Source organism: Mus caroli, unplaced genomic scaffold, assembly GCF_978045245.1.
Source record: "Mus caroli unplaced genomic scaffold, Mus_caroli_1 scaffold_10, whole genome shotgun sequence".
Lineage (NCBI taxonomy): Eukaryota > Metazoa > Chordata > Mammalia > Rodentia > Muridae > Mus > Mus caroli.
Window position 1 is genome coordinate 46,207,693 of NW_028227265.1, and position 285,617 is coordinate 46,493,309.

General features: G+C 43.8%; 4 protein-coding genes and 1 pseudogene across 10 annotated transcripts; 1 reads left to right on the plus strand and 4 right to left on the minus strand.

Annotated features, from left to right (window-relative positions):
* Positions 1–5: 5 nt before the first annotated feature.
* On the minus strand, positions 6–33,388 carry Mgat4d (MGAT4 family member D). Of its 7 annotated transcripts, none has more exons than XM_021170095.1 (11): positions 33,247–33,388; positions 27,019–27,177; positions 26,098–26,235; positions 23,746–23,879; positions 22,082–22,128; positions 19,605–19,709; positions 16,466–16,541; positions 14,684–14,798; positions 13,782–13,912; positions 11,125–11,232; positions 1,004–1,064 (listed from the first exon to the last, which is right to left on the minus strand). In XM_021170095.1, the coding sequence occupies exons 1-11, from the start codon at positions 33,338–33,340 to the stop codon at positions 1,056–1,058; spliced, it is 1,116 nt and encodes a 371-aa protein (XP_021025754.1). In that variant the 5' UTR covers positions 33,341–33,388; the 3' UTR covers positions 1,004–1,055. The 7 variants fall into 7 exon arrangements, with proteins under 7 accessions (XP_021025756.1, XP_021025754.1, XP_021025755.1 ...); XM_021170096.2 differs by lacking the exon at positions 13,782–13,912 and adding an exon at positions 3,291–3,394 and having other exon boundaries at positions 1,010–1,064; XM_021170093.1 differs by lacking the exon at positions 1,004–1,064 and adding an exon at positions 3,296–3,394.
* Positions 28,815–29,261, minus strand: LOC110300043 (cofilin-1 pseudogene; annotated as a pseudogene).
* Positions 33,389–48,698: 15,310 nt separating the features above from the next.
* Elmod2 (ELMO domain containing 2) lies at positions 48,699–68,408 on the plus strand. The gene is made up of 9 exons (XM_021170414.3): positions 48,699–48,819; positions 49,959–50,106; positions 52,104–52,132; positions 58,628–58,725; positions 59,831–59,960; positions 61,901–62,034; positions 63,655–63,723; positions 64,549–64,682; positions 65,025–68,408. Exons 2-9 carry the CDS (start codon positions 49,965–49,967, stop codon positions 65,168–65,170), a joined length of 882 nt encoding a protein of 293 aa, XP_021026073.1. The 5' UTR covers positions 48,699–48,819; positions 49,959–49,964; the 3' UTR covers positions 65,171–68,408.
* A 30,191-nt stretch (positions 68,409–98,599) lies between these two features.
* Positions 98,600–106,513, minus strand: Ucp1 (uncoupling protein 1). The gene is made up of 6 exons (XM_021170845.2): positions 106,171–106,513; positions 105,323–105,521; positions 102,850–103,050; positions 102,654–102,755; positions 101,630–101,810; positions 98,600–99,183 (listed from the first exon to the last, which is right to left on the minus strand). The coding sequence occupies exons 1-6, from the start codon at positions 106,294–106,296 to the stop codon at positions 99,069–99,071; spliced, it is 924 nt and encodes a 307-aa protein (XP_021026504.1). The 5' UTR covers positions 106,297–106,513; the 3' UTR covers positions 98,600–99,068.
* A 19,297-nt stretch (positions 106,514–125,810) lies between these two features.
* On the minus strand, positions 125,811–229,290 carry Tbc1d9 (TBC1 domain family member 9). Its single transcript, XM_021169602.3, has 21 exons — positions 228,406–229,290; positions 184,659–184,769; positions 173,816–173,934; positions 164,629–164,857; positions 163,951–164,212; positions 161,593–161,800; positions 158,426–158,632; positions 156,773–156,943; positions 155,828–155,978; positions 149,154–149,368; positions 145,169–145,286; positions 143,810–144,095; positions 142,807–142,936; positions 139,623–139,721; positions 139,336–139,404; positions 137,539–137,779; positions 133,986–134,051; positions 132,759–132,845; positions 129,697–129,771; positions 129,507–129,610; positions 125,811–127,907 (listed from the first exon to the last, which is right to left on the minus strand). Exons 1-21 carry the CDS (start codon positions 228,533–228,535, stop codon positions 127,191–127,193), a joined length of 3,795 nt encoding a protein of 1,264 aa, XP_021025261.1. The 5' UTR covers positions 228,536–229,290; the 3' UTR covers positions 125,811–127,190.
* Between the last annotated feature and the right edge of the window lie 56,327 nt (positions 229,291–285,617).

The window sequence follows — 285,617 nt, forward strand, 5'->3', positions numbered from 1 at the left end:
GCCTGTAAGAAACTGATGGCTTAGTCACTGAGAACTAAAAAGACTTCAACACAGAGCACTTTGCAGCAAACAAGTACAAACACTTTAAAAGGCATTTAAAACTCATGTGCTTATTGGTGTTCTGCTTGCATGTACGTCTGTGTGAGGGTGTCGATCCCCTGGGACTCGAGTTACCATTATGAGCTGCCAAATAGGTGTTAGGAATTGAACCCTGGCCATCCTCTGGAAGAACACCAATGCTCCTAACTGATGAGCCATCTCTCCAGCCCTTTTAAAGAGGCGTTTTTAATTTACAAAGACAACATCCATAAAAACAAGCAAATTCAACCATTGAAAAAGTGTGCCCAGGGTTCATGCATTCCACATGAATTTACAGGCATCCCCTGATACTATTACATAGGTAACTCATCTCAACAGCAATGCAGTCGGAAATCAGTCAGAAGAACACAGAAAGACAATGTGTTCCCAAAATAAACACTGCAAAACAATCCATAGGTCCATCTGTGATGTGTTTAAAAATGAATGACTATCAAAAATATGTCCCTCACCACAGTGTCTGATGATGGATTCACATAGAGCTCAGTGGTGGCTTTAGAGCTGAAACGTGTTCGTTAAAAGACAAAAAGATGGGCGATACAACCAGCCCTGGGCTGAATAGAGTCTCTGCTTCCTATTTCTTTGGATGTCTTTTCAAAAGGAATTATAACACACAGACCAGTTACCATACAGCCCGCTCAGGATACTAGAATGCTTCTGAGCTTTAGTGCTTTCTGTGGGATGGCCTTGCTAAGTCGATAAGATATGGTTCTTAAATGTTAGAACTTCTCTAATTTTGCTGTTTTAAACTTTAACACTTTAATCTAAAAATATCACTGACAAAAATCTCTACTTTTGCCTTGCCATGAGAAGTTATTTGATGTATTCAAATGTTCATTGCTTTTTTTTTTTCTCTAGTTAATCTATTTCCACTCTTCCAATTTCTGAAAGATACCATTAGAAACTGACATATCAGAAGATCAGGCATGACAAAGTTTCTTCTTGTATGTTTCTTATCTTCAGTATTCCTGAAATAAAATAAGAAGTCTGTAACATGTAGAAAGAACTTTTTAATTATTAAGGATGTAATCATTTCTGCAGTGATTTCTTGACATCACTCAATAGTTGTATTCTTAACATGATCACACCACCCCCTCACAATAGAAAAGGGATCTGGGTACTGACAGAACCCGTAACTCACCACAGGTGAGTAATCAATGTGATTGTAGCTAGCACTAGGTTTCCAGTGAAGACTTCATCTGTAGGGCTCCTGGGAAACCATATATGTAAATGATCATTGCAGCCGGGGGGGGGGGGGGGGGGAGGGGGGGGGAGGGGAAGGCTGTGGGCTGCCTGAGAGCAACTTGCATGTGTGTCACTAAACTAGAAGAGAGACCATGAGGAGGGCAGGGGCCATTCTGAGCAGAGAGCAGGTGACAACAAGAGCTGGGACAGGGGAAAAAGGGGAGGGAAGAACAGCCGGGTTAGGGCAGGGGCTGGGAGAAGGTGTGGAGGGGAGGGAAGGACAGCAGGGTCAGGGCAGGGGCTGGGGGGGGGGTGTGGAGGGGAGGGAGGGACAGCAGGGTCAGGGCAGGGGCTGGGAGGAAGTGTGGAGGGGAGGGAGGCCAAGAAAATCTGCATAAAATGTCCTAATAAAGCCATCACTTAGTATGCTGCTAACTAAAGCCCCTCAAAAGAAAAGGAAGATAGGAAAACCACATTTTATTTTATTTTTAAAAAGTAAACAATCTATAAAAGTGTCAGAGTAACAAAGAGTGAAAACATGCATGGATAATTCTTTTTAAATAAATTATGAAAGTCAGAGGTTAGATATAAAATTTAATGAAGCACAAAATTTTAGCTATCAGTATAAAATAATTTAGTTATTTCATTTCACATGAAAATAATTTTGAATTTTGTGTAATTGCAGGAAAAATAGGCCACAGTGGGAAAAGAATTTTGACCACTTGGGGGGGGGAGTTTTTTCCACCCCTACATTCTAAGGGAAAGTTACATGTCATTTTCCTTTGGAGATATATATATTTACATATAAAAGAAAAGAGAAAGATTAACTGGTAGTTTTGATGAAAAGACAAAAAAAAATGTACACAGTTCTTTAATAAAGGCCAAGGACAGAAACTTAAGTAACTGTTCAGCTCAAGCCTTCCATGGGAGATCCTTCCCTTCCTTCACATGCTGCTGGTCAGACGCCACAGCAGCCACTATAAGGCACACAGCACATATATTCAGAAGTTATGTTGGGCTGCAGACATGACTCAGCAGTTAAGAGTGAAGTGTGCTGTTCCAGGGAACCTGAGTGTAAGTCCCAGCACTCACATCTGACGACTGGACTTGAAGCTACAGCTATGGGTGTGTCCAGCTCTGGAGGGTCCTCAGGCTTCTGTACTTGTGTATGTACCCACGCCCACCCCCACCCGTTCACAGAGGAAAAATAACAAAAGTTAATAAAAAGCAAAATCATCCTGATTGTCAGCAGCGTGAGATGATACCCACCCGCAATCCCAGCCCTCTGGACAATGAGACAGAGGGATTGGAGTTTGAAGCCTGCCTGTACTCTATGGTGAGTCCTTGTCTCAAACAACAATAAAATCATAGCTTCGCTGAAATTCAAAGTAAATGAAACAGTCTGGCCGCATGCATGTGCAGCACACTGCATAAGAACGAGAACAACTTTCACACAAACACAACATTAGCAAATTATACAAAAGCACTCTGCTTGCCCACCAACTGAAAGGCAGTTACCTTTGGAGTATTTTGTAGCAATTCTAAAAAATTACCATTCTATCAATACAAAAAGGTTTTGTTATAAATATACTATAAAGCATTTATTAAATTTGAAGGTCTAGTCAAATTTCAAACAATTTAAAAACTAAGGTTCATCATTAAAAGGACGTGTGTGTGTGTGTGTGTGTGGTGTGTGTGTGTGTGTGGTGTGTGTGTGTGTGTGTGTGTGTGTGTGTGTGTGCGCTATGAGCTAGGTAACCAGAGATGAAATTATTTTCTTAATAAAACTGTAGTGTAGCTCTGTTGTAAATTTAAAAGTCTTATGCTAAGCATCACACTCAGTGAGATTTGGGAGCTTACTTCATATAAAAGTTTTGGAACACTTAAGTAATAAGCATTCAGGGAACTCTAATAACAAATTTAAGCCCAAATAAGACACAAGATCTTTCTACAATGTGAGAGAAACACCCTCTGATAATAGTACAGACAGATCAAATTTGTATACTCACTTTATTATTGAAGGCTTAAATTTAAAAAATAAATAATGTAGTCTCTTCTTTAGTATTATTCAAGAAAATTTGATATTTGCTGTGCCTTTTTCCCAAAAATGAGTCTGGTAATTTTAAAAGAAGTTATAAAATTTAAGAAATCCTAGTAATAATTATCCTGTTAGAAATGTAAAATAAAAAATTAATATAACCACATTTAGTAGAGGGTTAAACGTTTACTTATGTCTATTTTATGTTCTTTGAAACATAAGATAAAAATACCAAAATTATGATACCTAATTATGAGATATTATATATCCATTCATTTTAATCAGTCATGAACTAACCAAGATTTGATTAAATATCTAACCATGTCTTAGTTAGGGTTTCATTGCTGTGAAGGGACATCATAACCAAGGCAGCTCTTACAAAGGACAACATCTAATTGTGGCTGGCTTATAGGTTCAGAAGTTTAGTCCATTATCATCATGGCAGGAAGCATGGCAGCATCCAGGCAGGCGTGATGCTGGAGGAGCCAAGAGTTCTACATATTGATACAAAGGCAGCCAGGAGAAGACTGTCCAGGCAGTTAGGAAGAGGGTCTCAAAAACCACTTTCATAGTGACAAGCTTCCTCCAACAAGGCCACACCTCCTAACAGTGCCACTCCTTGGATCAAACATATTCACAACACATATTCCACTCCCTGGCCTCCATAGGCTTATTCAAACACATGAGTCTATGGGAGACATACCTAAATATAGCATAATGAAAAATACATTTAGTACATATTTAAAGGTCCCCACAGTCTATAACAGTCTCAACAATGTTAGCAGTCTCTTCTGAGATTCACCCAATCACTTAATCATCCCCTATAAAATCAAAATCAAAAAGCACATCACATACTTCCAACATCACAGGATATACATTATCATTGAAAAATGTCATGGTGAGGAACTACTGGACCAAAGCAAGACCAAAACCACCTGAGCAAACTCCAAAACTCTGCGTCTTCATGTCTGATGTCAAAGCTCCCTCCAGATCTCCAACTCTTTCATCTTTGTTGACTGCAGCAAACTTCTTTCTCTTTGGCTGATTCCACTCCCTGTTAGTGCTTTCCTTGGTAGGTATCCCACTCCTATGGCATCTCTAACATCTTGGGGTCTCCAAGGCAACTTCAATGTTCCAGCTTCTTGTTTCAATGTCTAGGATCCACACATGATCTTATGGCCTATAAAGGACTTGGGTCACTTCTACAGCTCTGCCCTCTGTAGCACACTAAGCTCAGGTTGACTCCACTCTACTGTTGAGCTGTTCTTAGTGGTCATCCCATGGTATACTGGCATCTCCAATGTGCTGGGGGTTTTCTGCTTCAACTAGGCTTTACCAACAGCCTCTTACAGGCTGACTGTCTTCATGGTGCCAAGCCTCAACTTCTTTTCATGACCCCTTCAGTCTTGGATGTCAACTGCAACTGAGGCTGTACCTTCACCAATGGCCTTCCATGGCCTCTCACAATGCCAAGGCTCAGGTGCTCTCCCTGACCCCTTCAAATCTAGTACCAGCTGGGTAATTTTTACACATAATCAACCCAGCTGCAGCACAAAGTACAACCTTGGATATCTCTGGAACACAGAGGCTGAAATATGGCCCTCTTGTTCAATTACATCTTCATCAACTTTTTGTTTTCGACGATTTCATTCACTGCCTAAACTTGGCTTGTCCTGGAACTTGCTCTGTCGACTGACTTTGAACTCAGAGATCTGCTTGCCACTGTCCCCTGGAATTAAAGACATATGCAACTTTTCCTGGGCCTAACCTTTTCATGGCCACTATTTCTCAAGATCCAGATTAAAAGCCTGTATCTTTCAGCCTCAAGATCTGCATCACAAATGTGCCCCAGATTCCTGGATTGTAGTTCATTTAAGACCAGGTAATAATAATGCCTCATACAATTGCAAATGCACAAGTTATCTGGAAGGGATCTTTCCCCAAGGTCACCACTTTCTTACCTTCATTTACTATCTTTGAACACAGTGGAGGGGCCAGCCCCAGCTGCTCTTTCTTGCTCTTGGTTCTTCCTGAGGCATCAGAGGGGGAAGAGTGTAGGTGGGGGTAAGACTTGGTCTTACAAGATATCTAGGGTTGCTGTATAATAATAAAATGTTTGCCTATTGTCTTAGTCAGGGTTTCTATTCCTGGACAAATGGTTTATTCAGCTTACACTTCCACATTGCTGTTCATCACCAAGGAAGTCAGGACTGGAACTCAAGAAGGACAGGAAGCAGGAGCTGATGCAAAAGCCATGGAGGGATGTTCCTTACTGGCTTGCATCCCCTGGCTTGTTCAGCCTGCTCTCTTATAGAACCAAGACTACCAGCCCAGGGATGGCACCACCCACAAGGGGACCTCCCCACTTGATCACTAATTGAGAAAATGCCTTGTAGCTGGATCTCATGGAGGCATTTCCTCAATTGAAGCTCCTTTCTCTGTGATAACTCCAGCTGTGTCAAGTTGACACAAAACTAGCCAGTACAATTGACCCCTTGTCAACTTGACACACAAACACATCACTAGTAAGCCTCAACCCTTAGTTCTTATTCATCCCCAAGATCTAAATAACTTTAAAAGTCCCACAGTCTTTACATATTAAAAGTTCAATCCCTTTAAAATATCCAGTATCTTTTAAAATACAAAGTACTTTAAAATTCAAAGTCTCTTAACTATGGGCTTCACTAAAAAACTTCCTTCAAGAGGGAAAAATATCAGCCGGACGTGGTGGCGCACGCCTTTAGTCCCAGCACTTGGGAGGCAGAGGCAGGTGGATTTCTGAGTTCAAGGCCAGCCTGGTCTACAGAGTGAGTTCCAGGACAGCCAGGGCTACACAGAGAAACCCTGTCTCAAAAAACAAAAAAAAAACAACAACAACAACAACAACAACAAAAAAGAGGGAAAAATATCAGGGCACAGTCACAATCAAAAGCAAAATTTAATCTCCAACTATCCAATGTCTGGGATCCAACTCACGATCTTCTGGGCTCCAGCCATGCCCTTTGTAGCACACATGTTGTCTTCTAGGCTCCAGCCGCCTGTACTCCACTGCTGCTGCTGTTCTTGGTAGTCATCTCATAGTACTGGCATCTCCAAAATGCTGCTGTCTTCCACTATAACTTGGCTTTAACAATAGCCTCTCATAGGCTCTCTTCATGGTGCTAAGCCTCAAATCCTTTGCATGACCCCTTCAGTCCTGAGCCCTCAATTGCAACTGAGGCTGCACCTTCACCAATGGCCTTCCATGGCCCCTCACAGTGCTGAGCCTCAGCTGCTCTGCGACCCCTTCATGCCTTCAAAACCAGTACCACCTGGGTGACTCTTACACATTACCAAGTCCCACTGTATCACGAGGTACAACCTTGGTTATCTCTGGAACACAGCCTCTGTGCTCTCAAAAAACTCTTCCCAGAAGATGTCACCTCAATGATGCTAGTCTCTTCTTAATCACCTCTAATTTCTTAGCTCCAGCTAACCAGCATCAATAGTCCCAGTAATGCAAAGGTTTTGCTGTAGTAGTTCTGGTATCTTGTTAATCACAGCTGATTCTTCAGCCCCAGCTAACCAGAACCACAGGATCTTCACAATCAAAACTTAATTTTTCCCTCTGAAATTTCACAAGCCAGCCCTCCATTTTCTGCATTGTTCTCAACATTATCTTCCAAGCTCCTACACAACACTTCACAGAGCTCAACACCAAATGGATCTTCTGGCCCAAAGTTCCAAAGTCCTTCCACAGTCCTCCCCAAAACATGATCAGGCTGTCACAGGAATACCCCACTATGCTGGTATCAATTTGTCTTAGTTCCGGTTTCTATTCCTACACAAACATCATGACCAAGAAGCAAGTTGGGGAGGAAAAGGTTTATTCAGCTTACACTTCCACACTGCTGTTCATCACCAAGGAAGTCAGGACTGGAACTCAAGCAGGTCAGGAAGCAGGAACTGATGCAGAAGCCATGGAGGGATGTTCCTTACCGGTTTGCTTCCCCTGGTTTGCTCAGCTTGCTCTCTTATAGAACCAAGACTACCAGCCCAGAGATGGCACCACCCACAAGGGGCCTTCCCCCTTGATCACTAATTGAGAAAACTAGTCAGTACACCTATCTAAGTCCAAGCCACTTTGCTACTGTAGCTGACCTGCCTGAGTCCCTTTGAGGCCAGAAACTCCAGTCTCTGTTATCTAGAACCTCATCTTAAAAACATCAGGGGATTAAGTAAAGGATTAATTGCTAGAGTCCCCTCTCTCTTGTCCAGATGCCGCTCTCTTGTCAGGCTAGGGGTAAGTTTGAACCAGGAGAAGAGAATTACAACCACAGAAGGAAGAACTTTTACACAAGCAAACATGGATTAAACTCACATAAATTCATATACAGATTCATGCTTATACATTCACAAATCTCCATTTGATCCAATTGGGCCCAACTTTCATGCAATCTCATAATTATATACTACACATACAACCATACTTACATATGTATATGGAACAAAAGACCAAGTGCCAGTGCAGAAAGAACTCACTCATTCTGGGTGAAAAATGAGCTCCAATCACTATTGCATAGAGAAAGAAAAGGCTTCTATCCTTTTATTGCTAAATGAATTAAATCCAAGAATGTAAAAAGCTTTGTTCTCTTTAGTAAGACTAAGTCTACCTTGCTATTAAAAGACCTGTTCTGTCCCATGGTAAGGAGAAGCCTGCCTGCTCCTTCTGCTCTCTGCAGCTTCTTCCTTTTCCCCTTTCCCTCTGCATTCTGCAGATTACTCTTTTTAAGTTGCCTTATAGTTTCTAAGTTATTCCACTCTACGTTCTCCTTCTAATCTTGCTCTCGCCTCCTGCTCTGATGTAACAATGCTCTTGCTCCCAATGCTTTTACTTCTAAGTTGTGTTCAGTGAAAAGCTCTCCTTAGTTCTGTCTCCTTTCTTTGTCCTCAGCACTTACATATCTTTCAGAATATGTGATCACTTGGTAAAAAGTTCACCACAAGTTTACACATAAATTCAAATCATAAATTGAAGAAGTTTACAACAGAGAATGTTTACATGCATATCCATTAGGAGTAATTATTGGGTTAAGCATTCATCACCTGTCACCAGCTCTGCAGGTTCATGGAGAGTTAAAAACCATACCTAACTTATTAGTGAAGTTTTGTTTAGATAAACTCAGTCAATATTTTATCTTCTGTTCTAGCACCTTTTGTTAGTTCCCTTTTATGACCTTTTTGGTTAATGGTTTTACAACCTCTTGGGGTGTGCTCTGAGTGGTAGGTGCCTGCTTGCTATCTCAGAAGCAATCAACTCATGACACTAAAGACTGGCAGAGTTCTCATTGCAGTTTGACATCAGAAAGGATTTAATAACAATGTCATAAAAGAGCTTAATAATTACTATAATTTTATGAATTCTTATAGGATCATCATTAAGGATTAAGCAATCATCTATTTCTCTATACAGCATTACTACAGGACAGCACATCTTCATTGTTCTAGAGAGATCTGCTCAAAAGGGTGGCTAACACCTAGTGGTTGTTATATATAATAAAAGAAAAAGCATATAAATAGCAGGAATCTTTCCCAAAATGGATTTCTCCTGGGCCTTGCCTATTAGAGCAAATTGGTCATAGCTTTTAATCCAAGGTGGACCCATCTCAGGAAGATCACCTGCTAGTTTTTAGCATCTAGTCTTTGGCTCACGACAATACAGGATTTAGCTCCATTCCTCTTCCTGGTGCCTCTTCACTCTTTGAACCAAATATTTTGTATTTTTCCTTTCTAAGCTTGCTATGCTTGATTAAAATGCTCTTCATGAGAGCAAACCAGAGGACAAAGTCTATGCTGGGCTTTTTTGAGACCTCCTTTGTCAATTCAATTAATATAAATCTCTTTATCTTAGCCTCAGTCAGACTCTCAAGACAAGGCCAGAAAGCAGGAACATTCTTCACCAAAACATCATAAGAACAATCTCCAGAGTTCAAATCACTCTCATCACCAATGTCATCCATATTCCTACTAGAATGGCCCATTCAGTCCCACTTAAAGCATTTTATGGCTTTCCAAATCCTAAGTCCCAAAAATTCCACAAAAATATGGTCAAGCCTATTATGGCAATTCTCTAGTCCCTGGTACCTACTTTTTTCTTATTTAGGGTTTTACTGCTGTGAACAGATACCTTGACCAAGATAACTCTTATAAAGGACAATATTTAATTGGGGCTGGCTTACATGTTCAGAGGTTCAGTCCATTATCATCAAGGTAGGAACATGACAGCATCCAGGCAGACATGGTGCTGGAGGAGCCAAGAGTTCTTCTTGACCCAAAGAAATACAGGAGAAGACTGGCTTCCATGCAGTTAGGAAGACTATCTTAAAGCCACCCCCACAGAGGTAAACTTCCTCCATCAAGGCCACACCTACTCCAACAAGGCCACACCTCCAAATGCTGCCACTCTCTGGACCAAACACATTCAAACCAACATCCCAGGCAAAATATGTAACGTAGGGTGTGTGTGTGTGTGTGTGTGGTGGGGGGGGGATGCCATTACCCAAGCGATGAGATCGCAGAGACAGATTGTTTTCTGTGCAGCTGCTGCATTGGTTTATATACATGATGGTGTCGTTACAGTATGCACACAGATTCCCAGCAGATAACTTTGGTTGTTTCAGGATATTCTTTGTCTGATCTTTTTCTTAGATTGTACCTTCCCTGACAGCTGGCACCCAACATTTACAGAGCCTACCACATCATCCCTGCCGTGGGGAAGCACAGTTAAATGGGACACAGTGCAAGAGGGGGAGAAGGGAAGGTTTGAAAAATGGCCAGATAGATGTGTGCACTTCCATTTCAGTTGACCAAAAAAAAAAAAAAAATCCATGTAATCATTTTATTTTGTTTTTGTGTGATGATGACAATGGTATTTCAGTGGTAGAAACAGCCTTCTGGATGTTTAAATTCCTGATTTTATAGAAGTAAGCTAAGCTAAGAGGAGTGTGGGACTTCCCAGGGTCATATAACCACCCTGCAGTCACTGGGACAAAACCTGAACTGTTTCTTCTTCACCATGTCACTGTGGTTTGGGTAAGCATCCCCTATAGGCATGTGTATGAAGCTTTTCTGACATTGCTAGAGTGGTAAAGCATTTAAAAAATGGAACCCAAGAGGAGGAATTTGGGTTGGGGGGGGTTGCCCTTGTGACTCCACCCCTTTGTATGCTCAGATTCTCTGCCCTGTGTTTACATCATGATGCATTGCACTACCACAAACCCAAAGCAAGAGGGGTGAGCAAGGCCAGGCTGAGCCTTCTGGAACTGGGACCTGAAACACATCTTTCCTGCATGTTAAGTTGACTGTCTCAGGCATTCTGTCACAGAGACACTAACACTGTTTCCATAGTTGATGTAAAATTTAAGAATGACTAAACACTAAATGATTCTGATTATTTTTTTTTTACCTAACCAATAGTGACTTAAATAAAAATTCCAATTACATTTACAAGGACTTTCCAGTTCTGAAATGGTCTTCCAATAGTTTTGATTTTTAGACTAAAATAGTGACAGCTGCTGTATTTTCCTCCAAACACTTTCTAAGTCTGTTTGGACCTCACAGCTAAAAAGAATAAATTTATCTACACCAAATTATTTTTACTGCGGTAGATGACAGGTTCTTAGACGGTGGTTGGTACATCTATAAACTCCCTAGCAGAGAAGGTCACTGATAACAGGGTCATAGTGTGCCTCATGTTTCCTCCTCTTTTCTAAAGATTTCTAAGTTCACTGAGGGTATGTCACCCAAGTTCCATTTCAGAATCTTACCTTGAGGTGCTGTTCTCGTCCTGGAAATGATGACTGAGTGCCCACATGTTGGAACAGAGATGGTCTGTACTGAATTCGAAATCCCTTCTTTCGCTGCAAACATCTCCTCTGAGGAAAGGAAAGGAAAGTGGGCATCTTCACAGGGCCCCAGTACCACTTTCCACCACACTTACTGTTCCTAGGATCCTTTTAGATTCACCATTTTGTTTTTGCCATTTCGTTGGAGACTTTTGTATCTATGTTCATGAGGGATTTACCATTTTTATCTTGGTTCTCTACCATCACTGTGTGTGTGTGTGTGTCTGCGTGTGTCTGTGTGTGTGTGTCTCTGTGTGTGTGTGTCTTTGACTGTGTAGCTCAGATTGATCTCATCCTCATTCTGTAGCCCAGATTGGCTCCAAGTCGTGATCTTCCTGCCTTGACCCTCCAAGCGCTGGTATGCTCTGTTTCTTTCTGTATGTTCTTTGGGTTTCATGCCCAGTTCATGCTGGATGCAACTCCTCTTATCCAGTTCTCTAAAACTCTGGGGCTGATGTATCATGTCCCTGAGTCAAAGTCTTGCTGGGTACAGGTGAGACCTTGGTCTAGTACTCAACACATCACTCAAAAAATCCCAGGTGCTTTGGGAGCCATGAGTTAACTGTACAGACATGGCCAAGTCCAAGAACCACACCACATACAACCAATCTCAAAAATGGCTCAGAAATAGTACCCCGGGTCACAAAGATAGCAATCTCTTAAGGGGTCGATGCTATGTTCCTGAGGAACATGAGGTTGGCAGACAATGCAAAGGCAGTGAGCCCATGCACAGATCCTTTCATTAAGGCCCTGGTGAAACCTAAGGCAACTGGTTAAGCCTGAAATGCTAGAGGGCCCCAAGGCGAACTCCACCATCTGGCTTTTACCACTCATCACCAGCTTTGGAAGTAGATTTCAGGGTGCACGGCCAAGGGTTTCAGTCTCTGTCACCCAATGCCCAACGTTCAAACCAAGGCTGATAGTACAGCTCTGACTCAGGCTCCCAGAGGTGCCCAGGTCCCTGGGAAGGTCTCATAGTCCAGGTTTCTATCTGCCACTATGAAGACAGACAGACCAGAGTAGGATACCTACACGCTATTTGCAGGTGGTCGGTGCCCTATGCAGCTTTTACAAATAAACCCGAGGCAAGATCTGTTTTAAAAAAGTGGAAGAATGTAAAACTCATCGTATTGGTATTATTTATTCCTAAATGTCTAGATAGAACTCACTTATGAAAACACCTGGACTTGCACATTTCTTTCTCAGAGGGCTTTTAGCTATTCTCTGAATTTCTGTCATACATGTCAGCTTATTTGGGTTGTCCGCTGCATCATGGATGAGGTTTGGCGTTGCGTGAGGCTTGATGGGAGGCCATTTCCTTTCTAGTTGATGAGATTACATGCATGCGATTGTAGAATCCATTGTCCTGTAAGGTCTGAGACCCCATATTTTCTCATTCTAAGGCTGGGACCTTTGATCTTCCTTTTCAATTTATCAGATTTGTAACTTATCAAGATATGTCTCTCTTGAAACTGAAGTCTGGTAGACCCTGTGGAACCATCCAGGACACCTGACTATCTGGAGCAGTATTCCCAAACTGTTTTCTGCTGCTCTGGGATCTGCTAAAGAAACTGTGGGGGCGCTACCAACTATGCCTGGTATGCCTGGTTCCCATCTATGACTTTTAATCTGCACCCTACATTTTAGACAGAAAAAATGTAACATTTATTTTTTTAAAAAATCTATTCTGATAATCTGTTTCAGTGCATTTTGACAATTTCTGCTTAATGGAAACATTGAAATGTTTAGATTTATGTCTTATTATTTTTCTGTTTATTTACCTCTATTCTTTTTGCTGTTGTTTTAGGGGCTGAGTTTTTCTTTTGTTTCATCTCTGTGTCCTGACTTTTCCCAGCATTATTTTGGATCCTCATTTCATTGAATATTATGAAATGTCAGCAAAATTTAGGACACAGAAGTTTAATATTCTTCTGTGTTCACCAGATCATTGATTTTTGGTAACATATTGCAGTGATCGTGTGACAGGATGTTTTCTCAGCCTGTCTGGTGTTTCTGTACAGGTACTGTGGCGGTTTGTGTAAACTTGGCCCAGGGAGTGACACTATTAGGAGGTGTAGCTTTGTTGGAGTGGGCGTGTCACTATGGGTGTAGTCTTTAATACCCATATCCTAGCTGCCAAGACAGTCTTCTCCTGTTTGCCTTTGGTACAAAATGTAGAACTCTCAGCTCCTCCTATACCATGCCTACCTGGATGCTGCCATGCTCCTGCCTTGATGATAATGGACTGAACCTCTGAACCTGTAAGCCAGTCCCAATTAAATGTCCTTATAAGAGTTGCCTTGGTGGGAGGTAGTGGTGCATACCTTTAATCCCAGCACTTGGGAGGCAGAGGCAGGTGGATTTCTGAGTTCGAGGACAGCCTGGTCTACAAAGTGAGTTCAAGGACAGCCAAGGCTATATAGAGAAACCCTGTCTTGAAAAACCAAAAAAAAAAAAAAAAAAAAAAAAAAAAAGAGTTACTTTGGTCATGGTGTCTGTTCCCAGCAGTAAAACCCTAACTAAGTAAAGCATCCACAACAGGCTCTCCCCATCTGCGCACCCCCACCAGGGACACTCACAACAGGCTCCCCCGAGGTGCACACCCGAATCAGGAAAATGTCATCTAAAAGTATATCTATGGGCTTTGTTTCATAGAACATCAGGAAAAAATGCACAAAGTCAGTGAGGTCCTTCGATCGAAAAAGTTTTCCTGTGGAGGAAAGCAGACTCATGAGTGGGCATACCGCGTAAGTGTTGTCTGTCACATTCAGAGGAGCAGGCATTCTGAGAGCAGGGCTGTCCTCTCATTTAGCAGTGAAGTGTAACACCGTGAGAACTCAAATGTTACAGGAAATTAAGAGTAGCAGCTTGGACATACTGGAGATCAGATACTCAAGTACCCTAGTCCTGAAATACTTTCCTTGAAACTCTAGTTCCCTGAGAGTCAGCTGGCTTTTTTAATTGGCCAGTTTGTTGGTTGAGGTATTGAGATTGGACTTGCAGTCTAGCGTGTGCTGAGCACACACTGTCCAACTCGGGCTGGAGCCTGTTGCATCAGCATTCCTGTCCATGAAAGGGATGCTACATCCTCGTCACTGAACAGGTGCATACTCATAGCGCCCAATTTTATGTTTGTATAATATGTGTTAATTTGCTCATTTATGGTGTCTACTAGAAAAAAGTGATCAAAATATTTTAACACAGACAGACAGACAGACAGACAGACAGACAGACAGGAAAGCAAACCTTTGCTCTAAGCGGAGGATGGTGGCATGCACCTTTAATCCTAGTGTCTGGGAATGAGGCAGAAGGATTAATGTTTTGAGGTCCAGTCTGGACAAGAGTTTGTGGCCAACCTGAGCTACATAAAAAGAGCCTGTCTTAGTAAGAAAATAAATAAATACATGAATACATAAGTAAATAATGAAAGGAGAAAGGAGAGCTTGAGCCAGTGTGATCTCCATGATAGACTATGGCTTACCTATAAATCCAAGGACTGAAAACTCAATAAAAAACCAATTTTTTGAAGTGAGACTATTTACAAAATCTTTCATTTTTGTAAAATACATCTTTTTTGCTACGATATCATCTTCTAGCTAGAGAAAAAAAAAGCCAAATTAAAAAAAGCATTAATACCTCCAAATGATACCATTACATTTTATATCAATTCTATCCCTTTGGCTAGAATCCACTGAAAAGTCTTGGATGCGATAGTAATCTTTAGTTTAATTCACTAAGGCTATTTACAGTTAGTCAAATTTCATTCTCTAGTTATGAGATTAATGAAACCCTCTCTTCTTTTTCTTCTAAGGGCTGACCTTCTACTCAAGTCTCTTTGAGACCCTTGTGAATCCATTTTAATTTTCATCAACATTTCAGCATCTAATTTAAGATTATCATAGTCCATTCTGGTTTTATAACAAGATTCCCAGACTGGCTTACACACAACAGTAAAACTGATTGCTTCTAGTGGTTCTGGACTCTGGGGAGTTCCGGATGCATGTGTTAGTGGACTTGGGGTCTGATGATGCCCAGTCTTCATGGAGGTGTTTACTGTGTTCTCTGACAGAGTGAAGAAGCCTTCTGTATGAAACCATTCATCTCAGTCCCCAGGACTCTGTCTTCAGGACTAAGACACACTCCAAAGTTCTTGATACCACACATCTAAGGACTAGGACATGGTAACTTAGAGCAGAAGCCCAAACATCAAGAGGTTGACAAATAAACTTGCTTTGTGCCCAAGATAATGCTGCAGTATTTCTGTCTGTAGCTACCATGAGATAATGCTGCAGTATTTCTGTTTGTAGCTACCATGAGATAATGCTGCAGTATTTCTGTCTGTAGCTACCATGAGATAATGCTGCAGTATTTCTGTCTGTAGCCACCATGGTCCTTGGCTGAGAGTGAAGGAAGGAGCTTCATTCCCACTCACACTTCAGTGTTGAGGAGGATGATGCTGGGATCCTTAAACGGAGGCTTCCCTAGGAAAGCGGGGAGCATGAGAGCTCTTTCTTGAATTTACACACACGACATGAGATCCTTAAACTTAGCAGTGTCCTGCATCAGGAGGGCACAAAACAGACCTGTTGTTCCAGAACGGAAGGAACTCGGGCTGCACCTGGTGTTCCTTTACTGCACCACTGACTATGGAGGAAAAGGATTTGTTTTTCTTGCAGTCTTAGGGAAGAGCTGGCTTTTGGCCTTTCTCTAGCTTTTCCTGGCCCTGCACTGGTAATTCTGAAAGCATCACACGTGCAAACATTTCTTTGTAGTGAGGCACATGCTTATTATGGGACCCGAGTCACTCTTGTTTGGCCATTGGAAGTGACGGGAAGGAGATGCATACCCAGGACGGACTCATTTCTGCACTGTACAAAGGCAGCATGGAACTGTGCCACTCACAAAGGGAGAGGAAGGGTGTGGTCGACATCTGGGTAGCTCCACAGCAAGACCCATAATAAGGGCTTCTGTTTGTGAGCCTGTGGGTTCAGGCATGAACACAGGGGGATTTCTAATTCCTCTCAGTAGCTTTAATTTTCTTTACAGCTTGTGCCCGTTAATTTTAATTTCCTCTGTTACAGTAAACACAGCAAGAAGACAAATATATACTTCATCTTAAGCTTCCTTTGGGCATATTGATTTTATAAATATGTTCTATTTGCTTGGCTACAGACTAAGGCAGAGCAACTCAGGATGAAAGCAAACAAAGAAAGGACAGAAAGAGGGATACTTCTGTTTAAAGCACAGTACATCAAGTTTTCACCTGTAAATAATACGTGGCCTTGGGCTGGGCATACAGCATCAGAATACAGAAGTCCAATACTTGTTTTATTTGCCAACTAAAAGTAAACAAGACAATCGGTTAATGTTCATTATAGCAGATTAACTTACAGGCATATTCCAGTAATTAAATAGCTTACATTTTCTGATAGAACAATACAAAAAGTAAATAAAAGTAAATATATCTATATTAAAATTATACTAAAGAGCGTCTCATCTTCATTGAGTGGGCAGTACCTGCCTCTGCTACACTAGAACAAGCACAGACTATGTATTTTGCATTTTAGCTAAATTTTTACTTAGGTAATAAGGTTACTATCTTCCAGGGGCCAGCCCCTGGCAGTTCACAGGGTCCCCATAGAGGAGATAAGTAGATAAGCTCTGACCAACTAGCAATCTGGTTGCTTCTTTCTTTATACAGGATTCACAGAACAAAGACACACTAGTGATTATCCAAGAAGTACAGATTACATCATTGTGTGTCCGGACACGTGTTTGATTTTTCATTACATGTCCAGGCTTATAAGTTTTGTACCAATTAGAAAGTACAAATAGAACAGATTTCATTTTTATTATCAGCCCTAGAACTCCAGTTTAGAGAACCTAAAGAATGTCTCTGCCAATGCAAATATGACAGCCTACTTTTAAGCTGGCAGTGTTTGCAGTTTTAAAGTGCTCCAGACAAATAGAAAATATCTGAACCAGACTTTCTATGAATAGCAAATATCTAACTCCTTTTATTTGTATCCTTTTATCATCTATGCTATTCAGTAGGAAAGGTTATTTTATTCAATCTATTTTATGAACTGAGTCCCATGTCTCCAGGGCTGCACCCTTTGAGATACTCTATCTTTAAACTACATTTTAAGAGAGTTCTGGGCATATTGTGAAAAGAGGCCTTGAATCTGTTAACAATTCTCCTGGCCAGTTGGAGCTTGTCAACTATCTCCAAGTTTACCCTGTTTTAGTTATACTGTCTAAGTTTGCTTAGGGCTGGAGGATACCCCAGGAAGATTCCTGGAGTCATGACCTCAGTTAGAAGTTCCTAGCTTTGCACCTATCTGTGCTTATCACTATCTCCAGGGTGTAAATAAGGCTTCCAAATCTGGCCTGATAAAGAAGGGACAGTAAATTTTGGACATTCCTAAAAAGATTCAGGCATAATTTTCTTAGGAAAGACAAAATGAATCATGATACAGAAACTTCCCAAGAATGTGACACACAGAGACAAAAACCTAAAAGTGAGAGACAGAAAGACAGTGAATACAGCACTCAGCTCAGCTGTGCGGAAGCTGTGTCAAGCAGCTGTGCTGGCTTCATGACTTTCTGCCATTTCTAGTGGATATAAGCTGTACCAACTATTTATGCTGGTCTGTTCATTGTCAACTTGACAAAAACTGAACTTGCTTAGAAAGAGAGACTCTCAGCTGAGATTGTCTCCATCAGATTGGCCGATAGGCAATGGTAGGTGCATTTTCTTGATTAATGATTGGTGTTGGAGAGCCCAGTCCACTGTGCCCAGTCACAGTCCCAGTGCCATCCCCGGGCCAGTGGTTCTAGGCTGTATAAGGAAAGTAGCTGAGCACGACTTGGAGATGAAGCCATTGGTTACTGCTTCAAACTCCTGCTTTGAGTTCCTGCTTTGAGTTCCTTCAGTGATGGTCTGTGGTGTGGAACTTTATGCTAAATAATCCTTTCCTCCCCTAAGCTGCTTTTGGTCAATGTTTTACCACAACAACAAACAGCAAATTAAATATCCTTTCTTGATCACATGAAAGTATACAGAAATCTTATTGTGATTTATCAGCAAACAGGACACTAGGCTATGTCCTGGAGAACAGAATAGGACACAAGCCAGTTATTGCCCTGGGGGGTCTCACAGACTATTAAGAAAATACAAACAGAATTGGGAAAGTTAGAGCAGTTAGATCAAGTGTTGGGTAAAGATGTTGACAATGAAGATCATTGTACAACAAGATGGAAAGAGCAGAGCAGAAAGTACCACTTGTAGCTGAAAGACAGTGTCCAGACCTGCAGTGTGGGGGAGCTTGCCACCTCAGCTACAGAGCAGGGAGGGCTGGGCCAGGGGTCAGGGGCCAGGGGTGCTGGAGACCAACTACAGTAGGAAGCTTTGGCCTTGGTCTCATGTGAAGTACAGAATCTTCTGAGCATGGAGTATGGGTCTAAGAGAAGACAGACTGAGCAGAAATCCGAGCCAGAGCAGGCCTGGGCCAACCATGACCATGGGAAGGGCCTGGGAATAATGCTGTAGAATTTCAAGGCAGAGGACTGAGAAAGAAAAGCTGCAGAAAAGCAAAGGTCTCGGAAACTTACAGAGCACAGAGTGAGACACTTGCTTAGGGACAAACAAAACCCTGATGTAGCTTGAGATTTAAACACACTGCACACGATATGAGTGTATAAAAGGTTCTCAGGGGAGAAATTTCTGGCAAGCCTTATTCTGTATTATTATTTATTTTTGAGAAATCAACTGAATACATTCCCAAAATATCACACTTATTACCAGAAATATATAAACATTTGCCTGCATATAAAGGTTTCAACTTTTTAACGGTCTTCCATAAATACTGTCAGGTTTTATTCTCGCAGCTTCCAAATGACCTGGTTTGTCTACTAAGCATATGCATTTACAACATTTCACTGACTGTATTGGCAAAGTTGAGGAAATTAAGGGGAAAAGGCCAATTTACTTGTCTAAAATGACTAATATGAAGAAAAGCTGGGAGTAACTTCTAGGAGCAATGAATTCAAATCCCACACTTCCCTACCACCTCAACTGTGTTTCTGCTCATTGTTGTCAATGATCAAGAACAAAACACCGGTAGCAGAGTGCTGGCAGGTGTTTACTCGATAATTCAGAATGGGGAGGGAGGATGGGGATCTATCTTGTGCTTATTTTCATGGGATGATACCATGACTAATTTCATGCTACCAACTAAATGTCATTGAACTGGGCTCAGATCGGGATGCACAGACAACCCTTGCAGGCCACCACAACCTGGCTCCCCGTGTCCCCATGCTGAAGTTCGATCATCTCTCAGATGACTGTTCCAGGACATCCTTGGGATATTCTCTTTTTCAAATCCCGTTCTTTGACTTACCTTTCTGAGTCTGTCTTCATTTTCTTGTCCAGTAATGTTTGAGGATAAAAAAGGGTGGGTATTGAAATGACCTCCAAGACGCCAGACTGCACTTGCTTTCTGAATCTAAAGATACAAGTAAAGGAAGGTTGAATACCAATAGAGTTGAATTCCTTAATTTACCAAACTAATGCCAATATTTAAAATATCTTCTTTATGCTTGTCATATAACATATTGATTTGGGCTACCTCACAGGTTGTGATCATATAAGATTTAATGCGACCAATAACATTTAAGTACTGTTTGCTAACCCAAGTATTTATAAACTAATGAAAGACATATTTAAAAACTAAAATATCGCCGGGGGGTGGTGGTGCATGCCTTTAATCCCAGCACTTGGGAGGCAGAGGCAGGTGGATTTCTGAGTTCAAGGCCAGCCTGGTCTACAAAGTGAGTTCTAGGATAGCCAGGGCTACACAGAGAAACCCTGTCTCGAAAAACAAAACAAAAGAAACAAAAAACTAAAATATATGGGCCAGCAAGATGGCTCAGCGGGTAAAGACCCTTGTCCCCAAAGCCCAGTGACCCAAGTTCCATCTCTGGAAGCCACATTGATGTGGAAGAGAGAACCAGTTACCACAGAGCTCTTCACTGACCTGCATACACAAACTGTGGCATGCATGAACACAGGAAAATAAATAATAAAAATTGAAAATATCAGGATACAAAATATCAAGCAAATTTCCCACAGGGTTCTAGATACTGTGAGTTTTCTTAAGGTCACATCCTTTGACAGCCAGGAGAAGAGAAGGAACAGTTACAGTAAGAACTTAGCTACAGGAAAACTGCTGCATTAGATCACTTTCTTAGTGGATATTTACAAAGAGCCCCACACAACAACAGCACAGTTTCTGAAAGCAACTAAATGGCTAGCTAGATGTGGCCTGACTTGCCTCTACAGCCCCCTGGACTATGGCTGGTACTCCTGCCTCTGTCTCCAAGTACTAGGATTATATAGTCTGCTGCTACACCCATCTTCTGGTATAAAACTTAAAAGAAATAAATCTAATATTTCCTCAGAAAGTAAAACTACTTGTACAAGAGAAAAGAATAGGGGGGGTTAAGCTTAACAAGGACTAAAAATAAGTAACAGAGTATCTAATTTTAAAATGAAATTATATAACTTAAAGACATATATAGGAACTAAGTAGAGGCAAATAAAAGTCACATGGAATTTCAGTACCCACTCTCATAGACAAGCTTGGGCTGCAGAGGGTACTATGAAGTTTAAACTGCAGACCACATCTCCCCAATCCAAAGGTACAAAAGGCCAAAAAATTCCCTCTTACTGATGGAGAGAGATTCAGTCTATTGCAATCCCGCGTGGTAACATTTTTCTACGATCTTTTCTTACAGTTTTGGTTGTGAGTCTTGCCTTAACAGCTGAGCCGTCTCTCCAGCCCTCGAATACTTTCCTTCGTCTTCATTTTCAGCCACAAAATATAGCAATTTCTGAAGCCACTGATTTTTATATGTGTGTATATATGTATCTATTCATGTTCCTATGTTGTGTGTAGAGGTCAGGGATTGAGTTTAGGTGTCATCCTTGGTCTCTCTCTACCTTATTATTGAGGTGGGATCTCCCACGTAATCTTAGAGAGCTCACCAACTCAGCTAGTCTGGCCAGTCAGCTTGCTCAGGGATTCCATCTCTGCCTTCCATACACTGGATTACAGATGGGCTCCCAGGCCAATGGCTTTGTTTTTTTTTTTTTTATTGTGGGATTTGAACTCTGGTCATCAGGCTTACAAGACACTTAAGTGTTTTGTTTTGCTTTCACCAGCCGAACCATCTTTGTAGCTCCCAGTTATTTTATCTCTACAACTATATAGCAAATCCCAAGTGTTCTTATACATCAGAAACTTTCTTTTTTTCTAACTTGTGAAATCTTTTTGTCCTTATCCACTTCAACTACTAAATAGGGTAAACCAAAACACAATACATAGTTGCTGGATACACTCCTGTTAGCTAGACTCAGCTCAGGGCTGAAGCTTCTGGCCCTGGTCAAAAGGAAACTGCAAATTTTACCTCCCTACTTAACCTCAGTTGTCTATGCTCCAAATATACTTAAAGTTCCAAAGGTCTTGCATGCTGCCCTTTGGACCTCTGTGCCTTCCCAGTGGATTCTATGGCAGGCATGAGCTTTCTGATCTCGTGCCCCAGCACGTCTACTTTTACCTTTAGATCAGCTCATCTCTGCCTTCTCCCTATCTGCAGATGGAGTCAGATACAGCAAGAAAATATAAATTCTAATAAGCAGCCTGCAAACTTTCAGTGCTCTACTTTATCAGAGATTAGAAAAGGTCACAGGCTCATCTCCATGCCTCAGATTCACTAAAGAGAATATGATAAGTAGATAATAACACATTTGGACGGGAAAAAGCAGAACGTAAGACTCAAGAGTGGCTGCTGTTGGAATTTAGCAGAAAGTACTTACTTGGTTTTAACCATGCGAACAACAGATTTTAAGTAACTTTCATCAGTCTAAAAAGAAGAAGAGAAATTGCTGAAACTCAGGGTGCCTCATGGCTTTATTAGTGTAACACTTTTGCTCCAGGGAATTTATGTGTGAAATGCCACCATGGCTTAATACACATTTATTTTAAAAACTTATTTGTGTACAGAAAATATGACATAGTTTCCATATGTCCAAGTATGAATGTTACTATATCAACCACACTTAAATTATATCCCCAATATACACATATAAATGAAACCCCTCAGAGTGATTATGTGCCCGGCACTTGTTCTGAGCCAAGCATCACTCTGAGCACGGCCATGGGAAGCACATTACTGTCTATCGGCCTCAAATGTCCTGCGCTGTACAGAACAGGATCACCCCGATCTTATAGACGGAGTGGGGCCCAGCCAAGCTCCTGGGCAGGTTATTTGGAGGATAACCACACGGGTATGGTCTGTGCTCTTGACTAACTCATGTGGTCCCACATTGCCACTGTGTTCAGACTTAAGAGACACTAAGGACAAGTTCCCAGAAATCGAATTTTGAAATGTGATACATGTTGTCCACTCCCCTGCCTCCAAGCCTATGGCACTAAGGCACAATTCTTTATCGCTTTACTCACATTTTCAAAAGGGGACAGTGGTTACCATTTTGGGTTGGGGATAGGGCTGGCCCTGGTCTATACCAGGTCCTCTGTGTATATATGTAATGTTTCTAGGCGGTCCTGAGTGTGTGATCACGTGGGCCTATGACTCTTGAGCCTTCTTTGGAGCTTTTTTCCTTCTCTTGGTTTGTCTTGTCCAAATTTGATGTGATACGCTTTGTTCTATCTTATCTATCTATCTATCTATCTATCTATCTATCTATCTATCTATCTATCTATGGATGGATGTAAACCTAGCCACTACGGTAAAGGTCAACAAGTGAACTGTCACTTATACCTGCTGGCAGAGGGAAAATCAATTTTCTCCAATTGAGTGACACTAGGTACATCAACCACTCCAGGACAGTCCACATATTCACAAGGAGTAGTTGACCAATGTATAATAGACTACACAGGTTTTGTGTGTGTGTGTGTGTGTGTGTGTATGTGTGTGGGGGGAGGGATGGTGGTGGTGGTGGAGGCAGGCACTTTAAAAATACATAAAATCAGGATAGTGAGACATGCTTCGCAGAGATATTGTGCAGATTACACATACTGTCTGGAGGAATTCTCTGTATCCCCGCAGGACTAGGAGCCTTCAGTTCGTGGTATTTACTGGTTCTTAATGATTCATAGAGCAACCTTTCGTTGAGCTTGGCAGATTTTATCAGTAATGGTTTTAATAGTCTATTTAAAATGTATTGTTACAATTAAGTTAATTGGTTTTATAATTTAATTTTATAATTTTTATCTTACCAAATGCAAGCATTGTATGCTAAATACAGTTTAGTTTTAACAATCTGATGGCTCTCCCGTAAGATTCATGTTTATATAGTTCTTGGAACAGCAAGTACTAAATATTTTAACCTAGACTCCTTTAAAGGTATATGTGGGTTGTTTCCTTTAAGTGAAGAAATATTCCTAACGGAATAGTTGCTGCTGCTGAGGGGGTTTAGGAGGTTAGAGAAGGATGAGGAAGCATTCTTTCCATACATACATCAGCGACAGAGACGATCACCACAGAGTCCTCCTCTTCTTCGGGAGTCATTCTGGAGAGAACAGAGGTCAGCGTTTGCTTCAGGTAGGTGTGGTTCCCTCTGTTAATGGTGGAGATTCCCAGTGCAAAGGAAACTGCAGACAGGGGCACAGATGTGGAACAAGCCATCGGTAAACAAGTGTTTACCATGGGCTCACACTTAACCCTGTGAGTGAGTTGGTCTCTTCCCTGTCAAGAAGAGCACTCTGAGCCATACTACAGACGATACTGCACAGGGTTATTGCTGTCTGGTTTCCGTTTCCTGTCATTTTCAGTGGGTCGTGAATAAGTGCACTAACTCCAAAGAGTTCTTATGTTTTGTCGTAGAGAAAATAAAATGAAACATTTTCCATGTGTTAATACAGCTTCTACCTATCTAACTCAGTACACATTGCCCCACAAGGGCTGGCTCTCCTGTCAATTTTTTCTGAAGAGGTACTGGAGCCCAAGCAGAAAAGATATCTTGAAATATTGTCTTTGTGGAAAACATGAATGAAGTCACTTCAAGGCTCCAAGTGATCTAGAGAGGAACTGGGCAGTCTTGGTTGCTCCGGTGTCTGAGTGCCACACCAGCTTTCTAAGCTCTGGTTTCTCTACTGTTGATATCTGTTTATACTTAGTTTAGGCTATCTCTATCCTGTAGCCTAGTATCATAGTTTCTATGTATTTTTTCCTGTGGTCTTTCAACTTCTCCTGTAAACTATAGTTTTCATACACACACACACACACACACACACACACACACGCACACACGCACACACACACGCACACACACGCACGCACGCATGCACGCGCGAATACACCGCATTCAGAATGTTCTGAAGGGGATACTGATAGAGATATTTACAATGTGAGCTCTAAAGATCCCTTTGTTCTCTCTCAGACTCAGTTTCATGTGTGGGATAAGTCAGGGTAGATAGTAATTACCTCGCTGCCCTGGGTTCTGGGGACTAAGCAGAACAATGAAAACAAGAGTTTAGGTTGGGGAACACAGTAGGAATTTAGTAGATGTCAAATGGAGTCCCATGGCCCCACCATCTCACACTGTGGGCCTGGGCTATGTGTCAGAGGCATGTGATCCATGCTTATTCCCAAGGAGCTGTCTCATCCAGGGACTGGCAAACCTCTTCTGTCAGACAGTACAGACTTTTAGCTGTTGTGCTGTGCTGTTTCTGTCACAGCTAAACCCCTCTCTGCCACTGTAGTGCAAGGACAGGTACACATGAACATGGACCTGTTCCAGCAAAGCCCTATGTAGGATCAGGCAGCCCAGGAGTCTGACCATGGGCTGCCCACTCACTGGACAAACAAGCTTTGGGGAAAGTCATTCATTCTGAGGACTGGCTCAGTGCCTCTGCTTCTAACTGCAGTGCCCTGACTTGGGCTATTATGAGAAGCCTAAACTCACACTTCAAGGCTTAGCTCAAAAACCCGCTCTTCTACATGGAGTAGTGATACATGGCTATAACCCCAGCGCTCAGGGGAAGAAGCAAAAACATTATGAGTTCAAGGTCAGCCTGGGTTACATAGTGAGACCCTGTCTAAAAAAGGAGAAGACCAAAATTATCAATAATTCAATAAATCAATAAATAACCCTAGCCCTCCTCTCTACCAAAAAATTGCTGATATTGGTCATGAGAATGTGGGAAAACCAGAAAGATTACCAGGTAGCATCAGGTTTATCCAAGCAACAGAAAACGATTTTCCACACACTTAGCAGATGCTCCGTGTGTACTGGACATATGCCAACTAATTTTCCAAGCATCTGTAATGAAATTGAACTTGAATTCGAGTCACTAAATGGATTATTTTCTCCAAAATTTACACCTGATGCCTGGAAGTCTGCATAGCAGCACCTTACAACTTCAAACTTAAAAACTAGACCATGAAATCTTTCTTGGAGGAAGTGAAAGGTAGGAGCCAGTGAGAAGTGGGGTGGATGGGGTGGGTAGTGAGAGGACATATGACCAGAGAGAGATGATAAACACATGCATGCACACACAATGACACACACGTTGACACACATACATACACATGCACACACACACGGGCATGCACAATGACACACATATATGATGACACATATACATACACACACACTCACAACAATGCACACAAGATGACATGCATACAATGACATATACACAATGACATAAACAATGACACACATACATGATAACACACACAATGACACAGACACATACATCTTACAGTGAAACCCATCATTATGTATGCTAACTGAAGATTTAAGCCATAGATTCCCCTGAAGGTCAAAACACTTGAAGTCAGTTTTGCAGTTCTGACTGTGCTTACCGCCTGCTCTCCCTTTGCTGGTGGCTATGTCTGGGTAAAGTTTCCCTGCTGTCCTTAGATGAGGAAGGAAGTACTTTAAGACTTCAAATTGGTTAGGAAGTGTTTCATGCTGACTCAATATGCTCCCCTTCTTCTCAACTGGAAAAGACAAAAGGAGGACCCAAGGGTTCACAGCAATGCTTTTTCTCTGGCAGAGATGCAATCTTTGATTTAAAACAATGTCATTTGTAAGCTGACAGAGGACCCTGTGGTAGAGGTGCTCGCCCTAGCATGCACATGTGTGCAAGGAGCTGCAAGGGCCTCAAGAGGGCACAAGGTCCCCTGCCAAAGTCACAGCTCCTGAGGTGGATGTTGGAAACAGAACTCTGGCTCTCTGGGAGGATAAGAGGCTCTCTGAACTACTGAGCCATCTCTCCAGGCCCTAATACAACTTTTTTTTTAAAGTATGGGATAGTAAATCTATCAAGGAAATGTATGCAAATTATTGTCAGAATTCTTTGTGGTATAGCTCAACAGTTTTGCAAAATGTAAACAAAGTGGGGACCCATACTAAAGGTGCCAGTGCCGAGGGGACAGTGATGGAGAAGACGGATGGCCCTCAGATGCATGGAACATGATTGACAGGAGGTCTGCAAGGGTAAGGGTGTGAGATGATGCCAGGGCTTCTGGCTGCTTCTGTTGAATTGATCATGCGTGGGGGTAGAATTGGAGAAAGGATGGGAAAATTAGTATCATGATAAAGATGGGGAAAGCATATCTTCCGTGTGGCTTGCCTGAGTTCTACATGTCTCAAAATGAATTAGTCAGTGTTAGTTGGGTTGTTTACTGGGGGAAAGTGACCTAGAGTCAGATGCACTAAGTCTAACCCTCCAAGCTTATGTAACATGGGTGAGCATTCACAGAGACAAGTGCAGCACGCACGGAAGTTTCCTGATGATCTTGTTGTGTGGGCAGCTTTACGCTTCATTTGATACAAGACTTGCATTAGATCTTGGTGATGATTTTCACTTTTGTTTTTTAAACGGAGCATAATTTCCTTAAACTCCAAAACGTGGTTTCTGCAGTTAATTAGTTGATTATCTGCAAAGGAAACAGAAATATATAGTTTATGCATGTAGCAGGTAAAATGAAGGTTTTGGACAGCAAACATGCTGTATATAGCACTACATGTGGGGTTTACGTATATGACACTGTGTATGATGTTGTATATATTCACCATTATATACGGGGTTGTACTCATATGGCACTTTTTTCAATAATAGACTATAACCCAAAACTGAAGTAGAGCCTGTCCTCCTCTAAGTTGCTTTTGCCTGGAGTGCTTTATCACAGCAACAGCAATCAAACTAGGTCAGAACCTGGAAGCTCAAGTATCCGTATAATGGTTTCTTTCCTCTGATCATTCTATCATCAGGTACAGATTCGTGTCATCAGGGTGGAGATTCAACATGAGCAGGCATGAGCTTTTTCTAGACCCTGCACTTAAAGACATGGGTCAGACCAAGAATCTCCTCTTTGTACCTGTCCCTCTAGGGCATTGTAAATGTGGGTGACACACTCTGGATCATCAGCTGAAGGCATTCAGAGTCACCAGTAAAGCTAGAGAAGAGGGTCTCATGGAAATCCATTATCTTTTTTTTAACACTGTTTATTAGCCTTTTTATTGTTTTTTGTTTTTTTTTTTTTAAATTGAAGGTCCTGCTTCCATGAGTGGCCAAGATCAAGGGAAAGGGGAGATCTGCCAGCCGGTGCAGGGACGGTCATTTCCACATTTCATTTACACACAAAACTAAACAGACAAGCACAGAGTCACTACTGTGGTTAGAAGTTGGTAGCATGGGATGAGGAGGAGTGAGGAGTAGAGGTGGAGTTAACAAAACACCCATGGAAGGAGTTACAGAGACAAAGTTTGGAGCTGAGACGAAAGGATGAACCATCTAGAGACTGCCACACCCACTGGGGGATCCATCCCATAATCAGCCTCCAAACGCTGACACCATTGCATACACTAGCAAGAGTTTGCTGATATAGCTGTCTCTTGTGAGGCTATGCCGGGGCCTAGCAAACACAGAGGTGGACGCTCACAGTCAGATATTGGATGGATCACAGGGTCCCCAATGGAGGAGCTAGAGAAAGTACCCAAGGAACTAAAGGGGTCTCGAACCCTATAGGTGGAACAACAATATGAACTAACCAGTACCCCCCAGAGCTCATGTCTCTAGCTGCATATGTAGCAGAAGATGGCCTAGTAGACCATCATTGGAAAGAGAGGCCCATTGGTCTTGCAAACTTTATATGCCTCAGTACAGAGGAACACCAGGGCCAAGAAGTGGGAGTGGGTGGGTAGGGGAGTGGGGGGGGTATGGGGGACTTTTGGGATAGCATTGGAAATGTAAATGAAGAAAATACCTAATTAAAAAAAAAAAAGAATACAGGCTCCCTCCAGACTGGGTGCCTGGAACCGGACTTGGTCTGCTTCAACTCAAGAGGAATCAGAAGATCAAAAGCAGTTTGGGAAGGCCAGGACTGTCGGGGATGGAGTGAGAAGGCCTGTCCAGGGGTCCAGAGGGATGTTTGACAACTGGGGTGAAAGGATTGCCCTCCCCCTGCTGGGATCCCCCCCAACCCCTCCAGTCTGACTGGAAAGGGGCAGCCTTCACTACCCAAGAGCAGGTCTGGAGCTGCTAGATGCTTCAAGCAGGGGGGCTGAAGGTGGCTCACACAGGCTTGCCCTTCAGGGAAATGACTGTGCTGCCACCAACTTCTCTGCCAGGGTGCAGGGGTTCTTGAACTCCTAGGAGCAGTTAGCTTGTAATTCATGCTTGATTCCTGTCAGCTTCTTCTTGATGGCATCCTTGGAGCTGGCATAGATCATTTTGCTCTCAGGGGCCCAGAAGATGAACAGCAGGTCCTCCTTCTTGCTTCCTTGGTCTCATAGGTTGCATCATAGAGCACATAGCGGTAGTCTTTGTCTGGTAACATCTAGACAAAAGTGGTGCTGGGATCATCCACAGTCTGTCCCACATTTCCTTCCAGAATCTCCCTCCCCTCCTCCAGGAAGATGTTCTCATCTTCACCCAGGCAAAGGAGCAGTGTGTCTTCTTGTGTTTCTTCACTTCTTCTGGTGTTGAAGACTTTTGAACTTTCATGTCATTGAACACTTTGATGACACCATCAGAGACAGCCATGTTTCCAGAGGCGAACGAGAAACAGAGAGCTGCAGAAGAACTGAGCGGCCAGGATCCAACTTGGGAACTCGGTATCACATGTAAGCCTCCATTCTATACAGTTCTCAACACTAACACATCAGTATTTGACTTCTAAGTAGTTAAAGGACCCAGGATATGTCCGGGGTGAATGAGGGACCAGCCATCTTCTAACTGTAGCCTCCTTTCAAAATCTCTAGGTGACCTACTAGGGAACGATACACAGATGAAAATTTCTTACAGGCACACAAAAGGGCAAATATTAACTGTAATTCTACTTATAAAAACTATTCATCTTCACCGGGCAAGGCATGGTGTGCACCCCTTTGAACTAGCACTCTGGAGGTAGAGGCAGGGGGATCTTTGTGAGGTGAGTCCAAGTCAGCCTGGCCTTCACGACGAGGTCTGGGTCAGTCAGGGCTACTTGCTGAGGCCCTGTCTTCAACAACCATCACTGAGTGCTTAATCCTTCCAGTAGATGATCTAGTTGTGTGATTACAGTGAGTGATTGCCTACTTCTGTTTCCTCATCTTAGCACTAAGTACCAGGGAGATAATCCAGTGAGTGGCTTGTTCTGTGGATTTCAGTGATAAAGAAAACAATCCCTCCTTTTCTATGGCTCAGCAAGCAGGTAGAGTCCTTTAGACTGTAAGAACAAGACATCTGGGGTTCGAGTTTACTGAATTCCTTATGTCTGAAACAGTGACTTCCCTTATACAGATGGATGAACGAGTCAAATGGATTAATTAGTGTTAAAAACTGATCTTAGCACTTCTCGGGGGGGGGGGGATTTGACAGAATTTTTTTCATTTATTTATTTACTTATTTATTCATTCATCCATTAATTCATTCATTTTACATCCTGATCACAGAGTCCCTCCTCCTTCCATGAGGGTCAGTTGTGATTTATTAAAAAGAACTAGACTACCCAGATAAATCACCAGTGTTTGTTTCATGGCTGTAGTCTGAAGTGTGGCCACTGTGTACACCATATGTGACTAGGGTTTCCTGGGTAACTGTCCGTGCAAGAATGAATCTTGTGTTGGAGTTGCTACATCTCAGGTGATGCAACCCACCCAGTCGAGTCCCCGATGGGCCAACCTGGCACACATGAAGGAGAGTTTTCTCATGAGAGAGCTCTATTTACAGAGACATAACTGAGACACAGCCCTTCGTGCATGGCCTCCGTGAAGGGTCATGGTATCCCTACTATGTTTAAAGTGCTCCTGTTGCCATGCATTTACTCAGGCAGTGATGGACAATGTGAGGGTAGAAGCTTTCATCTCCTGAGCATCACTGCGCCTCTGAGAAAACAAAACCCAGCCTACACATAGAATGGACCAAACTGCCTTTTACTTTTCTTGTTTTTGGTTTTGGGTTTTTTTTTGGGGGGGGGGATGGGGCAGGATTGACATAGGCCCTGTCTATGTAGCCCTGGTTGTCCCAGAACTCTGTAGACCAGGCTAGCCTTGAGAACCTCTGACTAACAGAAGTCTGCTGCCTTTTCCTTCTGAGTACCCCAGGCATCCAGCACTATGCCTGGCTAGTGACGGCTATTACAAACAAACAAACAAACAAACAAACAAACAAACAAACCATTACAAGGTCCAATACAATGAAGCCATAGCCTGATGCTACGTGATGCCATTCATCTATGGAATGATGAATGGGACTGGATAAACCATCGGTACCGATGCAATGGCACAGCATGCCCGGTGGCCCTGGGGGAACCAGAGTGGCACTGCTAAGATGAGCAAGATGCTTGTGCTTCAGAACTGAAGAGACCGAAGAGTTCTCCAAGAGAAGCTTGTGTAAATTAAAAAATTCCAAGTCCTCATTAAATGTCCAATTTCCTAAGTAAAAATCAACGTGGCGGGGATGGAGAGAGGACGCACTGTAGAAGAGCCTTTGCTGCTCTTCCAGAGACTAGATTTTGATTCTCAGCACCCACGTCAAACAGCTTATGAGCGCCTGTAACTCCAGCTCCATGGATCTGACATCTTTTCCTGGCCTTCCTGGAAACCTGTGCATGTGACCCACCTGTACTCAGACCCTGGAATAAATAATAAATCCTCAAGAAGTCAAAGGCTGTGCAATGGAAGCAGTTGCTTGGTCTCCGGAGTGGTCACGTTTGTTAAACATTTCTGTTAGGGTTTCCTGTGCTAATGTTAACACAGCTTCCCCGGGTTTCCCTTGCCTTGGCTTTGCGGGTGTGTATTCTACAGTTCTAGCATTTTTTGCCCTCTAAAGGTGCTTCTTGTGAACATCATAAAAATGTTTTGCACCCAATCAAAACGTACGTCAGCATTCAGAGCATTTACTATATAATTGCTGATCCAGTTTCATGTGTCTGCCATACTCCCAAGAGCCCAGACCTTGCTGGGATTTAATATACTCCTGCATTTGTATAGGTGTGTAGGGGATTTCCCTCCTCCAAAGAGAGTGCAGAGAAGATAAAAATATGATACTTTTCTCCCCCAGTTCAGGCTGAGGTGTGTTTCTCTGAAAATTGAAAACCACTGAGCCTAAAAGTCATCCTGTTGCCAGTTGAAGAGGATCAGGGATGCAAAGAACCAGCTAAATCAAGATGGGATATCTGTGACACTGCTTGCCAGGCAGGCAGCTTGAAGTGGTATAGAGCTTCAGGTCGCTGTGGCCCAAATCAGTATTGCAGGGTCACAGAAAGTGTCTACCTCCTTGATGAAGCAGCCCTAGTCACAAGGGCTGTGACAGAGCAGCTCTAATGGGAGACTAATAGGCCACATCAAGGAAAGAATGGCCAGCTGGGGGATCCCAGCAAGACCCCTAAGTAGCCACAAACACCCCCACCTGCTGCAGAAGTATCACCCAGAGAAATCCAAACCACCAGGAGACCCCCACCCCACGATTATCCGTCGGAAAGTACCCCAAAGGTGCAGAAAGTATTTGCCAAAGGCGGCACAGTGGTGCCTCTCCATCGGAGGTATTCTGTCATGTGATCTCCATCTCCAAGCACCAAGTGGCTTCAGCTTCTCCTCTTCTTGGACTATGGGCTACCCTGTGTCACCTCCACAAGTTCCCAGCGGTACTGTCCTTTTCTGTCGCCACCAATATTGGAGTTCATGCTGCGGTCCTAAGCCTTATCTATATTTGGTTCCCCCCCACACACACACACACAAGCATTGTGGAAACTCCATGGAAAGGCAGATTTTCTGTCGCTGTCCTCGTTGATCAGTTACTTACAGCAGGACAGCTTTTGATTCATTCACTCCTTTACCTGATCGGTTTTTATTAATTGGCATGTTTTTTTCTATGCCAAACAATGTTGTTGTTGTTTTTTTCCTTCCTGGACACTAGGTTCATAGCAGGGAACAAAACAGACAAGAGCAGAGATGCCTCCTCCTCCTCCGAGTTTAAATATTCTTATATAACTCAATTATTAATCCCACAAACTTACAGAAAAACAAAAAGGCTATCTGCCCATAAAATTAGTCGTTCCTTTTTTTTTTTTGGACAGGATCTTACTATGTAGCTCTCTGGCTGGCCTGGAACTCGTAAAGACCTGCCTGCTTTTGCCTCCTGAGTGCCGAAATCAAACATCAGCTAATTTGTAAAGAGAGGAAAGACAATCTGGCTGTCTCTCTGTAAGTGCTCCTAAATTCTCTGAAAAATTTTAAAGTCATTGATAAAGGAGGAAGAAAGTCCTGGATATTGAAGAGATCTGGAGGAAGGATGAGCAGGAGAGGCGAGGGGCAGTTTGGGAGGGACCTGCTAGCGCGAGGCCAGCAGGCCGATCCATCAGCACGTGTCCCGTGTCCCACGGTGTCTGCGAGGGCTGATAACAGCCCAACCGCCCCTGGTGATGGGGCTTCCGGAGAGGCAGGATGAAGAGCGCCCCCCATCTCCCTCATATCCTACTATCAACCCCCCCAACCCAACCCCCCCCCCCCCCCCCCCCGCTTACTGGTTTGGTTCATCCTGGAGATGCAGAAACACGAGAAACCAAAGAGCAGGACGGCAACGAAGGCGAAGAGCAAGTTAACGTTCTTGGCCTTCATCGTGGTGGCGTCACTGCCAACACCAGGCTGCACAGGCACCGCGCCTGCGTCCTTGACCCCGCGTGCTTGCTCCCCCTCCCACAGGGCCGCGCCTGCGTCCTTGACCCCGCGTGCTTGCTCCCCCTCCCACAGGGCCGTTGCTAAGGTCCCCAGGTCCCCAACACTTTCTCCCAGTCACATCCTAGTCCCCTCTTGACCACACTTACAATCCTTTGGCAAGGCTGTGAAAAACTGGGTCGGCCCTGCGCTGCCTGGCCCTGACCAGACATTATCATCTTAGGGTAATTTCCTGCGAGAATTCATCAGATTTTGATTCAAAGGTGTGAAACACATGACACAGCCTTTCATTCATGTTTCCCATTTGGTCTTTACACTCTGATCTCTCTTGGAGACTTGCAGGCAGTGTTTGGGTGATGCACAATCTCTTTTCTGCAAGAGCACCCAGTTTCTGGCCCCTTTGAAAGCTTTAAAAGATTTGGACACCCACCTGCTTGAGAATGTTGCACTGAATAGTAATGGCCTGGAGTTGTGAGAGCCTAGAAGAGGGTGGCAAAGACAGCTGATAGCTACTTCACTTTTCTGCTCCTCCAACCCCTCCCCCACCCCATTTCCCAGGCGTTTGCTGAGCTCTCTTGGAGGCCACAAGGCAAGCAAACCCTGCTAGGACAGACACATAAACCCACTTGCTAGGCTCTGAAGCGATGGAGAAAGTCCTTACTATAGAGAAGGAAGGTATCAAGGAAAATATCGTCAGAAGGACATCAGCTTCTCTGTGTTGATTTGAGCACCAACTAATTGGTTTTCAGCGTTTCTCTTGCATGTCTCACCTCAGTAAGTCTAAGCCTCTCCTTCAAGCTCTTTATTGCCAAAGCCCCTCAGTTTTATTAAGGGCATCAGGTCCTTCTGACTGCTATTACATCATCTATAAAATGTTTACAGTCCTTCTTAGGGACATGTTTCTAGATCCCCACTTCTGCCCTGACACCCACGTTGTTATGGTGACATTCAAACTGCCGCCACCCTAGGCTGTCCAAAATTCATCTAATAAGATGGTTTTCCTAGTACACTACCATCTGCCTGTCACTACGGCTTAGCAGTTCCTGTCTTCCTGGTGATAAAGTCCCAGGAAGGGTCTTCACTTAGAAAACGAGCATTGTTGTAAATTACAACACAGAGCAATACCAAACTGCTAGTGTCTGACATGAACTCAAGCCTCCGAGTCATGGCTTACTGCAGGTTACTCAACATTCAGGAGAAAGTGTTGCAGGAGCTAAGGTCAAGTGGAGTACAGCTATGTTCCAACCACACACACGGAGTCCAGGAAGGAGTAGGTTACAGTCAATCTCATGATAGGAAGTCATGTGTGTTACCGGTTCCCTAACACACACACACACACACACACACACACACACACACACACACACAGAATTTTCAATGGTCTGGTGGCTTGGTCAGCAATTTGCTGGGTCCCCCAATGAATTATCAATTTGAAAAAGTTTGTAGGGTGGGAAAGAGAGGATTTGGTCAGAACACCATTGCCTGCTTTACCCTGACCCCTAGCATCCCCAAATACTTGGGAAAATGTTTTCCACTTACCAGCCCTAAAGTGTGGGCAAAGCATGCATTCACATAACCAAACCAGCATCTCCCTCAATATGATACTCTGTTTTCAGTGTCGTGTTCTGTCATCAGTTTGACAGCTCATCTCCTGGGTACACATCTTGCTGGGATTCTCTTGTTTTGGGAGAAGGTAAATAAATGGCTTTGCACAGGCCCTGAGAATACACCGCAGTGAGGTATATAATAGAGAACCAGGCTGTTACACAAAACATTATTCAAAGATCTCCACGGTGCTCTAAGCTCTGGCTTTATTTAGCCCAAGATAAACTAAGGGTCAAACTCCCTAGAGTCCTCTGGGGACTACATAGTAATTCTATACGTTCATGGAAACTTAGGTTTAAACCTGTGTGCACAGGAGATCTTCACAGGAGTCGAATTCAGCTGGCTCTTACTATACTAATCTAGCAGCTTGGGTAAGGGTCAAATATATCTACTAAAAGTAGCTACCTGGGCAGCTGCGTTAAGAGGTTGCCAGGTAATCCATTTGGAATGTTGTTTACCTTTCAAAAGAATCTTGTTTTCACCGTGGTCATCTGTGTGAGCTCCCTCTGTATCCCCGTCCCTCGGGAACCCCACCTGGTCTCCCATGAGCACACCCCTAGCATTGTGATACTCAGAACACTCGTTCATCAAGACTTACATTTTCTTGCCCACACGGAATATTCGTTACTGCCCATGACTCTGTAAATGTTTAAATGTTGCCCAGGACAAAGAAGTAAGAAGTCCTTCCACTCTCGATGGGTTCAGCCCATTATATGCTACTGGATCTCTAATTGCCCACCAGGCAAGAGTGGCGGGTTTTTTAATGCTTGGATTACTATGACACAGGGACTCTTATGGATGAACCAAGAGGCTTGTTCTGTCTTGGTGGAAAATGCGTTGTTTAGGTCCAGGTTTCATGACCACTGAGCAGCAGAAGCCGGCTGGGAATTCATCGTCAAAAAGAGATGGTTTACCTGTTCAGGTTATCTGTCACAGTTCTGCAGAGGTACCTCTCATGAAATGAATTATGGAGATTTTGTGGTACATCTTTCTATTTATAGCATCTTTTTGATGTTTCTAATGACATAACAGGCTATTCCTATCTTAATAACATTTTCTACTCTTAAGATAGAGGGGCATGCTCTCCTGAGAGCTCAGTAGCACTAGCACGCAAGCTAATGTTTTCTGTCAGGAACTTTCAAAGCACACACTCACTAGTGACTGCCACAAGGGGGCAGTATTATGTTTCAACCAAAACATTTGAATGAGCCCAGAAAAAATTCTAAAATCTTTTGAATGTGCTGGAATCCTAGGGTCCTATAGCACATTTGACTCACTGACCATACACATTGGCATAGCTTGTCAAACAGACTCTTTAAAAAATTTTTTTAATTGATTGTGAGTTTCACATCATATACCCAGTCCCACTCATTTCCTGGTCCCCTTATATCTACCCTCCATCTGCACAATCTCCCCTCAAAATAAAAAAGAAACTAAACAGAGCATAGGGAACATCTCATCATGGAAGCTGTAGTGTGTCACAGTGTGTCCTTCTGTCCACACATCTTCACTCGCAAATGTTCCTCCAATGAGTCTGGCTTGAGACCTCTGGCTTCTGTGACACCATCAATACTGGATCCTCATCAGGACTCCTCCCAGTCATCCTGTCGTTGCCCTGTGTCATGGAGATCCTGCCCCTTTGGATCAGTGGGACTGGCCCTTTCACAAGCTCCAAGAGTTCAAAGATGATGTGCATCGAGGGATGGGCCAACTTAAAGCCATGGGCCTGGGTAGTGGCTGAGCTAGTCAGCACACTGGCTCTCCCTCATCTGCACCACCAAGGTGAACTCTCCATTACTGTTCAGCTAGGCCACCCAATATGGCAGGAATGGGGTCAGCTCTCCTCTCCTGCTCTTGGGCCTGCTCACCTGTACCCATGCCACTAAATTCAGCTCCACTGTGGTGCCCAGTTGAGGCACAGGGCCCACTCTCCCAAGTGTTGCAACCTGTGAGGGGCTGAGCCAGCTCTCCCACCCCCAGGGCTGGCTCATCCATGCCTTTTCCATCAGGGCCAGCTCCACTGTGTTGCCCAGGACAAATGCAGGGCCCACTATCCAACCAGCTCTCACAACAACCACAGGTGGTGAATGGGGATGTGGGGGAGGGGCTCCCCCACACCTACTCCCCCTCATGGCAGATGAGTGGTGGGGCCAGCTCTCTGCATTCACACCCTCAGCCAGATTTACTGTGCTGCCTAAGTGTGAAGAGACACCATGACCAAGGCAACTCTTATAAAGGAAAGCATTTAATTGAGGTTGGCCTACAGTTTCAGAGGTTCAGTTCCTTATCCTCATGGAGGGAAGCATGGCAGCCTGCAGGCAGACATGGTGCTGGAGGAGCCCAGAGTTCTACATCTTGATCTGCAGGCAGCTGATTCTTCAGTAGGTGGAGCTTGAGCACCAGGAGGCCCGCCCCACAGTGACACACTTCCTACAACAAGGCCACACCTCCCAACAGTGCCACTCTCTATGGGCTAAGCATTCAAACACAGGAGTCTAAGGGGACCAGACCTATTCAAACTATCACACCAGGTGAGGTACAGGGCCCTTCACAACCCGTGACCACAGGCAGCTGGCAAGGGGTTGGAGGGAGAGCACCACCTACCAGACCACACCACCTCATGGATCCAGCACTTGTGCTGCCTTGGCAAGGCACAGGGTCTGCTCTCCAGAGCTCTACCACTGGTGAGAGGTAGGGCCAGCTCTCCAAAGCATAGCAGCCCATGAGGGGCAAAGTCAGTTCTACACAGCCCCTGGATATCCACATGGTCCCAGGTAGCTGCCCAAATCAAGGATGTCCCCCTGGTCTCTATGGTAGTATGCCACAGACATAGACATTGACCCCTGCAGCTGTATGGGGTTAACAGAGAATACAAGTGTAGATAAGGATTTCTGCTTTCACTGATTTACAAGGTAACATGAGATTTCCTGTGTTCTTCAGGAAGTCAGCACAACCTGGCATTCATTAGAAAGGAGCGCTGGAGCAAGTCTTGGGTTTTCATTCTTCCTGTCTTGTTGAAACTACATGAAGTTTCATAAATCTCAGAGACATTTGACTTGAGTATGGCAATGACCGTGTCCATTCTAGTTTTGTAAAATCAAGAGCTACATTTTTTTCTTATTTCTTCTTCTGCATTGTCACAGTGATTTGGCACTATGTAGTGTACCTTTTTCATATCCTAAGCTTCCATCTCTATGCCTTGATGTTGCCTTGTCTGTCCTGCTGGGCTTTGAGTACACTTCCTACCATCGTTATGGTCCATACAATAATTGAAAAATGCTTCCTCCCATCCTCTCTGGCTCAGTGTTGCCTAGTCCCACACATGACATTTTCTTCTGTCTTAATTATTTTACAGTACACATTGCAGTACCAGAACACTTGACCAGATGAAAATTAAGGGAGAAAGTCTTGTTCTGGCTTACAGTTCCAAGGGGAGACAGACCATCTTAGTGGAGAAGGCATGCATGGTTTGCAGTATAGTGGTTTAGCCATAGAGAGTGGCACTATTAGGAGGTGTGGCTTTATTGGAGGATGTGTGGCCTTGTTGGAGGAAGTGTGTCACCATGTAGGTGGGTTTTGAGACCTCCTATGCTTAGGCTAACCCACCCCAAGTGGAAGAGAGCCTTCCCCTGGTTGCCTGTGAAAAAGTCTTCTCCTGGCTATCTTTGGATCAAGATGTAGAACTCTGGGCTCCTCTAGCACCATGTCTGCCTGCATGCTGCCATGCTTCCTGCCATGATGATAATGGACTGAACCTCTGAAATTGTAAGCCAGTTTAAAATATTTAAATGTCCTTTATAAGAGTTGCTTTGGTCATGGTGTCTCTTCACAAAAGAAACCCTATCTAAGACAAGGAGCCTGGTTGATTACATTACATGGGCAGTCAGGAAGCAAGAGCAGGAGGTAGGGTTGTGATAAAACCCCAAGGCCTGCCCGGGGGTCATACTTTCTCCAGCCAGGCTCCAACCCCACCAATGGTTAAACAACCTGCCCAAGTATGGCCATCAGCAGGAGACCAAATATGCAAATCCCTGAGCCTGTGGAGGACGTTTCACATTCATACCACAACATTCCTCCAAGTGCATTTACCTGTAAGAGATGAATTAAAATTACTGGAGCTGAAGAAATGGCTTGTAAGTTAAGAACAACGACTGCTTTTGCAGGAGACCTGGGTTTGAGTCCCTGCAACCACATATTGCCTCACAACTGTAACTCCAGGTCCAGGGGATCTGATGCTTTCTTCTGACTTCTGTGGGTACCAGGCATGCTTTTGGTTCACAGACAGAAATGCAGACAGAGTACCAATACACATAAAATGAATAATTTAAAGTAAGTTTTAAAATCCTCACCTGTGCTAAATAGCAGGCCCTTTCTGCTCTGAATTTGGCATGTGCAGCTTCAGACAAGTGTGGATAGAAAACATTTGGGAAGATGACTTTTGTTGTATGGCTAAAACAACAAGGTATAAAAATGTACATAGTGTTTGCATTCATCTAAGAATGATGAGATCTGTAGGTCACTTACAGTACAGTATTAAGCTGCAGGTGGCAGATGTATGTACATCACACTATTTTACATCAAAGACTTGAGTGTCTGTGGACTTTGGTTCTAGGGCTAATGCCTGATAAATACCCAGAGGTGATATTTTGGTCTCGGGACCATCCTGAGTTTATGCTCAAGGGCATAGTGCTGTTTATTTGGGTCTCCTGAGGATCAACTGCTTGAGCCACCACAGGTAGATGGTAAGTGTCCAGGTCAAGCAGTTCTCACCTTTCAGCAGTCTCTCCAATCCAGTCTTACGGGTTTTTTTAGTCTTAAGAAATAGAGATACAGCAGAGTGACTAAAAATTATAATCAAAGGCTGGGAAGGTGGCTCACCATGTCAGCAGGGCTACCTGAGGCCAGACCCCCAGCAACTGTGTAAAAATACCAGTGCATCAGCAAGTACTTTACAGCCCCACAGCTTGGGTGGGGGCGAAGACGTGAAGATCCCTACAGCATGCTGGCTCGCCAGCCTATCTATAAATCAGGAGCCCCACGTTTGGTTAGAGACCTCATCTCAAGAAATAAGATGAAAGAGCAACTGAAGAAGATACACACACACACAGAGAGAGAGAGAGAGAGAGAGAGAGAGAGAGAGAGAGAGAGAGAGAGAGAGAGAGAGAGAGCACTTTAACCAGACTTATATGCAGCCTTTGGTTTGCTTTTGCATAACTGATAAGGTCTGAAAGGGCACACGGTTTAATGGAGAGCCCTAGAGAGCAGATAATGAAGGCCCATTTTCTCCTGGGAGGCAGAATCTCACTCATCTTAGTACTTCACTACTTCTTAGGTGGCTCCATAGAAGAAGAAAGCCAAAGGGCATGTGATGAGCATCTTCTCCTAGGAATAGGGAAGATTTAATAAATATATATTAATATATTAATATATTCTACTGATTTTATATATTACTATACTGATTTTACATATATATATATACACATATTATATATAGCTGCAAAAGGAAACAAAAATCCATCTGAGCAAAATTCCTTAGTAGAAGGAGCTGGCAGCCATTGCCTCTTCAAGGAAGCAGCTGGCCTGCAAAGATCCAGGGAGCAACCAGAACCAGAAAGAGATTTGTTTTTATTTAAAGAATTTTTTATTAGATATTTTCTTCATTTACAATTCAAATGCTATCCTGAAAGTCCCTTATACCCTCCCCCAGCCCTGATCCCCAACCCACCCACTCCCACTTCCTGACCCTGTCATTTCCCCCATATTGGGACATATAATCTTTGCAAGACCAAGGGCCTCTCCTTCCAATGATGGCCAACTAGGCCATCTTCTGCTACATACGCAGCTAAAGACATGAGTTAGGGGGTACCGGTTAATTTATATTGTTGCTCCTCCTATAGGGTTACAGACCCCTTCAGTTCTTTGGGTACTTTCTCTAGCTCCTTCATTGGAGCCCCTGTGTTGCATCCAATAGAAGACTGTGAGAATCCACTTCTGTGTTTGCAAGGCACTGGCATAGCCTCACAAGAGACAGCTCTATCAGAGTCCTGTCAGCAAAATCTTGCTGGCATATGCCATAGTGTCGGCGTTTGATGGTTGATTATGGTATGGATCCCCAGATGGGGCAGTATCGGCATGGTCCTTCCTTCTGTCTCAGCTCCAAACGTTGTCTCTGTATTTCCTTTTTTTTCTTTTTGTTGTTCGAGGCAGGGTTTCTCTGTGTAGCCCTGGCTGTCCTGGAACTCACTCTGTAGACCAGGCTGGACTCAAACTCAGAAATTCACCTGCCTCTGCCTCCCAAATGTGGGATTAAAGGAGTGCACTACCACACCAGCCTGTAACTCCTTACATGGGTATTTTGTTCCCCATTCTAAGGAGGTACAAAGTATCCACACTTTGGTCTTCCTTCTTGAGTTTCATGTGTTTTGCAAATTGTATCTTCAGTATTCTAAGTTTCTAGGCTAATATCCACTTATCAGTGAGTGCATATCATGTAAGTTCTTTTGTGATTGGGTTACCTCACTCAGGATGATACCCTCCAGATCCATCCATTTGCCTAAGAATTTCATAAATTCATTGTTTTTAATAGCTGAGTAGTACTCCATTGTGTAAACGTACCACATTTTCTGTATCCATTCCTCTGTTGAGGGGCATCTGGGTTCTTTCCAGCTTCTGGCTATTATAAATAAGACTGCTATGAACATAGTGGAGCATATGTTCTTATTACCAGTTGGAACATCTTCTGGATATATGCCCAGGAGAGGTATTGCTGAATCCTCCAGTAGTACTATGTCCAGTTTTCTGAGGATCCAGCAGACTGACTTCCAGAGTGGTTGTACCAGCTTGCAGTCCCACCAGCAATGGAGGAGTGTTCTTCTTTCTCCGCATCTGCTGTCACCTGAATTTTTGATCTTAGCCATTCTGACTGGTGTGAGGTAGAATATCAGGGTTGTTTTATTTGCATTTCCCTGATGATTAAGGATGTTGGACATTTTTGCAGGTGCTTCACGGCCATTTGGTATTCCTCAATTGAGAATTCTTTGTTTAGCTCTGTGCCCCATTTTTTAAATGGGGTTATTTGATTTTCTGGAGTCCAGCTTCTTGAGTTCTTTGTATATACTGGATATTAGTACCCTATCAGATTTAGGATTGGTAAAATCCTTTCCCAATCTGTTGGTGGCCGTTTTGTCTTATTGACAGTGTCTTTTGCCTTACAGAAGCTTTGCAATTTTATGAGGTCCCATTTGTCAATTCTTGATCTTACAGCATAAGCCATTGCTGTTCTGTTCAGGAATTTTTGCCCTGTGCCCATCTTTTTCAGGCTTTTCCCCACTTTCTCCTCTATAAGTTTCAGGGTCTCTGGTTTTATGTGGAGTTCCTTGATCCACTTTAGACTTGAGCTTTGTACAAGGGGATAAGAATGGATCAATTCACATTCTTCTACATAACCGCCAGTTGTGCCAGCACCATTTGTTGAAAATGCTGTCTTTTTTCTACTGGATGGTTTTAGCTCCCTTGTCAAAGATCAAGTGACCATAGGTGTGTGGGTTCATTTCTGGGTCTTCAATTCTATTCCATTGATCTACCTGTCTGTCACTGTACCAGTACCATGCAGTTTTTATCACAATTGCTCTGTAGTACAGCTTTGAGGTCAGGCATGGTGATTCCACCAGAGGTTCTTTTATTCTTGAGAATAGTTTTTGCTATCCTAGGTTTTTTTTGTTATTCCAAATGAATTTGCAAATTGCCCTTTCTAACTCTGTGAAGAACTGAGTTGAAATTTTGATGGGGATTGCATTGAATCTGTAGATTGCTTTTGGCAGGATAGCCATTTTGACTATGTTGATCCTGCCAATCCATGAGCATGGGAGCTCTTTCCATCTTCTGAGATCTTCTTCAATTTCTTTCTTCAGAGACTTGAAGTTCTTATCATACAGATCTTTCACTTCCTTAGTTAGAGTCACACCAAGGTATTTTATACTATTTGTGACTATTGTGAAGGTGTTGTTTCCCTAATTTCTTTCTCAGCCTGTTTTACCTTTGTGTAGAGAAAGGCCACTGATTTAATTTTATATCCAGCTACTGCACTGAAGATGTTTATCAGGTTTAGGAGTTCTCTGGTGGAATTTTTATGGACACTTATATATACTATCATATCATCTGCAAATAGTGATATTTTGACTTCTTCCTTTCCAATTTGTATCCCTTTGATCTCCTTTTGTTGTCTAGTTGCTCTGGCTAGGACTTCAAGTACTATATTGAATAGGTAGGGAAAAGTTGGTAGCCTTGTATAGTCCCTGATTTTAGTGGGATTGCTTCAAGTTTCTCTCCATTTTGTTTGATGTTGGCTACTGGTTTCCTGTATATTGCTTTTATTATGTTTGGGTATGGGCCTGAATCCCTAAACTTTCCAAGACTTTTATCATGAAGAGGGGTTGGATTTTGTCAAAGGCTTTCTCAGCCTCTAAGGAGATGATCATGTGGTTTTTGTCTTTGAGTTTGTTTAGTGGGCTATGTTGATGGATTTCTGTATATTAAACCATCCCTGCATCCCTGGGATGAAGCCTACTTGATCATGATGGATGATCATTTTGATGTGTTCTTGGATTTGGTTTTTGAGGATTTTATTGAGTATTTTTGCATCTATGTTCATAAGGGAAATTGGTCTGAAGTTCTCTTTCTTCGTTGGGTCTTTATGTGACTTAGTTATCACAGTGATTGTGGCTTCATAGAATGAATTGGGTAGAGTACCTTCTATTTTGTGGAATAGTTTGAGAAGAATTGGAATTAGGTCTTCTTTGAAGGTCTGATAAAACTCTGTACTAAATCCATCTGGTCCTGGGCTTTTTTTGGTTGTGTGAGTATTAATGACTGCTTCTATTTCTTTAGGGGATATGGGACTCTTTAGATCATTAATCTGATCCTGATTTAACTTTGGTACCTGGTATCAGTCTAGAAAATTGTCCATTTCATCCAGGTTTTCCAGTTTTGCTGAGTATAATCTTTTGTAGTAGGATCTGATAATATTTTGGATTTCCTCAGGTTCTGTTATGTCTCCCTTTTTATTTCTGATTTTGTTAATTAGGATACTGTCCCTATGCCCTCTAGTCTGGCTAAAGGTTTATCTATCTTGTTGATTTTCTCAAAGAACAAGCTCCTGGTTTGGCTGATCCTTTGAATAGTTCTTTTTGTTTCCACTTGGTTGATTTCAGCCCTAATTTTCATTATTTCCTGCCGTCTACTCCTCTTAGGTGAATTTGCTTGCTTGTGTTCTAGAGCTTTTAGGTGTGCTGTCAAGCTGCTAGTGTATGCTCTGTCTAGTTTCTTTTTGGCAGCATTCAGAGCTATGAGTTTTCCTCTTAGGACTACTTTCATTGTGTCCCATAAGTTTGGGTATGTTGTGGCTTCATTTTCATTAAACTCTAAAAGTCTAATTTCTATATTTCTTCCTTGACCAAGGTATCGAGTAGCGTGTTGTTCAGCTTCCACATGAATGTTGGCTTTCTATTATTTATGCTGTTACTGAAGATCAACCTTAGTCCGTGATCTGATAGGATGAATGGGATAATTTCAATATTTTTGTATCTGTTGAGGCCTGTTTTGTGACCAATTATATGGTCAGTTTTGGAGAAGGTACCATGAGGTGCTGAGATAAGGTATATCCTTTTGTTTTAGCATAAAATGTTCTGTAGATACTTGTTAAATCCATTTGTTTAATAACTTCTGTTAGTTTCAATGTGTCTCTGTTTAGTTTCTGTGTCCAGGATCTGCCCAATGATGAGAGTGGGGTTTTGAAGTCTCCCAGTATTATTGTGTGAGGTACAATGTGTGCTTTGATCTTTACTAAAGTTTCCTTAATGAATGTGAATGCCCTTGCATTTGGAGCATAGATATTCAGATCTGAGAGTTCCTCTTGGAAGATTTTACCTTTGATGAGTATGAAGTGCCCCTCCTTGTCTTTTTTGATAACTTTGGGTTGTAAGTCGATTTTATTCGATATTAGAATGGCTACTCCAGCTGTTTCTTCAGACCATTTGCTTGGAAAATTGTTTTCCAGCCTTTTACTCTGAGGTAGTGTCTGTCTTTGTCCCTGAGGTGGGTTTCCTGTATGCAGAAAATGTTGGGTCCTGTTTATGTAGCCAGTCTGTTAGTCTATGTCCTTTTATTGAGGAATTGAGTCTATTGATATTAAGAGATATTAAAGAAAAGTAATTGTTGCCTCCTGTTATTTTTGTTGTTAGAGTTGGGGTTCTGTTCTTGTGGCTGTCTTCTTCTAGGTTTGTTGAAGGATTACTTTCTTGCTTTTTCTAGGGTGTAGTTTCTGTCCTGTGTTGGTGTTTTCCCTTTATTATCCTTTGAAGTGCTGGATTTGTGGAAAGATATTGTGTGCATTTGATTTTGTCATGGAATACTTTGGTTTTTCCATCTATGGTAATTGAGAATTTTGCTGGGTATAGTAGCCTGGACTGGCATTTGTGTTCTCTTAGGGTCTGTATAACATCTGTCCAGAATCTTCTGGCTTTTATAGTCTCTGGTGAGAAGTCTGATGTAATTCTAATAGGCCTTCCTTTATATGTTACTTGACCTTTTTCCCTTACTACTTTTAATATTCTGTCTTTATTTAGTGCATTTGTTGTTCTGATTATTATGTGTCGGGAGGAATTTCTTTTCTGGTCCTGTCTGTTTGGAGTCTTGTAGGCTTCTTGTATGTTCATGGGCATCTCTTTCTTTAGGTTAGGGAAGTTTTCTTCTATAATTTTGTTGAATATATTTACTGGACTTTTAAGTTGAAAATTTTCATTCTCATCTACTCCTATTATCTGTAGGTTTGGTCTTCTCATTGTTTCCTGGATTTCCTGGATGTTTTGAGTTAGGATCTTTTTGGATTTTGCGTTTTCTTTGATTGTTGTGTCCATGTTTTCTATGGAATCTTCTGCACCTGAGATTCTCTCTTCCATCTCTTGTATTCTGTTACTGATGCTTGCATCTATGTTTCTTGATTTCTTTCCTTGGATTTCTATCTCCGGAGTTGTTTCCCTTTGGGTTTTCTTTATTGTTTCTACTTCCATTTTTAGATCTTGGATGGTTTTGTTCAATTCCATTACCTGTTTGGTTGTGTTTTCCTGTAATTCTTTAAGGAATTTTTGTGTTTCTTCTTTAAGGACTTCTACCTATTTAGCAGTGTTTTCTCCTATAATTTTTTACAGACTTCTACCTGTTTAGTAGTGTTCTCCTGTATTTATTTAAGTGAGATTTTAATGCTTTTCTTAAAATCCTCTACCAGCATCATGAGGTATGATTTTAAATCCGAGTCTTGCTTTTCGGGTGTGTTGGGGTATCCAGGACTCGCTGTGGTGGGTGTACTGGGTTCTGATGAAACCCAGTGTTCTTGGTTTCTGTTAGTAAGATTCTTACACGTGCCTTTTGTCATCTGGTAATCTCTGGTGTTAATGATCAAGCTGTCTCTGGCTGGAGCTTGTTCCTCCTGTGATTCTGCTAGCCTCTGTCAGCACTCCTGGGAGCCCAACTCTCACCTGAATCCCAGTGGTCAGAGCACTCTCTGCAGTCAAGCTCTCCTCTTGCAGGGAAGGTGTTCAGAAGTCTGGAGCTCTGATCCACCTCCTGTGTCCTGGGTTAGAGCCCTCCCTGAAGGCGGACTCTCCTCTGGCAAGGAAGGTGCCCAGGGGTATGGGTCTCAACTCTGCCTCCAGTGATCCCAAAGTCCCAGGTGTAGAGTCCTCTGGAGACCTTGGCACCCTCCACTGGGTTCACGATGAAGATGGTGCGCAGCTGGCTCTGACAGGAAAGAATTCTATCCTCTGGTTGGGTGGGGTTCCTTTGTCGCTGTTCCTGCTGGCACAAGACCCTCCAGGATTCTTTGGAATTGATGTTGCATTCTACTCACTAATGATCCCGAGGCCCTGGGTGTGCTAGGGGGCCTGCAGCGTGGAGAGTCCTCTAGGGACCTTGGGACCCTCTGCTGGGTTTGCACCGAAGATGGCGTGTGGCTGGCTGAGAGATTTCTTTTACATTTCCCTACTCTAACAGAGAGCTGTGTACTTGACCGTGAACTTTTGCTGGTCTCTGGGTTTACCCCTACCCCATTAGATTTGATAACTCTTCCTTGATTGATCCTAAGTTCTAATTCTTCCATTTTCAGGACATACCCATTTTCAAGATTTGCCAATCAGGGCCTGCTTGGTAACCTATACATTTGGATACTCAAAGCTATAGAAACAGAACAGCTTACTGCAGGAAATATTTCACTCCCATGGGGCAAAGGTGGTGGTTTTTCTGCCCTTCATAGGTTTATGCTCTACAAGAAGAATCTACCTTTAAAATGGAAAGGCACACCAGGCGTGGTGGTGCACAGCTTTAATCCCAGCACTCAGGAGGCAGAGTCAGGTGGATTTCTGAGTTCGAGGCCAGCCTGGTTTATAAAGTGAGTTTCAGGACAGCCAGGGCTACACAGAGAAACCCTGTCTCGAGAAAAAAAAAAAAAAAGGAAAGGCATGTACTGCGCACTTAATCAGACCTAACAAGGAGATGGATGGGGCATAGACAAGACACTGGCTTGAATATTTTTGGAAGTATAAGGAACTAATAGTGGTTGGTCCTGACAAGGGGACCAAGGAGCCAGGAATCTTGTTTGGGTAGGAGGCTAAACTATCTGTCTGTCTGTCTGTCTATCTATCTATCTATCTATCTATCTATCTATCTACTTTTTTAGGCAGAACCTTAAGTAGCCTTGAACTCCAGATCTCCCTGCCCACATCACCCTCCAGCTGGCATGTAATTACAGGCACGCATGAGCGTGTCCAATTCAGGAATTTCTTTTGTTTCATTTTTAACGTCTTTTATATTTAGCCTTCTCTTCACTTGGCTCTTTCTTATCCAACCCACCAACCCCATTGTTGTGCCATCAGCCTTTTGTAATACATTCCTAACCCAGGACTTCTACATTTACTGTCCTGTGGACCAGTCTTCCTCCTGAAGCTGGCCCAGCATACTCCCTCACCTCCTCTAGTAACGCTTACCCTTACTTTGCTGATTCCGCTGTATGTAATGATCCCTTCCCCTACTCCCTAATCCCCTTAATAACTTTGTTACGCAGCTTAACCTGATACTATGCTTTTGCTGGTTGGTTTGGCATGTGAGTCCCTTGTAGAAGACCACCTAGCACATAAAAACCATACTTTTGAGGTTTAAAAAAAAAAAGGCACAAATTATTCCTCCAGTAGAAACGATGTTAAGAAATGAACGTTTGATAAATTAACTGTTCCATGTTTGTTTTCAGAGGAAAAACTCTCATTGAACACACTTAGTCAACGCAAGTTCTTTTGCGTCATCCATAAAGTGCCTTCGAGCCAAGTTTCCTTTGTGCCTCATAAAGATGGGAAATAATCACTTCGCAGATTAGGAAATGTAAGTGAAAGTGCTGTGGTCACGCTCGCGGTGGAAGAGTCTCCGAAAGCCCTGAGCAAAGTTCCCAGGCCAAGTCCACAGGGAACTCCTTGGCACTGGGCTGGGCGTGGCAGCAGGCCGCCGTTGCCATGAAAACCGTACAGCGTCTGGCGCGCCTGCCCTCGGGCCCCTCCTTCCGCGCCGGCGATAGGCTGAGAGCGAGCCAATCGGAAGAAGACGAAGAGGCGGGGCGCGGAGCCAAAAGATACCCCGCCCCTGCAGCCTCCGTGCGGACTTCCGGGTCGCGGTGTTCGCAGGGAGCGCTCCGCGTAGAGCGTCGTTTCCGTTGCCGGTGTTTGCAGCTGGGGAAACCGAGGCAGTGCCAGCTTTCCCCCTAGTTCTTCCGCTCCTGTGAGGTGGCTGCTGTTTTATTTTTCTCTCACTCTGAGTTGCTGGCGTGCGGCTGCGCAAGCCTCGCTGGCGTCCCGCGGATAATCCGCAGGGTGCGGGGGCCGTCGGGGCTTTGTGCATCGTTCCCGCGCGCGCGAGGGGCGGGACGGTGTGGTGCCCACGGGGCTCGCACTCGGTTTCCCGAGGCCCTGGGGCTCGGCGGGACGGCCTGCCTGCGCCTGGCACTTCTGCCCTCTTCGTCCCGACAAGCGCCGACGGGATGACTCATTTTAAAGATCCTGATCCGCGTGTCTGGCACCGACACCTGGTGCCCTGCCTTGAGGGGATTTCGAATTTGACAGCTCCTCGGGCCCGGGCGCAGAGAGGGTGTGTCTGCGAATCCCAGGGCTGGAGTTCCCGGTATCCCTCCTCCCCTTCGTTTAGCACCCGAAAAGAGTTTTCTTTCAAGATCAGTTATATCAAGTGTATAGATTTTGTGGGGTTTTTTGTTTTTGTTTTTTAACCTCTTGGTGTCTCTGCCCTTCACCTACTGACTAGAAAAATGATGAATTCGTCAGGATGCCATCTGCTCGTTTCCCAACCTGTATGCTTCAGTTGTAAGCCACTTGTAGTGTTTTCATTTGTCGGAGTCAGCTGACAGAGACAGCTGGGCGCGCTCTCAACCAAGGCTGAAAAGAGCTCATTCTTTGGGAAGCCACATCTGATGTGTGGTAGATTTGAAATTGTTGCTCGGTTGGTCCTTTTATTCTTGAACTTCTTTGTTCCAAGTTTCAAGGGATGAAAAACGGAAGTATGAATCCAAAATATTAAATATAATATTTGGCAAAAATGAAATGTGGTTATTCTTTTTAGCGATTAAATAATTTGGCCAGGTTTTTTTTTTTTTTTTTTTTTTTGGCTACTTTTTACATTTTTTTTAAAAGTGACCATTTGGCAAAGAGATAAATTGACCATTTGGCAAATCATTATTTAAGCTGTTGTATGTTATTTCTTTGCCTGATGAATTAAACACTGTCACAAAATAGACACAGTGGAATAATAGACTTCATTATCATTTGAGGAGTTGGATCAACTTAATTTATTTTTCAGTTTTATAATTCCAGTTTGAGACCGTTAAGCTTGTGTGTTTATATCCTCTTTCCAGGAAAACATGTTCGTGTCTCTGTGGGAGTTTTTCTATGGACACTTTTTCCGATTTTGGATGAAATGGGTCTTACGGCAGATGACTGGGAAATGTGAATTGCAACGAATTTTTGACACCTATGGAGGGGCACAGAGGACCTACAGAATAGGTAATACCTTCAAAATAAAGGAAATTCAACATTAATTATAACCTAACTGAATTATTTCTGCTCACCCCATGGGAGTTTGATTTGAGCGAATCACTGCAGCTGAGTTTCTTAAGCTTTGTGGTCTTTAAGTTCTTTTCATTCTACTACTGACTACTGAATTGAGCACTGAATATATAAAAAAAAACTTCCTGAAACATCCCATATGTATCCAAAGAATGAGCCTTTTGGATTTCTTAAAAATGTATCCATTATTATTCAGATTATATTTGCAGTTGTTTACTAGAAAATTATTCTCTCTTCCATTTGAAATTTCTACACAAATGTATGAGGTAAAGATTGAAGAGTACCCCGCGGAGCGCGTGTCTCTAGCTGCATATGTATCAGAAGATGGCCTAGTCGGCCATCAGTGGAAAGAGAGGCCCATTGGTCGTGCAAACTTTATATGCCCCAGTACAGGGGAACGCCAGGGCCAAGAAGTGGGAGGGGGGGAGTGAAGTGGGGGAGAGAGGGTATGGGGGACTTTTGGGATAGCACTGGAAATGTAAATGAAGAAAATACCTAATTAAAAAAAAAGATTGGAGTCAGTTATCTGTTTTCCTCCTTTGAGGCCTCATTAATGAGTCTTCTCACTTTTTACTCTTATTTCTGAATGGACAGATTACTCATTGGTCCTAGGAAAGACTTTTAGAACCTACTTGGTCCAGTCTCACAGTGATGGCCACATGGTTCTGAGCACTTGAAGTCTGCATGATGTTAATTGAGTTGTGCTTTACCTGTAAGATACCCATTGGATTTCAAAGACTCATATGAAAAAATGTGTAAAGATGTATGATAATTGTATTTGTAATACATTCAAGTGATAGTATAAGTTGTTATAGCAATAAAAATTGCATGTATTTTGTTTAAATATAGCTGTGGAAATGTTTATGGTGTACAGGGGGCTCAGTTTGGCTTGTGTTATATTTCTGTCAAATGACAGTTTTTCAGTGTTTAATTGAAAGTGTTGTTCTGACTTCAAACTCAGATGGCTGAGAAACGGGGTTTGAAGTTACTGTAGAAATGGTAAGAGAGACCTAGGCGGAGCCCCAGCTCATGATGCTGTGTTAAGTAGAAAGACCTGGGCGGAGCCCCAGCTCATGATGCTGTGTTAAGTAGAAAGTCAAGAATTAACCAGCTCCTATTTTGTGTTGATCAAAAAATGCCCTGAATGAGGAATTGATGCTTTTTAGGTCCGAGTGAGTGAGGTGTGGACAGCAGACCCTGTACCCAGCATGACATGGAAGAATGGCAGAGTGTCTTGTGGCTGGATGAAGCATAATGCACAGTTCTACACACACACACACACACACACACTTGCTCAGAAGAACCAAGTGCCTCTTAACACAGACCTCTGCAGACTGTGCTGGTTGGCACTTTACAGTATGGGGAAAGAGCATATTCAAAGCTTTACTTTGAGGCAAAAAGCATCTTTCTTACAATTCTCAAAAGGAGAGTGTTCTTAATATATTCTTAAACATTTTTTTAACAGACCAATACAAATGTTGTCATTCTTAGAAGAGAAACCAGGAATGCAGAGGCTATTTGCTCTTTGCCTAGTGAGAGGAGAGCTGGCAGACAGTCTGCTCCTTTGTTCTTGTACTGCTGAGTTGCGGGCCGCTTGCTCAGACTGACAGAGAAGAGGGTGTAGTGGGGGATATAGTCTTCAGATGAATTTCTGAGATCTTAGCAGTGGGCGAACACCCCCACTCTGGCGGTCTGCACAGAAACACAAAGTTCTGGGAAAATTAGATTGTCACCAGCTTGGTACTGCATTTGGGGGAAGATGGTTCCACCTTTTTCTCTATCCTGTAAGATTTTGAGATGATTGTTGTGTTGTTCATGTGGGAATTGTGCCTTAAACTGCAGAAGTGATTTATCGTTGCTGTTATAGTTTTACTATTTGATTTTAGGTAATTGAGAAAATGTGTTCAAGTGGTAACTTTTTTTTTTAATTTCAGAAAATTCCTTGACATATTCCAAGAATAAGGTAAGAGCACATTAAAATGCTAATTCTAGAAAACTTAACCTAAGTGTATTTTTTTTTCTTTGAAAAGAACGCTTTGATTTCAGGATTATGGTTACCACCTTTGCTATGAGAAACTGTGAGTTAAGTGTTCTCATTTTAGAAATTGTAATTCTGTTTACAAAATACTTTCTCCATGTGTTTTGATGGACAGAAAAGGAGTTCAACTCTGCGTCCTGTTCTGAGGTCCTACCTGTTGATTTTGCAGCAGCTTTGGTAGCTTTGGGGACCAGCATGTTAGGAAAGCCTTTCCCAAGACTGTGTCCTCAGGGTAGGTTGTGTGAGAGAAGAGCCAGGCAAATTTTGATCCAAAGTGAGTCCCAGCATACCATCCCTAGCAGTCAGCTTTTGCTGTATAAGAAACAAGCACAAGGCTGAGGAGCCTAAAGCAGTGTCATTGAGTGCTCATGCCCATGTGGCTCAGCTGCAAAGCCCTTTATCTAGTCGGTCTCATGTTCCCATGTCTGTTTCACTTGTCTTACTGTAGGTCACAGGTGCAGGTTCAGTGGGCAGTGAGGGAATGGTCTCACAGTAAGTCACTGGCGGCCGGCAGACTGTGTCATCTCCATTTGCATCTGTGGGTTTAAATGAGTGGTTAAGTGCAAGACAAAAGATGTATTCTGAACAGCCCAAAGCTGTGGCAGGCGAGTGGTTGCATGGGAACTGACTTGCATGGGAAGGAAAGCCTGTCTGCCACATGTCAGCTGCAGCTCTTGATGTGTTACGTGGGAAACCAAGAATTAACCAGCTAGAATTAACTGTAAGATCACAGTGTTGTCTGTATAAGAATTACTGGTATATATTCTTTTGTGACATTTTTAGTTTAGTTATCTGTGTGCACATCTCTATTATAGATATCCATATACATGTTTGCACTGGTCATAATGTCAAATATGAGTCATAATAAAAAGCGTGGACATGATTCGGTCTGCTGGTGTTGGTAAGAGTCGCTGCCTCACACTGGAATCGGCAGAGCTGGGTTCCACAAGCTGACACGCTTCGTTCTGGAGAGTAACTTCTAACGTGGGTGCTTGTTATCTTAGGTACAGTCTCAGTTCTGAGTTATCTGTGTGAGAGTAACTCACATCTGCATCAGTGGACCCTGGGCAGGGTATAGAGCTGCCTTTGTTCAGAATCCTAAACTGTGGTTTGTTTTTTTTTTTTTTCAAGAGAATATGGCATCTGAAACTTTGAAAGTTTCTGCCCTAATTCTTGTTTAATTGCACACACACATGTGGTACCTGTTTCTGTAATATAGCAGGCAGATCCCCACAGCAGCCTTTGATTGTAGGTACCTGCTTGGACACATTTTATTTCAGAGCTGTTACGGCAGGTCTCAAACTCAGTAGCCCCAGCATCCTCTGGAAGCCTATTGGGAGTGAAGACACTGGGTTCCACCCCAGAGGTCCTGATTCTGTTTCTGACATGTTGGTTCCCCAGTGATGCTTGTTTCCTGCAGGTCAGGGCCCTGCTTGGAGGGATAGCCCTGTGTTCTGACTGTTCCTGCTCGCTCTGTAAAAAGCCATGTTTTCTCCACATAGACTGACTGATGAAGATCAAGTTGTGTTTCTTTGTGTCATAAATCTTGGAATATTTGAGAATGAATTGACCTCTGACAGGTGCTTTCCAGTGCCCTGAAAACTGCTGTAAAAGTGTTACAGTTCCTTGTGCCGCACCCACACACCCACCACTTATATATCCTCTTTAATGCTTTGAGACCTTCCTGCACACCATCAGTGCTGCCCCAGTGCACCCCACTCACTTCCCCTAGCGCATCCCCCTAGTTTCCCTTGTTGCTCACTGTTGCATCTAGCACTGCTCTTGTCCTGTGCTTCTGCTCCAAACCAGCATACCACCTGCCATCAGCCTGTGTAGGCCTTGTGCCACTAGGGCCAAAGTGTTGGTTCTTCCTGTTAAAAGTTTACCTCACATCAGCTCCAGTTTCATTCAGTTCTGACCTCATGAGCACACTGAGCCTTCTCTACTTGGAATCGTAAGCCCCACCCCCTGTCCTTTTTCCTTCTTCTTCTTCTTCTTCTTCTTCTTCTTCTTCTTCTTCTTCTTCTTCTTCTTCTTCTTCTTTTTTTTCCTTTTCAGTATCTTACTTCTTTATTTCTTTATTCTCTCCTGCTGCAAAGAAACAGCACGAAGCATAGTGTCTGTTGCTTACGGCCGTATCCCCAGCGCCAGCACCGACTCCCGGCAAGCAGCAGTGCTTTGAGGGTTAAGAAAACATAGAGTGGGCAGCGCTGGCCCCTTTTCCACATGAGCGTGTGGTTCTTGCTTCCTTTGCTTGTTCTGGTGGAGAAGGATCAGAAACTGAACTCAGCACCCACATATCAGCAGCCTGAGGATAGGCTGGAGCAGCGTCTGGGCTCTCAGAGTTTATCAGTGGGATTTTATATATATATATGTGGTAAATTAAGCTAAATGTAAGTAGGACAGGGGATCAGATATTGGTAAAATTTCAGCAAGGATTGGGTGACTCCCATATGTTCATATTCTGCCAGGGTGTCAGTATTTGTAGGAGTAGTAAAATTGATGATGGACAATTATCAGTAGACAACAAAGAGCAATACAGAGCAGGAAGGACTGAGCATGGCTTAGAGCCGTGGCTGCAACCTTCCCAAGTCTGCGTACAGCTCCTCATGTGGTGACTCCAACCATAAAATTATTTCATTGTTACTTCACAACTGTAATTTCACTACTATTATGAATTTTAATGTAAATATCTGATATGCAGGATATCTGATAATGCCACCCCTGTAAAAAGGTCATTTGACTTCTTTTTTTTTTAAGATTTATTTATTTATTATATGTAAGTACACTGTAGCTGTCCTCAGATACTCTAGAAGAAGGCATTAGATTTCGTTACAGATGGTTGTGAGCCACCATGTGGTTGCTGGGATTTGAACTCGGGACCTTCGGAAGAGCAGTTGGTGCTCTTAACCACTGAGCCATCTCGCCAGCCCCTGGTCATTTGACTTCTAATGAGTCATGATTCACAAGTGAATTCACTGGCTTAGAGTATTTTGGGACTCAACAAGAGTGGATTAAATTAACAGGAAATAATATGCTAATTTTTCAATTATTTAGTAGCTATTTAAAAATCTCACTTGAAATGTAAATGTTAAAGTTGTATTCTTATGATGTCACCATCAAAAATAGAATATTACTGTGTTTTTATTCTGTAATGAGAATAACTAGCAATGCCTAAGATTAACTCAAATCATAGCTGCTTTCTCTTGAAGCCTCGAACTGAAGTTGTTTTGTCAATACATAGAAATGGGCTTGTCAGTTTAAACATGCAATTTGTATATTTCTTCAAGAGAATAATATTATTCTGATGTTGTGGATTTCCATTGACTATCTCAGTATTTTACTACATGAATAGAAGTCTGGAAATTGTTTTGATTTTATTACTTCCTATTTTATTTATTGCTTGTCCCCTCATCAATACCTGTGTCACCATTTTAGAAAGGCAACATAAGAGAGTGCATGTTGATAATATTGATGATAATGTAATTAAACCAGTGAACACTATAAGAATTTGAGAGAAAGCATCCGTGAAACCCTTGTACATATTTAAATACTTTGCATTTTTAATGGTGAGTATGCATGCTTATCTCTGACAGCAATCTCAATATATGGTTCTGTTGGGTTGTAGACTGTTGGACAGTTGAAACGCCTTCTTTGTTGGTTAAAAAAATTACATCTCACTTCCTCACTTACAGACTTGGAACTATTTATAACTATGTCCAATGGCTGCTAAACTGTGAAAATCTGTGGTACCTGGACTATAAATACTGTAGTAGTCCCATGGGTCAAAGAAAAAATTGGTGGGAAATAGACAAAATTGAACTGGAAAAACAACATATCTACATTTGCTTAGCTCACCAAAGCAAACTTTAAAAACCTAAACCAGTACAATCTGTCTGTACCTTTAGAAACCTGAAAAGTAAGCTGAAGAAGTTACGAGGCAGAAAAATCAATGAATTAGTAAAATAGACAACTGTGGGCATTGCCAACAAGCTCAGAAGCCAGTACGTTAAAAAGATTAGTAGCGTCAGTCACCTCTAGCCACTGATGAATTCTGAGAGAAAGCCAAGATTCCCAGTCTTAGGAAAGGTAGAACATAAGGCCCCATAGCCTGGGTCACAGGTTCCGTGAGCAGCTTCATCCTGGTAAACCCTGTAGTTTCTATGAAGTGGGAAAAATTTGTGGAAAGCAGTTTGTCAACTAATATGAAAATAAAAGAATCTAGGTTGCCATATATTCAAGAAAAGAAATAAAATCTCCAATTTAAAATTGCAAAACTCTGTAGCATTGGCCTATTTAGTTCTCTTTTAATAGATGTTTGGGCCCTTGTGCTCTTGAGTGTTTGCCTGTATGCACTGTGTCTGTGCACTGTGTACATATCTGCTGCCCACAGAGGTAAGAAGAGGGCATCAGATTCTCTGGAGCTGGATTGCCAGGTGGTTGTGAGCCATCAGGTAGGTCCTGGAAACCAAACCCAGTCCTCTGCAGAAGTAGTGTTCTTTGCCATTGAGCCTCTCTCTAGCCTTGCTTAATTCTTACCAAACATTTATGGAAGAAGAAACAGTGCCACTGTTAACAGAAAGTCCTGGGAAATGGAGGGAAGACCCCCCCACCTCCCTTTCGAGTGCACACTAAAACCAAAGACCTATAAATAAAAAGTACAACTCGGTGTCCTTTATGAACATGATGCAAGAGTTCTTACAGAACATGAGCAGAGTGATCATAGTAACACATAAAAAGGACACTGTTAGGATTAAAGTTTAAGTTCAGGGACTATCATCTATTACCACAGTAACAGAGTCGACAGATACTGAAAAATCGGCTCATGACTGAAATCTATCCCACAATCCATTAAAGGTCGCCCGCGGACCATCTAGCTGACATCACAGAAGACATTCGGCTTTGAAGGGTTAGTCACCTGTAGTTGGGGCATGACAGATCTGATTAGTTTCTCTGCTTCTACTCAGCATTTTACTGAAATCTTGGGGACCACAGTCAGCAAGGAAAAACAAAACAAAAATAAAACCTGAGACATAGTTGGCCAGAAAGAGCTATATGTATTAACAGAGATGTAGTCTGAGAATGTAGACAGTGCTGGATCCCTGGAGGTCACTGCTATGTATTAATAAGTGGACTGAAATATTTGGCAGCAGGTTGCTCACTTCTGTCTGTATTAGCAGTGCACTTTTGGATCATCAAAGAGCAGTGCTGCCGCAGCAGACAAATGCAAACCATCCAGGGAGCTCTAGTGAGACAGTTTTCAGTCCTAACCCTGGGGAGGAAGTTTTGGGGAAAAAAAAAGCCTGATATTTATCAATTAAAAGACTCAGTGTTTCTAAATATGAATTCGAAAATTGACCTGTGAAGTTTTAATGAAAATCTCATTGAATATGTTGGAAAGCTGTACTGGCGAGTTTTGTGTCAACTTGACACAGCTGGAGTTATCACAGAAAAAGGAGCTTCAGTTGAGGAAATACCTCCATGTGATCCAACTATAAGGCATTTTCTCAATTAGTGATCAAGGGGGAAAGGCCCCCTGTGGGTGGGACCATCTCTGGGCTGGTAGTCTTGGTTCTATAAAAGAGTAGGCTGAGCAAGCCAGGGAAAGCAAGCCAGTAAAGAACATCCCTCCATGGCCTCTGCATCAGCTCCTGCTTTCTGACCTGCTTGAGTTCCAGTCCTGACTTCCTTGGTGATGAACAGCAGTGTGGAAGTGTAAGCTGAATAAACCCTTTCCTCCCCAACTTGCTTCTTGGTCATGATGTTTGTGCAGGAATAGAAACCCTGACTAAGACAAAGGCATTGACAAGCTCAGTCTGCAAACTTATACAGAAATAGAAAGAGTGGCCTGAGATAGCTCAAAATGATCGTCTAAGACGGGTGTACTCAACAAGGGTTCCTACAGATAGAGGGGGTTATCAGACAGACCAGAGCAGACCTCAAAAAAAGAGCACCTTAATGTGCTGGCAGCAGTGGGTGCTAGGGAGCTGGAAGTGGCAGGGGTAGAAGGATGGGCTTGGGGGGTGAGCAGGTGGTACACAGAGAGACAGCTCCTAGAGACTGTTGCTACTCCTCTTTTTAAAATTTTAAGATTGTAACATCTTATTTTTGACAATTTGATAGATCTGTAGTGTTTCCCAGAATACTCTCCCTCTTACCCACTCTACCTCCTGGGTATGTGGGCCTCCTTGCCACCCCTCCCCCTCTTTTCTGACATCATCTGTTGTTTAATTATGATCACTTTTACGAGTGTGGGTAGGAGGCTTTTAGAAATTCACAAAGACTTAGATGACTCCAGCTTTGGGGAGGTCTGAAGTCAGTGGAATTTCTTTTTGCATTTAAATATCTTCTTTGTAAAGTTGCAAATACAGACTTCTCTATCAGCTCTTGGAGACTTCTCTCATGTATCTCTGTCACTAGGTCCTACAGAATGCAACACGAGTTTCCGAGAGTGAACTGGACAGGTGTATAGCGAACATCATGAAGGAAAAGAACATCTGCCCCGAGAAGGACACAAGGTGTGCTGACTCCCTCTGTGACTGATGGCGCCTGCTGTGCAGAGCCCTGCACAGTTGGACTGTGGTGGGGAAGGCTAGTGGGTGAGACAACCCAGCTCTGTCATCCCCTGAGCATTGAGGCCCAGAATGCTGATATCTGCACAGGCTGCAGCCGCAAGCTGGGCCCTCCCACTCCATCCCTGAGGTCAAATAAATAGCTGGCAGCTGTCCTTCCTGCCCTTCAGGTTTTGGTGTCTCTGTGCTGTTCAGGTCAGGCCCTCCCATAACCCTCTTGTGTGTGTCACATGTTCTGCTGAGTCCTTACACTGTTCTCTGTCCTTCATGCACAGGCTGCACTGCCCATCTGTAGGCTGGGGACTCTTGTACTATAAGAGTCACCAAGTAGCTGGCCAAACAGATGATAGGCACCCTGATGAGCAACAGTACACTGAAGACTAGCCGTCTTCTGTGTTATAATAAATGACATTAGTTGATACATAAGTAAGGGAGGTGAAGGGTGGCTTTGGGGATGTGACAGCAGTTAGGAAATGAACCCTTGGGGTAAGAGGCCACAACCCCAGCAGGGACTTGGTGCTGTGCAGACTGGTCTGAAGGTCATTTCATAAACAGGGTGAGGCTTAAAGTTCTTCCAAACTGTTGATGGCTTGGAATTTGAAGTGCTCTAGCTGAGAACTAAAGGTTAGTGTGCTGTTACTATAGTGCAGTCACTGTAAAAAGCATGGAGCTCCAGGGAAAGCAAGCTACTGTACTTGGGGAAACTGAGAGAACTTGTCATGGGTTGTTTTGTATATACTTTAAATTATTAGAGATGTTGCAAAGTGACAGTAAAGATTTGGGGCTGTGTGGACATTTCAGAGAAAATATGTTGAGTGATGTCTTGTGATGGAGTCAGTCACATGGTGCATGCTGTCTAGGCCTTGTTTTATCAGAGCTCCGAGTGATGCTCTGCACAGCCTTGGGTGCTTAAAGAGGCTCTTCGGTGCATCTTGAGTTAAGTCAGAAGCAGAAACTCACTTCCTAAATAGATGTGTGACTGCCCCCCCCCCAAGCTTTGCTTTATTGTGATAGAGAGGTCTGATTTAAACTAATAATTTTATCCTCTCAGTTTTCAGATCTGCATGCGGACATGCTTACTGCAGATAACTGGCTATAAACAGCTCTACCACGATGTAGAAAATGTGAGGAAAAAGCCCTATGACTCTGCCAATGCACAGCACGAGAAGATGCTCCTCAAGGTGAGCCTGGCGCAGGGTGCAGGGCGCAGGGCGGGCGTGTCTGCTCCGAGAGCTGGGTGCACTCTCCAGCCTCACTTGCCCTCCTGCTTGTTTGCCTATTGAAGCATTTGTTAGATTTCATAAATAGGGAAAGATTGTTGGTCACCAGCTTAGTTGATAAGCATCTTTAAAAACATATTCATGTTTTTAATTCTGAGATAATTATAAATACTGACACAGGAAGAAAAGGAGAGAGCACCTTCCTGTCTCCTGCTTCTGCTGTGCAAGTGTGTGAGGCTGGAGTCGCACCCATATCTAATGTAGCAAACTGGCCTGTGGCTTATATGAACCGGGGTTCTCCTGGGAGGCAGGCTGGGGCTGAAAAGAGAGAAACTAGACGGTCGAGAGAAATAATGGAGCCAAAACAAAGGTTCTGATCAAGGCCTGAGAGTTTATTAAGAGACCTTGCTTATAAGGGGGAAGGCCCATCCCCCACCCCCCAATGCCAGGCTTCTTGACTAACCAGGCTGGCCGCTTATTCAGGAAAACAGGTTCAGCCTCTCAGCAGGTGGCAGAAGAGCAGGGAAGTTGTCACTTCAAAAAGGAGCCAGCCAAGTCAGAAAGCTGCACCACAGGTGACCCCACCTCAGTGGTGGCATGGTCTATACCAGCCCACTTCAGGCTGGGGGAGCTTACAATTTAAAGGCTGAGGCCTAGAGAAAGAGCTGTCCAGTGTGACCCTTCACTGGAGGAAAAGACTCCAAAGCCTGGGGACTGGGTTGACTTGCTATGGGTGCTGACTGCCTCCTGCCTGCCTGTTTCCACTACAGTGCACACTGTGTAGGAGGATTAAAGCTGTGGTTTTAATTGCTTTCTTTCATTCTTTCACACTTTTACTCTCTCTTTCCATCCTGTCCCTCTCTCCCTCCTGCCTCAGTCCTCTCCAGGCTCCTCCCTCCTCACCATTTTCATGAAGCAGGGGTTTCCTGATGACATTTCATGCAGCCTTAACCTAGACTCCCTATGTGTCCCTCTGTGCTGGCTGGTTTTGTGTGTCAACTTGACACAGGCTGGGGTTATCACAGAGAAAGGAGCTTCAGTTGGGGAAATGCCTCCATGAGATCCAGCTGTGGGGCATTTTCTCAATTAGTGATCAAGGGGGGAGTCCCCTTGTGGGTGGTGCCATCTCTGGGCTGGTAGTCTTGGTTCTATAAGAGAGCAGGCTGAGCAAGCCAGGGGAAGGAAGCAAGCCAGGAAAGAACATTCCTCCATGGCCTCTGCATCAGCTCCTGCTTCCTGACCTGCTTGAGTTCCAGTGCTGACTTCCTTGGTGATGAACAGCAGTATGGAAGTGTAAGCCGAGTAAACCCTTTCCTCCCCAACTGATTCTTGGTCATGATGTTTGTGCAGGAATAGAAACACTGACTAAGACAAGTGGTAAAGATTTTATTTATTTAAAACTAAATTATTTTTTCTTTCAAAAATTAAAATTTTATGAAGTAGTTACACCTATCTCTTGAGTTATATTAATATTATTCCACGATCCCTTCTCTCAGAATTAATTTTCCTTTATTCCTTTCCCTTCCTCCCTCCCCCCCTCTCTTTTTATTAAAAAGTAACCACCCAGCATTACAGCATAGCCTATTCAAGCCTAATATGGGTCTGTTTATTCAAGACTGCTCTTCCCAAACAATTTAATGTTAGTACACATTTATTGGTTATTAGACACAGGTCATTGCTCTAGATTTCTGTGGTATTTGCTTTTAAAAAATGATTCTTCACAACAGTCATTCTAGATACACTATGTTTTAAATACAGTCCTTGTTGGTCTTAGAATCTGCATATAAAGGTTGTTGAACTTCAGGTATTCAATTATGAATTAGATAAACTAATAAAAGGAAAATGTCCCAGTAAACCAAGAACATTACTATTATTTGTAACAAAAAAGCATGTTTGTGCAGCTTTGGAGTCTTCTGATGCCAACGAAAAAGTTGACGGCCCGGATCTCTAAGCAGTGGGCAGACATTGGTTTCCAAGGTGATGATCCCAAAACAGACTTCAGAGGCATGGGCATACTCGGACTGATCAATCTCGTGTAAGTCAAAATAAAGTTTCTTATTCCTTGGCTGAACAAAATTCTGCAGTTGCTTCATATTAACTCTAAGTTTTCATAGGTATAATGCGCATGTTTGCTAGTGTGTTGGCAACATTCAAAGACATTGTGTGTGTTTGTGTGTATGTGTGTGTGTGTGTGTGTGTGTGTGCATATGCATGTTACGAGTGCCGAGTTTGTCTCTTGTGTGCACGTCTGTGTGTATGTGTGCACATCTCTGTGTGTGTGCACGTCTGTGTGTGTATGTGTGCACGTTTGTGTATGTATATGTACTTCCAGTGCCTTCCCCTTCCTGTGTCTTTCTGCCTCACTTTTGACATGTGCTTAAGAGTCATGAACACCCCTTTCTGGTTTTGTCATCTTGTTTCCACTGTGTGGGCTCTGACTCCATTTGGGGAAACACCCAGGTTAGGTGACATGCTCCTCACTACCTCTGGCCACTGACCTGAAGCCTGAGTACCATGCTATAACAACCTGCCTTTTCCTCAGCATTTAGGCTACAATGCAATCCCAAATATGCAATATAAATCACGACTGATAGTCAGCACTCTTCCAGTAAGCAAGAGGAAGATCAAGTTCTTACACCAGTGGTTCTCTACTTGTGGACCGTGACCCCTTTGGGGGCAGCACATCAGACATTTACATTATGATTATAACAATAGCAAAATTACAGTCTTGAAGTAGCAGTGGAACACTTTGATGGTTGGAGCCACTCTGCTAGATAGATATACAGGTGCATACGCTATCGTGTTTGAGTTTATCTGTAATTGTGACTTACAAATTGTAACTGATGTTGAGAATGGGAAGCCAGTAGGTTTGGTTTTTTTTTTTTTTGGATAATTCTTAATGTGAAAAAAATCTGAATTGAACTAAACTAATGCTGAGAAAATTGTTTAGGTCAATGTGGGTAAAGCTGTTGGGGGAAGGATATGCCATAATGAGATTTCAAGATCTATGCTATTTTAAATTATAAAAGCATGCATGTTTTGGCAATGCCTAAAGCTTAATAGTTCTATGTAGTTCTGCTTCCTAAAGATAAATCAGACAGTAAGTGACTTCGCTGCCTCCACTGGAAGAGACTCCTACTGAGCCTGGAGTATCGTGACAGAGTCTGACGCTAGACTGTGCGGAGGGGTCTTGGTGTGCCTCTGATGACCTATAGTTTCTTCACTGTGTTTAGAGCATAGGCTGATGTGAAGATGGCCAGAATCCACGTCCATTAGTAATGATCTGCTTGTCAGCAGTGTGTTACAAGCGCGCACTCTAGCGTGGCAGAGAGGACAGACAGTGAGGAGAGTGGCCCGCCCGGCAGCTGCACTTTCATATTGGACAGGATGAGAGTCTGCAGATTTCAGAACTCTTTTTTTTTTTTTTGTAAGCAAATAGGACATCCCTTTGTAGGTGATTTCTCGGCTGAAATGGTCTTGCCAAGAGCCAGTCTGTCTGTGGTCCTTATTTAATAGGCCATCAGGTGCCTTGAGGTGGAGATGGTGTAGCTGTGGCAGTGAGGGCACTGGTCTGACAGTGCACGTGCCTGCTCTGAAGTGTTTACCCTGCTTTTGGTAGGACATCTCACTTCATCATTTCCCTTGACTTGTTTAGGTATTTCAGTGAAAACTACACCAGCGAAGCGCATCAGATTCTCTCCCGCTCAAATCACCCCAAATTAGGGTAAGCTGGGCAAACATAAAAAACTAGACTCTTGAAGTGAAAATGACTGTATATTTCAAAATGTATTGTAAAATGATGTTATTTTAATCACTGAAACTGCAGAAAGGATAATATAAACTATTTTAAAGAAAAATGATCATAAGTATTCTGTGTATTCCAAAATAAATTTTATCACATGATGTAATTTATAAAACAAAGATAAGGGCTCATATTTTTTTTTCAAGGACTATTTCAAAGTAGAAGGAGAAACTTAGGAAAATCTGAGTTAGCTTTGAAAATAGTAAAGAAAATGCAAATTGAGCCCTTGTTATTAGCTTTATATTGCTTTGTATATAATAACTAGAACAATAAAGCATGATGTATATGGGTGTCCCTCATTGTATTTAAATGTTGCAGTCAGAACTTTTATTTTTACTTCTTGGCTTCTATTCAGAAAACAACAGTCTTCAAAAAAACAAGCACTTTGCAGGGCAGTGGTGGCGTACGCCTTTAATCCCAGCACTTGGGAGGCAGAGACAGGCAGATTTGTGAGTTCAAGGCCAGCCTGGTCTACAGAGTGAGTTCCAGGACAGCCTGAGCTACACAGAGAAACCCTGTTTTGAAAACAAACAAACAAATAAACAAACAAACAAAACAAAACAAAACAAAAAAACAAGCACTTTGATCTTTCTCCCTATCTGAATTCAGAGAGGTTACTGTAAAGTAGGCCCTGTGTCAGGAGTGCAGTAGAGACAGTTTGGGGTGGACTAAGGAGCTCTTTACATGCTGTAAGCTTCTGTTACAAGCCGTCAGCTAGCTGTGTAACTGGCCATGTTTCTGACGTAGGTATTCTTATGCAATAGTTGGAATCAACCTTACAGAGATGGCTTATAGTTTACTGAAGAGCGAGGCCCTGAAGCTTCACCTCTACAACTTTGTCCCTGGGGTACCGACGATGGAGCACTTCCACCAGTTTTACTGTGAGTATTGGGGTCAGAACCAGACCTGACCAAGAGCAAGTCTAACTCTCAGCGAGGCAGAATATAGAGCTTTTAACCTAATGCCTCTGAATACAGAGTTTATGCTTATCATTTTATTGTTTAAGATCTTTGCTATCCAAGAGAATAATGGAAGATGATCTCTAAGTGCACTTTAAACGTTACTTTCTATATTTGAACTCAGATTGTCTGGCTGGTGTGACAAGTAGCCTTATTCACCAAGCTGTCTCCCTGACCCAAGATGTGTATATATACTTTCTGAACATGGTCTAAATAGGTGATTTTACTCCTGTGGACATGTATTTGTGTGTTTTTTACTTGCAGGTTACCTTGTCTATGAATTTGACAAGTTTTGGCTTGAGGAAGAGCCAGAAAGCATTATGTACTTCAACTTGTACAGAGAGAAGTTTCACGAGAGGATCAAAGGACTCTTGATGGATTGCAATGCTGTGCTCACTTTGAAAACATGAACCATCCATGTATCTTCACTTTCTACCACATTTTGCACACACAACAGAATTTATATGTTATTATAGAAATTATCTGATTAACTACACTCATATAATTTCCTACAAAAAATACTTCAGAAACTCTATTTAAGAAAGCTAGCGGACAATCAGTGTATGTTTACAGTTGTTTATACACTGTTCTCCAAAGGTCCCTTACCCTTCCAAAGAGCCCTTCCGGAGTCACATGAACTACAGTTTGGAACTTGGGTCTTAGCTTGTTCGTTTAAAAGTATAAATCAGGTATATTTATAGTTAGCCAATTGATCAAAATGTGCACGAGTCTGTTGTCATTTTATGTGTGGTGCTCCCAAGCTGGTGTCTTTTTGAAAATTCTGCAGGGTCATTGTTCGCTCTGGAAGTGGCTTTTGAATGCCCTTTGTCTTTTTCTTTCTAGGAAAATCAACACAGGATGCCCTCTGAGGCTTTCTTTGTGTCTCTAGCTCTTGTCAAGATGTCCTGTCCTTGGAGCAGAGGACGCATGACTCTGTCAGGGAGGGTGGACAATCATGGCTTCCTTTGATTTTTCTGGTCACTGACTAAAGAACCAAGACGTGGCAGTACTGATGATAGCTTCTTATTTATAAGTAGCCCGTGTGGGCGGTCTTATTGTAAGGAGTCTAGGCATGTACTAGCCAGGTCAGTATTTGTTTTTATCAGCTGTAGAAGGAACCTTCCTCAGAGCCCCCTGGGAGAACCCTGCCTGTGTGTTTAGAAAGGAGGTGCCTCTGCTGAGAAAATCTGGACTGCATTTGAAACATAGTTTCTTTTTCAATAGAACTGTCTTTGAAAATTACACAAGAAGAAAACCGAGAGCCTTTTAGACATCTGTTCCCTATCATTGGTGTGTTTGTTCTGGGTAATGTTGTAGGGACCTGGGTTAGCGGGCTGGGAGGTGCTAGCTACCATAGCCTGGATCATGACTGTGCATTTTTGTATAGCTTTATTCTCCAAAGTCTCAGGAGGGCAGCAGGTACTGTCGAGGATTCTGTGAGGGGATTCTAATGGGGTGGTTTCCTCTTTGCACGCTTTAGAGATTTGTTCTCAGAGCAAAACGAAAAGAGCCTAAAGATAAGAAAGATGATTGGACTTGGAAGCACTGCATACGTCCTGTGTAAACCAGTCTACAACATGATTGGTTAACCTAAAACATGGTGATGTTTTGCACATCTTTTAATATCAGGTATTTAAAGACTAGCTTATGTGATAGAGGAAAGTTTGCTGTTTTCTCACAATTTGTTCATGTCTTCTGACAAGCCTGTCTTCCCACTTGTGGGGGTTGGGAGGAGAGAGCAAGCATGAGAGAGCGCAGTACGGATGTCCCATAGGAGAACGACAGCTGGAGTGTTGTATAGCACTGTGTTGCAGAGCATGGGTTCAAATTGCTTTTCCTTAAGGAAGATAAAACTTTTTTTAAAAGTAGGTTTGTTTTATAATGCTAGAAAGGATTTAGCTTTTCAGTATTATAGGAATTTAATAATTGATTTCTTATAGGGGACTTGTTGACCCTGGTAATACAGTAATTTCATTTTTGAGAAATCTTTTGTCACCCAGGTTTTATGATGTATTGTGTAGCAAAACCCTAACAAGGAGCCCATGGTTACCATTATTGTTCACTGTATTATAGTGTGAAGTCTTCCATGGAAAGCAGCTGTAGTAGTCTTTAACTTTTGTGCTAAAAGTACTGATGCATGTATTTTAATCTTTGAGCAGCCTAGATCTTGAACTGATTTAACTCTTTATCAGCATATGTAACAAAAGCATACTTGAAGTATGAAAGAGGAAGTAATAATAATAATAAGTAATTATTTCTTGGCAGAAAAAAATCTCTAATGATGTTAAGAACATATTGTCATGGTTTGGTTAATGTCACAGTCCTTAAAACCTCCTTTGTTTGTACATTACAGATATTGTTTGGGTTTTTTTTTGTTTGTTAAAATTATCATTAGCCATTTCAGATAATTATATAGTGAACTGATCTGTTAGCCAATTCCAGCTTCAAAGTTCTGATCTTCTGGGAGCTTGACTGTCACTAGTTGTGCACTAGAATGTTTCCCTTACTTGCAGCAGACATCAGAACTTCATGCAGTTTTAAAACGCATGTTTAGATGCTCACCTGTGTCTAGGACTTGTAAAATTACAATGTAGCAATTGGTAGTAATGTCATTGAAGTACAAGAAAGTTACGTTATTTTATATTAAATCGAGTAGAATCGATGTGGAGATGGATTCTTGTACATGTGACGATGAAAATATTTCACCAGTGACAAGAGCAGCATAAGAATAGAACCACAACATTTAACAGTTGAGATGCTCTGAAAGACAATCTTTTAAACATGGGAGACACTTGGGGATCATGGATCCTAGACCAGGCTCTTTGTAAATAAATGTTACAGTACAGGTAGGTATAAAAATGAACTGGCACCATTTATAGTTCAAAACTCAGACTGTTTTTCTTAAAAATTTCTACCCTGTTTATTCTTCCTTTCTATTTTATAGCTACTTAGATTTGTGTTACTTTTTACGAAAAATGTATGCAGCATTTATTCTTCCCTCAGTGTTAGCCATCATTCATATCATTCTGTCCCTTGAGAATATTCAGCAAAAGGGATTTTGATTACAAGTTTTGCTCAAAGAAAAACAATTTCTTGGGTGTGAAAAGCAGCTCTTCATTTCTGCAGCAGAGGGGAACAACAGCATAGAAGATGGAGCTTTGCCTAGGAAGGTGATGGTTTATTATTGTGCTCATAACTGGGGACCAGCAGCTGCATCCCCAGCACAGGTGCTCTACTCTAATCCACAAAGGATGGTGCGTCTGGGGAGGCTTTGTCGTCATGTTCATGTGTACTGGCCTCTCCACACAAATGGCTTTTAAATGAAGATGGCTCTTTCACACTCTGAGAAAGATCATGATGTGTATTTTTGTTTTCTGTCTCCAATTTTTGATGAGATAAAAGTTTAAATGTAGTGAAGGTAGGACCCAACAACCACATTGACGTTGGTAGGGTAGTTCTATGTTTTGTTAAAGTACTGACAAATATTTAAGCTGTAGTGTTCCCTGGAGGGAAAGCACCAGTTGGTAACTTAAATTTTTGTCTATTTTGCATCAAGCATTTGAATTTCATGTAAAAGCAATAGTGTGAGATGTGACGTCCTTTCGTTTGTGATGTTAAGTGAGAGAATAAAATCACAGCTGAAACTGTTGTAAGCCTTTCTGTGGATGCTTGAGCTGCCCCTCACCCCTATTTAAGTCGTTTGAGTTCAGGAAACAATGCTTGCGTAAGTTACAGGTAAGTTGTAACACATAGACTTGTGACTCTTTTTTTTTTTTTAAGATTTATTTATTTATTATATGTAAGTACACTGTAGCTGTCTTCAGACACACCAGAAGAGGGAGTCAGATCTCATTACGGATGGTTGTGAGCCACCATGTGGTTTCTGGGATTTGAACTCAGGACCTTTGGAAGAGCAGTCGGGTGCTCTTACCTGCTGAGCCATCTCACCAGCCCAGACTTGTGACTCTTAAATCACCTTGTAATTATATAAGATGATATTGGCTCAGAATAAGTGGCTCTGAGACTCAAAGTATATTTTACAAGAAGCCACCATTTCACCCAAACTCATCCCATTCCACCCCGTTTTCACCAAAGGTAGAAGTGATTCATGCTGCACATTTTTCTTTACAATGTTTCCTAGTTCTATTTATATACTAATACTCAATTTTTACAGTTGCATGGCATTCTAGTATGTGCTTTTTTTTTTTTTTTTTTTTTTATTACATATTTTCCTCAATTACATTTCAAATACTATCCCAAAAGTCCCCCATAGCGCCCCCCACTTCCCTACCCACCGATTCCCATTCTTTTGGCCCTGGCATTCCCCTATATTGGGGCATATAAAGTTTGCAAGTCCAATGGGCCTCTCTTTCCATTGATGGCCAACTAGGCCATCTTTCGATACATATGCAGCTAGAGACAAGAGCTCCAGGGTTCTGGTTAGTACATCATGTTGTTCCAACAATAGGGTTGCAGATCCCTTTAGCTCCTTGGGTACTTTCTCTAGCTTCTCCATTGGGAGCCCTGTGATACATCCAATAGCTGACTGTGAACATCCACTCCTGTGTTTGCTAGGCCCCGGCATCGTCTCACAAGAGACAGCTATATTTGGGTCCTTTCAGCAAAATCTTGCTAGTGTATGCAATGGTGTCAGCGTTTAGAAGCTGATTATGGGACGTATCCCTGGATACAGCAGTCTCTAAATGGTCCATCCTTTCATCCCAGCTACGAACTTTGTCTCTGTAACTCCTTCTCTGGGTGTTTTGTTCCCAATTCTAAGAAGGGGCACAGTGTCCACACTTTGGTCTTCATTCTTCTTGAGTTTCATGCGTTTATCAAATTGTATCTTATATCTTGGGTATCCTAAGTTTTGGGCTAATATCCACTTATCAATGAATACATATTGTGTGAGTTCTTTTGTGGTTGTGTTACTTCACTCAAGATGATGCCCTCCAGGTCCATCCATTTGGCTAGGAATTTCATAAATTCATTCTTTTTAATAGCTGAGTAGTACTCCATTGTGTAAATGTACCATAATTTCTGTATCCATTCCTCTGTTGAGGGACATCTGGGTTCTTTCCAGCTTCTGGCTATTATAAATAGGGCTGCTATGAACAGAGTGGAGCATGTGTCCTTTTTACCGGTTGGGGCATCTTCTGGATATATGCCCAGGAGAGGTATTGCTGGATCCTCCGGTAGTACTATGTCCAATTTTCTGAGGAACCGCCAAACTGATTTCCAGAGTGGTTGTACAAGCTTGCAATCCCACCAACAATGGAGGAGTGTTCCTCTTTCTCCACATCCTCGCCAGCATCTGCTGTCACCTGAATTTTTGATCTTAGCCATTCTGACTGGTGTGAGGTGGAATCTCAGGGTTGTTTTGATTTGCATTTCCCTGATGATTAAGGATGTTGAACATTTTTTCAGGTGCTTCTCTGCCATTCGGTATTCCTCAGGTGAGAATTCTTTGTTCAGTTCTGAGCCCCATTTTTTAATGGGGTTATTTGACTTTCTGGAGTCCACCTTCTTGAGTTCTTTATATATATTGGATATTAGTCCCTTATCTGATTTAGGATAGGTGAAGATCCTTTCCCAATCTGTAGGTGGTTTTTTTGTCTTATTGATGGTGTCTTTAGCCTTGCAGAAGCTTTGTAGTTTCATGAGGTCCCACTTGTCAATTCTCGATCTTACAGCACAAGCCATTACTGTTCCATTCAGGAATTTTTCCCCTGTGCCCATATCTTCAAGGCTTTTCCCCACTTTCTCCTCTATAAGTTTCAGTGTCTCTGGTTTTATGTGAAGTTCCTTGATCCACTTAGACTTGACCTTAGTACAAGGAGATAGGAATGGATCGATTCGCATTCTTCTACATGTTAACAACCAGTTGTGCCAGCACCATTTGTTGAAAATGCTGTCTTTCTTCCACTGGATGTTTTTAGCTCCCTTGTCGAAGATCAAGTGACCATAGGTGTGTGGGTTCATTTCTGGGTCTTCAATTCTATTCCATTGGTCTATTTGTCTGTCACTATACCAGTACCATGCAGTTTTTATCACAATTGCTCTGTAGTAGAGCTTTAGGTCCGGCATGGTGATTCCACCAGAGGTTCTTTTATCCTTGAGAAGAGTTTTCGCTATCCTAGGTTTTTTGTTATTCCAGATGAATTTGCAGATTGCACTTTCTAATTCGTTGAAGAATTGAGTTGGAATTTTGATGGGGATTGCATTGAATCTGTAGATTGCTTTTGGCAAGATAGCCATTTTTACAATGTTGATCCTGCCAATCCATGAGCATGGGAGATCTTTCCATCTTCTGAGATCTTCTATAATTTCTTTCTTCAGAGACTTGAAATTTTTATTATACAGATCTTTCACTTCCTTAGTTAGAGTCACGCCAAGATATTTTATATTATTTGTGACTATTGAGAAGGGTGTTGTTTCCCTAATTTCTTTCTCAGCCTGTTTATTCTTTGTGTAGAGAAAGGCCATTGATTTGTTTGAGTTAATTTTATATCCAGCTACTTCACCGAAGCTGTTTATCAGGCTTAGGAGTTCTCTGGTGGAATTTTTAGGGTCACTTATATATACTATCATATCATCTGCAAAAAGTGATATTTTGACTTCATCTTTTCCAATTTGTATCCCTTTGATCTCCTTTTGTTGTCGAATTGCTCTGGCTAGGACTTCAAGTACAATGTTGAATAGGTATGGAGAAAGTGGACAGCCTTGTCTAGTCCCTGATTTTAGAGGGATTGCTTCAAGCTTCTCACCATTTACTTTGATGTTGGCTACTGGTTTGCTGTAGATTGCTTTTATCATGTTTAGGTGTGGGCCTTGAATTCCTGATCTTTCCAAGACTTTTATCATGAATGGGTGTTGGATCTTGTCAAATGCTTTTTCCGCATCTAAGGAGATGACCATGTGGTTTTTGTCTTTGAGTTTGTTTATATACTGGATTACGTTGATGGATTTCCGTATATTGAACCATCCCTGCATCCCTGGGATGAAACCTACTTGGTCAGGATGGATGATTGTTTTGATGTGTTCTTGGATTCGGTTAGCAAGAACTTTATTGAGGATTTTTGCATCAATATTCATAAGGGATATTGGTCTGAAGTTTTCTATCTTTGTTGGGTCTTTTTGTGGTTTAGGTATCAGAGTAATTGTGGCTTCATAGAATGAGTTGGGTAGAGTACCTTCTGTTTCTATTTTGTGGAATAGTTTGTGAAGAACTGGGATTAGATCTTCTTTGAAGGTCTGATAGAACTCTGCACTAAACCCATCTGGTCCTGGGCTTTTTTTAGTTGGGAGACTATTAATGACTGCTTCTATTTCTTTGGGGGATATAGGGCTGTTTAGATCATTAACCTGATCTTGATTCAACTTTGGTACCTGGTATCTGTCTAGGAACTTTTCCATTTCATCCAGGTTCTCCAGTTTTGTTGAGTATAGCCTTTGGTAGAAGGATCTGATGGTGTTTTGGATGTCTTCAGGATCTGTTGTTATGTCTCCTTTTTCATTTCTGATTTTGTTAATTAGGATGCTTTCCCTGTGCCCTCTAGTGAGTCTGGCTAAGGGTTTATCTATCTTGTTGATTTTCTCAAAGAACCAGCTTCTTGATTGGTTGATTCTTTGAATAGTTTTTCTTGTTTCCACTTGGTTGATTTCACCCCTGAGTTTGATTATTTCCTGCCGTCTACTCCTCTTGGGTGAATTTGCTTCCTTTTGTTCTAGTGCTTTTAGGTGTGTTGTCAAGCTGCTAATGTGTGCTCTCTCTAGTTTCCTTTTGGAGGCACTCAGAGCTATGAGTTTTCCTCTTAAAAATGCTTTCATTGCGTCCCATAAGTTTGGGTATGTTGTGGCTTCATTTTCATTGAACTCTAAAAAGTCCTTAATTTCTTTCTTTATTCCTTCCTTGACCAAGGTATCATTGAGAAGAGTGTTGTTCAGTTTCCACGTGAAGGTTGGCTTTCTATTATTTATTTTGTTATTGAAGATCAGCCTTAGTCCATGGTGATCTGATAGGATGCATGGGACAATTTCAATATTTTTATATCTGTTGAGGCCTGTTTTGTGACCAATTATGTGGTCAATTTTGGAGAAGGTACCATGAGGTGCTGAGAAGAAGGTATATCCTTTTGTTTTAGGATAGAATGTTCTGTAGATATCTGCCAGATCCATTTGATTCATAATTTCTCTTAGTTTCACTGTGTCCCTGTTTAGTTTCTGTTTCCATGATCTGTCCATTGGTGAAAGTGGTGTGTTGAAGTCTCCCACTATTATTGTATGAGGTGCAATGTGTGCTTTGAGCTTTACTAAAGTTTCTTTAATGAATGTGGCTGCCTTTGTATTTGGAGCATAGATATTCAGGATTGATAGTTCCTCTTGGAGGATTTTACCTTTGATGAGTATGAAGTGTCCCTCCCTGTCTTTTTTAATGACTTTGGGTTGGAAGTCAATCTTATCAGATATTAGAATGGCTACTCCAGCTTGTTTCTTCATGCCATTTGCTTGGAAAATTGTTTTCCAGCCTTTCATTCTGAGGTAGTGTCTATCCTTTTCTCTGAGATGAGTTTCCTGTAAGCAGCAAAATGTTGGGTCTTGTTTGTGTAGCCAGTTTGTTAGTCTATGTCTTTTTATCGGGGAGTTGAGTCCATTGATATTAAGAGATATTAAGGAAAAGTAATTGTTGTTTCCTGTTATTTTTGTTGTTAAAGTTGGCATTTTGTTCTTGTGGCTGTCTTCTTTTAGGTTTGTTGAGGGATTACCTTCTTGTTGTTTCTAGGGCGTGGTTCCTGTCCTTGTATTGGTTTTTTTCTGTTATTATCCTTTGAAGGGCTGGATTCATGGAGAGATAATGTGTGAATTTGGTTTTGTCGTGGAATACTTTGGTTTCTCCATCTATGTTAATTGAGAGTTTGGCTGGGTATAGTAGCCTGGGCTGGAATTTGTGTTCTTTTAGTGTCTGTATAACATCCGTCCAGGATCTTCTGGCTTTCATAGTCTCTGGTGAAAAATCTGGTGTAATTCTGATAGGCTTGCCTTTATATGTTACTTGGCCTTTTTCTCTTACTGCTTTTAGTATTCTATCTTTATTTAGAGCATTTGTTGCTCTGATTATTATGTGTCGGGAGGTATTTCTTTTCTGGTCCAGTCTATTTGGAGTTCTGTAGGCTTCTTGTATGTTCATGGGCATCTCTTTCTTTAGATTTGGGAAGTTTTCTTCTATAATTTTGTTGAAGATGTTTGCTGGTCCTTTGAGTTGAAAATCTTCATTCTCATCCACTCCTATTATCCGTAGGTTTGGTCTTCTCATTGCGTCCTGTATTTCTTGGATGTTTTGAGTTAGGATCTTTTTGCATTTTACATTTTCCTTGATTGTTGTGCCGATGTTCTCTATGGAATCTTCTGCACCTGAGATTCTCTCTTCCATCTCTTGTATTCTGTTGCTGATGCTCGTATCTATGGTTCCAGATTTCTTTCCTAGGGTTTCTATCTCCAGTGTTGCCTCATTTTGGGTTTTCTTTATTGTGTCTACTTCCCTTTTTAGGTCTAGTATGGTTTTGTTCATTTCCATCATCTGTTTGGATGTGTTTTCCTGTTTTTCTGTAAGGACTTCTACCTGTTTGATTATGTTATCGTGTTTTTCTTTAAGGATTTGTAACTCTTTAGCAGTGTTCTCCTGCAATTCTTTAAGGGATTTTTGTGCTTTCTCTTTATTGTCTTCTGCCTGTTTAGCAGTGTTCTCCTGCATTTCTTTAAGTGTGTTATTAAAGTCCTTCTTGAAGTTCTCTATCATCATCAGGAGATATGCTTTTAAATCCGTGTCTAGCTTTTCCGGTGTGTTGGGGTGCCCTGGACTGGGCGAAGTGGGGGTGCTGGGTTCTGATGATGGTGAGTGGTCTTGGTTTCTGTTAGTAAGATTATTACGTTTACCTTTCGCCATCTGGTAATCTCTGGGGTTAGTTGTTATCGTTGTCACTGTTTAAAGATTGGAGCAGAAGCTGTGTTCCACTCACCAGCAGTCTCTAAATCCTGCGGCGGGGCTCGTGGGTAGCTCACGGTACCCCGGTGCTGGTCCAGCCGGAAGAGGCCTGTGGTCCTACACAGGCCGTTTTTCTGCTTCCCTAACTAATGCAGTCTCTGGTCCCGCGTGCAATTGGATTGGAGCAGAAGCTGTGTTCCACTCTCCAGAAGTCTTAAGATCCTGTGGTGGGTGTTGTGGGTAGCTGGTGAGTGTCAGCCGACCCTGCGCCCCAGCTGCCCTGGTGCTTTTCTGACCGGAAGAGGGTTGTGGCCCTATGTAGGCTGGATTTCTCTCTCCCCAACCAGAGCAGATTCAGGTCCCGCGTGATTGGACTGGAACAGAAGCTGTGTTCCATTCACCAGCAGTCCCAAAATCCTGCGGCGGGGGTCGTGGGTAGCTGGCGGGTGTCAGGCAACCCTGCGCTCCCGCTACCCCGGTGCTGATCCGGCCGGATGAGGCCTGTGGCCCTACTCAGGCCGGTTTCTGCTTCCCTAACTAATGCAGTCTCAGGTCCCGCGCAATTGGATTGGAGCAGAAGCTGTGTTCCACTCACCAGCAGTCCCAAAATCCTGCGGCGGGGGTCGTGGGTAGCTGGCGGGTGTCAGGCAACCCTGCGCTCCCGCTACCCCGGCGCTGATCCAGCCAGATGAGGCCTGTGGTCCTACTCAGGCCGGTTTCTGCTTCCCTAACTAATGCAGTCTCAGGTCCTGCGCAATTGGATTGGAGCAGAAGCTGTGCTCCACTCACCAGAAGTCTTAAGATCCTGTGGCGGGTGTTGTGGGTAGCTGGCGAGTGTCAGCCGACCCTGCGCCCCAGCTGCCCCGGTGCTTTTCTGACCGGAAGACGGTTGTGGCCCTATGTAGGCCGGATTTCTCTCTCCCCAACCAGAGCAGTCTCAGGTCCCGCGTGATTGGACTGGAGCAGAAGCTGTGTTCCACTCACCAGCAGTCCCAAAATCCTGCTGCGGGGGTCGTGGGTAGCTGGCGGGTGTCAGGCAACCCTGCGCTCCTGCTACCCCGCGCTGATCCGGCCGGATGAGGCCTGTGGCCCTACTCAGGCCGGTTTCTGCTTCCCTAACTAATGCAGTCTCAGGTCCCGCGCAATTGGATTGGAGCAGAAGCTGTGTTCCACTCACCAGCAGTCCCAAAATCCTGCAGCGGGGGTCGTGGGTAGCTGGCGGGTGTCAGGCAACCCTGCGCTCCCGCTACCCCGGCGCTGATCTGGCCGGATGAGGCCTGTGGCCCTACTCAGGCCGGTTTCTGCTTCCCTAACTAATGCAGTCTCAGGTCCCGCGCAATTGGATTGGAGCAGAAGCTGTGTTCCACTCACCAGCAGTCCCAAAATCCTGCGGCGGGGGTCGTGGGTAGCTGGCGGGTGTCAGGCAACCCTGCGCTCCCGCTACCCCGGCGCTGATCTGGCCGGATGAGGCCTGTGGCCCTACTCAGGCCGGTTTCTGCTTCCCTAACTTAGTATGTGCTTTTGTAGATGTATTTTATTTTGAAATAATAAACTCTTCATAGAGCAGTCTAGATAAAGCTATTGCAGCATTCATTAACGTTACTGTAACTATAAATGCTTCTAGCAGAAAATAGGATGAAGACTGAAGACAGTGCAGCCCCCTCACATGTTTTTATAGAGAAGAGCAGAATAAGTGAAAACAGAAAGACAGTTAAAGATGAGGATGCAGAGAGCAGGTGGATTATAGATATACTGCAGGATGACATAGACACACTGTAGGATTGAGATCAGTAGTTGGGGGTCTGGTCCAAGTGTTTCCAGGTTCTTGGCATCTTAACAGTGAGGTAAAGGTGCACAGAGATTTTAAAAATTGCAAGATAACTTTCTTCAGAGCAATCCTGGGGCCTCCAGGTTTTTGTCCAGGACTGCTTTATTATAGGCTTTAAGATTTAAAAAGGACAGGTTTCCAGGTGGCATAGTTTGGGTGCTTCTCTTAGATTACAGAAGACTTTGTTCAGTGTGCATACTCCTTCCTTAATGCATCTAATGCTAAGCGTATTTTATTAGTTACTGTTCAATTGCTGTGAAGAGACACCCTGACCAAGGCAACTTATAAAAGAAGGCATTTGATTGGGGGCTTGTTTACATTTTCAGAGAGTTAGTCCATCATCATGGCAGAGCATGTGGCAGCAAACTTGCAGGCCTAGCAGTAGAGTAGTAGCTGAGAGCTTATATCTGACACAAGCACAAGGCAAAGAGAGCTAACTGGAAATGTTGAGGACTTTGAAACCTCAAAATCCTTTGTGACACACCCCCTCCAACAAAACCACACCTCTACCAAGGACACTTCTAACCCCAATCCCCAAAACAGTTCCGAACTGCAAATTCTCCCTCAAACAACCACACAAACACGTGTCCAATTGTGCATAGGTGCAATGGCAGTAGGAGGTGGGGCTCCCTAAAAGCTGATTTAGAGGGCACCGTTTGCCCTATTGCATATGCACACACAACCAGTTTAAGCCAGGGCCTGCCCCCTGGCCTCCAATGCCTGTATATAACTGTAGTGCAATTGACAAGAATCTAAGTGGTGGTTAAGAGAAGGGGGAACTTACTGCACTGTTTGGAATGGAGTGTGCACAGCTTGATGCAGGTGAGGATCATAAAGGATTGCCTGGTGTGTGTGTGTCCCATACCAAGTAGAGTCCTAGGCTGCTAGCTATTGTTTGTGCTTGGGCTTCAAGACCAACAGATGTTTAAAAGTTTGCTTTTTAAGCCCAAATGCTAATAAACTGGTGAGACTAATCAAGAATAAAAGGGAAGAAAATAATGTCAAGGATGAAATATGGGGCATTGCTACAGATTCTACAAATAGTGAAGTGAAAATATATGAAGAATAATTCTGTCAAAACTTGAAACTTAGATGAACTACAAAATTTTCTTTAAAACTGACTTATCAAATATACAAAAAGGGAAAATGATAGTCCTAGAACCATTAAGCTTAGCTACCGAGGAAATAAACTTTCTATTGAAAACTCTACTTGGTGGAGAGTTAAATAATACTTTGAAATGGTATTAAACAACAGCAGTGCTACACGTAAGGTAGAATCTGCAATCTGTGAGGCTGCTTTAATTTTGTTGCCTCAAAGAACAGTATGAAAAGAATACATTTTATGAAAATGTGTTAGATACAATAATCCTAAATTAAATGCTAGCAAACCAAATTTGAAAACATAGTAAATATTTCAAGTATAATGGCACACATACAGGTGATTTTTAATATGTGGTAATGGCTCAGTTTAGTTTATGCCCAGAATAAAAACCAACGTAATTTTCCTTATTAGAATTTGAAAATTTGTATGATGGTCTTAAATGCAGCAAAAGTATTTGTAAAGAGCTCAACATGCTTTTGTGTTACAAAACCAAAAACAACATTAAGGAGTGCTGGAGCAATGGCTCAGTGATTGAGAGCAATGACTGTTCTTTCAGAGGACCCAGGTTGGTTCCCAGCACAGCAATTCCGGTTCCACAGAACTCAATACCCCCTGTGGCCTCTAGTGGCACTATACCCACATGATGCACAGGCAAGCATGCAGAAAGACACACATACACACCTAAATATCTTCTAAAAATTAAGGGCCAGTTAGATGGATTAGAGGGTAAAGGTGATTATCACTAAGCCTGAGGATTATGCTTGATCCGCAGACCCACATGATGGGAGAAACCTGATTCTTGACAAGTTGTCCTTCAATGTCCACATGCAAGCTGTGGTGTTATTGTGCTCACATGCACACAGGGCACAAAATATGTTTTTTTTAACCATTAAAGCAAATATGCAAATAATGATTATCTTCATTTTATAAAACACATGAGTATGATTAACAGGGACCAAGTTAAGAAAATTGCCTTTATCACAAACCGTGTAGGTCAGCTAATGTCCGATAGTGTTGTCTAGCACTCAACCTCAAAACATAGCTATGTAATGTCAGCGAAAGCATTTCCTCATCCCCGTAGGCTGCCCAGTCAGCTAGAATGTTGTCAGGATTCCTCTTGCCTTATGCCAGTGCCACCAGTGTTTGAACAGTTTTGGTTTCAACTCTTTTGGAACTAACTTGAGGCATATTCTTATAATGACTCAGAAGCACAATAACAAGCCAGATTGCTCAAACGTATTCCAGCCTCTCACAATGTGTGCCACTGGGTACCGCAAATTACGAGGCCAAACCTTCTGTGACTAAAGCAAGAAAGTGGGCTCTGTTGTCAATGGGAGACCCATGGAGATTTGTTGAACACACCAGAGATAGCTACCACATAAAAACAAATGATAGAAAGCAACAAACTACTGTTCAGAAGAAATAGAAATGTGCAAAGAATAAAATTTCAAAAGATTTTCTATATAAACCATAATGGGTTGGCAAAGTTGCTAATAAAATCAATATGAAACCTAGGCATGGTGGCTCACCTGTGTAATCCAGAGAGCTCAGAAGGTGAAGACAGTAGAGCCTCTGAGAGTTTGAGGCCTACTGGGGCTGCAGACTAAGACTGTCTCAAAGTAAGAGCAAGCAAAGAACAGCAAAGAAACAGCAAAACAACAGCAAAGAAAGCCATCAAAGTTAGAACATGAAACCAGCAGCTCAAGCCTACAGATGTAGAGAGCAAAGCACTGTATGTATGTTCCAGAGAAGATGCAAGAAAAATTTGAATATTCTCACCACAAAGAATAAATATTTAAGGAGCTATAGGTGTTTATACACACTCTGGTGTGAACATTATATGGTGAAATGTGTATTAAAAATTACAAGGCACCCCATATGTCTACATAATTTATGTGCCAAGTTAAAAAAACGTTTAGCAGTATATCCAACAAAATTAGATGTGTTGAGCATACAAATAGAACAAGAGGAAAATAAAATGCAGAAATAAATCTTAAATAGATGGAGTGAAGGTTTCAAAAATTATATTTTAATATCACCCCAAAACAGCTAGAAAATCTGCACAAATGCCTAATAGTATTTAACACTGCCTCACCCCTCCCCACCTTCCCCCCCCCATACTTTGCTGACTAGATTTATGTCAACTGGGCACAGGTAGGAAGTAGGACTTTTATTTGAAAACATTCTGCCATAGGATTGACCTGTAGATAAATCTATAAGGTCATTTTCTTGATTGCTGATTGATGAGGAAGAACCCAGGTAACTGTGAGTGGTTCTACCCCTGGGTAGGTGTCCTGAGGGTATAAGAAACCAGAATGAGCCAGCCAGGATGATGGGGTCTGTAAGCAGCACTCCCTAATGGCCCTTTCTGTGCCCTCCCCCAGCCTTGAGTGGGCTGCGACAGACCATGTTAGCCACAGTCAGCCAACCTAAGGTGGACTCTTCCAAACTAGGTGAAGTCTATTGTCCTGCCACATCTGCAGCTTCCTGCAAGAAGCCACTACCTGCTGAGCAGCTGAGCTTGCCTTCCTGATGAGATCCTGACAAAGGGATGAGATCCTGGAAAAATGGGAGATGGGTCTTGATCAGAGAACTTTGTCTTGGCTTGTTATTTCCCTTGTCATCCTCCCCATCTATCCCCAACTTTCCTTTCAGGAACCCAGTAACCTGTGGCCACTGGCAGCTACAGGGGGCACACGAATGAGGGACCTGAATACAGAAAGACCAACTGAGGGACACTGTCTTGGTGGAGCTCCACAGAAAACGGAAGAAGATGGTATCCCGCATGGTGGTAATCAATATACAGCATTACTGTTAACGCTATAAATTTCATCTTTTGAAGGCTGTTGGTTGCAAGAGTGCAAAAAGGATACAGGCTAGACTGAGTCACTGTTGGCCCAATGCTGATATCAGCTAGGGGTTGACAGTGGAAAATGGGACAGGAAAATTCTCAACAGGCATTTTCCGCAGTCAAGAACTGCATCAGGTGAGAGAAGTAGGGCTTAAAATAAAATAAATTAAAAAGAGTAAACAAACAGCAACAACAAAAAAAGATATGCTAGATATAAAAATGATATGTGTGTGTGTGTGTGTCTGAGAGAGAGAGAGAGGGAGAGGGGGAGGGGGAGGGGGAGGGGGAGGGGGAGAGGGGGAGGGGGAGGGGGAGAGGGGGAGGGGGAGAGGGGGAGGGGGAGGGGGCAAGGGGGAAAGGGAGAGGGAGAGGGAGAGGGAGAGGGAGAGGGAGAGGGAGAGGGAGAGAGAGAAGGAAATTGGATTTCAGAGCTCTCCTAAGGCATGTGTGGCATTTCTTTTGTTTTGCAAACCCTGATTTAGGAAGTTTTGGGGGCCTCTCCTCCGGGAGATTATTTTCTAAGCCAAAACAGCATTATTGCAGATCTGTCAGGTGTTGTTTAAAATAAAGTTTAAAGTTCAGGTTTATGAAAGGTCAGTGAGGCTGTGGAACTTGCAGAGGCGTTACAATCTGGCCTGCCTACTCCATGTAGAATTATTGTGGATTTGGAAGGTTGTTTTTTCCTTTGCATCCTGATAATTGTAAAGGGTTTGCTTCCAGTGAGTTTGTAATCATTGGAAAGTTTTGCCTCTAGGAATGGCCAGTAGCCTTACATTATGAAAAAAAGTCTCTGCTTCGATACAAGAAGCTAGGACTTTGGATCTTTCAGTGTATATTGTTTATTATATGTAGATTATTTTATTAGCAAATCCTTCTGGAGGGGAATTTTACTACCTTTGCTCTTATACAACAAGCTTTAAATGTAAATGAAGAAAATACCTAATTAAAAACAAACAAAAACAAGCAAATAAACAAAAAAAGAACTCATCCTGGACTGCCTGGACAAGACCCCTTAAGGCAATGCCACAGCAGATTTGTACCCCAGGCAGATTATAGGCCTTACACAAGAACAATTGGCCATATAATCTCATTCTTTACATCATCAAAATAGTAATGGCTTGAGATAATAATTTGGTATTTTTAGAGAACATGCATGTCAAATTGTAAAGACTTGTTCTCAGTAGCCTCAATCTTGTGCGCAGCCGACTCGCCAGCAAGAACGAAGCAGCAACAGGATCCTTCTGCACACGTTTGTTGGGAGAGCTTGATTGCAGAGGTGAAGAGACCCCGAGCCCAGAACTGGTGCTGCTTATATAGGCCTAGGAGAGGCGTGTCTCACACCCGGATTGGTTATGCTTACCACCTCATTTGCATGTCTCACATCTGATTGGTTAACATACCTCATTTGTATGTCTCTCATCTGATTGGTTAACATACCTCATTTGCATGTCTCACATCTGATTGGTTATATTCTTAAAACCTTATCTTGGCAAAAACTTTACTGCATATGTATGCATGGTGGCCAGCGGTAGCCAGCACCACCCTGCAAAGGCACATGTGGCTTCCCATATCTCCCCCTTTTTGTTTTAATAAAATGAGGCTGGACTAGGCCTGTGCAATTATGTCCATCCGCCCGTGGCTCCTGTTTTAGGTCATTCCTCTAATGTCACAGCCTTACCCATCATAGGGTAACCCTATCGCCACCGGGCCCTGTGTCTTAGGTTGGTCTGTGCATGAGGAAAGTTGCCCATCTCTGGATACTGCAGTGCTGTGTGACAGTAACTGCTAAATGACCTAGGGCGAACTCTACAAAAGAGGCCAGCCAAGTTTTTTTAAAAAAAATGAATTAGTGGGGAAATCATGATCACCCTACCGCGTGCAATGAGAAAACCTCAGCGATGTGCAAGGGCTGATCAATGATTGTTGAGTCTCTCTCATCCCAATGCAATGGATCCATAAATCCGTGGGGTGCAAGAGCAGAGAACTCAGGTGCCAAGTAATTCATGAGCATAGATAACCAAACTTCAGGGGAGGCGCCATTTTCAATGGCTAAAAGTGCCTGAGTTATAATCACCTTGTCACATTTTTGTTGGGTTCTGAATTTGCAAACCAACCAGAGCATGAACACCATTCCGCAGCATATGGCAGCACCAAACAAAATCACTCCCACCCATTCCTTAAAGTAAGAAAATGCAGAGGTAAGCCAAGAGGTAAAGTCTCCAAGGGTCACAGGTTCCACTCTGGTTCCATTAAGGTTCAGGATCTGTATCTGCAGCCTCCTCTGCAACCTTCCCAGCTCCTGCGACCAGTTCCCCTTCAGATAATTCGATAGGTCTGTTCTTTTAATAAAAGAATTATTAATATACCTATTGGGAGTAATGCACACATGCAAAGTTGATGCACACAACTTTTGTATGACATCCATCATCTGTTCCATGTTATGTTGTAAAATATCCACTCTCTGATTCACTAACATTAACCCTGAGGTGATTTGAGAATCCACCCTTTGCAGGGTAAGCAATGCCTCAGACGTTTTTTCTGCTATCTGACTTATGGTGTCAGCAGTGTTAACTTGATTGGCCATAGCAATTCCTGCGGTAACTGCTGACACTGCAGACACCACAATGGCAGTGACAATGGCAGCTGTGATTCCAAAATCTCTCTTCTGCCTAACAAGACTCATTATTGGGAACTTTTCTGGATCTGCCTCAACAGGTACAGGGACAAAGATTGGTAGATGTACCACTAAGGCTAAGAATTTGGTTCCATTCCAGCATTGCGTCAAAAGACAAGTGACATTTGTACAATCTAACCATTCTGTATTATTTTGAAATTCAGCCAATATAAAGAAAAGTGGAGGACTAACACAAACTTCTACTGGAGAGGTAATCATATTTCTGATAACTCTATTAGTTGTCACATTATCTAAATGAGCAGAGGTATTGGAAAGTGTGGCAGAAACATTCAATATCTCATGAAAGGTTCCAGTCAGCAGTGCAAAGGCTGACAGACTGGTACTAGCCCCTGCCTCATTACTTAAAATCCATTGGTAATATGGCCAAATATTTTCTTTTTCTGTAGCATCTCCTTTATTATTCATTACAGCAAAATCTAATGGAGGTGACAAAACAAAACCCTTTGCTATTTCTTTCCGAGGAAAAATTTTTGATTGACAAGGTGAAAAAACTATAGGAAATGTGAGGTCCGGATGACACCAGGGCACACTGCGTTTAACAGTAGCATTGCCAACAGACCATCGTGATCTTTTGGCAATAGTCACATTTCCCTTTATCATAATAGTGGTGATGTTTATAGGTGAAGTTACATTATTTCCAACATCACCTGAGCCTGATTGCGCTCCTTGGACAACTTGCGTTAAAGCATTAAGTAACATTCCAGAGCTCACTTTATTTTGGATAATGGGATCTGCCCAATTAGAGATAATCTTTTTCTTTAAAAATATACAGGGTGTAAAAGGTTTATCCACATTACTCACAAAGCATAGTGTATAATTTAAATGAAAACTTGTACTATTATACACCCGTGGCTCTTGAGGAGCTTGTCGTGCACAAGGCGCATCCAAAAAACATTCCGTTGCAAAAAACAAAGGCAAGGTAGAAGAATTGGAATGTACCGGTAAAGGTACTAGCCATGATCTTACTATGGCCCACAAAGGTATACTTATCCTGGTCTCAATCATCAGGAGTAAGAATAGCAGGATCATCTTGGGATTCATCTTGCTCTTTCATGGTCCTTGTCAGTCGCGTCAGAACACAAAGTAGATTTTCTTCACCCTGCGGAAAAACACAAATAACTCCCCGAGATCTGATTAATATAGGATCCGGGCCATACCATTTATTATCAAGGACATTTTTCCATTTGACCATTTCATTGGGCGGTTGAGGCCATTGTCCGTGCCTTTCGGCTGGTGATCTTCCAGCATCATACAATTTTAAAAAATTAAGAGTAAATATTGTAAGGGATAGAGCCATCTTTGGCATCATAGCCTCTATCCCCCCTTTCTGTATTGGCAAATACTGTTTCAGAGTACGATGGGCTCTTTCAATGATGCCTTGGCCCTGTGGATTATAGGGTAGTCCAGTAATATGTTTCACTTGTATTTGTTTGCAAAATTGGCTAAATTTAGAAGAAGTATATGCAGGACCATTATCTGTCTTTAGCACTAGGGGCTTGCCCCATGCTGCCCAAGCCTCCAAGCAGTGGGATATGACATGAACTGCTTTTTCCCCTGTCAAGGGAGAGGCATGTAGGACACCAGAACTGGTATCGATGGACACATGTACATATTGTAACTTCCCCAAAAGCTGGGATATGTGTGACGTCCATTTGCCAAACATCTAGGGGTCGCAATCCGCGAGGATTAATGCCCACGGAAGGTGCATTAATAAGTTCTACACATTTACTACACTTTAGGACAATATCTTGAGCTTCTGTTCGTGTGAGCTTAAACTTTTGTCGTAATGTAGAAGCAGGGACATGGTAAAGTTGATGAAAATTCTTTACACTTTCTATAGAACTTTGTGATAGGAAAACTATGTCTCTGGTGGCTGAATCAGCAATTGCATTTCCCTTAACCATAGGTCCAGGTAATGATGTATGTGCTCTAATATGTTGAATATAAAAGGGATGCTCACGCATCAAGATACAATTTTGTATTTTCATCAAATTTTCAGATACTGGACTAGACTGCTTAAAATTTCCGTTAATCTCTAAAGCTAGTACAGCATTAACCACATAAACAGAATCAGAGATAATATTTATGGGCATAAGAAATCTTTTAAAGACTTCTAAAACCACCAAACATTCTACTAATTGAGGGGCTCTTGGTGTAAATTGCAACCTTACAGCCTTTTCATTAATCACATAACTTCCAATTCCTGTTTTGGATCCATCTGTATAAATATCAATAGCTCCCTTTATAGGGGTATTAGCCATTACCTTTGGAAATATCACTGGATGAAATAACATAAAATGTAATAAAGGATGTTTAGGATAATGATTATCAATTAAACCAGAATAACTGCATCTAAGGATGGCCCATTCATCTATAGTAGCACACAATATTTGCATTTGTGCGGCAGTATATGGAATAATTATGCTATCAGGCATTTTTCCAAAGTGAGTAATTGAACTTTTTATACCTTTATGGGCCATAGTTGCCACCATGGTGGGATAATGCTCTATAGTCTTATTAGGGGATATATGTGGATGTATCCATACTAAAGGACCATCTTGCCATAACACAGCAGTCAGCAAATTTATGGTGCGTAATATGAATAGGCACAAAGGTTCTTGCTCATTTATACAATTTAGCTGTGCTGTTTGGATCGCTTTTTCTACCTTCCTAAGAACAGCAGAAGCCTCAGGTGTTAATTGTCTCAATGAGATAATTTGTGATTCTCCTTCTAAAATTTGAAATAAAGGTTTTAATTCCGAAGTAGGGATCCTTAAATAAGGTCTAATCCAATTTATATCTCCTAATAATTTTCGAAAATCATTTAGTGTCTTTAGATGATCTTTTCTTATACTAATCTTTTGTGGGGTGACACACTGTAAAATAATAGTGGCTCCTAAAAAATGACTAACATTAGACTGCTGTACTTTTTCTGGTGCAATAATCAAGTCATTTTTTTTTAAAGTTTCATTAAGCAAGCCATAAGCTTGCTGTATACTTTCTTCTTCAGGTCCACAAATCACAATATCGTCCATATAATGACAAATTTTTAAGGAGGGGAAACCATCCCTAACTTGTTGCAAAGCTTTTCCTACATATAACTGACATATGGTAGGACTATTTGCCATTCCTTGGGGTAATACTCGCCATTGATACCTTTTATCAGGCTCCATATGATTAATAGAAGGCAAGGTAAATGCAAATCTAGGTTTATCTTTCTTATTTAATGAGATGGAAAAGATACAATCCTTAATATCTACTACTATAATTCTCCAATCCTTAGGTAGAGCTGAGAGTAGGGGGAGTCCTCTTTGTACAGGACCCATAACTTGCATTTGTGCATTAATGGCTCTTAGGTCATGTAACAATCTCCATTTACCTGACTTTTTTTTACAACAAAAATAGGGGTATTCCAGGGTGATTGCGTGGGTTCCACATGCCCCAGGTCTAATTGTTCTTGCACTAATTCTTTAGCTGCTTTTAACTTCTCAGAGGGTAAAGGCCACTGAGGCATCCACACCGTGTCCTCCGTACGCCACGGAATGGGCAAAGGCTCCTCAGCAGCCCCTACAAAAAAACCCACCCCTTTCTTGTCTGCTTTTTCTGTGTCTTTAACTGGTGAAATTCTACCTTGTAAATTTTTTCCAAGACCTAGTCCAGGTATATATCCCATTCCTTTCATCATTTCCTTGCTTAGGAAGTAAAGGTCTCTGAGAATAGTCATTAGTCAGTATAAAGTTCATGGCTGACAACACATCTCTCCCCCATAAGTTTACAGGTAAAGGGAGTACATAAGGTTGAAAAAGCCCTGTCCTTCCTTCTTTATCTTTCCATTGTAAGGATTTTGCACTTATAGTTGGAGTAGCTTCATATCCGAATCCTTGTAAGCTATGTGACGATTGATTAACAGGCCAAGAAGCAGGCCACCAATTACTGGATATAATGCTTTTATTGCTCCTGTATCCATTATACCTTGAAAGGTTTTTCCTTCTATTTGTGATTGTAAAGTGGGATGATTATCCAAATCTAAAGATATGTAGGCCACATTAGTTCCTGTAGAACCAAGTCCCTTATCTCCTCGGGAATCCTGGCTACTAGGGAACATGTTATGCAAAGTAGGAAGAATCAGTAATTGAGCAATGCGGTCTCCAGGAGAAATGGCTACGATACCTCAGGGTGCAGAACACATAATCTTAATTTGTCCCTCATAATCTGAGTCTATAACTCCCGGATGTATCATCAATCCTTTCAAAGCAGAAGAGGACCTACCCAACAGTAGGCCCACTGTATCCTTCGGTAAGGGACCTCTAAAATCTGATGAAATAGGCTGGCACCCCATTTGAGGTGTAAGAATTACTCTGGAGGTGGCACAGATGTCCAATCCTGCTGAACCCAGAGTGGCTCTCCTCGGTCTCTGGGTGGCCTCATAGACACTGTGGTCTGGAGTGCCCCATATATTTGGGGGCCCTGGGGACGGGGGCCCCTCACTTCTTTTTTTGGCTGTTGCACTTTAAACTGATGTATTGGCCTTCCGTATATATCTCTGACTGATCTACATTCATTTGCCCAGTGTCTTCCTTTCCCACATTTTGGGCAAATACCTGGTACTTTCTTTTCAAACCTACTCTTTCTACCCTTTGTAGACTGCTTTTGCATATGACCTGTTTGTCCACAATTATAGCAGGTTATTTCTTTTGTTTGTGCCATCAAGACTGCGGCAGCCAGTCCTGCATTTGAAAGGGATCCTCCTATTTCTCTACAGGCCTTCATCCATGCCTGTAGTCCTTTCCCTTTCCAAGGTTTGATAGCATTTCTGCATTCTTTAGTACATTGCTCATAAACTAATTGTTCAATTAATGGCATTGCGGCCTCAGAATCACCAAATATGTGTCCTGCCACTTCCATCATGTAAGCCACAAATTCAGAGAATGGCTCATTAACTCCCTGAATTGTAAGGAGCCGCCCTCACATTCGCCATTACAAGATGGTGCTGATGGCACTGACACCCGTGTTCTAAGTAGTAAACAAGCAAGCTGCGCATGTGCTGGGGTAGCTTTCCACCCCATGTGCTCTCCCTTCCCCGTGACGACAACTCCGGCCGATGGGCTGCAGCCAATCAGGGAGCGACACGTCCGAGGCGGAGGACAGTCCTCCATAAAAGGGACGGGTTTCCGCCATTCTAGGGATCTCTCTCTCTGGCTCTCTCTCTCTGGCTCTCTCTCTGGCTCTCTTCTCCACTGGCTCCTGAAGGGGTGAGCAATAAAGCTTGTGCCACAGAAGATTCCGGTTGCCCTGAGCGTGTTCTTACCAGGGGGGACAAAAGCGCGGGCAATACTGAATAATTTTTGTCAAGTTACCAGATACCTCTCCTCGATTAGGCAATGCTTTCCAAGTTTTCACTGCTGCCTGATTGATTTGATCGTAGACCTGCACTGGGAATGCTAATTGATTGTTTGTCCATATACCCTGGCCTGTAAGCATTTCAAAGCTCCATGCTGGTTGTCCTGCATTAGCACGGGCCTGACTCAAACACAGATCATGCCATATAGACTTCCAATCTAGATACTGTCCCATCGTAAGACATGCCTTTACTACACTCATCCAATCAGAAGGAGTCATGGCATTGTGAGCCAGTCTATCAATCTGGGACTGAGTAAATGAGGCATTGACTCCATAGGTCCTTACTGACTCTACTAACTCTTTAACTTGTTTATGTGATATTGGCTCATAATATTGCTGTTGAGCTTGATCCTGAAAAACAGGAAAAGCCTGACATATTTTTTGCAACCCTCTAGGAGTGCAAAAAGAGTAGCCATTGCCGATTGCTTTCTTATCTGTATAAGGCGGAGGAGGTGGGGGAGCACCGAAACTCCTCCCTGTTGGACCAGATCTTTCTGCCTCATACTCCACAGTAGCCTCCTCCAAATCTTCCTTCTCCCCTGCTGATAATTCCAAGTCCTCCGAGCTAGATGATTCTAATAACTCAAAGTCCTCGAGAGGAGGGTAAATTGACTTAATCTTTTGATCTTCATTCTTTATATTATCTTTTGTATCTTTATATTTTGGTTTCTTTTCCTTTTCTCCTTATATTTCTCTTCCTTTACTTATCTTTCTGCGCACTCCTTCTTTTTCATTTCTCTCTGTTTCTGACATACTTTCCTGTTGCTCCTGTAAAAGTCGCTGCCCTTCCTTAACAGCTAGCTCACATTTCTTGTCCTGGATACAAGCCTTAATTAATTTCCATAACGGCCTTGTTCCTGCCTTCACTTTCCCTTCAGCTTCCTCTCTCACTATATCTCTCCCTGACTTTTCCCAACTAGGTAGCATCAGCGACACAGTGGGGGCAAACCAAGGAGCAAGTCTATCTCTTTTAAGAACCCGCTCACTGTGCTTTCTGAAAAATTTAAACCCCTTTCTTTAAGCAAGGCTTGCACTGGCCCTACTAAGGGTATAGACTGGCCAGTACCCATGATCGTCCTCGACTAAAGCGTTATCTACGTGAAATTATTCCCAGCAGATACACTCGTGCCCAGGGCGATGACAATTAAGGCAATGGCATAAAATCAAGGCAAGAAAGCAAGCAAGCAACACAACCCCAGCGATCTATTATCGGATCTATTTCGTAGGAGAGCATGCCTCTCAGAGACTCACATTAATTTCCTTATACTTACCGGTACCACCATTCCCCAGCTGAAGAGTTCTGAATCCGTGCAGTCGAATCCTTCTCAGCAGTCTGTTTTGCAGGAACACTTCTTTGACTGCTCCTTCCCTGTGATGCAGTTCTGAATCCTCCCTGTAGCAGGGAGTATTCGCTCGTGCCTGAAGATGTTTCCGCACCACTTCTTGTGCGTGCCCAACTCGCCAGCAAGAACGAGGCAGCAACAGGATCCTTCTGCACACGTTTGTTGGGAGAGCTTGATTGCAGAGGCGAAGAGACCTCAAGCCCAGAACTGGTGCTGCTTGTATAGACCTAGGAGAGGCATGCTCACACCCGGATTGGTTATGCTTACCACCTCATTTGCATGTCTCTCATCTGATTGGTTAACATACCTCATTTGTATGTCTCTCATCTGATTGGTTAACATACCTCATTTGCATGTCTCACATCTGATTGGTTATATTCTCAAAACCTTATCTTGGCAAAAACTTTACTGCATATGTATGCATGGTGGCCAGCGGTAGCCAGCGCCACCCTGCAACAGCACATGTGGCTTCCCACACCTCAATTTTTACCTGTTCCACATAATGGTGTTGATTCTTGAGGACTTATACTTAATCAATTATTGCAAATGGATACTCATATTTCTGATTTTAGAAAAATAAAATATGCCCATGTGACTATTGGTACCTTTTCAGGCTTTTTAGTTGCAACTGACTTAACAGGAGAAGCAACTAAAAATGTAATTGGTCATTGCCTGCACTATTTTTCTATGCTTGGTGTTTCAAATCAGATTAAAACAGTTAACCAAACTGGCTATTATAGTCAAGCATTTGAGATGTTTTGACAACAATTTAATGTTACCCACATTACTGGGATTCCTTATAATTCTCAAGGACAAGGTATTGTGGAACTTTAAAACAAAAAAGGGGGAATTATATCTCCAAGGTCACCAAAAGCTCGGCTTGCCTTTGTTTGTTTTAATTTTTTGCAAACTGATGTTAAAGCTCAGCCTGCAGCTGATCGCCATAGGCTCATATGCCATGGTTAAATGGCAGGACCCCCTAACTAATACGTGGAATGGTCTAGATCCAGTTTTAATATGGGGCAGAGGTTCTGTTTGTGTTTTTTTCACAAAAAGAAGACGGGGCCCGGTGGCTGCCTGAAAGATTGGTTCATCAAGTGGACATAGATCCTGAGTCTTCTAGTAAGTATGATTCCAATTGTGAAGCTGGCTAAACATTTTTATTAGCCAGCTGAGTTAATTTGGAGCATAACCTCCATTATTTCCTGATAAGTAACAGTTTTTTTCTGTTGATTCTCAAAGCCACCTCCCCCACATTAGGAGACCAGACCTTGAGTCTAATTGTTGCTAATTTGCAACTGAATTGAATGCTTGGGACATCCCCTTGACAACCTTAATCCTGTTTCTTTTAACCTTTGACTTTGTATTTCAAGAAGATTGGTTACCTCCATACAGGCTCACCTTCAGCAAAGCTCAGTTATGGCAGTTGTTCATCGCTATGAAGAAATACATTGAGTGCATATTGTGGCTTTTGTCTGAATGGAAAAAAAAGGTGTGATATGAGGGCCAGCAGTCAAAGATGGTAAACTGATTATTCTCTGACTCTTCTCAACCTAAGACAGAGGCATGTGCCAAGAGGTCGTGTTTGTTCATAATAAATGCCAAAAGGCCGTGTTTGTGCAAATAAACACAAGCAAGCTGTGCACATCCTCTGGGATGGGTAGGAGAGAGTCTAGGCTCAGTCCTAAGGCAGGTGCAGCCACCAGCCACTATAATTCCCAGGCAGGACTATGGAGCATAAGTAAATCTTATGCCCCAGTCCAGCTAATTTTTAATAAATGAAAAGGGAGGAATTGTGCCCTTCCCCAGCCTTGAGCGGGCTGAATCAGACCTTGTCTGCCACAGTCGGCTAGCTCCCCCAGGGTGGACTCTTCTGACCTAGGTGAAGTCTATTGTCCTGCCACATCTGCAGCTTCCTGCAAGAAGCCACTACCTGCTGAGCAGCTGAGTTTGCTTTCCTGACAAGATCCTGAGGAAGTGACAAGATCCTGGCAAAGTGGGGGATAGGTTTCCCCCCTTTAAAAATCAGACTCAAGAATTAAAGTTGAGCCTTGATCAGAGAACTTTGTCTTGGCTCGTTATTTCTCTTGCTGTCCTTCCCATCCATCCCCAGCTTTCCTTTCAGGAACCCAGTAACCTGTGGCTGCTGGTGGCTATACCTTTTTCTCTCCGTCCAGCCTCCAGCCCTGGACTTTCCTCAGAGATGTACTGTTACCAGTGAATGTAAGGTGAAATAAACCCTTTCGTCCTCATGTTTATTTCATTCAGGGTCTTTTATTACAGGAATAAAAATCCTAACTAAGACCAGTACCTAAGAATAAATACACCAAATGTGAGTAGTATACCCTAATTAAGAGACCACAACATGCTACATTAAAAACAAAACTGGAGATACATACCATATTCATACATTGGAAAAATATTTTCTCTTCATATTGACCTTACAGATTGAATAGAATCTATAAATTAAAGCATTTTTTTTGTCTCCTTCATCATCTGTATCCAGAGGGATACCTTCTCTCAAACTGTAGCCTTTTATATCAACAGCTCGGCAAGGCACTTCACACTCCTGGTAGATTGTTGTTGGAATGTCAGTGGGCAAGCCAACTATGCAAACATCTTTCCATTTTTGCTCATGTCTCTTCTATTTAAGTATTGATAGAGGAAGTTGTAGAGTCAAACCCAAGACACATAGTAGAAAAATATAAGAAACAACATCCCAGTCTGTCACATTGGAAAGAGCTTGACTTAAATAGCTGTCCTATACAAATGAGGACACATGTGTACCAGGGCACAGTCTTCCAAGGATGATTCAATGAATTTGTTACATTAAATGATAGAATAGAACTGGAAGAAGCAGAGAAGTCAAGAGTTTGTGGAAGGAAATGCACTCTCCTCTGAGAACCTGCAAGGGGTGCACATCTCTACAAATGCATTTGAGATTTCTGACCTTCAGAACAGTAAGGTAATAAATTTGTGTTGTTTGAAACCACTTAATTTCTGATGGTGTGTCATAGCAGAAGTAGGAAATAAATACTTATGTCATAAGAATTTATATCAGCATCATAGCCTGAAAGGAAATCTCAGAGGTCCATCAAATGGAGTAGATCAATTCTGATAATTTTTACAATAAAATGCTGGGTACTGCTGATTGTTTAAGATCTGCACCTATGAAAAACTGCCTAAGTAACCCTAGGTTTACAATATTGGCAAAAGATGCCACACGCCCAACCAATGGTTCAATTCACATAAAGCCCCTCAAGTAAGACAATTGAAGTGTAAATGCCTACATGTGAATCTATAATTTTAAAACAGACCAAATAACATTAGCCACAAAGGTAAAGTAGACCATGGTGTGGAAGTAGACCAGGGTCCTTGGTTTCTTGATCTTCACCATGGCTGCTTGCTTGCTGTGGTGGCCATTCCTGGTTGTCAACTTGACTACATCTAGATTGAACTACAATCCAGAATTGGAAGGTTCACTTGTGATCCTAATCTGGAGGCTGAGAGATACAAGTTTCTGACCTGGATCTTGGCATGGAGATCTTTGAGGCATAGTGGGTATGAATCCTAGAAGATTAAGAAAGGGAGATCTCTGAGTTCAAGGTCATCTGGGATTAAAGGCATGGTGACACACACCTTTAATCTGGGCCACACCTGCTGGAGACCTACATAAGGACATTGAAAGAAGGAAGATGGACTCTCTCTTCTTCGCCTGCTTGTCTGGTGAGTCTGAGCAACTGCTAGATCCTTGGACTTCCATTCACAGCTGCTGCTGACCATTGTTGGGGAGTTGGACTACAGACTGTAAGTCATCAACAAGTTCTCTTACTATATAGAGACTAACCATAAATTCTGTGACCCTAGAGAACCCTGACTAATACACTTTGTTTATTAAGTCAAGCATTTGTTTCATGTGATTTTATGTATATGTGTTATATTCTCCAATAAAAATGTCCACATCAAAACTTGAAGAGAAAAGCAAGCTAATGTGATTTCTAAGCAAGAGACTTGGAACTGAAAGACCCACAACGTGAGGACTCCCCCACGTTCTGACTCAGGAGAGGCGACACCCCAAATCACACAAGAAACGGTCTTGCTGCAAATTGCAAGAGGATTTTTATTCGAGAGCGTTCTCGGGCCCATGGTCATACACCACGCAGGGGTAAAGGACCATGGCGCCCCGAGTAGCTGAGTAAGGGGGTATTTAAAGGAAGAAACCACAACTCAAGGAGGTGGGGAGGGCGTTGTTGGAAAATACCAAAATACCAGTTAAGAGTCACAAGGAAGTATAAAGTCACAAGTGTCAGGTTATCTCTCAAGACAGTTTCTAAGAGCCCCTAACAATCTAAGAGCCCCTAAAGATAGCACATTTGCATTGTAGGTTCCAGTAATGGTCAGGGTGCCATTCTTTGAATTGAACCCAGGAAGCGGGTGGGTGGAGGAATGTCGCTATCTGTTTTATGACCAGTACCTGGAGCACTAAGCCACAAAGGCTACACTCCCAAGCCTGGGCCCAAAAGCCTCGAATTTTGTTTTTACTTTGCTATACTTCTTCAGAACCTTTCCTTGTTAAATAATGAAGCATCAGACAGAAACCATTTGCCAATTGTGTGCAAAAGAAGAATCACGGGCTAGGATCTTCCAAATGCCTATAGGTGCTCTTCCCCATTGAGACCATTTATCAGGACACTCAGTGAGCTGCTGGGTAACCTGACATTGATTTACTTGTATCTCCTTGCATACGAGTACAGAACCTATAGCTGTTTTCCCTCTCTGTACACAATGTCAGATGCAGACTTTCTGATTGACTTTTCTGTATGCAAGGGTTTACTATCTTAATTGCCTTCATTTGTTACTGCCACAGGGGAAACAGGATGAAGCAAAGAAATGAAGTGACATGCTTTGTTTCTTATTTATGAAACAGGGTACTCTAAGGTTTGGAATTCTTTCCTAAGCCAACTTGAACAAAGGCTTTTGCAGCCGCATGGAAGGTGATCCCAGCAGACACTGGCCAAGCACTAGGAGACTGAGAGGAAACTGAAAGGGTCTTTGTAAGCAGAATGCCACCATATGCAACTGGAGTTTGATAGCTCAGTGGCATTCTACCCAAGGGTTGGCAGAAATGAGAAACTGATGTAGCATCCCAAACCCTCACTGCCCAAAGCTATGTACATGGGTGTTCTTTACCCAGCTCTCAGGTGCCGGTGCTACCCAGCACAGGTAGGCAGTGATGACTCCAGATGAGAAGACTCTAAAAAAGGAAGATGCTCACATAACATAGGAAGTCAGATCTGAGCACACCGGAATTGTAAGAGCTGCTAAACAATATGTCTGGAAAGGCATTAAAGCACCCACCATAAAATTCTCCTGCAGTTAACAAACAAGGAATGGTGGTGATGGCTTTGGGTGTGGCTATTCCTCTAGCTAGTTTCATGTATTACTGGAGTCATCCCTGGAATGTACCATTGAGATGGTGGAAAACGAAAGGTGTGGACTGAGGTGGGTAATTAGGTTCTGGGGGATCCCCACTTACCAATATATTAGTGCTGGTCTGGATGAAAGGGTTGTATCTCTCTAGAGTAATGTCCCTGGAGAGGGGTTACTATAAAAAGAACAAGTGTGTCCGTTCCCTGAGATAGATATAGGAGACTCAGCTCTCACTAGGGCCCTGGGCAGGTGTTAAATGTTAAAATTGCTATTAGTGTTACTATTAAGGTCTTTAGGTCTTTTCCCTGAGCATGCTACCTGGGGCTCATTTTCCTGTAAGTAAGCGAAGATGTTGAAGGATGAGACAATTTGACTCTGATCAACAGGCATCCTTTGGACTCCTCCTTGCTTTCTGAGCTGTTTCGAGAGGACCATCAGCCAAACATAGTGAGATTATCCTTGTGTAAATAATAGCTGTTTTGAAAACTCTATGAATGCCTTGCCTTAATACACAAAGAAAGGTACTGGTTGCCCCAGTTCCTGAAGGTACAGCCTCAGTCAGGGCTATTTCAAACGGTCTGTCTGTACCAGAGTTTTTACTTTCACAAGCCTTAGGGAACTCTAGACAACCCTGTAGTGAGAATTCTGGAGTTTGGTTTTCTTTAAAAAAACACAGAAATATATGTTTTCATTTTAATCGAACATGAGGGATAAGAGGCTGCTTTAGGTTGTCCACAGCAGCTGACTATGATTTGCCTCGTGCTCTGGCAGGTGTGTGATTATGCCAGCTGCATATAGTTTCTGCCATTATGTGATGTTTGGAATTCTGGATATATACTATATAACCCTGAGAGGCTGAGTGGGTTGTTGGTTGGATGTTGGTTGGTTGTTATTGGTTGCTGTTGGCTGAGATTTGTTAAGTACTCATGTACAAAGAAGAAACACAGAGAAGAAATTAGATATCCTGGTGGTGAAGATCAAACTTACCTCAAGGAACTTGATGCCCCTAATTAGCAAGAGGTGGTCTAACAATAACATTGCATCCTTTCTGACCCTTGACTTTATTCAGGGATCTCTTTCCTTTCCTTTCTGTCCTTTTGTTTTTCTCCTCTCTTATCTAGGATTGGGGGCAGAAAAGGTGCAAGAAAAGGGTTGAAAAGAGTGAAAGAAAGAAGAACCCACAAAAAAGCCAAAGACAAACTACACAACCCTCCATCCAATTCCATGCAGGCTAGGGAAGGAGCCTCCTGGTGGTCTGGCCGAGGAACTGCTGTGATGGGTGCCAGGAGGTGAGGTCTGTTAGTGTGAATATGCTTCATTTGCATATGACCTGTGCTGTGATTGGTGCAAACATCCCTTCTCTGGCTATAGGATCAGGCTGCCTGGGATCACTGAGGGAATTAGCTAGGAAGTGACACCCATCCTGCCTCCCCTGACATTGCAACATTAACTTGAATAAAAGGTTTCTTGTGGGGCATTGGGCTATGCAAACACAGGCTGGTCTCCAGTCAAGCTGAGGTCTGGACCCCGGAAATGGTGATAATTCACCTACATGACACGGTAGGCGTTCCCTCGTGCTCCTGGAACTCTGGCTCCTGCCTAAGTTATCTCGCAGGACAGCCCCCACAAGAGAAGCATGGCTAGAAGTCACGTAGGCAATGTCCCAAGCGTCTGACCTTCAGGCTAAACTCCTCCCCAGTTACCTAGCAACAATAAAGATCATAAGAGGGGCTGCTTGGCCCCACCTCGCTTTCCTACTCCTCACTCCTACTCCTCTCTCTCCTTTGTTCTCTTACCTCTCACTTCTCTCCTCGATCCTCTCTCTTTGTCCTCTCCTCTCCTCTCCTCTCCTCTCCTCTCCTCTCCTCTCCTCTCCTCTCCTCTCCTCTCCTCTCCTCTCCTCTCCTCTCCTCTCCTCTCCTCTCCTCTCCTCTCCTCTCCTCTCCTCTTTCCCTCTTACTCTCTTTCTCTCTAGCCTTTCCTCTCACTCTCTTCCTACCTTTTCTTCTTCTCCCTGCCTTTCTACAATAAAGCTCTAAAACCATAGACAGTCTCTGCTCATCAAGGTCTGCTGTGCTCACTCTCACCGGTGTGGGAACCTCTTTTCCCTCTTCCCTCTCTCCCATAACCCTGGGGCTACAGGAAGTGGCCCCGGGGCCCCCAGGTTGGGCTTCTCCTTGTTCACCCCCCATCAGGTGGGCCAGAGGCTTGGATGCCCACCTGGGGCTGAGTGGAAAGCGTCTGGCAGCCCTCCCATGCCTGCCTGTCCAGAGCATAGGTGGAACTCTGGCGGGGCATGGGTCCTTCCTCCCTCTTCTTCCCCTGGGCCCCTTTTTAGTTCCCATAGTTTCTCTCAAGGGTCTTGTTTTTCTCCAACTCTGTAGTTTGCAGACCAACCCAGGAGTCTCAAACAGCCTAACCAGTAGCCGTGACACTGACCAAGGTTAAGTTAGACATAGAAATCTCATCTTCCTATACCTACACAAGAATTGCAATGCTGTCTGCCATCAAGGGCTGAGGTGCTCTGATGCCTCAGTGCATCTGAAAGCCACAACGCCTCTCACAGCCCAGGGCTGCAGAAGAGAGTGAAAGTGTAGAATTAAGTATCCTGTACACCAACCTGCACTAGGACCACCCATTTCTGCTTCCACCTCTGCTGCAGCTGTTGTCATACATGGATGGACAGAGAAGCCACCAAAGACCAGCATATGAAGAATAGTTCCTGTTTACCTGATTTCTATGTTGGTGGAGCCAAAGGTTCACAGCAACACCACAGCAGTATGAGGCCCAGGAGGGAACTTGCCAAAGCCAACACATCCTGAGGTGACTAAGCCAGGAACAGGGTACCTGACTGCTTCAGGTCCTCTGTCTGCTGCTCCGCTCTCAGTTTGTAAGAGTGGGAAACCAAACCAAACAACCAAAATCTCACTCGGCTGCTGCTGCTCATCTTCCAATTGTGGGAAAGACAGAGTCAAGATTCACCAGTGATAACATTAGTGACCAAATGAATATCGTGTCTCCAGTTATAAATTGTTATGGATGCGGTAAGATGGCCTCCAGACACCTGTATGAACTGAGTTAGTTTGAACTTTTGATTCCAAAGAACTTCTCTTGCTGTGGGGACAATTCTGTATTCTAGCTGAGCCCCAACTCTTAAATGGAGACATAGACTCCTCGAAAAGACAAACTTTAGATGGAATTAGAAATACTTTATTGAGTATATTTGCTGTGAATTGTGGTCAATAAATAAGATGAAATGGCAATATTTTCTTTGGTAGCTTTCTTTTTTAAAGTGTTTATCGATGTAAAGGGGTTTGGACTAATTTTTCCTTCCCACTAGTTTGAGCTGTAATTAGAATTATTTATACCCAGCTATACACTCCCACCTCTCCCCAAAGACCAGTTAAATACAGTACTTTATATAAGTATTATTTTGTCAGAATATTAGTGGATGCTATGCTCTTCTGTCTTTAAGACAGTAAGAATAAAAACTATGTGTATGTATTAGTTTTCCCTTTAAAAAAAATTTAAAGATGTTTCAAAACTCTCTACTGGAAATGATCTTGTAATGTAAATAAAGTGAACGGAGCTGTTCATTTGATTTCTTTGGTTGGTTTTATTCGTGGTCTCCCAGCATAGAAGCCCAATAATGTTCAGCATCTCTTCCTCCAAGTTGCTTATGTGGTGCAATCCACTGTCTGCCTGGACTTCATCAGCTCTTTTTTCAGCTGTTCAAAGCACACAAACATGATGACGTTCCAGGACCCGAGTCGCAGAAAAGAAGCCACAAACCTAGGAAGTACAGGGCACCGTCCTGTTAGCTGTTTGGAAGTCATAAAGCCGTGGCGATGGGCTGCTAAGTACGTCAATCATAAAATACAAGGAAGGAAGATCAAAGTACCCAGTGCCACCGCTGCTTATCTTTTCTCTGCGGACAATCAGGTTTCCTCTAGGTGTCTCTACTGCTTCAGACCGCCCAACCCCACAGAGCTGAAGCAATGGAGTTGCCAAGCAACACTTCCCTCCTTTGGAGGAGAAAGGAAACTTTTGTTCACTTTACTTCCTAAACAGGAAGCAGAGGGAAGAAGAAAAGTTCTCAGCCAGCAGGGACCACGTCCAGGTGGGGGAACCAGTATTGTTTTTCCCTTGGACGGCTCTTAAGAGACTCTCAGTGTCTGAATATAATTTAGTCAGTTCTGGGTTTAGGGAATTCCACTAAACTCCACAGAACGGCTTTTATACCAACGATTGCTCCAGAACACAAATGTGTTGACCGTTTCTTTGAGTAGATTTTTTAAAAGATAATTTTGTGTGTCTGTGTTTTCCCTGCACGCATGTCTGTGCACCATGTTCATGCCCGGGGCACAGGAAGGCCAGGGGATATCTGATCCTCTGGAACTGTTGTGTGGATGGTTGAAAGACACCATGTGAGTGTGGGAATCAGACCCAGGATATCTGGAAGAACAGCCAGTGCCTTTAATCACTGAGCCTTCTCCACAGCCCTGAGTAGATTATTCTTTAAAAGAAGCCTTCCCTGTGAAAAGTACCTTCCAACTTGCTTTGTTCTTATTGTTTGTTTTGTTTTAGTTTTGAGAGTGGGTCTTGCTATATAACTTAGGGTAGCCCTGTCTCCCCAGTGCTAGTACTACACATGCACTATCATAGTTCTCTTGATCCAGGTGTGTGTGTATGTGTCTGTGTGTGTGCAAAAAGATAGAAATAACATAAAAACTGACGTTTCAACCTTTTTTCACTATATAACTTGATAGCATTTCGTGCATGTACGATGTGTAGTAAGCCCCGAATTGAATGGCATTTTGTTTCCTCAGATTCTTCACTCATTAAACACTAGATCCCCACTGCCCCTGTCAGAGGTTAACTGTTCGTGTTCCTCTGCATAGCCTTCTTTTTGAGACAGGGTTTCTCCTGAGATATGGAGCTCAAATATTAGACCATCTGGCTGGCCAGTGAGTACCAGAGAACCCCATTTTCTGCCTCCCTAGCGCTGGGCTTGCAAGCATATGCCATCATGCCCAGCTTTTACATGGGCTCTGAAACTGAACTCCAGGTCTCACGTACATGCAGCAAGTGCTTTATAGACTGACCCTTCTGGTTTATTTTTTTGAGATAGGGTCTTGCTATGTGGCTCTGGCTGGTCTTGAACTCATGGCAGTCCTTGTGCCCTAGCCTCCCATGTTCTGCGATTACAAGTATGCGCCACCATAACAAACTTAGCCTGTTTAATTTAGTACCATTTGTCAAGCTTAACCCATATTAGAAAATATTTCTGGCAGGAGAGATGGCTCAGTGACTAAGAGCACTGACTGCTCTTCTGAAGGTTCTGAGTTCAAATCCCAACAGCCACATGGTGGCTCACAACCACCTGTAATGAGATCTGATGTCCTCTTCTGGGGTGTCTGAAGATAGTTACAGTGTACTTTAATATAATAAATAAATCTTAAAAAACAAACAAACAAAACAAAACTAAGAACTGTGGTGTCTTTTAAAAAGGAGAAAATATTTCAAAATTTGAAAAACAACATTTAAAAATTAAATTTGCAAAATACCAAATTATTAAGTGGTTGGTAATTTCTAAGTGGTCTGTCCATTTTAAGTTAATTTCTCACAGTGTATATTATTTGTATTAATGTATCATAAGAACAGTTAGAATTTTATATAATGTGCATGATACACTCATATTTTAATTTATAAATTATGGGGGATGGCTTTGCAGTTCAAAAGGTTACAAAGCATTACTATTTCATATTGTAATACTTGTTGAATATATTTTTAAAAACTAGGTCATATTATATTTTATTATGAGAGTGGTTTCCAATAGAATACACCAGCACTTTGTGGGAAAATGTCATCTATTTCCCAATAGTACTTTCAAAGTGAATGTAATCGTTACTCAAAGAACATTTTTTTGTGTTACATTTCCTGTGGTTTTGCTTTAATAGAAAAATTTTAAATTAGGTTGAGGGCATAAGACTCATTGCCTGGCATGTGCAAGGTCCTGGGTTTGAGTCCCCTCAAGTGCTACCAAAAAGAATTAATTAGCTTTTACTTTGTGGCATAATAGAATTGAAAACATTTATGAAAAGGCAAAGATAGAGTTGGAGGCCATTGCAGGGACCAGGCCTGGTAGGCTAAATGCCAGTTGTCTGGCTGAGACAGTGCCGCAGCACACACAGGTGCCTTAAACACAACTTTATAGATACAGAAGGACATATCCTACCCTTTGAAAAAGGCCGTCGGTCCTTCCTTGGTGTACATGGACATCGCACAGCTCGGTACGCTTGGGTACTGTCCTGGCAGAGAGTTGATGAATCTTGTTTTTACCACATCCACTGGAGAGGCCAGGAGTGTGGTGCAAAACCCGGCAACAAGAGCTGACAGTAAATGGCAGGGGACGTCATCTGAAAGTGAGCAACAGCAGAAGACTTTGAGGTGGATGTGGTTGTACTTACCTGTCAGATACTTGTAAACCTATGAGTAACAGGAAGTTAATATGATATATTAATAAGTTAATAACTATATTAACATATAAGAAGAAAGCATATGCTTGTGTAGAGAAACATGGCTGATGATGGTACAGCATCCATGTCTAATGATTACAGATCCATTTACAGATTTATTATTTTAGGCTAAGACTGTTTTCATTGTGCCTTGGACCTGATATAATGCCCGATACACAAGCCCTAACACCATTAGATGAATTCAAGTCATCAAAGGAGAATGTCCGTGTCTGTGAAAGCAGTTTGGATGTGATTTAGACGAAAGTAGTGATTAACTCTGCATGGAAGCTGCTCTTGACTGCCTCCTGATTCTGCAGTCCGAAGAGGAGAATCATAGTAGACGTTCACTTCTTGGTGTTAATGGAGAATATTGTGGCAATATTCTTTTGTATTTTTACACCAAAGCTGAAACAAAAACTTTGTTCCAACATAATTTTAGGCCTTTTTTCTTCCTAAAAGATTACATTTGTTAGGTGTGGTGGGATACACTTTTAACCCAGCACATGGTGATCAGCCTGGTCTATACACCAAGTTCCAGACCATAGGGCTATAATCTCTCTCTCTCTCTCTCTCTCTCTCTCTCTCTCTCTCTCTCTCTCTCTCACACACACACACACACACACACACACCCCATCTCACAAAAGAGAAGTCTACTTCAATTAAGCAATTCAAAGCAGCATGGTTTTAGAACTCGAAACCGAGACTGGAAAGGTGCAGACATGTTTGGTATAAAATGGGAAGTACCTGCCAGTATTTTGTTGTTTACAAGGGCCCCCTTCATGAGGTCATATGTTACCAGCTCTGTACAATTGATGATGACATTTCTCATTAGATTAGGGGTCGTCCCTGCAGAAAAACAAGACAGCATTTAATGAATGAGCTGCTGACTGGGTGTATGTGCCTTTTAAGCACCGTGGCTGTCCACTTGGCAGTTAGCTACCTTTCCAAAGTGTCGACAAGCTTTCTGTGGTGGCTATAACTCTGTAAGCATTGTAGGTCCCCGTGTAGCGGGGTTTGATTCCATGCAGATGGCTCTGGGCTTGCATTCTGACCTTCACGACCTCTGTAGGCTGCCCAATGAACACTGCCACACCTCCAGTCATTAAGCCGGCTGAGATCTTGTTTCCAAGAGAGGCAGGTGCTATCCAGGAAGAATAAAAAGATGGTTAAGAAAAGAAAAACCAAGAGCCTCCCTACCAAGCATCACATACATTTAAAATTTTTGTGGCTAATTTTGTGGTGTGTGTGTGTGTGTGTGTGTGTGTGTGTGTGTGTGTGTGTGTGCGTGTGGTGGGTGGTAGGTGCACACAGGACAAACTCTGCCCATGCTACTTCAGGAACATTATTTTGGGTTTTTGAGATAGGGACTCTTGCTGATGGGCAGCTTGCCTAGAAGACTGGCCTAGCTGGACACCATTCCCTGGTGCTATCACACCTGGATTTCAGGCAGTGGTGAGAGTTCTAGGACTCAGGTCCCTGGGCTTGCGGGGCAGGCGCTTTACTGACAATCTTCTCCCTATCTCTAGTATGTTTACATTGTGTTCTTTCTTCTTCCCTGATGCTCCATCAGATGCTGGTGGGTTTTGGAAGCTGTACCAACTCACAACAGACTAGGAAACTTCAGTTAGCCTAGGTTTTTATTTTTCTCCTCTAAGATGAAGAATCCCAAGGAAAAAGGCAGGGGTGGGGGATGTCTATTAAATAGCAGCTTGGTCCCTTCTGAAATTTAGCTTTGTCTTTTCCTGTGTTTAGCTGTCATTTTAGTATTTCCCAAATGGGAGGAGACACCTGGTCACCAGTGAAGCTAGGTTTCCCCTTATTGATGATGATGTTGATTATTGAACTTAGTGGCCCTAAGGAAAACCCAGTGGGTAACTGCCTTAATGCAAGACATCAAACAATGTTCCAAAGAGACCAAAAACATAAGACAGAGAAGCCTTTGTCTTAAAAATTTGGGGAAAAACAAAGTCTGTTGACGAAGACAGACATCATTTAATAAAACTTCAGTGAATCCTGAAAGTCAATACTCATTCTATAGTGACTATAGTTAAGGTTCAGGAATGTTCACTCATTCAGGCCTTCCTTTGTCTGTCTACTTCTGCCTCCAGTCTACAAAACAGGGAAAGCATCAACATCATGCTCACTGGGTGGAGCTCAGGCTGGTAAAGCTCTCAGCACACAGAGAACACACCAAGCTGGTAGCAGCTTTCTTTCCCACCAAATTTAACCAGTGGTGTGTTTTAAAGTACTCTGATTGGCACCCTGATTCTTCTTCCGTGTATACCACAATCATTTCTGACATGATTTCTTATATACATTTTTTTTACTGCTGTCAATGTAATCCTTTGAAGTATAAATGTGTGTATCACACTTGCTTAACTTGTTTTAACTTAACTGAAGATTGAACCCAAGGCCAAGCGTTCTACCACTGAGTTCTATGCCTAGCTATTTATTTACTTACTTGAGACAGAATCTTTCTAGGTGGCTCAGGCCGGCCTTGAACTCTTGATCTTTGTGTTTCTATCTTCCTAGTTCTAAGATTCCAGGTAGGTGCTAACCACACCTGATGGCCTGCTTAGCCTATTTGCAGTGACTTCGAGATGGGCAGAATGCAAACTCCTTAGCATGAGCTGCAAGGCCCTTTGTAACCAGTTCCTGTTTTTTCTGGACTCACCTGTCCCTTCTCATCAATGTGGCCCTTTTCTGTCTGCTCTGCATGTCAGCTCCTCACTCAGAGTTTGTACCTAGTCTTCACTTGGCTGGAAAGGACTTCCCTCACCACTTTGCTCCTGGCCCTCAAAGTCTCCTACTGCTTTCTCAAGAGTCAATGCAGATATCAACTCTTCACGAGTCTTGAATGATCATGCCTCTTCACTGTGCCCATTCTGTGGTAGCTTGCAACACAGCATATGTCATGGTTGTGTAGTCAGCTGAACTGGAGGCTCCTGTCTAGAGTGGCAACTTTCATTGGCCAACCGAGCACAGGACAGTTCAACAAAGCTTACTAGATCAACTGAAGAAGCAGAATGTAGAATGAGGAACACTCACAGAATATATCTGATTACTGTGGAGCCTGATATAACTGGTGACTGATTAAAGAATTTGCAGAAAGTCACCCAGATGGGCCACTCTAGGTTTATCTGCTCTTGCTAACCTTTAACATCAGACCTTTGCTCTGTGAGGATGTGTTTTACTTAGACACCCACGCAGACTCCGGGAGCGTGGTTGTCTCTTTCTGACTTTGCACAAAGCTCTCTAAGCTTCTCTGGGACTGTGCTGTTTGGGAAAGTCTACATTGAGCGTTGCTTTATAGCCCACCCGCATTGTCCATGAAGAAACACAAACTTTCCTCACTGTCCAGTTGGTTTTCACAGATATAAACAGGTGAAGAACTGGTATGCATATCTCCTTACTTTCTCTCCCCGAAGAGAAGTACTCTTGGACCGAGTCGTAGAGGCCAATCCTGAGTGAGGCAAAGCTGATTTGCCTCTGAATGCCCGCAGGCAGACCGCTGTACAGCTTCGGCAATCCTTCTGTTTTTGCCAGGGTGGTGATGGTCCCTAGGACACCTTTATACCTAATGGTACTGGAAGCCTGGCCTTCACCTTGGATCTGGAAATCAGAAAAGTGTGGGTCACAGAGAAGTGGCTGTCCATTAAGGAAAGGGGCTCCCACCTGACAGGGGGACTAAAAAAAACTGGTGTATACCCTAGGTAAGACTCTTTTTTATAAATTCCCTTTCTCAACACCTCTCTTGCATACTACTCCATATTCTCATCTCTCCCTCTGTCTCTGTCTATCTATCTATCTATCTATCTATCTATCTATCTATCTATCTATCTATCTATCTATCATGTATCCACCTCAGAGGTGGAGCTTGCTACAATGCAGGCTCCAAAGACCTAAACAAGGTACCCAGGAAATCTCCAGAGCCCCTAAAAGCAGGATAGGACAGTACACCCCCCAGCGCGCCCCAAATCAAAGAAAGGTAAAAGCGCCAGGCCTGTACACTCTGAGGGGTTTGAATTATTATTATTTAGCCCCCATCTGCTCAGGACACCATTGCCTTATGAAGGATTTGGCAGAGGCCACTGTTAACCCGCGGCTCTTCAGCCAATCCAAGGGTCCCATTTCCTTCCTAATAGCACCCATTCCCAAGACAGAGTCACCCTGAGGAAGAGTGGTTAAACCGTAGCACACATCACAGGGATGCCCACAGCAGTCCTGCTTGGAGAAGCCTCATCATTGTCACTAACTCTACCTGAAGGCGGACTTTGGCAGTGTCCAGCGGGAAGGTGATGATATCTGCCAGGCAAGCTGAAACTCCGGCTGAGAAGATCTTGACCCCCATGGTGGGTTGCACTTCGGAAGTTGTCGGGCTCACCATCCTGGCTCGGTGGGCAGAGAGGTGTGAGTACAAGACCAAAAGGACTCAGCCCTGAAGACAACAGTGGCACTGTTGCCTGATGCGGGTACGAAACCCGCGACTTCGGACTCCTGGAACAGCCACCTGGGCTAGGTAGTGCCAGTGCAGAGGCGGCGCTGTGGAGCAGCTCAAAGGTGAGCTTCCCTTCCTCTCTCTCGGGCAGGGAGGACCCGTTAAGCCCAGATTGCCTGGCACTTCTGCGCCCTGACCTGGGAGATCTATATAGCCCGATTGCTGGAGGAGGGACTTGGGGAAGTGGCTGAGCCGGCCCAGGTCTCCAAAGAGCTGCTAGTGGGACTTGGCAGGGGCGTGCCTTGGGTGCGCAAGCCTTCCAGCCGCGCGTCACTCCCAAAGTCCTGGCCAGCACCTCTGATTTGGCACCAGTTCCTGATGATGCCCAGAGGACACACAGAGGGGCTTCACACACCCCCTCCCCGTCCCCGCAACGTGGTGCCTTTTGTCACTCTTCAACCGCGGAGCCTCGACCAGGGCGCAGAGCAGGGGCTGGCTCCCTTGAATAAGCGCGATCTGATCTCCTCCTGATTTTGCTGAAAAGTTAGTTCCACAGCTAGAATAGCTGTAGGATGAACGTCCCAGTCCTGGGCCCCCTTCCCATGCATCTACTTAGCTACCGATTCTTCTCCTTTCAATTCTGAATGTCCCTTTCTTTACATTCCTTTTCAAATGTCACCTTCAGATTCGGGTGCCTGGATGGGGTGGGGATGAGGATGTGGGAGCGGGAGGGAATCCTTGCAAAAACTAATAACGCTCTAAACTTTTTCGAGAAAGTGAGTGCATGTGTGGTCACTTTTAGTTGGGAGAGATCAACTAAGCTCATATCATTGCTAGCAAGCCTGTGGATCTCTGCAGGGAATGCCAGCCCTTGCTCCTTTGAATAGTTCTTAGCAGGAGCCCTGGAAGGGAACAGAGGGTTGGTTGGCTGCAGGTGCAACCAAGCCATCTGACCAGCTTCGTGACCCTGAGAAAGTCCTCTAGCTTTGTGACTGTGCCAAATATAGTCCCAGATTTGAACTCCTGCTATCCCTAGTGCCAGTTCAGACATTGTAAGGTGGGTTTGTTGGTGGGGGGAATTTTTTCTTACTTCTATCTTTGAGCAAAGATTTGTATTTGAAAAGCTTTAAAAAATACTACGTAAGAAATGGCGAGAAAGAGAGCAGCTGGAGCCGATGCCTGTTCTCTGCATCCTCCCTGGTTGGCCAGGTTCTGCTACTCAGCGTGGTCCCAGGAGAGTGAAGGAGGTGGGACTCATCTCCGGGAGTGGGGCATGTAAGAGACAACACCGCTGGACACCACATTTAAAGAGGCAAGCGTGCACACTAAGCAAGAACCTAGTCCTGGGAGCTTCCACAATAAAATACACACCTGGAGCTTGAGCCAGAACAGCAGTGATGAGCAGTCAGTGGTGTGTGTAAAGACAATGATATGGAGGGGATCAGAATGCCTGGGGGCTGGGAAACTGAATGGGGGTGGGGAGAAAAGAGGGGCAGGGGCAGGAAGCTGCTAAGACCTATGGATGAAAAGTGTAATAAACAGCCTAGTGGTGGTTACACACACCTTTAATCTCAGCACTCGGGAGGCAGAGGCCAAGGCAGTAAGAGGTCTTCATGAGTTTGAGGCCAGCCTGGTCAACAGAATGAGTTCTAGGACAGCCAGGGCTACCGTGGCTAGAATAAACCCCCAAACAGCAGCAGCAACAACAACAGTATAATAAACGGCAGACTGTGAGCATCCTTTCTGCATGTGGGTTCATCTTATATGTTGTGCAGGGCTTGGTAGATCGTAAACTGTGCTCACATGAATGACACATCTAACCAGATAATAAAGCCTAAGAAAGGGTTACTATGGAGTCAGAGATTATTAGAAAATGACTCTACATTTGAGAAGATGGCCGCAGTCTTGGCAATGTTTCCACTTGATTGTCACAACGCAGTTGGCAGGTAAATACTCTTTATAAGATGAGAACTTTCCGTTTTAGGATTATTAGGAGAAAATGGCGTCGATGTTTTCATTAAAACATCATGCTACTTGCATCGTGCTCCCATAGGAAGCGTCAAGCTACTTGCAGAGAATCAAAGCTGAGAGGTATCGGAGGTGGTTAGTAGGGTAGTGAAGGAAGTGGCAACTTTCTGTGGGAATGAACACAGCCAGATTGAGAAGGAGACAGGAACAAAGCATAAGGAACCAAGCTATGGTCTTAGCGGAATGGCGCTCGGAGCTCTGGGAACCACAGCGATAGTCTAAGAGGAATGGCACTCGGAGCCCTGGGCCACGGCATAAAAAAATCAAATGCCCTTGAGGATGTATGCTTGAGAGGCACCAGGTAGGCGCTTCTGCTGTTCCTCACCAAGGTCCTGACCACCCTGAACCCTTCAGCTACTCAGCTCCACACATCAAGTCATTTCTGTGATGTGAATAGAAAGAATTATCACCCAGCAAAGGCTTTCCTGAACTCCTGAGCCCAAAATGTGGCATATGGCAGAATGAAATTCTCGCTCAAGGAGGCCCCGTGATGTCAACTCAAGGCAGGGAGTGGTTCTAGAGTCTGAGGAAAGGGTTGACCTTGCTGCCCCCAGAGCCTCTGGGAAGTGAAAGAAAGTTTGCCTCATAATGGAGAGAGCAGTAGGGGTGAGGCTGATATCCCCAGAGAGTCTGATTTCTGCTCTTCTGGCAGGAAGAGTGGAAAGGTGACGACTAGTTCAGTGTGGTCAAGGGTGACTGACCCTCTGTGACGCTGTAGAGGAGTGACAGCAAGCTTCACTTACCTAGTGTCCGTGTTCTTCTCTTAAGATGTAGAACGCCATTTACAGGGCACCCGGTCACCATTTGCTCACTCGGCGCTCACAGAATCACCGAACAAATGTGTGCACTCAAACCACAAAAGCATCACAGTGCTTTGCCTCCATCTGCACCCTCCTGTCGTAACTCCTTTTTTTTTTTATATCTATTTATTTTATTTATTTATTTATTTTTATGGTTTTTCGAGACAGGGTTTCTCTGTATAGCTCTGGCTGTCCTGGAACTCACTTCGTAGACCAGGCTGGCCTTGAACTCAGAAATCTGCCTGCCTCTGCCCCCCAAGTGCTGGGATTAAAGGCGTGCGCCACCACACCTGGCTTTTCTATTTTTCTTCCACTGTTTTTGTAAGACCTAGGCTAAGAGAACAATGAGCTGAAGTGAGATTTGAACCACTGCTACAAAAGAGTTACTATTTCTTTAATACTCCGATGCAAATACAGCGTGCAATGCAAGCCCACTGAGTGGAGCACAGACTGCCTAAGATGTATAGAAAGGAGGTGGCTTTGTTGGGGTTTTTTCCTATGCATCTGGTTCTGGTAGCAAGTCCTGTGCGTTAGAGCAGTGTGTGCTCTGGAAACTTCATTTCCTGCTTACCCCTGTCGTAACTTCTTATCTGTCTCCAAGAGGACATGTCAGGGCGTAGTTATACAGATAGAGGTCCAAAATGACAATATTTTAAAAGAAGAAATAAAGACAGTAATCACAGGAGAAGATACATTTAACCACATTAATACAGAAATGTGCAGCTTCCATCTGATAACACCTCTCTCCACCAATCTTACAATTAATATAACACACACTTTAAACTTAGAATGTTAAAGTATCAGCACTGTCAATGACGGCACTATAAATTGGCTTATTTTGAGATGATTTGGCAGTGTGCACGGAACTATGAAGACGTTTTTGTGACATCGCACTTTCCCATGATTTGAAGATGTATAATAATTATTAGGACTCCCAATATATCTTTCACTAAGTTATGTCCAATGTATATTTTTGTTGTTGATTTCTTTATATTTCTAAGGGATTTACAAAGGCCATAAAAGACACTTATAAAACTCTTTAGTAAGTAGGGCCGGAGAGATGATGCAGTGTTGAGGAACACTCACTGCTCGTGGAGAGGCTCTGGTGAGGAGCACGGAGAGGCTCTGGTGAGGAGCACTCACTGTTCATGGAGAGGCTCTGGTGAGGAACACTCACTGTTCATGGAGAGGCTCTGGTGAGGAGCATGGAGAGGCTCTGGTGAGGAGCACTCACTGTTCATGGAGAGGCTCTGGTGAGGAGCACGGAGGGGCTCTGGTGAGGAGCACGGAGAGGCTCTGGTGAGGAGCACTCACTGTTCATGGAGAGGCTCTGGTGAGGAGCACTCACTGTTCATGGAGAGGCTCTGGTGAGGAGCACGGAGAGGCTCTGGTGAGGAGCACTCACTGTTCATGGAGAGGCTCTGGTGAGGAGCACTCACTGTTCATGGAGAGGCTCTGGTGAGGAGCACTCACTGTTCATGGAGAGGCTCTGGTGAGGAGCACTCACTGTTCATGGAGAGGCTCTGGTGAGGATCACTCACTGTTCATGGAGAGGCTCTGGTGAGGAGCACTCACTGTTCATGGAGAGGCTCTGGTGAGGAGCACGGAGGGGCTCTGGTGAGGAGCACTCACTGCTGGAGAGGAGGCTCTGGGTTTGCTTCCCAGTTGGTTAGCTCAAAACCATCCACAATACCAACCTCAGGGGATCCAACGCCCTCGTCTAGCCTCCAGGGGCACCCTCACACATGTGGTATATACATACAGAGGCATACATACCTGTATATGACTAAAAACTTCTTTAGTAGCACTTGATGAAAAAGACAGAAAAGGTGACATAAACAATTTAGGAAAATGAGACTCATAGGGTTTGAGGCCAATGGAGGGGGAAATCAAACAAACAGACAAACAAACACACAAACAAACAACATCTAGAAGAAGACATTTCTGTCCCCAGATCCAGGGTGGGTGAGGGTAGATTCGTTCACATGGAATTGAGGGAAAGGATCAGGGCAGAGGAATGTCACTATAGGTGGGTTGATCACCATTAAGCATGACCGTGGTGTGTTAGGCAGTGGCCCGAGAAGGAACAGAGCTGCTTGGGGCCATGCCTCTTCTATTGCTGTAGGTATCACATTTCAGACAACCTGCTGTAATATGAATTCAGAGTGTGACTTGATTGTCAGAACTCTCCGCATATACATTTGAGCCCGCCCTGTCTGTCTGTGAGAACTTGGGCAATCTCTTCAGGCTTTTTAAGCTTCTCTGTTCTTGTCAGTGAAATGAATGGGACAATAACCATAGCTGCAGCCACATTAGGAGGATTCAGATAAAGAACACTAGCAATGATTTTAGCACAGTTAAGACTGGATGTACCTGGGAAGGAGTGAACGAATGGTTATTTTCTTTTGTTTTGTTTCTCTGTAGCCCTGGCTGTCCTGGAGCTTGTTCTGTAGACCAGGCTGGCTTCAAATTCAAGAGATCTCCCTGCCTCTGTCTCTTCAGAGCTGGGATTAAAGGTGTGCACCACCACTACCCAACTGCAAATACATTTTTAACTAATAAATTTAATGACTATTTAGTAGGCTGTAGGGCACGTCAACATTGAACTTAAGGTTTCAGCTGACACAGTTAATATCTCTCTCACTCTGGAATCCTCCGGTCATGGTTCTGCCCACCTTTGGATTTAGATCTTAGGTAGGAGAAGCCAACCTAGCTCTCAGAAAGTGTTATTGAGAGCAACCAGGAACAACTTGGAGGTGAGCTGGGGACACTCCAGCTAAGAGTCAGTCTTCAGCCTTCTTGTGCTCAGTGGTTCCTGTTCAGATGAGGCCATGCTTGGCAGGTTAGAGGTCGCAGATCTGTTCCAGGGCTCTCTCCTTCCATCATCCCTTCTGTAGCTCCCAGACAACTGGAAGCTGCCGAATGGTGCGTCCTGCCCAGTGGAAAGGACTTGGTAAAAGGTGAGGGGTTGCACTCTGAGTGTGAACGTGACAGGCAGTGGGGGAAGGAGCAAAGAGAAATTAAGGTGACACTGGGAACGTTCTTTGGGACATCTGTGTTTGTTGGCCCATTTCCAGCCCTATTTGGCAGTCTGGGATGAACCAGAGACCCGCTTCTATGAACAAAATTCTGTAGGAGCTTGTGTGGCCAGTTAGTGATACAGAGTCTACGACTCCACATATGTGACTGAGTATGGAGGCTCAGGGACTTGCCAGCAGCTAGTCTCCTGTGAGCATGACTTCCTGATAGATCAGGATCACATTAGCTGTGTCAGGAGTCTGCAGTGGAGGGTCCTACAACCAACACACACTTTCCCTGCAAGGTCAGAGACAGAAAGAGAAAGCAAGCTGAGGTCCAGCATTTGTCTTTCTCTGCTTCCTGACTGCTGATGCAGTGTGAGTGGGTGCTTCACATCTACTGTGCTTATACACCACAATGGGTGCTATCCCTTCAACCCCCCACCCCAACAGTATTCACTTGCCTGGTAGAATTGGGCAAGTCTTTTACTCTCTTCTTTTACCAGTGGTAACAATAAACACCTGTCATGAAGAATTAGAAAGAATATATCATACGTGAAGCTCGTGACATACAGCAGCCTCACAGCAAATGGAAGCTATTGTTTTTGCTCTAGGTAATCTATAGGTAATAAGGGTGGTATGGAACAACTTATTTCACTAGAGCTGTGGATAGAAAACAAGTGCTAAGAGGTAGAAGAAACTATTGACCAGAGAAGAATGACCAGTGGCCAGAGGAGGTTCCAATAGCGGGCCATTGAAGAACCAAAGTCTGGGACAACTCAGTTATGGAGAATTTAGGGTCACTGGCCCCTCAACTCTGCCTGTGTTTTCTCCTAGACGTCTAGGTAGAGATCTGGTAGAGCTCTTGCTAGGTCAAGACTCTTTCTACTGGGAGTGTCTGACCTTCATGAGTACTGGCTCTCCTAGGTTGTCCATCTCCTCTAGCTACTTTTGAGTTTGCAGGGAGGATGGGCTGAGAGGAGGCCATGATAGTCAGGCTCCAAATGGTGTGGTAACTGTGGCTAAGTTTACAAATCCTCTTGGGATTTCTCAAACTTGCTAAAAACGCAACTACCAATGGTGACCTTGCAGAAAGGGTCAAAAATCTTTGTTTCCATACACACTGACCTGCTCTATTTTTTTTTTCCTTTGAGAATTTCCTTCCCTAATGCTCTTCATCATGACCTCCGTAGGAATCCAATATTTCTGTTTGTGAGCCCTCTACTTCTCCTCCATCAAGCTTCACATAGCCGAACCACTGTGACCTCAAAACCAAGTCTGATACTTGGTAGTGCTATGTCTTTGCCATTTAAGACTGTGTTGACTTTTGAAAGCCCTTTGGATTTCTCACTGATTTTAGAACTCGTTTGTGTGCTCCCTGAATCAAAGCAACATAAAAGTCTAATCAAAGTTAGATCAATTTAATTAGAACTTTATCTACTTAAATCAAATTAGAAAGTAGACATCTTTCCAATAGTGAATCTCACCATGTAAGACTGTAATATGTCCCCTTTAGCTTTTCCTTACTTGCCTTTAATAATGTTTTAAAACTAATGGTGTAGACATTTGAGCTCATATTTTGCTGGGATTATTCTGAGGTTTATGATATTTCCGAGAGTGTAATAACTGGCATGGTATTGTACATATGTGAATGCAGATGCTATGTATGTGAGGGGGTGAGTGCATTCTTAGATGTGTGTGTAAGGGCAAAGGACAAACATGAGTATCATTTCTCAGGCCCCATTCACCTGGTTTTTGGAGACAGGGTCTCTCAGTGCTCTGGAACTCGTCGAATAGCTGGCTAGTTGGCATTATTATGTAAGCATTGTACATATTATGATGTAAGAATCAATAATTATGTAGATTGGCATGCTTACTTATCAGACTTTCTTGCAGTTTTAGGAAAAACATTGTATGAGTGTGGCAGGTGCGTGTGTGTGTTGACGAGTGTGCAAGTGTGCACAGGGCTAGAGGAGGACATGGGGTTTCCTTGAGACAAGGTCTCTTGGTGAACCTAGCTTGCTGGAAACTATTGAGACTCAGGTACCCTCCTCTCTCAGCCCTGTACCCACCGGAAGCACAGGGTGACAGGAGTGTGCAGCCCAGCCTGGCTTCCTTTCCAAGTCTCTGTGATTACACAGGAAGTGCTCTTTCTCACTCAGTTGTCTTCCAACTCCTTCCTGCATCCCTCTGTCTGTCCTTAGAAATTATCATGCATTATCAGTTATTACAACACTACAATGAAGCTCCTGTTGGTCCGGGGAGTTCATAAGCATCTGGGGAGGTGGAGTACTCCCTACCCCTCCCCAATCTGTGAGGCAGCCCCAATTAGAATCTCTTATCAAAACAAATGGGTTGCATTTTGCATATACACACTTATGTTTTGATGCCTTCTAATCAAACTGAACCACTTTCCCTGCCAAGTAACAAGAAAAAGGATGTCCACTCCCCTAAATAGTGACTATCAATGGAGAAGTTGGCATTTCCATTATCAGCTGAATGCCTACATTTCTTAAGGAAGCGGCAGTGTGCAATCCAGACAGGATTTCCCTCTCCCATCCACTGTGTCAAGTGTGCTAGGAATACACTCAGGATGCATACACATCTAAGTGAAGGGCTGGCAGATGGTGTCTCCTGTCAAGGTTGTATAGAAAAGTGCTCTGAAACCCTGGACACTGGATGGAGTTCAAAGTACAAATAAATTCTCAGTTTCACCTTTATTCTATAAAACTGAGCAGGTTTAAATAAGAGTCTCAAGTTCCCTGAAAATAAAATTATTAATTTGTATTAAATAATGCCCAATACAGCTTATTGTGTAAATATATACGTCTTGGGGATCAAGGCCACCATGCCTGTGTGACAATCACTGAGATTTCACCTTCCTGATAATAGAATCTTGCCAAAGTAGGATAGTCTACAATTTGGGGGAACCTGAGTTGTCTACCAATCCTTTGCAATTGTCTGAGGTTGCTCTTCCAGGAAAAACAGTGAGGACCACCAGTAAAAAGTCATGACTGGAGTGAGAGCAAGCCCCATAGAGACAAGAACGAGCTGAGGTGAAAAGATAAGTCAACGACGAAGTCGAGTGCTCAAGTCGTGAATGTAAAACTTGACGGCCAGCTCTATAGAATTGAGAATTACCACATAAACACACCTCTGTGAGTCACGAGGCCATTCTGAAACAGCTTAACTGGCAAGCTAAGCCCATCTGTGGGATGGGGGCTCAGACTGAGAATAAAGATAACAGGAGCTGAGTCCCAGTATTTGCTTCTCTCTGCTTCCTGACTGCAGATACCATGCTACCAGCCTTCTCATGCTCCTACCCCTGGGTCTGCCCTACTATGATGGACTGTACCCTTGAACTATGAACCAGAGTGAACCCTTCCTTCTTGCAGTGGCCCTTGTTGGGTGTTGTGTCACAGCAAATACAAAGTATGGAATACATCCGGGCATCCCAGAAAGGATGCATTGTCTTCTAGAAATGCAAGCTCACATCTCCAGCACAGCACTGTCATCTTTATAGCCCTCTACCTTCTGGAGGTTGTCCTCTGTCTAGAGAAAAAGGTGTCTGTTCTGAGCAGGGCTGATAGCCCTTGCACCTGTGCGATGTTCTCTCCCAGGCCTTATGGGTGAGATATGCAAGCCTGGATTTAGAAATGAAGACCTGTGTCTGGTTGAATAGTGATGCCATTCAAGGTGTGACCCCCTGAACTGGTTAGAGCCACCGACCACACATCTCATGATCCAAAGCCTTAGCTCAGGACTACATTCTTCTGATGCTTGATCCCAACACGTGTGCTCTTCTGAGTGGAGGGTGGCCTTAAAGAACCCCTTCATATAAGGAGTTAGGCATGTTTGGATCTCTCTCATTTTTGTTTCTTTTAAAACAGGACAGGTTGTATCTTGAACTGCTCTTGAATTTGCTAGGTAACCAAGGATGGCCCTGATCCGAGGTTTGCACCATGAGGCCCAATTCTAATAGTTGCTGTCTCTAATTGAAGAAAGATTGTTAACTCAAGCAGAGTTAAACCAAGCGTTTTTCGATGTGGGGAGACTACATGGAGGTCCTCGAGACTACCTTTTTATCTGAACTCTCCTGTCATTCTGTATTTACTGACACTGACCGGCCTGGCCATGAGACATCAGTTTGTACACAGTGGCTTCACAAGCAATCTTCGTATCCGTAACTCTTGTGAGGTCTTCTGTCTACATACAGAACTCCGTGTCTTTTATTCATGGCTCTGCTCTCGGAGGCATGACAGGAAGATTGGATATCTCTAACGAGACCCAGAGTGGCGTGGGTAGCCAATGGTGGTCCCCTGGTGTACTGGCTATTTTTGTGTCAACTTGACACAGCTGAGTTATCACAGAGAAAGGAGCTTCAGTTGAGGAAATGCCTCCATGAGATCCAACTGTAAGGCATTTCTCAATTAGTGATCAAGGGGGAAAGGCCCCTGTGGGTGGGACCATCCCTGGGCTGGTAGTCTTGGGTTCTATAAGAGAGTAGGCTGAGCAAGCCAGGGGAGGCAAGCCAGTAAAGAACATCCCTCCGTGGCCTCTGTATCAGCTCCTGCTCCCTGACCTGTCTGAGTTCCAGTCCTGACTTCCTTTGGTGATGAACAGCAGCATGGAAGTGTAAGCCGAATAAACCCTTTCCTCCCCAACTTGCTTCTTGGTCATGATGTTTGTGCAGGAATAGAAACCCTGACTAAGACAAATTGGTACCAGCAGAGTGGGGTATTCCTGTGACAACCTGACATGTTTTGGGGAGGACTGTGGAAGGACTTTGGAACTTTGGGCTTGAAGATCTATTCGTTGTTAAGGGCTCTGTCAGATGTTGTGTAGGAGCTTGGAAGATAATGCTGAGAACAGTGCAGAAGATGGAGGCCTGGTTTGTGAAATTTCAGAGGGAAAATTAAAGACTCTCTTCAGGGCCATTGCTGTTTTTATTGTGAAGATTTTGTAGTTCTGGTTAGCTGGGGCTGAAGAATCAGCTGTGATTAACAAGATACCAGAACTACTAAAGCAAAAACTTTGCATTACTGGGACTATTGATGCTGGTTAGCTGGAGCTAAGAAATTAGCGGTGATTAAGAAGAGACCAGCATCGTTGAGGTGACATCTTCTGGGAAGTGTTTTCTGAAAGCACAAAGAGGCTGTGTTCCAGAGATAGGCAAGGTTGTACTCCTTCTGCAGTGGGACTTGGTAATGTGTAAGAGTCACCCAGGTGGTACTGGTTTTGAAGGCATGAAGGGGTCACACAGCAGCTCAGGCTTGGCACTGTGAGAGGCCACGGAAGGCCATTGGAGAAGGTGCAGCCCCAGTTGTAATTGAAGGCCCAGGACTGAAGGGGTCACGCAGTGTTTTGGAGATGCCAGTACCACGAGATGACCACCAAGAGCAGCAGCAGCAGTGGAGTACAGGCATCTGGAGCCCAGAGGACGACGTGTGTGCTACAAAGGGCATGGCTGGAGAAGTGACCCAAGCCCTTGGAGGAGTCCAGAAGATCGTGAGTTGGATCCCAGACGTTGGACGGTTGGAGATTGATCTTTGCTTTGATTGTGACTGTGCCCTGATATTTTCCCTCTTGAAGGAAGAAACTGTTTTAGTGGAGCCCACAGTTAAGAGACTTTTAAAAGTGGAGCCCAAAGTAAAAAGACTTTGGATTTTAAAAGAGATGGATATTTTAAAGAGATTCAAATTTTAAGAATATGTAAAGACTGTGGGACTTTTAAAGTTATTTAGATCTTGGGGATGAATCAGAATGTAAGGGTTGAGGCTTACAAGTGATGTGTTTGTGTGTCAAGTTGACAAGGGGTCAATTGTACTGGCTATTTTTGTGTCAACTTGACACAGCTGAGTTATCACAGAGAAAGGAGCTTCAGTTGAGGAAATGCCTCCATGAGATCCAACTGTAAGGCATTTCTCAATTAGTGATCAAGGGGGAAAGGCCCCTGTGGGTGGGACCATCCCTGGGCTGGTAGTCTTGGGTTCTATAAGAGAGTAGGCTGAGCAAGCCAGGGGAGGCAAGCCAGTAAAGAACATCCCTCCGTGGCCTCTGTATCAGCTCCTGCTCCCTGACCTGTCTGAGTTCCAGTCCTGACTTCCTTTGGTGATGAACAGCAGCATGGAAGTGTAAGCCGAATAAACCCTTTCCTCCCCAACTTGCTTCTTGGTCATGATGTTTGTGCAGGAATAGAAACCCTGAGTAAGACACCTGGGTACCAGAGTGAAGTCTGAATAGAAGCTATCACAGCTCTCTTGATCATTCTGTCCTCTTTCCTCATACCAGGAATAGGTATGAGTATAGGTAGTATGAGGGGATACACAACACAGGCCCAGTGACACAGGACACCCATGGGCTACACCTGAGGACATCACTGAGTCCAACTAGCTCTCTGGTGGCTGGAATTTTGGGTTACTGTGTAAATGAATATTTGGGGAAACAGGAAGAATGAAAAAAAAAAGGTGACAGGGCCTGCCTGTGGCTCCGTCTCATGATATCGTTCTCGGAATTTCCTTCTTGTCTCGCAGGACCCCAGTGCTTGCTTAGACCTTGGGCTTTTCCACTCACATCTATCTCAATGGAAGCTGCCCCCAGGGAAGAAGGAAGGAAAAAGACAGACAAGAGTCAAGTAGGCCAGGGCCAGGTTTCTGTGGAAAACAGTGTTTTGCCCATCAGAGGGGTTCCAAGACTCCACACATTGGTGACTTCCTGGTGCACATCCCACTTCCTTTCCTCCCAGCCGTCAGGACCAGAGACTCTCTTCTAACTTCCGGGTGTGTGCTTTCTTTGTAATCACAGAGGGAGGACCATGAGAACATGTGTAAGCGACGTTTTCTATTGATACCTGGCTCAGCTAACACTGTTCCTTACCCCCTCAGTGCCATGGGAATGTCACCATTAAAGATGTCATTTGGGAAGCTCAGTTGCTGAAATGCTGGCTGTACAGCATAAAGATCCACCTTCAGTCCCTAGCACCCATTTGATAAGAGGGTGTGGTGTCACATGCGTGTAATCCCAATTCGGAGTGGCAGACACAGGTTGAATCCTAGGGTCCATTGCCTGGGCAGCTTAGCCTACTTAGGGAGTGCCAAGCTAATAAAAGACCCAGTCGCAAAACTCAGGGAGGATGGCTTCTAGGGAAAAGCACCTAAGGTTGACTGATGGCCTGCATGTGCATGTGTACACAAATGCACATAAGTACACACACACACACACACACACACACTGAGGAAGAGCACTGGTGTCCCAATGTTGCTGACACGCAACTTCACTGTCCTGCTCCGAGCTCACCTTTGCTCTCATCTAGGTTGTCTCTATACTTTGGGATGACATCATTTTGTCTGCTGGTGGTGTCACCTGTGAGCTTTCGGTGGAAGGCTTACTCGATGTCCCTTCTTTGAAGATTCAGGCTGCTCTGTGTTCAGAGCCACGCTCTTGAATCATCATTCTATGGCTTTGTTCATTTAATTCAGATCCTTTAGGCATTTCCTTCCATTTCATTTAGTCGGTGTGTGTGTGTGTGTGCTTGTGCATATTTATGTATGTGCAGGTGCACAGATGTATGTGAGTACACTTGTATACGTGTGACTGAGTGTGGAGGCCAAAAGACAACCTTGGTGTCTTTTCTCAGAAGCCATTCACCTATTTTAGCTTTTTTAAAGACAGGGTCACTCACTGGCCAATAACTGGCTAGACTGGCTGACCAATGGGCTCCAGGGATCTGTCTGTCTCTCTCTGCTCAGCACTGGCATTAAAAGCCTTCACTTAGCTTTCTTTCTTTCTTTCTTTCTTTCTTTCTTTCTTTCTTTCTTTCTTTCTTTCTTTCTTTCTCTCTCTCTCTCTCTTTCTTTCTTTCCGCCCTCCTTCCTTCCTTCCTTCCTTCCTTCCTTCCTTCCTTCCTTCCTTCCTTTCTCTTCCTTCCTCCCTCCTTCCTCCCTCCCTCCTTCCCTCCCTTCCTTCCTTCCTTCCTTCCTTCCTTTGTTTTTCTTTTCTTTTCTTTTCTTTTTTTTTACGTGGAATCTGGGGACGCAAACTCAGGTCCTCACACCTGCTGAGTCAGCACTTTGCCAGCAGCGGTATCTACTAGGCTCTCCACTCGGTTTCTGAGAGAGTGGCTGCTGCGCTCCTTTGCAGAGGCAGCCGAGCGGGCCCTCAAATGCAATGCTCAGAGTGAGCTACGAGTTCCCTCAAAGGGCAAAGGTTGGCCTTCCTGGGTTATGCTTTTGCGCACGATTGCAGAATGTGTAGAGGAAATTTTGCCATAGTCTACCACCGTGCTTCTCAGTGAGCCGGTGGTGGTCAGGGAGGCCACCGGGGAATTGTCTGACTGAGTCCTGGCCAGCACACTGATGGGAGAGGGTTGCTGTTGGCTGCGGAGGAAGGCTTGGTGACTAATGTGGTTTATTCTGGCACAGATGTGGCTTTGGCAGGGTCCTGGGAGGAGGGTTGGCAGTTTAGAGTCATAGCCTGAGAGGAAGCTACACGGTAAACAGAACTAAAATCCTGTGGAAGTATTTGATGCCAGGTAACCTGGGTTGTTAGAGACATTCCGGAACTAAAACAAAACCACAGAAAAGGCTTGTGGTGCCTATGGAGTCCTGCCTGGAGCAGGACCTGCTCAGTCTCCTCCTGGTGATATTTCTATCACTCTTACTCAAAGCTCTGCCTCCTCTTCTGCCCCAGTTGTCTGCAGCATGAAGGGGTACGGCACTCCAGTTAATTTTGACCAGAGAAGTAAAACTTCAGCTAGGGTGTATTAAATGCAGGCTTCATTAGTCCCAGGGAACTTCCTTTAACTCAATGTCACCCCTACTGGGAGAGTAGAGTAGGTGCTTGCGTGGGACACAGCAGAAAGGACAGAACTGGAGGCCCCTGGTTGGGTCTTCCCTGTGACAGACTCAAGAGGATGTAGTACAGGTGACAGAGTGCTTGCCTGGCACATACATGACACACTGGGGAGGTAAAGGCAGGAATATCGAAAGTTCAAAGTCATTGTTGGTTGCATGCTGCACAGTCAAAACGGAGTTACCTTTTGTGTGTGCGTGAGGAGGGGTGGGCATTCATTGGAGCATAAGGGTTGAATATCAAAATTGTGCAAAGCTATCACGAAGAGGCACCATGGTGAGAAGCCCCTGGATTCAATGTCTTGGTTTTTAAAGTAAAAAGCAGCAGGACTTTTCCTGTTGTGCAACACAAGGCTGCTCAACCTTCCTAATGCTGCCCTGTGTGTTGTGGTGATCCCAAAACATAACATTATTTTCACCGCTACTTCATAACTGTAATTTTGCCACTGTTATGAATTGTAATGTAAATCTCTGTGTTTTCCCATGATCTTAGGCAACTTCTATGAAAGTCATTTGACTCCCAGAGGAGTTGGGACCCACAGGTTGAGAACCACTGGTTTATGGTAATGAAGTTGGTATAGATGTTCATCAATAGGTGAATGGATAATAAAAAATGTGTTAGACGTACACAATGGAATTTTGTTCAGTGTAATGAAAAAAATGAAATTATGTAATTTACAGTAAAGTGGATGGAACTGAAAAATATTAAATTAGGTAGCTCAAACTCAGAAACATCTCATTTGGAGCTTAGCTTCTAATTATACACATGTGTATTTATGTGGCAACAATTATTTATGGAGGCCAGAGACTAGCTAGGAACCATGACAGGGAGGGAAAAGGACTAAGAGAGGGAGGGTGAGGAGTGAGGTGTACTGGGTTAGGTTGTGGGCCATTTTAACTTATATCCCAGCCATGTGTTTCTTATTACTCATTGTTTTTCCTGGCCACGTGCTCGTGGTCCATCTCCTCTCACATCAGCCTCCTCCTCTGGTCTCCTTTCTTCTCCTTCCTCCTAGTCCCTGCCTCCAACCCCAAGGCCAAGAACCTTTGCTCTACTGACTGTCTACTGACTGTCTTCTTCCCAGCCCAGGCTCTACGCACATTTATTAACCAATCACAGATAACTTGGGAGGGCAAGGTTTAAACAACAAAAGCTGGTATACATGAGGATCTGTTTGTCTTGGAGCAACCAGATCTTGGATTACAGAATCTAGCATTTAAATACAAGCAGCATCAGACCAACCCACTACAGTGTAGTACAACATACATGATATAAAAATGCAAGGGAAATGCTGGGGTGGAAGCTTACAAGCCAGGGGGAGGAGCGGGCAGCCAAGGAAGAGAAGGGATGAGCCAACAAATGTTACATATGAAAATGACATAAGAAAACCTGTTACTTTATATGTTGACTAAAAATAAAATAAATCCAGCTTTTGAAGTAGACAGTTCATTGCACAAAGACATTTTCTGCACAAGCTTGGCAACTTGGATATGATTCCTGAAACCCATGATGTGGGGAGAGAGTTCACACCTGAAAGTTTCCCTCCAACTTTCCTATGGTCTCCATGGCACCTGTGCACCCACACTCAAACATACACATTATATGCACACACACACACACACACACTCACACACTAATATATGTACCCACATGCATATACAAACATAAAAATATAGAATAAGGCTGGAAGCTTGACTTATAAATAAAGTTTGACATGTAAGTGGGAGTAAAGGGGACATCGTAAGTGTGATGGGTGTTCTGTTACTGCTAGGGCCAATCAGTGGCTACAAGGCCGAGTTCAGTGGGGTAGCTGGCACTAGAGGAACCATGGATTCAAGGAAGACGGGAGGAGATGGCAACTGGGCTCGGTGGCCAGACGTGGGTATTCTAGTTTCGTTTCTGTTGCTCTCATAAAATATCCTGACAAAACCAACTTAGCGGGAAAGGGATTTGTCTCAGCTTTATGGGGAAATCAAGGTTGGAAGGTGACATGGCTCGTCACATCACATGCACAGTCAGTAGAGAGAAATGCATGCATGCATGCTTGCTAGTCGGCTCACCTTCTCCACTCTTACACGGGCCAGAACCCAACCCAGGGAATGGTGCCACTCACAGTGGGCAGGGTCTTCTCACATTAATTAAGATAATCAAGACAACCCCCCCCCCAGGTCAAACTGATCTAGACAGTCCCTCGCAGACACTCCCTTCCCAGGTGATTCTAGGTGGAGCCAAGCTGATGAAACTAAGGACCACAGTGGGCCACACACAATCAGGAGGTATTAAGAACGGTACCTGGCTTCAGGTGCCAAATGGATATTGATATTATTAATTAAGCTAAGAAGTAACTGGGAGAAATGTGGAAAGAAAACAATGATAGCTTTGGGGGTGCATGTGGTAAAATCCAGGCAAGGAGAGCAGATACTTTGTCTATTTTGGTATTAGCACAGGTGCCAAGAGTGACTGGAACACCCAACGCCTCTGCTGCACATTGAGAAGAGAGCAGTTTTAGGAAGGAGGCATGGGCTGAGAGACATGGATCTCAGTGGACTGCAGATGGAGTCGTAAACATCACAGTGGGCTCTGGGCAAGCCCCAGGAGGGGAGACTGGGCAGATCACATGGCACCATCACTGTAAGGCAGGTGGAGAAACACAGTCTATAGGAGGCATGGGGGTCTCTGTGCTCACAGATAAACATTAGGAGAACCTGGAATGCTATGCATCCAGGGTTGCTCTTTCAAGAGAAGGAACACAATACCTGTTATGTGCCCAGAAAGCTGATGTGGACTTGTTTTCTAGCCTGGTGACATTTGGGCTGTGAGGTCAGCTCCTCCCTGAGACCCTTGTTGTAAGGTTGTTTTAGTCTACAGCACCTAACCTCTACGGACCTAACAAGAGTTTCAATGTGGTCAGCTTAACAGTTAGCTTAGTTTGTTCCTCAAGCAGATCTATGTATACTTGTTATGCATGTGCAATTGAGTCAGTCAACACCAGAACCATTTTCACCTAATGATGCTGTGATGAAATATGCCTAAGAGAAACTGCTCGGAGTCAGACTTCTGAAGTTTGAACCAACACCTGTTACTGAGTCGTGCGTGTTGAGTCGAACTGCCTTCCTGCTTCCTGTTAAGGTCACAGAGACCCCAGCAGTGGCTCTCTGAAATAAGCAAACCATCCAGATGCAAACAGGAAAAGGGATCTATCTCTGAGGTTGTTGTTCTGACACAGAGGGAAGACAGAAATAACTCCAGGGCTGGGGGCTCCTGCACAGGCAGCTTTTCGGGAAAACCGACTGCTAATCACCACTCTGTAGCACGCTGTTGCTGGGAGGGAGAGCGCTACGCTGTGCCTGAAGATAGAAATGCAGTGTCACAGCTGAGTTGTCCAGTGAGGACCTGCAGTATCCCGCTACCCTGCTTCAGCTGGAGTCCCTTCCCCCATCCCTAGGCTGTGCTGGTCAAGTGGGGTCAGATCTGAGATTCTTTCTTGAGGTATATTTAAATGATCGTTACAGGTGGGATAATGGAGCAAGGACTTTAGAGTTAAGTCAAATACTGACTCCAGATGACTCAATTAAATTCATGTCAAGGAGCACTATAGTGCACAGATGAGGACCAGACAGGGACTTCTGATGTTTTGACATATATAAAAACAGGCATTTTAAACTTTTGCTTTTTTAGTTGTGACATGAGTGTAGGTGCTCACAGAAGTCAGAGGACTTGGATCCCCTTGGAGCCAGAGCTACAGGCCATTTAAACAATTATCTTAGAAATTATAATTATATACATCTTTCCTCCTTTCGTTCCCTCCCCCCAGTGCTCCCTCATGGCTTCTTATTTCATTAATTGTTGTTGCACACACACACACACACACACACCCCTTCGTACACAATATGCATGTACAACTTACTCAGTCTATATAATGTTATGTGTGTGTGTGTTTTCAGAGCGGACCACTTGGTATTGGAGAACTGATTTGTGTGCTCTGCCCCGGGAAAGACTCTTTCCTGCTCTCAGCATTCCTGAGGTGTCTTACAGGCCATTTCAAGCTTCCTGTCATGGGTGCTGGGAACAGAACTTTGGTCCTCTGAAAGTGACGTGGACACTCTGAACTGCTGAACCGTCTCTCTAGTCCCAAGCCTTTACAATGAGATAACTGCTAATGGTTATGTGGTGGTTTGAATAGGAATGGCCCCCCAGACTTTTGTGTTTGAATGATTGGCCCACAGGGAGTAGCACTATTAGGAGGTGTGTCCTCGGTAGGAGTAAGTGTGTCACTGTGGAGGCGGGCTTAGAGGTCGGAGATGCTCAAACTATGCCTAGTGTGGTACACAATTTCTCCTTGCTCCCTGAAGATTAAGATGTAGAACTCTTAGCTCTATCTTCAACACCATGTCTGCCTGCATGCTGCTATGCTTTCTGCCATGATAATAATTGGCTAAACCTCTGAGACTGTAACCCAATCCAAACTAAATGTTTGCCTTTGTAAGAGTTGCTGTGGTCATGGTGTCTCTTCACAGTAATGGAAACCCTAACATAAACTATCTTTTTTATTTCAAATATTTTTGGAATGCAGCACTGTACTTCTATTTTTAAGAAATATTTCTTGGCTCTACACATTTTCTTAACTCAAAATATTTTCTCATAAAATTTTACTTACTCGAAATGGTCATCTGCTGATAGATTCCCTACAAAATTGTCAAAGGAACAACATATGGTCTCAGGCAGAAACTCAAGCAGGCAGAAACTCAAGTACAAGGACACCGAGCCATATCTGAAGTATTTTATTTGTTCACATTTATCCTAGCTGAGGTTCATAACTCCTTCATTTGACAGTTTAAAAATCATTCTGCAAATAAAATTAAAAAAAAATTACATCTGGGACAGCTAAAGAAAGGACACGGAAAGTAATAAACGAAGGGACTGTTGGAAAGCAACCTCAGAACAGGCAGAGGTGAACAGGAATGTGGCTGTGAGGCCGAGAGCCCCAGCGGAAGGTCTCCCAGTGGCTGCAACCAACAAAAGCTTACAACAGTAAACGGAAATAAGGATTCAAAGTGCAGGCGTGCCAGCTTTGATGTCCACACCCCTCCAGGAGCCAGAACATTCTATTCTGTTAAATAAAGTGACAGGTTCTGTTTTACACGTCTAGTTACGTCTTCCTGCAGAATCCCCTCGCTGCAAACGTAACCTCTATAGCGACATGATATAATTTCTTGTCTCTACAGAAAGTATGGAAGTGGTAAAAATCATTGTTTTAATTTTATTATCATTTTGCTGTATTTTCAATGTGTAACAAGAATCTAAAAACTCCCGCACGAGAGGCACCGGGACTTCGCACGAGAGGCACTGGGACTTCGCACGAGAGGCACCAGGACTTCGCACGAGAGGCACCGGGACTTCTCGTCCTTCAAAAACAAAAATTGAAACAAAAGGCTGGATCCTGTGTCCTGGGACCTCTTTGCACTCACATTCGGGTTCTCAGATGGATCACATCTCAGATGGATCAGCTGTCCGCCCCCCTCCCCGGACAGCTGACATAAATAATCAGAGTAAGTTGTCAATCCATTCTGATCAAATATGCCACTCTAGCATCACGCAAAATCATTTATATTTTCATAACTACCTGAAACCCAAATGTGTCCCCCTGAGGGGCCCAGTGCAGAATATGACTTTTGGATGGAGGATTTTTATGAAATATATTTCAAATCTTAAAAAATATTTTGAAGTACTTCGAGATTTACCCCAGCTGACAATGCCCCTTCCTTCTACAACAGTCTAGTCTCCAATTTCCTTCTAGGTCTAATTTTACCTCAGAGCACGGCTGTCTTTATTAGCATTGAACAGAGATATTTTCTTACTATGGATACAGCAAGAGTACTAAGTTATAACACACATTTCACTGACAGTTTGGTCTTTGGGGGGAAATCAATGAATAAAGTAGGTTCTGGTAGCCATGCCTCATAGGCAGACTGTTAGTGCCTTACTTTGGGGTATCTATTTCTCACCATTTTTTCATTGTATTACATTATGAAAACACTAGGCTTTTTAAGCCGGGCACTAATAAATAGTTAATTTAAAAGGAAAGAGCCCTTCCCCCCAACCCCCAACACAGACGAACATAAAAAACTCCTTGGCTTCCCTCCCTGCATCAGCCCGACAGGGCAGAGATTTCATAGTCACTGGCTGAGGTGAGGGGCTTGCCCATCATACGGATGTTCTTTGCACTGGTGACCCTGGCCATCATGCACACTGGCTTGTCAAAGTACCTCACGAGAGCAGGCTCCGTCAAGAGCGAGGCCAGGAACTGCTCAAAGGTGATGGCCCAGTCCCGGTCCAGGCTGCTGCTCCTGGGCAGGGTGGCTCTACCCTGACTGCTACGCACCAGGACTGTGTCCTCCCCGATGTCCTCACAGTGCAGTTTATCCTCCTCGTGGGAGCCGGCGCTCAGCACCGAGTAGGATGACATGGAGCTGTCATCCTTGGTGTCATCATCGGAGATCAACATGGAGGAGCAGGCCCCGTTGTCCCTGGGTGAGGAGTCCTCCAGTTTAATGTCCTCCATCTGCCCTCCCAGGGAGTGCTCCTCACTGTCCACTGCCAGGCTAGCTGTGAGTGGCTCTGCGGACTCCACCACATAGGACTGGCTGGACCCCTTCTTAGGGAAGAGCATGCCTGGGATGGCCTGGCCGCAGGGTGGTCCAGGAACTGCATCTTCCTTCGCGGGCTGAGTAATGAAGAACTTGCCAACCTCTCCGATCTCCAGCAGGAGGCTGGTCACCGCAGCTGTGGCATGGTACAGCTCCTGCTCATTGGGGTCTTCACTGAACATGTTGTACATGGTCTTACAGAGCTCGATAAACTGCCCCTGGAGAATGAGTAGGGAAGGCAAGGATCTAAGAGGAGGGACTAAACAGCTATTTAAACTACGACTCTCAAAGCCCCCGGGAAATGCTCTACAAAGAAGGGATGGGCCGACTGTTAAGGCACCTTTATTAGACCCCTCCCTCTTTGAAAATTTGAACCATACATAAAAAGAGCAAGAATGAAATGGTAAGGACTCATCACCAAGAGTGGAGGATGACTGTGGCAGAGGCTGGGGAGACTGCTCAGTTGGTAAAGTTGTGGAGTCTTCTGAGAAGCCATAGTTTAAAGGGGGGGGGGGTGCACTTGCTATCCCAGCATCGGGGCGGACAGAGACAGATGGACCCTTGGAGTTCACTGGCCAGCCAACTTTGCCTATTTGGTGAGCTCCGGGCCAATGAGAGACTCTGTCTCAAAACACAAGGAGGGTGGCTCCTGAGGGGTGGTAGCTGAGGTTGTCCTCTGGCCTCCGTGCACGCACCCCACATATTTGTGCCTATGCCCATGAAAATATACTCCTCACGCACAGTGGATAAGTTACATCTTGCTTAGTTTCTTCCTCTTCCTCTGCTGCCCCTATCCACTTTGGTTGTTTTGAAACAGGGTTTCACTATGTAGGCCAGGCTAGCTTCAAACTCATTATCCCCTTCTTCTGCCTCCTCAGTGCAGGGCTACACTCTCTCTCTCTCTCTCTCTCTCTCTCTCTCTCTCTCTCTCTCTCTCTCTCTCTCTCTCTTCTTTTCCTCCTAGTTGAAGAATCTTAAGGAAGCATCAGACTCATCTCTCCTCATGTCTCTGAAGTTTTGAAGACTGTTCCCAAGGTTAGCTATAGTAGAGTCTCCCAGGACACAACTCCTCACCTCCCTGTACAGAACAACACCTTTGCGCTTAACCTGGCACCTTAGCTGGAAACTCATCATTTCATGACTACACCCACTTATATATCTTCCCCAATACACTTTAGCTTTTCAGGGACATCTCTATTGCTGAGTGCAGTGATATAAGACAGCAGAACTTAACTTCTGAGTATCTTAGGGTAATCATGCCAATTGGGATGGAGCGCACGTACTCTCAGATCTGAGTACTTTGTTCAATTTTTCTTTTAGGAGGACATTTTCTCACAACAGAGCATAATTTTTGATGCAAAAGGAATAAATCCAAATAGAGATGTAATTCAATTGAGAGTGCTTGCCTGGCATACGTGAAGTCCAGGGTTCAACTCACTGCACCGCATAAATTGGATATGGTGGCTACATGCCTGTGCACTTGGGAGGTGGAGGCAGGAGAATCAAAAATTCAAGGTCATCTTCAGCTACATAGTTGGGGCCAGCCTGGACTACATGACACCCTGTCTTTTAAAAAAATGAATAAATCCAATGGGTGGCAGTGGTGCACACCTTTAATCCCAGCATTCAGGAGGCAGAGACAGGTGGATTTCTGTGAGTTCCAGGACAGCTAGGACTACACAGAGAAACCCTGTCTTGAAAAACAAAACACCAAAACAAATACAAGCAGAACACAGTTAAGTACCCCCAAGTCCCCGCTGTCTCTAGGAGATATTTTAATCTACGTTTATACATGGCTGCAAAGAACAGTTTCTTACCTGGTTCAGCTTGGGCAAATCCTTGGCAGTTTTTGACTTAGACTTATTTTCTGCAGTCCAGAGTTTTAGGTAATTACGGTTTTCTTGAGAATTTGCCCTTTTCCCTAAAACCCAAAAGTCAAGAGATGAGCATTCATAGATCAAGAAACAAGAACAGCAGGCTGGTAAACAGAGAAGAGGACATCTGTACCTCTGTCCTGCTTCAGGCTCACTGTGACGAAGCCGTCGTCCGCACTCTGCTTGCCTCTACTGTCCAAGCCAACAACTATCAGGGAATATTCGGAAAGAAGAAGGGTGTTAGAGAATATAAATCATGGACTTAGTGTAGTAGAAAATGAAGATTCTGTGGGCAGGGTGGCCTGACTTAGCAAACAGAAATGTTAACACTGGCTGGAGAGCATTATTCATGCTATGGTGCTCTTGCAGAGAGAGACCCAGAGTTTGACTCTTATGACCTACATCAGGTGGCTTAAGATTGCCTGTCACTCCAGCTCCTAGGGATCTGATACATTCTAGCTTCCACAGTCACACACAAATCTTCACAGTACATACGTATATACATACATTCATAACATATAGTAGAGTCTTCCAGGACACAACTCCTCACCTCCCTGTACAGAACAACACCTTTGCGCTTAACCTGGCACCTTAGCTGGAAACTCATCATTTCATGACTACACCCACTTATATCTCTTCCCCAATACACTTTAGCTTTTCAGGGACATCTCTATTGCTGAGATGTCAGATAATCAGATATCTGATATCTGACTCCTTGTCAGATAATCTGTTGGTCAAAGTGCATTTCTAATAGCACATGATGTATACTTATACTAAACAAGTTCTTCTTTAGAAATTTGAATTTTTTGAAAGAATTATTTATTTTATGTATATGAATATACCATAGCTGCCTTCAGACATACCAGAAGATGGGCATCAGATCTCATCAAGGATGGTTGTGAGCCACCATGTGGTTGCTGGGACATGAACTCAAGACCTTTGGAAGAGCAGTCAGTGCTCTTAACCACTGAGCCATCGCTCCAGCCAGAAATTTGAATTTGATTGGACATATTTTATCTGACAACTCCACCTCTAGGTGAAGGATGGCCCCAGATTTATTTCTCACAGCAGAGGGTTTATTGTACAATGAAAGATGAAAAGGATGATGTCATGCAGTCTTTAGAAGCTACTGGAGGTGGTGGTGTGGAATTTCCCATAAGCCTCCATTCCTCCATCCTGCCTGGGATCTTACAGCCTCACAAGCATCTGCTGTGACTTGTAACAGGATCAAGAACATATCCTTTATGGGAAACGGAAATGACAGTAGAAGCAAGAGAACATAATTTGGCAACTCTAAAATATGATTTTTGAAGAACCCAGTTATAACTGTGTTTTCCTCTTGAAACTGGACATGACAGGACACACAGACACCGGGGAGGACAAGAGTTACAACAGTCTCAGAGTCTGATGGATTTGGCTGGCTGTGAGTGCTTCCTGGACTTCCTCAGCTAGCTCAGTCGCAGCTGGATTTCCAACCTCCCTTAGCAGCATTTTAGCTAGAGGGACAGGGCATCTCTTCCCTGCTTCATGAAAAAAGCAATAGGAAACAAATAGACACCCATACTATTTAGTGTGCAGCAAACCCGTGCAGTGGTTATTATGCAATCTTTAAAAAACTAGCCTTCTATGAATTTGTTTTCCAGGCTGCTAATGAGATTCATTACTGCACATGAACTGATGGACACAGGACTCAGCACAGTGGAAGCCCTCAGGAGTGCAGGGCCCATCCCCAAACTGATGATATGTTTGACCCCATATCTACTGGGGACAGACCACTCCTTGGCTACCACGTCTTCAAATTCATTTGCATTAAACCTGGTGAAGCCAGACTCTTCTGGGATCTTGGGCAACCAGGAAACTTGATCTTGGTTACATGAAAGGCCTTTCCCTTATGCTCCTAATGCTGCAGTTTGGTGCAGAGGGACAAGATGACCTGGCTAAGCGAACCCTGGTCACTGTGGCCTGGAGCTTCTCGGTGGCACTCTGCTTGCTGTCAGGAGCCTGTCAGCTCCAGCACTGAAACCCCTGTTGATGCAGGTGACATGGGAAGGGTGGCGCTGCTCTTCACTATCAAAGCCATCTTTGCATTTTTTACCATGTTTTTGTTGGCACAAACACAGGTGGCTTCCAGGGCTTAGGGAGAGAGTCACTTAAACTCATCTGACACTGTGTGGCCACAAAGTGGGAGCTCATCAACTTTTGCCTTCTTCCATACCATGTCAGAAATTCAGATTTTGGTATCGGAGACGTCTTGGCAGAAGGACTTTGGGTACAGCTTGTTCTGGTAACACCATAATATAGGCGTCTGAGTGGTGGGGAGGTCACGGGGGTGGGGTGGGGGTGGCCCATTGTGACATGAAGATTTTTGGTGGGCATCAGAGGAAATGACAATGTTTTCAGAAAAAAGCCCTAATGATATAATGATATCACCTTCTCACTGCATTTTAAGGAAAACGATAATTAATGAAGCACATATATACACACATCTAATAGAACAATAAAAATGGGGGCTGGCAAATTGGGCTCATTCCTGCTTCCAAGCCTAATGACCTGACTTCACTCCTTGGGACCCACATGGTGTAAGGAAAGAAGCGACTCCAGCAAGTTCTCCTCTGACCTCCAAACATGCTCTGTGGCATACATGTGCATATGCACACGTGAAAAGAAATGTAGAGAATCCTTCCACGAGCAAGGCCCTGGATTCGGTTCTCCGAATTTTAGCAAAAACAAAAACAGAAGTTTGTAAGTAGCCAGATCCCAGGTTAGATGGGTGTACTGTGTGTGCACATAGTCACATACACTAATAGGAAAGTGTGGAAAAGCAAAATGTCAGGCTATGAATAGCTGGTTATTGTATGAGCAAGATTTCCAGCTTATCTTGTGTATTTTAGTCTGTATTTTGAAACATCCAGCAACGCGATAGGGATTCTGGAGTTAGAAAAAAACGCTCTGAAGAAGCACCGTGTAAAGACATTCCACAGTGTGGCCGGTGGCCTTTTCACAAGCATTTGCATAAGAGAAGAACCCTCTCTAAACTGAGAGCCTAAGAAGGCAAGGTGGGTGTGCAAACCTCATGACTGCTAGGCCAACCTACTTACAGACTTCTCTGACTAACTTTGGAGTTAAGTCTCCCCAGGAATAGCAGGCGCTACAGGAGACAAAAACAGTCTCCGTGGGGGTTAGAACTTCACCTACCGTGTGTGCATTCTGGGGTGATGTCTTCAAAAAAGTACTGAGTGGCTTCAAAGGCAGAGTCTGGCTCATCTTGATCACAGGATGGCTCTGTGAGAGAGGGGACACAGACACGTGAGGGGTCAGCTCCGCCACACCAGGGAGTGACAGGGAGGATGGAGATCTGAAGTCAGCAAAGTGGGATGGAGGGCTGGGCGGCCTCGGAGGCATCTGTGGGGTCAGTGGGTAACTTCATCGTTCTAACTCCATCTTCTTTCTAACCCCCCACCCCCTGCCTCTTTATCGGAACGATTTCCCAAAGACTTTGAGACAGTACTCTCTGGGTCAGTTATAGGACACTGTCTGCTACTCAAGCCCACATTTGCTCCCATCTGGGGGTGTGAATGATTTTCAGTATTTGATAGATTTACCCCAGGCGAGACCAGTCTTATTTAAAACTGAACTCCAAGCCTCAGTGGCATGCCTGGTTGTTCCCTCCAACGTCAAAACCTCTACTCAAAGGACTGAAGGAGCCAGAGAGGTCAAGGACACCACAAGAAACCTACAGAATCAACTAACCTGGGCCCATAGAGGCTATCAGAGACTGAACCACCAACCAGAGAGCATGCATGGGACAGACCTAGGCCTTCTGCACAGATGTAACAGCTGTGTAGGTCGGTCTTCATGGGAGACTCCTAACAGAAGGAGCAGAGGCTGTCTCTGACTCTGTCACTTCCCTTTGGATCCCTTTCCCCTAACTGGGCTGTCTTGACTAAGCCTCGATAGAAGAAGAAGCACCCAGTCTCTTACTGCAACTTGAGATGCCAAGGTGGGTTGATATTCATGGGAGGCCTCTCCTTTTCTGAGGAGAAAGGGAGGGGAGGAATGAGGGGAGGGGAGGGGCAGGGTGGGGTGGGGAGAGGAAAGGGGAAGCTGAGATTAAGGTGTACACTAAATAAATACATGAATGGGAACCACCTGCTACCGTATGCCCCTGAAAGGCTGCCCTTTCTCTTGAAGATGGCTGTCATGCTTCCTACGAGCTCAACTCAGTTCTGAGACAGGCAAATGACAGTCAAGTCCAGGACAGCATTCAGGAACTCATGTGAAGTAGCACCTCAGCCTGGCCTTTGAGGAAGAATGAATGATCTAATATCCAAACAGGCAGAGAGATGCTACCAAAGGAAGTGATGTGGAGCCAGGTCTTGTGTGCCAGTCAGTGTGCGTGCAGCCTCTCCTAGTCCCACTTACCAGGCAAGACGTGCATCTTGTACAGGAGTTTGAGTTTCTCTGTGAGGTCCCCATGGCATGCAGCACCTAGAAATTGAGAAAGAGCCAGTGTGAAATATGTCCTGTGGGTTAGTGACGCCCCCCAGGCTCAGTGAGCTCTTATCTATCTATCTATCTATCTATCTATCTATCTATCTATCTATCTATATCCCGCAAGACTATCTAGTTAAAGACACTGTGTGACAAATGTTCTGCCTGGGGCCTACTTTAGTTAAGACTCTTGACTCAGGAGGTCTGGCTTCAAATGCTTTGTGCTTCACAACTATGCACCACAGAAGGGTCCACCTCTCTTTAGCCTCAGTTTCCCCTTTGTGAGGTGAGATTATGACAGAAAAATCTACCAGTAATTGACACTGGGACCCCATGACACATAAAGAACTACATACGTTCGCACATGCAAAGATTTTAAGTATATTAGCTAATAACTATATATATCATCCTAAGACTGGGCCTTAGCATCCTAAACAACTACAAAATCAGAAATGAACGAAGAGCACATTTAAGATTAACACCAAATTCCTTACTTGAGAAATCCTTTCTCAATGCTTTTGTGAGGTCCCTGAAATATTTGTTTTAACTTGTTCTAGCCTTCATTTTAATTGATTCTGCTGTTATAAGGTTTAAACAAGAGAGTCCTGCTTCTCTCCTTAAACTCTGAGCTGCTCCTGGAATCAGAAACATTTTCTGGAAGTATTTACTAAAGTCTCTAACTGGAGATGAGCCAGTTCAGGAAGAGGGAAGAGAGGCCTTGGAATCCTGGTGGGAAGGGACGATATGATTATCCCCCTGGGTTCTTATCTATAGCCTGTATCTATGCTAACATTTAACCAATGCCTCTTGGGACTGTTCTAGAAGAAATGTCTTCTGCATGGGAAACAAGGGGCAGCTTTTGGCTGGATAATCTCATTTCCACCCTGGGTCTGACTGATGTGAATCACATGCAGCTCTCAGCTGGTTCTGACAGCAGGTACTTATTGCTGCCTAAGAAGTGGAATCTCAGCAAGCTGCTGAGCTTCTGTTCTTTCTGTGTGATGGTTTGAATATGCTTCGCTCAGGAAGTGGCACTATTAGGAGGTGTGGCCTTGTTGGAGGGAGTGTGTCACTGTAGGGGTGGGCAATGAGACCCTCCTCCTAACCACATGGAAGCCAGTCTTCTAGCAGCCTTCAGATGAAGATGTAGAACTCTCAGCATCTCCTGAACTATGTCTGCCTGGACCCTGCCATTTTCCTGTCTTGATGATAATGGACTGAACCTCTGAACCTGCAAGCCAGCCCCAATTAAATGTTGTCCTTATAGGAGTTGCCTTGGTCATGGTGTCTGTTCACAGCAGTAAAGCCCTAAGACAGGCCATCAGTGGGTAGGCAGATAACCTGTGACCTGCAATGTTGGTGTCACCTCATAAGACCTGCTCTGAATGTTAACTATGATGGTGCCATTGGCTTTTGAGTAGGTCAGAACAGTGCTGCCATGGAAATTGGAGTCCTTACTGAAGGGACTCACAGGTGGCTGCTTGCTCTTCCACCATGCATCAGTACATGGAGAGAACTGTTCACCACAGAAAGGGAATGTGATCTTCTCTTGATCTTGGGCCAGTCATGCTCTAGAACTATGGGAAATTTATTTCTTTTGTGTAAGAATTATTTGGACTAAAAAGCATTTTGTTAGAATAGCTAAAATGGACTGAGACCAGTGATAATTTTTCTCACTCAGTGTGACAGTTACAGCACAAACTATGCCTTCGGGCTGTCAGAATTCAAACCTGAAGTTTGTAACTTGTGCCTTAGGGCAAATAAATACATACATAGAAACCACTGCAGTAGTGCCTGACATGAAAAATACTGTACAACTGTTTGGTGCCATCATTAGTCGGAAGGGCTGTTTGCATTGTGTATGTATACTTCAAACTCCTCCAGACAAGCCTACCCCAAGTATGTGCACAAGGCTTCATATAACTGTGAGGACAGACTTAACCTAAGAAGACCTTTTCCAGGCAGCACACTTCCGGTTTTCTCTGACCTTCTAGACATTTTGCCTACAGAGAAAGAGTGCTGTCTGAAGCCATCACTGACTCTAAACCTAGTCTTGCATCTTTGCCTGGATAGATCACTTCAAGCATAGGATGCAAGCACAACTGGCTACCACTGATGACTGCCAGTGTAATCGGACCTAGAATCACTGAGGCATCTGTGAGGGAGATTCTAGACTACGTTCACTGTGGTGGGAAGGCACATCCTAGATATGAGCGCCACCATGACACGGCTTGGAGTCCCAGACTGAACGGAACTGAGCCTGAGAGCTGAGCTCCAGCATTGATGTCCCTGCTCTTGACTGCGTCCAGTGACCAGGCAGATACTTCATACGCACGCAGCTGATGCTTCCCCGCTGAGATGGACTGTGCCCTCAAACTGTGAGCCAAAAGAAACACTTCCTGCTTAAGTTGCTTAAGTTGTAGGTCATTTTGTTACAGGGACGAGAAAAGGGATGGATGCACAAGATAACAGACAGGCACTATTCCCTCAGAAAAAAATTCATCCTGACATCCAGGCACAAGGCTTGCTACACTTCTGACTTCACATCAAGTGGGCCAAGCTCTCTTACCACGCAACAGTTTCTCCATCCCATTATAAACGGAATAAAGGTCCAAGCACAGCAGAGAAGTGAGCAAAGCTGGTAGATAGCCAGCATCCTGTACCCTGCTGGTCAGGTGTCTGGTGTGCATATATGTGTGCGTGTCCTAGCCAGAGGCAGTCCTTGTGAGAGTGTGCACATATCCCACTTGTAGACAGTCCTTTAGCCAGGAAACAGACAGCAAAGACTTCCATTTATGCTATGGTTTTCCAGTCTTTAATTAAAATAGATTTGATGTTACTTAGAAATATTATGAGACCATATATTACAAAGGTTTACCTATATGTGATTATTCTATATAGGGTATCTTTTCATTATTATATTGTTTTGTAAAACAATCCAATCCACCATCTAGCTATTCCTTTTTCCCTGGGAAGCCTGTCAGGGTTGACAGGATATGTTAGCATTTTACTGTCATATGCATTCTCTGTTCATGTATTTTTTTTAAAAGCCTACATATTAGTTATTTATGTCTATGGTGTGTGTGTGTGTGTGTGTGTGTGTGTGTGTGTGTACATGTGCCACAGCCCTGTGTGGAGGAGGTCAGAGAACACTCTGTGGGAGTTGGCCCTCCCTCTCCACCAGGAAGGTACTGGAACTCAGAACAGACTTGGAAGCAGGCACCTTCACCAGCTGAATCTTTTTACAAGCGCCCTGATAACATGTTTTGAACTCATGTTAACATCTGTCTCATGTGTCAAGTGGGCTGTAGATTACCCGTTAACACAGCTGTTAGCCAGACACAATCTTACAACTAGCATGCAAACCCTGTATGCATTCTTCCTTCCTCTAGACCCAGTGTGGGGACCCTGAGTGCTATCAGGGGACCCCCAGGTGACACCCCATTGTCCCCACCCAGCTCATACAAGAATATCGCATCCTTACTCAGCCCAGAGACGAACTCTCGGAAGTTAATCAAGGAGTCTCCATTCTCATCTAACAGCTGGAACAGGCGGGAGGCCAGCACATCGGAGTGTGTGCCACACGCCCAGGGAAAGAGCAGCACGAACATGCCCTTGAACTGCTCAAAGTCGATGCGGTACTGCTCCAGGTAAGGCAGGCTGGGGTCGTGTCGGTCCAGGGCATTGCTGCTCCCGCCCCAGTAGCAGCTGGTCAGATGCTCAGCCTGAAAAATGTTGCAAAGTGGTTACTGTCCTCATACAGCCCCAGATCATTGCTGTTACCCTAGGCACAGTGTCCAATCTGCCTGTGTGTGGGCTTCCTACTATACACAGGAGCACCTAGCTTGTGAAACTGTAAGTCTAGGAGATACCATGGTGAGAACGAAGAGCTAGGCTCAGCAGTGGATTCCTGATGCGGTGGATAGAAATCAATGTCTCGTCAGAAGAGTGCAGGAGCTTGATTTGTGTATCAAGTTCAATATACATCTGGCCTCCCTACCAGGGGAGAGAGGAAAAATGACACTGGCGCCCTCTAGTGGTGAAGAGGTAGGAGGGCGCATTAGGGAGACCCTTCAGTTCTATGCTCAGTTCCTGTAAGAGCTGTCTACAGGATGTCCGTGCTGTCCTTTATGTTTCTTCCTAGATCAACTTTTCACCTGCTCAAAAGAACCACACTGAGATCTGCTGATGGCTTTTGTTTTTGAGTCATGGTGTCACGCAATCCAGGCTGGCATTACTCTTGAACTGATGTTCCTGCCTCCAACTCCCAAGTACTGTGTTAACTGCCACACTCCAACCCGTGACATTGACCAGAGAAGACAAAAAACTTCTGTAGAAGAATTACATTTAAAACTTATTAGGTTATATTTTTCTTATTAAGGATCCTTATTGATCCTTATTAAGGATCAATTATTGATCCTTAATAAGGATCAATACCAATAGTGGCTCAACGAACAAATGGAAACCACAGGAATTTAAACTCACAATGCCCTTCGCTAGGCGTGTAGACAGTTTTTGTTAGGGTTTGGCTATGAGCCATCCCCACAACAATGCTATATGCTGTTAACTTGGTCCCTGAAGGATGGATCCCATCACTGAGATGTGACTGAGTCACGATTGCCTGGTCTTCCTTCATCATTTGCTGGCTTTATCGGGACATGATGGAAACTTCTGGATGTGGAGCCTCGTTGAAGGAAGTGGGTCATATTCTAGAGGACTCTCTCTTGTCTTGGACCTCTCTTAGTGTTTTTCTGTTCCTTGGCTGCCATGCTGTGAGGATTTTCTCCCCCTTTTCCATGATGTTCTGCATCACCACAGCACTGACAGAACTGGCCACCACCGCCAGGGGACTTGGGAAACAGTGAACTCTAACCACGCCTCCTACACACCATGCTGCTGCTTCTAGCTATACATTTTTTTTTTTAGGGTGATTAGGAGGAGCTTAGTAGGTATAGAAATTTCAGGCAGAATTTGAACTTGGATCACCGCTGGTCTATGGAGTTTTAGATCCCATGTTCTAAGGTCCAAGAAAACTAACTGTACCAGATGGTGAGGAAGAGAGCTAAAATGTCCACTTAAATTAATGCTGAGAGCCGATTTACTCTCCTTACTTAGCAGGACAGCTTTGTTCTCCCGGCTCTGTCTTCCTTCTCATGTATATTGGCGACCCAGGGAAGCCCCAAATCACCGAACAGAAAGATCAAGGACTCACTGAGTGATTGCGGCTTCTTTTCATCATATTAAGTTCTTTTCATCCCTCTGAATTTACTTTGAAACTCACCTTGAAAAGAGCGTACAGTTCTTCCAGCTCATCGATGGTGAAGGACGTCTCCGTCACAATGGTCCGTACCTGTAAGGGAGCGCGCAGACTCAAAACACAGCACACCGAGGGAGCACGGAGATTCAAAACATAGCACACCGAGAAAGCCTCTAGGTTCTTTCTCAAGTTCTGCCTAGCTGGAGCGGGGAGCCAGCAGGAGCTGGGAGGGGCAAAGTGAGGTATTCCCCGCCCCTGCCCCGCCCCCATCTCACCTCCCATCCCTCCCTGCTGCCCTTCGCAGGGCTTACCACATTGCGTTTGGTGGTGTCCTCCAGGGTCTGGATCACTTTCAGCCTCTGCTTGAATCTCATCTGCTCAATCAAATCGGCCCGGATAGTTCCAAATTTCTAGAAAGGAGGAATTTTGGTGTTTCTAAAAAAAAAAAAGTGCTCAAGCACGCAGGGTCACATGCACAGACCGGTAGAAACACCTGCGGCACAGAACGAACAATTCCTTCCGTGACAGTGACGAGAAAGCCATTTAGGGATTGTATGTAAATCAATAATGTAGAGCTTGTCCCATACCCAGTGACAGAACTAAATTCCAAAGTCACACGTGTCTTCTTCGAGTGAAAGCCCCTCAAGAAAAAAACTTGGATCTCAGGCTGTGGTTAACCACTTAAGGGCATGGGGAGCGTAAGGCTCAGAGAGGAGGAGGTGGGGAGGAACACTTGCAGATCTCCAGGCTCCTTCATCCACAGGGGCATTGTGTGAGCTGGCTATCTCTCCAAACTCTAACACGCCTAGCACTGCCTGATGTCTCCCTAACTCAGACAAGAAACAAAGTCATAATATTTATTTCTACTAAACCGCCCAATTCAGGAGTTGGTAGGAATTGCCACTCACTAATGATGAGAAGATTCACTCCCATTAAGTCTGGCCAAGCCATCATTTCCTTCTAGCTAAGTCAGTTAAGTCAGTTAGGAGAGAAAAGCTCCCAGGGCGGGGACATCTTCTGATCTGAACAGCAGCTCAGGCAGAGGCTGCTCTACAGTGACCACCAGCAAAGGGCTTGCCGCTCAGGGTTGGGGACCCGAGTTCTAATCCCCAGAAGCCATACCAACTCCCTGCCCCCCAAAACCAATAATACCATTACTGGGAAGATGGAGACTGGGATTTATGGGGCTCTCTGGAACGGCAGCCAAATTGTGCGGCTCTGGGTTTAGTAAGAAGACCCTGTCTCACAAAAGGCGGGAAGCAATTGATGAAAAAAGCCATTGTGCAGAAGGCACAGCATTTGTGCTTTCTAATGTATTGTTTAAGACCCAAAGTTTAGGAAATAAGAGGCCATAGAGTAAACAGGTACTGGCAGCTCTAAGGGGCCCTTAGAGTTGTCTTAGGGTCCTTCTGCCCCAGGAGCTCCTGACTCGTCGTCTGGGATGCAGCAGCCGTTTGGACTGATTTGAGAGTATCAGGACTAGAAAGCATCTTTTTCTTCATCCAGGTGGGGCAGCCACGCAGGAACCCTATGACTGTGGGCTACTCCGCCCTAGCGTTCTGCATGTGTATGGATGGCCTTTGTCCACGCCTGTGACCACGACGACACCCATCAGAGAAGGCTTATGGGAGGAGTGGTTAATTTTGGCCTATGATTTCAGAGGATCCGTTATGGGGTAAGGACACAGTGGAATATGGCAGCTCACGTCATGGTGATCAGAGGACAGGGAAAGAGAATATAGGTGGAAATTGAGGGCAGGGACAGAGCTCCCTGGGAGATGCCCCACTGACCTATTTCCTCCTACGAGGCTCTGCCTCTTACCCCCTACCACCCCCAGTCACTCCATCAGATTGTAAAACCATTCATTAACCCCAAGCCCTCATGGGCCACCTGACTCTGGAATGCCCTCAGGCACATCCACCCATGCCCTTTTACTAAAATTGTAGGTGTTTCTGATGACAGGCTTTGGGTTCCGCCCAGCCAATCTAGCTACTGAGCAAGTCCCAGGTTAGGGAGAGAGCCTGTCTCAAAAACAAAGGCAGTTGGCTCCCGAGGAAGGACATGAGAATGCCCTACAGTTCACACATACAGAAACACACGTGTACTCGAAAGACACCCCCACCCCACCCCACCCCACAGTAACCACCGGGGGCCAAATGTAGCAGCACAGGACTTCTAAGGCCTCAAGAGGCTGACACACAGGGTTGGCTTCACTTCCACACAAGGAAAGGCAGCGCAAAAGCGCCTCCATTTTGTATTCTTGCTAAGGCCACTGTAGGCTTGACCCAGAGTTATCACCCCTTGATGGAGAATCCTGTGGAAAATTACCCAGCTCTGTTCAAGATCCTAAGATCAAGGTGGCCCAGATAACTTTTCTAGCTTGTCTTAGCCTGTTTGTACAGACGCCCCCCCCCCCTGCCCCCCGCAGCTAGCTGCTTCTCTTAGCTGCTTCTGCTGGAACTGCCAAAAATCAGGATGTGGTTTTTGCCTTTAAAATCCCAATGTTCTGGACACGTGGGGTCACATCTGGCTCCCTGAATACCTGGGTGTGGTTCCAGATGGCTGGAGTAAAGATTTTCAATTGGCTTTAAACTACACAGTGATCTATAGTGGGAAAACTGGAACACTTCAAGGAAGGGCCAAGATATAAAACAAGACTTTTTCTCAGTAAAAAGAAAAATAAATTAAAAAGAAATAAATAATTGTTATATCCGCAACTGTCTGCTCCAGGTGTTCTCATTGCTTAGTGTAAGAACAGGCAGTGAATTATTTGTGACGATTTCCTGGGACTGCTCCTCAGTCCACCGAGTGCTGAATCTGACAAGCTTGTAGATCAGGTGTCAGAAGGCCAGAACTTGTCACACCATTTACAACACAAGTTAAGGCTCATGAGAAAGCCCAATATACACTCAGCAGCCTTCTCTGAGATCAAAGCTTTTAGCTTCAGGCAGTCACCTGCCTCAGACAACCAATGTAAAGAGGGGACAGGATTTCTGTCCATCTCCAAACGCATGTTGAAACTGAATGCCCAGGTGTTGCAGGGTTGATGGGAAAGGCCTTATCTACAGGTCTTAGAAGGGCTGCCTCCTGTGGACAAGATGCTATGCATCTTTCTGATGAGAAAGATGGGGCTCTCATCTGCAAGCTCCTGGCCAGCCTTAGGGTTCCAACCTGTGGGTCATGACCTTTGTAGGGGTCGAATGACCCTTTCACAGGGGTCAAACGTCAAATATTTATGTTACAATTCATAACAGTAGCAAAATTGCAGTTATGAAGTAGCAATGAAAATTTTATGGTTGAGGGGTCACCACTACTGTTTTAAAGGGCGGCAGCATTAGGAAGGTTGAGAACCACTGCTCTAGGATTCTGGGGAATCCAGCCTTAATCTTTATGAAGCAGCTGGATTCTTGTATTGTATGACAACAGCAGAAGCCCACCCGAGCTGGGTGGGAACGCTGGGGCACCTTTACCACATGGCCGGGAAGTAAAACCTACCTCATAAGACGTCCCTATGAGTCTGAAGATGTCCACCGCAGGGTAGGGCCCCACGTCATCACTGAGCAGGGAGTGGAGATGAGGGATGGGAGGCAGGGTGCTGTCTTTGTTGGTCACACTGTCTAGGTACCTTAGACGAGATACAAACCAGCTGTCACTAGGAATGAACTGGAAGGCCTCGGGTGTAGATCTCAAACTGAGCACATTGAAACAAAAGTCTAAGAGCTTCTTGTTTCTTTTGCTTGTTTGCTTATCTCTCCTTGAAGCACTGGGGACCGAACCTGGGTTGTTGTGTGTACTGAGCAACTCTGCAGCCTCAGCCCCCTTTATACTTTTTACTTTGAGATTGGTCCACATTAAGTTGGCCAGACTGGCTTTGAATATATAATTCTCCTGCCTCAGCCTTTTGAACAGCTTGGATTACAGTGTGCAACACCAGGTCTCATTAAGATTTTTCTTAAGAACAGAAACCGCCTTCATTTTTGAAGAAAAGGATATTGAGCTGGGGCAGTGGTTAAAGGCTTAAGGGCACTTGCTGCATAATCCTGCGGAGCAGAGTTTGAATCCCAGCACTCACATAACACGCCAGGACACTGTAACTCGAGCTCCAAGGGAGGCAAAGATACAAGACTGGAGGATCTTAGGGGTTCACTGGCTTCCAACCTAGCCAAGGAAATATGAGTCCCAGGTTCAGCGGGAGACCTTGCCTCAAAAGAATGCATGAAGAGTGATGGACGAAGATACTCAATACCTTCTGCACATGTGCACACATGCATCTATCTGCACATATATGCAGACATATATGACGTATATAATATATATTATATATATATATATATATATATAACAGACATATATAATACCATAAATATTCAGATAATAAATGCATATTCAAAAGGAAAAAGCATGTGAAAACATGTCCTTGGCCACAGAGACCAATAAGCCTTTTGCTCAATGGAGTCAAACTTATGAGGTGGCTCCAGAGCCAGCCATAGTACTGTACCTTCCCAAAACAGTCATGGCCTCTCCATCGTCCTTGCAGTTCAAGAGTTTATCCACATTGGCATCCAGTACAGCGAGAGCTAGCTGAAATATCACTTTGATTCCTTCATAGAAGAAACAGTCCACAACCACCACTGCACTCTCAAATGGCATCACACTGAGGAAGAGTGTGAGGAACCATGACAGGGAGATGGTAGAGATCACCCCCAGGTCCTGCATGCAGTCGTACAGCTGCGGGACATAGTCTCGGGCCAGCTCCTCGAAGACTCCCTGGTCCACCAGGGCACCTGAATGGATGACACAAAATGGCCAGTTAGCCCTGCATCCTACGGGAGAACCTAAGCAAATGGATAGACCATAGTCTGCTTTCGTCTCTGTGTTCATGGCAAAAATACCTTGACCAAAAGTGACTTAGGAGAGAAAGGGTTTAATTGAGTACATAGTTCCAGGGTACAGTCCATCACTTCAGGGAGGCCAAGGCTGCATGAACCTGTGTGAGCCACAGGCAAGAGCAGAGAGGGAAATGAACACATTTATGCTTAGTTCTCAGTTAGCTTTCTCTATACTTAACCCAGGGCCCCAACACAGGGAATGGTACTGCTCCCCCACTCAGGCTGGGCTTTCTTACATGAATTACGGCGGGCAAGACAATCCTCTGCAGACATTCCCACGGGCTCACCTGAAGGTCTAGTCAATGTCTCACAGAGAATCTCTTCCCAGGTGATCCTGGGCTATGACAAATTCACAATAAGAATTGATCAAAACACTTACTAAGCCCTTATTTATATAAACACTCTGTAGCTATGGGTTCCCAAGACATAGATTGCTTTTTAAATATATATATATATATATATATATATATATATATATATATATATTTTAATTCAAAGAGATTCTAGCTGTACACAGTCACCACTGACTTGCTGATATTTTAAACTGATACCACACACGCGATGGTCAGTTTTTCTGACTTTAAAATCACCCAGGAGACACACCTTTGAGCATTCCCAGGAAGGTGTTACTGGAGAAGTCTAACTACAGTGGTAAGGGTCACCCTAACTGTGGGCTGTCCCCAGGGCTGGGGTCCTGGACTACATTAATAAGAGAGATCAGACTGAGCACTAATGTCCACTTCTCTGCACACTGGGACCCAATGTGACCGACCAGTCGCTTTCAGTTCCCACCACCATGCCGTGACTTGCCCTGTGTGGGCAAATTCCGAGCCACAACAAACCCTTCCTCTCCTAAGTTGATCTCTGGCCAGGCGTCTTGTCGCAGCTCTGAGGAGAAGAACTAATACACTGCTACAATCTTTTTCCTATGGAGGCAGGCTAAGGTGTTTAAATCCAGCCCCACATACCTACAACTCTGGTGTTGTAGTAGTCGGGAAGCATGCGCTCACACAAGGCCACAAGCAGCCAGAAGGCCTCCTCCTCTTTGGCATACAGCAGTAGCACTGAAGTGACAATGTTCATGGCCTGAGGGAAGGAGAGAGAGAGAGAGAGAGAGAGAGAGAGAGAGAGAGAGAGAGAGAGAGAGAGAGAGAGAGAGGGGACGCCATCAAACACGGTCTGAATACAGCAAACATACACCGTGGCAATCTTGTTCACTGTCGAGGGGCTGAGCCCACTCTATGTTACTCCAAACTATGGGAAACCAGTGGTATCTCAGGGTAGGCCATTTGAAAAGCAGCCTCCACCATCTATCTGGCTCCACCCGTGCAGCACAGACTCAAGAAATGAGCTATTCCTGCAAGTAGGTGCCTTATCAATAAACTGGGCAGAACTAAGATTGTAGGGGAGTGGGGAAGGATTAAAATTCTATCAGCGTATTCAGGCCAAGAACTTTGTGAACTGAAGAAAGGGTCTAACCCCCTCACCTAGAGCCCATAAAGAGAAGGGCAGCCAGGGCTGCAATGGAAGAACTGCCACCAACTTGTTTTGTGCTACCTAGTGTGCGCATGCTGGAGCCACAGGCAGAGAATGGCTGATTGTCACAGGGTTGTCCCAGGGGCTGAGATGTCTGGGCCTCTCCTCATCCATCCATCTGTGGGCCTCTTCCTCTCCTGCAGGCCTCCCAGTTTGCCTCTGCAGACGAACTGAGCTTTATAGCTCTGGGAACCCTGGGACCCTCATCACCGAGGCTACCACAGCAGCTTCCTCCTGGCAGTGGCTGAGGTCCCTTATCAGCACGGCTCTATCGACATTTATGCCAGTCAGGGTCTGAGACACAGCCTCTTTAACTCTATCTAGCCATTCTATATCCCAGACAGACAGAAAGACTGTATCAAGTTTGACACGAGAGGTGGTAGTTGTAATCAAGGTTAGAATTTGAAACCTGTACTCAGCTGAGCCTGACTGCCATGAAAGTGGAAGATATGACAAATTCCTGCCACTGAACTGCTGGCTCTTCATAGATTTATTGTTCTTCACTAAATTCTGGCATTATGGAAAGATATAAATTTGTTTGTCTATTTTTCTGACATAGTTTGCTCACAACACTGACCAAAAAAGAAAAAAAGAAAAAAGAAAGGCCATTCTTGTAGGTGCCAATAAACTCCCAAGAAAAGCCAGATAAATAAGCTTTGAACTTCCGGGCCACAAAAACTTGGTGAATATTCTTCTGAGTTCAGTCTGCTTATTCCCCTTTAGAATGGAAAATCCACAAGTCCTCTTCAGCAACTGCCAAGGATCTGTCTGTCTGTCTTCACTGGCACCACAGTTGACCTGACTCAAGCATGCAGAGGCAAGTCCTCACTGCAGAGCCCCTGCCCCAAGCCTGCTGGACAAAACTTTCAGCCTGTTAAATCCCTTCAGTATTCTTAATCCTTAATGCAGGGGAGGAAAATATTTCCTTTTAACCTCTCATAAATAGTTCCTATAGCCAAGCACAGGGCTCCAGGCTGCCCTCGGAGAACAAGGAGCCCTTTCAGACTTGGAGCTCTCCGCCTGTGTTCCTCAGGAAAAGATGCTCAAGATAAGTAATGGTGATTTAAATTCTAAAGGAACTTTATTTTATTAAAAGATATTATCAGAAAGCTCATAACCACTAAGCGGCTCAACGTTAACTGTCCCTTAATTAAAATATGAAGATCAAAAGGTAAAAATGAATTCTATTCTGTCAGAGGCCAAGCGGCTTGTGAGTTCCTTTTGATCTTCTAGAAACTAGTACCAATTCATCAGACTTGTGCAATATACATCCCCTAAGAGGTGTTTGGATGAAAAGGTTCCTCCTTAAAAGCCTTGGTATTCCAAGTTGTTATTAAAATTCCACATGAGAATTAGCCTGCCAGTTCTAGTCCACGGCCTCGATAAAGGTCAGCTCCTCAGCCATCAGGCAAGAAGACAGGGCTCCACGGTTCTACTTTGTCCTGGGTCCTGGGTGAGAGGAGGGAGCAGGGGAAGCTGGGATGGCAGGCTCTCCAGCCTGACGGCTGTGCCCAACGAGAAAACCAAACCCGAAAATAATGTGGTAGGGGAAACTGGTGTGTGTGTGTGTGTGTGTGTGTGTGTGTGTGTGTGTGTGACTTACGTTCAAGGTACTAGAATACGACACTATTTTAATTTTATGTGGGCAATAGTTTTTCTGTTAGTCTGCATTAAGTATTGACTTTAACACATGTTAAAACATAACCCTAGCATGGGAAAGCTGTGTGTTTAGTCACAGGACATGTTTGAGAAGCAGACAGGCAATCCCAACAGAAGCTGGGGACTCCGCCCACAGGATAGAAGGCAGGTCAGTGGGGTGCTGAGCAAAAGACCTTCCCTAGCCACTCAGCTAAACAGAGACTGGCACAGAAAAGCCTCTGTGGCCTTTGGCTCCCTTCTTAGGGCAGGAGTTAAGGAGGGTGCTTCTCTGAAGACCTTACAACATCTGGAGTTAAGGAGGCTGCTTCTCTGAAGACCTTACAACATCTGGAGGCGACTTTTCTCCTCAGAGTGGCGGTTTCAGCTATTGCCTGGTGGAGAGGTGACAGAGATGCTGACCACAGCACCCGGGACATAGAGTTCTCTTCCTATAGAAACCATTCGTTCTCCCAGTGGGCTCCGTGGACTCAGATGTGGAGGAAGAGCAGTTTGCTAAGCCTGTGCATGGCTGACTGGAGCTAACACCCAAAATGGATTTGGCTTCCAACAAGAGATTTTCCTAACTTGTATACACCCCATAGACCTCAGGGTTATGCATTTCATACACAATGTCATCCTTAAATCTCCTTCAGGTCCCAGCTCCAGTCACACTTTGCACAATTTAAACAGGAGGCTTGCAAGTCTGGCCACTGGGCGGATGGAGACTTAGCATCGACAGCTACACCTCCTCACCTGGGGTCATCTCCCATCTGGCTTTTCTCCGGAAGAGAATGTGGGGGCTTTACAGCAGTTGAGGGCTTAGCATTGGTCGAGACCTTGTGCTGCCCGCTTGAGCTGCCTGTTAGAGGCGTGTTCTCTGGGGATGGGCCTGACTGCTGCTGCCCAGTGGTGAACAAGCACTTACATCCCGCCCTCATATTCTGCTTATCCCTAACAGGTCTGGTTAGCACACTACTTATCTTTGGGGTACCTGGGGGAGAGAGTCCCCTCAGCAAAACTCTACTTGGTATGAGTAAATCCATCCCCCAAACCTTGATAACATCAATCTTGTCACTGAGTTTTTCCTACATCACTTGAACCCACAATGCTGATGGTGCCTAGGTTAAGTCACCCTGCTGCGATGACCCCCATTAGCCAGAGTGTCTCCCTGTCTGTTATCTGCTGGCAAACAAAACAAAAGAAAGTGTTAGGAAGGAGGTTAGATTTGCAGAGGACTGACCGGCCAGGTCCCAAAAACTGAACGTGATGGACAGTGGGTGGGTCAGCTCAGAGTCTCCCAAACCAATGCAAGGGTCAATGGTGGTACAGCCTAGCCAGGTCAGACTCCTCTAGGAGAAGAGGCATAGAGTCCTGCTGCCATTTCCCCAAGTAAAAACGTTTCAACTTTGGGGATATGTAAGCCCTTATACATACTCTGGCTTCTTACATTGTCTACTTACAACAGGTTAAAATCTGTGTAAAACAATGTTTTGAGAAAAGCAGCCCCTTCCCTGTAAATGATCACATGGAGAGAGGCATGACAGAGGGGAAAACTGGGAGAAGAGAGTTACAAACCCGCTGCCAGCAGGGCTTGGGCCCATCGCTGCTTGCCTGGGCTTCCTTGCTTGCTCTAATTAAACTCCCGGCTGGCTGGTCTGATGCTGAATCTCATCTGAATTCTCCTCTTACAGGACTATAAGAACTGAGACTGCAGGTTGGGTTTGAGATTGGAGGATACTTGGGGAGGAGCCCTCCCCAAACACAACTTGCGGCAGTTACCTGGCAGTACCCTATGTTGGGATTGCGAAAAGCATAAGCCGTTAAGACTCTCCTCAGAGCCGCGATGCCCATTTCGTTCTGGAAAGCTGGGTGTTCTGGAAGGGAGCGGTGTAAGTCTCTCTCAATCTCCTCGGTGGCCAGATTGTACTTTCCCATAGACTTCTCCACAAGATCCTCGTAGTACCCGGGGTGTGTGGCCTTTTCATTGATGGCCCCTGGGACACAACAGATAGGACATCAAGAAAGCTGAAATCCTGCTGTTCCAGCTATAGACAGCAATGATTGGCTGACACTCTGCTTTTCCACCAAGCAAAGGAAACTGAAAAAAAGATCACCTTTATAGGGTGTTTTCAGTGACACCTAGACTGGTAATTTACCTGTGACCTTCTTCCCTCTCTCGGTCCCTCAGCGACCTGGCCACGCCACCTCCCAGCATGTGCTAAAGGTTCGAAAAAGTGTTCCAAGCCCACACAGACAGCACTGAGGGCTGCATAGGGACATAAGAGGAACGCCAGACAGAGTGAGCCAGGCTGAATTCTCACTCTTGGTTGCTCTCTTGGCTTTTATTTTATGAGAGGATCTGTTAAAGTCTCACTTGAGAATAGGATTGCCTCTCAAAATAACTTTTAGCCTGTTTCTTAAAGCTCTTCTGCAATGGTGACATAACAGTGACAGGAGAGCCTAGGGCTTGCTAAAGCTGCAGGCAGCAGCGGCGAGGGTCCTCACAGTAGAGCTGAGTCTCTACCTCTGATGGGACAGCCCCTTGGGTTGCAGAGATGGGGTTGCAGAATAGGGCCAACAGTTACTGACTTGAGATCTTTATGTTAAGATTCTCACAGGCAGAAACACCCATCTGTGTCAATAACTAAGACCCAATCTCAGTATGACTTTACACTGCCACTGGGAAAGGTGAATATTCACACTCAGAAGAATGAAACCGAACCCTCACCTGACAGACACCCCCAGTCAACAACATGTGTCAAGGGTTAGAGCATAAGCGATAAAGTCTAAAAGGGCCAGAGGAGAACAGGGAGGACATTTCTTACAGAGCAATTAATCTTTGCATGTGATACCAGTCATATCCACAGGGCACAGGCAGTAAACATAGAAACAGGTAAGATCATGTAAGTTCAAAGCTTGACTCAAGCAACAAGAGGAAGCTAACAGGATGGAAAACACTACAAGTAAACCATGCATTCGATAAAGAGTGCTTATCCAAAATACACGACTGTAAAGGGGATTTAGGTGTCTCTGAAAAGCACTTGCCCTGCAAGTCTGAGGTCCTGAGTTTGATCCCTGGAACTCAGAGTGGAGAGAATCAACATTAAATGTATTGTTTTCTGACTGGCACACGTGCCCTGTGGCACACACACACACCATATACACATACTAATGATAAATAAAAGAATAAAAAAAAAATAGGGGCTGGCAAGACAGCTCAGCAGTAAAGATCACTTGCTGCTCTCGTAGAGGATGGGAATTCAGTTCCTGGCGACTGAGTCAGGCAGCTCATGACTGTCCATACTGCTACAGAGGACTTGAAGATCACAAAAAAGTTATATGAAACAATAGGAAAAGAGCACAAAATAATAACAAATCAGAAAAAGTCCAATTAAAAGTAGGCAAAGAAACAGACATTATTCAAAAAGAGGCCTACCACAGGGTAACAAGTACATGAGAAGGTCCCCCCCCCCATTAGGTAACCACTAGACAAATGTAAATAAAAACTAGAGTAGAAAAATGAATACATTAAAGATACAAGATACAGGATAAATATACAAAACTAAGTTCCACGCATATTTGCTAACAATGAGCAACTTCCAGATGAAAGGAAATAATCCCATTTATAATAGGATCAAAAATTAAAATACTTAGGAGTGTAATGAAATAACATAAGCCAGGCCTAACACAATGCAGGCTACAAACGTAGCTCAGAGAAATGAACAAAGATCCAAATCTAAATAAATTTATCCTCTGTCCACAGATTAGAAGACAACTCTGCTAAGAGAGAAAAACTCCCAAACTTACCGACAGATTTAACATAATATCAAAACCACAGGAGCCCTTTGCTGATTAGCTGATCCTAAATTCTTTGTAAGTGACTCCAAATGGTCCAACCAATCTTGAAAGGAAAGAATTGGAAGGCCCACATTTCTTTGTCTTACATCTTATGACAAAGTTACAGTAATTTTGGCTGTGTGATACTCACAGACAGAAATATAAGTCATTGTATTAAAATCTGAAATCCAGACATAAATTCCCATATTTATGATCATCTCGTCACCTTTGAAAATGCAGAGAAGATGACAACTCAATGCAGAGAAGCTGAGCCCGTTCAACAGACACACCAGGACAACACTTCATTCATATGGAAAGGAGTGGGGTTACGCCATTCCTTCTACCACACAGAAAATTAACTCATAACGAACGGATCAGTGAGACATAATCTCAAGCCCCAGTTGCAAGCACAGGTCAAAGCCAGTGGTTCTAAACCCTCCTAATGCTGTGACCCTTTAATACAGCTCCTCACGTAGTGGTGACCCCTCAACCATAAAATTATTTCATTGCTACTTCATAACCATATGTTTGCTACTGTTATGAATCATAACATAAGTATTCATGTTTTCTGATGGTTGTGGGTGATCCATGTGGAACAGTTGTTCACCCCTCAAAAGAGGTCACGGCCCACAGGTTGAGAACCCCTCGTCTAAGCATTCATGACTTAAAGGTACAGTGACAAAGAAAGCATCCTCCAGAATGTTAAAAACTGTGCTTCAAAGGTCAGCATTTAGACAGCGAGAACAGACAGCAGAATGGAATAGTCTGAAAACTCTCGTAAGTGTTTTGTATCCAAAACCGATTAAAAAATTCTTACAACTAAATACTGAATATTATAATTGGAACATTAGCTAATTAAAAACGGGCAAAAGACCTCAGTAGACATTTCCACAGGAAAACTACGCCAACAGCCAATAAATGACTGAGGAAATGAATCAAAACCACAATTAGAAAACTACAGAGAATAAGTGGGTGTGGAGTGCTGAGCTCTAAGGGGGAGCATCCGAACCCCAAACCAAGCTGTCAACTCCCAAGGCTCAGGGAACAACACAGAACAAGGAGGGGCAGGCTGTTATGGTCAGGGAGCACTGCTGTCAAAAGGGGTCTTCTGGACTTGACAGGAGCTCACCAAGCCCCTACTGACAATAGACAGCAGCTGGAGAGAGATGAGTCACCTTTCTTCAGGGGTGTGGCCTCTGGTATACTGACCACATCACAACGTACAGCCATAGCATGCCTACCCGCAGGCAACACTAACTGGATTCAGGTATGGTTATAGGAAGGCAGGGAAGGACGGAGGGAGGAAGGGAGAAATAGAAGAACGGAAGGAGGGAGGAAGGAAGGAAGGAAGGAAGGAAGGAAGGAAGGAAGGAAGGAAGGAAGGAAGAAAAACAAGACATGAAGCTGAGTTGGGGTTAGTAGTAACCTGGTGGTGATAGGCTCAGGTTGAAGGGAAGGAAGGGTGAATATGATCAAGGTATAATATATACATGTATGAAATTCTCCAAGAATAAATTAAAATATTATACTCAATGAAAACAAGTAACCTAATCAAACCAACAGAAATAAACTCCCTAAACCCAAGCCTCAACTTAGAAAGCACTTCACACCCACAAGGACAGCAACAGCAGAGGCAGTAAGAGTCAGTGGGGATGTGGAGAAACTGGATTGTCCCCTCACCAACGGGGACGTGACAAGATGCAGCTGCCTGGCCAACCCTCAAGGGGTTGCTTAGAAGGTAAAGCATGGGGTCACTAGAAAGGCCAGAAATCCTTCTCCCACGTACACAAACATATCTAAAAGGCACAACTCAACAGTCCCAGCAACAGTCCCAGGGTAGACAAGGGAACAGCCTAAACTGTTCATCAATGGATATATGCATGAAGCGCAGCTCTGGGCCCTAAACAGGAGTGCAATGTGGATACAGGGTGCAGCACGCTTGAAACCGGCAAACGTTATCCTATGTGGAAGTCGGTCACGAAATACTGAAAACTGGTTTCATCCACATGAGATGTCTACAGTAGACAATTCACAGCAACAGGAAGTAGGTCACCAGGTGCCCACAGCTGGGAGGAGTCTTGATGGGAAATGAAGAATAACTGACCAATGGCACGGAACAAGGTGACAATTGTGTAAAAGTAGCCGTGCCGACAGCGATGTGATTTGTGGATATATTCTAGATCACTACATTGTGTACACACTGGTAAATCTTGAGTCATTGCTCAAAAGATGTTTAATTTAAAATGAACAGTAGCCAGTGGTGGCACACACATTTAATCTCAGCACTTGGGAGGCAGAGGCAGGTGGATCTCTGTGAGTTCAAGGCCAGTCTGGTCTACAGACAAAGTTTGAGGACAGCTAGGCTACACAGAAAAACTCTGTCTCACAAACCAATAAAATAAGATAAAATAAAATAAAATAAAATGAATGGTAAAATATGTGCAGAATGACAAAGTAAACATTTACATTTCACTTTACAGAGCAGTGTCAGCAAATCAATGGTTGGCCCAGTCCTTATGCCTGACAGTCACAAGCAGACTGACACTGGCTGCTCTGCTCTCCATGGACACAGTTAGAACTTGACATCAGTAGGTCCAGAGTCCAGACCTGCAGCAGCCTTTAGGTCACGAAAAGCAGACAGATCTCAACATGGGCTTCTCAACCAGAAACTGGACCACCTCTATGGGCAGGCTGGTTTCCACATCAACACCACCCATGGGTATGTGGACACACACCCAACAAAGGATAGCGTGTAGACCCTTTGGTCACAGACAGCCTCCTCTTTAAACAAAACACTGAATAGAACCCTCTGCCCACGTCTGTCTACGTCAGTGGGCTGGGTGCAGCTGCTGTGTACTGGTTTCTTGGTGAATTCGTTTAAATCTAAAATGTGGCTATAAATAAGTTCTAAACTGAAGAAGGAGAGAAAGGAACTTTCCTGTACTGTCAGCGCTTTGGATCTGGTTGCCAAGGTGACCAGTTCCTGAAACACAGGGTAGAGTAAGAGAAACCAAGAAAGGGAACTCTCTATCACAACGGATGTAGTTAGAGTGCACCAGGCTCAAATTTGAGCATTACTTTGTGTTTTCCGAAATAGCGTCTTTTTAAGCAGCCCAGGTTAGTGTTGTACTCACTAGGTAGCCCAGGCTGGCCTCAAACTTGTAGAGAGTGTCCTGCCTCATCCTCCCCAGTTTTAGGATTACAAAAATCCACATCCACGCCCAGCTCACATTTAACATTTCAGGGAGGACCTGGGTCTGGTCTACACAGTGAAATGGGGGTGGGGGGCGTGGGGGTGGGAATCAAACAAACAAACTTTACACAAAATAGATAAAACAATTTCTATCTTTAATTTTATTTCTAGGATCTGAGCCTCTTATTTTTTTAAGATATATCTCATGATAGTCAATTTTACCATTTATGTCTACTTTCAGAAAGGTCTACAGTGTTAAGGCTTTCTTGTAAGCCAAGTGACTTTATTTTTAAGTTTCAATATCATTTGCTTTTAAGGAAAAAGATATGATAAAAGTACTTGGGTGGGACCATTTGTAGGTTCAAATAAAAAAAAATACTCCCACGGACTGAGTTAGACTGGTAAATAACATTTCCTTTAAAATGAAGATTTGGCGATAGTCAAAGGTATACGCTGATGACTGGGGTACAAAGATTCCTGGGGTGCACTAGATGTTTCCAGATGGCAGAAAATAGTAGTGGCTTCTCTGAAATGATTGAAATATTAAAAAGAGAAAAAAATCGAGTAGAAAAATCGCAGAAATTAGCTCACCACTTTAGATGACTTTTATTGTGGTATATTGTTATAATGGCTTAATTTTACCAGTTTATTAATATCTTACCTTGCCTAGTTAATAAGTTAGCCTCTATTATTAAATGTGGTGTGTGTGTGTGTGTGTGTGTGTGTGTAGGAAAATCTTTAGTATATACAGGATTGAATTCTGCTGTGTTTGCAGGCACTGGCTGGGTGGTGTGTGTGTGTGTGTGTGTGTCTGTCTGTCTGTCTGTCTCAGAAAGCATGCCCTGAGGACAGAGAATAGTGTTAATAGCTGTCACTCCTCTCTGGGAGACCTTTCTTCAGTGGTTTAGAGGCCAGTAAGTGGTCCATGCTCCTGTAAGTACCCTCTCACCTATGCTTGAACAAAGAAGCCTACTAGAGCTCATTGGTTCACTAAGTAGACTTCAGTGAATTCTAGTCGGTTACTGGTGCCCTAGCTGGGGTGAGCAGAGAGACGTGTATTCCCATCTCCAAAGAAAACATAACCAGTCCCACTGAAGGATTCTCGATGAAGTCAACATTTCCAGGAGAAAACAGCACTTCAACTCACAAAGTATTACACTTCTACTTCAGATCCTGTTCCCTCCCCCTCAACAGCCTCACTGGAGAAACAGAAGAAACCACCGCATTGGAGAATAGGGACAGTGACCTTGGAAACTCCCCTGTGAAGGAAGATACTATTGACTCCAGAACCTGGTGATTTGGGTATCTTATCCCAAAGGACTTTGGCTGCGCATCGGAAGGAGGCTGGAAGGAAGCCCCAGCCACCCTGCCGCACTGCTCTCAGCCCCGGTCACCCTGCAGCACTGCTCTTGGCAATTGTTACCTGAAAGCAGCAGCCAGAGCTCTCCGCGCATGCTCTCTGGGATGCCCTTCAGCACCAGCTCCCGGGTCTTCTCTGTGCGGTACATGCAGATTCCCTGCCCATACTCAGCAAAGTGAATCTTCCAGGCTTGTTCTTTCAAAAACTCTTTGGCCTGAAAGACATAGTGGGGCATGACCGATCCCCCATTAGGCTCTGATGGGAGGTCCTAAGGCACCACGAGAGATCGGGCTGATCCCTGTTGATGGACAGTTGACTCTGAGCAGAACTCCTGAGAATGTAGAGCTCTGGATGCTTAGAGTTTTTTCCTAATTTTATCCACTCATAGCCTGTTCTATCAGAGTCTCCTGTTCAGTAGCTACTTGATGGTAGACCAATCACTAGCCAGTAGAATGCTGGTCATACTTGTAGTTTTGTGTGAATGGCCCCCGTGAATGCGAATTGGTGACTTAAATGTGGGCCAAGAAAGAGCATCATTATTTGTTGTTTGGTTTACACAGGAGTTAAAAAAAAATAAGGCCAAAGACAAAGAAGTCACACAGGCACTATGACTCCCAAGGTTTCCATAAAACCACTCTGCAAGCTAATGACACACTTAGATAAAAATTGTTTTTACTTATTTATGAAAAAATATGTTAGAGATATCTCTACAAACATTTAAGGCCATTTCTATTGATGTTAGTTTAATTACAATAAAAATATCTACATGGGGACAGGAGAAATGGCTCAGTGGTCAAGAGTATACAGTCAGAATTCAGATCCCAGGATCTACATAACAAGCTGAAAATGCCTATAGTTCCACCTCCTAGGGATCCGAGCTCCCTCTGGCCTCCAACTGCATGTGTATACACACACACACCCCCAAAAATATCTAAAATAAATCTTAAAATGTTTTGTTTTCTTTTGTTCTAATCCAGTGAGTTTCAGTGGACAGGAAAATGCACCCACCAATTTTGGGTTGAATTCTTCAGGAGATCGCCGCCGGTACATGGTCATGAGGGTCTGGGTGGCTGTAGGGACACTGTTGCCATTGAGGTTAAAGGGGCGTTCTCCATCAGCATCCGAGCTTGTGCTTCTCTGGGGACTGGAGGAAACGAGGCTGCTGGGCTGAGAATACACCTGTCAATGGAGAGGGACACACGTGAATGGGCCTGGTGGCATAGCTCCCTTCTCTGTACAGTATTAACAGCTAGGTCATGTTTTCCCTCTTGCTGGGTGAAGAAGCGGGAAATACCAGCAAGTCAACACCTTTCAGAAGTTAATCTGGGGCTAAGTCATAAACTCCAGCATTCATTGCTCCAGAGTTTGGCCTCCTGGGGCCAGGCGTGTAGCTCAGCTGGTAAAGGGTTTGCTTACAGTGCACACAGCCCTGGGCTTCATCCCCAGCAGCACAGAAACGGGCTGAGGTGACCTGAGTCTATAATCCCAGCATCCCAGAAGGTGGAGCCATTGTCAGCTACACAGCCAAGTTCCAGGCTGGTTCTCTGTGCCCCCACCCCACAAAAAAAGGAAAAGAAAGAAGGAAAGAAAAAGAAAAAGAACAAAGGAAAACTGTTCAAGGATTTCTATTATCTGCGGAGAGATTAGAGCACTATTGCCAAGTTAACTTAAGACAAAACATTTTCCCTGTATTATCTCAATAAAAGTGTGCGGTTATCCGCTTCACTGATTTGCCTCCAAGTGAAGCAGGACACGGCAGAAGCAAAAAGCTTTGAAAACTGTTTTGCCTCCGGTCTAGTTTCTGGCATCTCAAAAATGCTACAGATGTGACTAGGCAGCAGGGACAGGGTTGGTCCCCACAACCTTGCTGTCTTTAGCTAACTGAAGCTTCCTCCGCCACTCCGGCTGACTGTTCTTTGGATGGTGGCCTGTGCATTCCAGCACAGAAGAATCACCATAGTGATGCTATATTTCAGGTCTGATTTCGGAACCCTTCCCACGGATGCCATTAAATAGAAAGGAGTCACTTTTCGTGTAATCAGAACAGGTCACTTAATGATATCTCCAACTTAAAAAGGCTGAAACTGGGCCTGGTGGTATAAACCTGGAATTCCAGCTAATGCTGAAGCTAAGGGATTGCACGTCACAGCCTCTGTGGGCTACAGCGTGAGTTCAAGGCCAGCCTGGAGAACTTAGTGAAGGCTGGGGTTATAGCTCTGTAGCAGATCACTTGACTAGTTTATGTGACACTCTGGGTGGCAACCCTTTTGAGGGTCAAATGACCCTTTCACAGGAGTTTCCTAAGATCGAAAAAACATATTTGCGCAATGATTCATCATAGTAGCAAAATTACAGTTATAAAGTGATAATGAAATAATTTATAGTTAGGAGATCACCAAAACCTGAGGAACTGCATTAAAGGGTTGTAGTATTAGGAAAGTCGAGACCCACTGCTTGATCATAGAGCTATGATCAAATTTCAATTCCTTATAACTGAAGACGATCCTGCTGAGATACTGCGCTGGCACTTGGGGCTTAACACAGCTGTTAAATTTGACAGTCAAACAAGTTGGACAAAGAGGTGCACACATCAGGGCTGACCCCACGATGCTCCGGTGAACATAGGAGTAGCCCTACTATGCTCGGGTGTCTCCCACCAACCTCATCATCTGAGCTGTTGCAGCTTCCCGAAAACTCTTTGTCTGAATAGATCCTAGAAGTCGTTTGCTGCAAGAAATCTGAGATCCTCTGCACCAGAAAGTCTCTGTCTTTCAAGTTGGCGAACAGGAAGGTCATCCTGTTCCTGGTGCTGATGGACAGAGGGCTGGGGAGCACACTGCAGCTGTCGGCCTTCTCCACGATGGTTACCTGGGGAAAGAGGAAGCAGGCGCACCGTGTGGGAGGACTGGGAAGGCAGCCCCTGCTGAAAGAGCAAGGAGCTCACATCCCAAGTCCCTGGGGAAGCCATCCATGTCTCAGACAAACAGAAATCCTTCCAACACAAGTCAAACTGGAGACTCTAAATGGAAAATAGAATGATCTTTCTGGGTTTTTCCAAACTAGGGGACATTTTCCAGCAACCAGAGGCATATTTGTTTGTCACTGGTGGAGAAGTGACAGCTGCCTAGTCTGATGCTGCCAGACATCTTGCTGGGCACAGCTCTGCAGCAATAACTGGCCCAGGATGCCAGTCATGACAAGCTTGAGATTGAAAAGGAATTCCCAGTTTTCATTAAAATTTCATGGAGCCAAAGGAGACAGCTCTCCTAGCTGCTGTATCATCAGTAATAAAGTAATTCCAATGCTGTCTCCTTTTACTAAGTAAAGATTATGATGGCTTTCAGAATGCCACCAGTCCATTGGATGCATCATACAGATGCCAGGGCTTGGCAGCGAATGCTTTCAAGGACTTGTTCCTGAGCAGACAGGATGTAAACAACTGAACAACTGTGCACCTGTGCTCTCTCTTGCTCCTCTCTCTGTGCGTGTGTGGGTATGTGTGTGTGGGTGTGTGCGCACACGTGCCTGCAGGTATATGCATGTATGTATACATTTGTGGGCACTCAATCAAGTCTTCTACAGTGTGAAAGAAAAAGAAAAGAGAAATAGCTGTCTTTGAACTGAAGACTACATCTCTCTGTCTCTGTCTCTCTCTGTGTATGTACATGCTGCATTTGTGAATATGTGTTTTGTGTGTGTGCATGTGTGAACATAGGCATGAGGATGGTCAGAAGTGGATTCTGAGGAATCTCTCCCTCAATAACTTTCTACCTTACCTTTTGAGGCAGGGTTGCTCACTGAACTGGGAGTTCACCAGTTTGTCTAGGTTGTCTGGCCAGGGAATGCCAGGGACCCCGCAGCCTTTGCCTCCCAAACAGGAGCATACTGCCATGCCTGAATTTCAAGATGGGTCTTGAGGATCCAAACTCAGACATTCATGCTTGCAAACAAATAAAGTACAGATATCTATCTACCAAGCCCAATACCAATGGTTTTGAACAGGATTTTCATCAACTTCAAACAAATACAAATATACTAAAAAATTTTTCTTTAGTACATTAAAACAACAAATCTTAGAGCAAACGTTAAGTGGTGTGTCCACCATAACTTCAACTTTCTATCTAAAGCTAGAATCTCTTGTCTTCCTCATTCTGCAGTCTGGCCACTGCACACTGGCAAAACTATGTTGGCTTTTGATCCCAAAGTGCATTTCCCTTGCTGTTCCAGGTAACAGCTGTACCACACTCGGGCAGAATCTGGTAAAGGAAATCATGCTGAGGGGCCAGCAAGATGTCCCTGCAGCAGGTCAAGAGCCTGCCCCCCAAACCTGGAGACCCAAGTTCCAGCCCTGGAGCCAACATGAAGTTAGAAGGAGAGATTCACCTCTCCAGCATTATCCTCTGACCTGGACACTTCATACCTACACATCTCTCTCTCTCTCTCTCTCTCTCTCTCTCTCTCTCTCACACACACACACACACACACACACACACATACACACATGCGCACACACTCATGCATGCACTTTTTAAAAAAATATGCTTAGAACTAAGTGAATTTGCTAATTTACTAATTCAACCAAAATGAATTTGCAGGAACAAATTATGGAGCCTGTTTATCATTAAGTGCAACATAACTGATCTTCTCAAATTCACCTCTGATAAATTATCCTGATCTCAAAAAATGTTCTATTATTACTCAGCTAAACCTACGATAAAGTGAATATGTTCTAATATTACTCAGTTAAACCTACAATTTAAGTGAAGAGGACCTGTCATTTGTTTGATACTTCATGCACTATTTGATCAAACAATTCAGCCTCAGGGAATTGGTAATCCATAACTTGAGGAGATCTTACACGTGCCTGCAGCAGTGAGAAGCTCCACCCATGGATAGACAGAGGAATGCATTAAGTACTACACTTAATGGAATAGTATATAGTCATTAACAATTATACTGCTGCTGTAAGATGAAATAAAACTATCTCTCTATGTTTATATCTAAATGTATGACGTATACACGATAATGCACTGGGAAAGCTGAAAAGTCTATCTGATGGGTTCAGTGGTGGTTGTCTCCAAATGGTGGAGCAAGGTGGGAATTTTGTCTTCTTCTTATCAATATTTTTGGAAATTTGCTAAGACAGTAACACATTACTCTTAAAATATAAGGAAAGTAATATTTTTAAATCAAAGAGCAGCAGACTGGAACATGAACCTTTTTTACCTCAGGGCTCTGAGCATGGTGGTGATGAAGAGCCCAAAAGCTTTGATCCCCTTAACTTCACTGAAAAAGACCAAAGTACACAGGGCTTCCAACTTCTACACCGCCCACCCCAGGCACCATCAGTACTCACTGATGGCAAAAAACAGACCAATGTTTTGTTTAAAGAAAAAAGAAAAAAACCTTAGAAAGATGGCTTGGTGTGGGTAAGAGCACTTCATGTATATAAACACAAGGACCAGGGTTTGAATGCCATGAACCCACATAAAGCTTGTGTTTATGCGGGCGCATCTGTCTGTAACCTTAGCACAGGGGACGGAGACAAGTGCATCTCAGGAACTGATTGGCTGCCAGTGTAGCTGAACTGGAGAGCTTCCGGTTTTGTGAGTGATCCTGCTTATAGCAGTCAGGAAGAGACAACGGAGGAAGCCAACTGACAGCAATGCTCTGGCCTCCACCTGTCGTTATGGTGCACGAATCGATACACACATGCGTGCATGCGCGCGCGCACACACACACACTCACACACACACAACCACCTGTAGGCATGTAGTACACACCGGCACAGTCTAAATAAAGAAAATAAATCCCAGGTTTCCACTTACTTCCCGGAGTGGAATTATGAGGCTGCAGAGGTTTTCCTCCTTGCTGGCAAAACAGATGTAATTAGTGGAGACGAACATCTGACCCAAAATGTGCATCTTGTTAAACGGAGTCCAGAGGGTGCAGTCAGTATGTCCGTCTAGCTTTTCGTCTTTGGGCAGCCGGAAAAGGGCGCGGTATCGCTCGCTCTTCGCTCTGGCATCCAGATCACTGCAAGCCAATGACTGCTGTTCAGGTCACCAAGAAAGACGCAGCAATGCTTTTTAACTCCCACCATGGAGGGTTCCAGCCCTTGCCTCAGTCTTTCCAGACCCATTCCTCCCAGTCTTGGCTGTGTATTGGTGGGGTTTCAACCTCTGAGCACATAATTTTACTACAGTAAAATCTAGCCATTTTACAATTAATAACAGTAAATGTTGGGTTTTTTTTGTTTTGTTTTTAAAATCTGGGGCAAAATAAGTCTGAAAAAGGAAGCACATTCTCTTTCCAAATAATGCAAGGATTCTGAAAGAGGTCATTCAACTTTTATCCAGAGTCATTCTTGGAGATTCACCATTTTTGTTTGTTTGGTTTTATTTATTTTATTTTGTTTTCCCAAGACAGGGTTTCTCCGTGTAGCCCTGAAAGATCTAACTGCAGCATGAACAGCAAAAAAACCCCGTGGGGTGTCACTCTGCACCCTGAGCTACAGGGTGAAGAAACCTGGAACAGCACACTTCCAGACACAAAGGCCCTAGATCTCACCTGAGGCTTCCTTCGGCTGACTCCACTACTTCCCCTGATGACATTCTTCTCCTGCTCAGAACTCTATCCCACCTGTGCCCCACAGAAGGTCTAGTTCACCCGCTGGCTTGGTTCCCCACGGACAGTGAACGCACAAGAGCCACAGCCTGCCTCTGCTCTGTCTGTCTCATCGGCTCTGGAGCTGCACACATTGGCATAATTCACATCCTACAAAGATCCCATTTGGAAACCGCTTTCTTATGCTTCATCCTTAGGCTTCTTCATCACGGTGCCTACCCTCCCCAACAAAGTTTTCCTCTCAGAGCCTTCCATCCAGTCCATGTTTTTTTGTACAGTCATTTTCCTCTGAACTTCTCCTAAATGAGGAGGAAGACTCCTAAGACTCCGGAAGTAAATAGATCATATAGGATTCAGGAAGTAAACAAGACTTCCAGGCTCAGTAATCTTACAAAACACACACCATTCACCAGCCGCCGCCGTCCGTCCCCCCCACCCCACACACACACACGGGTTATAGGAGCAGTAACAACACTAGAAGAGGGTGCTGTCCATCTGGCTGAGCTGCTGGGCCACACTGCAGGCCATGCAAGCGTCCTACAGGGGTACAGTCTCAGGAGGTGATGCCCATGCTGGGGTGAGTGTCCCAGTGACAAGCTAAAGTTCCTGTCAGGAACCCCAATAAACTAACTAGATCACTAAGCTTGGTTTGGGTGTCATTTCTTTGGTTTGTCGTTAATGCCATATCTGGGATGAACAGTGTCCCTGTCTCTGTGGAAAAAGTCACACAGCATCAAATATTTTCCGAACTCAAAACAAACCAAAAGCATCTCTTCTTTGTCAATCGCCTTCAAGGTCTCCTCTGTTAATTGCTTTTGAGTTTTACTAGGTATATAGTTCATTTAGGTAACGAATAAATCTGTTGTTCACTAGGAGGTCAAAACCCGAAAGAAACCCCAGAAGACATTCTAATGATGCGCTTGTCTTTTCAGACTCCCATTCCCACCTGCATAGCAACACTTCCCACCTTTATGTGATTAGAGGAATAACCTCCATCCTGATGTCCTGTTAGCAACTCCACTCAACACAATCAAAACCAACCCCTCAGACGCTCTGGAATCAGTCTTCCTTGACTCATTTCCCATCTTAGGAAGGGCAATTCTGTGTCCGAGATCAACATCAAGAGGCTTTGGCGTTCCCTCGCCCCACCCTGGCTCTCTCACACACACCACACTTCCCTGCATCTCCTCATCCCACATCCCGGCCAATGACCGACTGCTCTTGGTGTTTTTCCCTTGGGCTTCCTCCATGTGATCCTTCTGCCCCAAATGTGCACCTTCTATAACCCATGACCCCAGCTCAGAGCAGCTCCACTGAGGTCACCTGAGGTCAGTGTGAACCCACTGCACTCTGTCCTTAGGACTAGCAGAGATCTCACCACATGGTGGAGGGAATGGTCATGCCTATTTCTCTAACTGACCTGGCATGCCTCCGGCAGCCTTTCCCTGTTGTAGCTACACTCAGGAAAGCGCTCATGAGCTGGAAGTTGGCCAGAGCTCAGTGCCCCGAGTGAATTGAAAGGTTTTCCATCTCTGAGTTCTAAAGGTTCTCTCACCCACCGTTTCAGAGCAGATACTTTTTTGGGAGATTTCTTCTTGAGTTTAGGCAGGGATCGGTCCTGTTCAAAGCCTTCATTGTCCAAGAGCTGCCTCATGGCTATGTTGGCAAGCTGTTCCATCAGCTTGAACGTCTCATTGATGTTGAGGAACACGGAGAAGAAGTGCTCACTGGACCTTGTGCTCACTTTGATCATATCCGGCAGGAGCAGCGTGGCGTTCTTCTCCAGTTGAGTGATGTCCACCCACCGGATCACCAGCTTGGCTGAGCACGGGCAACAAGGGTGGGTCAGTACTTACTTCAGATAAGTGTCTTTCCCGATACGATAAGCTCACAACCCCGCCACACAACCTGCCCAACTCGTTTGAGCTCCTGATCTGTTTTTATGGTCTCGTTCGTTAGTAATAACTTGTATTACATGAACTCTGGGATCAGAATTATTAGACTTGAAGTCCCATCGACTGAATCAACGGTACCTTTACTGAACCTCTAGTACTCAGTGAATAATTTGTTTGTAATTGCTGAATTGGACCTAACTGAATTCACTGATTAAACAGTCAGGAAACAGTCTTGACTCCCCTCTGTATACATGGCTTTGCCGTTCTGATTTGGTTTATGAGATCAGGGAAAACCGTCAGCGGACTTTCCAAAGGCTCTCGCTGAGACGAGAGACCACTCACCTTCCCTCCCCATCAGGAAGGAGGAAAAACACAGGTGGTTGATGCTTAGGTACATCCAGCCCTGCCGAGGGACCCTCCCCTTCCAGTAGCTGCATGAGTAATAGTTGACTAGTTTCTCTTCTTCAGGCATCCCAAACAGCCTGTGGAACTTCACGATGGCCTCTTTAAACTTCTCTGTATCCTCATCTTCTTTCACATCATTGATTTTGTTATATTCGGCAATGATGCCCTAATCGGGACAAAGCAAACAGACGGGGTTATGCCTGCAGCGGAACACAGAGGAGTGAAGCACCTCCTAAGACCAGATTTGTTTTAATGATTAGTTCTCTCCAAAGGCAGCCAACCCATCAGATGCTAGGCTTCTCCATAGTACCAGATTGGCCCCTCCTGGGTCAGCCTCCCCGGAGCCTCCATGCCTAGCCAATTAACCAGTAACGTGTGATTTTATTACACGTCTATTGGTTATTTGTTAATTTATGTTCACTAAAAGTTAAGCTGTTTTATTTTAAAATAAGGGAATAAAAGCATCTTGTCACTGAATATTTACTAAACACATCAAGAAAGAGTCAACTTCTAGCTTTTCCAAAAAACAAACAAACAAACAATCAAAAAAACCAAACCAAACCAAACCAAAACAAAACAATTTACCATAGAAGACCAAGGGAGGCAAGGCTGAATATAAGTCACTAACAGACATCTGTCCTGAGTCCCAGAGCCTGAGTTGTTGTTTGAGCTGAAGGCAAGTGAATATGAGAATGGAACTTAGACAAAAGACTTTTTGACAGATGCCCAGGAGATAAAATATTTGCATTGAATGTGACTGGTTATGGTTTGGATATGCTTGGCCCAGGAAGTGGCACTATTAGGAAGTGTGGTCTTGTTGGAGTAGGTACGGCCTTTTTGATGGAAGTATGTCACTGTGGGGTGGGCTTTGAGACCTTCATCCTAGCTGCCTGAGGACAGTCTGCTCCTAGCTGCCTTCCTGTTAGGATGTAGAACTCTCAGCTACCTGCACTCTGCTATGCTTCCCACCATGATGATAACGGACTGAACCTCTAAACCTCTAAGCCAGCCCCAATTAAATGTCCCAATATATGACTTTGGTCATGGTGTCTCTTCAGAGCAATAAAACCCTAAGACAATGGTCTAATCTAAATCTGTTATTGCATCATTCTGCTAGCCTGAGATGCCATTTTTGTTGTTAGCCAGATCCTCTGTAATTTCCTAGGGACTGTCTTTGTGCATCTCTGTCAGAAGCAGCTTCCTTGGGCTGGAGGGATGGCTCGGTGGCTAAAGGCACTTGCTGCCAAATTTGATTTCCTGAGTTCAAGCCCTAGGACCCACACGGTAGAGGGAAGTTGTCCTCCAACTTCCACATGGGCACTATGGCACACATGACAATGCACATGTGTGAGGGTTTTCACATGCTCTCACACACACACATATGTGCAAGTATATACATATATATATATAAAAAGAAAAAATTCCCTCAAATTCCATGGTTGACTTTAATTGTCAAGTCTGCCCTTACCTCATCTTCAGTTTCTCTGATCTCATTCTCATTGGGCATGGCAGCTGTGAACTCAGGTTCCACGGTGTCACTTGTACCTGTGGGAACTTGGGAAAACTTTGGGATTTTCCTAGACAGGACTGAGTCCTTCGGCATCCTTAGGATTAAAAACTTAACAGGATCATTTTATCTATAACTCCTGGCCTTTGGGCTATCTATTGGGTTCTCATTCTTTCAATGCAGCCTGAATAGTACCCCTCAAACATCTTTTTAAAACAAGTTTGGTGGTGGTCGTGGTGGCATAGCTGGATAGGGCAGTTAGTAAATGGTTGCTGAGCAACCATGAGGACCTACAAGGACCTGATTTGATTGCCCAGAACAGACATGGAAAACAGCTGTCTCCACAGGCCCATTTCTGTAATGTTAGCTCCGAAATGATGTGGAGACAGGAGGATCCCTGGGCTTTAGGGTCAGCCTGTTTAGTGGAATCATGGACCCCCAGATTAATGTGAAAAATGTTGTTTCAAAAAAATAAAGTAGAGAAGAAATGAGGAGCACACCCAGCATACCCTCTGCCTCCACCCATGTAGACATCCCGACAAATACACCCTCCTCACAGACGTGTGTGTGTGTGTTATGTGTGTGTGAGACTGTGTGTTTGTATGTGTGTGTGTGTGTTCCTCATGAACAATGGAGGAGCACACCCAGCATACCCTCTGCCTCCACCCATGTATACTGATTTTGGAAATGGGAGCAATGGCTCAGCAGCTAAGAGCACTTGCATCGCAGAGGACTGGGGTCCGATTCCCAGAACCTTCATGGTGAATCACAACTATGCATGACTGCAGTCCCAGGGGACCCAGCTTCCCCTCTGATCTCCACAGGCACCAGGACACACTAGCATATGCAAAAATAAAACTAATTAAGAAACCAATTTGTCTACATCATTTATTATTCATAACCTAAGTAGCTCACCACTCCTGTCACAGTACAAATACTGGGTCAAATTCAGTTTGAATCCAAATGACACTGTAACTTTTTCCTTCCTTGTGCAGTATCTGAATAATTTCCCATGGGGAATTCTGCCCCAGCCAGCCTACAGGTGTCCTTTATAACTCTCACCTCCTCTGTGGTCCCATCATCCTGAGAGTCCCTCTGTCTGTCACCACAGCAACTCCCCAAGTCTGGCTTAATTAATTCCTACCTCCCAGCCATGATTTCTTCCCTCACACGCAGCACCAGTGATGGTGATTCTCTGCTTCTTATCTTGAAATCGTTTCCTGAATTTTCTGTCCATTGCCATACCTTATGGCCTGCAGTGGTGGCCACTAGGGGTGGTGGCTGAAGGGAAAGCCTCAGTCTTCCAAACATTGCCATCACCATTCAAGTGACTGAGCATCTTGGGCACAGAGCTAACAGCAATCAGCGGGATCCCCAGGTGAATTGCAACCCCACACCTCATGTTCAGTATAGTCTACTTTCATAGGCACTCCTAGATCCTCAACATGGGCTAGGATTATCACAGTGGCTTCCTGTCAAGGTTCTCTCCCCACTCAGGCCGTTTTGTAACAGCCGTGTTGTGAAACAGAGACTTGGTAACATTCCTACCTAAGCCTGTGCTGCATCCACTCCTTAGGATGTTTCCCTGCCCATCCTCTCCCTAGGCAGCCGTCCCTCCCTGTGAAACCAAGCAACTGGTGATTCCATCTAAACGCTCTCAGTTCTATACTCTTTCCATTTATGTCAGTGGACAGATTCAGTTTATGTTTATACCATACTTATATATATTATATACATCAACCACTAAGCCTGAGTTCCAACACTAACAATAGTGCCTTGAACATTTTACATATACCTAATGTCTAAAGGGTATTCAGTACAATAATCTTAATGGAGAATATGTTGTGTTCTCAAATTAGAATATATTTGAGTATATCTTAGGGAGCCATATTTTGTTTTTTTTTTTATTGTATGATACCAGTTGTGGATTGTGAAATCTGCATTGTTTCATTATGAGTTGACTCTTACGAAGTCAACTTTTCAGTTGTGTGCTCATCCAGGGTAGCAGGATGACTGACATCTCAAGTAGCAGCCCTTCTCCCTGGGAGACTAAGATCAGATTGCTTTCCTCTGAGAGAACAGACACGGAGCTCCTGTCAGCCCAAGGAGGTGGACATACGTTATTCTGGACAGGAACAGGCTTCAGTAGAGTTACATGAGGGATGTCAGACAACCAGAGGCAGCCCGGGGGCATTGGATCATTGAGTGAAAAGAGTTCAGAAGGATCTTGATGAGTTTGAGGCCAGCCTGGGATACACAGTAACTTCTGGGTCAACATATGCTACAGAGTTAAACCGTTTCCAATCCCCTGGCCCCTCAAAAACACAACTAAAAGAAGGAGAATAATACAGTAATGGGAAGCAGCGTCAGGGTTTCCTAGGCAACCACCTTGGCCTGGAATCATCCAGGAAACCTCAAGCAGGCTTGTATTTGTGGCAGATCTGTTACCAAAGTCAGAATAGGGAGAGCATTAAAACTGAGTGAGGTACACAAGACCATGGGTAAGGCCCTGTCATTACGGGCACAAAACACTGTGCTAAATAACAGCATCTAGAATATTCACTTAGATGTTTTAAAGTATGGATGGATTTATGAATATATGGAACTAAGAAATGTTAGCTTGAAACTTGATAGGGCCTAGTGTACATTCAGTAACAGACCGATTCAATGGCTCCCGCTTCCAACTTTCCCACCTTTAGGAAAAGACAGAGTCTGGAATGCCAAAGCTTTCCTTGGCTTTTGTGTGAACATTCAGCCAGGAGGTCAGGTCAATGGAAAACAGAGATGGAATATTGCTCTCCTCTAAAGTCTATGGGGGTCTACTTAATCTAAAGCCACTCTGGTTCTAGGCCACGGCTCCTAACGTCAGAAATTCGAAATATCTAACAGGTTAGATGCCTAATGTTAATTTGTTAATTTAAATATGTAAAGGTATATTTAAAAAGTGAAATTAACTTGGTATACCTAAGGCTAGATATCGTGTATATTTTAATCTCAGCACTTAGGAGGCAGGGACAGAAAGATCTCTGTGAGTTCAAGACCAGCCTTGTCTACATAGTAAGTCCTAGACATGCCAGGAATACAGACCTAGTCTCAAAACAAAACAAAACAAACCCACAGAAAACAAAACAAAACAAAAAAAAAAACTTGGTTAACAAAAATAAAATGTTTAGCTTCATAATTAAAGAAAAAACATTAAAACATTAAGATGTTCAACTTCAAGGCCATTTCAACAAAGGCTGGAGGGACTGGCTCAGGTTTAGTTCTCAGCATACACATCAGGTGGCTCCTACCTGCCTGTGACTCAGCTCTGCAGACACATGCACTCATGAGCACATACTGCACACAGGCACAAGCATGCATTCATGATTAAAATAATAAAATAAGCCTGTAAAAAGTCATATGAAAGCAAGCACATGATCCCGGTTTAACAACATGTACAGAAGATCTGTTAACATTTTGAGTTATTAAACATTTTTAATTATCTCTTCTATTAATCTCTTTCTAGCCCCAAAAGTGACTGGAGAAATATAATTTGTGGCAAAAAAAGTCATGTGAACAAAAGTTCCCATCTTTATTTGTGTCTGGTTATCCCCCGATAATTTAGAAGCTGAGATAACTTCTAGGAAGGCAAAGTCAAGTCAATTATGGAGTTATATTCCGTTAGTAAAACAACTATGATTACACAGCTATGGTAGATACTGGTCAAGGCTGTAACAAAAGAGCAGATTCATAGGAGCATAGAGTCCTATTATTATGATCACCATGTTGAACATCCAGAAAGAGCTATACAGAATGCTATGTACGGCACTTGAATTCCTGTTCCCTGCATAGTGATTACATTTATAATTTATAAAAGTTAATTAGATCTCATAACAAATAAGCCTGCTGGTTCCCTTAATTACTGGGCAATCTGTGAACCAGTAAGCCATTCATTTACACACGAACGACATTCTTTCACACATAATTGCATTAATGGGAATTCCCCCTCATAAACGGTTTCAGGGGAAATAAACCTGACATATTTAATGTAGTGCAAAGAAAGCGTATTTGGTATGATTTGTCCTTCCTTTCTTCATTTGTTATCTAGCTACTGTCCCTCAGAGACTCCAGTGTCTTCCTCTATCTCTTTATTCATTAACCAGAGATGATGACAGTCTCAGAGGCAGGCAGGGCTGTGAGGGGGCTCCTGGTTACCTATGTTCCATGTCTGTGTGTCTTCTCCACCCCAGCTGCCTGAACTTTTCATCCAGCCCCTCATATTTGATGTAATTAGAACCTCTCCTGGTCTCTGTATTCACATACATGAATATACATAGAAACCTAGTTTCATCAACACAATGTTCTCCATTTCTCTCTCTCTCTCTCTCTCTCTCTCTCTCACACACACACACACACACACACACACACACAAACTGGCCATTCCCAAGGCATTATCCCATCCCTTTCTTAGGTCTCTTCTAGTCCCTAGTAGGGAATCCTAAAAAGAGAGTGTGCATTCATTCTGAGGGAAGGCTGAGCCTGAGGAGCAGGCACGGGTGACTGCATGCGCTTTTCTTCAGTCTGGTGTCAGAGTTGTACACAGCCACGTCCAATCCACTCCCCACTTCAAAGACCTCAGACCCTGCTGCCATTATTCTGTGCAGTGGAACAGTTTAGTCAAATAGAAGAAAGAGAACATGGACCACTCTAGGGATTTTACGAGTGGTAATTCTGTCAGACCACTTCCTAGAATCCTCCTTACTCTGGGTCTAAAAAGATTTGATTTGTTGTTTTTGTTTTTTTGTTTTTAAACCATGTCTAAAAACACATTTGCTAAGACAGAAAAAATTGACCATTTTGAAAGCCTCTCCTGATGCATAAAAAAAGTCACCTTATAACCTTGCATGGCAAAAATTATGGTGAGCAAAATTAGCTGACAAATGACAAACAGGATAAATACCTACGGCACATGTGTGTCACCAACAGAAGCAAAATGGCCTTTTGATAAAAATAACTAGTACATTAACGTGAGAGGGGGCTGGAAAGATAGCTTCTCCAGGAAAGTGCTGACATTCAACCCCTAGAACCTAGGAAGACAAAGTTGAGCATGGGGCAGCAGCATGCCTGTAATCCCAGTCTCAGCAGCATGCCTGCAATCCCAGAGCTGTGGGAACAGAGACAGGTGGATCCCCAGAGCTCGAAGCTTAGTGTGCATCCAAGTTCCTGGCCAGAGACAGTGTGGTCTTTAAAAAACAAAAACAAACAAAAAGGGGTCGACGACACTTGAGAAATGACCCTAAAATATCCTTTGGCCTACACACACACACACACACACACACACACACACACACACCATAAAAATTCAAGAAAAGGGAGACCCCAAAATCCTATGAAAGATAAAGAAAAGATACACACAGAGGTGTATAGATACAAACTGTGGCCCTTAACCATGGGAAACATGATCCATATTCTCTTACAAAGGCGTCAAGCACCAGGGAAGCCATCTTCCTCTCCTGTAAGGTGAGCAGTAGTTGGGAAGCTGGAGAATCGACACTACTAGAGTTGCTGTGGGAAGATGGTGCTGGCACACATGTCAATGGGAGTATTAAATGATACTGTACCCTCGAGAGGAACTGAATAGTTAGCAAGACAGCACACACATTATCCTTCCATCTGGAAGTTCTTGTGCAAGTTCACCCTAAAGATACAACCTCAGTCATATGCAAACACAAGTCCATGCAGAATGAATGTAGCAGAATTATAGTTGCAAAATGTTGGAAGGCATCTAAATATCCAAGCACAGGTAGTGACTGAACCAGTTTCAGCACACACACCAAATACAGAGAACAAGAACGACGAGATGAAGGAAGTCTGTGATTCTGAATTAGACTGTGATTTCAGAAAGGATGTAGCATTTTCAAAATAATATTGAAATAATGCCTACAGTTAAGCTAATAGTACTCTGTTGATGTCAATTTTCGGGCAGGAGAGATGGCTCAGGGGTTAAGAGCACTGACTGCTCTTCCAGAGGTCCTGAGTTCAATTCCCAGCAAGCACATGTTGGCTCACAACCACCTGCAATGGGATCCGATGCCCTCTGCTGATGGGTCTGAAGACAGTGATGATGCCAATTGTCTTAATAAAACCACTGTTGGCAAACTATCGAATTGAAGAACTATGCAGATTTTTAAAAGTCAGTAATGGATACTATACCAACAGGGAACTTTTGACAAAAAAAGAGGTATTTGTGGTTTAAAATATTTTCCTAGGGCTGGAAAGATGGCTCAGAGGTTAGTAATACTGACTGTTCTTCCAGAGGTCCTGAGTTCAATTCTAGCAACCACATGGTGATCAGATACCCTCTTCTGGTGTGTCTGAATACAGGTAGAATGCACTTATATGCATAAAATAAATAATTCTTAAAAGATAAAATTTTCCTATAAAATATTATTATTTGTAAACATAAATGTATGAATTCTACAGCAGAAAAAAATGGCTAATGCTTTGAATGGATTTGTAATTCTGGCGAGAGGCAGGTGAGCATGATGTGCCTCAGGACACTACAGGATGAGGACGACACAAGATTGCTTACGGAAGTTTGTCTAGGAGGCAAGACTTGAATCTGATCACAGAGAGACATCTGACACAACCCCAAATTACATATCCTCCTATGAAAACTAGAAGTGCACACTTTAACAACATTAATGTCCTGACACATAAGGAAAGGCTGTGGAAATATTCCAGACCGAAGGATATTAAAGAGATACAAGCTAAATTCAATTCCCTCCTAGACAGAAAAAAACCAAAGATATCAAGGGTCTATTCAACCCCATTTAGATTAGAATATATGGGCCTGGGGAGATGGCTCGGTGGTTTAGAGCACTGTCTGCTCCTGTAGAAGACCCAGTTTGGTTCTTAGCCCTCACACAGGAGCTTAAAGCACCTGTGACTCCAGTTCCAGGGGCCCCAATGCTCTCTTTTGACCTTGGAGGGCATCAGGTGCACACATGGAGCACATATACACATGCAAGCAAGACACTTATATGCATAAGATAAATAATGCTATTTTTAAATTAGCATATAAGCTAAACATTAAAGCAATAATATAATAATGATAGTTACATTCATTGCTAAATAATGTTAAGTTTATTTTTTTCATCAAATATCACTATTAGAAAACATACACTGAAGGATTTAAGAGGAAGCTCCTCTCAAATGTCAGCCTTGACAGTACTGAACATGAGACTGGAGAGATGGCTAGCGGTTGGGAGCACTGATTGCTCTTCCAGAGGTCCTGAGTTCAAATCCCAGCAACCACATGGTGGCTCACAACCATCTGTGATGGAATCCAATGCCCTTTTCTGGGGTGTCTGAAGACAGTGACTGTGTACTCACATACATAAAATAAATAAAAAATTTTTAAAAATCCTAAGCAAATAGGGTGGAATGTTAGTTAAGTCTGAGCAAAAGGCACACAGGTGGGTTATAAATAGTTCTTATTTTTGCAAAATTTCTGTAAATTTTAGATTTTTCTAGTTATCTGTTTAAGAACATTTTTAATCCCTTGAGAATTTTATACATGCACATGACATATTTCAATAATATTCATCCAAAACAAAAGGAAAACACTATTACCTGTATTTTCCCTCTTACAAATGTGGTGACGTCATTCTCATTCTCAAAGATGGAGAGTGTCTGCAGTAGGTTCTGTTCAAGCCATTCCCAGTGCTCAGTAACCTCCTTCCTGGAGCCACCTGCATGAATGCAGAGGGGACAGCAGCAGATGTCAAGTTTCTTACCAAACACACTAAGAACCAAGCTTAGTTCACCAGCTTTCAACACCAGCAAAGGAGACTGTTTGCCATTCCCAGAGTTCTGACTATAACCCTCCAGAGAAGAGACACACAAGATGACACCCAAGAGCAAGTCCTGTGTTCTAGATTATTTGAACTGGGTCAGTTCAGAAGCTGAGACTGGTTCAGAGTTGACATGGGTCGGTGTATAGCGTAGGTCCATATCCTTCATGGGCCTTTATGAGCTTGGAATTTAGCTCTTTTCTTCTCTCTTCTAGAGTGTGCAGTTTACAGGGTGACATAGATCTTGTCATGATGTGAGCTTTCTGTGGGTGAGCGCCACCCCTGGGTGAGCTGTGGTGTGCCCATGGAGATGATATGGAGCCATCTCACATAACGAGCCTTGTTCAATTATGAATGAGATGTGAAAGTGGATCGTTGGTAGAAGACAGCTGCCACCCCTCCCTATGCAGCTGCCTTGAAACACAGAGATGAGGTCATACTGTAGCTTCCAACCGAGTCACTACATTTCTGTCAGTTGCTAAGAAACACATGTCACCTCACTTGGAAACCTCTAAATTAGCCATTCTAGGCTTGTAATATATGTAACTACCCTGCAGGGCATAACAGGATGGCTGTCAGGATGAGGTTAGGCAATGGGAGGATAAACTCCCTTTATCATGATCTTCTGGTGGGAAAAGCTTTATAGATGAACTACCCGCCGTTACACTGAGGAGAGAGCCTGTGGTTTCATTGATTCTTTGGGTGTTGCCTATGATTCCCAAGTTATCTTTTAATTGAGATCTTAAGAAGGCCCATTTTCTCCATTCTTTGTCACAAGTAATTCAAGATATCACAAGCTGGTTTCCAACAAAGAAAGGTGAGGGATGTGATGTTATCAGCAACTGAACTCAGATCTCTAGTTCCCGAACTATGAGCATGCCTGTCTTTGACACTGACAAGCATGCTCAGGGACTTCAGGACCACTGTGGGAAGAAAGACAAAAAGAAAAGGGAACCCAAGCTCAAGCTATTCTACTTTGGGACTAGATACCAAAATGGCTGATAACAGATGCTGTTGTGTGTGTTCAGCTAACACCTACAAGGTGCAATCCCAAGAATTGCAGCAAACAATAAAATTGTAAGAAGGATGCTCTCATAAAGGGAAATGAGAAGGTTTCTCAGCAGAGCAGTTGTTTGGGACCCAAAAGAACAGATCTTTTGCTTCATATGCATTTTCCATGGCTCTGGGCCATGGGCAAGTCCTTGGTGACCACAAAATGCTGTGGAAATACCTGGAACTCAGATTAACCTGGGACCCTCCACTTAGCTAGCATTACTTGGCTAGCTTTAGACAGTTTTTAAAATCCATCTCAAATCCTCTGCATGTGAAATGGACACATATGAGCAACAAAGACACCTCCTTCCAACTCAGACTAACATGGAAACTACACGGGAGAGAGTCTATACACACAGGTTAGAACTCAGGGGTTCTTTCCAACTCAAAATGCAATGATTATTTGGAATAATTAGGAAACTAATCAAGTTGAGTTTGACAGAGAATTTTTAGCCCTTTGGAGTAATAAATTTAAATAGTAATGGACTTTTTCTTTAAAAGGGTTTAAAATAAACCCCTGAGCCTCCCACACTCTGGCTACTCTTCAGATTGCATGAATTTCTCACTGCAAACCTGAGCCCGTCTTTGTCAAGGTCACTAATCCCATGAGCTGTAGATGTTACGGTATCAAGGGCACCTTGCAGGGTGAGTGCCAACCAAGTGCCCGCCATCCCACAGTTCCATCTGTGCTTGTTGGCATGGGCAGATACAATGAACCTTAGAAAAGAGGCCCATGGAGAGATGCACAGGATTACAGAGCGGCTTCACATCCACACTGTATGGCCCGTAGCCTCTGCCTTTTGCCTCCTATGCACTTCATCTTATGACCATCATGAATGTGCCAGAAGCCGGCTATGGTTTGGTAATGGAGGTCTGCTTCTTGAATGCTTATTACCGAAATCTGTCCTTAGCAAAGCAAAGCAAAGCAAAGCAAAGCAAAGCAAAGCAAAGCAAAGCAAAGCAAAGCAAAGCAAAGCAAAGCAAAACAATCACACTATGACTTTTATTCTCTCTCTCTCTGTGTATGTGTCTGTGTGTGTGTGTGTGTGTGTGTGTGTGTGAGTGTGTGTGTGTGTGTGTGTGTGTGAGAGAGAGAGAGAGAGAGAGAGAGAGAGAGAGAGAGAGAGAAGAGTCAGCTACACACACCTCTGGGCATCACACCTCTGATGCCATCTAAATTAGTTTTGAGATAGGGTCTCTTGTTGACCTGGAAGAAACTTCCTCTTCCTATTGGAGTGACAAAACTTGAAACTTGAGGGAAAGGGCTTATTCTGGTCCACAGTTCAAGGGCACAGTAACACACGGCAGGGAAATCAAGGTCACAGGAGCTTGAAACAAGTTGATCTGAGTCCCATCAATAGTCTGAAACAGGGGGATGGATGCAGGACTGTGATCCCATTCCCTTTCTCTATTTACACAGCCCAAAATCTCAGCTAGGGAACTGTGCCACCCATAGTGGGTGGGGTCTCTTGTCACAATTAAAATAATCCAGAGAGCCCCCATACAAGTGTACCCAGAGGCCCATCTCCCAGGCCATTCTGGAGCTTCCCAATCAGGACTAAGCAATGAGGCTAGGCTAGGGTTCTTCTCTTCCCCACCCTGGGATTACAGGTACATGCCACCACACCTAGTTTTAATTCCATAGACACTAGGGGTTAAGTTCATGTCATCAGGCTTGTGCAGTAAACATTTTATTGACTGGACTATCTCCTCAGCTCAGTAGTTAGACTCCCTGTTACACCTACATGATCCAACCTATTGGCTCTGCTTAACCCCAGTACTCCTTGGTTATCATAGGTTGAACACACTTATCAGGTTTAAGGTTTAGAAAAGAACAGATGCATCTTAGCTTTGCACTGCTTTGGACTGCTTTCTTTCTTATTCTTTTTTCTTTCTTTCTTTTGTTGTTTGTTTGTTTAAAGAGAATGTTTCTTTGTTTTCACTCTTGCTGTCCTGGAACTCACAAGGCTGGCCTCGAACTCACAGAGATCTGCCTGCCTCTGTCTTCCCAGTGCTGGGATTAAAGGCATGTGCTACCACCACCTGGCTTCCATATTTTCTCTATCCAGAGCTATGCATATCTAACTCTACCACACCCATACCTACAGTAGGAATAGTGTGTGCATGTGCACACTAACTTGACAATCATCTAATCTTCCCCCATGGTGCATTGCCATCCCTGCTTAAAGCCAGATCTCAAGCATGGTTGCACATGTTTATAATCCCAACACTTGTGAGGCTCAGGCAGGAGGATTGTTGTGAGTTTGAGGCCAGCCTGGACTACACAGTAAGACTGTCTTGAAAAGTGTGTTTATGTGTATGTGTGATGGCTCAGCAGGTAATGTCACTTGCCAAGCCTGATGACCTAAATTCAATCCCTAGGATCCACAAGCTGAAAGGAGAAAACCCACTCCCACAGGTTGTCCTCATTTTGTGACACACACCCATGACACTCTCGTGCCAAGTAATCACAGTTAGTACTGTTTGTAGGGACCTGACAGGAAGCCCTTTCACCATGACTGTCAGAACCTGGTCTACTCATGGAACAGTTTGTGCAAGATTGTGTCTTAACTCAGTCAGTAGAGCGTGAGACTCTTAATCTCAGGGTCGTGGGTTTGTGCCCCACCTTGGGCACCACCTGTTGCTGGAAATATTAAAATGAACAGGGAGTTCCCGCTCAGCCACAGTAGTCTCGCAGGCCAGTTCTTATCTCGTGGAGACTCTCTGACCCAGAGCTCCAAAATCTCTCCATCCAGCTCACTAAGTTCCCACTGGTGGGCTGCTACCACACCAGCCCCATGCTTCAAATCTCCCACAGCCTTTGTGGTACACCTCTGACAAACGCACGCTTTGCTGCCATACCTTTCTCTCTTGAACTCAGTTGAACCGCTGCGTGAAGGAAAACACCACACAGACTTAGTTCAGAAACAGAAGTGAAAGAAAGGGTTTGGCTGCTAGTTTTCTGGAAAGATCCCACTTACTGAAATAGAGCAAGGAAAAAAACAAGCTGAGCTGTCTGGACTATGCTAGAAAAACAAAGAAAGCCAGAGTTGGGGTGAAGGTCACCCAGAGAGCTCTGCTAAGAAAAAACAAGGCCCGCACTGGATGTCCTTCAGGTTGATTAGACACTGGCTTCTGAAAGATGAGAAGCTGTGTCATTTAGAGGATTTATGGACAGTCACCAGGAGATCTCATACATGTGTCACACATGCTATGTATGACAATAACAGAAAACACAGAGTCATTGTGGTCTGATGTCTCACCCAGCCTAAAATGTATCTTCAAGTCCATGGTGTGTATTTGAAATTAGAAGAAATTTGAAGACAGACCTGCAGAGTGAATTTATGCTGCCTGATCTCTAAGGGTTAAAAATAAAGGTTTAAGGCCCCGTGGATCAATGTCCAATGGCTATTTCCGGTGCAATACTGACATAATGCACGTTGGACTTTGGTCTGGAGACAGACTGTAGCACTGCCCTGAAGTTTTCTCACTGTTAGGGTGTGTGGGAAGAGACTGAATGAGAATAAGTTAGTCTGCATAATAAAACAAACAAGCAAACAGCAACAGAGCAGAAAACAAAGCCCACTAAACCTTCTAGAGCCTGAAAATACTGTGGGTTTTCAGAAGCAAAACAGGTTGAGTAGATCTCTGCTGTATTTCAGTCTTTAAATATACAACATTCAGTTACTCAAATAAAAGGAAACCAACAAAGACATCCCTTGTGGTTTTCTCCAAAATGCAACCATAGACAAAAGGTTTAAGGTTAACCCGCAAATGAAGGCAAGAGAAACACCCAGCGCACCACACACTGAAGTGCCCGTGGCCAGCCATCACTGTGTCCTTCTCTCTCCAGTTAAGAGATGCTGTCATGTAGAGTGAGCTGGCTTCAAGCTCAGTACATCAGTACCCACTCAGTACATCAGTACCCACTCAAGGGGGACCTCAAGTGACACACTTATACCTCAGCACCTGTAAAAGGACAAACTTATATTTGTCCTTGTATGGGAAAGAGACAAACTTGTATTTGGAGGTCAAGGCACACACACACACACACACACACACACACACACACACACTCATTGTTGTGAGCTATCACCATAAACAATTTAAAGAAATGCTAAAGACAGCATTCTGCTACTTGCACTCCCCAATACCGGGCTAGAGCAGAGTTGGCCCAGGATGCAAGACCATAATAATCCTCTATAGATGAGGAAGCAGGACCTCTCACATTGCTATGTATCGGATCCAGACTTTCTGGCTCTTAAACCCATGTCCATATTTGCTGGTCACTGCCATCCTTCCATCCCCTACTTCACAAATATAGGTATCCAGGGTCATACGGATAAAGGTCAGACTCTCCAGGGTCATAAGGAGCCAGGCTATTGAAAGTCATTATTATGTGATATCTCCTACAAAGGACTAGACTGCAGATGGGATGCTGGGTGTTGTAAGAAGCCTCTTGGTGCTTCAGGTTTCTTCTCTGTGCTCTGTGCTACATAGGTAACGACACTTGCTATATTAGTTTGTGCTAGAGACTCAGGACAACAGCATCTGGCACATCTAGCGTGGACCTAGAGCACAGAAAGCCCTGAGGAGTTTCTTTGCTAGGACTGTCACAACAGCAGCAGAGTACCAAACTTTACCTTGATGCAGGACTCAGAAAGTATTTCTAACTTCTGGCCTGAGGACACAAAGAAACCAGCTGCCTGACCTCTGCCCAGTCACGTGCACTCTGCAGGTCTCTGGTGCTTGTGGCACCCCGACATCTGTGCCCAGATCACCACAGGAAAGCATGTCTGTGAAACTCCTTGAGCACAGGCCACAAGCTGCTTTCATAACTGCTTCTAATCTCTCATGGGTCCTAACAACATGCTTGTCACACTGTAATCACTTGTATACAAGAGAGCTCCAGGGAGCCTGTCTGGCTTTGGCAGTAAAGATAAGTGGCTGGTGTCCTTTACTAAGTGCCAAAAACACCTAATGGTGGGAGTGTATGTTCTTATCTTTCTGGAAGACAATTAGGGGGCAGATATTAGACATTCTTTCTTAAACACCCCGTCTCTGAGTGTGTGTGTGGTCGTGGTGGGGGGCTGGGAGGCACTAGTCATGTGTGCCAAGTATATATAAGGAGGTTAGAATTGGTATTTTCCTTCCACTGTGTGTGTCCCCACAATCTAACTGAGGTCACCTGGCTCAGCAGAAAATGCCTTTACTCAGTGAGCCAGCGTGGGTAGTCTTTGACTACCAGTATCTATTTCTATAAATTTATCCTAAGGTGATGTAAGAGACTGTCCAGAGGTTTAGTTAAGACAACTATTCACTGATAGCAGGATGTTCAAAACAGTTGCAAAGCAAACAACCTTAGATGTTTTAAGGAGAGTGTAATGGCAAGTTGAATTATGTTGTATACCCAAGAAATCAGTACCTATTAATATTAATTTTGCAAACCCTTTTATTTATATAGAAATTGTTTTCAATGTTGTACTTTGATTTTCATTTGCTTTAAAATATTTATATGTACACATATATTTTATATAATACATAGTATACACACATATAAATATATGTAGTACATATACATTGTACATATATTTACCTATAAATGTAAATATATACAAAGTATGTAAAGTATGTATCTATATTCTCAGGCTTGAGAGGATTTGATGACTTCTGATATGCTAGTACAGCTTTGTTCTTTTTAATGTTCTTTCTTATCTATATTTTATTATTTTGCAAAGAATATATATTAATTAAAGAAAAAAAGAAAAAAATTCCTTTAAGTTATTGTGTTCCCAAAGATATAAGACTGGCTCTTGAGGGCTGGGGTGATTATGTTTTTTTGTTTTGTTTTGAGGTATGAGGATGCGAGTTCAGTCTCCTGGAACCCACACGGCAGAAGCTGGGCACGGTGGTACAAGTCTGGAATCGCTGCACTGGGGAGACAGGTACATTTGTGAGGCTCACTGGCCAGCTAGCGTAGCTTACTGGTGAGCCTCAGGCTAATGAGAAACAAGGCCACAGAAAGCAAGGTTAAAAACACTTAAGCAATGATAATTTACATTTCATTCTAACTCTCACATTCATGATATGTACGCACACCATCACACACATGCACCTGCACACACATGAGAATTCACATCCATGCATACACATAAGAACATCTTTGAACTACACAGACTGAAACAATGGTTTAAAAATGCCTTTCAAGTTCCACATGGTCTGTCTCACCTGGAAGGACAATTAATAAGCTGACATTTTTTGGCCTACCGTAGGAAATGACTAGAATTAGAACCATTAGCAATGCTTGGTCACTCTCTGGGTCTTATAAAACTACTGGCTAAAAGAATGTGTAATCATGAAGCCAGCATGGTGCCCCTGACATGGTGCCAGACAGAGCACAGGGGTGTGACAATGAGTGTTGAGCTCTATCTACATAAGGAGCTATAACTGGGAATGTGAACACTGCCCCTCCCTGCCCTCCTAAAACATGATGGTTGACGAAATGATGGCTGGTGGCCCCGTCAGTTCTGAAACCAAATGGTTGAAAAGACCCTGATGAGATTCTGAGTTGGCAAAACAAAGTTAGACCAAATCAATGGGCAACCAACCCAAGGCCCTGTTCAGACTGTGTAACAGGAGTGGTGTCCATCAAACAGTACAGTTGACAATGTTCCCGGTAAGGTAATTACCATGTTAGCAATAAGCTACACTTATCCACAGGTCCAGAAAATTCCTCTTGTCTGGGAGTCTGACTCAAATCTAAGGCAAACCACATACCAGGACTTACAGTTCAGAGTCCTGCTGATCTACAGAGGTGGGCCATGCCAAGACATGGATGACTGATGCGCTCCTAATTCAGCTCACTCTCATAGATAATTTACAGTGCCACATAGGATAAGGCTTTGTGATTTTTATGGCTTTCCAAGGAACCTGTCTTAGTTAGAGTTTTATTTCATGGACTCCGTGTCCATGAAAACTCTTATAAAGAAAAACATTTAATTGGGGCTGGCTTACATTTTCAAAGGTTCAGTCCATTGTCATTATGGTGAGAAGCATGACAGTGTGCAGGCAGACATGGTGCTGGGGAATTCTACATCTTTATCTGTAGGCTTGGGCATATTAGACCTCAAAGCCCTCCCCTACAGTGACACACTTCTTCCAACAAGGCCATACCTCTTAATGGTGCCACTCCCAATGGGCCAAGCATTCAAACACACGAGTCTATGGGGAGCTATTCCTATTGAAACCACTATAGAACCCAATTTTCTCTTGAAGTTTCTTGTACAATAATTCATGAAATACACATAAACTTAAAAACCTCTGACATATTTCCCTACCAATTACCAACTTTGCACTTTAACATCAAGATTATAAACAGAAAGGTCAGCACACCGAAGAAAGGTTTGTGGGGATAAGAGCTTCTATTTTTAAAATTAGTAATTCTGATTTCAAATTCAAGTTGGAATGAATCAAAAAAATCATTAAGAAAGAATAATTAGGTGGGTGGATGGGACTTTGTAATGCTCGTCACTTCCTTGGAGTGTTCTGTAAGGAAATTCTGGACGATCTCTATGGGTAATCAATATACATAAAAGATGAAGCTATCCTGGGTGTATTACAATGAGATCATGAAATTGTGACAGACGCTACTTACTAGAAAAATGGAGGTGCATCTTTTGGGGGTATAAATTATGCCACCACCAATTAGAGCCTACTGTTCCTTAGCCTTGACTCAGCAGATAATTAGGGAACAACTCAGCTTTGTAGAGCTAGGTTCCACCCCATGTGAGTGTTCATGGAAGAACTGCTCTGTGGAATGGCCATGCCCCAAAGCCAATAGAATGAAAAGCACTGATGTCAGGTAGTCAACAGGAAAGGGGACGACACAAGGCAGCTCTCACATTACTGAAACCTGATTTGGGAGACAAGATGCCCTGAAGGTTGCAAAGGGATCCAAGAGCCCCGAGGACTCCTGCCTCTGCAGCGTCCCTAAATCATCCAGGAGGCAGTGAGTGAGGAGGCAACAAAAGAGTCACATCCTCACCATCCTCATAAAGTCAAGGGCTATAGTGGCTCTCCACCATCTTTAATGTCCTTTCTGGGTTTTAGTTTGTTTCGTGTGTGTGTGTGTGTGTGTGTGTGTGTGTGTGTGATACACAGATGCATGTCTAGGTATGTGTGCACACCTGTGAAAGGCAGAGTACAGCCTCAGGTACTATGCCCCAGGGGCTGCTCTCACTGGTCTTGAGCAGCCAAGGAGGAGTGACCCCCAGGGACCCACCTGCCTCTCCATCGTCAGTACTAGCTTTGTAAGCATGCACAGCACACTAGCTTTCTTATGTGGGTTCTGGGGACCGAGTTCCGGTCCTGATAAGCGTTGTCTACCTATTGACCATCTCCTCAGCTGTCTTTGTTTTTAATCCTACCCTCCATGCTCCAGGGTCAGATTTATATTATTTTAAACTATTTCTCAACTTTCCCAAGCAACTACTGGCACAGCCAATGAAACACTTCCCCCAGCTTCCTATTGGAGTACACATGAGGGCTGGGTTCAATTCCCAGGAGTGCAGTAGATAAATGAATAGTCCTATAGGGGAGCAATCTCACAATGCACCATTAACCTATATCTGTCAAGGTCATCCCAAGCAAGGTATCCTGGGAAACCTTGTCCACTGCCAGGACAAACCTAAGAGGTTATGACAAATAATGTGACTCACTGGTGTGATCCTGGAACAGAGAAAAATAACACTGGGAAGATCTAAGGAATTCTGAACAAGTTGTGGCCTTCTATATTATATTAATCTGCTTTTTACTACTACTGACTGGAGTGGGTTTCTAATAATGGTGGGAATGAAGGTTGGGAGGTGCATGGAGTAGAAGGTCTTTGAGCTACCTGTTCAGTTTTCCTATAAATGCACAACTATTCTAAAAGTAGAGGCTGTTAGTGTAAAAATCAAAACAATAATAATAAAACAAAATAGCAAGCTGGCGCGCACTCTTGCTTATTTTACTTGCCTAAGTAAACAGTGGATGTAAGTGTTTTAGCCCTACTGTGATATTCAGTGCTAGCTTGGTACTGTAAGCACAGGACACCACAGAGAATATCTGAAGAGATAATAATCTCACTTATACGAGCTACTGTGCTGCTACATCAGGGGACACTGGGCAAGCACATCTACACCTCTCCCAAGTTCCTCTTCTGTCTCAGCCTCCCTTGCAGTTAGTGAGGTCCATCCGAGTGAGCGGTTCTAGCCAGAGCGTGAGCATGCGTGTTGTGTGCTGCCTGAGGAAGGATGTGAACTCAGCTGGGCCGCACCTTTCACTCCTCCCTGGTCAGCTGACCTTCAAATTGTGTGTTCCTCCTCCTCTAGCTCGAGACTGCAATGAGACTTCAGAGTGAGAAATTTCACCATGTTAAGCCATCAACACTTTGGTGCTAAAGTGACTAAGGTTCATTACCCTAACCTGACAAAAGATTGAGGTTAACAAGCACATTCCTTCCAAAGCAGCTGCTACTTGGAAGCTTTTTTATTCCCCAAACATGTGCATCACTGAATACTGGGACTTACCACAGGCAATGGTCCAATAGACTAGAGAGTCTGGAGTTTGATAAAGGATTCGGTACGGTGCGACTCGGGCACTGGAGTCCAATACCACATCGAGGGTACCCACAAGGAGGCCTGAGGATAGAGAAGAGGGAACAGGTTAGGATTCCCATGGCATAATCCCACATCACCAGACAGTGTGAGCACGGCCCTCCAGCTGGATTTCCTGACAGCCACACCTCTCACCTTGACACCTTGGCACCTTGGCCTTTGTCAGGGCCCCTGGGTCCCTAAGCTTTCATCTTACAGGACTCGGGCTCTACATTACTCATTTTGGTGATGTCCAAGAGGAACTGAAGCTGAAAAATAGATGTCCCAAGTACACAAGCTAAGGCCTAGCACAGTCCCTGGCATATCGTGCTTTCTGTGGGTGCCTGTCAATAACAGGAAAAGCCATAAGTCTTTTATGCTGGAGTCTCTGCTCCAGCCATCTTTATGTCTGCGACATGCTACATTCTCCTTTGGGGGCATAACCGGACAAAGCTGTAGGAACCAAACATGATTATCTGATTTGGTTTCCCCGGGTGCTTCACCTGTATTTTAATCTGCCAAACTTTTCTTTTGTCCTGAAAAATTTAATACAACTCAGCTCAAGTTACTAGCTTTCTGTTGTGTGCAAGACACATTCTGAGGATAAAGGCTCAGGGGGCACCTGCAGCGGGAGAGAGAGAGTTCACGAGGACTTGAAGCTGCTTCCAGTGAGCAGGTGTGAGAGGCAGAGTCGCGAATGTAGTAGTTCTTGGCCATCTGTGATGTCCTCTCTATAGTCAGAGGTCATGGGAGCTGGCTCAGAATTCTGAAATAACACATCAGTAAGGCTGGGGGACTCTAAAGAACCGTGAGGCTCTTGTGCCTTTCTGCCTTTCTGTTCCCTGTGTGGCAAGCACAGTTTCCTGTGTGATGTGCTCTTATATACCAGGGTAGGTCTGATTGGCAATGTGATAAATAAACCTTTTGTTTTATAAGGTAAATTATAGTGACTCAAGTTGAGTCAAGCAATTTCCATTTAAATGTCTCTAATTCATCCAAAGATACATAGGATCTGACATACAGTGGGGCTTGGATTCACAAGGAGCAATTAAGGACTCAGAACAGTTAGGTAACCTTAGGACATGATACTTTTTATTTGATTTTTTTTTTCTGTTGTGTGTGGAAAGAGGTATTGAGATGAGTGCTCCAGGTATAGCCCCAGCCGGCCTCAAACTCAAACTGGCTTTGCTCTCTGTAAGGGACCCTCTTGCCTCTGCCTCTCATGTTGTGCAGTTTTGGCTGTATACAAGGCAACATTTTCAAACTGGTTTCTCAGTTATGGGAAAGCGGGGGTGGGGTGAAGGTGGAGGGGGGCAACATTGAATCACTAGCTAGTTTCTGAGGACTCAGGAGCAAGAAATAAAGCAAGGCTGGCTGTCTACTTTTATGGAAGTGTGTAGGCTTACTAGGAGTGGCATTGGGCCACATAACAGTGTTGGGAGGAGGAGATTTGGGGTCCAGCTATGGTCGCTTCATCAGCAAGTCTCCTGAAAGCACCCTCCTGAAAACAGGCAAGCATGGGGCAGTCCACAGTACACCTGCCTCAAAGCTCTGTTGAGGCAGAGCTTGTGTGTTCTACAGAAAACACCACCACTGGGCTCTCCTGGGGCCACTTTCCAACTATGTCTTGGACTTTGTTTCTGACCACACCAAGCAGCACCTTGGCACACACAATAGCCCACAGACCACCTCCGCTGGGTTTTGGTAGCTTGAGTGCTAGAAAGCTTGGTGCCACATCTAAATGGGTGGCTCTAGCCTCTTCAGAGGAGTCAGGCAAACCATTTAGCTCCATATTGGTCTGATTTTCTCAGCTGTAAAGTGACCACTGTAGTACACGTCTTCCTGAACTAGAATCATTATTCATGAAGCCTAGGTGAGGTAGACCACAGGGAAGGCCTATGCCCGTCCTCGGTCGCTGTCCAAGGGCAAAGCATCCATTTAGACTCCCTGCAGACCACATTAACCATCAACGTATCAGGGGGGAAAATACCATTTTTTTCCTAAAGTGGAAATTATTTCTCTCCAAATTAGATAAAATATGTTAAAACTCTTGAAAAATAGAATTTGTAGATCCTGCAGAATTTGGGCTAGGTTTCCACACAACACCAAGCACAAATGCATTTTTGTTTGATTTACTGTGATTCCAATTTTCTGAAGATCTCTGGTTGGTTGTATCACCCACAGGTGGGAAAGTGTAGTGAGGTATATCAACAGGAAAGGCTGAAAGCATGGCTGGCTGAGAAAAGGGGTTTCCCTCCTGTGCTAGCCAGAAATCACGTACATGATGGTCAGGAGACATGTTAGCCAGGACTCCAGCTATATCAATAATAACTGCACATTGACTACACCGATCTCTTCTTCAGTCCGAAGAAGCAATAATGCTCTGTCTCCCGCAACTCTTACATGCCTGTTTTCAAACATGTGGACTTCAGTTCAAGGCTGGAGAGCTGGAGGCAAGGATCTGCCACTGTCTAATGAGCATCTATGCCTATAGAGCATTGTTATATATAGACACCTTCCCATGGGAGAGCAGTGCACACTGGCAGCCATGGGCCTGAAACACTTCACTCCCTACCTCCAAGATCCTGCCTCCAGGACTCAGCTTCTCCATCTTTGTTGGATCACTAACTAAAACCCCAATATCAGGTTAATTACAGTGCCAGGTGTCAATTAGAGATACAGAAAATAGAACTGCTTAACCCAGAACCCCAGCGAGGGCTGACTAGAATTGCCCGCTCATCTTCTCTAAGTCTGCCTTCACCCCAGCATCACCATCTTCCACTAAGAACTAGATAAAAGCGAATACATACTTAACATATAAAAATACACAAATATTTATCACAGGGTCCATGCTGAAATATTTTATATAAGCAGTATAATATTGGGATATCCCATTAAATTAGGAATTTAAGACAGATTTCTTCCTTTTTTTTTTTTTGCATGAAAATTCAAAGCAGTAGATATTCAAACAGAGAACACTGCAAACTGAGCCATGCCGTTGGCCACTCCGGTTAATAAATATACACTTTCTGTGTTCACCAAAACCTCAGGCCTTCTTATACCTTTGTCAGTGACCAGATTGTTTTTCAGTATTTATCTGATTTTTATTACGTGTATGTGTCTGTGTGTGCATGAGAGTGCAGGTGTCTACAGGACAGAAATGTCAGATCTCTTGGAGCTGGAGCTATAGGTGACTATGAGGCATCTGACATGGGTGCTGGGAACTGAACTCAGGTCCTCTGCAAAAGTGGTGTGTGATCTTAACCACTGAGCCATCTCTCCAGATCCACATTACCACGATTTCATCCCATTTGTATCTGCCTGTTCTCATCTCTCATGCTACCTCTTTCTAACTCTGTCTCTCTGTCTCTGACTCTCTCTCCCTCCCCCTCTCTCCATCACATTTGTCCCCACAGTGCTGACTGCATTTATTTGAAAAATCTCTATACACCTTGCCTGGCACATTTCTGGTCCTTCTCACAGGGAGTTTCTTGACTGTTGAGTCTAATAGATTCTGTGGGGCTCACAGATTTGGCACTTTGATTGGAAGCCAGAAAGTCCTAAGCATGTGTTTGATAGAGAAATAAGCTAGGTATTTTTAAAAGTCTACATAAGTTATTCTAATGCTGTCTAAGCTTGATTGATACAAGTCAAGACTCCTGTATCCGCCCTCTGTTCATTTAGAGTATTAGAAGATGGGTAATCTAGTCTGGGGAAAAAAGCAAAAGAGTCAGGGAAGTGGGGGGAAAGGAAGAGAGGGATGGAGGAAAAGGAGAAGGGGAAGAAAGAGGAGGAGGAGGGAGAGGAGGAAGAGAAGAAGAAGAAGAAGAAGAAGAAGAAGAAGAAGAAGAAGAAGAAGAAGGAGAAGGAGAAGGAGAAGGAGAAGGAGAAGGAGAAGGAGAAGGAGAAGGAGAAGGAGAAGGAGAAGGAGAAGGAGAAGGAGGAGAAGGAGGAGAAGGAGGAGAAGAAGAAGAAGAAGAAGAAGAAGAAGAAGAAGAAGAAGAAGAAGAAGAAGAAGAAGAAGAAGAAGAAGAAGAAGAAGAAGAAGAAGAAGAAGAAGAAGAAGAAAGAAAACCAGCAGCAGCAACAAGCAACAATCAGGATTTTCTTAGAAGTCTTTTTACTCCGAGTTCTGCAGTTGCTGTCATAACACTGCACCATCATTATCTCCCACACAAAGCGCTGTTTGAACAGCTGCTCTAGTCAGCTATTTCTGGTGTTAAACAATCTTTGATCGCCTGAGATAACGAAACCAAATTATGGCCCTCAAAATAACCATTGTCTGCATCTTCTGCTTCAGCTCAGGAGTATCTTACTGAGCAGCAGGCAACTCAGAAAAACGGTGGGGAAGCGATGTGCCTAACCTTGGTGGAGGTGGAGGGTCTGTGATCATAGTCACCCTCCACATCTGGAGCACTAGCAGAACTAGTACATGGTGGCTGGTCTAGGGTGCTGCGAAAGATGCCCCCGTGGAGGACGGGCAGGAATGTGTCAGGAGGGCATGCATGTCATAGGAAGGTGCTAGTGACATCCATTCATCTATTTGCGGATGATCACAGGCAACTTCACACAAAGCTGGGAGGGATCTGAAGCTCGCACAGTTGCCCTGCCTCTTCCTGAAGGTGCGACAAAGTATTGCTTCATAGGATATTAAATGCCATAGAAAAGTATTAAGAACTTGGAAATTACACGGGCCATTCCTGGTGTGGGTTCACGTTTTCAAGGGAAGACAATGTAGTGCACACAGCAAGGTGCTTCTTTCTGTGTTCCTACAATCCTAAGGTTACAAACCTAAGGGTTTCTCCAGACCCTTATATCACTTCCATTGGCCCATGTGTGTGTGCATGTGTTAACACTGATGTGTTTTGTAATGTATATGTGTGATATATTTTTAAAAAGTATATACCCTGGGGGCTAGGTATGCAGCTCAGTTAAAGTGTGCCTGCCACACAGGGGCCCTGGATTCACTCCTCCATAACTATATAAGCCACAATGACAACAATATCTGTAATCCCAGGATAACAGCACACATATGTAATCCAATGACAGTACACATCTGTAGCCCCAGGCCTTGGGAGGTAGGGGCAAGAGGATAGGAAGTTCAAGGTCATCCTACGTTATGTAGTGATTTCTAGGTCAAATCACCACCATCAACAACAAGGAAGGTAGAGACTGCTCAATTTTTAAATCTTCTAATAAATTTGATTGCTTTACTTTAATCATGCACTATTTCCCTACATAACTATGCCATGACATTCATTTTCCTAGGGAAGGTCATTTGAACTTATCACACACACACCTCTTTTTACAATAATAGTCATGCAATTATACTCTGGATAATAAATCTTAAGGCACCTGAGTACATTTCTTTGGGATGGATTTGCTGGGTACCACAGTAAGTGTATCTCTAAATCTTAGCTATTACAGACTATTCTTAAAGGTGGCCACGCTAATTTTAGTCTATCAAAGAGCCTGATAGTGTCTGTTTTCCCATGACACCTCCAACAAGACTTATTTGTTTTTAGTCAATCTAAACAGTTAAAAACTGGTATCTACATGCTGTGTGTTTCAATTTGCAAGTCTCTGGTCATTCAGAAGCCAATTACGTTGGCCTGTTCCTTCAGTGTGTAATCTGCCATTCCTCCTGGGCCGACATTTGTTCAAGGGGATCAGGATGGATCTTCAGAGACCTCGATTGGCACACACAGTCCATTTCTATGCACATCAGCAAGGGTTCGGTTCTCATTGTAAAGATAGAGAAGCAGTATGCCCAGGCTTCCATTTTGGATTGATGTATATGCAGCCCCAAAGATCACACCTGTGTCTGTCTTCTTATCTAGGGCAATGGAAGGTTTCTGGAGGTCTCCAGGCTGCACCTTATTCTAGTTCCTCCTCCCTGGATGTAAACGATCGCTCCCAGGACATCTTAGCACTTATGCAGGCAACATGATACAGCACAGAAGTAATTAAGGAAAACCGTGGAGAGCCCACCCCTGATAACTCCCCGGGATGCCAGTTTTACATTCCTTTCAGGGAGGAGATGTGCTTGCTGATTTGTTTTTAATGTCTTCAAGGCATTGCCCGGTGTGTCAAGTGGTCTGAAATTTCTGTTCTTTTATTTTCTCCTTCCTAGTTTACTTCTATACTTCCCACTATCTATGAGGTTTACCCAGCTTATGGGTATTAGCATTTAGTCTAGGCTCCACCCCACAGCTACCTGACAACAGCCAGGTATGCCTGACTCATATAAAAGGGGCTGCTCCACTCTTCTTGTTCCTTACCCTCTCTCTCTCTCTCTCTCTCTCTCTCTGTGTGTGTGTGTCTGTCTGTCTGTCTTTACTACCCTCTCAACTCCCCTCCCCATGACCTGAATAAATTCTATTCTATACCTTAGAGGGGGAAGGGATGCCTCAGCATGGACCTGCAGAGGCACTCCCTCCCCGACACCTTACCTCACTTCCACCAAACATGATCTCTTCTATCTTTTTATAAAACACAACAACAGGTACTACTTCTTTTCAGTAGTCTTCCTAGGTCAACAGCCAGTATGGCCCACTCCCAAGGGTCCTGGTAGCTAACCACTCCCTTTTCTGTCCTCTGGAAACCACCTTTCACTTTATACTACTAGGGGAATTAGCACCTCATTTGCCAATTGGAAATCCTTAAGTGTCATGTTCCTCCTGTGAGTTCTTTGAGGGAAAGCACTCAGTGTGAAAGCCCCAAATGGTATTCAGAACATGGAGCCAGCTGCTAGTGCAGTGTCCAAAACAAAAGAACCTTCAAGCTTCCGGATGGACATGAGCACAAGCCAAGGGTCACTTCCAGACTTACTCATCTTCATAGCAGTTCTCAGCAGAACAAACTTTAACGAGTCTGCCTTAGATAATTAAAAATGAAAGATCACACAGTCAAAGGAGACTGGTCATAGGAAGGCCAGAAACTCCATTTCAAAGGGGTGGTATTCAAATGTATGTGAAGAAACCATTTTCTCGAATTTCAGCATCAGTTTGAGATTCATCTATGACTAACTGGGTCAAAAACAGAGAATTTTAAGGGAAAAGACAATTGAAAAAGCACAGTTGAGTTACAACAAAAGGGAGTACTCTTATGATCTTGTGTTGGACCAGTTTCATCGCTGTGCTTAGCTGCTGTGTTCAGGAGGAGAGGCTGTGGTGAGCAGTTGGCAGCAAAAGCAAAACTGTCAAAAGCCTTTGGACCGCAGTGACAGGTTTGTCCTCCATACACAGGTGGTTTGCAGAGCTTCCTGGCGATGGCTGACATCATGGCAAGGGTGCAGGGATCAGCTGCCAGGATCGCCGGGCTTGCCAGATGACCACCGACAGCCCCTGACTATGCACGCACCTGGGTTCACGATGGTCCTGGAGGTTAAGGTGGCCAACAACATGGTGCATGCTGGAGAAAGGACAGAGGCAATGATCGTCCTCTGTGTGAAGATGTGAGAGGTTCAGAGAGAGATTTGTCATGGGGATGACTGAGGCAAGAAATGGGGGCACTGTGTATCCCTCTGTTTTATAACCTATAACATATGAGTTATTTTCAAGTTCATCTACTACTGGGCATTAAGGAAAGGAATTAAAAGGCTATGGGAAAGTGTGGAACCAGTCTCACAACTCAGGATAGAACAGTCCGAGGACAATCTTATTGTCTTAAATATCATATATTGTCCCACTCCTACTATCTTCTGAGAAAAGAGCTCTCTACAATTCATCTTAGCTCCAACTGCTTCTCATGGCATCACCCTAGCTACAGATCTAATGGGATGGTCTTAAAGAAAAGTGTGGTCGTTATATGCATGAGATACACACACACTCACACACAGGGACCAATCTGCTGTTGATGGAGAGTACTCCAAAGAATAGTAGCATCAGGAATATACCACTAGATCTGTTAGCTGCTCCATTTCTTCCCAAAGTGGCTAAGAAGCAGTTTGTGTGTATGCATGTGATTTTTTAGTTTTTGTGAGAGTCCAAATAAAAATGGCTCCCATAGGCTCATGTTTGAATACATGGTCCCCCATCAGTTGAACTCTTCAGGAAGGATTAAGTGTGGCCTTGTTGGAGGACATGTGTTTCTGGGGGTGGGCTTTGAGGTTTCAAAAGCCTGTCACACCATTCCCAACTGGCTCCCTCTCTGTCTTGCGGTTGTGTCTCAAGCTGTGACAGTCACTGTGCCAGCGCGATGCCTGTCTGCCACCACAGGTCTCACTGTGATAATCACAGACTCGCTCTCTGAAACTGTAAGGTACCCAAAACTTCTCCTCATCAGTTGTTTTGGTTGTGGTGTTTTGTCACAGCCATAGAAAAGTAACTAGGACAGTTTCCAATCTACTGTAGACGTTTACAAAATGCAGCAATAAAAAAAAATATGATATAAGAAGCAAGCAACCATGTTTTATTGTTAAAGTCAACAGATAAATAAATTGCTCTAAATTTCTAGATGCTCAGTCTCAAGCTTTTATTCATAACTGGGAGCAAAACAATAACAAAGAGTTCAAAGGCTGGACAGTGGTGGCACACGCCTTTAATCCCAGCACTCGGGAGGCAGAGGCAGGTGGATTTCTGAGTTCGAGGCCAGCCTGGTCTACAGAGTGAGTTCCAGGACAGCCAGGGCTACACAGAGAAACCCTGTCTTGGAAACAAACAAACAAACAAACAAATAAAAAACAGTTCAAAGCCATGTCTTTTATGTCTTTTAAATACTATAACCTAGCCAAGTATGGTGGTACGCACCTCCGAGTCATCACTCAGACAACCAATGCAAGAGGATCCTCAGTTTGAGGTAAGCCGGGGCCACACAGTGAGATGCTATCTCAGAAGTAATAACAACAAACTAAACACGCAGCACTAAACAAAGGAAGAGAAAGCTCTAGAGCAGTGGTTCCCAACTTTGCTAATGCTGCAACCCTTTAATACAGCTCCTCAGGCTGTGGTGACTCCAGCCATGAAATGATTCCATTGCTACTTCATACCTATAATTTTGCTACTGTTATGAATTTTAATGTAAATATCTGATATGCAACTCCCGTGGAAGGGTCATTTAACCAGCCTCCCCCACGAATGACTGCGACACACACAGGTAGAGAACCACCACACTAGCGCAATCATTTTCTCCAGAGTCCACGCTTATTAGACTCATATATGTACAGTTTTTAGAAGTTACCTTCAGTTCTATAATTCAGTCTCCAGTTTGAGAAAATATACTGTTCTCCAAATGCAAATGAAAATAAAAGCCTACATCATTTCTCAGTTGAGGGCAAGAATACATGAATGGAGGAGAAAAGGAGGTTTTTTTTCCCCCCCTCCTCTGGGCGTTGATCCCATGGGTTACAGTTTTCAAAGTGTTGAGAGAACCTGATCCAGTGTATCAGGTGATCCCCAGAGACCCTTACCTCATCTTGCAAAGAAGGAAGCCGGTTTAAAGAGGCAAGAACCAGGGCGGGTGGAGCACCCTCATGTTTTTTTTGAAAGAACACAGCAAGTGAGCAGCCAGCAGCAGAGAAAGCAGCTGAAGATTTTCTATTTCCTACCTCAGAAGAGAAAGCACAGGCTGGCTTCTGACTAAACAAACAGAGCAGGAGGCTGCCATCTGAGAGCGCTTTATCTGCAGAGCCTTTGGGAGAAAGCCAATTAGTGTGTGGCTGCTCCAGGTTCCCAGGAACCTTGAAGGCCAAGTCTTCCAAGAGCTGCACCAGTCTGCCCAGAAGGGCATCCTTTTAAAGTCACACGTGCCGCACTCAATTGCATAAAGGGAAAGAATCTGGAAGGACCTTTTGCTTTCCCTTTGGGGCAGTGGCTTAAAGGAATCAGTGAAATATGGCTCGGTGCAAAACCTTTGCTTTTCATCCCACTGAGGACCAGTGAGGCCAGCCCAGCCCTCATCCTGAACACAGCTCAGTAAGGACAGCTGTGAAACCGGCCCCACATAAATCATAAGCTTACTTAAAATATCACGAGACTTTTTTTCCCTTTCTCTTTTGTTGTAACTTGACTGTGCTGTTCGTGAGCTTCAGAGATGACACTGTTGTCACATTGCCAAATGGTTGGACGTGCTTGACTGCTGTGTCACTGGCAGGGCCCAGCATACAAACAAAAGGGTGGGTTCCGCAGCTAGAGGGATGGCTCAGTCAGTACAGTACTTGGTGCAAGCATAAGAACTCAGACCTGAAGCCCCTGTGTAAAAAGTCAGCAAGTGTCAGCAATGCCAGAGCTGGGGAAGCAGTGACAGAAAGACCCTGAGGGCCTTGGGGACCAGCCAGTCCAGCCAAACTGGCTACTTCAGATTCAGTAAGAGACCTTGTCTCAAAATCCAAGGGTCATGGCAGGGGTGTGGACCTCCGTTTCTAACACAATGGCGCCATCAGGACACTGAAGCAATGAACAGGTGCCTCTGCCCCCGCTGGTTCCTCAGGAATAGCCTTGACCCCAACTCGTGCTCTCATCACCCCACAAATGAGCTTGCTGTTCTCTGCCTTTCAACCGGGATCAATTCTGCTCCAGCACAGACCAATGGGATTCCAGGACTGAAGTCAAATAAAAGGCACCGCGGGTACAAGCTGGCAGCAGTCAGGGAGGGGACAGCTGCTGATGGGGTAGACTATAGCTGCTTCCATCTGCACAGCAGGAAGGTTGCTGATTCGAATCTTGTTTACAGGTAGGTTCCAGCCAGTCAAGGTCAGCTTGGAAGCAGTGGGAGAGGAGCTTCCAGGGCTGAGGATCAAGTGCCTGTTTAGAGGTGAGAACAACTCTTCCTGATGCTCCCCAGACCCCGACTCTCCATTTATAAAAGCCATTGTATCAAACTTTCTCCTAACACCACAGAGCTTCCATCTCAGGAAACCAGACAGTATCTATCAGCTATAGAACACGACCTCCATAAGAAGTATTGTTGGTGTTGTTATCATCATCATCATCATCGTCGCCGTCGTCGTCGTCGTGTTTCTCTGTGTAGTCCTGGCTGCCCTGTAACTCGCTCTGTAGACCAGGCTGGCCCAAGTGCTCAGACTAAAGGTGTGCACCACGGAGTCCCGCATAATGAAATATTCTGAATCAGAGTAGTGTTGAACTGAAAGTTAACTTCTCTGGTAACCTGCAATGTCTAAATCAGGAGTCCTCAACCTGCGTGTATGCCTGGGAGTCAAATGACCCTTTCACGGGGCTGGCCTAAGATCATCAGAAAACACAGATATTTACATCATGATTCATGACAGTAGCAAAATGACCGGTATGAAGTAGCAATATTTTGTTAGTTAGGGGTCACCACAATGTGAGGAACTGTATTAAAGGCTGGCAGCATTAGGAAGGTTGAGAATCACTGGAAATAAATCACAGTATATCTATATACTGTATCTATATAACAATACCGAGACATTAAAAATCACTTCTCCAAACAACTGTTTAATGGCATTGTTAAATGCACCTACTATGCTATATAGTAAAAAAAGCAAAACAAAACCTAAAACTAATATTTGTTCTGTATGACCTAATTATTCACAAAAACATCTCCCTTGTGTTAAAAAAAGCATAAAGTACATATCAGATAAAGATTATAAAAACAGATGAAATGAGAATTTTAAAGTTTTCTCAAATCTGGTTTCTTAAGGTTTGGTCTGTTGTATGTACTGTAATGTTAAATTCTATATCCCAAGGTCTAGTTGCCTCAATTCTAGCTGTGAATTCTCACATATGCCAGCTTTTGCTATACAGGCCTCGCTCCTTAAAACTATTGGTTGAATACAGACGCCTAAGGCCTATAGCTAGGCAGAAGGCAGCTAGACAGGGCTTCAGTTCCTGGGCTTGGAGTCTGAGGCAGAGACCACAGGAGAAAAAAGGAACTCTGAGAAGAAAGGGGACGACACCTTCTGCCAGGAAACATGACAGAAGACGGACATTATGATGGGCCTGAAGATATAGCGAGCCCTGTGGATGGATGGGGCTAGATGGTCAGGTTTACTTAGCTGAGCTAGTTGAGAGTCTGCCCAGTTATGGCCTAACCAAGTTTTCAAATATTAAGAGGTTTCTGTGTGGTTATTGGGAACTAGCTGGTTAAGGAATAATTGCCGCTGTAATTTCCAGGATTAATTAATATCTACAGAATATTAATAACCATTAATTTACACTGGACTTTTAAAGATTTTTCAGGGGTAGAGATATGGCAGAGGACCGAAATTCTGTCCCCAGCACACACACTGGGAAGCTTAGGACTCCCTGTGCCTCAAATTCTAAGGGTTTCAATTCCTTCTTCTGCTTCCCACAGGGTGTGTATGCACACAGGGACTGGGACACATACACACACACACAGACACACACGCAAACATTAAGTAAATAAATAAATAGATAAACAAACAAACCTCAAATGTTCACTTAGTACTCTATAATGAGAAAATGAATGATTAGCGTTTTTTCCTAACCAGATAGGTCACTCAGGAAGATCACACCATCAAGTCCACACAGGGCTGCTGCATTTACGATAACTGCGGCTCAGGAAACTTCTAGGAGGCTAGACACCAAACTGTGACGAATGGCTGCCTTCACTATTATGGCAGAAACAAGTCTTCTAGTCCTGCGTGTGTGTGTGTGTGTGTGTGTGTATGTGTGTGTACACGAGCGCACGCGTGAATGTAATTGCCCATGTGGAGTCTAGAAGATGACTGTTGGTTTGGCATCTTCCCCTCTCATCACTGTCCACCTCATTTCTTGGGACAGAATTCTTTTTTTTTTTCCTTTTTTATAAAAACTTTTTATTGGTTCTTTGTGAACTTCACATCATGTATGCCAATCCCACTCATCTCTCCCTCCCCTCCTACCCACCCTTCACCTTTGCAACACCCCCCCACCCCAAAATAAAAAACCCATCTCATTGTGAAAGCTCTAATGTGTAATAGTGTGCCCCATAGTATACCCTTTCGCCCATACTTCTTTGCTTGCAAATGTTCAATGCAACGATTCATTGGTCTGGTTTGAGGATTCTGGCTTCTGCTACACTATCAATACTGGAAACTCACTGGGACTTGGGGACAGAAGTCGATACCGTGTTTGGAACCCATAATTCCTGCTGGCTGGGATGCCTAGCAAAGGGACCCTCCTGTCTCTGGCTTCCAGCACTGAGGTTACACACATGCACTTAGTTACCCAGCTTCCTCAGGTCCCCGACTTTACCAACTGCGTAATCTCAACCCCAAGCCACACTCTTCACTGACATTGTAGTGATGTGTTTTTATTCATCTGCAGGTGCAAATTTGTCTGGCCTGCATGTGTAAGGTAGGTGTGCATGCACATATGTATACACACATTTGTGGAAGCCAGAGGACAACTTCAGGTGTCATCCTCAAAGACGTGTCCATTTCCTTTGAGACAGGGTTTCTCCATGGCCGAGCCTGTCCGTCCAGGGAGGCCCAGGGATCCTCTTGGCCTCCCCAGCTGGGTACACGCACATGCTACCACACCGGCCGCTTTATGTTAGTGCTGAGGATTAGCTTGGTCCTCGGGGTTTATTTGTGAAGTAAGCACTTTACCATTAAGCTATCTCTCATGCTCTATTCAAAAGGTCAATTGTTAACCTGTCACATCTGTGATAACTATTTTTATGGTTACGAAATGTCTACGTTATAACAGAGTAGTACAGAAATAGCCTACCAAAACACCGTAACAAAGAACCCACTATAAGGGTTTATCCACAATGTCACTGAATTTGGCTCCTACTACTTTCTATATGAGTTCCCTAAGGACTGGCAACCCCTAGAATAATGCCTTTGAACGGACCTGGGGAGGCAATGTGTCATATTATGTAGAATAGGCTGCCTTGGACCAGGGCACAATCAGAACAGACAAAGGACTGGTTGGTAGCCTCGAAGAGAGATGGCACCCATCACACTACCCTCTCAGGGATGTGAGCTGAGACACCACAAGAAAAAAGGCTCATAGCGATAGACTGGAAAGGACCACATGCAAACAGAATACAGCAAGCCAGGTAACAGATGCAGATGCCCAAGACAGAAAACGGGCACTGAGGAAGCCAACCATGAAGGGGATCGTGTGGCATCCTGGAGAACCAAAAAGCTAGAGTAGAAAACCACTTCCGCCCATCTGTCTCCGGTGGTGGCTTTGGTGTTCCAGATCTGGCTCCCAGTCCAGGTATCCTAGCAACCAAACCCAAGTAATTGGATTCAAAATAACTTGAATGAGTCCCTGTTTAGTGTTACTCAGAACCCAAATAAAGCCCAAGCAGCCCCTGTGGTTCCACGGGCCTTTTTTGGAGTGCATGCCCCTTTTCACACTACAATGAGCCAAGTTCCTCAAGGTGCCCAGCATCAACCACAATTAACAATACGCTTTCCAGCTTTGCATCCAAATATCCTAATAGAGATGAAAGGTATGGCTGAGGAAGCCTAAATTACATCAGCCAGGCTATTTACAGAGTATCAGTTTGCCTTGATGAAGGGGAGTCTTGTTTGACCTCAGCACACTGCACCTGTGCTCTCTCCTAGGAAGAATTCCGGCCCTGGGTAGTATCAAGTGAATGGATGCTTCACCGAGTGATGGATGAGTGAGAGAGATCTCCATCCATCAAAGACCTACATCGAGTTTCAACACAGAAAATGGGAGCTGGAAAAAGACCATGGCACCAACAAATGGGGTAAATGGAGCAAGAAGGTTCAGAGCTGGATCTGTAACCAGCAGCCACCCACCCTTAATTTCTCGAGGGTGTCTAGGGTAACATCAGTATTTTTCAGTCTCTGAAAATGACCTGCACATGTAGTTGGGTTCCTTATGGAACACACTGGACCCAAGTGAGATTTCCTAAGAAGTTGTCTTGCCCAGGCTTACATAGAAACAGCATGTAAGTTATTCTGAAGCATGCCCATGGTTTCCAGAACCCGGAGTGCAAAAGTGATGTGCGGGAGTGGAGATGCGCTTCTTTTCAACGTCATTTCAAAATCACTTCTGAGAAAGTGTTGTCTGCCCATGCTGCTTGCTGTAAACCTGTCACCCTGACAAGAACAAGCCAGCAGCAACGGTTGTGACAGCTGCGGTTGTCTCTCGTTGCATTTCTCTTCCAGCAAGGAAATGTCGAGCAAAGATGAGAGAGGGGCATTATATTTTGTATTGTTGTTTTATTTATGGATGAGGAATTTTAAAGTTATGAAGACCTTGTTAGGTTGTTTTCAAACCTCAAACTACACATCCAAAGCTAATATTATTAATCTTATGGAGGAAACTGCACACAAAAAAATACATATAGAGAGTCTAGAACTCCCTAAAGACACCAAAGCTACCTGGGCTCCTGGCACAATATTATGTTATCTCCTGTAAAGCTTCTCCCGCATGGTGCTTTAAGATCTCTGCTCTTCCAACACCTAATGAGGTGCAACGCCACATAAGTATCTGCTCTATAGCAATTTCTAGGCCATGATTCTAAGAGGAAGCATGTGACATGTTTAGTACAGAAATTATCTTTTCTTCAACATATTCCATGTGACATCCTACGGTTGGTTGGAGCCCAAGGATGGTGAGGGTCGGCTGTACTACTTTGTTCATTTAAAGGATTTCCACACAGATTAGGTGGAGAGGAGGGTGGACTTTCAACACTTGCTCTCAGTCTACTTTGGGATTTAATGAAATACAGTGGAGGATAGAATCACATAAAGATAAATATTGTGGGACATTTTAAAAAGACAATTGTATGCAAGAATGCCTTCCACACCAGTGTTTCTCAACCAGTGTCCTCACTGAATACACAGAGGAGTTTCTGTTCTTCCTTGGGTGGTTGTGGCACCCTGGATGCAGGTTAGGATGCTCCCGAGGGTCAGCGAAGGTTCCCTGATGCAGATGGTACAGGCAGAAGCAACTGTCTGCCATTTGTATTGACAGAGGAAAGGGAAAGGAAGACCTCAGCTTCCTTTTCTGTTGTCTTGCTTTGGTTTTTGAGAGATCTTCCCATGCAGCCTAAGCTGACTTTGAACTCTCCAGGCTCCAGCCTCTGCCTTCTCAGTGTACAAGCTTGTACACATGGCTTTGTTCATGTTTCTAGTTCAGGGCGCTTCTTCAAACTGTGTGAGTCTGCTTGTGCTACAGCTACTACACAAATGACTAAGGAACTCACTGAGCTACCATCCCTGTCCTTTCATATGACGTGGCTCTAAGTTGCCCTGGTGACAATATTTCACTTAAGTCTAGCACAGTGGTTCTCAACTTTCCTAATGCTGTGACCCTTTAGCACAGTTCCCCATGTTATGATGACCCCTAACTATAAAATTATGACATGGCTACTTCATAACTAACTTTGCTACTGTTATGAATCGTAATGTAAATATCTGTTCTTTCCCATGGTGTTAGGTAATCCCTGTGAGAGTTATGAACGCTAGTCTGGCAGATTAAAGTATGTAGTGGTCACAATAATTGTTCACCTCATCTGAGCATAGCCAAGGGCGACATTAGGTACCGTACCTCAGCATTTGCTCATTCTCAAACTAGCCCTCGGCTTGGTGAGGGGCAAAGCCCCTGGAATCAAGGGGAGAGATTGGAAAGTCAGGTTCTTCTCAATCATGGTGGCCTGAAGAAGATGTGACTAGGAGAAAGGTGTGCTCTGTCCTTTTGGGGGATTTCCCTGGCTGCAGCAAAATATGGCTATGACTGGCCAGACAGGAAAGCCATTTTCCTCTGGGCCCACCCCTTCATTCACTAAGTCTGTTTGCCACAGCTGCTCAGTGCTGCTGTGAGGAACACTGACAAGGCCCCTCAACCTCTGTGGCAGTCAACTTCTAGATGTGCTGAGATCCTTTCCCTTCCTAGGTGTGATGCTATGCCAAGCAGGTGTCCAGGCTCTGTTGTGGTCTCAACAATGCACAGGAAAGCCATTTAGTCACGACTGCTTTAGATGCTATTTCTATTCCTTTAACTTCAGTGCATCCATGACAAATCCTATGGAATCGGTAGTATATTATTTCCCAGTGTTAGCCTGCATATATGTTTTGCTTGTGTATGTTTACAAACGATTTGCCTTTTCATTGGCGTGAGCATAGAAAAGACATCTTCCCGGTCTTTGCCTTTCACATTGCAAGTTCCTGGAATGTTGAGGGCAGACATTCCCCATTTGTAAAAGTGTTTGGTTCTCTGGTCCTCTTTGCTCATCCCTTTGAATGAACCCTGGGGACACTGGGTCAGAGTCCCACATATGGTCTACACCAGGGTCCCCATCCTCCTTGGCAACTTTGAGGGTAGTTCATAATTTAAGTGCCAACATCATGATTGAACACCTTCTCAATGAGCAAGTCAAGCAACTAGAAATACCCCCCCCCACACACACACACACACTCACACACACAAACCACCTAGAATAATTTCCAAGAAGATCACTAGGGAAATTCCCAAGATAACTACCTGTTTATCTTAAATTTGGGAGAGTACCCAGCAACCCAAAGATGTTTAGATGGTTGTACTGGTCTACCTCCTTGTGGAAACTCACGTACACTATGACTGTGAAGAGCCCCACGGAGGGCAAAGCAACTGGGGGCGAGGAGTATGCCTCATGGTTCTGGTCACAAGCTGTGGAGCTCCCAAAAGCCACTTAGCCCAACAAAGCTTCCTGTTACTAAATCATCTTCCCTACCAATCTCCCAAGGTTGTGGGGACGATCAGATACCATTCTGCACAGATGGGTTTCATAAACTATAGATCAGTGGTTCTTAGCCTTCCTATTGCTGTGGCCCTAATTTGATACAGTTCATGTTATGGTTTCCTCTCCCCCCCCGCCCCGCCCCCAACCATAAAATTATTTTCTACGTACATTTATTTAATACTTCATTACTGCAATCTTGCTACTGTTATGAGGTATTGTAATTACCATTGTTTTCCAACGGTCTTAGGTGACTCCTGTATAAGGGTCATTTGATTCCAAAGGGTCTAGACCTACAGGTTGAGGACCACTGCTGTAGATGCTCTTGTTTGGGTAGTGAAATTAGGATGGATATTAAAAATAGCATTTAATTTTAAAGAAGAAGAAAGGAGAGCTCTGGTTACTTTTCTGTTCTTGTGATAAACACCATGACCAAAAGCAACTTTATACTTCACTTACAGGTTAGACGACTATCAACAAAAGCCAACGCAGGAACCTGGAGGCAGTAACTGAAGCAGAGATCACAGAAGAGCTGCTTGCTGGCTCGCTTCCAGTTCCCCCAACTCCTACCCTGCATCTCCCTACCACCAATCAGCTACCTATCTATCATATAAATCCCAGCCCACTTGTACAGGGATGGTACCGCCCACAGTGGGCCGGGGCCTCCTACCTTACTGAACAATCATGAAAATGTCCCATGAACATGCCCACAGGTGACTCTGATGAAGGCAGTTTCTCAGCTGAGGTTCCTCTTGCCAGGTATGTGAAGCTGGCAGCTGAAGCTAATATGACAGGGACTGGGTGTGTGATGAGGAAAGTATCTTGTAAGAGTGTGTTCTGAGTGTTAGAAGGTGCTCACCATGATTAATGCCAGTGGAAAAGGAGGGAGGAAGAGGAGTTCCTGTCCAGGAGGACGGGATCCCATCGCCATCACACAATAGCATGTGTGTGGAGAGAACACATTGCTGGGTATGGAAAATACCTCTGTTGCCTCTGATGATGTTATAAAGAGGGAAGAGGCAAGAAACATACACACAGCAGCTGCTATGAGGGCCGTTCACTCAGTCAATACATGAGGCAGAGACCTGAACTAGCTAACCTGGTCTGTCTCGCCATGTGACCAGCTCAGTCCTATTATGATAGAGTAAGAAGCCTTCACCAAATGGGAGAGTGATGTTCTTCCCCCACCCCCACCCCCACCCCCAGCCTCCAGAACCATGGCCAAATAAATCTCTCAGTTTCACACTACTGCCTTGAAATGTGTGAGATGTTAACTCCTAAGTGAGAAGGTTTATCATGGCTCGCAGAGTGCAGTCCAACTGCAGACTCACTGCTTCAGGTCTCTGTTGGGGTGTCAGGTGGCAGTGGTAGGAGACACATGAGAGCGAAAATGGATTATCTCATTGTCAGAGAAAATATTCCCAGAATATTGTAAGAACTGCTCCAAAACCTCCAACTCAGCTTTGTCTCTTGGAGATTCCACCATCTCCCAAGAGTGCTACCCTGGGACCAAACCTTTGACTAAGTGGGCTTTCAGAGACACTTATCCAAACACTGAACCTGTACTCTTTATAAATTATCTGTTGTCGAACAACAAAAAATACACAAGCTAGCTGAGTGTTTTGGTCAAACTGTCTTGAACCCTGGTTAACTACCCAGGCTATAATATAGGAATGCTATAGCTAGAGCTATAATAGATGCTCTCTCCCTTTCTGCCTCTTTCTAAGCCCCACAGTACAGGTACCCACAATTCTGAAGTGTGGCTACAGGCTCAATTTTGTGAGGAATTCTCTGAGGAGTGCTTACCAATGGTCTTATAACAAGATCATCTTGCTCAATGGTGTCTAGAACTATTGTCCTATACATGAATGCCTATTCTGGTAACTGTCTAACATTCCATTTCTCCAGACTCTGAGTCCTTTTGGTTGGTAGTACGTGCCTGTCCCCATCTAGACCTTTGCCAACCGGCTATGAGGCACACAAGGCCTCCATTCTAGCTTTATTACAAGTGTGGTCTCCCATCACCAGTCCAGAACTTATCACCTTCCATATTCTAGAGTTCCTACAAGGCCTGGGGTCTGTTTGTCTGTCTTTGGAAATAATAAGTGATGCTCAAGGTCTAGTGACAGAAACCTCTAGGGAGTGACATACAGAAGCTAGGAAGGAACATTCTGAGATGCTCCGATGACCACAGCCACTTCCCCAAAAGACTTGTATTCTCAAAAAAAAAAAAAAAAAAAATGGAGGGAAACACCTAAAGACTAAGAAACCCTGATGGCACGAGGCACTAGAAACCACATCCCAGAGTCGAGTTTGAATCCCCTTCTCTTCCATCTTTGTATTTGATCTTGTGGACACGGTATGTATGTTGCTGAAGCGAAGATGAGACCACAGAGATGCTTGTTCACCTGAGCTGGCGCCAGAGGTCTGCATATGCTGTGCTAACTCATCTATTGTTCAAACTTCTGTTTGTTAGCAAGCACTAGGTGAGTTGCCATGCTGCCGGACAGGTCTGGTCACTGCGGGAGGAGTGTTCCAACCTTTATTAAAGTATGTTTTGAAAAGTCTAAGCCAACAGATTCCATCCTGGGCTTTCTCCTTACCCCTCAGCAGTTACTAAAGTGTCATTTCCTGCTCTCTGGGGGCATTCTGCTTTCCCATCACCATTCCATCTGAAACTGTCACTCTTGTCCCCTCAGGAACATGCCTGATTGTCCTCTCTCCTGTGCAGAGCTGGCTTCTGCCCACAGTCCTCCAAGCTCAGTGAGTGGGGTCTCGTTACTCACCGGCATTTATAGTCTCTCACTCCCTCTTACTTTCCTGACTTATCTCTCCCTCTCTTTGAAGACTTTCAACGTCCGTGTGAGGAGTGGAACTTAACCTTTTCTCAGGCTGTTCAATTACACCGTATTTTGTAAATCATCACAGACCTTCCCGATGACAAAGGCCTCACTGTGTGTGCAGGTTCTGATATCTTCAGCTATGAACAGGTTCCTAGTAATTACCCCAGTGTGCTGGGCACTCTTGCATGAAGAAAAGGGACGTCCCTTTCCCACAGCTTATCATGACTTGGGCCTCACCTCTAACTGCCATTGTCCTTGAGAGTTTAAAGGAGACAACATTCCCAACAGAGCTGACATTTTATCTTATTATTTCCCAATCTTGGTCATAGCTTCCTTTCAGACTGGGTAGTCTCTTAGAATTACCTTAATAAGAAATCTTGGGGTGTACTGGTGCCATAAAAATTCAGTTTAAAAAGCAAAGTGCTATCTATTACTGTGTTATCAAGCTGGTAGTACTTTCGGAATAAACTTAAACTTTTACAAATCACAAAGCCACACAAGTGGTAGTCTTTTTGTGAAGTGGGATCAAATGGCTACATTAATTCAAGGTCTCTAATTTCTCAGGCCAGATGGCCACTCTTACTCTACCCTTCGTCTCTCATAACACCCAGAGCCTCACAGTGGCCAAGAAAAAGAAACTGGCTCAGGCTGAGCCTAGAGTTGGTCTATTATAGTTTAGGAAGCAACCAGAAGATCTCGACTAGCGTTAGCAGCTTATAACAGTAGTACAGATTCAAGGACAGTTCTCCCTGGCTTCGCAGTGCTGAGATTCGGGGATGGGGTGGGGGTTTTTCCCATCCCCCATTGGTGGCTTTGTCAGCAATGGGCAGGAAAATAAACTCTCTCATGGTTGCAATGGCACAGTGGCGAGTGCCTGTAGCCACTGAGGGACGGGGATGCCGACCTTCAGTTTGCTTTCTCTGTTCTATTCAGTTTAGAACCTCAGCCCAATCGATGGTGTCTCCGCATTTAGGGTGGGCCTTTCCACTTCAGTTAGCCAAGCTTTTTAGAATGCCTCAGACATTCTGGAGATTCTAGAGCCTGTCATGTTAACAGTAATCACCACCTGAATGCTAGTAGCCAGTCATGGGGTGGTCATTCTGACGATCTAAAATAAACCTGTATTGAGGTTACTTTATTATTAATAATAACATGGTAAAAATAAAAATATCAAAAATCTAAAATTCATAAAGCTGGGGAGGTGGCTCAGTGGGTTCAGATCCTCAGCCACACATAGAAGCGAAGGGTGGGGACATAAATGTCTATTCTCAGAGCTGAAGGCATGATGATCCTGTAAGCTTACTGACCAGACAGGCTAGCCGGAATGACAAGCTCAAAGTTCAGAGAGTGACCCTGTCTCAAAAACTAAAGCTCAAAGTTCAGAGAGTGACCCTGTCTCAAAAACTAAGGTGACGGGCTTGGAAGATGGCTCAGTGGGTAAGGGTGCTGACTGCAAGAAAGAGTAGAAGGAACTGAGTTCAAATCCCAACTCTTAAAAAGCTAGGCATGGTTGGAGTTATCTGTGACCCTAGGGCCACTGGGGCAGAGACAGACAGGCAGGACACTGGGGTCGAGTCTAGCTCCAGGTTCACTTAGAGAGTCTATCTCAATGGGATACCCCAGAGAGCAACAGAGCAGAGCAACAATTCCCATCTTTTTGTCTCCATGTGCAGATATTGTGAGCATGCACCCTGCATGTATGTGAACATGCATGCCTGCACATACACAAACATAATCACCATACATAGCCCCATACAAATATATAAAAATATGCATAGGGTGTAGAACAATAGAAGACACCGACATCCGCCTCTGAGTTTCACATATGCACACACAGTCAGCACGGTCACATGAGCACACACACATGTTCACACCACACACACAGACAACACAAGCACACTGGAAAGAAATTACTGGGGGTCTGAGACTGATCTGTGTGTCAGGACCTGGCACGTAAAACTGCTCCTAAGTAGCTGGCTAGAACTGGTTTATAAGGATATGCGCACCTCCATTCACTGCCCCAAAGGAGGCTTTCCCCACGGACCTGATTTTCTAGTCCCCGAGAGCTCAGACTCCGGCTCCTGAGTTGACCTTTCCCTGGCATCCATTGCAGCCCATAGCTGGAGGTAGCGTGGGGCAGGCAGTATCCCTGTGGCCCACTCCTCAACTCTCAAATCCTTGCCTGGCACAGATGAAGCTACCCATGATGGGAGGGCCTGTAGGCAACCCATAATGGCATCGTCTCAATTTTGAACAAGTAACAATCTCTTCACGGGGCACATATTTCAGTGTGCGCTTCAAAACCTCTCTCACTAAGCCTTAACAAAGCCCAAGACACTGATGCCAGTATCCAACAGCTGCAGTCTTGATGAATCCAGTCTCTCCAGCATAGATGATGCATATAATTTTGGATCGTCAGTGAATATCATGTGATAAGCATGCAACATCTGTCTGCCTGTGAGTGAATGGATACATGAATGGCTGAGTGATGAATTGGTCAAATGCAAAATTAGTGCCTATTAAAGTAATTCATGGTGGTGGGTTCTATCTGAGGACTTGGCCTGTTTGTCTCCAATATCACTCTTTAATTGCACTGAAGCAAGATTACCTTTTCCTAATTAAAACCTTTCTCTATAGAACGTGTTTTGTTTGTTTGTTTGTTTTTAAGCCTTTTGTCTAAGCTAGGCATGTGGCACCCCTATAGTTTCAGCACCTGGGGACCAAGATGAAGAGTTCAAGGACATCCTGGGACAGAGGCTAGACCTTGTCACAAAAAATAAATAAATAAATAAATTAAGTTTAGCCGGGCGTGGTGGCGCACGCCTTTAATCCCAGCACTCTGGAGGCAGAGGCAGGCGGATTTCTGAGTTCGAGGCCAGCCTGGTCTACAAAGTGAGTGCCAGGACAGCCAGGGCTACACAGAGAAACCCTGTCTCGAAAAACCAAAATAAATAAATAAATAAATAAATAAATTAAGTTTAAAAGCATGTAAAAGGGGAGATGTGGGTTCAGTATTTGTCTCAGTAACAACGCTCTCATCCAGCTCACAAAAGCCTCTGGGAAAAAAAATAAAAGCAATAACAGAACAGGAAAACAAAAATCTAGTTTCTGGATGGGCAAGATGGCTCATTAGCTTCTGATCATGCAAAGGACCTGAGTTCGGTTTCCCGGTTTCCAACACCCACATCAAGTGGCTCAAAACCATGTGTTTATGCCAACTTCAGGAAGCTCTGATGCCTCTGGTCTCTTTGGGCACCTGTACTCCTGTGAACACACCCATATAATATACATAATTGATAACGGAACATTTATTTTAAAGTTTGATTTCCATACAGTTATTTTAAAGCTTTTTTTTTTAATTGCAAAGGACTTGACGTGTGACCCAAGGAGTGAATTTGGTATCTGGCCTATTGCCAAGGCAAAAACTAAAGCGAGAAGTTCCCATTAGCCTGAAAGCTAACAGGAATGTAAACGCTGTTCTAGCAAAGGCAGTGTGCACGGTAAGGGCACTGACTGCAGACCTCACACATTTCTTAGACTGTGCTCAACATCACCAGAAATGCTGGCCACAGTCCAACTGAGTGAAGAAACACCCTTCTCTCTCTCTCGTTCAAGCAACTCTCCCATTGTATAGAGACATTACCTTAAAGAGGGGTGTGTGTGCGCTAACAAAGCTTTTAATTAATTAATTTCCAACAGATATTTGAGAAAATATAGAAATTCACTTCCTGTTATTAAAATTACATAGACTGTAAATACATTTCTAGTGGTCCTGGGGTATGTGGGAGATCTTTCCGGGATGGGATCCGGTTCCTTTTCTATCCTTAATTCTTCCTATTTTGGGATTTTACCTACTGTGTAAACCTCATCACTACATAACTGCTTAATTGGTTAATCTGCCTCACAGCTGACACTTAACATTTCACATATCACGTAACAACAGAATAAAGGCGATTGACTGGGCTTTGCAATGCAAAGTTCTCCTGGAAACAATGTGGGGAAGAGGTGGTTAGCTAACATGGGTAGAGTCAATCTCCTCACCAGGCTCTTGGTTTTCAAAATAGAACACAGAATACAGATGCAAAAGTACTGCCTCCCTCTGCAGATTCTCCATGGCTCTGCTGTCACTCGGCTCAGCAAGCACTGTGTGTGTGCTCGTGCTTGAAGGGATACCATGACCAGTATACCAGATACTCTGCTTCGGTCTCCATAGGCCCAAGGCCAGAAGTATTAGGAAATGGTAGAGATGCTTACCCACATATGGATGGATTACAGCTCTTAAGCAGAAAAAAAGCTTAACCCATGGGCTAGTTAGTTCTCCATCTCTATGACAAAACGCCTGGAAAATCAGATTATGAGGAGATACCTGGGAAGTTAGTGTCTAAGGAGGGAGGGTTCATCATGGGTCACAGCTGAAGATGTTCAGTCTGTTTTGCTCATCCTGGTTGCCTTTGAACTTGGGCTGACACAGCCCATCTTGGTCAAGAGTGTGGAAGATGAAAACTTCTCCCTTCACAAAGGTAGGAAAGGAGGTAGGGGGGAAGATAGACAGACTGAGAGACTGAGAGACCTGGACCAGATCCCAGTATATCCTTTCAAGGGCACGCCTCCGCTGACCTAACTTCCTTCACTAGGCGCTGCTTCTTTTCTGAAGATCGTTATAACACATCAATTAAGCCTGCATGCAATGTGCTTGATCACATTTACCCCCTTTACTGCTTCACGGCTCTTTTCCTTACTCGCTGACCCTGACAGGGTTTCTCTGTGTAGCCCTGGCTGTCCTGGAACTCACTCTGGAGACCAGGCTGGCCTCGAACTCAGAAATCCGCCTGCCTCTGCCTCCCGAGTGCTGGGATTAAAGGCGTGCGCCACCATGCCTGGCTCTGACTCTTTTTCCAAATAAACCTCCTTCTACTTCTGTTGGTTCCTTCTGTTGGTTCGTTATTCTTGATATTTGATTTTGTTTGTTGGCCTCTGTGTGTGAACCAATGATTTTAATTTGAATAACTAAAACTAGAGAGCATGGTAGGTCCCACTTTTTTAAACCCAGTGACATAGGCTGGCAAGGAAGCCTTTAGCACATAGGCCTTTGGGGGGACACTTATGACTCCTAACTGCAAGCCTTAGCAACCCTCATTCTTTTCCTCCCCAAAAATTCACAGAGCTTTAGCCTACTCTCTCAAAGACACTGAAAAGCTTTTGTATGATACAAGTGCTAAACCCAGGAACCCACCTGAGCAGCTTTTTCTCATTGGTCTGCACTGAGGCCTTAAGGCCTCTACTTACACAGCCTGATGTGTGTAGATGGAGACTCTTGAGATCAAAGGTACCTGGCCGAGAAGAAGCCATTCACCTTCAAGCAAGACAAATGGTGCATCACTTAAAACGTCCTATGGCAGCCTGTCATAAGGCTGGTGGCAATGTCCATGAGACATCAAGAAAAGAACATCTATACACCAAAGCCACAATGCACAAAACAGGGCACGGGGATATCTGAACACCAGAGAAAGCAGATATGAGTCACAGATATTCCTCTGCCCCAACCAGGATCAATGAAGACAGACCTTCTTATGTAAACCTGAGGTCTGCTTAGGACATACTTAGAGCCTCTCTATTCTAAGCAACCAGTCCAACAGTGCTGGCTTGTCATTGATGAACTCAGTTTAAATGGTGTCTGCCTTTTATACAGGGATCTGGTACGTGGACTCATGTGCGCTCTCTCCTTCCTCCACCTCTCTGATTACACACACGGTTATTATGGTCATGGAGCTCTTTGCACTAGCTTTGAGGCTCTGCAGATCCGGGGGGTTGGAGGGTGGGGAGAATAGGGTGGATGAGGACTCTGGGTAGATTCTCTAGGCTCACAGAACAATCACCTTCAGCACTCACTGGCTGAGACACTACAGACTCTGTCCCATCCCATACTACACAGGGATAACAGTTATTGCAAACTGCCGCCTCTCTTGCTGAACCAACACTTGGGCTAAAATCCTGTGCAACTGCATAGTGACAAGAATAAACACACCTAAAAACCCAAAAGTCCTCTGGAGTCCTTCAGAGCACTCTGACTCACAACTCAGAGATCACAAAAACATCCCTATAGTTACTCCTTTCCCCTCTCCCTGTATTGTCTCAAACAGCCGGAACCTCTTCTCCATATCCCACCTTACCTGACTCACAGGACCCTTGGGGGGAGTCCACTAGCTCTGCTTCCAGCTTCCACTTCTAAGAGACAAGGGACACAACAATAATCAGAGCTGGTACTGCACTTCCTGCTTGCTGTTCTTTCTTTCTCTGTAACTCCTCACAGTCAGGAGTAGGTTCCCAGCACTTTGCATTTATAAATGTAAAGAACTCTAGTGTACAGGCCCTCTTAAGTTGTCTTTTGTCAAATGAAGAGCTGGAAGCTGGGACACTGAGCCTTCTCCTCCAGTCCTAAGCTGGTTCACTTCTCTGAGCACTGTATGCATTCATAGAGCTACCTGGACAGTCGTCAGGCGGCAGTGAAATCTACCGCTGGAGCCTCTTGGGTGTCTGCACTGCCTGCTGGCACAATTCAGCAAGGAGGCCCAGGGCTGGACTTCCTCAGGCTGCAGCTCCAAAGCCATAATCACCAGACTGCTGTCCCCTGAGGCAATGCCAGCAGAAACTATAATTTCAGCAGAACCCTGATAAGCATATGAATAATGTATATGATGTAATGGGCTTTGAGTTATTAGAGGGAAATGGGGTTAGGACAGATAGATTAGACCTTAATATTTGCAGCTGACTTCCAGGACACAAGTCTTCATGGGCAATTGCCTGTCCTTGTCAAAGGCCCATCACAGACAGGCTTTCTTTGGAGAGAAAGCTGAACACGAACTATCTCTGTACTGCTGCAGACATGCTTGTATTGGAAGATACGTCGTCCCTGAGTGGTAAGACACTGAGGTATCTATCTCAGCCTACTGTAAGACTTTGCAGAAATCAGGACACCTTTACCAATTAGGACACTTCCTGTTCACTTCTGCTCCTCCAGTCCTAAATAAAGCCTGTTCTGTTCTCATTAAGGCCTGACTTAATTACCTAAAATAAAATCAGGACTTAGTGCAGTACCATCAGTTACGCTATACCAGTCAAAACCTCATCCAACCAGCTCTGTGAATTATGCATCACAGTGGCACTGTGAATGACAGCCACCTCCATTGGACATGGACTCACACTTAACCTGGTCCTGATCAGTCCCCATTATTGTCTTACAGGGCAGTTTTTACTTAGCACCTCATATTCTTAGAGACTAAAAGCACTGCTCATAATAGAAGCATACTTCTGTAGTCGAAAGCTAAACATTTACCTAAGGTGGAATAACTCAAGCTCATGCGGTCATTGGAAACATTTTGAGGGCAGGAGTCTTGCTGTGTAGTAAAAAAATATTTCTAAGCATTTAACATTTTATCAAACCGATGTTTACAAAGCACCCCCTCTCCTCTCCTAATCTCCCCACTCCTGTTCTCCTTCATACAACTATTTGATTTTTAAATGCCAGGAGTTAATAACACCCAGGTACTAATCCTTCCTTTACTTATCGGCTGTCAAGACCAAACCTGCCCAGGAAAAACAAGTCTTTCCAGAAAAATCTCTAGAGGGAGATATTTTCTGGGGAGGACTGGACTACGATGATGCCTGTTCATTTCAGAAACGACCTTGTGAAATGAGTGTGTGCCATATTAGCTTCTTACTGCCTGTGCTTACACACTCATTTTCCTAAAGCCATCTCGTCCTGCCTGCACCTATACAGGTGAGACAAAGTCTCCAGATTACAGCTGGTGGCTTTCTCTCCATTTCTGTACTTGACAAGGCACTCAGAATGCCAAGGAACACAGTTTGTCGAATAGGTACCCGGAATTGTCTGTACCTTCTGTTTAGTTCTATGTGTGACTTAGAGATCATGCCTTATACTCTACAAAGACAGACCCAATAGTCCCTCTGCTTTATGAGATTAAGAACAAAGGCCGGGACATTTACTATCAAAGCCAATGCTTTCCTGTCTCCTTTTCTTCCCTTCTGCCCTCCACCTTCCTTTGGAACCTAGTGAAAGTCTGCCACTGATGAGCAAGGCTGCTCCATTTGCACACTGACCACGCTGGCTCCGTGATGTCACAGAGCTTAGTGGGATTTGGAAGAGGGACGATGAAGGGATGTGGAAATAGAAGATGCACTGCTAAGGTAGATGCTTGATTCTGACACCATTTCCAACAAGACTGGTGCTTTTGCTCCTTCCAAAGATGGGTGTCCTCTACAAGGCTGTCTACTTTCCTGAGCTTTTGTTCCCCTGAAGGGGTGTGTGTGTGTGTGTTGGAGGTGGGGTGCTGTATATGTGGATGCATATGTCTGTGTGCTCCCAGAGGCCAGAGGAAAATACTCTCTCCACTCTGTGTAAGCACTATGGGACCTCTAAAACAAAGGTCTAGTTCATGAGAGTAAGGAATAAGAAAGGACTTTATAATAGTCAGTGCTCAAAATACTGTACAGAAAGTTGATCATAAGCATCAGAACAGTAAAGACCCAGTGGCCTTTACAGGAGTACCTGCTCAAGTGTACTCAGCTAAAACATGGGATTATAAACAGTCCCTGTGACAAACTAAAAGACCAGCAAACAAGGGTGCAAGGTGTGAGATTTGTTGGTCACCAACAGTTTATTTTTTTTAACTTAATTTAACTTGTGTGTGTGTATGTGTGTGTATGTGTGTACGCACGTGTGCATGCATGGGTATGTGCACATTTGTGCAGATGCCCTAGGAAGCCAGAAGAGAATGTTGGATTCCTTGAAGGTGAAGTTACAGGAGGTTGTGAGCCACCTTATGTGGGAATAGGAGTTGAACTTGCAGCTATGAAGTATAGCAAGAGTTCTTACCTGCTGAGCCATCTCTCCAGAACCTTCACCAATGTTTTTATTGGCACTAAGAAAGGGGAAGGGATCCCAAGCCATTATAAATATGTCCACGAAGCACACAAACAGAGGTCCTGAAATGTCCTGAAGATGTCACGGACAGGTCATGTGGGCAAACACCCACTCTGCAACTGAGATGACAGTGAGCAGAATATAGAGCTCTGAGAAGGATGGTCTGTAGGCTTATTACTTTATAAAAACAAAACAGCATGACACCCTATGGGGATGGTTCAGGATCCTCTGTCTAGTGTGCTGAGGAAAGGGGAAAATGTGTTTAGCCAGGGAGTAGGGAGGGGAAGGAGGCTGTCTTAGGTAAAGGCCAGAGGGCAAGTCTTCCTAAGATGACAGGTTACAACTCAGACCTACTTAAGAAGCTGGAGGTTGCAAGCACAGACTCACAAGGGGATCTGCTGTTCTTTCCCCAGAGGACTAACCTCCAAAAACTTTAAGTAGGGAATGTAGGCCTTCAGCACAGGCTGCCTTGTAGAGCCACACAAGTCACAGAGATGTAACTCACAGTCACTAAGTCACTAGCCAATAACAACTGTATGAGGTAAGCACAGCATCTCTTAACCAGTCTCCTAATTTGCATACTCAAGGCTTCATCTTTGAGGCCTGAACTGACTTAGTCCCCTTGCTGGCCTTCCCAGGCTCTGACCCCACTCCTCTTTTCCTCTCCCTGTTTAGCCTCTTCCCTTCTGATATCAGTCAAAGCTAAGCACACAAACTCAATGGATGCTTGCTGTTAGCACATACTTTTTCTGAGCGCTTAGCTTCCTTACTGGTCACAGGAGGAATATCAAATCTATTGGTTGTTACAATTTTGAAATTAGTGGATCTATGGAAAGATCTCAGCAGAAGACCAGACCCACAGGACTTATATAAATGTTATATCCTCCTCCCTTAAGTTTCTGTAAGTGTAGTTAAAAAATAGCAATACAATCACAGACTAATGAAAACAGACAGCTACAGTAACAGTGTTAAAATTTAGCTTTAGATACTTAGATGTAAAGATTTATTACAAAGATGCTTCTAGAAAAGTGTTTTACATTTTTCATTGTACGATCAACAAGTAAGTAAATGTGTTAAAGTGTAGAGTGTCAGACTGAAGTGAACTCGTGATTTTCTCCATATGTTTTAGTCACAGAGTTCACAAGTAAGTCTACTAATTTATAATAATGAATAATATATACAAATATAATATAATTTACATAGTTATATACACATGATATGAATGAAAATATAAATAATAAATATATCTTATATATTTATGTATAATAGAGACAATAAATACTAGAATGATAAATAATGTAAAGTAACATGTATAATGTATAAAGATATAACATGAATAGTATATAAATCAAAAATAATTCATCTAAGCCGGGCATGGTGGCGCATGCCTTTAATCCCAGCACTCAGGAGGCAGAGGCAGGCGGATTTCTGAGTTCGAGGCCAGCCTGGTCTACAAAGTGAGTTCCAGGACAGCCAGGGCTACACAGAGAAACCCTGTCTCGAAAAACAAAAGAACAAAAAACAAAAAAAAAAAAAATTCATCTAAAAGTTGTATAATAGATAATATAAATAATATAATAATTAATAATATAATAAAAGCGCTTTTATGAAGGATTACCTTTGCTACTAGATTAGTGGATCTTTCCATAGATCCACTAAATTTCTTTCCAAATTTTGAAGTTCATACAATTTCTTTTATTAAGAAGTGCTAAGGTCAAGTGTGGTAATGCTTCCTACAATTCTAATGCTCGGAGGGCTGAGGCAGGAAGAGTCCAGATGAGATGTGGGTAAAGGCGCTGGCCAAAAAGCTCAGTCCCCAGGTTCTACAAGGTGGAAGGAGAGAACAGATTTCCTCAAGTTGTCCTCTGATTGTCAAATGTGCATGGTGACGCACGTGCACATGAGTGAACACACACATACACATTCAACACACCTTCATACACACACTTATACATGCACAGTTACACACACACACTACATATACCAAATGCAATTTAAGAATATTACACAAGAGTTCAGAACAAGCCTGGGCTTAAGTTTTGCTGTCACTAAACATCACAGAATGCCGGAGGGAGGGGTGGAGGAGAACCAGATAAGCAGAGCTCACGTTTCCTGTCTGAAGTGTAAACAGAGAGCAATCCTTGAGCTGCATTGACCTTCAGTCAAGCAAACTCCTGCCCAGCGAGTCCCAGAATGCCGAGACTGGGAAAGCAAAGCAAAGCAAAGCAAAGCGTGCCCCGGCTTACATTTCCCAGGCCGGTGTCCCGCCAAGGACTATGTCACCTGCCTGTGCCCCCAAGCCAAAGTCAGGAGAGTCGATTTCACCCAAATGGAAGTTTCTCAGCACAGGCTGCAGTGGAGATTTAAGCAAAACCAGTGGCTCTGAGAATTAACTTGGCTTCAAACAAACAGGGGGGTCACACAGGACAGAGGCAAAGAAACATAAAACAAGAAACTCAAAGCTGTCTTCAAAGCTATGCGGTCACCAAGCCCTCTGGGAAAGAGGACACAGAGAAGAGCAAAGAGAAAGGGGCAGAGGGAAGTCGTGGCCTCAGCAAAGGATTAATCTAACAATGGCTTTGAACGGCAACCTCTCTGCAAATTCACTATGAGATTGAATGAACTCAGCTTGCTGTAAGACCATGCTAGCCATTCCCCCACAACAGGAAGCGCATACATGCGCATAGACTGTCACTGGGCTAGCCTTTACCTCATTATAATAGTAAGGATCACACCACAGGCAGAGGATGTACCAGCATAAGGAGGCATACCATGCATGAAGAACCGTGACAGAGGGGGACAGGGCACAAACAGTGGCACTGGGAAACAGCTTTCTCTCATTGAAGTCAGCCTGAAATTCTCTCTCCCTTGTGCCCTCACACAGTAAAGGGTCTGGTCCCTGTGGTCTGTGCCTCTGACTCAACTGAGAGCCAGGAGCCACTGGGTCACTAGCAGATCTGCTGAGTGGATTCCCATAGCTCTGAAAAGATGTGTAAAATGACCTAAGGGAAAACTGAAACGCCATTTAAGCGAGAGCCAGAGGTTGGGGCAATGGCGGGCCACAGTAGGCAGTGACTGGGCTGTCCTCTGTGCCTGACAGGAAGGGAGAAAGAGGATTAACAACTTCCAGGGTCCCCTGTTTCAGCTACAGTGAGAGACAGGGGGAGGAGACTGGCAGATTTGAGGTTCTCTGTCTCCCACCCAGTCCTCCCCCTGGGTCATCCATATCTGAGGGGATCGAGGGGATCGGTCCTGTGAAAGGGAGAAAGGGAGGAAAAGAGGAGAGGAGAGCCACTGAGGACTGCTTACTGACAGAGCTGCTGAAATGGGCACAGAAGATGGGGGGGGGGGAGTGAGACGGGGAGGGGGGATGGTAAGAAAGAGAAGTGAAAGCAGAGAAAGTGGAATGAGGTAAGTAGAAACAATGATGTCTCAGGGTCTAAATCCTCTTTCCTCGCTGCAAAGCCTATATATATCTGCCATAACTGTGGAACTGCCTTAATGTCACACAGAGAGACATTTACTTTAACAGACTGCTTTAGTAGAACAGCCCCTAGCTGCATCTTCCCTTTCATCCCCATCTGTCTCCCCCCCACCGTCTGTCTCTCCCCCTTCACCCCTATATGTCCCCCCTCCCCATCTGCCTCTCCCCCCTCCACCCAATCTGTCTCTCCCCCTTCCACCCCATGTCTTTCCCCACTCCACCCCAATCTGTCTCTCCCCCTTCCACCCCATATGTCTCTCCCTCTTTACCACTATCTATTGCCCCCACCTTATCTGCCTTTCCCCCTTCCATACCCATCTGCCTCTCTCCCCTCCAACTTCCATCTGTCTCTTCCCCACTCCCTCCCATCTGTCTCTTCCCCCTCCACTCCCATCTGTCTCTTCCCCCCACCCTCCTCTCCCCCCCTCCCCCCAGCTGCAGAGTTCTTCCTTCACTAACACACTGATGAATTACAGCAACCACTCCTCCATAAGTACCTGATAACACAGACCTGGGGAGAAAGACAATGGGCTAGCAGCCATAACGGCTCCTTTTACAAATTTATTGCTACACTTCATTCATATCAAGAGTACACCCTATCAGTGGGGTTTGCTGCAGCATGCCCAACACTCATATGCTATACTTTGGCCCCATTTTTCCCAACCATCCTTCCCATGTTTCCTCTACCTCTCTGATCTTCCTGGTCCCCTCCCTGTCCTGAGTGTCCCTCTACTACTTTCAAATCATCTGATTTCCACACATGATGGATGAGAGCAAACCCGGCGTACTCATCTTTCTGTATCTGAGTTATTTTGCTTAACACAACGACCTACAGCTCAATTCATTTTCCTGCAAATGACAAGACTTTCATTCTTGCTTCTACTAATATTCCATTGTATCTGTGTGCCATGTTTTCCTTGCCCATTCATCTGACGATGGACACTTAAGCTGGTTCTAGCGCTTGGCTATTCTGAGTAGGTCTATGCTCAGCATAGGTGGGCAGATATCTGCTGAATCCTGACTCCATTGCTTACAAATACATCCAGCTGTGCACACACAGCTGGGTCACACAGCTAGGGATGCTTTTTATACTTCCTTATAATGTCCCTGACACTGTCTGAAGCAAGTGCTAAAAGGCTAGTTAGCCTCATGGCAGACAAACCAGCAAAATCTAAACTCACACAGGAAGAGAAACGTTGCAAAGCACATTGGACACAGCAAGAGAAACATGTTGTCTGCTTCATAAAGAAGATGCAAAAACCAAAAAACAAAACAAAACAAAAAAACGAGTGGGGAAAGCTGTGCCAAAATGAACATATGAAGGCAGCGGGGGAGAAAGACTGGAAGGCGTCAGGGAACGAACGGCGCATGCTCAGGCCAGCCAGCAGAGAAAGACAGAGCTTGCATCAGAAAAGCCCGCTAAAAGAACGCAGGAGCAGGTGCCATGAAAATGGCTATCAAGGGCTGGACACCTCCTGGCACGCGTGCTGGGGTTCCCCTCAGCTCACCAGCCCATCCGTTCTCAGGAAAGCTTTTTCTTTACTAGTAACTTTCTGCTTCTGACCGTGTGTCTGTGGTCCAGGCCTTTGCTGTAGGATACAAGAACCTATCTACTTCATCGGAGACTTAGATCTGGCCCTCGATGAACCTCCCAGCTCCAAATCCCTGACGTGAATACATATGTGGGAACCCTGACCTCTTTAGCATGGGTCCTGTCTGTACCAACCAGGCTGGACAGAGCATGCAGTGTTCTGGCACAGGGAGTCTGTCAGCCTCTCAAATTCCTCATAAATCCACAGGGAAGTTGCCACTGCTTGTCTCTCGACTAGATTTTTAGGTAAGCTTGAAGGCACCTAAGTGGTGTCAAAAATCCTGCCAAATCCTCTACAAATTATACCCATTTGCTCACACTGCCTCTTTGAGGCAGATGTGCACGGTGACCACGGTGAGAACAGCAGCGGGAAGAGATAACAGACTAAGCAAAGGAGATCTGCTGGGGCAAAGACTGCCTCTAGGAGCTCTTAACTCGCACGATTTTTTTATGAGCCAAGAGTCACATAGCCAGGAACTATTACATACAGAAGTCATGAAATCATTAAGTTCCATTAGGACTTAACACATAATTGAACTGATATACACAAGTATAAATGAATGCATATATGTGAAAAGTATGTGTATACACACCATATAAATCACTATATAAATGTTTAAGGGAAAAAAAACAATGAATTGCTGTGTTCTTTGATAGCAACTTTACCTACAACCACATCTTATAGGAATAAGAATCACACTGGTTTTGGGCAATTGACAACCTGCCATTCTCTCTGGTGAAGTTGCTAATGCTAACTCACCTGCAATCTAAGAAGCTCCTAAAGGAACAGGTGAAACTTTAGAATCCTTTTTTTTTTTTTTCTAGAAAAGCCCAGGGCTGTTTTTAGATTCTCAAACACAGTGGTTGTAACATGGAAATTAGATTAGCATATACCATATGCATTAGTCTTGCAATGACTGTAAAGTACATGTAAACTCACACAGCCTCCACTATCAGCTGTGGGGTAGAGAACAAGCCCTTCAGACTCTCTGAGCCTTGGTTTCCTTTTCTAGAAAGCAAAGGGTAGAGTGTCTAGTGCATATGTGACCTAAAGTAATTTGTACCAATACCCAATTCTGAGAATAACCACAGAAACTGGACAAAATGCACCTTAAAATAGCAAAAACTTCAGAGACCAATTACACCATCACCCAAGGAAAAGAAAGACTGGTGGGGGATGGGCAGTGGTGGCCCACACCTTTAATCCCAGCACTCTACCTGAGAGGTAGAGGCTGGCAGATCTCTGAGTTCGAGGCCAGTCTAATCTACAAAGTAGATTTCAGGACAGCCAGGGCTACAAAGAGACCTGTCTGGAAAAACAAAACAACAAAGCAAAAAACAAAACATACAAAATAAAGGAAGCAAGTCTGTTGAGTGAACTATGCATGGGGGCTGGGCAGGGGCAGGTGAACAATAGCAAAAAAAACAACAACAACAAAAAAAAAAAACAACAACAACAACTCAACTTTCTTTGGCAGGCCAGGCCAGGCCAGGCAGTGCTGACGACCAGCTTTTAATAAAACTATGGGCACATAGGCAGATGGGCAGACAGACACAGGAGTCGTTACCAAGAAAAAAGGGAGAGGATTCCTGGTCGGTGACTCTGGAAATGACGAAGGTGTTAAGGGCACATAACCTAACGACAGCAGCTGCCAACAAAAGCACCAACGTGGAAGCTGGATTTCAAATTATCAATACCTAAATTTAAAGCAACTTTGATTTGTAACAATAACAACAGCAAAATTCTCTAATAAACAAAATACTCAGGACTGAGTTTCCAGCATCCGGCACCCACACAGTGTCTCACAACCATCTGTAACTCTAGTTTCATGGGCTCTGACGCCCTCTTCTGCCCTCTGCAGGCACTGAATGCATGTGGTACACAGACAGACAGACAGGCAAAACACTCATACACAGACAATAAAGAAAAATATTTAAAACTAGAAGTGTAATTATCAAAATAATGAAATGACAAAGCCTGAATGAGAACTGAGAACAGCAGGGGAACAGACACAGGCAGCAGAGGTGAAAAGGACTCTCCGAAGAGCAAGGCATGCTCAATAATATTAAAAACTAAGTGTGAGAACTGTGGTATATGCAAATTATAAAAAACACCAAATGAACTTTCCAGAGTTAATGTCCTTAAAAGGAGATTAAACACAGCAAGAGAAACCGAGAACTGGAACATAGAGCAGAAGAAAATAGATAAAATGTAAAAATCAGCCAGGCATGGTGGTGCACGCCTTTAATTCCAGCACTCGGGAGGCAGAGGCAGGTGAATTTCTGAGTTCAAGGCCAGCCAGGTCTACAAAGTGACAGCCAGGGCTACACAGAGAAACCCTGTCTCAAAAAACCAAAAAAAAAAAAAAAAAAAAAAAAAAATCACTCTCTGGTATAAATAAGAGACAGTAAGAAGGTCAGACGTATATCTATTTGAGTGGCAAAGAGAGATGGAGAAGTAGGAGATATGCACAGACAGTGGTGGGTGAGGGGTGTTGGTTGGATAAACAGATGACACAGTATATAGAGAATATATAAAGAAACTATACTATGTCCAAAGGGTGGTGCCTTTAAAAAAACAAACAAACAAGAAAACCACCAATCTTGATTATAAAAAAAAAAAAAAAACAAGCAAAAAAACAAAGTAAAAAAAGAAATGTAAGCAGGAGGTGAAAACATGCTATAGAGACAAGAAAGTGACAGCGTCCGAGGGACAGTTGGCCAGCTTTCCGAGAGAAACAATGCATTCAGAAGACAATGAACGTCTAGGACACACTAAGAAGTCTGCCTGCAGACGAGGGCAGTCCCACTAGCGTGCTCCCAGAGAGAGGAAAGGGTACTTTGGAGGAAATAGAAAAGATGATTTTATAATAAGGACCAAAGATAGAAGAACATTAAACAAACAAATGCTAAATGTAGGTGATTATAACTGAATATGTAAAAATGGCTTCGCTCCAGTTCTAGGGAGTCTGATGCCCTCTTCTGACCTCGTGGGCACTGAGCACACATGTGGCACACATAAACGCATGCAGACAGAACACTCAAAAACATAAAATAAAATTGTTTTTAAATAACAGTGATTATACACTCTTGAGATGAAAATATACTAATTAAAATGAGTTATAAAAATTTGAGGACTGGGGGCAAAGAAGAATCTTAGGATAATATATCTTCTAGGATATAACACACACACACACACGTAGATTAAAAGAAGAAAAAGCATGCCTATCAAGCCAGATGGAGTGGTCCAGACCCATAATTTCAGTACCCGGAGCTAAGTGGGAAGATCTCAAGTTCAAAAACCCCAATAAAATGTTTAAACCAGGGCCACTGAGGTGGCTCAGTGGATAAAGCACTTGTCATTCAAGCCTGACAACTTGAGTCTGATCTCCAGTTATCCTCTGATCTCTACATATGCACGGTGGCATGTATTCTCCACCACCCCACCCCACACACACATACACGCGCACACACAGACAGGCAGGGGAGAGAGAGGAGAGAGAGAGCAAGTATTGGGGGGGGGGTTCATACACACAATGAAAATAATACAATTTAAAGTTAAAAAACAAAATATATAAGCTGGGCAGTGGTGGCGCACACTTTTAATCCCAGCACTTGGGAGGCTGAGGCAGGTGGATTTCTGAGTTCGAGGCCAGCCTGGTCTACAGAGTGAGTTCCAGGACAGCCAGGGCTACACAGAGAAATCCTGTCTCGAAAAACCAAAAAAAAAAAACCCCCCCCCCCAAAAAAAAATATATATATATACATACATATATATATATACATACACACACACATATATATACATACATATATATATGTATGTGTATATATATATATATATATATATATATATATATATATATGTGCTACCAGCATACACTGCTAAGTCAAAAGTTCTTTTGCAATTTCCCTTTGTTTTTCCACTAAAAGAATACTGGATTACACATAGAAGTTGTAGCTTAAAGACCTTTTAACAAACATAACCTTAAAAGAAAAGAATAGCTCAGCCAGGCTGTGGTGGCACACACCTTTAATCCCAGCAATAGGGAGGCAGAGGCAGGCAGATCTCTGCAATTCAAGGCCAGTCTGGTCTACAGAGTGAGTCCCAGGACAGCCAGGGCCACACAGAGAAACCCTGTCTTGAAAAACAAAACAAAACAAAAAAACAACAACAACTCTCACATCCCACCACAGGGCAGTGGAGATAAAAAAACAGAAAGAAGCCAATAGCATTTAGTATAATAGTATGCTTATGCTCAAGACATGTGTGCCCTGACTGCACAAGCCCGCGAAAGCAAAGGCTTCCACATGGATAGGAAAAGGAACATTTGCTATGGCTAAGAAACAAGCCCCAAACATAAGATCATGTCAAAGCAAGCGGTCAATTTGGTGTTGATTCTGATCCCAGGAGCAGGGAGCCATGAGTTCAAGGTCAGCTTGGGCTGCATAGTGAGTACCAGGCCAGCCAGCTACATAGGAAAATCTCACAAAATTAAATTTAAATGGAAAAAGTGGGGCTCAGAGGGCTAAAGTTGCTTACTCTGCAAGCCTAACAACCTAAACTCAATGCAGTTGAATCAGTCCCCAGAGTCCAGATGAGAAGAGTTCATAACTGCAAGGCTCCTGCAGCTCAGTGGAGGAAGCATCTCCTTCAGAAACTCAGGGGTCAGTCAGTCTTCAGCGAGAAGCAGAGCAAAATAGGAAACAAAGGAAAGCAAGAAAACCAACTCCCAACAAGCGATTCTCTGACCTCCACTCACATGGTGGCACACACTTATGTAACACACACACACACACACAAATAATGATAAATTTTAAGAAAGTAAAATTTCAAAAGGTAGCATAACCACTAACAAAATAAACCGTTATAACTGTCATAATGAAGACTTAGGCAAGTCAGAAGGCACAGGTGAGTTTCTCAAAATGAGTGAAGAACTCAACTTGCTAAGAGATCGCTGCAGTTACGAGTGTACAAAGACATCTACTAACACCACCCCAGGACACACAAAAGAGAAAGGTGAGGGAGGAGGGGTCAAAGCTGTGCCTACAATGGGCACTCTAACAAGTTCTCTGTGGGTACAGAATTCAACTTTATTTCTGATTATTTAATTGTCTTTCTTATTTATGTAATTATTTATTTATGTTTTTTTGAGACAGGCTTTCCCTGCCTGGCCTTGAACTCAGATCTGCCTGCCTCTGCCTCCCAAGTTGCTGGGATTCAAGGATGGCATTAAAGGTGTGCACCCCCACTCTCCCAGCCAGGCTACGGACATACTTGATCACTGAAGATACCAAACCTGACCAAATGAAAAGCAGAAATGGCTTGCTCAGCAGCGTAGGTTTCATGCCCTTCTCAGAGTATGTCGATGCAGGAAGCATTCCCCACCAGTAGAGGGGACTGTTTTTTCCTGTGGTAAATTTAAATTCTAAAATATTATCAGTGTGAAAGTCAAAGGATGGTCAATAAGTTCCTAAAGAACAAGAAGTGAGGGAGTGTGCGTTCTACTTGATCTACTCCTATGAAAATACAGTGTGGTATTTGTAGAAAATTTACTAACAGAGAGGGCAAAGCCCTGACTAGGCACACACATTTGGACTCTTGCTTTGTAATAAAAGCAGACCCCTGGGGTAGTGAGAGTACAATGAGCTTCTGGTAAATTATGCCAGATTAGGCATGCACACACACTCTTCTTAAGTAAGACTTGTCGTCCGCATCATGTGATATGCAAAAATTAAACCCCAGTGAAAGTTAGACATAAACTTGAAAGTTAAAGCTGCAGAGTCTGTGGAAGATATTATCGATGATTACATTTTATCTTCTAGAAGGAAAAGAATAAGTTACTGGCCAACATGAAAGCCTTAATGTAAATAAGGAGGAATCTACAAAGGAATTGGATGTTAAAATGAAAAACCTGTTCTCATTAAGGAATTGAAAAAGCAAAGAAAATGAAGATCCTACTTAGACTCACATCTAGAACTTTTAGTCACTACACATTAGTAAGAAAAGGACAAAGCAACTCAGTTGAAAAAGGCTAAATGTTTCAGCAACCATGTCACAAAGTATTTCAAGATGGCCAATGAGTATGTAAGAATGTAGCCGGGTGTGGTGGCGCACGCCTTTAATCCCAGCACTTGGGAGGCAGAGGCAGGCGGATTTCTGAGTTCGAGGCCAGCCTGGTCTACAAAGTGAGTGCCAGGACAGCCAGGGCTACACAGAGAAACCCTGTCTCGAAAAACCAAAAAAAAAAAAAAAAAAAAAAAAGAGTATGTAAGAATGTAATCGCTTTATCAGTTAGAAAAACTCGGCCACTCAGTATCATTAAAAACCAGAGAGAGAATGTGGCCACTGGTGCCATGAAGCAGCTACAAGCTGCAGAATCAGCCTTCAGGGACCCCAATGCTCCACCAAGGTTTCACCAGCAATGCAACTAACAGATAAGCAGATGATGAGCTGATGCTCATAAAGGGGTTTTCACAAAGTAAACAGCCACAAGCAACAGTGTTTATAAATACCAAACAACACAGAGAACAATCTATGATTCCATTTCATCCCTTTCTGAACAAAGCAAAAAAAGGAAAACATGAGAGACCTAAAAATATCATGGTTTAGGTCTATGTTCTTTGTTGGAAAAAACAAAACAAAACAAAAAACAAACAAACAGAAGAAAAGCAGGATGTGTTGACCAAAAAGCATTGAGACAGCTTTTAGCTTTAAGGGCAGGTAAGAGTGTCGAATGAGGCTCGGCTGGGTGTTGGTACTAGTCCCCTCTTTTTGTCCTGGTGTGGGTTTGCAAAATGTTCGCTTTCTGGTAAATTCTTGGATTCTGCACCTTATTTTGTGCCATTTTATTTTAAAATACTTTAAAATTTTCAGTTAAAACTTCTTAAATAAGTATGTCAAATGCATGTATCACCTCACTGAAAGCTTCATCAATAACCATGGTGGCGCCGCATGCCTTTAATCTTAGCGCTCAGGAAGCAGAAGTAGACAGATCTCTGAGCTCAAGGCCAGCCTGGTCTACAGGTGAGTTCCAGGACACCCTGGGCTACACAGAGAAACCCTGCCTTGAAAAACAAAAGAAAACAAAAGCAAGCAAACAAACCTGTGCATAGTATCTCCAGTGGAGACTAGCAGGGAGGACAGAGGAGGCAGGGCATGTCCATCCTTCTTTCTGGCAGGAGGCGGCTTCTTCCAGGATGGACCACCTCCTCCCTGGCTCCAGCGTGATTGGCTCTGGTGAAACCACTGCTTTGTGTCTTTCAGGTCTAATTCACTGACAGCCTTTCTTGCTTTGACTCAGCTAACCAACCCAGCCTCTGTCTTCCCAAGTGCTCAGTAAAGCCTCATCATTTGATGAAAGCTGAACTCTGCTTTTTGGCTAGTACCCTGCACACTAATAACTTTAAATGGATTTATGACTTTTTTGTCATCTGTCTTCTACTAAGCTGCAAGCATCATGACACTGACACTGCCAATAAACACTTGTTAATGATCTCACAATTTATGAATGAACCCCACGTTACTACATTGGAGACATAGTACAACTAACTACTTCCAAGATGCTCCTGCTAGGTTTGAGAAAGTACTCATGTGCCAGACCAGGCATATCACCACCATTGGTGAGAAGCAGCATTTGTTGGCAGGAATAGCCATACGCTCCAAGATCATTTCAATTCTTCCAGAAACAGCATCTACAAAAGCATCTAAAACATAGAATTTTTATCTTTGCAGACTAAGTGGACAAGATGAGATGCCGATGGACTCCCAAACTGGAATTCTAAATATCAGACTACAATCAGAAGATTAGCCCCCTGACTAATTTTCACACCCTAGTGCAAGTGACTGGGAAAGATGAATACTTAGTGCATGGTACAGAAACAAACTCCACATTTATTCATGTTTGTTGTCCTAGGCACATCCCCAAAACTACAATGTAAGTAACACATTAAAATACACAGTTCAAGACCATCTACAAAATGAACTGGAACATTTCTGAGACTGCTAGTCAGGATTCTGAGACTGCTAGCCAGGATTTTCACAACAAGATCTGCAACTCTACAGATTTTTCTATATCACTGTTTTTTGGGTTTTGTTGTTTTTAAGGTGCAAAGAACATCGGGTCACCTACAAGCCATTGCTTGCCTTAGCCAAATATCCCAAACATAAGCACGCTAGCATATGCTGTACTGGAAAACATCTGAATTTTAATGTGAAGAAAAGCAGTTTATAAACATCACAGTTATGTCTTCACCTTAACAAGGACTATCACTTCACAGCGGGCACCATGGGAGCAATTTACCTAGCACTCAAACTCTGGGAAATGCGGTCCCAACCCCGAAGATGTCAGCCGTCCATCCCATGTCTGCAGTCTCTCTCCTAGTAAACTATCTATTTATGTCTTTCACTAACTTTGGCTATAATAAATATTCTAGTAACATGAAGGAAGGTTCACTATCTCTAGCACCGAAAGCCGTCAGTATTACCTGTAAACCCCCCCCCCCCATGCAAAACAGCTAGTTAATAAAGCAAGATCTTTCTAATATGGAAATAACCGGGTTATAAGAAAAAAAGATTGCTAATAATCTTGGTAACATTTTGTTGAAGGAGTTTGAGAACTAACTGAACTAGTTAAAATGCAGTTATACAGCGAATTCTTTTTATGACCAGAACCAAATAACTTGCTTTGTTTTATGTCAGATCTCATGCAACAAAAGAATTCCATTTTCCTTATTCATTCTCATAGGTCATGTAGGAAGTGACCACATCAGCCTCTTGACAGATTGCTTCCCTGGTAACAAAAGGGTATTTTATACCTAATTGCCCATAAAGACAGCTGAGTCCAAGCTAAGCATCTTCCATCTCTCTCCTCAATACATTCAGCAGTATGTTAAAGGGGGGTAGGGAGAGTATGCAACCGGCGTTCGATTCTTAATAATTCTCCATTCACTCATTGCTAATTTCATCTTAACCCACTATGGGTCACCCAGAACTCAAAGACCCCATCGCCCGACAGAGTCAGGAAAGAGGCGTTTTTCTCCTAGTCTGGGGGAAAATAAAATCACAGCTCGAGAAACCTTCCAGGCCCCCAGACAGGGCCGGCAAAAGGCCCAGCCCCGGAGACCGGGCGGCGTCCCGGGTGTCCGCAGCCAGGGCCCCGGGCGGAGCCTCCCGCAGTGCCCGTTCTTACCCGCCAATCCGCCGCCGCCGCCCCCGTCGCCCCCGTGGCCCTTCCTTCGTTGCAGAATGAAGTAGGGGTTGGCTCTCTCGGTGATCCACAGCGCGTTGGCCAGCAGTACCTCCTCCGGATTCACCCACATGGTCCCGGTGGCCGCGGGCAGTCGCACAAAGAGGCCCGCACACTGGCCCGCTCTCCCGGGGCACACGCGCGCCCTCCCGCCCGTGGGTGCGGGGCCGCGACGGCCTTCAGCAGGCTGCGGCCCGCGGCTCCCGGCCCGCGACAAAGACCCAGCGGGCAGCCGGGAACGACGACGGGGATCGGGACCCAGCAAGTAGCATCTTCCCCGCGGCGCCGCGCTCGCCAAGCGCACAGCCTCGCAGCCCGGCCCTGCCCACCGCAGGGCGAGCAAGCGTCGGGGCTCGGTCTCCGGGCGCGGCGGCGTTCAAGGGCGAGCTTGTGCGGGAATCCGAGCCCCCAGGGCGCCGTGATCACCAGCTGCCGAGCCCGAGATCACCGCTCGTGGACACTGCGCGTCGGGGCAGCGAGCTGGAAGGACGCTCCCGGCGCTGGGAATGAATGACGACAGCGCGGCTCAGTCGCCGCGAGCCCGGGTGACCGCGGGTGGCTTCTCGCGAGCCCGGTGAGGACTGTGTGCGGAGCGCAGGGCCCCACGCCCATCCCAGCGGGGAGGAAGCTGCCCCGCTCACAGAGCCTGCGTGTGGCGTGTGTATTCAAGGCTGACGCTCGGCAGGACAGCGCCACCCCTGCCCCGGAAACGTGTGTTCCCAGGTTCCAGACCTGACTCTAGAGCCAGGAGTCCAAGGTGGACGCAGCCAATGGTTGGTAATGTTTTTGTTTCCTGCATCCCTGGATCAAGTCACGCGCTAAACTTGTCACCGCCGGTGGCCACTCCCCTTCCATTCCTTTGTAATTAAAGTGACCCAGCTAAATGCATTACATCACTTCTTTCCTTGACCTACGGGGCGTAAGCTATAGAGAAGTTGGAAACAGACCAAAAGCTTAAACGAACTAATTCTCGCCACAGCTGTTCCTATATTGGGCATTAGGAGCTTTGAGGGACACTAGCATTGTTTGTTTGTTTGTTTATGAAAATTAAACCAGAGGCACTCAGACCAGGCATCTTTATGCTTAACAATTTGTCTTTCTCTGCATTCCTGGAATCCCTTTCTGGTCTCAGCTCATTTACTGCTTATCTTAAGCGACTAAATGCATTCACCCGAGAGATCGGAGAAATGTTTTCAACCAAAGAGGTTTTCCTTTTCAGATAACCAGAGTTGACTAGACTCTGCAATGGCCCAAAAGTTAGCCAGTCGTGAGAACCTCCTCTTTTCAAATAACCAAACCATTCAAACACATTTTTTATGTGTGTACCTATGATTTAAATGTGTCCTTCCAACCCCAAATTCAGTCACTGTGACAGCATTAATCTGTGGGGCCATTAGAGGCAATTAGGCCGAGAGGGGTCCCTCGTCAGGAATGGAGAAAGACACAGAAAGCAGCACACAGGAGTTGGGTTAGTTTATTCATCAGCTCAACTCTGAGGAAGCAGACAGAACCAGCAGCAGATGTGGCCCACATTGGTTGTAGACTTACTGGCCTTGACAACCATGAGAAATAAAAGTCTTTCCTTTAAGAGTTACCCATCTCTCTGGGCGGTGGTGGCGCACGCCTTTAATCCCAGCACTTGGGAGGCAGAGGCAGGTGGATTTCTGAGTTCGAGGCCAGCCTGCTCTACAAAGTAAGTTCCAGGACAGCTAGGGCTACACAGAGAAACCCTGTCTCGAAAAACCAAAAAAAAAAAAAAAAGAGTTACCCATCTCAAGTATTTCATTACAGCAGTACAGATGGACTAAGCGCAGTTTGGGTGTGTTTCTGACTTTGTGTTGAGGACTCTTCCAAGTAGCTGAATGAGCAAACTGGCAGCCATTCCAACAAGGCTTTGTGCCCAGCCCTGAGGGTGCTGAAGAAGTACAAGGCTCTCTTCCTGTCACCACAAGGGTCTTCTCCCTGATTTGTTTAATCATTTAGATACCTGTCCATTGACAGGGTCCTACTGTATAGCCCAGAATGGCTTTGCACTCAAGAGGCTCTTGGCTCATGAAACATAAGCATGAAGCTCTCTGGTTGGTCTGCACTAGCAACAGTCTGGCTTTTCACCTGCTTTTCACCTTCAGTCTCTTTAGGAGACAGACACTAGACCTTCAGGCCTTTAAAGATGCTCAACACAGTTAACAGACTCAGGTATGTTGCTTTGTGGCAGTATAATTTCTAAAACTACAATAAACCTGCCATGCTGAGAACGGAGACAGTGGGGCAGCATGAATTCAAGTCTCTCTACCTAGATGTCTCACAGTTAAATCTAGCTTCTGGTTTTTTGTGGGTTTTTTTTCCTGTCCTTTATGTCTTGGGTTTCTGTAAATGTAGGCACTTCTATGGGCACAACAGAGAGAAAATTTGTTCTTTCTGTCTTGTTTGGCAAACACAATAAAGATTTTTTTTTTCCATTACCAATTTCTGCTTCCTACATAGAAACTGAGGTATTGGGTTGTGGACCTAAATATTTGGTAATAGTTTGGCACCTTCAGTATTAAAATCATCAAGCAAAAAACAACAGGTACTTTCTGTAACTAGCTTTTTTTTTTTTTTTTCTTTTTTGAAATAGGATTTCTTTGTGTAGCCTGGATGTCCTGGAACTCAAATGTAGACCAGGTTGGCTTCAAACTCAGAGATCTGCCTGCCTCTGTCTCTCAAATGATGGGATCAAAGGTCTTCTCCATAACTGCCCACCTTGTAAAGTAGCATTTTCAAAGAATCTACAAGGTCCCTTAATCACATCATTTGTAGGATCCTTATCTTGATCACACACCTGGCTTGCTGGGCACGGTGGTACACGCCTTTAATCCCAGCAGAGGCGTTTGCACCTCTGAGAGTGAGTTCAAGGCCAGTCTATTCCACAGTGAGTTCCATGACAGACCAGGGCTACACAGAGAAACCCTTTTTCCAAAAACCAAATCAAACCAATAAATACATGACTTGACACCAAAACCTCTACACAACCTAAAGCGCAAATTTAGCTTAGCTTTCCATTAGTGTTTTGGTGCCAAAATATGATTTTCTTGTACAATGCATGCATTCAATCACCTACTCATTCATTCAATAGAACGTCTATTATACCTATGGCGTGGGGACCGAAATTGAACAAAACATAGGGAAAACTCTGCCTTTGCAAAAATTAAAACATAAAATTAGTAATAAGACAAATCTTGCAAAAAAAAATGCTTGGAGAACAAACTTGGACTTTGAACAGAATAAACACACGCACACACACAACCTTTAGTTATTTTCATGGAGGATATAAGGCAAATTTTACAAACTACCAGATAATCTAAGGGCATTGACCAAAATGGATGAATTACAGGGAGTCTGTGGTGACCTGCTGGTGCCAAGCTTCTAACAGGTTTCAGTATCAGAGTGTGATAGCCCTGACAAGCTAGGCTTAACTGCCCATTATCACAGGCCAGGTAAACAGGTAAGAGGCACTGAAAAGGAGAGAAAGGAGATTGCTCAATATGGCCTCATTGGGAACCGGAACAGAGATGTTGGGTGGCTCTCACCCCCTACCCCTCTATCCCTCCCCACCCTCACCCCCATCACCCCATCTCTCCATCCCCCCACCCCTACCCCCGTCCATCTTCAGGGTCCTGGAATGCTCTAAGGCATAGGTTTACATGAACTGAGCAGCCCTGGTCAGGGTTTGGTCCTGTCAATCGTCACTGTCTTAGCTCCTGTCTATCCTGCAGGGTGATCTGACAAGGTATTCTATGTATGGAATCTATTCCTTGGGCACAACTTCATTTTCTGACTGGCACCAGGCTTCAAACTATTCCATCCAACATAAGATTTTGGAGGAAAATTTAATTTGGGGGGAACTATTATTTCAATGGTATGACATTTAAAGGAGAGGAGGACACCACAAGGGTTTCTTTAGACTACCTTCTTTCTGGTATAACCAGAGTCGTTATAATTCTGCTTTCTGAGCCTTTATTATAAGGTGGTGTTGTAATGAACAAATAATCCAATAAATCTCAATTAGAAATGATCTGTGGAGGCTCTAACTATTCTAACAGTCTGTGAGATGAATGAACAGCCGTTTACTGACCAGTACTGAGCCTGACCCAGGCGACCTTCATCCCTGGCTGTTCCGGGTATGCTCTGTCAGTAGAGAATTCAGTCTCAGTTTCAGCGGAGGGAATTTCCCAGGTAGCTAAACGGCTATCACTTCCCAGAAGAAGCCTACTGCTCTCATCTTTATAAGAAACATGTGGTTTAAATGCCCCCATCTGCCTTGCTCAACCTGGAAGGATGGTAGCTTTAGCAGGCTCTTTGGGATTTCTCCTGTCTAGAGATGGAAGAATGCTGACATCTTAGGATTTCCATTGTTGTGAATAGACACAACATTTCATTGGGGGCTGGCTTGCAGAATCAGAGGTTCAGTCCACTATCATCAAGGTGGAAGCATGGCAGCATGTGGGCTGGCATGGAGCAGGAGGAGCTGAGAGTTCTACATCTTCATCCAAAGGAAGCCAGGAGAAGACTGTCTTCTAGATAGCTAGGAGGAGAGTCTCTAAGCCCACCCCTACAGTGGCATACTTTCTCCAAGAAGGCAACACCTATTCCAACAAGGTTATACCTCTTAATAGTGCCACTTCCTGATCCAAACATAATCAAACCACCAAAGCTGGCTACTTGGTATAGAAGAGGCTGGTATAGTGGATCTAAACCTTTGCAGTTGCTTTGATGTTGGTTATAGAAACCTTCACAATGGGATCATCTGGAAAAACTAGATAGACCAGTCACAATGGCAGGCCTGAAATTAATATAGCTCATTCCTGACATAAAAGCCACCTTTTTCTTTCAGTTTTAAGAGGCCAGGACCATCCTCACAGACAGGATTGAAGGAGCAAGTGAGAAGGCTAGGCTGATTCCATGATGGACTTCAAATCGGCAGTTAAGGAGACTAGGCCTAAATCTCTGTCTCTAAGAACTTGGCAATTCCAGGCCTCAGAAGCTACCTCCCCACCTGGCCTGAGGCAAGGACAATGGGTCAGCAGCAGTTTCCAGACTTCCTTAGCTATTTCCTCAGTAACAGTTTCTAGACCTCCCCAGCAAGTTTCCAGCCCCCTCACTCTGGTAATGGGAGTGTCCCTAGAAACCAACAAATTAACATAGAGGCCACCTATCCCAGGATTCCCTAATGTGCTTTAAATCAGGCCTGCAAGCTCACTTGGTTGTCTCTCTATCTTGGTAATGGGGAGACCTCAGCATACTGGACTTCTGCGGAGTATAACAGTCTCTCTCTCTCTCTCTCTCTCTCTCTCTCTCTCTCTCTCTCTCTCTCTCTCTCCCCCTCTCTCTCTCTTTGGTTTTTCAAGACAGGGTTTCTCTGTGTAGCCCTGTCTGTCCTGGAACTCACTCTGTAGACCAGGCTGGCCTCGAACTCAGAAATCTGCCTGCCTCTGCCTCCCGAGTGCTGGAATTAAAGGTGTGCCCACCACGCCCGGCTGGAGTAAAACACTCTTTGCATTTACATATTATTTGAGTCCTGGTGTCATTCTTCAGCAAATCATGGACAAGGAGAGTCTTCAAACTGGATTCTGACGTGTTACTATGGCACCTTCCTCCTGTTCGTTCATTCATTCATTCATTGAATTTTTGAATTCTGAGATGTTCTGGAAATAAAAATAGAAATGAATGAAACATTGTTTCTTTCTATTGGAGTCACTTGGGGAAGAGCTTCATAGAAGCAAGAAAAGAGACTTCTTGAGGGGGACCATGAAGTGCAAAATGAACTGAGATGCATTTTCTGATTAATTTTTTGTCATTAAAGAGAGCAAGTCGGGTTGGTGAGATGGCCCAGTGGTTAAGAGCACTGACTGCTCTTCGGAAGGTCCCGAGTTCAAATCCCAGCAACCACATGGTGGCTCACAACCATCCGTAACGAGAATGACTCCCTCTTCTGGTGTGTCTGAAGACAGCTACAGTGTACTCTCATATAATAAATAAATAAATCTTTTAAAAAAAGAGAGAGAGAGCAAGTCATTAATATTTGGGAAAGAGAAGGTGATATCTTTTTTTCTTTTTTTTTTCTTTTTGGTTTTTTGAGACAGGGTTTCTCTGTGTAGCTCTGGCTGTCCTGGCACTCACTTTGTAGACCAGGCTGGCCTCGAACTCAGAAATCCGCCTGCCTCGGCCTGGCCTCCCGAGTGCTGGGATTAAAGGCGTGCACCGAGAAGGTGATATCTTTATGCCACAGCAGAATAAGGGTCTACTTCAAACTAAGTACTATGGGCATTCTAAAAGCAGATAGGGAACAGTTTCCCCAGGCATAGCATTTGTAAGTTTTTAGGTGGCCAACAAAGATGTATTTACATAACTATTGGACTTCTAAGCTTCAACTTGTTTCCTGGGTTTTGGGAGGAGAAAGACCTTAGGAAACCCTTGTAGGGGGTGGGTTTGGTGTTGCTATGTATTCAAATGCTAAATACTGTATCCTGAGACCTGGTTGCCTTAAGACTAAGACAAGTGAATTCTCACAGCCACCAAATGGTGCTTTGTAAACCTTGTCTCTCAAGTTATCTCTGACTGGTTAATAAAGATGCCTACAGTCTGGGCTGGGCAAAAAAGAGGGGGCAGAGCAAAGGCTCCTGGACTTGAGGTTTGAGGTTGGGACAGAAGGAAGAGAAAGGAAGAAGGAAGGAAGTTGCCCTGGGGAAGGTGGATCGTGAGCACATGCCATGAGGGTTGGCCTGATGGACTAGGAGTGGCCCAGGCGGAACATGGCAAGCGATATCTCGAGGATCACCATACAGAAATAGAAAAAAATAGCATAGAGGATTGATATCTGCCCAGCTTATTATAAATCTAAAGGTTCCTGTGTCCTTTATCCCAGAAAAAAAAATCATCTGAAGTGGGGTAGAAACCCCTAATTGATTTTTAAAGACAACAAGGGGTATAGCAAATCCCAGCATAATTTTAACCTCAACAAACCCTAGTTGCAGTTCCTCGTCCGAGTGTCTCAGGTTTTATTGTCAGCCAAAATATACTTTGGAAGAGAGACCCTCAACTAAAGAATTGCCCAGATTGGGTTGGCCTTTGGTCATGTATATAAGAGATTGTCTCTCTTGATGGTTGATATGGGAGGGCCTTGCCCACTGTGGGTGGGGACATCCCTAGGCAGGCGGTCTGGGCTGTATATGAAAAACTTTAGGACTTCCTGAGCATGACCAGGAAGCCAGACAGGAAGCAGCTGTCCTTCATGCTTGAGTTCCTGAGTGAGTTCTGCACTGATTTCCTCACTGTTGGACGGTTAACTAGGAAGCGTAAGATGAAATTAACCCTTTCCTCCATGAGTTGCTTTTGGTGTTCGTGTTTATCACAGCAACAGAAGGGAAATAAGAACAATGAATTCTTCACTTCATATGCAAGGAAATCAAGGCCCAGAAAAGCAGAGAGACTTAACTGGGGTCACATGATACAGCACTGGTTAATCTTGCCTTACTATGTATGACAAAATACTAGGATACAAACAACTTAGAAGAGAAATGATTTATTTTGGTTTGAGCTTTCAGTCCATGGTTGCCTGGCTCCATGTTCCTGGATACATCATGGCAGCAGACACCTGAGGCACAGGGTTTCTATTCACTTTATGGATGACCAGGAAGCACAAGGAGCAAGATAGGACATGGCCAAGGGTAATATGTCCCTAAAGACCTATGACACACTTCCTCTAACCGGTCCCTGCCTTGCTAGTTTCCAGAATCTCCCCAGAACAGCACTACCACCCTGAGCCATTAACAGCCTGAAACTCTCCCTTCACTCTACCTACCTACCATACCTCTCTTAAAAACAAATTATGACCTATTTACATACTTGTATGGCCTTGACCCATCATCGTGGTCTAGATGTTAGGAGTCATCTTTTGATTGATCAGAGCTGAACCACATGCCTGCCTTGGTAAAAATGGTGTCAGAGGGCTGGAGTCAGTGTGCAGTGTGCGGGACGATTGTTAATCCCAAACATTCAAGGAGAAAGTCCACGGACCAAAGTCATCACGATCAAATGAACTGATCTCTTTTATCTTTACACAGGCATTCTCCTGTGTACAGGAGATCAGCATTGGATGTAAGAAAGACAAGGTTTTTATAGCCCATGGATAGGGAGCTTCCAAACGAGGGGCATTTGGCAGGCGAAGTAGGCGGGGTTACAGGAGCAGAATAGGAGCAGAACATATGAGTCATAGAGATGTCCTGAAGCAAAGACATGATTGCGAGGTGGGCATAACAGCTGTTCACTTACAGGCGATTCCACCAGGCTCCTCCCAGGGACCTAGCAACAGCTTACTGTCATCACTTGCCGCTACCTCCAGGTGTACCAGACAAGCTGCTTACAAAAGGACTGCCGCCACTCTAGCTCTCTCTGTTCCTACAGTGTTCCCAGGTGGTCTCTCTCTCCTCCCTTCCTGTCCTTCCCTGTCTCCCCCATTCTCTGCCCTCATGGCTCTGCTCCTGTCTGACTGCCTGTCTGTCCACATGTCTACTTGTCTGCCTCTACCTCTTCTCCAGGTCCTCACTCCTCTCCCTTCCCCAACAAGCCCTCTTTATACCAGATCTGTTGCATGGTGTAATTACTAAGGGACACACCTTGCATGGCCTGAGAGGTAACCCTCGCAGTATTATATTTCATAACAATAGGTCCTCATAACAAGCTTTTGAAACAAAGATAGGTTTGCAAGATGGCTAAACTAAGTTTTTGAAACAAAGGCACAGTTGCTGTTTCCTGAGACAGGCAGTAGAGAACCATTTGTAGTTAAGGTTACAGGTGGGGCATAGCCCAATTCTTGAGAAACAGAGGTTTAATCACAAACAGGAGTGAACCTAGTTTGTGTTTATAATAAGGTGTCTTTCAGGCCTAAGTTGGAGGCAGGGTGGTTCACCACAATTCTTCAAGGTAAACCGGAGTTAATGTAAGGAGTGTTTACAGCCTTCATATACATCCTATGCATCCTGCATTGACAATTGTCTCAAAAGTCCTATCTCCTCTTGAGTATACCTTAGTATTGCATAAATATAATGTATTTTGTTTTATTTCCTCCTAATATGCAGTGGATTGCCTTTTGACAATTACAGTATAAATTATCTAAATTATCTATACCTATAAAAAGAAGAGGAAGAAGATGAAAGAGAAGGCACCGACAGGCCTAGTGACGTGCACCTGTAGTCACATGTATGTAGGAGAGGCTAGAGCAGACCTCTTGAGTCAACGCCTCAAAAGCGTTGAGCCTGGAAAGTTGGAAACAGTGAGATCCTATTTCAGGGAAAGAAAAAAATTTCTTGTGCCGCACCCCCAACTAGTGCTTTAAAAAGTGGTAACATGTTTATTAATTTTTAACATAACATACTTTTATTCACAGACATATTTTTATAAAAGAAGATGCCAAGTTGAAGGTAGGCATCTGCATCTTGATCAAGTCTGCAGGGAGAAAAGTAGATAGTTTATCTTTCTCTCTGCAATGAGATTACTTGGCTATGTTTTTAAAAACCACACTGAGAATATTCTCAATACAGAATCCCTGTTTTCTTCTTGAATCTCATTTTTTCCAAACATTTTTATGGTATGTTTGACTAAAAAGAAAAAAAATTTTGGTTTGTTTTTGTTGTTTGTATTTTTCAAAACAGGGTTTCTGTGTGTGTCCCTAGCTATCCTGGAACTTGTGGTGAAAAACAGGCTAACCTTGAACTCACAGAGATCCACCCACCTCTGCCTTCTAAGTACTGGGATTAAGGGCATGTGCCACCACCACCTGGCTAGGAAAATAATTTTTTAAAAAGCCAACAAAAACCAACCTAACTAACTAACTAACTACAACAACAAAAATCTCCCCAAACAGTAAACAACAAAATCAGGTGTGGTGGCACACATCTTTAATCCTAGCACTCAGGAAGCAGAGACATGCAGATACCTTCCACTTGGAGGCTAGTCTGATCAAATATACAGAGTTTCAGGATAGCCAGGGCTACACAGTGAGACCTTGTCTCAACAAATAAACAAGAAAGCAAGCAAACAAAACCCAAAACACCCCCCCCCCCGTATAGAAACAATCAAACCAAAACTGAAAACAAACAAACAAAACAAAACAAACAAAACAAAATATTTAGTCAACAATACTACCACCGAATGATGCCTCTAGCAAAATCCCCTAATTTACCAGCTTCCTGATTCAGAGTTTTTAAAACAAGATTACAAATCATAGCATGGTCCATTAATAGAGGCTCTCAAGTCTTCGAAGAAATTTTAGGGATAAAACATAAAGAAGAGAGACCTAGTCATTAGATGGAGGAGAAACTCACCAACTAAGGTCAGGAGTACCAGCCGGCTGTTGACCAGTCTTTCTCAAGGTTATGGAAAAGCCAAAGCCAAAGCCAAAGCCAAAGCCAAAGCCAAAGCCAAAGCCAAAAGAAGAGTTGGGTTTTGGTGTCCCGAGGTCCTCACATGCAGCGCTCGCTGGCTCTATGCTCTTCCCACTGAGTTTGCCTTGAAGATGTCTTTTGCTTCTGTAAAATACGGACCTAAATAGACATTTTCATCATAAAATTGGGTTGTTGAAGATGTAGCTTTTCTTGTCACTTGCCATCTCCTTACGGGTTGTGAAATATAATCTTCCATAAAAAGGGAATGTGTTAAATCATACTGATTTCTCTTTCAACAAAAATTACAGTTCACTTGTAATTCGAGTGACTAAGTCAGAGTGACATTCTATCTCTGGATCCAACGTGTTTAAACATAGTTTCCTCCTTCACCCCATATAAAGAGCTAAATCTCACGCATCTATGGCAGATCCCTCAAGAAATTCCCTTTCCCAAAGTTGGGCATTTAGACAAAAGCCAGCATTCCCCCACCCCAGGCTTGAAGAAAGTTTCTACTTGCTAAAAGGAGACTTTCTCCTCATCTCTGGCAGAGGTGATTTGTAGCTCTCAACATGACTGAGGTGCTATCTCAGGAGCCGCTCTAGCCTCTAGACTCTAGACTCCCTCAATCACCTACCTTAGTTCACAAGCTGTCTACCTCCCAAGAACCCATTTCCATAAAACCCAGATCCCACCTCCAAGCCTGCTTCTCTCCACTTTCCGGAAGACAGCCTTGGCAGTTAGGGATAAACTTTTCCCTTTTTCACCCACGGAGCAGCTATTTTGGTTTCTTTACTGCACCCCCCCATCCTTTTTTTTTTTTAAATCCATCTAGAAAACAATGAAGAGGAAGCCACATACAAAGCCTGAAAATAAATACCCACTGCCTGAAGCATCTCCACAAACTGTGGCCCTTGGATTTTCACATGAAGTTTCTACGAAGAAGCTTGCCGAAGGAAATGAGAAAATCTTCCTCAGATGTCCCAATAGATCTCATAGTTCAAGATGGAGATGGCTGGGTCAGATAGGCCTGCACACTCCTAGAAACTGCTTTATTTATTTATTATTATTATTAAATATAAAACACACAAGTTTTTGTTGTTTTTTGGTTTTGGGGTGTGTGTGTGCATCTATTTTACAACGTATGCACTTCTAGTTGATGTTTTAATTTATGTTAATATTTAATTTTAATTCACACAAGCAGATCATGTTAATTCTCAAAGTTCAAAAATACAGACAAGCCAAAAGAAAGAATTCTAAAGACCTTGTGCACGGTATTTTTCTTTTGAAACTGAAACGGAAAGAGTCTGAGGCAGAGGATTACTACAAGGTTAGCCGAGGCTCGGCCCCAAATAAGAAACAATGAAATATTTCACATAAAATTCTGTAACTTGCCTTTATTTCATAACACTCTTTGAGCATATCTCACGATTTTATAAGAATGTTTGTATCATTGTTTATACTAACTCTATATTGTTTAATCATATGATGTTGCTCTACCTCTGCAGTGGGCTACTGAAGTATAGTTGTTATTATCTCATGAGAGGATTCCTAAGAACACTCTGAGTGATAAAACTATCTTGGATGAAACTGATCTCTGGACCAGCCCTAAATGCTTTGGATAAAACATTCTCTATTCCTATACAGTGTGAGCCTGAGCTGAGTGATAACTGCCTGACCATTTAACTGTTACCTCTCCACTTTGCAAACAACCATAGCTGCATTTCTGTATCATCACAATTCTCTCTCGACCTCTTCTCTTCTCTTCTCTTCTCTTCTCTTCTCTTCTCTTCTCTTCTCTTCTCTTCTCTTCTCTTCTCTTCTCTTCTCTTCTCTTCTCTTCTCTTCTCTTCTCTTCTCTCTCTCTCTCTCTTCTCTTCTCTCTCTCTCTCCCCCTCTCCCCTTCTTCCCCTCTCCCCCTCTCTCCCTCTCTCCCTCTTTCTCTCTCTCTTTTCCCCCTTAAAAGCCCTAACTAACTTGTGATGGAGGCTGCTTCCCTTCCAGCTCATCTGCTTGGAACCATCCTGCCTGCGGTTAATAAAAACCCTATCCTACTTATTCAGGCCTCTTGTGAGGTTTTTCTCTTCAGGAACACTATAACACTTCCTTTTATTTACCTCCTCTGTCACAGTTACCTGCAACTTTACAATATTATATGGTAAGTTATTTCTCTGATTGAAAAAAAGCCAATTCTTCCAGATTACAGTATATATAGGCAGGTTTATTGTCATAGGGAGGAAGAAAAAGGGAGAAAGGAGAGAGAGAAAAAGAAAGGGTGTGTGTGCATGAAAAGAGAGAGAGGGGAGGGGAGGGGAGAGGGAGGGGGAGGGGGAGGGGGAGGGGGAGAGGGAGAGGGAGAGGGAGAGGGAGAAGAAGGGGACAGACCAAAATATCTGGATTATATAGGGAAGAGCCCCCCTGGGAGAAGGTCAGGAAAGTTCAAGGTTGGGGGTAGGGTATGTCAGGTAGGGATTCTGGGAGAACCTGGAAGCCTGGTCTGCTTTGTTAAATAAAATATGAACCTCAGCCCCTTATCCTGGCTCTGTAACCCAACATTAAAGACAAAAATAAGATGGATATGCTAAAATGCAAATCTTTGGGTATTTACTTCTTTAGTTTTGTATACACTGCAAAAGCCCATTTAGAGTAGCCCTTTTCAATGTTCCTGATACTCACTGACAAATGAGTTTCCAGCAAGACTGCATGCTGTCCTTTGGCTGGCAGCACCTAATCCCCTGCAGCCTCCAGCCTCATGCATTTCTGTCTTCTGAGATGAGCTTCATGTGACTCAGCATGTTGATTACATTTCCAGTGGATATCATGCTTTTTCTAAGACTAGTTTTATTTTTCAAGTTACAAAAACACGTTTCCATTGGTGCATGGCAGACATGTATAGGAGAAAGCAATGTTCCTAAATACAATATAAAATATTGCCACTTGGAGATAACACTTGCACTTTTGAAGAGAAAGAAAGAGACTTCTGAGTAAGAGACTGCATTTTGAGGGAGACAGATGAAGAGAGATGCCTCCTTTCTATGGAGAAGGCTGTTCTGAGGTAGCCCAGTTTTGCATCTGTTTTCCAAGGATACTTCTGTTGCTTATTCTAGAGAATTGAACCTGAAGACCAACACCACGGTTCTAGACATGAGGGGGCAATGGCTTCTAGAGAAGGGAGAAAGATTTATGCTCCACTTCCTATATTCGTGTAGAGAAAACCCGAAAAGATTTATGATAATGAACAAAAATTCGAGGAAGCCTCCCCTGCACCTGAAAAGGGTATCAGGGGACAATGCAAATGACTTTCCTTTCCTTCTCAAAGTCTGCACAAATTGTCCTCTGCTGCTGCCAAGCAGACTCAACAAGGGGGTGGAGCCTCCTTCTGCAGAAAACTGAAGGGTGGAAACAGAGTGAAAAGCAAGATAAAAAAGGACATGACTGGTTCTGTAAGGACCCAGGATTTGAAGTAGAATGACACCCAGGACTCAAATAGTATGTAACTATAAAGAGTGTTTTGTTCTATAAAAGCCCAGCATGCTGGGGTCTCCCATTACCAAAATAGAAAGACCACCAAGTGAGCTCTCAGGCCTGATTTAAAGCACATTAGGTGTAGGTGACCTTTATCTTGCTCCATCTCTAGGGACATTCCATTACTGGGATGTGAGGGCTGGAAATTGTTGCTGAGGAAGTCTGGAAACTGCAGCTGAGCCATTGTCCTTGCCTCAGGCCAGGTGGTAGGCAGCTTCTGAGGCCTGGGCTTGCCCAGTCCTGAGCTGCACATTTGAAGCCTGTCATGGAATCAGCCTCACCTTTTCATTTCTCCTTTCAGTTTTGGGCCATCTCAAACTCTTGAGATGTTTCTATGGGATGGTATTGTTGTTGGAGAATAAATCTGTTCCTTAACAAACCTAATTAAAGCATTGATTATGCAAGGACCACAAGTCAAAGCTAACACCAGTTGAATCTGTCTTGTAGTCTCTTTCTGACTAAGGCCATGGATTCTTTGACCACGCCTGAGTGGTCAACATAGAAACAACATTCCTCACCTAAGGCTGCACAGAGTCCTCCCTGCTGGAGGAACAGCAAGTCTAGGCCTCTTCTGTTCTGTAGGACTACTGTTGCCAGGGAGGATAGGGAGTCCTGCAGGGCCAGGATGGACTTTTCCATCTCCTGTATATCTGCATCTATTGCTATCAATAGGACCTTGGATGTGTTATCTTTGAGTGTTAGGGCTGAGGCCCCTACACTAGTAGCTCCAGTTAGCCCTATGCCAAGGAGATAACCTAGTTACACAGAGGAAATGGCCACCGTTTTAACTCAATTGTTTGGAGATGCTGGCTGATTGAAGACATCGACCCTTGAGTAATAAGTCACTCTGGCTACAAGCTGTATTAGAACATAAAATTCCTCCGTCATATTTACAACCAGGTCATAAATGCATGGAGTAAGCCCCAAGGTAGAAGCCCACTAAGTATTCTCTGGGGGCAGCATGTATCCCGCAACAGTAAGGGTTACAGTGTGGTTGCAGAGGTATGAATAGTCTGGGTCTACCTTGTTCCCAACGCACAGTCCCTGTCATAGCAACCAACAGTTCTGTGCTAAGTCTGGGGAGGGAGGAGTTAAGAACTGACAATATAATCAACCTTCTTGCTAGCCACTGTGAACTTATTGTATTGCCCCTGGGGATACCCAGATGCAACAAGGGGGCTATTGACTGGTGCAGCAAAGTGTAAGCAGCAAGCAAGCAGGATCAAGACTGCTGGAGTTGCAGCTTCAGTGGGTCGACAGGGTGTGGGGTGACCTTCCATCATCCTTGTGTCGGTTTGTCTGGAAATCTCCTCCGCTGGGATGTCAACTGCTGGGTTGTCTCTCTCCTGGCTTAACGTGGGAGTAGTGTATCCACCTCCCGATCCCATTCACCTTAACAGACACAAGGACGGTCAGGATCATGGTGTGGTGTCCTTTCCAGTGGGCTTTCAGAGTCTTATGGTTATGACTCTTTTTTTTTTTTTTTTAAGATTTATTTATTTATTATATGTAAGTACCCTGTAGCTGTCTTCAGACACTCCAGAAGAGGGCGCCAGATCTCGTTGCGGATGGTTGTGAGCCACCATGTGGTTGCTGGAATTTGAACTCAGGACTTTCGGAAGAGCAGTCGGGTGCTCTTACCCACTGAGCCATCTCACCAGCCCTGGTTATGACTCTTAATCTAGACTTCATCACCTGGTTCAAAGTATTGGGTGTCAGCAGAGGAGCAGACTTGTAAACCTGGCAGATGGCAGGCCTCATGACTTCTGGACCCTATGGAGGTCTTCCAAGGATTTTAAAAAACTCATGTTAGTCCTAAGTTTAGGGTTGGGGGTAGGGTATGCAACAGTTAGCGACTAAGGGATGCCGAGAACCCGGAGGGCTAGATCCGCTTTGATATATTAAATAGGCGCTTCAGTCAGCTGTCTGTCCTGGATTTGAGATCTAAAAGAAATATATCTGCTGAAAGATATTCCATATGATAGTTATCTCAAGTGTTAATTCAAAAGCAGGTTAAAAAGATAATTTTAGCAAGAGTAGAAATGTCTTGGTACATTACCGAAAGCCCAGGAAGCCCTTATGAATTTCTGAGAAGACTAGACCTGTATGTCACTTGAATCCCATATTTATGCCTCTATGTAAATGGAATTATAAATTATAGCTGGCCTGCATAAAAGACACACAACCAGTTATTTTATTTACAAGCTGGAAGCCTAGATTGGGCAGGTTTTGGAGCTATCCTAACTTAATTCCCAACCATATGTCCCCTGTTATTTGCTGTTTCTCCTGGCCATGTGTTCACGGTCCATCTCCTCTCATGGCTGCTTTCTCATCTCCCAGGTCCTTTCTTCTCCTCCTCTCTCTCCCTGTAACTACCAGCCAGGTAACTGAAAACCTGCCTACCTCTATCTACTGTCCAATCACAGGCCTTTTATTGACTGATTAACTTGGGGAGCAATGCTACATAGCATCACTTGGTGTATATGATGATTTCTTCATCAGGGGCAACCAGATCTCGGGAGGGGGAGTACTTAGCATTTGACTATACAGTATACCAGACCAACCCACCAGCACCTCTATGCTCTGGATTTCCAAATCAACTCGCCAATAGCTTCGATTGTTATGTATCATCAGAAAGAACAAATACAGGTTATTGATAATGATGAAGACATTTATCCAGTGATTCCTTTTTTTTTTTTGGTTAGAAAAAAATACACTGCAGACAATTCTTACATGTTAATGCCTTTAGTGTTCATAAGTCCAAAGACTTCATGTTGTATTCCATCACTACTGAGGGAGTAAGAAAAATTGAACATTAAGATAATGAAGAAGTCTGATAGCATTCAATAAAGAGACCCAACCTGGTTCAAGCATAGATGAAGACATTTGGCCATTTCTTAAATATGTAGTCTCTAAAATTTTATCAAAGGCACCTAAACACTTTTGCCCATGGGCTGCTGCTAAAATCCAGTCCTTTATTCTCTTTCACTTGGAAGAAACTAAGAATAATCTGGAAAGCTGAGTCAAAATCCCCACAGCAGCAGAGCAGGGGAAAAGGATCCGGAGGCGCCATATAACATTAGAGGGAGGGCATCTGGTCACAGTGTGAGATGACGTCTCTGGTCACCTGGCCCTGGAGGATCATTCCTCTGTCAGGTGAGCATGATTCTCAGGGTGTGTGGCATGAGGCATACGCAGGTTGTTTAAGAATGACATCTTGGAGAGGTGTGGTCACTCAACCAATTAAATGCTTCCTGGTATCCCGGATTATTGGGAGAATGGTGACTAGGACAATACTCACACAACATCTAAGAATGAAGGGTCTTCTCCTAAGAACTTATCTTACACATTTGTGTCCCAAATGAGTGTATATCCATTTCACTGTGGTATCAGCCTAGTGGAACACAAATACCCTCTCAACACAAGGCAGGTTATAGAGAGTGTGCTACATTTCCTTGGTAGTGACACGGGTCCCAACTTTTAAAATACGAGGCCACTCTTCATGAACTCTACAGAAAGCTGGCAGGTAAAAAAGGCAAAGTTAATCCACCTGTAGGTCGTTGTCACTCACAAAAGCAGTAGCTTATCTCCCCCACCCTTAATGCCTGTCTCATGTCATCAGCTATAATGCATTCCATATGACACCACTAGTGTACTAACTACACTGATATTATTGTTTAATAGGAGTTAGGTACACAGGAGCCCACAAACCTATATGTTAGCAGCTTTCTGGAAATAAAAGTAGAGAAGCACGTCTCAGTGTGAGCAGTAGAGAACAGGTAGGAAGGAAAATTGAGATTCTTACCCCAGGATCTGAGTAAATATATTTGTTTGTTTATTTGTCCATCCATCCATCCATCCATCCATCCATCCATCCATCCATCCATCCACTCAGTCACTCATTCATACTTCCAATTTTTTCCTTCATGTCTCATTCATTCACTACTTACTTGCTCATTCATTCATTCATTCATTCATCCACCTATCTATCCACACCCATCTATCTATTTGCTCACTCACTCACTCATTTCATTCATTCATTCATTCATTCATTCACTCAGCCATTCATCTACTCACTTATCCATTACTTTATCTAGAAGCAGGTCTTGTCTAGGTAAGGGAACAGTGACCCAGCCTGCTCCTCTGGGACTTACAGCCTTTTCAGCTGGGTATGTAATGGAATCCGGATAACAGTTCTTGTAGAGTAGTTGAAGTTGACAAAGGGTGACTGCCTGTAATGGATGGATCTGGAGGATATCATCCTGAGTGAGGTAACCCAATCACAAAAGAACACACATGATATGCACTCACTGATAAGTGGATATTAGCCCAGAAACTCAGAATACCCAAGATACAATTTGCAAAACACATGAAACTCAAGAAGAAGGAAGACCAAAGTGTGAATAGTTCGTTCCTTCTTAGAATGGGGAACAAAATACCCATGGAAGGAGTTACAGAGACAAAGTTCAGAGCTGAGACAGAAGGACGGACCATCCAAAGACTGCCCCACCCAGCGATGCATCCCATAAACAACTACCAAACCCAGACACTATTGCATATGCCATCAAGATTTTTCTGACAGGACCCTGATATAGCTGGCTCTTGTGAGGTTCTGCCAGTGCTTGGCAAACACAGAAGTGGATGCTCACAGTCATCTATTGGATGGAACACAAGGCCCCCAATGAAGGAGCTAGAGAAAGTACCCAAGGAGCTGAAGGGGTCTGCAACCCTATAAGAGGAACAACAATATGAACTAACCAGTACCCTCAGAGCTCGTGTCTCTAGCTGCATATGTAGCAGAGGATGGCCTAGTCGGCCATCAATGGGAGGAGAGGCCCTTGATCTTGAGCAGATTATATGCACCAGTACAGGGGAATGCCAGGGCCAGGAAACAGGAGTGGGTGGGTTGGGGAGCAGGGTGGGGGGAGGGTATAGGGGACTTTTGGAGAGGAAACAAGGAAAGGGGATAACATTTGAAATGTAAATGAAGAAAATATCTAAAAAAAAAAAAGTTACTGCCTGTGAGAACTGACTCCAAACTGGTGACATCGAGCAATGACCCAACATTTAATGTAACTAGCTTAATCTCTTTAATCTTCTTCTCAAAGTGCAGATTTTAGAGCCTTCTGATGTGTTTCTGGGAGGAGAAAATTAAAATTTCTATCACACTGTATTTTGTAAGGAAAATGCATGCCACAGTAATTTATAAGGATTTGGACATGTGGAAAGATTTTGCCCCTGTAATTTCTGGGTATTATCGTGGCGTGTGTGTGTGTGTGTGTGTGTGTGTGTGTGTGTGAGAGAGAGAGAGAGAGAGAGATTTTTAAATATATGTTATTTATCAGTTGGAAATTTCACACATTACAGAATATATTCTGATTAGATCCACCTGCACTCTGTCCTCCAATCCCTCCCAGACTGCGCCAGTCCAGTTTGTTCCCAATTTCATGTTTTCTTTGTGAACTCTGAGAGTCTAATTAGTACTGCTTATATATGCATGGGTATAGGTCCACCCTCTGGAGCATGAGCGGCCCAACAGGGGCAACATCCTTGAAGAGCCTGACTCTCTACCCCAGCAGTCATTGACTGTCAACGCCCCCTCAGCTGCAGTAGGGCTGTACAGTGCTCTATGATCTTAAAACAGTTCCTAGGAAAGGATGGCCTGGAAGGAGAGGGTCTGTGAATAGAGCAACCCCCCTCCTTAGATATATTCTTTATGTTTTGCCCACATATGTGTCTTTGTGAGGATGTCAGAAACCTTGGATCTGGAGTTACAGACAGCTGTGAGCTGCCATGTGGTTGCTGGGAATTGAACTCCAGTCCTCTGGAAGAGCAGCCAGAGCTCTTAGCCACTGAGCCATCTCTCCAATCCTGCACAGCCCTATTTTTTTTTTTTTTTTTTTTTACATAAAAAGCACTTCTGGTTTGAACAAAAGTTTAAACTCCCAACAAGACTCAAAACTGCAAATGTTGGCTGCAAATAGGAGACTCCTCCCTGCAAAAGTGTGTTTTGAGCTAAATTCTAGGGTCCTCTTTCTCTAAGAAACACATTCTTGACTCTAGAGAATAGATAAATGTAAGTCAGCCTGATTACTCTAGGAGCATCTGGTCTCTGGACACCTGGTGCGGCCCAAGAAGAAAATGGGTCAGCTGTTAGTCAGACTGACAGGGTGGGACTAGGGAGACACTTGGCTTAAGGCTCTGGGTCATCCATGTTTAGACTAACTCCTCATGGCAAAGCAGAGCAGTGTTGGCTTAAATTTTTTGAAACTTACTTTTAATATGGGTTTTTTTGTTTGTTTGTTTGGTTGGTTTTGGTTTTTTGAAACAGGGTTTCTCTGTATAGCCCTAGCTGTCTTGGAACTCACTCTGTAGACCATGCTGGCCTCGAACTCAGAAATCTGCCTGCCTCTAATATGGGTTCTTAAATGCTTTAACTTCCCTTCTAGCCCACGAACCACTAGAAGTAGTGGAAGAGGTAGTTAATTAGGATGCAGGGGAAGTGGACCTGTTTAGACATTGTTATTTGGAACGAATCCAATCTGCATTGCCAGGAAATCAGCAGTTTAGTTCACAGAATTCAGCAGCAGCGGCTAGATCCACTTGAAAACACTTCATGAACATACAGCAGTCCAGTTCAGTAGTGTCAGGAGAGCAAACATAAATTAGCAGCTGTGGCACAACCTAGCGGACAGCCAGGCCTCAGCTGAACTGGCTCGGGTCAGCAGGGTCTATTAGGACCAGCAGGACACCAGAAGCCCTTTGCTGTGCCTCTCTCAACAAAGTGAAGATCAAGGAAGACAAAGACTAAGAAGTGTTGCAAAGTTAGCTATGCAAGCCCTGCCCCCAATCACTGTCTGCTGGGTACTATTGAAACCCCCCAAACATCATGTGTTTTCCTGTGGGTCTTGCGTCACCATGTGAGTCTGTCTTAGCAAAACTCCACGTGAGTCTGGATCAGCTGACGTCACTCTACCAATCAACCCAAGTCTGAGGAAGTGGCAAGAAGCCACCAGAGCACCACCACAAGTTTCTTTGGTGTGTTTCTTTCTATGGAATCCCCAAAAACGGAGCTCAGCAACGAAATGTAAGGTGAACCAATTCATGCTCGTTATTACGGAAGAATCCTTCATTATGTGTCCTTTCATATGCTTGCTTTAGCAAAACATCCTTTCACTTGTGTCTGCTTCCGAAAAACACCCCTTCACGCATCTGCAACAGCAAAACACCATCTGACACAACTGATTTTCCAAAGTAAGTTTCCACTTGAGAGCAGGCAGCCTCTGCCTCAGTGGCATGCCTGGCTCTAAGCAGAACTTGTAAGGATGTCAGCAGCTGAGTAAATAAAGCTGGAAATGATGCTGTCTTTCGTAAAACATGTTAGACCTACTGCTTTAGAGGAACTTAATAAAAGTATAAAAGTCCTGGGTTTTAGAAGCCTCCCACTAGAAGCTTATGCATGCAAATTAGTATTTACAATATATAAATAGCACATTAAGTATTGAATTTGAGTTGCAAATTTGGAAAGTCTTACACAAGTGTGTGAATTGGATTTCTTTTACTTGGTGAATAAGATTTGCATGTGATGAGAATTTTTCAGAGTCCAGGAGATTTTTTTTTTTTGTTGTTGTTGTTGTTTTTGTTTTTTGTTTTGTTTTTTTTTTGTTTTGTTTTTTGAGACAGTGTTTCTCTGTATAGCCCTGGCTGTCCTGGAACTCACTTTGTAGACCAGGCTGGCCTTGAACTCAGAAATCTGCCTGCCTCTGCCTCCTGAGTGCTGGGATTAAAGGTGTGTGCCACCACGCCTGGCTCAGAGTCCAGGAGATTTTGAGAGTGGGGGAACTGATATTCTGGCACACTTGCTTATAGAATAAAGGGGACAGTGGCAATTCTGGCAGATTTTCTATAATTAAGTCAGTTATAGCTAGTTTTCTTCTAGAATGTCCCACAAACTTGAGTTCATGCTATTATATCCTTGGGCTTAAAAACAAAACAAAACAAAACAACTCTATGTTTTGTGGTTGTACTCAACAAAGTCCAAGAGTTACATTGGCCAAATACAAGGAAACCCGAATAGTCTGGGTATAGAAATAATTCAACTGGTAAGCCTGGCTTCACAAAACAAAACTTGTTCTGTAACAAGGTAAAGTCAATGTCATGTGTTTTAGTGAAGTTTAATAAGTTCAGGCCAGCAACCCTATAATCCCCTTAAATATGCTAACAACTTTTAATGAGTTTATCTTTGTTTCTGTGTACACATATGTCTGGGGGTGGGGTATACATGTGCACATGTTCCTGGGGTACGTAGCATGCGTGTGTGTATGAACATGTAGAAGCCAGAGATAAACGACTGTTGTGTTCCTCAGTCCTGCACCTTATCCCCTTCTTTGAGACAGGGCCTCTCACTGAACCTGAAGCTCACCAGTGTGGCTAGACTGCCTGGCCAAAAAGTTCAAGGGATCCTATATTCCCAGCACTGGGAACACAGGCATGGACATTGTTCCCCTAGCTTTTCCTTGGCTGCTGGGGATTAGAACTTGGGTCTTAATGCTTGCCTGACAAGCACTTCACCCTGTAAGCTGTCTCCCTAATTCTCAGACACTTTAAGTGTTGATGGTGGATGCGCTGCTTTGACTGATGAGCTCATTTTTGCCAGTCTACCAACAAGTTGTCTCCAATAAGTAACTGTCGACTGACATTTTTTTATTTAGTAAGCAATGCTCTTAAAATATGTCAGAATGCATGTTTATGGTTGCTTGGGGTACCAGGAAATTCCTTAGGCTCCAAATAAGTTTTATGACCTGAAAAGACAGTAGTAGAAAAAGAAGAATGTTGGGGGTTGGTCTAGTGCTATTATGTATACAAATACTAAATTCTGGACCCCAATAGCTGGTTGCCCCAGACAAGCATATTCTCACATACATTGGCCTTTGTATTATAAACCTTGCTCCCCAATTTAAAGCTATTGGTTAAATAAAAGTGGCTACAACCAATGACTCGGGAGAATAGAGGTAGGCAGGGCTTTAGTTACTAGGCTGGCAGTCACAGGTAGGGACTGTGAGGAAGAGAGATAGAAGAGATAGAAGGAGAGATGAGAAGGAGGGAGGAGAGAGAAGACAGAGAAGGGGAAGTCTCTGTTAGATAGGGTGGACCAGGAATACTCACCTGAGTGAAATGTCTTCCCGCCCTGAGAACAGATTGATGGAATAAGTACTTGAGGAGCTTCGCTAGAATCAGCCAGTCTAGCATTAGAAAAATAGATTAGGGGTAACTAGCCCAGCAATTGTGCTAAAGCTGATAGATAAGTCTAGTAGGCCTCGGTCTCGATTATTGGGGAGGGGGGAGGGCTGGCCAGGTCATATTAATAATGACTAGAGTTAATAAAAAAGTGTTTTAAAGAAACAGAAGAAGGCACTGAGGAAGTGAATTACATGCCATTTTCTCCCGGAAAGACTTCAAGTCGCTAGGATTTTTCTGTGAATACAGTTAAGGTTTAATTTGTGGTCCAAACTAAGACCAAAGGGATCTTCTTATGACTGTAAAGACAGTTCCAAGAGCTGAGGCCAAAACCAGATGTCTTTCGCAGTGTGCACAGTGAAAGAGTTTTCAGAGGAGAAAGAGTTAAAAACAGTATGTCTCCAGACAGGGCAAGTGATTGGAACCTTCTTCAGAACTGAAACCAGAAAACCGGAACTGGGCAACTCAGCTTCCAGCAAATGTTGACTTTGCACAACAAAATGTTGCTGTGTGCCCAATGTGTCTGGCTGTGTGTGAGTAATGAAGCTGTGTGCTTGACACGGGGCAGATGATACATCGTGATTAACTAGGGACACCCTCTACCCTGACAGGGAGCAAGCTGATGATGTGGAAATGAGGCCAGTGACATGAAGTTATACTTTAAAAACATGTCTTGGATTGTCACTTCTATTTTAAAGGGATAGAAACAAAGGAAACTCAAGGCAGAAAGAACTGTAACAATATTAAGACATCTGGGTTCTTGAGGAATGTTGTGTCCGATCCCAGTTGGACTTCCTAAGAGTGCTTTAGGCAAATGACTACAGTTCTCTTAAAGCACGTACAGTACTCCAGCTCTTGGCACATAAGGAAGATATTGGAGGTTGCAGCTATTAGTTTGAGTCAGTGAAACGGCAAGTGTGCTGTCTGTGAGGAAGACAACTGCTTCCTGTGAAATGACCAGGGCAGAAGCAGAGGCTGGCTGGGCCTCAGGATACAGAGGGGAAGCTGGTGTGTGCCTGTGTGTGGGACACAGTGGTGTCGGGAGGTGATGTTTACGAAGGTGCATACACTTGCTGGTCTACCATCTCCCCACCATGGCTGTGTGTTCCTCTTTTGGTTCCCCTTAGGGGCTGGGTAAGACTGAATTCGAAACAGAGGGGTGACATTTCTTCCTGATCTCTGTCAAAGTAAATTAAGGCTTCCAGCGATGATGTTCTATAGGGGCAGGGATATGCTCACATCAAAAGACCACCAACTGCCTATGAGGGTATCATCTGTGGCATGTGGTACATGTAGTAGAATATATTACTTAGACTCTGTTTGGGAGACCCTGTTTGCATGCTAGAACACTGAATTCTAGTCGTTAAACCAAGTTCTGTTATCTTGCCTTGTGGACTTTGAAATCAAGTTTTATTAACATAGCAAAACCCAGGATAGGAAGATGAGATTTACACAAGTGATGGAAAAAATGAAGGATTTACTAATAATCCCTGTAACGTGACCAACTGGTGGAGGTATTTATGTGAACTTTCAATGCTGTTTCAACAAATGCCTGTAATTGTCTAACGAGGGGAGGCCCAGAAGGCAGTGCCTGATAAACTAGTTACCTGGTTTTGGACTGGACAGTGACATCTAGCAGTTTCCTTCCAGGAAGGAGTAAACAAACCTCCCACATCCTGGGGAAGCTGGAACCAAGGTTCACCAGAGGGCCCCGCCCCTGCCAAGGATAAGGAAGCAGTGTGAAGAGCTGTTGGGGTTTGGCAATGGGGAGAGAGCAGAGTGCCCGGAGGAGCCTTTCTGACCAGTCTAGCTGCCTGTAGTTCCTGCAGAGAGCTCTGGGCTTGCAGCCTTGGCAGCTGTCATCGGAACTGTGGGCTTCTCTGCCATGAAGCTCCTTAGCATCACCTCTGTTCCTGTGAGCATCTCATGCACCCTCCTGGGAGGAATCCCAGCAAGCTGGCTGATTCCACGCTGGACTGTGGTGCCATTCTTTCTTTTGTCTCTTATTGGAACTGTGCCCTTTCCAGAGTGAGTGGGCATTTGTGTCACATCTTCACAGGAAAAAGAATCACACAACGGACACAAAGAAATATGGCTGTGCCTTTCCTTCTCAAAGCTTTCTGTATTGCAGGGCGTCTGAGCTCTGCCCACTTTGTTGTTGTGTTTTGTTTTGTTTTGTTTTGTTTTGTTTTGTTTTGTTTTGTTTTGTTTTTGAGACACTCATGTATCCTAGGCTGGCTTCAAACTTAGTATGTAGGTGAAGATGACCTTGAATTTATATTCCTTTAGCCTCCATCTCCTAAATGATGAGATTTCAGGGGACCACCATGCTTCCCCTGTGCCACACTGGAGACTGAATCCAGACTTCTTGTACACTAGACCAGAACTCTACCAACTGAGCTACATACCTAGCTCAGTTATGATGATTGGAAGGGTCCTTATTTTTCCATTAATTATTTATTTACTTTATATCCTGATCACATCCCCCCTCTCCTCCAAGTCACCCCCTCACATACCCCTTCCCCCCATAGCCCCCTCCCCTTCTCATCTGAGAAGGGGGAGGTCCCCCTGGGTACCAACCTACCCTGGCACCTCAAGCCATTGAAGGACTAGGCACATCCTTTCCCACTGAGGCCAGACAAGGCGGCCCAGTTAGGGGAATGGGATCCACAGGCAATCAGCAGAGTCAGGGTAGACCTTGCTCCACTTATTGGGGGACCAGTATGAAGACCAAGCTGCACGTCTGCTACATGTGTGTGTGTGTGTGTGTGTGTGTGTGTGTGTGTGTGTGTATGGGGGAGCTAAACCCAACTCATGCATGCTCTTTGGTTGGTAGTTCAGTCTTTGGGAGTCCCCAAGGGTCCAGGTTAGTTGACTCTGTTGGTCTTCCTGTGGAGTCCCTATCCTCCAGGTCCCTCAATCTGTCACCCAACTCCTCCACAAGACTTCCTGAGCTCTGTTTAATGCTTAGCTGTGGGTCTCTGCATCTGTTTCAGTAAGCTGCTGGGTGGAGCCTCTCGAAGGACAATTATGCTAGGTTCCTGCCTGCAAGCCTAACAGAATATTATTAATAGTGTCAGAAATTGGTTCTCAGCCATGGGATGGGTCTCACTGGTTGGGGCTAGGCATTGGTTGAACATTTGCTTAATCTCTGCTCCATCCTGGTCCCTGCACTTCTTGTAGGCAGGGCAAATTTTGGGTTGAAGGTTTTGTGAGTGGGTTGGTGTCCTTATCCTTCCACTGGGGAGTCTGCCTGGCTGCAGGAGGTGGTCACTTTAGCCGTCATATCCCCTAGTGCTAGGAGTCTCAGCTAGACTCACCCTCATAGACTCCTCATGTTTAAGGCCTGCATACACATTGTCATACTTGTAGGGCCCTGGATGCTGGAGACCTTTTCCCAAACCAACCCTCAGGAAGGGATGAATGGTGAAGGGATTTTGCTAGTTCCACAAGCTGAGAAACAAAGTGCACAGCAGCTAAGCTGCATAAGAGCAATGTCTGTGATTGGGAGTGAATGCCCCAATCTCTCTCTTGACACCTCTGCTCCTCCCATACGCTTCTCCACCCCGCACCTCATCTCTTCTCTGTGTCTGATCTGCCACCTAAAATCTATTTGACTTGGTCATAGTAAATAATCTTCAAAAAAATCTTAGTGATCTTGGGACCAAAATAGCATCGCTGGCTGGTTTCCATGGATTTTTCTTCAGGGGTATTTGATCTGAACATCTCCTATGTAACTTAAGCAGTTTGAGACATAGCATTTGATGCTTCAGTTAGCTCTTAATTGAGATCACCATGGTAATTGGTTTTGAAGGTTTGAAAGGGCTCTGTTTAAGGTCTAGTGGTGCAGTGAAGGCACAGCCTCAGGGACGGAGCATATGCTGATGTCTGCTTTTTCATAAAGACAACTCTTTCTGTTTCCAGGGTAAAAATAAGTGAGCCCAAATTAGAAAGGAGCTGATAAGGACAGTTAAACAATACACAAAAATTTAAATAATGACCATTACCCAATAAATTAAACCATAAACAACATAATCAGCAATGTTTTCCTAAAAAAAGCATTCTGCCTGAAGATTATATAAATACAAAAATAATAAAATTTGAGCTGGGCGTGGTGGCGCACGCCTTTAATCCCAGCACTTGGGAGGCAGAGACAGGTGAATTTCTGAGTTCAAGGCCAGCCTGGTCTACAGAGTGAGTTCCAGGACAGCCAGGGCTATACAGAGAAACCCTGTCTTGAAAACAAACAAACAAACAAACAAACAAAACCCCAACCAAACAAAAAATTATAATAAAATTTATAAAATAAGATTGGTTTATTCCGTACTGTACTGTATATATATATATATATATATATATATATATATATATATATATATATATAGTGTGTGTATATATATATGTATATATATACACATATATATACATTAGAGAGAGATGTTATCTCTATATATGCATGCTTAATAAATAGATGATTACAGATAGGTAGATAGATACAATTAAATGAGATGACTTCTAGACACTGCTGCCAAAAGCTAGTTTCTTTTTAGTATCTAGACATTAGTGTCCTGGGAAATGTTTGAATCCCATCTCAAACTTTCACAAGATCTCTTCATTACTCCCTCTGGCACAGAAAGAAAGGACTGAAGACTTGAGAGGAAGAGATGGGGGATGAGGCCATCTTTCCTCCTTCCAGGATCGACATGTGCTATGTATATCTATTGTTTACCTGTGGTACCCTGCTCCTTCTCATACCCTTCCATCTGTGTCCAGATGGTTGCAGGACCCAAAGGAAGTTTAATTCTTCACCAAGGGCTCAAGATTTGTAGAAACTCTGTAACTTTTGTCATCAAGGGAAGTTCTACCCAGTTTTAGAAAACATAGATTATCAAAACGTCAAAGTGAAAAAGGGGGGAATGTTTTCATGCCCCTAGGCCCTTTCATGTACTGAAGGCCCTCTGTTTGGCAGTCAGAAGGGCCAAGAGGATTTACTCTTCATATAAAAGGCACAGAATGGATAGGAAGGAAGGAAGGAAGGAAGGAAGGAAGGAAGGAAGGAAGGAAGGGAGAGAGAGAGAGAGAGAGAGAGAGAGAGAGAGAGAGAGAGAGAGAGAGAGAGAGAGAGAGAACCAGGCAGGCAGTGGTGACACATGTCCTTGATTCTAGCATTCAGGAGGCAAAGGCAAGTGAAACTCTGAGTTTGAGGCCAGCTTGGTCTACAGAGTGAGTTCCAGGACAGCCAGGGCTACACAGATTTAAAAATCAAGCAAACAAACAAACAAACAAAACCAACTACAAGTAAAAGAAAAACAAAACAAAAAAGAAAGGAAGGAAAGAAGGAAGGAAGAAAGGAAGGAAGTTGCAGAAGTAGAGAATAGGGTGGCTTCCTGGTGTGGAGGACCAGGCAGGAGGTAAGGACAGGGAGATGTGGGTACTAGTTAGGAGCAAATGCTGATGTGCTGTTTCACAGTAGGGCAACCTCAGATAATGATAAAGTGCATTTCAAAAAAATCTAGGAAAAAGTGTCTTGAAAGATTTCTACCACAAAGGAATAATAAACATAATAGGCGATAGATACTGACTTAACCATGGCACAACAGATACATATCTTCAAGCACCACATTGTACCACATTAACATGCATTGTTATTATGTAGAAGCTAAGAAGGGAAATTTAATTTATAAAAGGCACAGAGGAAATATTCAAGGAAGAAGTGCCATTTGGAGGAAACAGGGTCTCTTTATGTATCCTGATATGATCTTCAGTTTTGGTTGTCTCTCAGCTGTGTCCTTAGTTTCTTTTGCAACAACCTGGCCCATTAGTCATTGACATTTATGTTTCTTGAAGGCTCTCTTCTGTACTAACAGTTACTATATCAATTATGTGGCTCTAGTTGTGTCAGATAAATACCAGTCAGAGAGCAAAGTTAAGGGAGAAAGTGCTTAATTTGGCTCATTGCCCAGAGGGATGCAGTCTGTTTTGGAGAGGGCACAGAGACATGAGCAGCTTGGTCTGCAGAAGGGATGGAGAAGCAGAGAGTTAGAGGTGGCATGCTTGTTATATTGGCAATCTTCATTTCCTCTTCTGTTTGACGAAGTTTCAGCCCACGGCATGGTGCTACCTGGATTCAGAGAGGGTCTTCTTTCCTTAATTAAACCTCTCCGAAAATGTCCTCAGAGACTTGCCTGCAGGTGTGCCTTCCAGGTGAGTTCAAATCCAGTTATCTGGACAATGGCTTGTGTGCTTGAGTACTGGGTCTCCCAGCTGGCAAGCACTGTCTGAATCATGAACAAGTTAGATAACTCACTTCGAGATGCAAAGTAAGAAGCCATGACTCTGGGAGAGGAAGCCAGGCCACCTTTCAAGAATCCAAGGGTTACATGGGAGCACTAACTGGAAGAGAGCATGGTGTGGGGCCCAGGGAAGTCAGGGAAGGGCAAAGACATCTTATTTATCTTTGGCCAAATTGGTGGGCTGTCTTATAGAATCTCTGCCAACAGAGACTGGTGGTAAGACTTAGAGCCTCTCCTTGCCTTTAGCTGTGTTGAAGTCCCAGTCTGGGTGGGCTTAAGGAAAAGCCAGCCTCAATAGCTGCCTGGTTGCTGGTGGGTTCCCCTATGGGGCTAGAAACCAGTTTCCTGGCCTTGGTCTGGATTTTCTCTCTCTTTTTCTGTGGCAAAGAAAACCTGCAAAAGCTGCTGGCAGTCATCCCAAGTGGGCTGGTGGGTGAAGAGGACCGACTCCAAGAGACTGGTTACTAAAAAAGGGAGTTCTGAATTTTCTGTTACGAAGGTCACTAGTGGCAAAGGGCCAATAGTGAAGAGGTTGGTTTCTTTAATCATTGACTGGCCCTGCTGTGCTCAAGGGTAGGACAAGAGACTCAGGCTCAGGAGGTAGCCCCCAGCAGCTTTGTGTCCCTGCAGCAGGTCTCTTCTCCCCTGACTGCAGTGGGGCTGCCTGCCACATTCCGCCTGAGGGATTGGATAAGGTGGGGCTGCCTGTTGTTTGGGGCGAAAAAGTCTTCTTAAAGGTGACAGAAAGATTTAGTTTTAACGTAGTGGAGTGGAAGGCATCTGTCCCACGGTAAATGTCTGTCAGAAAGTTGCCCTGTAACATAGATGACAAAGACAAAACACAAGAAAAATTTCAAGCACTCTGCACTGCAACATGGCACCTTAAAAACAACCAGCAAGTGGTGCTCATATACAAGAAAGAAACGTGGTCCTTCCTCTCTGTCAGGAAGGAAGAAAAGTAACCAGATCGATGGGTGCCCTTGGCTTTCCCAGTCCATGCCCACCACAGACCGGGACGTAGGATGTCTTCTGGTCCCCCATGGCAACAGTCCCCCATGGCAACAGTCCCCTAGCACATCTGCTTCAAGCACTTCTGGTCACAGATACAGATTTAAGGCCTTATGTAGAACAGAATTACAGACATGGCATCACTCAGAGTTTATGAACAAACAAAGACACAGGCAGGAGTACCGTACATAAACACATGGACAGACTCACTGTCTCAGACAGACATTACTGGTATTGAGACCCTCCAGGTCAGGTCCTGGAGTTCTTCGCCAATGCACCAAAGGGTTGTACCAGGAAATGTTCATGAACCCCCAAAAGACCACCAGGAGCTGAATCCGATGCAATTGCATTAGGGTCTCTGTTTAATCTCAAGCTTGGGCCACACCACCGCCTCTGATGCAGAACAGGAGGGGGCCTCAAGCCCAGTTTTAGGCACACATTTATAGGGGCAAGAAGAGGGTGCCTACCTTGGTACCCATCTGATATAGCCTTTAACATAATTGGCTGGTGCTCGGAGCCAAACTATAAACTTAACTTCTGCTTTTCTTCCTGATTGGTGGATGTTAGGAAGTCAAGTGTCAGGGGCAGGCTTGTAACCTGGGGGTGCAGATTTGTTGTGGAATAACCTAGAAACTGGTGTTAGATGCAGTTCTTGACGGATGGTAACCTGGAAACTGGTGTGAGGTACTGACCTAATAGTTCACTTGAGTTCAACCTTAGATCAGGTTCTCTAAGATGGAGTCTTAACCCAAAAGATTCAGTCTCTCAGCCCCTCCTGGCTTCTGTCCTGTGTGTACACAGATCCCTGCCCCCCCATACATATGCACATCCACTCACAGGCACACAGACATAGACAGTGAAACACCTGCTCTTGTGGGTTGCTCTGGTGCTGTTTGTATTCTGCTTCCTCAAGAGGGGCTGCCCGATTAGGGGTGGATCATATACTCAGGTGATTTCATGTGAACCTCTCCCCATTCTAACTGGTCAGATAAAGGCTGGAGCCTGTGATTGGGCAGTGGACGGGAAAGGTGGGGCTGGCGGTTTTAGAGAGTGGAGGAAGGGTAGGGGACGATGGAGGAGAAGGATGGGGAAAAATGGAGGAAGAAGGAGCAAAACCAAATGGCCTGGAGAAGCCGCAAGAAATAAGGGATCTCATAGCTAGATCTGCCCAATCTAGATGTACAACTTGTAAATATAATGATTGAATTGTATGGTTTTGCACAGGCTTATTGGGGTTGGAAGTGTACTGCAACACACACACACACACACACAGCACACACAAAGTAAATACAGAGAAATCTTCAAAAAGCTTTAGAAAGCTAAGCAACAGTTTAAACTAACCCTCAAGGGTCATTCTCTCTAATGCTTAAACTATTGCTTCTTCCAGAACTGATAGATACAGCTATAAATAGCCTTTATGGACTTTGCTGTTTAGTTCTAGGATTTAGATTATATTAACCAACTCCAATTCCCTTGTTATATCATCAGCTCCAGGAGGTTAGAGAAACTTTTTCCATCACTGAGTAATGTCTCAATATGTTGAATATTATTTCTTCAATACTATCACATCAGAGCTGGCTGCTATATTGTACTTCTCTGCTGACATCAACCTTTATTCTTTAGTAAATATCTATCCAGCATCAGTCATGTAATCAACCTCAGACATAAGGACATGGTGATAGCCTGACTCAAGGTCCTGCCCTCAAGGAGTTTGAGGTCTAATGGAGGAGTGGGGAATACATGTATGTATTGAAGGGTCTGAAAAGATGATCTGAGATCCCCTGCACAATGTAAAAAAGAAAAAAGTGTACATGTCAACTGAGCACAGGCAATGAGCTAATCCTAAAGACAAGGAGGGGCCTGGGGGACGTGTGTACTTTGAAAGACAACTGATCTCAAGACGGGATCAGGGAAGGCATGCAGAGAATCTCTAGAGAGTATCCTAGGTAAACAGACGGCGTGTTGAGAAGTACAGAGAGATGTAGCACAAAGCCCATGAATGTCCTCAAGGATTTCATTAAGTGATTAAGCCTGAAGGATAGGAGGGAGAGTGGCCAGACATCAGGCTTGAGAACTGAGCAGGAGCCATGTCAGAAGGGTCTTACTGGCCTTGTTAGGATTTTATCTCTGGGCATGGAGGAACCTACTGCAGCATTTCAGACAAAACTGCTGTCTGGCAAGGATTTGTAGCCAGGATGATTTTAGGCATCAAAGGGCTCAGAGTTCTATGTGGGGAGTTCTAAAAAGGAAAGTATGTGCTTTGGTGATGGCCCTGGTGACAGATGATGTGGTGGACGGGGCCTTTAGGAACAAACTCTCGTTTTCTAATGGGAGTGCTGGAGTCTCATATTCTCTAGATGCATCATATTGGTGATCTTTGAGACAGAAATGTTTTGCTATCCCTTAATTCTAACCACAGGGCAGAAGATCAGGCCCAGGGATGGAGATATAGGTGGAATGGTTGCTTAGCATGTTAGAAGTTCAGGGTGAGCTCCTCAACACAGTGTAAACTCTGTATGTGGCCTATATCCTCAGTACTTGGGAGGCAGCTATAAGAGAATCCTAAGTTCAATATCATCCTTGTCTACATAGTTGTAGGTCAGCTGAGATACATGATATCCTGTTTATAATATATACATATACATAAATCTATATTATAATATAGATTTACTTTAAAGAGACTGAAGTCTCTGTCACAGTGAGGATCAGGTGGACAGCCATGTTTAACTGTCAACCAATAGTGATGGCAAGATTTGAATGAGAGGTCAGGGGCTGGTGGCTAGACTGTTACACCAGAATTGTACACAAGATTGTCTATATGACTTCTAAAAGCATAGAAAGGCCGGCCGCCTTGGAACTACTGACTCATTAACTACCAGTGGGGCAGGGACTGTGCACTTTCAGTTCATAGGCGATCTGCATGCACATCCTTTATGAATTTGCATGCTAGGCAGCAAGCACAGAGGGCAGGGTGTGTGGATTCATAAGGAAGTAAAATTTTCAGGGCTTGGCAACCAAATCCATGCAGCCCAGAACAGAGAGGCAAAATATCTGTAATCAGCCCCTTACCTAGGCCCTTTGTGCCCTGAGCTGCTCTTTCCTAAAAGACAAAGCCACTCCTCTCAGTATAGGGCTTAGCAAGTTGAACAAAGCTGGTTGTAGGTCAGCCTTATCTCCTTTGCCAAGACACAGTTTGTGTGGTCAGCCTGGCTTCCCACTTGAGCAGTGTAGGTTTCAATTTCATAGGTGTATTGAGTAGCTAAGATTGGGGGTTTTAGTTAGGGTTATAGAATGTCTGCAAGGGCTAGAAGAAGGAAGCAGACATGGCAGTGGGGTCTGTCTTATGGTCAAGGACAGAGCTAAGGGAAATGTGCAGAATTGCAAAGACTGAAAGGGAAGATGCTGAGTAGAAAACGGAATCTTCTGTTCAAGAGTAAATGGATGGTTTGGAGAGATGGCTCAGTAGTTAAGAGCACTGGCGGCTTTTCCAGAGGGACCTTCCAATCCCTAGCACCAACATGGCCGCTCACAATGGTCTGTAACTCCTGTTCCAGGGGATCTGACATCCTCACACAGACATACATACAGACAAAACACTCACAAAGATTAAGAGAAGAAGAATAATAATAAGAAGAATAAGAAGAAGAAGGAGGAGGAGGAGGAGGAGGAGGAGAAGAAGGAGAAGAACAACAAGAACAACAAGAAGAAGACGAGGACAGCCAGGGCTATACAGAGAAACCTTGTTTCGAAAAAAAAAAAAAGTGGAAGAAGAGGAGGAGGAGGAGAAGTTGCTGTGAAATTAAATGCACATGGGCAGTGCTGGTGAACATTTCTGTAGAAAGCAACTAGCAAGAGAATAAACTCCAACCCAAACACTCACTTTCCTGACAGCCTCAGGACATTTCTGTTAGAGAGATTTGAGAAAGATGGGGCAGGTTTCAGACAAAAGTATGGAGAGGAATTTATTCTTCAGGCTAGAATTCTATTCAGAGATGTTCATGTCATGCCACAGACAGATAGATGGGATTCTGAAGGGAGACAGAAGCCTTCAGTTCCAGGGCAGCTATGGTTTCTGAGGGCAAGGGAAGGTAACACCCCATAGGACCATAGAACTGTGAAAACTCAGATCGGGAGAGAGGCACTCAGAGCATGTGGGGTTCTGGTCTAGGCTTTATTTCTGATTATATCACCAACATTCTTTAATCTTTTTCTTCTCTCTCTCTCTTGATTGGATATTTTCTTTACTTATGTTTCAAATGTTTTCCGCTTTCCAGGTCTCCCCTTTGGAAACCCCTTATCCAGCGCCCCCTCCCCCTTGCCTTTATGAGGGTGCTTACCCACCCACCCACCCACCCACCCACTTCCATCCTCCTGTTCTGGCATTCCTCTATACTGGGGCATTGAACACCCTCAGGCCCAAGGGGCTCTCCTCCTACTGATGTCCATTAAGGCCATCCTCTGCCACATATGTGGCCAGCGCCATGAGCACTCTTTGGTTGGTGGTTGAGTCTCCTGGAGCTCTGGGGAGGGGGATGTCTGGCCTGTTGACACTGTTGCTCCCTCTATGGGGTTGCAAACCCCTTCAGCCCCTTCAGTCTCTTCTCCAACTCCTCCATCGGTTATCCCAGAGTTCAGTCTAATGGTTGGCTGCGAGCTTCTGTGGCTGTGTTTGTCAGGCTCTGGCAGAGCTTCTCAGGAGACAACTATATCAGGCTCCTGTCAACAATCACTTCCCAGCATCCACAATACTGTCCAGAATTGGTGTCTGTATATGGGATGGATCTCCAGATGGGGCAGTCTCTGGATGGCCTTTCCTTCAGCCTCTGCTCCACAGTTTGTCTTCATATTTCCTCCTGTGAGTATTTTGTTCACCCTTTTAAAAAGCATCGGCATTTTGGTCTTCCTTCTTCTTAGGCTTCATATGGTCTGTGAATTGAATCGTGGGTATTCCAAACCTTTGGGCTAATATCCACTTATCAGTGAATGCATACTGTGTTTGTTCCTTTGTGACTGAGTCACTCCACTCAGGATGATATTCTCAAGTTCCATCCATTTGCCTGCGAATTTCATGAAGTCGTTGTTTTTAATAGCTGAGTAGTCCTCCATTGTGTAAATGTACCACATTTTCTGTATCCATCCCCCTGTTGAGGGTCATGTGGGTTGTTTCCAGCTTCTTTAGTCTTTCAGGGTGCTGAGTGTTGGGTTCTGTGACTTACTAATCTGCTCCTTGCTCCTGTGACAGTGTTGCAGGACACATTGTTATCGCTGTGAGATGGAGGAATTGGTTTAGCTTACAAAATTTGGTCAAGGCCAAAGCATAGAACTGAAGTAGAATAAAACGACAGGGAAAATAAAGAGAACATGAGGTGTTCTCAGGTTTGCTTTTTAAGTTGGGGAAGAAAGGGTTTATTTCATCTTACAGCTTGTTGTCATTGAGGGAAGTCAAGGGAGGAAGTCAAGACTAGAGCTAGAAGAAGAACTATAGAGAACACTGCTTACTGGCTTGTTCTCAGCTCACATTCAGCCACCTTTTGTGCACAGCTCATGGCTGTCTGCCTAAGGATGGCGCTGCCCACATTGGGCTGGGCTTTCCTATAATCATTATGAATCAAGAAAATGCCCAACAGGCATGCCAGGTCAATATGATGGAAGTAACTCATCATTTGAGTCTCCTTCTTCCCAAGTGGATCAAGCTGACAAAGCAAGATTGGCCATGGCAGAGGAGAAAGAATCCCTTCACCTTGGGGTCTCATTTGTCTCTCTTGCTAATGGACAATCGACATCACTACTAAAGCCACAGCTCTCTCCAGAGATCAAGTGTGTTTTCCTAAAGGTGCTGCAAACAAGAATGTTAAAAACACAAACAAACTGTGCTGGTGTAGGGCTAGGATGTTTGAAGCCCCGAGTTTTATATTAGTGAGCTCTCTCATCTTTCAATCTAATGGATGTACCCCACAAAACTGTCTTTACAAAACGCTTTTACAAAAGAACATTTGTAAGAAAAGTATGTAAACCAGCGCATCGCATAGAGTTTATTCATTTTGGAAATTTACTGAAATTGTAAACTTCGCTTGATTTTTATGGTTTGTTGAAAAGTACAGTCCTTTGAGGAAGGTCATGTTTGCTCACACAAAAGCACACACACACACACACACATACAACACATACACACAACACACACACACATACCACACATACACCACACACACATAAACATAGATACACAGACACACACTCACAGACATACACACTCACAGACATACACTCATAGACACACACATACACAGACACACACTCACAGACACACACATACACAGACATACACACACACCCTTGTCTTGAGATTGTGTACTGTCCTTTTCCTAAAAATCCCTCTCTGTCTGAATATTTATAAACTCGCTTACTTTAGTTCTCTGTCTCTCTCCTACCCTCTCCCCCTTCCTCCCATCCTTTGACCCTTCTTCCCTCCCCTGAATTGTAGTAAATGATATATAATATAATTGTAACAAAGTATACACAATAGAAATGTATTCTCTTAGTACTATTTAGGTTACAGTTTCTGTGGCATTAATAGAATTTCATTGTTTTGTGACCACCATTTCCATCCATCTACAGAACTTTTTTTATCACACCAAACTGAAGGTCAGAATTAATGTTCTTGGAAACAGTGTGAGAGCCAGAGGCAGTGGTTGACTCTAAGCAAACAGTGTTTTCTGGATGCAACAGGGCAGCTTCACATATGAACCTGTCACAGCGGTTGTGACGTCATGCAGAAGTCATCACGGTGAAACCCAAACCAGAGTCCCTGTGGCATGATGCCTCACAGCAATCTGAAGAGCTATTTATAACTGATAGATGCTGGGAGGGGAGAATTAGTTTTCTTTAAGGGCATAGCCTCTGATAGGTGTAACACACTCCAGTACTGGCCACACACCTAAGAGAATACAGGCAGCACTGATGTGTTTTGAAAGCTGAGGACACAAAGTTGGATGTGTTTGGAATAGGGGAGGGGATGGGATATTAAAGACACATGCTACAATGCCTAGCTCAAATAGTATTCTGTTTCATATGCTGCATTTTGCCTATCCTATCTATATAGTGCATTATATATACTGTTTATACACTGCATTTTGTTATGCAGTTATCTGTTGATGAACAATGGTTTTCTTCCGTTTCTTGGCCATACATAAGCACTAGTTAAAGTTCATGAATGTTAAGGCCACTCCACAAAGCTGAATCACATTGCTGATACAGAATATGAGGGCCTGAGGGTTCCCTATGTAGCACAGCACCACAGGCATGGCCCTTCACAGCTACAGAGAATCTGCTGCAGGCTTCTTTCGGGTTCAGAGGTCACTCTTTGTTCTCTTCAGGCCTTCATCAGATTGGTTGAATCACCCACATTATGGAGGGTGATTAGCCTCTTCCCAAGCCCTCAAATTTACATGTTAGTTACATTCTAGGAATACTGCAGAAATGCCCAGAAAAACGTTTAGCTGAATATCATGTCCCTTTGGCTCAGTTAACTGGACATATATAATCAGCTATCACAGCAGAGAGGAAAGAGGTGATGTTACTTTGTTTTCAAATGAGGAAGCTTTGGCATGGGCTAGATTGATTACCAGCAGAGCTTTCTGTGGAAATGTTCTTAGAAAGGTCTCTTATTGACAGCGGATGGATTTTCTAGTGGAAAAGGTCAAAAGGGAGAGGCAATGTGTGGGTCCCAGCTGTAGGCACTCACAGGATGTCCACAGATGGGAGCCCCAGCTGAGGGAAATGAGCTTCTCTGGCATGCCCAGATGCAGCTGGTGGCTCCTCTTTGAGTAGGCTATAGTCTCCAGCAGGCGTTCTGAGCCAGAAAAGCAGACTGAACAGGGTGAGGGCTTCTGCACCACACTGAATCTTAGTGCTCTCTCCCTGTGCCTCCTGTAGAGAGTGACTGGGGACCATCTGAGAGAAGAATGTCTACCCTTTTCCAGGCCTCAGCAGCAGTGCGCACTGTGTGGCTTTTGCTAGCGCTTCCAAGACCATGCTGGATTTTCTGTGTTCCCATCACAAACATGATAATCATTTGAAGAAAACATGTTAATTATCAGCAAAACAATGTGCAATGCATATGAATTTCTAAATACCATGTTGTATATAACAAACACAATTTTGTTTGCTTATCAGTTACAAAGTAAAAATTTGCAAAGTATTCACAGGGCATTCATCTAACTAAAATAAGAATTATTAATGATAAGTGGGGTCTGGGAATTGCTGCACAAACTACTCAAATACCAATCTCCGTCAACTAAGGATGGTTTATTGAATGCCACACCCAAGACCAATCGATCAGAGCCACATTCCAGGCTCAGGAACTGAATTGTGACATTGAGTTAAGGTCTTACAGGGGTTTTAAGCCTAAAATCCACAAACATCTATGCCAAGTTATTTCACCAATCAGTATTTAGGGATAGGGGTTTCCTTAGAAATGTGTCTTTGTTATACACTTAACCTGCTCCCATTGGTTGGGGTATTCAACTGTGGCAGGGGACTTTCCTTGTCTAACATTCCATGTTTTACATTGTCGACCAGGATGGGACTTGTCTAACATTCACATCTTAACTTGCCAACCAGGATGCAGTCACACACATACATGTCTCGTTCTTCCAAGAAAGATGTCAGTTCCCAGGGAGATCTTGGGAAGTTAAACTTTACTTGACCCCTACTCAAAATGGAAGTCTTATTCCAAATAGTTTCTTGCATTGGTGCAGGTGTCTCTCTTATGCTGGGGTCCATCTCAGGGGCAGCTTTTAAAAGAAAATAACATAAAGGCTTATACACAGGTTCAGGAAGTACTGCTGGGTGGTTGGTTTGGGCCAAAGCTTTTTGTAGGTAACTATACAAAGCAGTTCTACTGACTTCTATTGTTACTGGTTTCCAAGAGCACAGACCATAACAGAATATTTAATCACCTTGGGCATGAGAATGTTTCCTAGTAACACAGAAACAACATAGGAGAAAGTTTCCTTATGTTAGTAAAAGAACAAAATGGCTAGGGAGGGGTGTTAGTTAGGATTTTCATTGATGTGAACAGACACCATGACCAAGGCAACTCTTATAAAGGACAGCATTAATTGGGACTTGCTTACAGGTCCAGAGTTTCAGTCCATTATTATCCAGGCAGGCATGGCACTGGAAATGGAGCTGAGAGTTCTAGATCTTGTTCCAAAGAGAACCAGGAGAAGACTGAATCTCTCAGGCAGATGGGAGGAAGGTCTCAAAGCCCACCCCACAGTGACACACTTCCTCCTATGAGGCCACATCTCCTTATAGCGCCACTCCCTATGGGCCAAGCATATTTAAACCACCACATTAGGTAACAGTTACCTAGACCATAACATTTCACCAAGGCCTTAACATTTTACTAGTCTTTAATATTTTACCTAGACCTTTACAACAAGACCACTGGGTTTTATGTGGAAGCTTAGGGTTCATACAGACTAGGTTTGCTTGGGGGCAAATTGCTTATTGTGCTTGTATGTTTTGTTTATTTATTTTGGGGACTGGGTCTCACTATGTAGCTCTGGATGGCCTGGAACTTGCTGTATAGATCAGGTTAGTCTGGAACTGGTACAGTTCACCTGACTCTACCTTCTGCATCTAGGATTAAAGGTATGCTTTGTTTTAGACCTACCTCTTTTTTTTGTCTGTGTGTGTATGTGTTATTAATCCCACTCGGCTAGAATAAGACTACTACCACAATTTTGAGCCAAATTTGAAGCAAATTTTGATTAAACACTGGCCAGGATGGTGGACTCTGGCCAGATCCATTCCAGGGCTCCCAGAAAATGGTGATGAATCCTATTTTACAGAGGCTTATAAAGGCAAACCCATATGACATCTGTATTTCCCATCAGGTCCTATCAGGGCAAGCATGCATCCTGACATACTTTCTGCCTATATATCTTCATCCTACGTATGATCAGTCATATCAGGTATAGTTCAGACAAATAAACTTGTTTAGAGGAGTGCAAACAAGTGGCTTATTATCTTCCATGAACAACAGCCCTCAGCATTTCAGAAAGTATTTGTTCTTGAGCCAGGATCTTACAAGTCAGAGGCAGGTTTTTCTTTTCTTTTCTTTTTTTTTTTTTTTCTCTTAGGCAAAGTAATTAAAACTTAAAAGGTAACATTTGCTTTCGTAGTGTGTGCCTGTGCATGCTTGGGGGCCAGAAGACACCTTTGTGGAATCATCTCTCTCCTCAACTTTTACATGGGACCTGGGGACCTATGCCTTCACCTCTCATGCCTTTACCTGTATGACAAATGTATTTAGCACTGGGCCAATTTAGCCCCTTTATTGGACTTTATCTGAGCTTTAACTTGAATTTTTTCAATTGAGCATTTTATCTTACCATAAATTTCATACGTTTGTCATTAAGATTTTAGACCTCTGACAGTCCTCACTATTGACCACTGGTGTCTGGTACCTTTGGTCCTTCCTTTTACAATCTTATTTATAATTGAAAAAAAATTTCTTCATACAATGTATTCTGATCATTTTCCCCTTCCACCAACTCCTTACCTTCATTTTCTCTCTCTTTAGAAAACAAACAAGAAACCCGATCAAACAAAAGAATCTCTCTCTCACCTGCCACACAAGCCCACACAAAACCAAACAAAAACACTAAATTGGAAATCATAATAGAACAATACGATTCCCACCCCCAAAAAGCTCAGACAAAATAATATGAGACAAAAAGTCACAAAAATACCACAAGGCACTGATGGACTATGAGCATAAGCTCTTTCTCTGAATGTTCTGGCAACCCAGTCTGAGGTCCTTACTCACAAAGATGAGTGGGATTGTTTTAGGATTCCTGTAATGGCTAATCTCCGGCCTCTGGGGATGCCTGGCTGAGGTTAGGTTAATTGAAGTGGAAACACCTTCTCCTGTGGATGAGAGGCACCACCCCTGAACTGTCTAAGAAGAGGGTTGGCATGTGCTTCTGTGCTTCTTGCCTTTAGATGCTATTGTGAACAGCTTTTGGTGCCCTTGCCAGAGCATTGTATCATAGGCCTTTGTTCCAGCCACAGGAAGAAAAGAAAAAACGGAGCACCAGTGACTTTCCTCTAAGCACGTGACAGGCAATTTACTCCATAGCTGTTCTTCCCTTTAATCAGGTGTGAACTCATGGCAAGTCTAACTCTGGAGTATCTGAGGCACACAGGCCGTAGATCAGCAGCCTCCCCTAAGTCAGCATTACGCTCTTCGGTAATGGAGGTGGTAGTGGTGAAGGGCAGCAATAAGCAGCCTGTCATACATAGCTTTGGCATCTGTGGCTTAGAAACAAAACTGATATGGCCTCTGACATAACTACAACTACAGATTATGCTGTACACAGCTTGTAAAGGAATGATGTCTTCTATTATGGTCCTGCCTTGGGCCCAAAGAGCTGAGCCATCAATGAATTTTTGCTAGTTGTTTTAATAATGTTTGTACTGAGTTCTGTTTATCGAGTAATCATCGTTATACTTGAAAATTAGCAGTTCTTTCATTTCCAAAACATATTTTATAATTAGCAGCTATACATTAAATCACATTTTTTCCTTGTTTTTTTTTTCATTATGAATTCTTGATTCATTCTCAAAAGAATACACCATTCTGATTTTTTAAAATATTGGAAATAGCTATCCTTTTATTTTGTTTAAGATTTATTTATTTATTTTATGTATGTGAGTACACTGTCACTGTCTTCAGACACACCAGAAGAGGGCATCAAATCTCATTTCAGATGGTTGTGAGCTAACATGTGGTTGCTGGGAATTGAACTCAGAACCTCTGGAAGAGCAGTCAGTGCTCTTAACCTCTGAGCCATCTCTCCAGCCCTACACCATTCTGATTAACTAAAAAAAATTAAGGCCACTGAAACATTTTGGAAATACATTTTGGCTATACATCTTTTGTTGAGAATAAGTAAAAAAAATTAAACAATATTTCTCATAAAATTATTTTAAAAATAGTACCTTACAATGGGACGGTAGGCTCTCACTTGAGCTTTGGGATACGTGTCCCTTGCTGACATCTGTGCCTCTGACTCCATCTGTTCAATTTTAACTCTTACTTCTTTGCATACTTGCTCATGAAAAATTTTAACTAGTCATCAAGATTTTAACATTCAGCCTCCCGTTGTCTTATACAACTGTTTCCAGGTGATCTTTCTCATCCTCATACATGTCCTATCTGTATATTCATATTTCATGTTATGCTTCTGTCGAAAATTTCCAGAGGCCCATCAGACGTCACCACCTCTGACACTACATCTCAGCTAGGGCTAAGCTGAGAGGTTTGGACCCGTTTGCTCATGGTCCTCTCCCACTAACCATCCCCAAATTCTGACTGGTTAGCAATGGCCATGACTTCTGATTTTGTATCGGTTCCCTTCTCTCCATACCACCTAGGATTATTCAATTGCAAGAACATTTATTTAATCATTTTAAAATATGTTAAAACCATGCAATACTTTCAGTCCTAAGACAGAATGGGTGTGCTTTAAACAGGGAATGAGCTCGCAGCAACCTTAAGTCATCCTCTCGAGCTGTTCCGGGCGGGGCTTTCTCACCCCGCTCCCAAGCCAGTTATTTCCCATTAAAGAGTACTTTGAGGCTTTCCAAGGACAGTGGGAGACTGTGTAAATGCTTTTCAAGAGAGTCAGTGATCCTGTTCTGGGACTCCTGTTTTTTATTATGCAACCTACAGTCTGACCCTTTGCCTTCATGGCATTTCCCCAAAGGGCCCCAGAGTCCTATCTCTGTCTCTATCTGTCAATCTGTCTGTCACTTTGTTTTTGTCCCTGACCCCCATCCAGACACACTAGTTCCTCTACCTAAAAAGTCTAAGGGAACACACAGCTGCAACACAGGGTAAACAAACAGGAGTCTAGCAGCGATGGCAGACTATCCCCTTTGGAGAGAAGGCTCACACTGGAAAAGGTGGGATAACTAATGTGGGATCTCTGAGGTGGGGGATGACAGTGGATAGCAGGAAAAACTTGCAAACACAAACCTTGCCATTTGCTCCATTTCACTTGGACCCAGACCCTGAAAGGTGGCCATAGAAAGTATCATTTCAGCTGACAGTATGAAACTCTAGATGAGACAACGTGTGAGGCTTGCTGAAGGACACTAATAATTGGAAGACATCACCAAACCAAACCAATGCTGTCACAAAATTATGTGCGCACATTATTCCAAACTTTATTCTAATGCTTGGGGGATTTAATTAGCCTAGACTGGTGCTGGTGCGATGGTAGAAACAAGGCCGGTTGTTTCCACCTGGCGTCAAGTGTGAGGAAGAACCCAGGAGGAGGAGAGCAAAGAATTGATGTGCCTTTGTGATGGTGCTGGGTTCATCTGGGGATTTGGGCTTTCTCGCCAGTTTCATGAACTCACAGTTAATCTTTGGGGTAGGAAGGATGGCATTCAGAGAGGAAAGTGCTTTTCTTGAATTAGATAACTTGGACATCGTAAATTCAGGGATTGGTGGCTAGATGTGTATCAAGTTGCCACAGACTATATTCATCTGAGGGGAAGGGACCTTAACTGAGAAAATCCTCCATAAGACTGGGCTGTAGACAAGCCTGTAGGGCATTTTCTTAATTAGTGATTGAAGGGAGAACCCAGCCCAGGGTGGAAAGGGCCATCCTGGGCTGGTGGTCCTAGGTTCTATAAGAAAGCAGGCTAAGTAGACCGTCGGGAGCAAGTCATCGAGCAGCATCTTCCATGGCCTCTGTAGCAGCTCTAGCCTCCAGGTTCCTGCCCTGTGTGAGTCCGTGTCTTGACTTCCTTTGGTAGTGAACAACAATAAAGGAAGTGTGAACCAAATAAACCTCCCCTCCCTAGGTAGCTTTGGTTATGGTGTCTCATGATAGTGGTAGAAACCCTGATCAAGACACAGGGCAAATTTACTGACAGGGTAGCAACGGAGGTCATGCTTCCTACTGTACCAGGACTGTTTAAAAGTAGATCTAGGTAAGCTCAATGGGACCCTAGCAGCTACTCCTAGGAGTAGAGGAGGGCATTACACATTGTCTACCAGCAGAATTGTGGGAAGGAGCCAGGAAAAAGGGAGAGGAAAGAATATGCATTTGTGAGGGCAGTGAATAGTAGGAGTGTGATCTTCCTACCCCAGGGAAAACAGAGGGAGCTGGAACTTGCACCCAAGTGCGAGGGGGTGAATGAGATCATTGCCAACCAACTCACCAAAGCAAAGTTTTCCAAACACCCTTTGTTGTAAGCACAGTGTAGGTCCTGACTTCATGAAGGAGCTGGCCTGCTGAGCTCCTCCCAATTTAATTAGGAGGCTTGCAGATTTCATTTGACACAATCCTGTGAGAGGTCTCAACAAACTTCTACACATCACTGTAAATTTCCCTTTCCTCAGAAGGCTGCAAAGGCATCTTGTTTTCCTTCCTTCTCAAGTACTTCCCTACAGATAGACAAGCCATAGGCCCTTTATATTTTCTTGCTTTCCTTTGTCCTTGGTTTTCTGTTACTTTTTCCCCTCAGGAAGAAGGATGCCTTTACAGTTTAAGTCTGTTACACATATTTTGTTCCCACATCTGTTGTCAATGGTACATCTCACGAATCACAGCTAGCAACTTCTCAGCGTTATTCCTTGCTATCACTAGCAACGTCTGTATTTATACCGCTCTTAAACTCAGTTAAGTGCATTGACCTGGTGTCTTACTCGTCTTGTTTGGGATTCCTGGCAAATGTCCAGGAAGAAGGTATGGTTCCTACCTAAGGTTGTAGGCATGCAGGTCTTGAGCCTGCTTCACTTCTACTTTAACATAAAACGTCTGTACATGAAAGGAAGAGCAGACCGTGGGAAGTAAGCATTTACTTCATAGCAAATGCTGACAATTGCACTGAAATCTTTGCTGTTCATTGAGAGTCCAAGTGGACTATGGGGGTAAAGGGGCTTCTTTCCCTGCCCATAATGTAAATCTCCTTATCTTTTTGCCACTTCATTACAAGTCTAGATGGTTCCCAGTCCGAGAAGAAGATGAGATCTAATGTCAAAGCATACACTGTTCTGGAAGGGATCTGATTGTCCCTGCTGGTTGTCCATATGGATGCAGTGTCAAAGAGTCACCAGTATAAACATACTGAGGGAGCTACAGCACACCAGTGATGTCTCTTACAGGTCTTTGTTCTTTCAAGAACTGAACTCACTGGGGTTTTTAAGTATTCTTAGGGTGGTGGTTTGAATATGCTTAGCCCATGGAAAATGGCAGTATTTTGGAGGTGTGGCCTTGTTGGAATAGGTATGGCCTTGTTGGAGGAAGTGTGCCACTGTGTAGGTGAGGTCTTATGCTCAAGCTCTACTAGTACAGAAGTGACCCTCCACTTCTTGGCTACCTGCATAAGACAGTCTCCGCCTGGCTGCCTGCACAAGACAGTCTCCACCTGGCTGCCTTTGGATCAGGTTTTGTTCATTTGTTGCACCAAGATGATCCCAATATCAAGGTTTGAAGATGTGATGATGAGCCAAGAGGCTCTCCTGGGGCTAACAGTGTTTCCTGACTCACTGGGATGCTTTGTAGATGGGTTCCTGTGCAGTAAGTACAAGCCAATGCTCTAACAAATGGTACCCAAATTTACAGGGTTCATTTGATAAAGGCTGATTTCACCATGTCACAGTTCTAGGCAGGGCAGGGGAATCTCTGCTCCAGGAAGTTGTTCAGGGACGCAGGTTTGCTCAATATGGCTTCCCTGGCATTGCTCTCTGAGCCATCCTTTGAATATTCCGTCATCAGCTAGCACACAGAATAGAAGAAAGTGCTAACCCTGTCTAGGAGTTGGGAGAACCTCCCAACACTGAAGTAGACTCAGAGGGATGGGTAGAATGTAACTAGACATTCTGCCAAGGGAAAATCATGGCACTCTTATAGAATCATAGGAAAACACGGTGTGTTACTGTGATAGCCAGAGTCACAAGTTGGAACACAGGATCCTTAAGTCACTTCTTTCCCATGACTTTGCAGTAACCTGAGAGGTCTCACCATGTTTCTGCTGCATCTGAAGCTACAGTTGCCTATTTCTGCTTCGTATAGGTATTAATCCTCCTGCATGGAGAGTGGCTCTCAGAGGCTTGAAGACTCTAGAACTTTAGTTCTAAAGAGAAGCAGAAAAATTTAAAAGAGAAAGAAGAAAACAAAAGCAAAACCAAAGATCTCATGTTGATTATGACAGCCTCTAATATGCAGTGCAGCAAGGAACACTTATTATCTACATAGCATGCAGATAGTCTACTAATTTGAGCTTCCTGAAGGTAATTGCTGTGGCTTATGTGGAGTACCTTCATTCAAGGCACACAGGCACATATTGTCCTATCAGCTCTTTGTCATATGAGCCCTTCCACAGCACCACTCACAGTCTGACCTCTTGCTTTTTCCAGCAGTAGGTGAAAATGAAACAGAAAGGACAAGATGGAAATTGCAGAAAATTTGTAATTTATTCGAAGAAGTGATATGTGATGGCTAGTTTTAAGTGTCAACTTCACACCATCTATAATCACCCAAGAAGAGAGTCTCAATGAGGGATTGTCTAAATCAGGTTGGTCCTGTGGACATGTTTTGTTTATTCTTGCTAATTGAAATGGAAGATACTGCCCACTGTGGGCAGCATCATTCCCTAGTCAGAGAGATCCTGCAGCTTATTAAGTGTAAAGAGGGGGTTGAATATAAGTAAACACTCATTCATCCATTTGTCTCTGCTCTTGACTGTGGATATGACTAGTTGTATTATGTTTCTGCCTTGACTTCCCAGCAATGATAAACTACAACCTGGAATAGTGAGTTAAATAAACTTCTTCCCTAGGCTACTTTTTTTTTTTTTAATATTTTTATTACTTATTTTCCTCAATTACATTTCCAATACTATCCCAAAAGTCCCCCATAGCGCCCCCCACTTCCCTACCCACCCATTCCCATTCTTTTGGCCCTGGCATTCCCCTATATTGGGGCATATAAAGTTTGCAAGTCCAATGGGCCTCTCTTTCCAGTGATGGCCGACTAGGCCATCTTTCGATACATATGCAGCTAGAGACAAGAGCTCCAGGGTTCCGGTTAGTACATCATGTTGTTCCAACTATAGGGTTGCAGATCCCTTTAGCTCCTTGGGTCCTTTCTCTAGCTTCTCCATTGGGAGCCCTGTGATACATCCAATAGCTGACTGTGAACATCCACTCCTGTGTTTGCTAGGCCCCGGCATCGTCTCACAAGAGACAGCTATATTTGGGTCCTTTCAGCAAGATCTTACTAGTGTATGCAATGGTGCCAGCGTTTAGAAGCTGATTATGGGACGGATCCCTGGATACAGCAGTCTCTAAATGGTCCATCCTTTCATCACAGCTACGAACTTTGTCTCTGTAACTCCTTCCCTGGGTGTTTTGTTCCCAATTCTAAGAAGGTGCACAATGTCCACACTTTGGTCTTCATTCTTCTTGAGTTTCATGCGTTTATCAAATTGTATCTTATATCTTGGGTATCCTAAGTTTTGGGCTAATATCCACTTATCAATGAATACATATTGTGTGAGATCTTTTGTGATTGTGTTACTTCACTCAAGATGATGCCCTCCAGGTCCATCCATTTGGCTAGGAATTTCATAAATTCATTCTTTTTAATAGCTGAGTAGTACTCCATTGTGTAAATGTACCATAATTTCTGTATCCATTCCTCTGTTGAGGGACATCTGGGTTCTTTCCAGCTTCTGGCTATTATAAATAGGGCTGCTATGAACATAGTGGAGCATGTGTCCTTTTTACCGGTTGGGACATCTTCTGGATATATGCCCAGGAGAGGTATTGCTGGATCCTCCGGTAGTACTATGTCCAATTTTCTGAGGAACCGCCAGACTGATTTCCAGAGTGGTTGTACAAGCTTGCAATCCCACCAACAATGGAGGAGTGTTCCACTTTCTCCACATCCTCGCCAGCATCTGCTGTCACCTGAATTTTTGATCTTAGCCATTCTGACTGGTGTGAGGTGGAATCTCAGGGTTGTTTTGATTTGCATTTCCCTGATGATTAAGGATGTTGAACATTTTTTCAGGTGCTTCTCTGCCATTCGGTATTCCTCAGGTGAGAATTCTTTGTTCAGTTCTGAGCCCCATTTTTTAATGGGGTTATTTGACTTTCTGGAGTCCACCTTCTTGAGTTCTTTATATATATTGGATATTAGTCCCTTATCTGATTTAGGATAGGTGAAGATCCTTTCCCAATCTGTTGGTGGTTTTTTTGTCTTATTGATGGTGTCTTTAGCCTTGCAGAAGCTTTGTAGTTTCATGAGGTCCCACTTGTCAATTCTCGATCTTACAGCACAAGCCATTACTGTTCTATTCAGGAATTTTTCCCCTGTGCCCATATCTTCAAGGCTTTTCCCCACTTTCTCCTCTATAAGTTTCAGTGTCTCTGGTTTTATGTGAAGTTCCTTGATCCACTTAGACTTGACCTTAGTACAAGGAGATAGGAATGGATCGATTCGCATTCTTCTACATGTTAACAACCAGTTGTGCCAGCACCATTTGTTGAAAATGCTGTCTTTCTTCCACTGGATGTTTTTAGCTCCCTTGTCGAAGATCAAGTGACCATAGGTGTGTGGATTCATTTCTGGGTCTTCAATTCTATTCCATTGGTCTATTTGTCTGTCACTATACCAGTACCATGCAGTTTTTATCACAATTGCTCTGTAGTAGAGCTTTAGGTCCGGCATGGTGATTCCACCAGAGGTTCTTTTATCCTTGAGGAGAGTTTTTGCTATCCTAGGTTTTTTGTTATTCCAGATGAATTTGCAGATTGCACTTTCTAATTCGTTGAAGAATTGATTTGGAATTTTGATGGGGATTGCATTGAATCTGTAGATTGCTTTTGGCAAGATAGCCATTTTTACAATGTTGATCCTGCCAATCCATGAGCATGGGAGATCTTTCCATCTTCTGAGATCTTCTATAATTTCTTTCTTCAGAGACTTGAAGTTTTTATTATACAGATCTTTCACTTCCTTAGTTAGAGTCACGCCAAGATATTTTATATTATTTGTGACTATTGAGAAGGGTGTTGTTTCCCTAATTTCTTTCTCAGCCTGTTTATTCTTTGTGTAGAGAAAGGCCATTGATTTGTTTGAGTTAATTTTATATCCAGCTACTTCACCGAAGCTGTTTATCAGGCTTAGGAGTTCTCTGGTGGAATTTTTTTTTTTTCATTTTTTTTTTTAATATTTTTATTACATAATTTCCTCAATTACATTTCCAATACTATCCCAAAAGTCCCCCATAGCGCCCCCCACTTCCCTACCCACCCATTCCCATTCTTTTGGCCCTGGCATTCCCCTATATTGGGGCATATAAAGTTTGCAAGTCCAATGGGCCTCTCTTTCCAGTGATGGCCGACTAGGCCATCTTTCGATACATATGCAGCTAGAGACAAGAGCTCCAGGGTTCCGGTTAGTACATCATGTTGTTCCAACTATAGGGTTGCAGATCCCTTTAGCTCCTTGGGTACTTTCTCTAGCTTCTCCATTGGGAGCCCTGTGATACATCCAATAGCTGACTGTGAACATCCACTCCTGTGTTTGCTAGGCCCCGGCATCGTCTCACAAGAGACAGCTATATTTGGGTCCTTTCAGCAAGATCTTGCTAGTGTATGCAATGGTGTCAGCGTTTAGAAGCTGATTATGGGACGGATCCCTGGATACAGCAGTCTCTAAATGGACCATCCTTTCATCACAGCTACGAACTTTGTCTCTGTAGCTCCTTCCCTGGGTGTTTTGTTCCCAATTCTAAGAAGGTGCACAGTGTCCACACTTTGGTCTTCATTCTTCTTGAGTTTCATGCGTTTAGCAAATTGTATCTTATATCTTGGGTATCCTAAGTTTTGGGCTAATATCCACTTATCAATGAATACATATTGTGTGAGTTCTTTTGTGATTGTGTTACTTCACTCAAGATGATGCCCTCCAGGTCCATCCATTTGGCTAGGAATTTCATAAATTCATTCTTTTTAATAGCTGAGTAGTACTCCATTGTGTAAATGTACCATAATTTCTGTATCCATTCCTCTGTTGAGGGACATCTGGGTTCTTTCCAGCTTCTGGCTATTATAAATAGGGCTGCTATGAACATAGTGGAGCATGTGTCCTTCTTACCGGTTGGGACATCTTCTGGATATATGCCCAGGAGAGGTATTGCTGGATCCTCTGGTAGTACTATGTCCAATTTTCTGAGGAACCGCCAGACTGATTTCCAGAGTGGTTGTACAAGCTTGCAATCCCACCAACAATGGAGGAGTGTTCCTCTTTCTCCACATCCTCGCCAGCATCTGCTGTCACCTGAATTTTTGATCTTAGCCATTCTGACTGGTGTGAGGTGGAATCTCAGGGTTGTTTTGATTTGCATTTCCCTGATGATTAAGGATGTTGAACATTTTTTCAGGTGCTTCTCTGCCATTCGGTATTCCTCAGGTGAGAATTCTTTGTTCAGTTCTGAGCCCCATTTTTTAATGGGGTTATTTGACTTTCTGGAGTCCACCTTCTTGAGTTCTTTATATATATTGGATATTAGTCCCTTATCTGATTTAGGATAGGTGAAGATCCTTTCCCAATCTGTTGGTGGTTTTTTTGTCTTATTGATGGTGTCTTTAGCCTTGCAGAAGCTTTGTAGTTTCATGAGGTCCCACTTGTCAATTCTCGATCTTGCAGCACAAGCCATTACTGTTCTATTCAGGAATTTTTCCCCTGTGCCCATATCTTCAAGGCTTTTCCCCACTTTCTCCTCTATAAGTTTCAGTGTCTCTGGTTTTATGTGAAGTTCCTTGATCCACTTAGACTTGACCTTAGTACAAGGAGATAGGAATGGATCGATTCGCATTCTTCTACATGTTAACAACCAGTTGTGCCAGCACCATTTGTTGAAAATGCTGTCTTTCTTCCACTGGATGTTTTTAGCTCCCTTGTCGAAGATCAAGTGACCATAGGTGTGTGGGTTCATTTCTGGGTCTTCAATTCTATTCCATTGGTCTATTTGTCTGTCACTATACCAGTATCTGGTGGAATTTTTAGGGTCACTTATATATACTATCATATCATCTGCAAAAAGTGATATTTTGACTTCATCTTTTCCAATTTGTATCCCTTTGATCTCCTTTTGTTGTCGAATTGCTCTGGCTAGGACTTCAAGTACAATGTTGAATAGGTATGGAGAAAGTGGACAGCCTTGTCTAGTCCCTGATTTTAGAGGGATTGCTTCAAGCTTCTCACCATTTACTTTGATGTTGGCTACTGGTTTGCTGTAGATTGCTTTTATCATGTTTAGGTATGGGCCTTGAATTCCTGATCTTTCCAAGACTTTTATCATGAATGGGTGTTGGATCTTGTCAAATGCTTTTTCCGCATCTAACGAGATGACCATGTGGTTTTTGTCTTTGAGTTTGTTTATATACTGGATTACGTTGATGGATTTCCGTATATTGAACCATCCCTGCATCCCTGGGATGAAACCTACTTGGTCAGGATGGATGATTGTTTTGATGTGTTCTTGGATTCGGTTAGCAAGAACTTTATTGAGGATTTTTGCATCAATATTCATAAGGGATATTGGTCTGAAGTTTTCTATCTTTGTTGGGTCTTTTTGTGGTTTAGGTATCAGAGTAATTGTGGCTTCATAGAATGAGTTGGGTAGAGTACCTTCTGTTTCTATTTTGTGGAATAGTTTGTGAAGAACTGGGATTAGATCTTCTTTGAAGGTCTGATAGAACTCTGCACTAAACCCATCTGGTCCTGGGCTTTTTTTAGTTGGGAGACTATTAATGACTGCTTCTATTTCTTTGGGGGATATAGGGCTGTTTAGATCATTAACCTGATCTTGATTCAGCTTTGGTACCTGGTATCTGTCTAGGAACTTGTCCATTTCATCCAGGTTCTCCAGTTTTGTTGAGTATAGCCTTTGGTAGAAGGATCTGATGGTGTTTTGGATGTCTTCAGGATCTGTTGTTATGTCTCCTTTTTCATTTCTGATTTTGTTAATTAGGATGCTTTCCCTGTGCCCTCTAGTGAGTCTGGCTAAGGGTTTATCTATCTTGTTGATTTTCTCAAAGAACCAGCTCCTTGATTGGTTGATTCTTTGAATAGTTTTTCTTGTTTCCACTTGGTTGATTTCACCCCTGAGTTTGATTATTTCCTGCCGTCTACTCCTCTTGGGTGAATTTGCTTCCTTTTGTTCTAGTGCTTTTAGGTGTGTTGTCAAGCTGCTAATGTGTGCTCTCTCTAGTTTCCTTTTGGAGGCACTCAGAGCTATGAGTTTTCCTCTTAAAAATGCTTTCATTGCGTCCCATAAGTTTGGGTATGTTGTGGCTTCATTTTCATTGAACTCTAAAAAGTCCTTAATTTCTTTCTTTATTCCTTCCTTGACCAAGGTATCATTGAGAAGAGTGTTGTTCAGTTTCCACGTGAAGGTTGGCTTTCTATTATTTATTTTGTTATTGAAGATCAGCCTTAGTCCATGGTGATCTGATAGGATGCATGGGACAATTTCAATATTTTTGTATCTGTTGAGGCCTGTTTTGTGACCAATTATGTGGTCAATTTTGGAGAAGGTACCATGAGGTGCTGAGAAGAAGGTATATCCTTTTGTTTTAGGATAGAATGTTCTGTAGATATCTGCCAGATCCATTTGATTCATAATTTCTGTTAGTTTCACTGTGTCCCTGTTTAGTTTCTGTTTCCATGATCTGTCCATTGGTGAAAGTGGTGTGTTGAAGTCTCCCACTATTATTGTATGAGGTGCAATGTGTGCTTTGAGATTTACTAAAGTTTCTTTAATGAATGTGGCTGCCTTTGTATTTGGAGCATAGATATTCAGGATTGATAGTTCCTCTTGGAGGATTTTACCTTTGATGAGTATGAAGTGTCCCTCCCTGTCTTTTTTAATGACTTTGGGTTGGAAGTCAATCTTATCAGCTATTAGAATGGCTACTCCAGCTTGTTTCTTCATGCCATTTGCTTGGAAAATTGTTTTCCAGCCTTTCATTCTGAGGTAGTGTCTATCCTTTTCTCTGAGATGAGTTTCCTGTAAGCAGCAAAATGTTGGGTCTTGTTTGTGTAGCCAGTTTGTTAGTCTATGTCTTTTTATCGGGGAGTTGAGTCCATTGATATTAAGAGATATTAAGGAAAAGTAATTGTTGTTTCCTGTTATTTTTGATGTTAAAGTTGGCATTTTGTTCTTGTGGCTGTCTTCTTTTAGGTTTGTTGAGGGATTACCTTCTTGTTGTTTCTAGGGCGTGGTTCCTGTCCTTGTATTGGTTTTTTTCTGTTATTATCCTTTGAAGGGCTGGATTCGTGGAGAGATAATGTGTGAATTTGGTTTTGTCGTGGAATACTTTGGTTTCTCCATCTATGTTAATTGAGAGTTTGGCTGGGTATAGTAGCCTGGGCTGGAATTTGTGTTCTTTTAGTGTCTGTATAACATCCGTCCAGGATCTTCTGGCTTTCATAGTCTCTGGTGAAAAGTCTGGTGTAATTCTGATAGGCTTGCCTTTATATGTTACTTGGCCTTTTTCTCTTACTGCTTTTAGTATTCTATCTTTATTTAGAGCATTTGTTGCTCTGATTATTATGTGTTGGGAGGTATTTCTTTTCTGGTCCAGTCTATTTGGAGTTCTGTAGGCTTCTTGTATGTTCATGGGCATCTCTTTCTTTAGATTTGGGAAGTTTTCTTCTATAATTTTGTTGAAGATGTTTGCTGGTCCTTTGAGTTGAAAATCTTCATTCTCATCCACTCCTATTATCCGTAGGTTTGGTCTTCTCATTATGTCCTGTATTTCTTGGATGTTTTGAGTTAGGATCTTTTTGCATTTTACATTTTCCTTGATTGTTGTGCCGATGTTCTCTATGGAATCTTCTGCACCTGAGATTCTCTCTTCCATCTCTTGTATTCTGTTGCTGATGCTCGTATCTATGGTTCCAGATTTCTTTCCTAGGGTTTCTATCTCCAGTGTTGCCTCATTTTGGGTTTTCTTTATTGTGTCTACTTCCCTTTTTAGGTCTAGTATGGTTTTGTTCATTTCCATCATCTGTTTGGATGTGTTTTCCTGTTTTTCTGTAAGGACTTCTACCTGTTTGATTATGTTATCATGTTTTTCTTTAAGGATTTGTAACTCTTTAGCAGTGTTCTCCTGCAATTCTTTAAGGGATTTTTGTGCTTCCTCTTTATTGTCTTCTGCCTTTTTATCAGTGTTCTCCTGCATTTCTTTAAGTGTGTTATTAAAGTCCTTCTTGAAGTCCTCTATCATCATCAGGAGATATGCTTTTAAATCCGTGTCTAGCTTTTCCGGTGTGTTGGGGTGCCCTGGACTGGGCGAAGTGGGGGTGCTGGGTTCTGATGATGGTGAGTGGTCTTGGTTCCTGTTAGTAAGATTATTACGTTTACCTTTCGCCATCTGGTAATCTCTGGGGTTAGTTGTTATCGTTGTCACTATTTAAAGATTGGAGCAGAAGCTGTGTTCCACTCACCAGCAGTCTCTAAATCCTGCGGCGGGGGTCGTGGGTAGCTGACGGTACCCCGGTGCTGGTCCAGCCGGAAGAGGCCTGTGGTCCTACTCAGGCCGTTTTTCTGCTTCCCTAACTAATGTAGTCTCTGGTCCCGCGTGCAATTGGATTGGAGCAGAAGCTGTGTTCCACTCTCCAGAAGTCTTAAGATCCTGTGGTGGGTGTTGTGGGTAGCTGGTGAGTGTCAGCTGACCCTGCGCCCCAGCTGCCCAGGTGCTTTTCTGACCGGAAGAGGGTTGTGGCCCTATGTAGGCCGGATTTCTCTCTCCCCAACCAGAGCAGTCTCAGGTCCCGCGTGATTGGACTGGAGCAGAAGCTGTGTTCCACTCACCAGCAGTCCCAAAATCCTGCGGCGGGGGTCTTGGGTAGCTGGCGGGTGTCAGGCAACCCTGCGCTCCTGCTACCCTGGCGCTGATCCGGCTGGATGAGGCCTGTGGCCCTACTCAGGCCGGTTTCTGCTTCCCTAACTAATGCAGTCTCAGGTCCCGCGCAATTGGATTGTAGCAGAAGCTGTGTTCCACTCACCAGCAGTCCCAAAATCCTGCGGCGGGGGTCGTGGGTAGCTGGCGGGTGTCAGGCAACCCTGCGCTCCCGCTACCCTGGCGCTGATCCGGCCGGGTGAGGCCTGTGGCCCTACTCAGGCCGGTTTCTGCTTCCCTAACTAATGCAGTCTCAGGTCCCGCGCAATTGGATTGGAGCAGAAGCTGTGCTCCACTCACCAGAAGTCTTAAGATCCTGTGGCGGGTGTTGTGGGTAGCTGGCCCCTAGGCTACTTTTTATTAGGGTATTTTATTACAGTAACATGAATGAAAGCAGGACATATAGCATCATATTTGCCACATTCTATTTGCTAGTGGTGAGACACTTGACTTAGCCATACTTAGTGAGTCAGGTCTACCTGGCTGTTGCCAGGTAACTGTGGGGAGGAGCATACCTGGCTGTTGCCAGGTAACTGTAGGGTGGAGTTGAGACAGAATGCTAACACCAGCAGGTTTAGTTCATTGGCACCATGCTGTGGACTGTCTAGTATGGAATGTTACCTACTGGGATGGTGAATCTTGATTGTTAACCTGATTGGAACAGGTTGTCAACCAGATTGGATCCTAGAAAATTATCAAAGCACCTTCTGGCTGTATCCATGATGGTGTTTCCAGAGACAGAAAATGGACAAAGGGTCCAGCCCTTAAAGGGGGAAGACTTGCCTTGAACGTGGATGGCACTGTCCAATAGGATAGAGCCTTGAATGGAACAAAGGTAGAGGAAGGAGGGAACCAACCAGTAGGTGCAAGCTTTACCACTCTGGAGCAGGTGTGCACATTGCTGTTTTTGTCACTCATGGACACAATTTTGCCTTCTGCATCCTTTCAGAGGAGATGCACGTCAGACACTCTCCAAGATGCTTCCAGGCATTAAATCTCAGACTGGACAGCATCATTTTCCAATTTTGTTCTGAGGCTTCCAACTTCTAGGGCCAAGCAGTTACAGAATTCTCTGTTTCTCCATTGCGCAGATAGTCATTGTGGCACAGATTGTGTGAGCCAATCTAATAAAGTTCTTATAATTATAAGCGGAATATACATTGTATATGAGACCATGACAGATGCAGATATCTCTAGAGCCTAACCCTGGATAACACGGAGCAGATGCCCCAAGAACTGCTTAGGCAAAAGATTCCAGCTGAATGGAGATACTGACATTGCATAGGGGCCACCACCTAAAGAGGCTTCCTCAAGCATATCCTCGTCTCCCTTGTCTCTGTTCTGGGCATCCTGATCTTAATGAACAGAGCAGGAAGGCAGAGCTCTGCCAAGACAAAAAGAGTTCAGGGTATTGCTTACTTGTTTTGAGTTTGGCTTTATTTGTGTGAGCCAGGCAATCATTTGGTCAATCACTGAACAACTGAACACATTCCATGGGCCAGGCCCAGGTAACAAATGGGGAAGACAGGAAGATCTTTGCTCATTGGAGAATGTGTTACAGTAATTATTTTCCTTTTAGGTTTGAATGGTTTCTCTGTTGGTTTAGAGAGAATACCAGAGACACTATACCCTGGTTGCATAGTCATGGAGGTGCTGGGACACCTG

Coding starts and splice junctions, on each gene's coding strand:
- Mgat4d (XM_021170093.1), bottom strand. CDS start 33,340: ATGAAGGCCAAGAACGTTAACTTGCTCTTCGCCTTCGTTGCCGTCCTG. Junction 26,236..27,018: donor AAGATCATCAGGAAACTTCC/GTGCGTGCTGCA, acceptor TGTCTTTTCCAG/TTGAGAAGAAGGGGAGCATA. Junction 13,913..14,683: donor TTCAGTCCTTGGATTTATAG/GTAAGCCATAGT, acceptor TTTCCTCCACAG/GAAAACTTTTTCGATCGAAG.
- Elmod2 (XM_021170414.3), top strand. CDS start 49,965: ATGTTCGTGTCTCTGTGGGAGTTTTTCTATGGACACTTTTTCCGATTT. Junction 59,961..61,900: donor ACGAGAAGATGCTCCTCAAG/GTGAGCCTGGCG, acceptor ATGTTTGTGCAG/CTTTGGAGTCTTCTGATGCC. Junction 63,724..64,548: donor TCAAATCACCCCAAATTAGG/GTAAGCTGGGCA, acceptor TTTCTGACGTAG/GTATTCTTATGCAATAGTTG.
- Ucp1 (XM_021170845.2), bottom strand. CDS start 106,296: ATGGTGAGCCCGACAACTTCCGAAGTGCAACCCACCATGGGGGTCAAG. Junction 102,756..102,849: donor CTTGTCGACACTTTGGAAAG/GTAGCTAACTGC, acceptor GTTTTTCTGCAG/GGACGACCCCTAATCTAATG. Junction 101,811..102,653: donor AAACAACAAAATACTGGCAG/GTACTTCCCATT, acceptor GCTCACTTTCAG/ATGACGTCCCCTGCCATTTA.
- Tbc1d9 (XM_021169602.3), bottom strand. CDS start 228,535: ATGTGGGTGAATCCGGAGGAGGTACTGCTGGCCAACGCGCTGTGGATC. Junction 155,979..156,772: donor AAGAATTCAACCCAAAATTG/GTGGGTGCATTT, acceptor TATGTCTTTCAG/GCCAAAGAGTTTTTGAAAGA. Junction 127,908..129,506: donor ATTTGCCCAAGCTGAACCAG/GTAAGAAACTGT, acceptor CTCATTCTCCAG/GGGCAGTTTATCGAGCTCTG.